Raw genomic sequence first — 288358 nt, 5'->3', positions numbered from 1 at the left:
CATTTCAAAAATATAGATAAAAACAATATATAAGCATAGTTCAAGCCCCTTTCACCTTTCCCCCTGCTTCTTGTTGCTAGCTATAGCTACGTAAACCATCTGATGTGTGTCCTTCTGGATATTTTCTGTGCATGTACATGCACGTATACATTTATCTTATGATCCAACCCTTCCACTCCTAAGTATTTATAAAAGAGAAATTAAATCAGCACACGTCTATACAAGGAATTAACTACAAATTTCAAAGCTGTTTTATAAGTGATAGACAAAAACTTTATATAACCTAAATATCCATTAGTAAGTAAGTGGATAAGTAAATTGTAGGATATCCAGACTATGAAACACTCCCCAGCAATAACAAGGAATCCACTGTTGGTATACACAACAATCTGTTAGATACCAAAATAATTATGCTGAATGAAAGAAGGCAAACAAAAAGAGTACATACTGTATGATTCCATTAATATATAATTCTAGAAAATATAAATTAACCTATAGCAACAGAAAGCAGACCAATGATTGCTTAAGGAGAGGTACACAATGAGGAAGAGGAGAAAGGGAGGGAAAATAGATGAAAAAGAAAAGTTATTGGGTGATGGAATTGTTCATCCTCTTGGTTTTGGTGTAGTTTCATGGTTCTACTAATATATGAACACATAAAATTGTATTTTCAAAAATTTATTGTATGTCAATTTATAAGTAATAGCCAAAAACTTAGACCAATTATGTGGTAAACAGGCCAAGAAATCCCAAATCAATTGGAATTACAAATATTTGATGCTGTCCTATCCACAATGAGAATAAAAACAGTAAAAAGTAATTGTCTCTAGGAATTGAGACAGGGGATGGGAAGACTTTATATTAGAACCTTCTGTTTCATTTGATTTTATTAGAGGGCATGCCATGTGGAGGTATGTATCTTATTTCAAAAGTCATTTCTGAAGATAGTGTGAAACGCCTACATATTTTACAGAAATAAAATTTAACAAAAATATAGTAAAAGGTTACCAGGTGTGAGGTATCATGAATGACTTTTTTTTATTTTTCTACTTTTCTAAATTTTCTTAGAAACTTTAACCATTTTTCAAAACTTATTTTTAAATACTGATTTTCAACCTTCTTCTTATCAGTGGCATTCCTTTCAAATAAAACTTTACATGATTTCCAATTTCTAAAATGTATAAAACTTACCCAGCTCAGGCTCTCATTATTTTTGCTTTTTGTCTCAGGTCTCAGTATCTTGCAGCCCATCCTAGATCTTGATGCCAGAGTGATGTTTCTCAATTTATCCCCCATGTACAAATGTGCCATTTTTAGTACAGTAGTATCCAGCCATATCAGACTCAATGGCATACTTTTGTAAATATTTCATAAATCCCCTTTATCATTCCAGATGAAATTAATATATAACATGTTTGTATATATGGTGAATATTATACATTACATGTATGGCATATATATATATGGCATATATTTGATGTGTATATATGTATATATCATACACATACTAAACATATATATAAACGTACCTACATATATATAAATAAATATAATTATCTTACCTAATATTTTGGTGAAACTGTTAAAATATTGGTGTCAAAAATAATGAGCAAGAAAAAATGGAATTTTTTTAATGTACTCAGAGTAGGTGAACAGAAGGTCAAGCCTGGCTTCAGATACGTAACTTCGTAATTTTTCTTAGCCTTCTAAACTTTTTCTTTTATCCATTTAATGACTAAAGCATAATTTTTCGACTAAAAAGCTTAACGTCTTGGACTCCAGAGCAACAAAGAGATTACTGAGGCCTGGAGGCAGCTTTCATGATCTAGGTAGAATTTTAACAGAGCCTTGAGAAAGGAATAGGGTAGGATTTGAATAACAGAAAAGCCTTGTGGCTAGATTAACTTTTATTTCACTCTCTGAATTAAAAGTCAGTAAACTATTAGAATGAGGATGAAATGGGATTATTTTAATTTAACTATTTGCAAATTAATAGCTAAACTAATACTAAAAAGCCTGCACAATCTGGCTCAGACCCATTTTTCTAACCTAAGTTTTCAATGATCCACAAAAACCCTCCTCTCCAAATAGACTGATTAATTTCTATAAATGCCTTACACATGTTTTGGAAAGAGGATTAAAAATCTTAATATAACTCAAATAGTGGCACAATATAAATATAGTTCTTATCTGCATTAAGCTCTCCATTGTTTAAAGCAATGCAAAATCTGATTGTTTTTCTAACTGAGAAATTTTCAGGATACTTTTCATGAAGAAGGTAACAGTAAGATTAATATGAGAGAAATCCAGTTATATAGGTGAGAATAGAGGACAGTGACCTTTGATGCTCAAAGGTAATCAGTGTACTATTAGTCCACTCATTGTTTACACAATTTTTAGCTAAGAATTTTACTATCTTCATTACCTGCACCATGAATACTTTCCTGCAGTAGACTTTATTTGCTCTTTTGCCAATTTAGCCATGCCTAGTTTAGTTCCCCAGCCTACAGATTTGGGGCTTGTCATACGACATGCTTTGGCCAGTAAGGTGAGTGGACATAATATTTAACATATCTGAACAGAAGCTTCCCATGCTATTGCAGTATTTGGCTTGGTCTTTCTCTTATGTATCCCTTCTGACAGAAAAAAGAACTGTCTCAGATAGAAGCTACTCATTCCTTCTGAGTCATAAAATGAAAGTATTTTAGAAGATACTCAAACCTGACCTACAACCTAGACCTTATTCCAGCTTAGTACAATCCATAGTTATCCCAAGCCCACATGTGATGTGAATGATGACAAGTATTGTTGTAAGCCACATGAGTATTGAAATTATGTTTCTGCAGTAGAAACCGACAGTTAAAATTACATTTTAGATTGCTTTTTGTATTTTTTACTGAAAAAAATGAGAATGACCAGATTTTCTAAACATAATAACTAAATACTTATTTTCACCTTCCTTAATACTGAAAAAAATATTCAAGTAGCAATTTGTTTACACTTAACATTAAAACGATCAGTTGAAATTTGTAGTTTCTTCCTATTGCTTTTATATCATAGCATAATTTCTGTCTTGGTGTTGAATATACATATATATTATACATACATTTTATATAAATGTAACTATATATATACACTAATATGGAAGACTGTGGTATGTTATATTAATTTGTGGGGTTCTAAATATTTATTAATTTTTTTCTTTATCTGCAAATATCTGGTGCATGATCTCCTAAATGAATTTTTTATGCTTTTGGTTCATTACCCAAAAAATGTTAGTTTAGCTACCCTGATTAAGTATGACCTATTGCTTAGCCAAGCAATTTTAAGTGGGAATAAGTCTCAAAACTGTGAAACACTGATTTTTATTAATAAATATTTTATAAATGCAATCAAATGAATCTCAAAATACTAACTCATTTTAAAGACCCAACTATTGGAGAAAAGTCCCTGATTTCTTTTAATACGACATTCACGCTATTGCAGCATTAAAAATACAAATCATGCTACTATGGTTTGAATGTGTCCCCCAAAGTTCATGTGTTGAAAACTTGTCCTCACTGCAATGATGTTGAAAGGTGAGGCCTAATGAGAGATGTTTGTCATGGAGGCAATGCCTTCATAAATGAATTAATGCAATGAATTAATCCCAAAAGCGAGTTTATTATCAAGGGAGTAGGTTCTTTATAAAATAATGAGTTCTGCCCTTTCTTACTCTCTCATCCTCTTTTGCCCTTCCACCATAAGATGTTACAGCAGGAAGGCCATCACCAGATGCCAGCCCCTCACTGTTGGACTTCCCAGCCTCCAGAACCATAAGCCAATAAATTAACCACTCTAAGGTATCCTGTTATAGCTGCACAAACCTGACCAAGACACATGCCTTGGATATTTTAAAATAGATCTAGAAAATATAATAAAATGACGATATAGACCTGCTTAGTGAGCAAGTATTTCCTCAGCCTTTATTTAAAGTTAAATAGTTTACTTGTCAAGAATAGCAAAATATCTAAGATTATTCCCTACTTGCAAGCCAACAAGTTAGTATGCCAGTTTCATGAATGCTGTGTTAGAGATAAAGAACTTTATTGCTCTCGATTTCTTCTGAGCCCGAGCATATTTGCATCAGTGTCCATTGCCGCCCGGTCCAACAGTGGGCATGCAATGGGCCCAGATTGATATCTGCACATATGTGAGTTGCAGTACAAAAGAGGAACCCTAAGTTCAGGAAATCTGAATATTTTATAATGTTCAGTAAGCATGCCTAACCTTTGCTCTGAAGGGAGACACTATGCCCGTCTTCCAAGCCTGCTTGCTGGACAAATATCTTTGAAAAGAGTATGAAACAAAGAATAATTAATGCCTTTCACACAAAATGTGCCAAAATCATGAAAGACCTACAGAGCATTGTCTCCCAACACACTTGCAAATAATTCTAAGGGACCTAAGTGGGCTCAAATTAATATTAAATAAATCAGTAAAATCAGTAATTTAAACTCCAGATTTAAAATTCATAAGAAAATATAAATGAATTTTAAAATCTAAAATATTATATTTAGAAACAAGGAAATTTCCATCAGCCTATTGCCAGTTGTCTAGGTTGACTCAAGATTATTAATAAAGTATTGGATTTTTTATTTGCCAAAGAGTTAGATCTCAGAAAGTGAACAAATTCTGAGTTGTAAAAAGTCAGTATAAAATTTCCTATCTTTTCTTCTTAAGTGCTTTGGAAACTTATGACAAATTTTGGGAGAATTTAAAGTAATTTAGTTTTCTTAAACATTATACCACTTTCCTACTACGAGGGACTTTTCTGACCTACGCCTGGTAGAAGTGTTGAGCGAGACATTCACTCTCTAGTGACTGAGCTGACTTTATCAATTTCAGTTGGGTTATTGTACTGTTTGGGGGTTTAGTTAGTTGCACTGCTTTTCCCTTTTCCTGAGACACTTATCCGGGTCTCTCTGTTACTCATGCTGCTTGGCACTACCAGAACTTTAGAACTTGCAGAGTGCTTAATTTTCTTCTTTTCTGATTTGCCACTACTTCCTTCCAGAAATTCTCTTTCACAAGAAAACTTATTAGAAGGCATGCACTTATTTTGGCATCCAAGATACAAAATAGGAAACACAGGACAAGACTTGGGCATTGGTTACCTAAGTTACTGCCCTATCAAAAATGACCAGCTGGGCATATGCTGCCCTGGGAGGCTCATCTGTTAATAGGCTCTTAGATTACTCATAATTCTGACTGAAAAATTCTTTGGAGAACACATCCACTGGAAAGACCTAAATCCTCCAGCCTGGAAGAATCTGTCCTTTTGTTAATGATATGAATCCAATCCCAGAGCTATTACTCTTTTGCACGAATAATGGAAGGCATGTTAATCTCCCACCCAGCAAATGCTACTTGGCTCTTGTGAAAAATTCCTAGCATTCTTAGCATATCCTAATGCATAATTGCTCTGGTCTCTTCCACTCTGGTTGTCATTCAGAAATAGTGTGAGAATCGTTAGAGAATGAACCACACACTGAAGCTAATTAGTCTACAATGCTAATAAAATACAAACTACTTTTAATAGCTATTCCCCATCAATATAGTATTAGGCCATTCTTGCAGTGCTGTAAAGAAATACATAGGTGGTTGTTGAACAATGAGAACACATGGACACAGGAAGAGGAGCATCACATACTGGGGTCTGTTGGGGGTGGCCAGGGGAGGGACAGCAGGGGATGGGGAGATTGGGGAGGGATAACATGGGGAGAAATGCCAGATATAGGTGATGGAGAGGGGGATGGAGGCAGCAAACCACATTGCCATGCATGTACCTATGCAACAATCCTGCATGATCTGCACATGTACCCTAGAACCTAAAGTACAATTTAAAAAAAAAAAGATTTCAGTTAGATAGAAGAAATAAATTCAAGAGATCTAATGTACAACATGGTGACTACAGTTAATGCAAATACATCGTATCTTGAAAACTACTAAGAGAGTAGACATTAAGTGTTCTCATAACAGAAATAATAAAAATGTGAAGTTATGCATTTGTTAATTAACTCAATTTGACCATTTCACAATGTATATATATATTTAAAACATCATGTTTTACACAATAAATATATACAATTTAAAAAATACCTAAGACTGGTAATTTACAAAGATAAGAGTTTTAATTGGCTCACGATTCTTCAGCCTTTACTGGAAGCATGGTGCTAACATCTGCTTGGCTTCTGGTGAAGCCTTAGGGAGCCTTCAACCATGGCAGAAGGGGAAGATAAGGCAGGCACATCACATGGCAAAAGTAGGAACAGATCAGAGAGAGTGGGGCAGGAGGTGCCATACACTTTTAAGCCACTAGATCTCATGTGAACTCAGAGAACTCACTTATCGCCAAGAGGATCACCCAAACCATTCATGAGAGATCTGCCCCTATGATTCAAACACCTCCTGCCAGGCCCCACCTCCAACACTGGGGATTATAATCCAACATGAGATTTGGCAGGAATTTATATTAAAACTGTATCCAACATTATAATGTTACACAACATTATAAATGGTCCTTCATTATACAGGTCAACTTGGAGTTCTTTTCTCTCCTTATATTTGAAACCAGTTAATTTCTTATTTTTATTTGCTTTGCAGTGTGACAAAGCTTGAAGCCCTCGCACCACAACCTTAAGCTATTTTATGAAATCCACTGCTTCTGTTCTTTATCCCACTGGAGTTACTCACCTAGAGAACATGTGCCTGTGGTTCTCACATCTCTTTTACCACTGAGGCCTTGGTGGCTTTCTTTCCCTTATGAATTCTTCTGTGTATTTCTAGGCCTATGGTAGTAACTAATGTTGCTTTAAGAAAACAGGCTACTAAGGTCAGGCGTGGTGGCTCACGCCTATAATCCCAGCACTTTAGGAAGCCAAGGCGGGTGGATCACAAGGTCAGGAGTTCAAGACCAGACTGGCCATCATGATGAAAGCCCATCTCTACTAAAAAATACAAAAATTTAGCTGGGCATGGTGGCTCATGCCTGTAACCCCAGCTACTTGGGAGGTGGAGGTAGGAGAATTGCTTGAACTGGGACTCGGGAAGCAGAGGTTGCAGTGAGCCGAGATCATGCCACTGCACTCCAGCCTGGGCTACAGAGCAAGACTCCACCTAAAAAACAAAAAAAAAAAAACAAAAAAAAAAAGAAAACAGGTCACTCATGTTTGTTTTGTATAAAGGGATAGTTGTAGTATGACTTGCAAGTCTTGGAGGTAATGTATGTTGGGGGTCATACTAAGAAAGGAAATTCTGCTATACAGCCATGTGCCATATAAAAGCACTTCTAGCAATAGTCCCATAAGATTATAATACCCTACTTTTACTGTAATTTTTGTTTACATATACAAATACTTACCAGCATGTTAAAATTGGCAACCGTATTCAGTACAGTAACAAACTGTATGGGTTTGCTACATAGTTTTATTGATTAAACATATATTCACAAAATTCTGGTCAAATACCAACTATATTGGTATATAACCCCTAAGTGTATAGTAGGCTATATGACCAAGGTTTATGTAGATACTTACACTACACAGTGACAAAATCACCTAACAAATAATTTCTCCAACTGTATTCCCATCATTAAGTGATACATAACTGCCGTAGCATACCTTCCTTGTTCTTTCTCTCTCCCTCTCTCTCCTTTCTCTCTGTCTGAAACTAGGCAATGAAGATAGTAGATGAGATTATTTTCTATTGCCAGATCAGAAGATATTTTAAGTCTTTTTGCTGTTTATAATCATAGAGATACAGCCAGTCTGCTGTTCACGTGGACTGTTCAGAGATCTAAATATATTAAAATTTATTTATCATGTTAAATAGATACCATAGTTAATAAATATCGGAGACAAACTTCACTTATTTTATTCTCCTATTTGAGAAACTTACAGGGTTTTGGAAAAGAGAAAGGAAAATGCAGTATAATTAAGCCAAAGTTGATCTTTTGGGCTATTTTTGCATGTCTAAGATGGAAAAATAATAATTCTGTGGATGATAATTATAATGCTGGTGATAATTGCAAAGGTTTTTAGTGATTAGATAGAAGACACTAATGATTTTTTAAGAAAATATTTCAAAAATTGCATTTTTGAGACTAGATTTTTAAAGCAATGTGATAAAGACTGAAATTTTAAAAATCTTGAAATTTTGTTTTTCTTTATTGGATGACAATTAAGGTTTATGATTGTTCCAGGATTTGTATACTTCTGCTTAATTTTCCTTCTCACCTTATAATCCTCTCTACATATGCTATCACTCAAATGTATGTATACATATATACACATTTATACATACATACTTTTATAATATACATATTATAAAAATAATGGCTGCCTCTTGCTGAATATCTACCACATGAAGACTGTACTAGGAACCTTACATATGTTATCTCACAACAACCCCAGAAAAGAGGTGGTGCTATATCCATTTCATAGCTAGAAACACAGATCTCTCAAGTTTACACGCTGGTAAATGGCATCTCTGGAATGTAAATCCAGCTCTTTCTGCACCATTAGAGAGTTACTCAATTGATTCCTACATAAATATGTCAAAAGATAGGTTTATTACTAAATAGTATTAAATTTACACAAAAATTTTCTTTTTTATATTCTCCCTCTTCTTCTTCATGCTTGAAATGTATTTTCCAGCATGACTTGCACTTCCCTGCACACCCTCCTCCCCCTCATCAGCTAGGAGTAGTACTAACTGAAGTTCCTATGAATGCAACAGACATAAACCAGTAGACGTTAATTTAGTAATTGTGAGAGCAGACAAATAATTCTGTTTATCAATGTCTGGCTGCCACAGTATCATTGAAAAGATATTTTCTTAACTGCAGATTTTGGGGGCACCTCCTTCAAGTAATTCTGATTAGGTGATCTGGGAAGAAGCCTTGGAATACCCTGTGCAACCTTCTAAGGTGATTTTCATTCATAGGCAGGTTTGAGTACCACTGGCTAAATCGAAAGCAGAACTGATAGTCAATACTTCAATTAAGGCCAAGCTTAAGAATGACTCAGCTGCACATTAGAATCACCTTTCAACATTTTTGAAATCCTGATGTTCAGGCCCTGGCCCAGATCAATCACATCAGGATGTCTGGAGGTGGGGTATTTTTAAAGTATTTTTACAGCTCCCCAGGTAACTACAATATGCAGCCAAGACTGAGCACCTCTGCTTTAACGAGTGGAAGTAATCAGTCCGAGTTTTGTTACCAGAAGTAAATCTGTACAGGTCTGCAGCAACCTCAGTTCTTGCCTCCTCAGAAGAAAGAATTCAATTAAGGGGTATAAGGCAGAAGGAGAGACTGAGGCAAGTTTTAGAGCAGGAGTGAGAGTTTATTAAACAACTTTAAACGATGAATCAAAGGAAGTAAGGTACACCCGGAAGAGAGCCAAGCGGGTGACTTGAGAGAATAAGTGTGCAGTTTAACCGTTAACTTAGGGTTTTATACTTTAGCAGGATTCCAGCTCTTGTGTTCCTTCTCCCTTGATTCTTCCTTTGGGGTGGGCTGTTCACATGCACAGTGGCTTGCTAGCACTTGGGAGGGGAGCCTGTGCAGTGTGTTTACTGGAATTGTTCACAGGCTCACTTGAGGCGTTTTTTTCCTTTCCAGTCCAGTGTTCCAAGAGGAAAGTCATTCGCCATTTTGCCTCTTAGTACACATGCTTGAGCCCACTCACCCAACTCCTGAGATCTTATCAGGAAGCTGCTGATCACCAGTTTCAGGTGTTTCTGTCTATTGGAAGACTGCCTTTCCCTAATGCTGCTGCAACCAATTATTATTTTAGAGAGACTGTGTAACAACTGCCTGACCATCACCTGATGGTTGCCAGACATTCCTGGGGAAAGAAGGGGCTCTCTTCTGCCCTGCTCCTATCTGACTAGCTACCTACTATTATTTTGGTTGTTTGTCCTGCAGTTCCCCTCTCTCTTTTCCGTATTCCACTCTCTGGGTTAGAGTTGTAGAGTTGCTACCCTGAATGTGATAACATGTGAACATCCCTCTGCATCTTGACTATAGCTCCAACATGGAGCGGGGAACTGGATTTGCAGCTTCTGAGTGGCTTGTCTTCCACTGGATCAAAATATTTAAGTGTTCAAAACTGAAATGTGAAAGAACAATGTATCCTAATTTCATTTATTTATCCAACAGGCATTTAAGCTGAATGTAAACATTAACTTTCACTCACTAAAAGACACGTAGGTTATACTCTATTTCTAACTTGCTTACACATATCCCACGCACAAACGCTGACACACAAACACACAGAGAGAGAGAGTGTTATATAATCTCTATTGCAAATTTTTGCTTAAAACATTGTCCCGTTGTGTATTTCAGGACTGTGATGGGAAGAAAGGCAGACAGAATTGTTAGGCACTTCAGGCTCCTTATAACTGCCTGCTTTGTCTGTGTAAGACTGGACACACAGAAGATACAATTAAAATTTCAAAGATTATTGACGGTTAGCAGTAAAGGTGTGAAAAACAGATGCAGCATGTTTACACAATATTTCTCTGCTACTCCAATTCCCAAATGGTGTTGTTGGTAAAAGCTTTAAATTGAGTCAGGAGATACTTCAGATTTCTCAGAGAAAACAGAAAGCCAGGGTGAGCATCCACAGTCAGGCAATCAAAGCTAATGGAGCTGATAAAGGACTGGAGGGCTATGAGTCATCGGCACCTGCTGGCATTTTTTTCTGGACAAGATTTGAATATACTTTATATCTAAAATCTAACTCCACATACTTTCCCCCTAATATGTTTGAGTCTGGTTCAGGGTGCTCTAAAATCACCTCAGGGGTTGGGTTGCTTTCCTCAGTGTCTGTCATAAGAATGTGAAATAAAATAGCAACAGTCTGACTGGTGATTGGGGAGTGGAGAAAAATTTAAAGTGACCTCCAGTTTATTTCTAAGTCAATTTAAATCAGGGGATGGGATAGGCCCAAACTCCAGCAGGACAAGTGCAGAATTTTATGAGTCAGTTCAGAATGAGTTTGAAAACAAGTTTAGAACGTAAAATACAATTTGATTTCCTCTAGGTAAAAAAAAAAAAAAAAAAAAAAAAGCAATGGGGCTTTAAAACACAGTAACATGCAAATCAAAGGGCAAATTCAAGGGTAAAATTATTTTACAAGTTCCAGTGACCACACACACACAAAAAAATCCTATTTAAATATGGGATGGGGGAAGCTGACATTGTACAGCAAAGAAAAAGAAAGGAAAGTACCAGGCTGCCTGATACTGTTTTAACTCTGTCAGTAACTATGAGCCCTGAAGAAGTCATATAAAATTTTCTGAACCTTATGTTCTTCATACTTAAAAGAAAGATAAGGGATAATTAGTATCTTTCACATCTCCAAATTGTTTAGTTCTGTATCTAGTTGGAAACTTCTAGTTGGAAACTTCAAACTTTGGATTGTCTAAAAGGTCTACATGTTAATTTTATAAAGAAAATTGCTTTAAAATTGAATTTGGTGCTTATAATTCCCTCCCCCTTTAAAAAACTACAGTTCCCTCCAACGGAATTCACCCTACTTCAATTTAGTCTGTAGAAAATTAATAATGCTCTACTGAATGCAGGCATCTTCCAGAATTGAGAAAATGTTACAGGGTAAAATGTTCTTATAGAAATGGTTTCCCCTTAATGCTACACCCCCAAAATGTTTTAATTAAAGAAGACTGTGGGACCGGGCACAGTGGCTCACACCTGTAATCCCAGCACTTTGGGAGGTCAAGGTGGGTGGATCACTTGAGGTCAGGAGTTTGAAACCAGCATGGCCAACATGGTGAAATCGTATCTCTACTAAAAATACAAAAATTAGCTGAGCATGGTGGCAGGTACCTGTAATACCAGCTACTCCGGAGGCTGAGACAGGAGAATTGCTTGAACCCAGGAGGTGGGGGTTGCAGTGAGCCAAGATTGTGCCACTGTGCTCCAGCCTGGGCAACAGAGCAAGGTTCTTTAAAAAAAAAAAAAACATGAAGTCAAGTAACTATTTATCTCTTGAAAGAAAGAATAGATTTTACTATTCATGGATGGGATTTTTTAGTGTTTGACCAGCAAACCATCCTCTTCCCTCTTGCAAGTTCTTTTTTCTTGCTGAATCCTTTTTTTCCACCATCATCTTACCTCCCAACAATGGAAAGACTTCTCTTAGTTTTCAGTTGCTTTATGAGTTTGTGGTTCAGAAAATTGTCTTGTCTTTTCCAGAAGACTTTTCTTCTTCCCTCCAAGTAATTCCAACATTTGACATAATAGAGGTAACTACCTTTATTCTTAAGAAACTCATTAGCTATCCTGAGGCAAGTATTGCTAATAGGACTTCATTCTTATCAGAAATGGTCTGTCTTTAGCTTTATTGTCCAATGTGATGGCAACCATCCAGTTTTAAAATGAATAAAGACTTCTGATTTACCATGCAATTCATAGAAGCTAAAAGGTGAATCCTATTGTGAATCTCCATTGATTTAAAGTACAGAGAAACTTACCATGTAATTCTCTTGTAAAATGCTATTGATTTACTGTACAATATAGAAGCTCATACTGTAGCTTTATTGTGAGACTCCTATTCACTGTGCAGTAGCATGAAACCAACTGAGTCACTTTATGGTGAAACTCTGATTTAATATGGATCCCAAAGGATTGTACTGTGTCTCTCTGTGGTAATAAAACTTGAAATTTTGTTATTTCATTGATAATTTCTCAGTAGAAGCCCTTCTGTAGCCTGAGACAAGGCTTTAGCCAACCATGGGCAACAGCAAGCACAGTCTTAGTATATGGAAGTCATTAAAAAGCAACAGATGTTCATCTTCTGGCTTAAGACATGTGTGTTACTAGTCTTCCTCTTGATAAGAAAGAATAAGGATTTTACACTTATCAGGAAATTATTAATAACAAAGTTATTAGTGTAAATATGCCCAAATCTGAGAGGGAAAATAACAATGTGATCATCTTTAGTGTTAATTCACTTTAAAATTAGTTATATTTTGGCTTTTGATGCCATTGCTTTTGGTGTTTTAGTCATGAAGTCCTTGCCTCTGCCTTTTTCCTGAATGGTATTGCCTAAGTTTTCTTCTAGGGTTTTTATGGTGTTGCATCTTATGTTTAAATCTTTAATCCATCTGGAGTTAATTTTTCTATAAGGTGTAAGGAAGGGATCCAGTTTCAGCTTTCTGCATATGGCTAGCCAGTTTTCCCAACACCAGTGGGATCTAATTACATTTAAGAGCTTCTGCAGAGCAAAGGAAGCTATCATTAGAGTGAAGTGGCAACCAACAGAATAGGAAAAAATTTTTGCAATCTACCCATCTGACAAAGGGCTAATATCCAGAATCTACAAAGAACTAAAACAGGTTTACAAGAAAAAAAGCATACAACCCCATCAAAAAGTGGGCAAAGGATATAAACAGACACTTCCCAAAAGAAGACATTTATGCAGCCAACAAATATATGAAAAAAAAGCTCATCATCACTGGTCATTAGAGAAATGCAAATCAAAACCACATTGAGATACCATCTCATGCCAGTTAGAATGGTGATCATTACAGAAGACAACAGAGGCTGGAGAGGATGTGGAGAAATAGTAACACTTTTACACTGTTGGTGGGAGTGTAAATTAGTACAACCATGTTGAAGACAGTGTGATGATTCCTCAAGGATCTAGAACCAGAAATACCATTTGACCCAGCAATCCCATTACTGGGCATATACACAAAGGATTATAAATCATTCAATTATAAAGAAACATGCACTTACATTTATTGCAGCACTGTTTACAATAGTAAAGACTTGGAACCAACCCAAATGCCCATCAACGATAGACTGGATAAAGAAAATGGGACACATACACACCATGGAATACTATGCAGCCATAAAAAGGATAAGTTAATGTCCTTTGCAGGGACATAGATGAATCTGGAAACCATCATTCTCAGCAAACTCACACAAGAACAGAAACCCAAATACCACATGTTCTCACTCATAAGTGAGTGTTGTACAATGAGAACACATGGACACAGGGAGGGGATTATCACACAGCAGGGCCTGTTGGGGGATTGGGGGCTAGGGGAGGGGTGGCAGGGAGTCCGGGGGTTAGGAAGGGCTAACATTAGGAGAAATATATAATGTAGATGATGGGAGGATAGATGCAGCAAACCACCATGGCACATGTTTACCTATGTAACAAACCTGCACTTTCTACACATGTACCCCAGAACTTAAAGTATAATAAAAAAATGAGAGAGAAAAAAAGAAAGATTAGCCGTATTATATAAATACTTTGAGATTGCTTGTGACTATCTTAATTTGCCCATATTTTATTTTCTATTTAGATGGTCTGTTCATCATTATTTGAACTACAGAACTAAATGAGATAGCATAAAATAGGTTATTATTTGAGGAGTGATGTTTTAAATCTTCATAAAAAAAGTATATTGTGGGAGATTTTCAAATTTGAAAATATTATTTATTTTAGGTATTTTTTTTATTGTATTTTAGGTTTTGGGGTACATGTCAAGAACATGCAAAATTGTTGCATAGGTACACATGTGGTAGTGTGATCTGCTGCCTTCCTCCCCTTCACCTATATCTGGCATTTCTCCCCATTACAATAGCAAATTTGAAAATTATATAGAAGAGGCATTAAATTTATAAACTTTTATGCTATTTCTTCATCTAAATACCATAATTAATTTATAATATTTTTTTCCTAAATTTACAGATATTTTTCATTGAGAAAGAGTTATTGCTTAAAAGGTTATAAATCTGTTACTCATTAGAATAGGCTTACTTTCTTGAAATTTAATAAAATAAGCTCTTTTCAGAAGAAACTCAGTGTCAAACATCATTTTTTGTATATGTTGGGGTTTTGTCCTTTTTATAAATTATTCAAATCCGTCTTTTCCTTAACTCTGCATATATCTTCTCTAACTTGTAAATATCTACTTAGTAGTAAGAAAATGAGTGAATAACCCTGTATTTCAGTCCTGTCTATTGTTCAATAAATACATTGTGATTTAGTGTGCTGGAAAGATTCTTTCGAACTTTATAGGCAGATACAAATCTGTAAGATGTCTTCCAGAAAGTTTCATTTCTGAATGTTCTCTTTTTCTTAAATGTATAAAGAATTTAACTGTGAAGAACGATGTTTGAGGGGCTGCTTGAATCTGATACATCATTATATTTTCTGTCAGTCAAAAACTAAATACCTCCACAGTCTATTACAAGTAATCAAGTATTTTTATTAAAAAAAAATCACACACACTCAAAAAAAAGTGATTATCCTATTGAGAGCTATGAGAATTATTGAGAATGGAAAGAAGGAAACAAGCCAGGAGGCCAGAACATATTGGGTTTAAAAGCCTGAAATTGGTCCCACATTTGCTTCCTCCTCTTCCCCTCAGCACAGCATGTCTGCCCCCAAGGGAACTCCTTTCCTGCTTCCTTCTCCAACTGGAATAGAAAAAAAAAGCTGGAGAAAAATGTAAATGCATGCTTAAGAAATGTCAGGTACTATTTTAGTAGTTCTGCATGCATTAACTGATTTAATCCTCATGTTGACTTTTGAGGTTTTATTGTGACCCTCATTTTACCAATGCAGAAGCTGAGCACAGAACGTGTTAAAAAAAACTACCCGAAGTCTCAAGAGATAGTAAGTGATAGAGTTAAGTCTTCAACCCAGATAGTCTAATTCCAGAGACTACACCATGTAAGACTCCACACTCAACTTCCCCAATAAGCATAGTAACTATACTTTCTCAAGTTGTACAGTTGTGTGTGTTTCTTTGTAGAGAGTTAGATCTATTATAGATAAATACATTATTTTCCTCTATCCCATTACTCTCATTTTCTCTCTCTCTGTCTCTGTATGTGTGTATGTTTGTGTGTGTGCGTGTGTGTGTGCATGTGTGAATCTGATGTGAATAATGCATTTCAGAATTCTTTACAGTACTGTGGGCATATGCAATGTGTAAAATGTCCTTTCCTGTTGTAAGTACATATCCTGGCATAGCTGTCTCCATCCTATGAAAAACTGGGCTTTTTATTAAAGAGAAGAGGCATTGCATAACTCCAATCAGTATCAAATAAAAACCATGTAATCTCTTGACATTGCAAGAATTTTCTCTCTTAGGAATATCAGATAGCTCAATAAGGTTAAATGTGCTGCCAAAATTATATTCTCAAAAATATCCCAAACCAAATAATAACAGAAGTCATTCAATAAGAAACTATTCTTTATAGAGTCTCTCTGCTTCCTAAAAGAAGTAAGTGATGATGTGAAATGAGATCATTCACATGTCAAGAAGCTTTTAACTGTCTTAACTGCAAACTTGATTAATAGTCATCACATTGGACCTAATAGCACCGTGGATAACATACTTTTTGAAGTATTTAAAAGCCTTCCTTGGATATTAAGAAGTTACTCTAGGTGTGAGAACAGCTGTTTGGCTTCTGTAGCAGTTTAGAATTCAAATGTTAGCTCCAAGAGCACAAGAAACTATAGGCATGGAAGTGGCATCTTGAAAGCAGCAGAACCTCTGTGGATTTTTTCACCTCAGATTCAGGGCTATGGAAATCTCTGTGAACTATCAGACAGGTCTTCATCTTGCAGGACACTTCTTCTCAAACTTAAGCATTCAGAGAATATGCCTGAAGCACTTATGAAAATACACATTTCTGAGTCTGTGAGTTTGCACTTCTAAAAAGCTCAGAGCTAATGCTTCTGCTGCTACAAGGACCCCAGTGTAAGTCACTTTGAATAGTGTTATTTCAGGGCATCCTGTAACCACTGTGATTCCTGAAACTGCCTCACTTTTTTCACTATTCTTTTCTTTCATACCAATGAGACAGAGAAACAGCTGTGGCAGCCATAAGGTCACTGTGCAGTATAGGACTTCTCTAACTGGACATATGAGTATGAAAAATGAGTATTTCTGAAAGATGAGTATTCTGAAATGAATTGTTGTTTCATTCTGTGAAGGGAACCCACGAGGATTTGAAGTACACGTAGGGTCCAATTCAAATGCTCTTTGCAGATTTCAGTTAAAACATTTCTTTATTCTCCACTTGGCTTTAGGCTTCTGTTAATCCAACCCATAGCATAGTTTTAAGTGTTGAGTAATTAAATCACACAATCATTCACTTAGTGCCACATCTTAAGAGGAATGTCCAAAGGAGCTTAATATAATACATTTGTGAAGCTTCTTAGCAACAGGATCTGATGTTGCATGTAGTATTTTTATGTTAAAAAAAAATAAAAGCAGTTACAGTAACAGATTTGTTGTTATAGGTAAAAAGGATATCCTCATTTAATAGACTGGGGAATTGTGGCTCTAAACATCAGATTACTTTTTCAAGAACATGTGTCAAGAACATTGAGAGACAGACAGCATGCCTGCTGTGTGCCATAGTATGTGGATTGAGGTGATAGCTGAAGCAAGCTGCCCAGCGGGCCTCCTAGGTCCGTCATTGGATGAAGGACACAGCTGAAGCTAGAGTACATACAGTGTCAGAAAGAGTTGAAGTAGTGCTGAGATGGCAGAAGAAAGGGATCTGGAGGACGCCCTGATGATATGAAGAGAAGAGACTGCATGTCTTCACCAGCCCTCCTAGCCTGAAACAGTAGACAGCAGCAGATGACTAATTACCAGGTGTGACAAGGGACTTCTTCTAGAGGGAGGCCAGTGAAAACTCTAAAAATAGTGAAGAACCAATATGTAGATTTTTAGGCACACAGCGTGAGGAAGAGCTCATAAATTAAACACTGATGTGTTGACTTTGAAATAACCTGTGGGACATTCGAGTGGCTCTACATTTTGAGAAACTAATTTGACAATTATTTGCTTATAAGTAAAAACTGAAGGTATGAGCCTTAGCATCAGCATCATTGGGTTTTTATGCCATCTCACCAGGACTCCCTTTGCCTGTCCCATCTGTATTTATTATAAATAAACAGCCATGTTCACACAATGTGACATCTCCTTCCCAGGCCACAGTTAAGCGGATGAGGAGTGAGTACATTACCCAAACTTAACCAATGAATTTGGAGTTGGGACTAGAAGAGACTAGCTTCAAACAGGTTGTTTGTTCAACATAAAAGACATAAATTTAGGAAGTCATTTCAGCAGCCGTTTTCCATCATGTAGAGAAAGTAACAAAGAAAGCCAGTCTAAAGCAGGAGTGAGAGGATGATGTGGGCATGAGGAGAAACACAACAGAGGTGAGAACAGATAGAAAAGATGTCCTGGGTTATCTACAGTGCTTCAGTTTCAGGTTATGGTCATTCCCAAGAACTAGACACACTGAAGGTTTTAGGGTCCATGAGGCAGTCTTCTATCTCAACCAAAAATAATCCTTATTTTATTTAATCAAGTTCAATTTGATTTCCATTACTTTAAACCAAGAGTCTTGCTCAGGCACAGTGGCTCATGCCTGTAATCTTAGCATTTTGGGAGGCTGAGGCGGGTGGATCACTTGAGGCCAGGAGTTCAAGACCAGACTGGCTAACATGATGAAACCCCATCTCCACTAAAGATACAAAAATTAGCCAGGCATGGTGGTGGGTGCCTGTCACCACAGCTACTTGGTAGGCTGAAGCAGGAGATTTGTTTGAACCTGGGAGACGGAGGTTGTAGGAAGCCAAGATCGTGCTACTGCACTCTGGCCTGGGTGACAAAATGAGACTTTGTCTCATAAATAAATAAATAAGAGTCTTAATCCATGGAAAATAATATTGATAATAAATAAGATGTTGCGGGGACAATTTTTAGAAGGAGGAAAGGACCAAGAATGGAAAGATCTTGAATAATAACATTGAATTTTAGGCAGAAAAGAGGAATTCACAAGACATTGAAAAGCTGAAAAGTGGCCAGAGACAGAATATCTAGAACCTCTATTGTCTTGCAAGTCAGGAGAAAACCATTTTGACAAAGAGGTAGAGGTCAGCAACTTTAAATTCTGTTTACTAGTCATAAAACATGAATGAGATATGTCCCCTCTATTTAACAGGAGGGAGGTTATTATTAACCTTGGTGAGAACAGTTGGAGTGGATTGGTAGAGGTAGAAACCAAAATTTTGGGGGGCGTTGATGGAGAACTATGAGGAGTAATAGTAAGAGGAAGTAGAAAGAGCAAGGACATGTAACCCAACCAATAAATTTGATTTTAAAGACAAAGAGAGAAGTGAGAAGAGTACTTGGGATTAATAGATTTTTTTTCAGATGCATGTGTGTGTGCATGTGTGTGTGTGTGTGCACTATGCACCTTGTAACCATGTCAACGTGTTTAAATTCTGATGGGAAGGAAACACCAGGAGAGGGACATACTGGAGATACAGTAGAGAGAGGGTACTGGTAACATTAGGCCTTGAGAAGGCCAGAGGGGTGGGATCTTGACAACCGTGAGAGGCACGTCTTCCATTGCAAGTTGAGAGAAGGAAGAAAGGTGGTAAGTCTGAGATAAGATGCCTGTTCTTTGTCAGGGAATTAAGCAAGTGTGACCATGTGACACAGCTCTGTTTTAGAGTTAATTTGCCCCTTCCTAGCCACATTTCTTTTCCTTCTTTAAGTGCTGGAGACATGGGACCTTATTACCTTGACATCCTATGAGAAAGGTGGTTGGAGCCAAGGAAATCTGTGATCCAGCCCAAGCCTTCTCATTGTTTGATCAATGTCATCCTGCTGTTTTGTTCTCTCCTCACCACATAAATTCTGTCCTCTGTCCACAGACATTTAGAAACATTTATTCTCTCAATTAAATTAAAAGCTCTTTGTGGGAGAAAAACATGTATTGTCCAGTTTTGTATCTTCCCCTTTAGTAATTTACATACAAATGGCTCTCGAAAACAATTATTTCATAAATTGAATAAAAATTCTACCTAATGTCTAACTTAAACAACAATTTATTATTTAACAATCCTTTTTCACTTGAAATACTAAAGTATCATAATTTCTGTTTACCTCATAAAAAGTGGTTGATATATATGTTTTCTAAAGATCACAGAAGATACTTTGTAGCATTTATTTCATTTGTAGATATTGTAGAAGCTCTTATAATGTGATTCATTTTAATGAACCTCCAAATAAGCAACAAATTACTGGATTTTCTTTTTTTCATAGTTTATTAAAGATTTCTTCTTTAGTTCTTTTCAGATCTATCTATTTCAAATCTATTGCAGAGTCATCCAAAATTTAAGAAATCTATGTAAATTTTAGACATCACAGAATGCAGCTAGTGTTTCTGTGGTTTCATATATCTAATGTCTCTTGAACACACCCTTCAATATTGGTAATATCATATCCTGTCAACATTCCTTTTCCCCCTCCCCTCTGACATGGAGCCGATATTTAATACTTGTTAACCTAAATATATTCCAACACAAGTCATATGGTTGGGAATGCCTTTATGCTGTTAGGATTTCTAATACTTTTTTTCAATTTTCATTTCTTCAAAGTAACCAGATTCAAAATCCAGTTACTTTCACATCTAATATTCAGCTTTGCCCTGAATTCTGAGCCAACAACATTGTCTGTTTAATGGTATTTTGCTGCCCTCTAGCTTATGTTTGGAAAGTTTTCTGTAATGTAACAATTTATTCAGTAGTCTCTTGGATATGCCCAATAAATTGATATTTATTTGTATTTAATGAATCATTTATTCGTGGTTTTATAAAAATTAAATTTGTATAGTCATAAATTAAAGTGTTACTTTTCTTTCCAGGTAAAACTGATCTTATTAATCTTAAGAAACATCTAAAAAGAAAAGAAAATAAAAAGCTTTGTTATGTCACTGTAGCAGGTTCTCAGCAAATTCCTTTTTCCCTTAACTTACACATTTCCCCTCCATGTAGGTTGACTGTTTTCAAAAATCAATATGTTTTCTATATTTTATTGCTTAAGCAGCCAGAGAGAAGTAACAGATCTTTTATGCTCTCAGTGAATGTTGAGTTGTTATCAAAGAATATTTCTAAAAATGAAACAAAATAACCGAATAACACTATTTTAAATTCTAAGTATGGTTAGAAATTTCAACCACGTGTTTTTTGTGTGTTCAAAAAAAATATTAAACTACTTAAGGCTTGAATTACTGTTCTCTGACAAAAGTTCTGAAATAATGTTATGGCATCATACTTCTTTGTGATAAGATCTTCTGGCCTGGACAGAGTTATCAAGCACATACCTACTACCAGAACAATTCCATATCTGGTTTGCTGAGATTTATTTGTATTCTAACATATAACAATGCAGTGAAACTACATTAACTTGAACTGCATATTAACAAAAAGAAAAGGTCCAATTAATTACCTACTTCTGTTCATTTTAATGCCTAGAAGCCTTAAAATTAAAATGTAATGTTCAGCATAATTTTCAGTGTTGTACTCAGCTGAGACTGTGTAGTGAAGGGCATTTTGGTGTAGCACAGAGACCGTGAGACTCAGAGTAGAAAACTGGATTTGATTCCCAGTTCTTTCAACACAAATTTTCTGGGTCTTAATCTTTTGTTTTTAAAAATAATAAGCATACGTTTGTCGTAAGATTTAGAGAGCATGAAATAAGGCAATGAATGAGAAAGTGCCCACATGATATATGTTATACTAGGAGCTTAATAAACCTTAATTTATTCTGTATCTAGTATAAACATTCAATTGCTCCTAGTCTTTTAATTAAGGGTAATTCTCTGCCTTTCTTTCTCCTTTTCCCTTATCAAAGTTTTCTTGCTCTTTGCGTGTCTTTTTATTTACTGTTTTTCAGTCAGGCTTCTTTTTACAAAATCTAGCTACTTTAAGAAAAAAAGAAATTTATTAAAAGATATTAGATATTTAATAGAATCTGGGAGGGCCAGAAAAATCAGGTTCAGAAGCTGCACTTGCCTGTTCCAGAGACCTAACAGCCACTGGCACTAGGCAACAGTACCACCAACGTCCCCACCCCCACAGTGCCACCCCAGAAGGGCACCCATGGATTCCTGTCACTGCTGCCTCCCTCAGGCTCAGCAGAGTGGAGTCCAGGAAGATTTTATGTCTGCCTCTGATTGGTGGAGTCCCTCTACCATGGCAGCAAGAGAAACTGGGAAGGTGAGGTTCTGATTTCTACTTTGGGAGACAAGACCCCAAAGAAGAGGAATTCCACAAATGTAAGAAAGCTATTGAAAGGTTCCACATGGCTAAAAAGCATGACAACTTCACCTTGCTCTCTGTTTTTTGTTTTTGTTCTTGTTGTTGTTGTTCGTTTTATCCCATCAAGCTAATCAAATGGTGTTTACTTAGGAATTTCTAGAAGCAGAAAACCTGAAGAAGTTCCATCTAATGGCAGAAATAGTAGGATCAGTAAAATAACACAAACTGTTGATCTTCTCCATTATCTCCAACTCTATTCCTCCCTCTCTCTGGGTATGTGAATTTCTGTGTTTTATGCTGGACACGCATAGTACTGTACTATGCCAATAACACATGCATTGATTGATGGATTAAACATTAACTGAATACCAGAACATATGCAAAGAACAAAAAATATTAATGCAAATATAAGTAAAATCTGTTTCTTTTATTCTTAGAATTTACATCCTAGTTAGAAAATATCATGCAAACCCCGAGTTATAGGCAGCATGAGAAGAACTTTAACAGGGAAGGCACTGTGCACATAGGTAATGTTTAAAGATACAAATTCTAACCCCTGTAACAGAAAACCCAAAGTTAAAAGTATTATCCAGTTATACCTATATCACAAACATGCTGGTAAGCATATTTTGTTAAACAGGTGACTGGAGATATGTCAATAGACTGTTCTGTTTTGTGATAAGCTCAGACTTTACTGTATGCTTTCAATTTTTATTCAGACTCAAGTTTTTTGATCTTTTGTTGCCTTCAAATCATCATTTCAAGCTTTGTTGTTATTCAGACACTGTAAAATGAAATTTTAGATTATAGAATGTCCTTGAAAATAAACTACAATACTAATGTTTAAGTTTCTAGTCTTAAAACGTTATCACTTTTAATTTACATTTCTTCTGTATACTCATTTAATAACCAATTTTAAATTCAGTAATCACATTTTCCCCTAAGCTTTGATTAGAACAATTACAGTACATGAAAATAAGAAAGTAATTTTTGTAAAGCTACTCATAAAGCATCCTTTTTGAGCTATAAAGAAGCTTTCCAAATAGTTTTTTTCAGTGTTAGGCCTACAAAAAAAATTATTTCTGTTCTGCTCAAGCTACACAGATCCAAAACTCTTTCATTGTCCGTTCATCTTCTTTGTCTTGGTCTCCCCTAGTAAGATGGCTCCCAGAAGAAGGCTTAGCACACAAATGGTACTCAAGAAGTGCTGCTGAATGAATTTCTGACCCTCTTAACCCAGAACAAGAAGGTGGAAATATCAGCAGAAAGTCCCTTTAATAATAAAAAGTCTATGAACAGATGAAAGAAATAGAGAAAAAGATAACTGATTTTTACGTGTACCTACCCCAATTTATCTTTAGCCCTGAAGTCTGTTGACCAGTGCCTCTTCTGGGGTTGCTTTAAAGAACAAGAATATACATCAGCACATACCTAACTGAAATCTTGGTGGAGACTGCCACACCAACTTACATTATCAATTGATTTGTAATCTATGGCTGAATATATTCTGTTGACTCGCTGCTGTATGCTTAATACTGAAGATCATATTCCTAATTATATAATTCCATCACATGGCATTCTGGGTACTGTATTTTTAAAGTTATACTAATAATGTGTATGGGGAAAAAGGGACTTCAAACCACTCTGATTATCAGACTTTTTATAGCATCTTTTACTCATTATAGTAAAATGAAGTCAATGCATTAGACATGTTTCAGCCGGACATAGTGGCTCATGCCTGTAATCCCAGCACTTTGGGAGGCCAAGGGGCAGATCACAAAGGAGTTCGAGACCAGCCTGGCCAACCTAGTGAACCCCCATCTTTACTAAAAATACAAAAGTTAGCTGGGCATCATAGCAGACACCTGTAGTCCCAACCACTTGGGAGGTTGAGGCAGGAGAATTGCTTGAACCAGGGAGGCAGAGGTTGCAGTGAGCTGAGATCACACCATTGCACTCCAGCCTGGGCAATAGAGTGAGACTCTGTCTCAGTAAAACAAAAAGAAAAACATATTTCATTAAGGACCATAGACTATAAAGGGATATTCCACTTTATAAGGATGGGGTAGAGCCAATCCTATTTTTTGCATGTGTGGATCCCTTTGATTAACTCAGATTATCCTCTCTAGAAGTGGGAAGATTGAAGAAGTCATCTTTCACTGTTCTTATATCTTTATTCTTTCATCCCCAAATCCCTCAAATTTCCTGAGACTCCATTGCAAAAAGAAAAGAAAAGAAAATGCATTAAAGAACTTCCATACAACACTTCTACTTTCACCTCTTTGCACTGAACCTATTAACGTGACCACATTCAATCTTAATGAAGGCTCAGAAATTTCATTTTATTTTTTATTGCTTTAAATGAACACAATTACTGAGAACAGACGGGAAAAGGAATATCAGCAGACAGCTAGAAAATTGGCATGAGGGTCCTCCTTATCCCTCCCATGATGTAATGTGTGGGATTTCATTCTGGAGGTTTCAGGACAGATTCCCTTCCTTCCCCCACCTACACTACACTACCTTTCTCTCTACCCCATATGCATCCATGAGCTTTATTCTTTTCTTTTCTTTTCTTTTCTTTTCCTTATACAGTGTTTCACAATGTCACCCAAGCTGGAGTGCCATGGTGTGATCATGGCTCACTGTAGCCTCAAACTCTCAGGCTCAAGCGATCCTCCCTTCTCAGCCTCCTGAGTAGCTGGGACTACAGGCATGTGCCACCATGCCAGGCTTTTTTTTTTTTTTTTTTTTTGGTAGAAACAGGGGTCTCACTATTTGATCCAGTCTGGACTCAAACTCCTGGCCTCAAGCAGTCCTCCTGCCTTGGCCTCCCAAAGTTCTGGGAACTTTCTTCTTATGTATCGAAATACACTTCTCCTGCTCAAAGGAGGAAAGAAGGGAGTAATTAGTGAAGGACAGACCGACTTTCACTGTTTATGCTACTGAGTACTCTGAATTTTAATAAGAGGATCTGAGCCAAATTCTAATCCTCTGCTTGTGTGTTTGCTATCTAAATTGAGACCACAGTCCATTTTAATTGAACATAAAATCTGCTGTTTGATCCTAAGCAGTAGAACAGTGTTTTCATTTGCTAGTAAGTAGATTTTGGACTTCTTTCCAAAAGAAGCTAAACTTTAGTGATAGTTACAATATTATCTCATTCAAACAAAGGCCTGGAACACATAATATTCTCTGGGGAGGTACCAACTTCTGTGAGCAGAAGATTCAGTGATTTGAATAACAAACTTAAACTCCAGACATAGCCCTGGCTAGCCAGGCAGTTATTCTCACACTCCACAGAACACTAGAGGTTTCAGAGGGACGTCTATTTTCAAAGAATGAAGCAGAGTAGACAGGGCCCACCCACCCTCACACACATACTTCATTCTATCTACATTTTATGTATTGAACTTCTATATGAAGCGTTGTTTAAAGAAAGGCTTTAACTACTTTTGAAATCTGACCTCATTGTTTTCAACCCCAATTCTCTTCCTTATGGATTTGTTTCTTAAGGATGTTATAACATTGAAGTTCATAAGCCTTTCAGGAGCAAGTGGAGAAGGGTGAAAAAAGAAGAACTTAGGGGAAACTTCTGCCTACTTGTCATTATATTTTGGCAAATTTTCTTTAACTTATTTAGAAAGACCATAATGATGCATACAACCTAGATTCATAATATGATTTGATTAGCAAGACTATATTAGTGTATTTGTCTCCCTGGAAGTCATAATTTATGTATACCATTAAAATTATTCCTCCTTTTTTAAAGTCATTTAAATTTTGCTTTCTAATGCTTAAGTCTTTTTTTTAATGTGTAAATATATTTATTGTCCCACAAAATTCGATATTTTTATCCAGGTCAGCATACACATAGGAGATGATGACTAACTGACAAGATCTGGTAATTTGCCTATTAAAGCTTCACCACAATTTTATTGTTTGTTTCCGTTATCAGGATCTTCTCAGCAGTCCTACTTCATCTGTCAAATATTCCATGGAGACAAAAAAAAAAAAAGGCAAGTGTTCTTAGTCTTGTTATTGTCACTGTTGTTAACTATAAAAGTTCAGTCTTTTTGTTTTGGTAGATTAGCTTTAAGTAATAATTACATCTCTAAAGAGTAGTTGTGAATTCTATTCTAAATAAAATACGCTAAGAATTTATTTCTCTCTGCATCTCTTTCTTCGCTCTCCAACTCATATTTCTTCATGGCAACAAAATATCGAATAAAGGTTTCTCCTAAAGCCTGCCTCAGACATTGATCTTCTTCCAGTGCCACAAGGGCATCTTCCAGTTTTAAAGGGATCTCAGAAGGTTCTACTTGGTAAAAGTCTGTGCTCTCATCTGGACCAGCCAAGACCTCATCACTTGTATGAAGTCCATCTAGGCCTGCAGCCACAGTTGCAGCCAGCACCAAGTAAGGGTTTGCTGTTGCTGAGCCTAGTTTATTTTCTATCCGGGTGCCTTTCTCTCCATGACATTTGATATTAAATATGCAGCTGTTATCATTGTATCCCCACGTTGTAGGCACACTCTCCTTCGGGTCTTTTCTGTCCTTGGAATAACGCTTTCGGCAGCTAACAGTAGGTGCCATCAGGCAGCTGAGAGCAGCAGAGTGTTTCAAGAGTCCTGCCAACCATTTTTTCCCAGTGATCGTGAGCTGCTCAGTTCCAGAACTGCTGCAGAACATGTTTGTCTTCCTATCGACATCCCAGAGACTATGAGACAAAATCCCTGAATTACAAAATCCAGTCTCAATGAAGAAGCTGGTAATGTAATTATATTTGCTTGCTACTTCTTTGACACCTGTTCTGAGGGTAAATGCGTTATCAGCTGAACTAATGCCAAATTCAGGCAGAAAACAGATTTCCATCTGACCAGGCCTGGTAGAGGATGAAAAACTCTCAACATTGGCTCCAGTGTGATATAAGCCATCAACAAGTTCCTGCATGAAGGGCTGATCATGGTTATTAAAAAATGCTGAAGAAGGAAAAGATATGGTCTTTGAATTTAAAATTTCGGGCACACCAAAAATGCAAAAATCATAGATGAAGGCAGAGAGCAGGGAAAAGCCAGAGGCCTGTAGCTGGCTCAACTGCCTTTTTGCAATGTACCTTGGGGAAGTCAAAAGAGGCTCACCAGTCACAGTGAAGGTATCACATATCACTCTTGCAGTTCTCTCAGCCCATGGCAAAACTCTAAAGGTTGATACCTCTGGCATTAGGACTATGTCACTATTAAAACAGGTGGCTCGTAGGTGATTCATTTCATTGTCCTTAGGATTTGGCATCACTTCAAGATAACCTCGGGGCATGCAAACGCCTTGGCTCACTTTCTCCTAAAGAAGGGAAAAAAATTAAGAAATTAGGTTTTGAAAACAAACTAAAAGGTTGGGGGAAAAAAGCATTGCCAATGAAAAAAATAATATATATATACACACACATAAATATGTATATATACATATACATATATATATATTTAACATATGTTGGTTAACACTAACTTGATATCAGTTGTTAAATATTTTAAAATAAAACCCCCAAAGGCAACTTTATAAACAATGCAACATTTTAAGCCTTGAAGGCCTTATATGCTCTTAGATCTGAAAATTGCAGTTATAAATAAAAGGTATAATGATAAAGAAAATTGCATTATAGCAAAAGACAAAGGTAAAGCCTTATGGAATTATTTGAAATTATCATCAAAACTACTTTCTGAAGCACATTTTATTTTATAGTACGGTTAATTCTTCAGATAAGGCTTTATTTTTGCCTATTTTATCATAATCCTGAGTTAACTGACTCTCAAAAGTCTACAGTAAACAATTCTCAATCCTTCTCAAATTGCAGACTATGGTCAGTACTGTGACACACAGCGTGTCTGTCCTAACACCAGAGGAGCCAGGAAACTAACAGCTGCCTTCCTCTCTTTATTCACTTTTACAACCCATTTAAGAATTAAAAACCTCACTGTCTCACAGTCCCAGAAACCTCATCTGTGAATGTGGACCTATAACTCCAAAGTGATAGCTTCCAAAATGTTGTTACCTTTAAGTCAGCATGAACTGGGTGTCAAAGATCTGCCTTCTCATCCTAGCTCTTTCATTATTGCTTCTGTGAATTTCAGCAAGTTTCTGGATTATGTGCCTCAGCTTCCACATTGGTAAAACAAATGTTAGACTAGATGACTGCTAAGGTACTTTCTAGCTAGCTATCTCTGGGGTTTAGTGATATTGGTCCTTTATTTAACTTTTGCTCTGTGCCAGGCAATAGGGAAGTGATAATAAGGTTATTAAGTTGAACAGACACATAAAACAATTTCTGGAAATTATGTGTAAGAAATATCAACAAGGTTGAAGGTTACATTAATAGATGGAGAAGAATCACTGACTATAAAGGTTGATTCCCATGAAGTCAGTGAAGATCATGAGGTTAATAAAACACCCTAGCAATCTGCAAGCCAGATGCTTTTATCTTCTTTCTTTCTTTTTCTCTTTTTTCCCCCCACTTATAAACAACAGAAACTTAACTCCTATTTAGTTCTGGAGACTGAGAGGTACAAGATCAAGGCACGAGCAGATCTGAGGTCTTATGAGGGCTGCTTTCTGGTTCGTGTATGGCTTCTTCTTGTGTATCCTCACATGCTGGAAGGAAGCTAGATTATGTTACCTCCAGACACCAACAAGCATGGCTATCAAAGAGGGACTGGTATTAGCCAAAGTAATGTACTGGTTCACTCATCTGCATTTGCCCAGGAACCACTGCCTCCTCTTTCCACCATCTCTACACATATTTTCAAATGCTATTTGACCGAACTGATCCGAGTCTACTTTAACCAGTAATAAGTTGAGTGAGCCAAACACTATTTGGTGCCTACCTAATTCTCCAACTCACTCATGGACCTGTGCATGTAAACTTCATATACACACACACAGACACACAGACACACAGACACACACACACACACAGTGGGATATTAGAATACTATAATATGGAATCATTTAATTCTTATTTTCACTATCAACAATAATGTTATTTCCCTGCTTGTTAGTTTTTTAGCTTGAAATTCTGTATATTAGTTCTTTATATATCTAAAATGAGGAATAATATATTTTATTCATGAGACTTCTATGAGTTTCTGCAATTTAAATCTGTGTTTGTATTTACTTGGCTGTGAGTAGCAGAGAACAGCCGGTTGCTATTTCATTCCAATAGTCCTTCATGAACTCAAAAAATAGTAAAAGATCACACTTTATTCTTTAGACTATTTAATCCATATTTTTCTGAGCACTCTTTTCTAACTAATTTGCTTTATTCTTTTCTTGAACATAGAGAATGCAAACTACTTTCCATTAGTTATGGAAAATATATAAATATATATGAATATATGCATGATAATATATTGTCTTAAATAGTGTTTATAGATATAAAGCACTGGAACAACTTCACTTAATAAAATTTTTTCAGACTAACTTAAATCCTTATCACAAATGAAACTTGGACCATAGTAAAGGTCATCTTTTGAAATAAGCTGAGAATTAATTATGCATCCTCTAGCAAATATCATGTTTTGATTAGATCAAATATAGAAAAAGCCTACGTTACTTGCATGTAATTTAAACAAAAATCAACCCTACTGATAGAACAGAGATAGTATAAGTTGGTTGTAACATTTAGACCTTACACACCACACACACATGCAATGTGTAGGTTACTTTGCACAAAAGAATCTTGGTTTTTTAGGGGACAGAGTAAGGAATACATACACACACACACACACACACACACACACATTGTTTATGTTATTTTGCACAAATGAATCTTTTTATTTTTTTGAGTCGGAGTTTCACTCTTGTCACCCAGGCTGGAGTGCAATGGCACAATCTTGGCTCACTGCAACCTCCATCTCCCGGGTTCAAACGATTCTCCTGCCTCAGCCTCCCGAGTAGCTGGATTACAGGCATCCACCACCAGACCCAGCTAATTTTTGTATTTTTAGTAGAGATGGATTTCACCATGTTGGCCAGGCTGATCTCAAACTCCTGACCTCAGGTGTTCTGCCCGCCTTGGCCTCCCAAAGTGCTGGAATTACAAGCATGAGCCACCACGCCCAGCCTCTTGAACCTATTTTTAATGTCTATTCACAGCAAATTTTCCAGAATGAATTGTTTTGTCTTAAATTACAAATATTAATTGTGCTAATATTTATTATTTATATCTTCACAAGTTTCAAAAATAAATTTAAAGTGATTTATTAAAAAATATACATACTCTATGATCATTGAATGAGAACAAAATAATAACTAGGTAATGAAATTGGAAAATTAGTTATTCAGAAACTGGGACTAACAATAAATTTAGCCTTTGTGAAGATGTATAATAAGTTACATTAAAATTCTCATGGTAAACAAACTTTATCTCTAGCTAAACTCCAGAAAAAAAAAGGGGGTTTTTTATATGTGGGATATTGAACAAAATAATGAAAAATATTTTCAGTAGCAGTTAGATTAAAAAAAGCATATAGAATCTTTCTTATGTCAATCATATCAATCCTTAGCAAGAATAAGCAGCATATTGTTTTATTTTTGTGAAAGGATTCCACTGAGAAACGGCTTTTAGATGCCGTTAGTAAACTAAATGACTAAATTTTGACAAAAACTGAATAGCAAACAGTTTTATATTGAAGTCTTTGGCAAGTACTTTGAAGTGTCAGTTATTTTTCCTTATGATTCAAAGAGATTCATTTGAATTATATTCTGAGCCGGTCCACAAGAAAATACACATTTTTTATAAAAATTAAACAACATGTATTCTTGCCTGGATGAAGAGGAAACAATATCTTCAAGCAGGTCCAAATAATTCCTTAAGAAACAAGTTTGAATCTGTTAGAATTCTTTAAAAAGTGTTTTTGGAGATGCCAAGTTTTTCCCAACATAAAGCAAATTTTAAAATTAGGATCTGATATTAAAGTGATAAAAGCATAACATTTTTAAATAGTTAAACCTAAAGCATGCTTAACTTTTACACTTTCTTAAATAGTACCTACCTGATGTCCCTTGCTAAGAAATGTGATGTTTAATTAACACAACTCAGTCATCGCAATAAACACATGACAAATACACAAATATTAAGGAAGTCTCGAAACAACAAAAGCACAATATTTCTTTGTATCATTTTTAGAAATTTGATATATATTAAGTCATCCAACAATGGAATGTTTTCTTATCAGAATTAGGAGCTGAAAGGGATATGTTGCTTAACTAGCAAATTCTATTTAATCATTTTTTCCCTTTTATGTTTGCTCTTGGGTCTTCTGTTGCAATTTTCTCATGTCAAATAAAATATAATCTTCATAATTGCAGTAAGGGAGAAAACATAATTCTGTGGTGCAAAATTACTCAATGCAGAAGGACTAAAATTACCAGTCTTAATTAGTTTTGTATTTCTATTGGGTAAAGAAATTGCAATTTGAGAGCTGAGAGTAAATGTTTAGCTCCTTGGGGAGCAATAATGTGTTTGGGAGGAACAAGAGAAGAAACAAAATAAGTTATTGATTTTCAGCTTGAATTGCTGTATAGATTACAAGAAAATAAGAAAGAGTAATAAGAACCATTTGCTTGCTAATGGTCATGAAATTACATTCAGTCACAACTGTGTATAAAACTCACTTGAAAAAAGTGTGCAGGGATACTCTTAAACCTGGACACACCATGAAGGTCTGTTGCTTCAAATCGTACAAACTGGAGGCGATTTTTGGCCATGGCTTGTCTAATGTGTTTCATTCTAGAAGAGAGTTGAGGTGGGGTCAATATTTGACTGCTGTCCCTCATGCAATCTGCAAAATAAAAAAAGGTTCTAACTTAGTAGGTCATGATGAACTGAAAAGCAAAGGAAACTATAGAGTAGTGAATTAATCATTACAATTAACAAAAACATTAGATATTCATCATGTCACTGGCTTAGAGTTGGATATCTTACCTTTCTTATCCTGCCCTTACCATCTTCCCAAAGTTACTGCTTCTAAACAGCCTAAGAGATCATTTATCAATTAGGACAAGGACAAAATTGACATTATTTGCATAAGGATATAGCAATATCATATGTAGATACTTGCTGAAAATCCCTTTGCTTATGGAAATTAGAATATATTTGCATGAGTTCACAGAAAAAAAGAGACCATAAAAGTCTGTCTGCAAGTGACTATCATTGAACATATTTGGGCTTCTTGAACTAACTGTTAATTTCTATATTTTAATTTCTATATAATTAAAAGTGAATTTGGTTTTGTTTATTTTCTGGGATTTTGTTTTATTCTGGGAGTTTTTTGCCCAAAGGACTTTATATCTTTTTAATGGCATCTAACTCTAAGACGTCTACATATTTCTGTCAAATTTAAAACTTGCTTAAATAAGCAAACAAAAGTGTTTTTTTTTTTAAAGAATAAGTGTGTAGGAGATGAAAAATCTGGACTGTATACTCAATTTAAAATTAGAAACATAAAAAAAAGTTCTTTTCAAGATTTTTAAGATACTTTGCAAATTCTAACTTTAGAGCTAGAACTTTGGAGATAAGTCATCTAATTTAACCAACTCGTTAGCTTGAGTCCCAAAGTGGTACAATGAGTTACTCCAAATCACACTATCAGTCCACTGCAGGTTTGAAACTACAATTCACGCTTTTGATTCATGCTGTGTGGCTTATTACCACAAATTAATATGTCTATAGGACATAGAACAGTCAGGCAAATAGTATACATTATAAATGTTAGTTGCTGTCAGAACTTTTAGGAGAGGCAGCAGAGTATAGTGGTTAGCACAAAACACTGAGGCCCATGTACCTCCCTTCCAATCCTGCCTTTGCCCTAGCAACAATCTTATCTTTATGCTTCAGCTTTCTCATCAATAACATACAACCTACTTCATAGGCTTGTTATGAGAATTAAACACGTTATTAACAGTTACTGGCAGACAGTAAGCACCATGTAAGTGGCACTTAAATGCATAAAGTGAGTACAATTACTCTAGCCCTAGTAAATGATGCCACAATCATGTCTGCATCCAAACACCCATCTGTCACATCACTGATATTGAGCAGCTATAATTTTAAAGTGATACCTGAGTATCCTTTTTCAAGATATAATTTGGCTTTAAAAATAAGCATAAAGATTGACAGTTTAGAAACATAGATTAAGTAGATTTTAAGTACATGAAGCATGGGAAAAACAAATGACTGCTTCCACATATGCAAATATATTACTGATAATGTGCTATCACTGATACATTTGGCTACTCTGAAACTCTGGAGGCTTTATAACTACATTCCATTTAACACAAACAATTAAACTGTAGCAATTAAAGTGTTTCATGCTAAATTAGCACTTGCTGTATTCCCAACCTACTCTGAAATACTGGGTGTTCAGCCCAAGATGAATAATGCTCCTTAAAACAAAATTTATAGGCATTTTAAAACATGGAAATATGGGTCAGGTATGGTGGCTCACTCCTGTAATACCAGCACTTTGGGAAGCTGAGGTGGGCAGATCACTTTAGGCCAGGAGTTCAAGACCAGCTTGGGCAACATGGTGAAACTCTGTCTCTACTAAAAATACAAAAATTTGCTGGGTGTAGTGTCATGCACTTGTAGTCCCAGCTACTGAGGAAGCTGAGGCATGAGAATCGCTTGAGCCTTGGAGGTGGAGGTTACAGTGAGCCTAGATCACGCCACTACGTTCTAGCCTGGGTGACAGAGACTGTCTTAACAAATAATAATAATATGGATATTTTTAGACAATGAGTATTCTAAACATAATAAGCAATTATGTATAAGCTATAAAGAAGACATCTCCTATAAAAGGAGAAAGGTAATTTTATTGGTTCACCAGTAATAGGATAACAGGTAATCTTACTAGTGTTTTGCCTTATCTGTATCTCCTAAATTTTCTACAATGAATACATATTATTTTTAAATAAGTATAATATTTATTCACTCAACATAGATATTTTTCATCATCACATACTATTCATACTGAGCGTGTATCTAGGAATCAGCCAGAAAGAGCCCTTGCCCTCATAGAACTTTATATTATAAAGTGGGGCAACTATAGATAATAAACATGCCATCAAGTGCAAAGGTGGGATAAATTCACACAGTGAAAGTGCTGAAAAACTATTAAACATAATCACCTGAAGTATTAATTGTGTGAGACTTGATCGCAATGTGGACAGGTCTAACCCTTGATTCATTTTTAAGTCTCCAGTTGCCCTGTGGTTGGACAGTGAGTACAGTAAATGTATTCGTTTGCTAGGGGTACTATAACAGATGCCTCAGACCAGGTGGCTTAAATAGAAATTTTTTTTCTCACAGTTCTGGTGGCTAGAAGTCCAAAGTCAAAGGTGTCCGCAGATTTGTTTCTTCTAAAGTCTCTCTCTCCTTGGCTTGTAGACAGCCATCTTCTTCCAGCATCTTCACATGTTTTTTTCTCTGTGCATGTCCATGACCTAATATCTTCTTCTTATGAAGACAGGAGTCATACTGTATTAGGGTCCACCGTACTAATCTTATTTAACCTTAATTATCTCTTTAAAGAGCATATCTCCAAATTTGGTCACATTCTCAGGTACTGAAGGTTAGGATTTCATTATAACAATTTTGGAGAAACACCATTCAACACATAACAGTGGATAATTCCGTTTCTATTTTCTTCAATGTCCTTCCTTACTGGCACCTGCCACACTGTATACTCACATGTTCCTGTCATCCCCCATTGCCTATCAGCTCCATGAGAGCTGAGGCTTAGTTTTACGAGCTGCTGTTTTTTTGGTACTTGTAACAGTACAGGCATCTCATAGGCATTCGACAAATATTTTTTGAACAAGTGAGTGAGTGAATGAACAAATACATCCTGTGTGATTTGACCTTGTCTAATTAATAAAAGTTGCCATCATATATTTTAGTATATATCCTAAATATCAATTTTTTATTTAAAAGTTCAATTCTTTCACCAAATATGAGAACCCTATCCAATTCAATTTTATTTTCAAGGCATCAACTGATCTTGCTGCATCATTGTCTGAATTTCTTTTCTTCAAATAAATCATACTTGTTACTTACAATTAAACCTTTTGGTCAGCCTCTCCCAGCTGCACATGATGAATAGCAGGCAGATAATTGCCAGTTCAGGAGCTCATTTGTTTTGCCTACAGTGTGGTTCCTGGGAGGTGTTCTTCTTTTCTATTCCCTCAGAGGACTAATAAATTAAATCAATGTGTTTTTATAGAAGATGTTTTAGTGCTGTGAATGTTTAGGGAAAAAATAAGAAAACATTTTTAAAGAAAAAGAACCTCAAAGCTCTATAGCAGCTAGAAGGCCTTAGAGAAATTTTGTCCGTGTTCAATGATGAGGACATATATCAGTTATAGAGAACAAGCCATGGTCACTTATAAAACAGAGATTGAAGAGGCATTTGGGCTTTCAGAAATGCCAACTCAAAGAAAGGAAAAAGTGCATTTGACAGAAAACTCCGGAATACATTCAGTTATTGCACACATAGCATTTAGACCGTGCTCTTTCAAGGTCCCACTGTCTTTCATTATTGTGGCTATGTTTGTGCAAATTTAACCCTGCCTTCTGGCCACATCATACTAGCCCAGCCATTGGTGGGAAGCCCAGATGGCAGAATAACCAGGTACAAAGCAGGAAAAAGGAAAAAAAGCAATACATAAAAAGTGGGAGAAAAGGGGGATTTGTCTTTGGAAAAAAAAAAAGTATTATTTTTCAAAAAACTCGGAGAAGTTATTCCAAAGAAGAAATACCATATCAAAATTCCTTACACTTATTTTGGTGGGGCTATTTTTAAATTTATTTTTAAATTATGTATAGGTGATTGGTTTGTGGTTTAAATGTTTGGTACTGAGGGCCTATAGAGAACTTAATATACCCTGGGCCAAAAAGAGAGCTTCTGAGCTAAAGAAGTTAAGTTAGTAATGGTACCCATGCTCTAAGTCATGGTTGACAGTGCAAAGAGAGCTCATGACACAAGATCTTTCTCCATATTTTTGACTTAAGACAAAGAAATGGTAAATCCATCTCTCTTTTGTAACTAAAACTAGAATATATAAAAAAATTATCACAATCTCTGGAGGAGCCTATGTGGCCAGCAGATGTTATCTGATTAGTCTTCCCAGTGTTTAGAAACTTTTTTGAAATAGTGGACAGCATTTCACTATTAGAAAATTTTATGTAGAAATCTTGAGTTCAAATTTCTTTTGAAACTAGATCTGGCAACTCAGGGTAGATACTTCTCCATAGCAACAACTGGTTGGAACTCTGAGGTAGTCTAAATGAGACAGGCAACCTCTACTTCATGGGGCAGCAAACATTTCTGTAAAGGACCAGATAGTAAATATTTGCAACTGTGTAGGCCATACAGTATTCATTGCAGCTACTCATTAAGCACAATGTCATCTAGCAGCTATCAATAATATGTAAACGTTATTTACAAAAACTGACCAGCAAGCTGAATTTGGCCCTGGGGCCCTAGTTGGTTGCTCTCTGCTCCAGTTTCTCATGAGCAGCACCACTCCCTATTTTCTGACACCAGCCCATCATTTGTATTAACTGGCCTCTGTGGGCATTTGTATCAACAGCTGCCTGATGTTCAGAGGTCGTTAGTGCTCATGTTCTCCACTTCAGAGAAATTCATAAAGCCGAAGAGGAGAGAAATTCAGATATGAGAGATGGTGTGGTAGTGAGACCAGAGAGTTCCCTGACCCCCTGGAGAGACTTGCAACAGGGATGTGACTCATTTACTGGGCCACTGCGCTCAAACCACTTATGGGAGGGGGAACATGCCTGTGAGCCAAGCTGAGAGCTTTTGGGCTGCAGCCCTACGGCGGTGTTTAGGGGTGTTACCATGCTCTTTTAGCTTGGCCATTCACAAAGGGCTAGGTGTTAACCAGCTCAGTGGAGAGTCAGGAAAGCAGCCTTTTATACCCTGTCCTCTAGGTACCTTGCTCCTTGTCTGCAGTTTAGGAAGAAACAGGTCACATGGACTTGAAGGATGGTGAATGTGGGGATTTTACTGAGTGATGGAGGTGGCTGTCAGTGGGATGGTTGGGGATCAGGAAATGGGATGGAGTGGGAATATTATTTTCCCCTGGAGTTCGGCTGTCCCACCACAGATCTCCTGTCCAACCATCCCCAGCCAAGCTCCTCTCCACATTCACATGCTCCTTCTCTTCTCTCCTTCTCTCCCTTGCTGTTCTGCTGCTCTGCCAGTGGAGCTTGGGGTTTATATGGGCATAGGATAGGGGCATGGTGGGCCAGAGTGGTCTTGGAAAAGGCAACATTTCGGAGCAAAAACAGAAATGCCTGTTTCCATTTAGAGCCTGGATTTCCAGGCTTTGGGGGGGGGGGTCTTTGCCAGGGAATTGCCCTCTTCTACCCAGTATTTCCATGGCTAGTCTCCGTATCAGTAGGCAGAATAGTCCATCAAAAATTTCTACCACACCCAATCCCTGGAGCATGTGAATGTATTAAATTGCATGGCAAAAGGAAATTTGCAAATGTAATTACGGTTATGGACCTTAAAATAGGGATATTATCTTTGATTATCCATCTAAGCCCTTGAAAGCAGAGGGCTTTTCCCAGCTGAGAGCAGAAAATAAATGTGGAAGAAGGGGAATTCAGAAAAGTTCTAAATATGAGAAGGATTTGAGGCGTGCTATCTCTGAGATATAAAACCGGAGAGAGGCTTCTGGGAGATAAGGGCCACCCCAGTTGACAGCCAGCCAGGACACAAGAACCTCACTTCTACAGTCACAAAGAACTGAATTCTCTCAACAATCTGAATGAACTTGTAAGTGTACTGTTCCCTAGAGTCTCTAGATAAGAACCCAGATGGCAACACTTTGACTTTAGTCTTGGAAAGCCTGAAACAAGGAAAGCAGATGAGCCAGCCTAGACTTCTGATGTACAGAACTGTGAGATAGTACATTCGTATTTTGTAAAAGACAGTAAATTTGTGGTGATTTGTTATGGTGGCAATAGAAGACTAATACATACAGAATTCTGATAGTGTTTATTTTCCAGGCTCTAGCTCCTCCCTAGGCCCTGTGTATACTAAAGGATTTACCCTTGCCCAGAGAGAGCTCTGGTCTCTGCCCTTGGTCCCTGGGAGATAATCTCCAAGCAGTTAGAATGTCTTGCCAGACAAGAGTGTCTTTGTTTACCTAGGGGTTCTAGGCCATGCCAGAAACTCTAACAATGTTATTTATAGTGGTGATTTCAACTCATGCAGTAACCGCTTGATCCCCAAAGGGGCTGGAGAGTGAGGTCAGCCAAATGCCCAGTTAACCATGATGCCCCAGTAAAGACTCTGGACACCATGACTCAAGTGAGCTTCCCTGGTTGGCAACATTTCTCACATTATTGCCAAGAGAATAGTACTGTCTGTCCGTGACTCCACTAGGAAAGGACAAGTGAACAAAGGACAAGTGAACATTCTGTGCTTAGAACTTCCCTGGACTGCATGGCTGATTTGAATTTGTATCCTTTTAATGTAATAAATCATAACTGTGAATATAACAGCTTTCAGTGAGTTCAGTGAGTCCTTACTTGGGGAATTCCAAAACTTGTAATTGGTGTCAGAAGTAAGGGTAATGTGGTAGAAACTAACCCTCTAACTTCCCACTCTGGTATATTCTCATCTTTCCAAATCTTATATGTTTAATCTGTCATTATAGATTTCCTTTTTATTTTTATTTTTTGGCAAGGGGTGGAGGAGGCAGGATCTCTCTCTGTTACCCTGGCTTGAATGAAATAGCACAATCACAACTTCCTGTAGCCTCAACCTCCTGGGCTCAAGTGATCCTCCCACTTCAGCCCCCTAAGTAGCTAGAACCACAGGCATGTGTCACCACATACAGCCAATTTTTTTATTGTGTAGAAAGAGGGTCTGCCTATGTTGCTCAGGCCGATCTCGAAATCCAGGTCTCAAATGATCCTCCCACCTCAGCCTCCCAAAGTGCTGGGATTACAGGTGTAAGCCATTGTGCCTGGCCTTTAGATTTCCTTTTAGAACTAATTTCTAGCATTTTCATCCAAGAGAGTTTTAAACAATACATTCATGTACCAAAATAGTTACATTACTATCAATAAGCCAGAAACTTAGAAATAGGATTTTACTTTTAGAAGAAGTGAGACATCTTCCATTTCAACCCTTCTATTTTTCACACGAGCAGCCTAAAGGATAAAGAAAACTACAAAGCATTTTATGAAAGATAGGTATATAAATTTTTGTAAGTGTTCTGACTCCCCGGCTGGTATTCCTCAACCAACATTGCATTCTCTCAATTCAAATACAAACTTGGGGTTAGTGGCTAGAACCACATATCAGTTTGTTCCCAAATCCTTACCAGTAAATCCTTACCAGAGTTTGGGTTAAATTCACCACCAGGAACATTGGTTGTTGTTCTGGGAGACAATAGTTTTATCACTGTTGTCTCATCCTGAGAGTCCTTGTCATCATGTGACAGTTGAGACTCAGCAGAGCCAGGTCCCATGAGTGGTTTGCTCATGTTCCCTAATTTGTGGCACACCATTTGGTCTCTGATCCTCTCTGTAGTAATAAGGAAAAATGTTAAAATATGTTGCCCTTGTTTTCAACTGTCTCTTTAATATAATATGGAGAGGAATACTTGAGAAAATAGTATATTCCTAACAGTGACATATTAAATGAGAGGCAATGAGAGTGGTCTACCCTAGTCGCTGACCAAAAAAGTGCATTGTTTGTTTGTAGAGAATTTAGAAACAGGCCAGGCACAGTGGCTCATGTCTGTAGCCTGTAATCCCAGCACTTCAGGAGGCCAAGGCAGGTGGATCACTTGAGGTCAGGAGTTGAAGACCAGACCGACCAACATGGTGAAACCCCGTCTCTACTAAAAATACAAAAAATTAGACTGGCGTGGTGGCACACCCCTGTAATCCCAGCTACCCAGGAGGCTGAGACAGGAGGATGGCTTGAGCCCGGGAGGCGGAGGTTGCAGTGAGCCAAGATCATGCCACTGCGCTCCAGCATGTGTAACAGAGTAAGACTCTGTCTCAAAAAAATTATACATAAATAATAAAATCTACTAAAATCTGACTGCTTTTTATTGTAACCATATGCTGGGAATTCCTACTGTCCTGCCTTAGGGCACAATGATTCCTAGGATTGAGCCTGTTGCCCAAATTAACTTCTAGTTTTAGCAGTGTCTCAGATCTGTTGAAATCTAGTTGGAGTTCCGACATGTGTTATGAAAACACCTTCCCTACCATTCTTATGACCCCCCACCAAATCCTCGGTAATAATTTCTGTATTCAGTTTTGGAGCAGAAGACTGTCTCTCTTCCTACTCATGCTTTCCTCTGTTTTGTTCTTTTTTTTTTTTTTCTATTACCACTCTAATTCTAACCCTCTTTAAATTGTAAGTATTTTGATTATTTTTATATATTTATATTGTAAGCTTATATTTGCCATCTTTTATGTCACCTATATAGGAATAAATTTTGTTTCTTTTTCCTTTTGCTTCTCCCAAAGAAGAAAGGAAGACGTTTTATTAAAAGAAAGACCAAATGGAGATTGCCATTGACCACACCATTTTTGAGGGATCAGAGGAGTTAGATACCATTTGAATTGGATATATCCATTTCTCCCACTTCAGTTGAATAAACATGTGATTTAGTGACTTTCTTCCTTGTCTTTCTTAATTTATACATGCTGTTGGTTTCAGTATCATTGCCTTCATCTCTTGTTGAGTCCTGTTGATAATAAATAAAAAGCCAAATAACAAATTATTTATACAACTGTATATGGATGTCAAAAAAGTATGACAATTGAATAGCTAGATTTCTTAATGAGCATAGAAGACTTTTATAATGATGAAAATTTTGTCACTTCTAAAATCACTTCAACAACTCAACATTTAAAAGCCCAATGTTGTGCTGATAGGCTAGATATTCTCTATCTCCTTTTATATGTGGCACAGAAAATATCATTAAGTAAATTAAGATCTTGTCTAATTACTCAAGATTTCTGTGTTTATTTTTTACTTTGGGAATTTTATGTTATTTATTTCTAAATAATTTTGCAAAACCTATTTCAGCTAAAAAGTTTACTTTTTATGATTTCTGTTTTTCAGGATCTTTAACATTTCTGTCTGAAGCCATAAGTATCTGAAGAATTGTATTCTCTGCTCTCCTTTTTCTTATGAAAGAGGAAAAATGAATATTGATGCAATGAATAATTAATAATTGCATCAATATTTAATTCAAAAAAGTACTTGAATTCATCAAGTGCTATTTTGTGACTGTGTTTTATATTTGTAAAACAAATATCATACCCAAACCATTTTATAACTTAAGAAAATGCATTTAAAAAAAAAAAACCTAACTTTCACAATCCAGTTATAATCCTTGACATGACAGGATATGCCCAGCAGGGAGTTGGGCAGTGAGGCAGGGGCTGGCGCTGGGGAGTTCAGGAATCTCAGCACTAACAGTGAACAGAGTCACCCCTGCAGTCCCGAGACAAAGAAGTTGTCACTGAAAAAATATATTAAAAATTTTGAAAAAGCTGACACTGGAATTTTTAAGTTTTTTTTTTTTTTTTGCAAACCTCTCACAGTGGTTTGAGGGGAGAGAAAAGTGACAGGGTCGGGGTCAAAAAGTATATTGCAAATGTTTTGAGCTTAGTATCTTTTTGAAAAGCGGTCTCTGAGAGGTTTTACATTTTTGAGAAAGTTATATAAATATATGTTGAGTAGTTGCTGGGGAACAGCTGTATCAGTTTATCTATAAAACCAATTCAGTCTCCCAAGGCTAAAACAGAAAAAGAAAGATTTTCATTTTTTGGTGTTTATATGTAATTATGATGCATTGTTATCATTGCTATATTAACAAAGTTATAGTTCCTAGAACAAAGGCTTTTCTGTTATTTTAAATTTTTCTGTAATTTTAAAGTTTCACTTATTAGACAATTTTGGTCTTTTTCACTCCAGATAACCTTATATTTGGATAATATGGTACTTAATATGTGATATAATAATTAATTTTTAAGTAATTTAGGATTTAATTTCAATATTTGCATAAATTTTCTCAATACACTTCTGATAGAATCTGCAATAATATAAAGCTTTATTGTACATATTCATCATGTCTAAAAATTGTTTTGCTAGAAATGCATAGTCTATAATTTTACTTTTGTTATATATATATATGGTCTTTTAAAGAAGTGTTATTTAGAAAATGAAATACTTAGCCAGGTATATAATTATCAATGCAGTAAGAGCAGACTAACATTTATCTTAGCTTGACACTTTAGGAATCTTTTCATATATAAATTGAAGGAATCTGGTGAGATAAACTTTAACATCTCAAACTCTAACCTGCAACTGAATGAACAATTAAATAATGATGTGTTAAAATTAAGCACATTGTCAAGCAAGTTTTCTCATGGTACCCTTAAAGGTAATAAAATCACACCATTTTACAAATAAGAAAAGTGAGACTCAGAGTAACTCGCCTCAGGCCACAAGAATGAATGAAAGATGCAGTTTCTAAAAAGATCTTCTAATTTTCAAAATGCCATTCTACTCCCTAAAAGCCAGAGATCCAAGACAAGAAAAAGGTCATTTTAAAAACATTCACCTTCCCTCATATAAACCAAATCAAAAGGGAAAGTTTCTCAACCAAAGCAAAAACAACTTACCTAGTTACCAACTGAGAATTTCACCAATAAGAGCCCAAAAACTGGCTGGGTGTCATGGCTCACACCTGTAATCCCAGCACTTTGGGAAGCTGAGGTGGGCAGATCACCTGAGGTCAGGAGTTTTGAGACCAGCCTGGTCAACATGGTGAAACCCCATCTCTACTAAAAATACAAAAATAAGCCAGGCGTGGTGGCACATGCCTGTAATCCCAGGTACTCATGAGGCAAAAGAATCACTTAAACCTGGGAGGCAGAGGTGGCTGTGAGCTATATCGTCATTGTACTGCAGCCTTGGCAACAGAGCAAGATTCAGTCTCAAAAAAAAAAAGAAAGAAAAGAAAAAGCCCAAAAACTAAGTTGTAATACATTACCTACTCCATAAAAATGCTCAAAAAAGGGAGTAGGGGTTTCAAAAAAAGAATACATGTCACACATTTCATTCAGTCCTTTAGTTTTATTTTATATACTAAGGTGATCAGCATATAAACATAGCTATAATAGATGAAACAAATGTATTGAATCCCTCATTTGTCCCAGCTCCAGTAGAGTATTTTTATTCTCTTTAATCCTTCATCTTTTAATTACACTTAGGTGCAATGTGAATGATGTTTCATTAAAAAACCTATTGGCCCTGGTGATTGAGGTTCGGGTTGTAATTCTGACCTTTCCACAAAGTAGCAAGTACTTTAGAGCTTTGGCATTCTCCTTTATAACCACTTATATAAATTAAATCATACTGTTAAATTAAGTTGGGCCTAAAGCTGCCTCCTTACATATTTTAAGTTTGGCTTAAAAATTTCTAAGCAGACTGTAAACTACTCTTGTACCAATCGCAGAGTTTCAGCCAATCACAGTGGCCAATTTTTCAAACCCTCTTCAAACACTAATTCTGTACCTCATTTCCATCTTCTGTACCAAGATGGAAATCTTCTGTACATCACTTTCCTTTTCCTGTCCATGAATGTCATCTGACCATGTGACAGGCTAAGAGTTACTCTGAACATATTCTGGTTCTAAGGGCTACCTGACTCTTGAATTGTTCTTTAACTGAATTTAAAATTTTATTTTTCTAAAGGTTTTCGTCTAACAGATGGCTTCAGAAGTGGGATTTGAAGTAGAGCTTCCAGCAACCACCAGGAGCATTGAGTGATTAAGCAATGTTCGCTCTGGGTCCATTGTATGCACTGCTCTCTCGAACCAACTGGGGATCATGGGTAAGTTGTCTCTCAGATTATGAAGATCCATGCATCTGTGTTTTGATTACTTGAATCCGTATGTGCACATTTTTTGTGGGTTCAGAAGTCATGACAGAAACTGGACTGGGTTGGACTCAATAATTGACTGGATTATATCCAGTTAGAAGTCTTAGAGGCTGACTGGACCGACAAACTAGCGGGAAGTGGCAATACTACAGAAGGTGTGAACTCTGGCTTTCAGAAATCCATCAGGATTTTGTGTTCTAACCCTTTTGTTTTTCTAATGCGTTAGGTAGGGGAAAATCTTTGGCTAAGTTGCTCAAGATGTGAGTGCCAAAAGCAATATTCAACATAAAAATGGAAACCTTAATTTCTGAAGAACTGAGCGTTCCATTTTCGTCTACCTGTACCTCTACATGCATAATTATTAGGTCCTACTAGCCATAAATATTTACAAAAAGGCAAAATCTTATGAAGATCATTTAAAAGTATAGTGAAATGTTCCAAATGAACAACACCTAACTTTAAGAAGTGCATTTAAAAATGAGGACTCCCAAATTAGGCATATCTAGGGACACATATTGATGTGCAGAAGCTTCTAAAAAATATGAATATTTCTACTGCCTCTTTTTAAAGTCTTTCAAAAGGCAAATAAAAAGCTTAAGCAACTAATTGATAAGAAAAATTGAATCTGCTCATCTTTTGGCTTAGTTACTATCCTGCCCCAAAGATAAAAAGAGAGTTATACAAAGTGTTCATGAAAGGTAAGCCCTCAAGTAAAGTAGGCTTTTTTCTTTTTCAGAGCTAACCATGCTGAGTCCGCACATAGAGAATTATTTCCTGGCCTTATTAATTAATGGGCTCCAACCTGACCTCAGTAATTTTAGCTAAAAAATAGTGGCTAACTTAAAAAGACTGCCTATTGAACTAAATTGGTCTCCAAATTCACCTTTCTGGCACTTAGCTAGCTATTTTGAAACACTTTTGTAAAAGAAATGTACATGTATAAAGGAAATCTCCGTTTTTAAGGGTGCCTGCCTCTGTGCAGCAGGAAGAGAGGAAGGACTAAGTTACCAGAGACTTGTAATTGACTTAGATTTATGTAACAAGTCTCACCTTTAACGTACTTTTTCCTATCCGTCGTATCTTAACTGGGCATTTATCCACATCCTCCTTTGTTGATTTGGGCAAAAGATGGTACAATATTTAGGCCTAAAGTCTCAACTGTATGCATTTGAGAGATAAAATTTCTATCTTGTTTTACCTAAAAGTCATCCCTTTAGAAGTGAAATTTTAGGATTGTCTACCTAACAATCGCTTAGATCATTGAAACAGGTAATTGGAAGATTGATAGTCTGAATTGGGGGAAAGAAAAACTATTTGGAAGCTAGCAAATGAAAAATATTTCTGAAAACTATAACTTCTGCTGTTGTCTGTGTGTCTGTCTATATGTCTATATGTGTTATTTGTATCAGATATTTCTTTCTGATCTAACATAATATTTGGCAAATGTAGCTAGTTTTTAAATTGTTGGCAAAATAAAACAGGAATGTCTTCAGAATTGTCAGTATTAAATATAATTCAGCCTTTTTTTTTCTGGATCTACTGGTCAGAAAAGTTTATGCTGTTTTTGCCATGTTTTAAGGTCATAAAATTGCTGCTTCTGTAAAGTTTTGATATGTGCTTGCCTGTAAGCTGACACTGAAAGGGCTGGCCACTGGGCTCCCCTGAAGCCTTTCACACATCTTACTGTGAGCTTATGTCTTTGATTTTGAGCCTTTGAATTCTGAGACCTGAAGTAATGTGTGTCCACTGTACCTGAGCCATCAGCTACAGGATATTGCCAAGCCCAATATGGCTCTGTCCTCCCTCCTCCAGCTTTGCCTCCTGGCCATGCTGAGAGGGGTTGGTTCCTCCAGACATCCTTTTCATAGCTCTGTCCTCGGTCCTTAACTCTATACCTGGTGTGTAAATTAAGGACCCAGATGGGCAGTGGCCTTCTAGCCATCCTAGGTATCACTCAGGATGCAGGATGACTGGGAAAGACATTAGGGAGATTACCTATGTTATTTTTTGAAAATTGTTTTCAGTAACTTAAAATCTTAAAGCCATGTTAAATTCAGAAATAGGGCAAGGAGCAGTGGCTCACTCCTATAATCCAAGCACTTTGGGAGACTGAGGTGGGAGGATCACTTAAGCCCAAGAATTTGAGACTACCCTAAACAACATAGTGAGATGCATCTCTACAAAATATATAAAAATTAGCTGGGCATGGTTGTGTGTGCCCATAGTCCTAGCCACCCAGAAGGCTGAGGTGGGAGAATAACTTTAGCCTGGGAGGCAAACATTGCGGTGAGCCAAGATCATGCCACTGCACTCCAATCTAGGTGATAGAGCAAGACTCTATCTCAAAAAATAAAAATAAAAAATAAAAAATTCAGAAATAAATACTCATTAAATATCTGAGTCATTTCTAAGTCAGTTAAAATATTGAAATATTAATTATTAACATATATTTATGCTTTAGCATCTTATTTTCATATGATACTGAAAAGGTAAATATATTGAGATCTATTAAAAATAATTGAGGAAATAACTTTCTGAAAAATTATGAAATAGTTTTCATCTACAAATACTGATATAAAACAGTTCAAAAATCACTTATTTCCTAGGTTTTACTCTGGTAGTTAGAATTACTCTAAGAGTTAAAATTTAAGTTAATATATGTAATTTTATAACTACTAAAATAAATAATTCAGCTGGGTACAGTGTCCATGCCTGTAATACTAGAACTCTGGGAGGCCAAGCTGGGAGGATCACTTGAGGTCAGGAGTTGGAGACCAGCCTGGCCAACACAGTAAAACCCCATCCCTACTAAAAGTGCCAAAATTAGCCAGGCATGGTGGTGAATGCCTGTAACCCCAGCTACTTGGGAGGCTGAGGCAGGAGGATCGCTTGAATCTGGGAAGCAGAGTTTGCAGTGAGCTGAGATCGCACCACTGCACTTCAGCCTAGGCGACAGAGTGAGATTCTGTCTCAAAAAATAAATAAATAAAATAAAATAAATAATTCTATATACAAAGTGTACAAGAAAAGCAAGATTGTTTTTGATGAGAAAATGAAAATGTGTGTTTCTTGAGAAAAAACAATTTTGTCTAGTCTAGAGGTTATTTAAACTTTCTTTCAAGATGAAAAAATGATACAGGTAAAATTAAATGGATATTCAAAGTTGGGGAAAATAGAAAAAATGTAAAAATCTATAAAAGGATTTTGGAAATTTTGTGTGTTCAAAAACTGATTGAGGGTGGATGTATTTGTTTATAAGGTTGTATTTAAAATTGGCTGTAGTATTGATTATACACTAATGCATAACTAAAATTCATACTTCTCTGAAGAATTCACAGGGGAAAAAGGTCAAATTCTGTTTTCTCCTTTGAATAATAATTTCTTGTAGTATTAATAAGAGTCAAAGATTTTCGGCCACCTTTTAAGTAAAATGCAAAGAAAAATAGAGGAGAGACAGATTTTGTTTCGTGTTGTCTTTATTATGTCTTTTGATTATTTGGAAAACTGAGTCTCCTCTTCATCAAAGAATAATTTTTGCTTTTGAAAACCTTTTAATTATCAGTTAGGCTAAATGAAATGCTATTATTTTGCAGTAATCTGTGATTCTATTTTGATAGTGTTTAAAACCTTTGACTTCCTAAAATTCAATTTCAAATTCTAAAATTAAGTATTTTTTACTTCATACTAACTTTAGGATGTTCCAAAAGTTCCCTGAAGCATCCAAAAAAGAGATAATAAACAGGCTAATTCGTTACATTAAATAACATGGAAAGCATTATAAAATAAATGATACTTAACTTTGAGTTATATTTTTATGGCTATATTATGAATATGTGTTTCAAAATTGTATGTGATTCCTAATATTCTGATATGTCTCAGTATATATTATCAGTAATAATGTTTATTTATGTTAAATTATTATAGGACACAGAAACAGCCAAATTTCCCTGTTAATTGCATCTTTAACCATAACCATTTTAAGTCTTACCCATAGTTTATTAATTCTGATGAACTTTCTGAAAGTTCTTCACAATCAAGTAAAATCCTAAAATGTGTTCTTACAAAGGTTCATGGAAAGGATGTAAAGAATGCTTACAAACACTCATGAATACAGGTTTCTGATAACTCAAGAATTATATCATTTGGATGGGATAGGGATGCTAAAAACTCGAACGAAGAAGTTGACCAGTTTATAAAATTGCTAAGTTAAGTAGAACAAGAACTAATTGAATGCCAAGGAAAGACTTCGGCAGATTTCCGTGCTAGATCACCCAGGATTGAAATTGTTAAAATATGCAATTTGAATATGGTTCATGGTTCAAGTCAAATTGCCTATAATAACCCATTTACTAAACAGTGCTATGCACCTGAATTGAAGAAACAAAATTTGTATTTAAGAAAATATGAATTCAGTGTTGAGTGTGGACTCATGGAGAGTCTGGAGAGCTGCCTGGTCCTTCCTGAGTGATTAAAACTTCCATCATTGAAAGCTCTACACTAGGCTGGGTTTGGTGGCTCTCACCCGTAATCTCAGCACTTTGGGATGCCAAGGTGGGTGGATCACTTGAGGTCAGGAGTTCAAGACCAGCCTGGCCAATATGGTGACCCCATCTCTACTAAAAATGCAAAAATTATTCAGGCGTGGTGGCATACACCTGTAATCCCAGCTACTCGGGAGGCTGAGGAAGGAGAATTGCTTAAACCCAGAACGCAGAGGTTGAAGTGAGCTGAGACTGCATGACTGCAGTCCAGCCTAGGCAACAAAGTGAGACTTTCTCAAAAAAAAAAAAGAAAGAAAGAAAGAAAGAGAAAGAAAGAAGGAAGGAAGGAGGGAAGGAGAGAAGGAAGGAAAAAAAGAAAGAAAGTGCTGTACTTCATGAATCATCATGGAAGAGATTAAATGATCCAAATTATATTTTTAAAAATATATTGATGTCATGACTATTCTAAGTTGCCAAGGCTGTTTATTTTGTTTGGTCAAATCCATAATCCTGGGAAGACAATAAAAACTTGAGGTACGTTTTTGCTACTTGATGGGTCATTTGAACATTTACAGATGGCTTCTATTCAATTGTCATTTTTTTTTTTTTTTTTTGAGACGGAGTTTCGCTCTTGTTACCCAGGCTGGAGTGCAATGGCATGATCTCGGCTCACCGCAACCTCCGCCTCCTGGGTTCAGGCAATTCTCCTGCCTCAGTCTCCTGAGTAGCTGGGACTACAGGCACGCGCCACCATGCCCAGCTAATTTTTTGTATTTTTAGTAAAGACGGGGTTTCACCATGTTGACCAGCATGGTCTCGATCTCTTGACTTTGTGATCCACCCGCCTTGGCCTCCGAAAGTCAATTGTCATTTTTAATGGATGTTTTCTAGTTATATAGAAGCTTTCTCATGCAAGAAGGCTAATGCAATAACAATAGGTAAACAGTTATCAAGAAATGTATTTCTCAGTGGCCAGGCACCGTGGCTCATGCCTGTAATCCCAGCACACTTTGGGAGGCCGAAGTGGGTGGATCATGAGGTCAGGAGTTTGAGACCAGCCTAGCCAATACAGTGAAACCCCATTTCTACTAAAAATACAAAAATTAGCTGGGCGTGGTGGTGCGCACCTGTAGTCCCAGCTACTCAGGAGGCTGAGGCAGAAGAATTGATTGAACCTGGGAGGCAGAAGTTGCAGTGAGACAAGATCATGCCACTGCACTCTAGCCTGGGTGACAGAGTGAGACTCCATCTCAAAACAAAAAAAGAAAAAAGAAATATGTTTCTCTCATGGAACATTCCTAGAGAAATCACCAACAGTAAAGAAGGTACTTGTTTCACTGGACAATTTGTAAAACATAAGGTGTTATAGATATAATGGCATTAGGCAAATCTAAATGAATGGACTGAATTGTCTTGGTCCAAGGTATTGCAGATTGATGACAATCAGGTCCTCTTCCAATCGAAAACATAAGTTGACCATTTGTGAAATAGTCACTGCAAGGCCTCTAATAATAGAACCTTATGTCTCTTCTGCACCTAAATTCTGATATGACTAAATGCTACAATGTAGGCTTTAATGCATTGTGCCAAAGTGTATTTTCATCAGGTAAAGAGAGCTTTTTATGATCCACTGACTGAGTGCAGTCAAACCCTTGATGGTCTGAAACTTAGAGTTTGGGCCTTCTGGAAACACCATCAGAGAAAGACTTCCCTTGCCACCCACACTGCAGTAAAATGTTGGGACCCTGAACTTTGAGTCTGTAATATTACAACTCAGAAGGCCCATCCAGCCTCTTGAAACCATACACTTGTAAGATCTTAAGGTAAAACTAACCAGAGAAGTTTCTCCCTATAAGCAGATTCTGTCCTAGACATAGAAAGCTGTCCCAAGATCATAGAACAAGACTCTGTCCTGTCATGAGACTCTTAACTTTTCTTAACTTTTTCCTTGCTTATGCCTCTTTGAACAATAGAGTGGGAAAAGGGGCCCTGTTACCCATGGAGTATATTTTTATTTGTGTTCGATTTCACAGACAACCTTATACATGAGCAACCTTATCCCCTGATGGATGCAAGATAAAGGGTCAGTGTAGCCTAGGAATTTTAATGACATCTTTGTTGCTCCATGACCAGTCAGAAACAGAACATCAGTCCACTTCTCTTCACCTAGGTTAAAGAAAACATTACCAGGAGGCCTTCACCTTTCTAGATGGGCATGATCTGTTAGGTCCCTTTTTCCATGGCTTGGAGTAAATGAGGTCATGACTAGAAATGTATCTCTTACGGTCGTCTCTATAGCAGATTTTACTGCAAAACCTGTGGCTGCACAGCAGTCTTCTTTAAATTCTCTTACTAAAGTTGTGCTAGGTAATAAAATTTCTCTAGATTACCTACTGACTGAACAGGGAGAAATCTGTGCAGTGGCTTACACTTTTTATTGTACGTGAATGAATACATTGGGTTTTGTAGAGATTCAGTTGCAAGAAATTAATGAACAGGCTGCTTAATTAAAACGTGTAGACTTTTCATCTAGCTTATTCTTTGATCTATTTGATTTTACTTGCTTAATAGGAAGTAATAGGCACTCTGGCTAAGGAGCATACTCCAAATTTGTGGTATGCTCCTGCCAGTCACAATAGTAGTCATTATCATTATCATTCTGCCAATCACAATAGTATTCTCCCTGGTATGCTGTATTCTTTCCACAGTTTTAAATGTTTGCATACAGCCATGTGTAGAATGTCAAATGATCACTTTAACTGGAATGACAAAAACTCAAAGAAATGCCTGATCATGAGTACACTATAACCTATCAATAGTGTGCTAAGACAGAAAACCCAAAATAATGGTAATAGGAAGTAGCAGCAAAGCCCTAAGTTTTGGTCACACTCTCATCTAGGTGAGAACCAGACCAAAAGAAGGTAATTGTTAAAATTATGGAAGACCATTGTTCTGGACTGAACTCTTGCATTAGGCCCCAGCGGACCACACCAAATCAAAAGAAAATCACTCACGCTAATGCAGCATAATCACAGTGAAACATTAGGGAAGCAGATAGATTCCAAAACAGTTTTCTTTTTTAATTCTTAGAGCAGGAGGTGCCAGCATAATAAAGAAGTCCCCTCTGCTTTAACCCTTAAAAAAAATTAACCTAAAGTAAACAATCAGGTTGTTTTTCTCTCCTGTTTTCATATTCACACCTTACAAAACCCACTGTGCTGCTATTTGTCAGTGGAATTTGAGACCAAATAAGTCCCTTTGCAATGTTGTGAGAGTGACCTCAATGCCTAAGGTTTCGGTCAACTTCTCAATCTTAAGAGGTTGACCCAAAGGGAGGAGTTGTTTACATAAAGCTGCCTCTTTACATATCTTAAATTTGGCCTAGAACTTTATAAACAGACTGTGACCTACTCTTGTACCAATCAAAATTTCAGATGCCTGCCAATCACAGGCAGCCAACTGTTCAAACCGTGTTCAAATAAGGCAAACTCCCAGCTGTAACTAATTCATAAAACTAAATGAAGTACAGAAATGAAGCTGTACTTCATTTCTGTCTTCTGTACATCACTTTTCTTGTTCTGCCCGTAAATGTTATCCAACAATGTGGCAGCTCCAGAGTTGCTCTGAACCTATTTCTGTTCTGAGGGAGGCCCAATTCTGAAATCATTCTTTGCTCAATTAAAAAATTTGTCTAAATCTTTTAAACAATATCCAGCCGAGTATGGTGGCTCACTCCTGTAATCCCAGCACTTTGGGAGGCTATGGTGGGCGGATCACTTGAGGCCAGGAATTCAACACCAGTCTGGGAAACATGGTAAAACTCTCTACTAAAAATATAAAAATTAGCCAGACATGGCAGCACATGTCTGTAGTCCCAGCTACTCAGGAGGCTGAGGCACGAGAATCGCTTAAACCCAGGAGGTGGTGGTTGCAGTGAGCTAAGACTGAGCCACTGCACTCCAGCCTGGGCAACAGAATGAGTCTCTGTCTCAACAAAAAGAATAAAGTACTTTAAACTATAAAATATTAACATTTTAAAAACATTGTTATATCCAGACAATATTTCATATTTCATTTAATGCTCACAACATAAAGGGAACATTTATTATTACCTACATTTTTTTCCAAAGCAGAAAGAAGCCCACAGGGGTTAGATAATTTGTTCAAGGTCATGTCTGAGAAAGAATGGGAATTCAAATCCAAGTATTTTATTTGAGATGCTTCCTACATCACCATAGCTTGACAGTTGACTTAAATGGAATTCCATTTTTATTGTATAATGTTATCTGTGTAACTCATAAAACTTGTTCAACTTCTTCAATTATATATTCTTTTTCAATTGTATTTTTATAACTCTTTTCTGTAAAAGGGTTAAACCCATCTTTATTCATATCACCACCAGTTTAACTTTCATTAGTCCCGACAGTGAGGATGTAACCTACTGTGGATAAAGCAAAATCAAAGAAATAAAAATAAATAAAACATAAAACATGATTCACAAAGAATATTATAATCTAGTAGAGACAATAAGTGTTGTTGTGTCAGTTAAGGGCCTACATGTTGTAAAGAAAGAGATATGTTTAGGTTAGCCTAGTTCAAGGAGAACAAACTCACATACCAGACAGATAACAAAAAAACACAGTGGGCTGGAGGGTGAACGCAGCAATTGATACCCCTTCACAGGAAGGAGCCAACACTTGAGTCCAGCCAGTTGTTGCCATATTAAAATGTGACCCTGACTGGACTCAGTGCCTCATGCCTGTAATCCCAGCACTTTGGGAGACCAGGGCGGTTGGATCATGAGGTCAAGAGATTGAGCCCATCCTGGTCAACATGGTGAAACCCAGTCTCTACTAAAAATTACAAAAATTAGCTGGGTGTGGTGGTGCATGCCTGTAGTCCCAGCTACTCAGGAGGCTGAGGCAGGAGAATCGCTTGAACCCAGGAGGTGGAGGTTACAGTGAGCCAAGATGGCATCATTGCACTTCAGCCTCGCGACAGAGTGAGACCCCATCTCAAAAAAAAAAAAAAAAAAAAAAGTGGCCCTAGTGTTACCAGTTTTACAAATTTTCAAAAACATGCCAGAAATCTGGATTTTTATTTGAAATTTCATGATTGTTAAATACTGTCAATTGATTTAAAATACAAGGTAAAAAGTAAAGAAACAGAGTTTCTCAACTACCACACAACTAGGTCTCAAAACTACCAGAATGCTGTGCAAAATATGCAGCAGCTCTAGAGATACGAGGCACAACTATATCAGCAGTGACCACCTGTCTTTTCCCCAATGGTGGTATCTAGTGTGGTACTAAAGGGTGATGGTCAAAATATTTAGCCATTAGTATATCTAATATAAATAACCAATATTGTACCTATTATATGCTAGATCTCTTCTAAATGCTTTACCTGTATTAATTTATTTATTTACCTGTATTAATTTATTAATTTATCCCATGTGATAAATACATTACCATCCTGTTTCAGAGATGAGAAAAATTGAGTCAAAGAAAGATTAATCAACTAACCCAAGCTCACAAGTCTCATAGTGACAAAGCTAAGATTTAAACCCAGTCAATTAGTTCCAGAGTACCAAGTACTTGACACACTTTTAATTAACACTGTCATCAGAATATCCTCCCAACCATTGCTGGGGTACTGGGAAGCTATGGCAAGGTCCTGGAGGAACCCTTTAGGGGCAGGTCCTAGTTCTTTAACTCTTTAATTGACGGATTCTGGACAGGTCCAAGAGCTCCAGGGGAGTAGTAGGACAGATAGAAAAGTTTGGGTAGAGTGGACCATTAAGAGGCTCTTGTTAGCCACTGTTTACCAATTGATTTAGAAACATTTGTCCATTTGTCAAGTATTCAGTTATGCAGTTCTCCCTGCTTTCACCATTATGTTGGAAAAGCAACATCTGATGCATAGTAAGTACTAAATAGAGGTCAGCCACAATTGTTACCTGGGCATCATGCATTACTGAGGATTCCTGGTGGAAAGATAATTCATCCTAGATTTCCACACAGGCCCTGGCCAGCCTACAGGTGACTTTCATTGGGTCAGGCTGTATTCTCTTATCTAAGAAGCTCTAGATGCTAAACACAATAAAACAGAGGAAACTCTCAGAATCATGAAGGCATATCAAGTGGTCCGAGGATTCTCAGAGCGGGGCAGTGTGACCCAAATAGCCTTGCTTGGACTCTACAGTAATGCTATTACTACACAGGCAGAATGTGTCAGTCTTCAGATAGGCCAAGCTTAAACAGAAGAGGGAGCATTTGAGCTGAAGATGGAGGGTGAGGTAAACCAGGCTGGAAGAATCATGAGCATAAATACACATGATTGCATAGCATAAATATACAAATTTAATTCACGCTTAATTTGGACAATCCCAAATTTCTACTGCAACAGGTTGATTTTCATTCTTTTGACATTTTCACCAGAGCCATTTTTCACAATTCCAAAATGTTTCTGCTATCATTTTGTCAGATGGCTCCTTTTTGTCTCATACATGAGAATGGCCATAAAGAATGTTTCCTTCTTACATTCAAGTTCATTATAAGACATTTTCATAATTCATATTTTTCTCACCATGGTGATTCTTTTGAAATGGTGTCTATATGGTTTAATATAAGTTTGTCATTTTGCATTTCAACTCAGTGACTTGATCAAATTAACTAAAAAAGACTTAACCTAAAGGAATACTGCCAAGCATTCAATTTAGACCCTAATTTGACCTAATAAATTTCTTTCCAATATAACAATTAATTATTTAGTTTCTAAATATCACTTATTTTATTCATTTACTTTTAATTTTCTCTAACAGTTACCTTTTTAATATCAATACCTTAAAAAAAAACCTTTGTTTTGCCCCCTGTGTAATAGTTACAGTCTGAGGTGTAACTGTTAATGCATTTGCCAAACACTCTGATTTTGTTAGTGAGAGAGGTGCATGAAAAAGCAAGCAAGCAAAACAAAGTTTCATCAAGTTTTAACTTCTGTTAGAAATAGTGGGAAAAAAGATCAATAATTATCAAATTTAAAAGAATATGTCAAAGAGGAAAGAATGTGCCTTCAGTTATCTTAAAGTGTATTATTCAAAGAAAAAAGAAAATGTACCTAAAATATTTACAGAAATGTTATTTCAAAGACTACATCAGAAACTTGTATTAACTACTTTAAAAATATTTGAACCTATTAACCTTGTATTCCTACTTCTAGCAACTGGTTTAAGAAAAGAATCTAAAATATGTTACGTTCAGTGCCACCTTTACAGTAAAAATGTAAAAGCATACAATGAAGTAGAAAGAGTTAAATACACATGGCAATTCTTTTCAATTGATTTACCATTTAAAAATAAGCACTTCTGGCTGGGGGCAGTGGCTCACGCCTGTAATCCCAGCACTTTGGGAGGCTGAGGCGGGTGGATCACGAAGTCAAGAGATCGAGACCATCCTGGTCAACATGGTGAAACCCTGTCTCTATTAAAAATACAAAAAATTAGCTGGGCACCGTGGCGCGTGCCTGTAATCCCAGCTACTCAGAAGGCTGAGGCAGGAGAATTGCCTGAACCCAGGAGGCGGAGGTTGCGGTGAGCCGAAATCGCGCCATTGCACTCCAGCCTGGGTAACAAGAGCAAAACTCCGTCTCAAAAAATATATAAATAAATAAAAATAAGCACTTCTGGCCAGGTGTAGTGGCTCACCCCGGTAATCCCATCACTTTGGGAGCCCGAGGCTGGCGGATCACCTGAGGTCAGGAGTTCAAGACCAGCCTGGCCAACATGGCGAAACCCCATCTCTACTAAAAATACAAAAATTAGACAGGCATGGTGGCAAGCACCTGTAGTCCCAGCTACTCTGGCAGCTGAGGCAGGAGAATCGCTTGAACTCAGGAGGCAGAGGTTGTAGTGAGCCAAGATTGGCCATTGCACTCCAGCCCGGGCAACAGAACGATACTCTGTCTCAAAAACAAAACAAAACAAAAGTGCTTCCATTTTACAGGATTGCCTGGTGGGGTTTTGTTTCGTTTTGTTTTGTTTGGTTTGGTTTGGTTTTCCTTTAATTTTTTAAACTGACAGGTAAAATTATATGTATGGTATACCACATCATGTTTTAAAGTATACATACGTTACAGAATAGTTACATCTAGCTAATTAAATATGATTTATCTCACATAGTTATCATTTTGATAATGAGAACACTTAGCATCTGCTTTCTTAGCATTTTCAAGAACGTATATTATTAGCTATAGCCACAATGCTGCGTAGTAGATGTCTTGAGTAGATGTCTTGAACTTCTTCCTATTTAACTATAATTTTGTATTCTTTGACCAACTCCACAATCTCTAACCATTCTCTGTGCATCCATTGTTACCCTTCTTCTATCCATCCTTCATACTACTGCCATGTTATTTCTCTGTAGTACAATTTTGGTTTTGTTATTTCTTTGCTGAAAATACCTCCACAATTCCCCCTTCACCTTCAGTGACAACTCAAATTGGTATCCTCTAAGTCTCTGCATAATCTACCCTCTCAGCAATCTCTCCAGCCTGCACAGCTGGGTATTTTCACATACAAACCCTGTCTGCATCTGAACAAAAGTAGTTTTATCATTTCTTGGGCCCACACTGTTTTCTTATTTCCTAGGCTCCTGTTTATTATCTAGCCTATCCTTGTAAAACAGTTACCTACCTTTCTGGCCACTACCAAAAATTAACCTGCAGGGTGGTTTGATGTAGCCATCCAGTTCAAAATGATTAATGTTCTTATTTGGGGAGAGAGGGGCTGCAAAAGGTGATCTAGATTCTACTCCTTTCCTTTTAAAATGTTTATTAATTTTAATTGACAAGTAAAAATTATATATATTTATGGTATACAATGTAATCTTTTGATATATGTATACATTGTAGAATGGCTAAATCAAGCCGTTAGGATAAATATTATCTCCCATTTTTTGTGGTGAAAACACAAAATCTATTCTCTCAGCAATTTTTACATATACAATATGAGGATATATCAGAAAGTTCATGGAAAATGGAATTAAAAGATAAAAATATAAAATATAAACTTTATTTCTCAACATAGGCTCTATCAAGGTTAATACACTTTTGTAAGCAATCATAGCAGCCGTTTAGTGCATCCCTTTCAAAATGAGGGTCCTGAAATTTATATCAATGCAGTCTTTTTACATTATTAACTAAAGAAAAATAAATGGTCTTTACAGATTTTTGTAAGATTAGGAAACAAAAGGAACGCAGAAGGAGCCAAATCAGTGCTGTAAACGGGATGCATATGATCTCCCATCAAAAAGGTCACAAAATTACCCTTGTTTGATGAAAGACATGAGCAGGAGCATCATCGTGGTGAAGTAGAACTCTTTGGTGAAGCTTTCCTGGGCATTTTTCTGCTAAAGCTTTGGCTAACTTTCTCAAAATGCTTTCATAATAAGTTGATATCATTCTTTGGCCCTATAGAAAGTCAACAATCAAAATCCCTTGAGCATCTCAAAAAACAATTGCCGTGACTTTTGCTCTTGACTGGTCCACTTTTGCTTTGACTGGACCACTTCCACCTCTTGTAGCCATTGCTTTGTGCAGTATCTTCAGGATTATACAGATAAAGCCATGTTAATCTCCTTTTACAATTCTTTGAAGAAATGCTTCAGAATCTTGATCACACTTGTTTAAAATTTCCACTGAAGGCTCTGCTCCTGTCTCCAGTTGATCTTGGTACAATAATTTTGGCACACATCAAGTAGAAAGTTTGCTGTACTTTAAGTTTTCAGTCAGAATTGTGTAAACTTAACTAATCGAGATGTCTATGGTTTCTGCTGTTAATTGCCCATCCTCTGCAACTACGGCAAACTGATGTGGATGGTCTGCCACCGAAGCCTTCATCTTCAACATTGTTTAATCCCTTCTTAAAAGAGTCATCCATTTTAAACTGCTGATTTTTTTGGAGCATTATCCCCACACACTTTTTATAAAGCATCAAGGATTTCACCATGCTTCCACCCTAGGTTCACTATAAATTTGATGTTCATTCTTGCTTCTATTTTAGCAGAATTCATGCTGCTCTGATAGATCCTCTATTCAAACTGATGTCTTATCTATCTTAGTGCCTCAAACTATATCCTGTTCAGACATGTTAGCATAACAAGTTAGCATGAGTTTACTTTGGTTCAAAAAGATTTTTAAATCCATGCATAGTATTTTTATAATATGTATCTTCCATGAACTTTTTGAGGTCCCCTCATATATTATTATTAACTGTAGTCACCATGTTGTACAGTAGCTCTCTCGAAACTACTCCTCTTTCTAAATAAAGTTTTGTATTCTTTGGCCAACATTTCCCCAATTCTTCTACCACCTACCCTCTGTCAACCACATTCTACTCTCTGCTTCTCTGAGTTCAACTTTTTACACGTCACATATAAGTGAGATCATAAAGTATTTGTCTTTCTGTGTCTGGCTTATTTCACCTAATATAATGTCCTCCAGGTTCATTCATACTTTAGCAAATGACAGAATTTTATTTGGCTCTTAAGGGATCATGATGCCTGGGCTATGCTAATTATTGCCTGTTTGACACTTCCTTCTTTTTAAAGGCTGAGTACTATCCCGTTGTGTACATATGTCACCTTTTCTTTATCCATTCATCTATTGCCACATACTTAGGTCAACGCTGTATCTTGGCTATTATGAATAATATTTTAATAAACATGGAAGTGCAGATATCTCTTCAACATATTGATTTCACATTTTTTGGATATATATCCAGTAGTGGGATTGATGAATCATATATGGTGGATCTATTTTTAATAGATGATTGGTGTTCTTAAGTCTCTAATGAAACTAGAGCCCTTATTAAACTTTGTGTCCTGTTCAAATAACTCACAGTTATGTTGTCTTCATTATAATTGGTATATTGTATAGTCTCCCTTTGGCGATCTTACCTATTGCTTCATTAAATAACTTTCAGTATCATTAAAGTAGAGCTTTCTTCCATCTAAAAGTTATTTTTCTACAAACTAAAAGTCATTGATTACTTTGATCCAGACATTATAATCTCTTTAGTGCTAAGTATACATTCAAGTGTCTCTTGTAGAATAAAGAAACACTACAGATAGGTCAGGATACTATAAACCAGGGAACCGTTTATATCTCTAATGGCCACTTGGGTAATCTAGAGTAGCGATTACATTGATCTGAACTAGGAGAGTAGCCCTGAAGTAGGGGGTGAAATGAGCATAGTGCAGACATACTTGGGAAGTAGATTTGGCAGTTTGGTAACTGGCTGGATACAGGAAGTGTCAAAGACAGAGGACTGAAAAACGACAGCCACATTTCTGACTAGGAAACCCAAAAAGCAAAGCCTTGGGAAGGGAAATTATGGGTTCCCTTTTGGGCATATGGAACCTAAGGTGATTGTGTCATCTGGAGATGTCCCAGCAAGCATTGACCATAAGGGTCAAAATGCAAAAGACAAAATGGAAGGAAAAAATAGCTTTGACAGTGGTTGGAATGATTAAGGGAAAGAACAGGGACTAAGAAAATAAAAAGGCTAAAACAGAGATGTTCATTTAAATGATGTACAATAAGAAAAAATAAAAATAAATAGAACTGAAAAACCACCATATTTAATGAGTAAACAGAAAAATGAAGTACCAATGGACCATGCTGCTGAAATGGTAAATAAGGTTGGCATTAATACTTGCACAATGTACTTTGCAACTCAAGACACTGGAGGCCTTGGTAAGAACAGTCACAGTGGAAGCATGTGAGCGGCAGCTAGATCCAGTGAGTTGAAGAGTAATGTGAGCTGCTTAGCCCAGGATCTACACCCACTAAGCACACAAGAAATATTATCAAATGAAGACATAAAATACAACTCAAAAATACAAAGTAAAACACAGAAGTGATGTCACCAGGGGAATATATAGAGGCTCAAGAAAAGTTTATGTTGCTTTTAGGTAAAGTAGACTTGAATATATTTAAATGCTTAAGACCGCCAGGTGCAGTGGCTCACACCTGTAATTCCAGCACTTTGGGAGGCCAAAGTGGACAAATCACTTGAGGCCAGGAGTTTGAAACCAGCCTGGCCAACATAAGGAGACCCCCATCTCTACGAAAAAGAAAAATTAGCCAGACATGCTGGCACAGGGAAGCTGAGGCATGAGAATCTCTTGAATCTGGGAGGCAGATGTTGCAGTGAGCCAAGATTGCACCACTGCACTCCAGCCTGGGTGACAGAGTGAGACCCTGTCTCAAAAATAAATACATACATACATACATACATATAAACATACATATATAGATGCTTAACGAAAGGAACTAATGAAGGAGATGTAGTAGAGAGTAGAAAAAGAATAAATGGAGGTCACTGGGAGGGCAGAAAAGATGGAGACTGGGGTTGAAATAAAATAATTCGCTTTAATACATCTTCCACTATCAAAGGAAAGAAAAAAGAATAGATCATTAGAAGAAAGAGCAAGGTTATGAACAGCATGTTTGTTCCCCAACAATTAATACAGTGAAACCTTAACACCTAACGCAATGGTATTAGGAGGTGGAGTCTTTGAGAAGTGATTAGGTCATGTGACTGCAGTCTCATGGTAGAATTAGTGCCCTTATGGGAAAAAAAAAAGAGGAGTACTTCCTCTCTCTCTGCTCTCCACCATATGAGGATACAGGAATATGTACATCTACAAACCAGAAAGTGAGGCCTCACTAGATACTAGATTTGCCAGCAGCATTAACTTGGACTTACAGCCTCCAGAACTGTGAGAAATAAATATTTGTAGTTTAAGCCAGCTAATCTATGGCAATTTGTTTTAGCAGCCCAAACTGACTAAGACAAGGAAGGAAGAGAAAAAATGAGGAGGAAGAGGCCTATCAGGAGGAAAAAGAGAGAAAGAAGAAAATTGTTGACATTATATGAGTGCCTTTCAGATGAGATAACTGAACCTCAGGAAGATTTTCACCCAATAAATGGCAGAATTTTAATCTAAAACTGATTTTAAACATTGATCTATCTTATACATTCTAGATAAGAAAAGGTGGAAAGTTATGGTGCTTCCAATTTTCCCTTTAAGGTAAGAAGTACTCAGATAGAGTAGGAATATGGGCGACTAAAGGGTTAAGGAGAATGGAAATGGTTTAACCTAGTTATAGTGGAGACTCAGAAAGAACCAACTCAGGAAATAAAAATATCAAGGGCCCAGAAAGAACTGGAAACTTTAAAGTTGTAGTGACACCAATCCACACCGGTAAATTATTTTCTCTAGCAAAGCTCAGCTGGAAATGTAAAGACACTGTGGTTTAAGGTTTCATGAGGTCACAAACTCAGAAGGACAATGACAAAAATAAGTTGAGGATTTGGGCAAGGAAGACACTAAAATAATGGGATATGGAATCCAAGACAGATGGGATAGGAAGTAAAGTCAGGAAAGGCTGACAGGAAGAACATGCAAGGACTGAACATTCTTAGAAGGTGACATTTAGATGTATCCTTGTGCCTAATATATTGCCTAGCATAAAGTAGTAATTGAGTAAATAATTTCTAATTAATTAATTACAACAAAGACCTACCAATTTGAAGTATATGGCCAGAAGGGACATTTGACTCAGACTTCTTTATGAAAGATTCTAAATGAGACTTCTTTGGATGTAAGCAGGACCTGATGGTAACCCAGTAGGACGATTCCGTCAAAACAGCTATCCCAGATAAACTATGGCATGAACTTCTTCAAAGTTTTCTCTAGAAGGGCTTAGACTTGTGCTTCTTCTCTTAGATAGACTTCTACTGGTGCTGCTCTACAATGCCTCTGTAGCTTTATTCTGTAAATTTTACCTTTTCTTAGGGTTTTTTCACTGCGGTTATCCTCAATATTATGCCTTTTCCCCAGGGTTATGATTACCCCTTTTAAGATACTGAGAAAACATTATTTCTTATGCTTTTCTGAAGCATAGCTAAAAAGTTCTGTGTGTGTGTATGTGTGTGTGTGTGTGTGTGTGTGTGTATGCATGCTTTCACTCCATATATCTTTATAAATATATAGATATATTTGAATATATTTTTATATTTATAAATATATATATTTCAATGAGGCAACTGAGGCTTTGACAAATGCAGCAACATGCCTGGCTTCATACCTAGAATGTAGCAGAATTCAAATATGTGTGGTTTGCAACTCTTACTTCATTTCTTCATGCTACTTACAAACTTAATAGGTGACAAAATACTGAAAACTAAGGAAATCCAAGTCTTTAAAAACAAACTCTTGAGTGAGAGTTCCATAGTATCTCCATCTTTTGAAGTAAAACAAAGCACAGAAGGAAAATCCAGATAAATTTCTTGGAATTTGCAAGGAATCAGGATTTTACTTAATAAAATGGACCCAAAATGGGATAGACTATTTGTCAAAGTGTTAAGTTTCTTATCTCCAAGCATATTTGTAGGGAGGTTAATAGCCAAATGTTGCAACCTGGTTAATTTCTACTTCTACCATCAAATTTTCACTTTCTAACTTTTTAATCCTCACCACATTTACAAGAAAATAACCTAGATCTAAGGTGGCAGATTAGGTAGAACATTCATATATGACAAAGAATGATGGAACAATGATCATTATCGAGAGCCTCTGTGTGAAAAAAGTACTAGAATGTAAATGATACAGCTGCTCCCATATGAAAAGCTAGGAGTCTCGTTTTTATTTCCAACAAAATGGCAAACAGTCAACAGTAGCACCAGCCCATAAACAAATCTCACTCTATGGGCAAGTTATACAAAATCTACAATAGAAAGTTCTACACAAGAAAAGTATACCTAACCAAACATTTTCAGAGAAGGAAAAAAGTAATTTTACAAAGGTCTAACACCTTGTGATTTTGATAATATGAAGCTAAATAATAAGGAAAACTAATATAATAAAGGAAGCAAAAAGTTTTGTTTTATTTAGTATTTTCATAAGTAAATCAAAAAAGATTTCTCTATATTTTTTAGAGAAATTAAGATTGTATGGATAAAAATAAATTTATCCATGTAGACAGAATAAAAATAATTTGTGAAGGCTGTGGGTGAGCAGAAAAGCAACAAAAATGTTTCAAAGGTAAGAAAGACATGTAAAAAAAATTAAATATTCATGTTTATATAATACATATTTATGATAATGGGCTCTTTAATATAGTGTGAAAAAAGATCCAAGAACATTATGGAACCGTTAGTGAAGATATCAGCTAATGGGCTGCTGCAGCATATAAAAATACTGCAAATATGAATGTAAAAATACTTTAAATATGATAGGGGAAGGTGTTCTATCCTTTAAAAGAATTTATAGTATGCCTGTAACTAGAGTGTTAAAAATAGTTCTAGTCATCATGCTTAGGAAAGCCTTAATAGGCTAGAAGTGGATGGATATATGTTTATGTAAAAAGGTACATTATATATAATTGTTACCATTACTATCATAGGCAAATAAATTCTGTCATGTAAAGGAAAACATGTAAAACTCTTTAAGGCTGTAAAAAGGAAAACAGGAGAGCTCTTCAGGGTCAACATAACATAATAAAGTATAGGTAATGAATGACTCCTTTTTAATGAGTGCTCACTATGTTGTAAGCACAATTCTAAGCACTTTACTTGTATTAACGCATTTAATCTCCATAAAATCTCTTCCTGTGGGCGCTATTAATGTCCCAGTGAGGTACAGAGAAGCCCAATAATTTGCCCCATGTCACATAGCTAGTAAGTAGCAAAGCCAAAATTAAAACACAGGCATTCTGATTTCAGAGAATGCGAGCTTAACCCACTGCACTTGAAACTCAAATCGAATTTTTGTCTTGTCTCTCTATTGAGATTTATTAAATGGAGAGCTATTTGATACACTGGAACTAGGTAGGTTTAAGGTAAATAAAAATAATTTTAAAATAAAAATAATTATAAAATGAACTATAAACCTTGAAATCTTCAGAAAATAAATCTTCTGAATTCTAAGAGACAAAACACATGGAAAATATAAAAGAAGACTCAGGCAGTCCCTAGACTCACACAGACAATAGCATAAAGCAGAGAAAGCTGGGGTAGGTAACTCTCTAGGCTCTTGAAGCAAGCCTCTAGAAAGTCAGGCAGAACCTCCCATGGGGCTGCACTTCATGACCCCAACAGATATGGCTGCAGAGCAGGATTAATCTCTGACTTCACCCCAGATGGAGTGCACTCCTTCTGTGACATGGAAATGTCAGAACTGTGTCTACCTGTGTCAGGGTTCTCTGTGCTGAGTTATAAATATCTGTAGGGCAGACAACAGATCTTACTCACTCACTTGACATATTACCCAGCTCAACACAACACACAAGGTTCTTGATAAACAGATTTTAATTGTTATGATATGCTACTCTTCCACCTAATTTCACAACTTCATACAACCATAGGATCTACTTTAAGAAATAGGAATGTATTTTCCATCTATTTTTTGTTTGCCACTGCTAAGAATTTGGCTGATTGTGTAACTTTACAGCGTTGTTTTAAATAGAGAATCTCAGTAAAATATTCTTCAGGGAAGTACCAAATCTAAGATTAATAACTGTTAATTTTACTGAAGATTCTGACAAATAATTTGTTCAGGCTGGGGAAGTAATTATTCTGAGGGATTTTCTCTATACACACAATCTGCTCTTCTGAATCCATTGAGCTTTTGTTCGGCTGCTATGTTTTGCAGTTAACTTCACGCTGCTCTTGCTCACGTTAGCAGAGCATCTAGTATGGAACACAATCTTTTCCTTTTTCAGACATCAGTTAGCTGGAAAAGGAATGTCACATGCCATCTCTCTCCCTCCTTCCATATTCTTTCTCTTCCTAAGAATGTGGCCCTATGTAGGAGAGTATAAAAGAGCTTATTCAGTGGAGTTGGGGCAAGTGGCCCGCCAAGATTCAGTTCTATAACATCTGTTAAATACAATGCTTTATTCCAACTCTGAAGGAACTGTTCCTGAAAAGACAGAGAATGTCTCTTGCTGTGAGAATTGTATAGTTTAAAAATAATATTGTTCATTTTTCTGTTCTCCTGAGAGTAAACAATCAATATTTGGTCTAGACTGGTCTCAAGGAGAGTATGACTTTTAAGGACTTTAGCAGAAGCTGTATCACCTGTAATTCTGGGCTAAAACTGTGGGAGCTGGGGGAAAAATGCAGAGTTCTGCCATAGGGTCAGGAGTAGTAAGTAAAACCTAGTCCAAGAAGAAGTTACACAGTTGAAATCAAAATCCCAAAAAGCTAATGATGTACATGCTAATCACCTTTACTTTCTTTCTATAAGCCTTCATTTGCAGCTATGAACTTACTTTTAGCTAAATTCTTTGTAATCACATTAACATGTCCATCATTTGATGCCTACACAGTGACATGACAGTACAGAATAAACCACAACTCCTCAGGGAGTCCCTTCTTCATGTAGCCTTGCCCAGTTTCCTTATGGAAAGTGCATTTGTTCTTGTCTCCATTTCAAAACAACTGCTTGTATTCACTATATAGATCAGTGAACCCATTCTTAGATTTTAGCTATTGTCTCCACTACATGCATAAGTGAGAACCAGGTTTGTTCTCTATATGCCACTATCTCATACAAAATGCACTGGTCTTCCACTGCACTCTTCACATGGTAGGTATGGGTTCTTGCATTATATTTTCTTAACCTACTAAAGATAACCCACATCCTCCCAAATTTTATCACAGCTTGCCTCCAAGTCTGCACTTCAGTCTTTCAAAAACACAAGAATATTTCAAAAATACTCTTGTATTTTTGAAAGAGTCAGTCAGAAATATAAGAAGGTTGGATACACACACATTAAGAAGTGATGTGAAATGCTATATGTTGACAACTGATTATTTTAATGTATGCTAGACCCAATGAGTGGCTACCACTATTCATGCTGTGCATTTCAAATATAATTTGAAAACAGGTTTCCACCTTTAGTCATTTAATCTCAAAGCATATTTATTAGAATGAGGCCAAAGCCTTGAGAAAAACAAAGATTATTCTCTCAACAGCAACCAAAATAGAAATAAAAATTTTTACAACATACTTATGCTTCTAAAACTCAGTGCCTATTGAATTTAAATGATTATTCAAACCAAATGAGCTTTCCTAGATGAACATTTTTGAATTATTTAGCTTTTATTATCTTTATAAACTCACTGTGTAGTAGAGAAGAGCAATTCTTCATAAACTTCTCCAAAGTGGGCATATAACAAGTTTAATTATGCTGCCTTTATTCTCACCAGCACTCAAATAATTGACATTTTTTTAAAAAGATTTGCTGTCAGTATTTTTGGAAAAAACATAGCTTCATACCTCCTGCAGAAGGTCCTCTTCGTTATTCATCTCAACACTTAATTTAAGTTCAGCTTTGGAAACCACAATATCCTCAACAAATGCATTCAACATGTATTTATATGTATACCTACAACAAAGACTGCAGATGATGAATGCCATGGAGGCTTTTCCAGAGGGGTCTGGTAGGTAATAAAAGATAAACATCAGACTCTGATGTGTCATGCCTAAGGCACAGTATGCTGGAAATGCACTAGAAGAATCGAATGACAAATGCTTGTTTATGCCTGACTCCCTGCAAACAAAAGACATACAAAGCTTAAAATTGTGTTGATTGACTTTTTTCTCCAACATACTGAATTTTTGTTATATAACAATTGTATTCTGGAATGATATCTATTGTCAGATTCAGATGATTAGACAACTATGCTGTCAAAGCCCACAGACAAAAGCACAAATGGAAAAATACAGCTTAAGTGACCCAGATTTTTACCAATGGCAAAGATCCACTCATTTATGATTCTCATTTTTATTTTCTTTTTTGGATCCCTCTGGCCTCCAAATTAATTCTGGACCTTCATTTTAAAACTGAAGTATCTTAGCCTTTCCACTTCTCCAAATGTCAGTCTCTGACAAATCCCAAACCATCCCCGCTGTCCACAATGAACATGGAATTATCTACAGTCTGTCCCATAGGGTCCCATAAATAATCCTAACTCAGTAGAGGAAATAAGGAATGCTTTCTCTTCACTAGTAAAAGGAGTTTGAAATTACACTTCTTCTGCCATCAACTCAACTTCAAGTATAGTTGATGATGGAGGCTATGGAGTTTCTTCTGAACCAAACCAAATTCTCTCTAAGCATTTTCCATGTGAAAGTGTAGAGTCTTCATGGCTAATACTTCTGTCCAGGTCTTCTGGGCCTAAGGAAGGCCAAGCCAATACTACAACCAGTCAATCCTGCCTGACTCTCTTGGTCCATTTCAAAAGCCCCATTTTCTAAAGACAGTGATTAACTATTCCTATTTTCATTCCATTGGTACTGGTTCCATGACTGACTCCAAAGCTTCTGCTCTGTGTAGCCTGATCTACAACCAGATCTTGGATTTGGACCTAGTTCTGAGGCTGATGCCAACCTGAAACTGCATCCCGAATATGGCTATTTTGGACTCTTGAACCTCCCCAAGAAAAGGGATTCTATCTCCTCTCTTGGTATTCGACTTGCTCTTGGTACTTTTCCCCAGATCTCTAGTAGGGTGTTTAATTCCCACAATGTCTTGTACCAGAGCCTTACCTAAGTTTTTGTCAATCCTCTTCTGAGACCATGTTGGCTTCCACTCTTAAAACTTTTTCCTGCATGTGCTTGTCTCTGTGCAAAATAGGTGCCATTGAGCTATGGAAAAAAGATGTTTTGTGAAAAATTTTATTTTCATTTCTGAAATGTCCCTTTCCTATGTCAAAGAAAAGAATGCCAAGCTGAGTTACATATTCAGTTACATATTGGGACATGTTTTTAAAAATCATTTCTTTATAGTACTGCTTACCTGAATTTTCTCCTGGGAATTTTATTGTTATTGAATATCCAATTTGATTCATTTCATCTTATTTTCCTTAACTTATTTTGACAATCTCTTCTCTTCAAAGTATATCCATGAGCTTCTTCTAATATCCTTTCCTGAATTATATCAATTTCCCTTGATTTTATATCAATGTACCAATACCGTCATGCCCATTTTTGTAAAAAGTGTCCTAAAGCTTGGTTGGACATATGGTATATAACTCAATTCATGATATTAGCCTGATATATATTTTAAAACTATTACCATTATTTAGAATCAAAGGAGAAACCAAATGTCTGTAAAGGGCTTAACAAATAGATGAGAAAAATAATAAATGGTCAATAAGTCCATATTCAACACTCTTCATTCACAAGCATTTGTTCAATACGTACTATATCCAGAAAGCTCTCTCAGTCAAAATGAATGTAGTCATTGAGCCATGAATGTAACAGATACAAGCTTTTCCCTTACCACTCTTCTGAGACAACATATGGAAAGACTGTTCAACTCAAGTACTTCTCTTGCCAAAAGTTGTAATCTAATTGAATGGATCCAGAGAAGAGTAACTAAAATGATTAAAGGAATTATGGGATTCATTTCATGAGAACAGATTGCTGAAGCTAAAGCTTACTAAGTACCAACAAGGGGAAACAATATGTTGTTTACCACTAAGTTACTGCCTTTTGATGAATTATTGAACAGGATTGGAAGAGCAAAGGATGCAAATTAAGTAAAGGACTAAATCTATTCTTTTATTGTGGGAGAAAATGAAATCACAATGATTCTGCTTTTGTTTCAAGTTTACATATATTATATGTTACAGAACAGTGTATAAAATACAAAGTTCTTGTCTTCCCAGCACTAACTGCTAAGGAAATAGGGTAAAAACATGCCCAATGAGACCAAGGAAATAACTGACTTGTGAGAATAATAGACAAGTTCAGTGAAGGAAATAGTCTTTCTCAGGACCTTCATCAATCACAAAAATGTGGTTTCACGTCAGCATAAAATATAACAACCATGACAGAAGGACACTTCCACCCTATCTTTCTCCAGATTTTTTGTTGTTCTAAAAGCTGCATGGGTTTGTTCCTCCTTTATATACATCTAATTATGACATACATAACTGGAAGACTACATTGACACCCTTTATTGAAGAAATAATATTGAAGCTCCCCCAGTTCTAGAACTCCTGTTCACAAAGGCCCCAAAAGTTCCTTTCATGAATCCTGTCCCTACCTCTTTCCAGATCTGCCCAGAAATAGCACATTTTCTAAGAAAATGGTAGTTGTGTTTACAGAATTAAGATTTTAAACCGATTATTTAAAAAAATTGGAGTTGACAGGTAAAAAATCAGTGAATTCAGGGCTGGGTGGAAATACACATTGGTAGGGAACCTGAAGAATGTTTTTGTGTGTCCTTTTCCTTTGTTCTAGAAAGGGAGTTTCTCCTCTCATCTGCCCCTTTGATAAACCTAAATAAGCAATGAGTAGAAAAGAATGTAACTCCCTGAAAAAAAAATTTTTTGTAAAGTTGATACAATTTAAAACTCATTTAAAATCATTTTAATTTAGCATTTTCAATGATTTTCACATATCCTTAAGCATTTATATATTTAGCACAAACTTCAGAAAGTTAAATGAAGTCAGTTGTGAAAGTGGAAGCATGAAATTCTGAATTCCAAGGCACATAAGGCGCTTGCAATCACATATGATAAGTTAAAAATTATTCCAAAACAGCCCAAGCTATTTTTAGAAGAAGGAGAGTGCCACAGAATACATTTCTTTTTATTTGTAAGATTTATGGGGTCCAAGTGCAGTTTTGTTACATGAATATAGTGCATGGTGATGAAGTCTGGACTTTTAGTGTAGCCATCACCAGAAGAGTATGCATTGTACCTATTAAGTAATTTCACATCACTCACCCTACTCCACCCTTTTGAGTCTCCAGTGTCTATTCACAGAATACATTTTTATAACACTATTAATTTTAAAAAATTGGTAGCTGGTGTTGTCCTTGTTTCCTTCTTTTAATGACATCAGTCTATTTGTTGGGATAGTACCTACGAATTCTTGACAGCATCAAAACAGGTTATTAACATAATCTGTTTATATATATATATTACATTATATATAATGTATATATCCCTAGTAGTTCTAGTAGATATACAAATGTGGTTTAGGGCATATACAAATCACTCAACTGCAGAATACACATTGTCTTCATGAGCACATGGAATATTCTCCAGTATAGACTATATGTTAGGCCATAAAACAAGTCTTAACAAATTTTTCAAAATTAAAATTATATCAAATGTTTTCTCAGACTCCAATTAAATATATATTATATATATAATGTAATATATATAAACAGGTTATGCTAATTAATATTACCATATTTAAAAATAAAATGAACATAGTACATATTAACATAAATAGCATTTTTTATAGAAAATTGATGCTATTTCTTATTTTTGCAAATTGCTTTCATGTCTAGTGTAAGAGAAAAACCACTGGAATCTTACATCTGCTTTTGCATTCACCTTTTTTTTTTCCTTTTCTTTCTTTTTTTTGAGATAGAGTCTGCTCTGTCACCCAGGCTGGAGTGCAGTGGTGTGATCTCAGCTCACTGCAACCTCCACCTCCCGGGTTCAAGCAATTCTCCTGCCTCATCCTTCCAGGTAGCTGGGATTACAGGTGCCCGCCACCACATCCAGCCAATTTTTTGTATTTTTAGTAGAGATGGGGGTTCACCATGTTGGCCAGGCTGGTCTCAATCTCCTGACCTAAGGTGATCTACCCAGCTCGACCTCCGAAAGTGCTGGGATGACAAGCCTGAGCCGCCACACCTGGCCTGCAGTCATTCTTTTGAGTTCATGTCATGCAACCTCTGGAAATTTTCACTGTATGCTCATGCTAGAATGAGAGTGAAAAGGCAAATAGGGTCTTACTATCATTGTGAAAATAATTTTGACCTCACAGTCTCCTCATGGGATCTTGGAATCCTGGAGTCCCTTAAACATACTTTGAGAACTGCTGCTGTACTGAAACAACCAGCAGATTAAAGACCCAAGTCTTTAACATGCTGGAAAATCTAGAGAAAAACACGAAATTCCTAGAAACATAGAACCTACCAAGATTGAATCAGGAATATATAGAAAACCTGAAGAAACAAATAATGAGTAGCAAAGTAGAACCAGTAATAACAATTCTCCCAACAGAGAAAAAACTGAGGACTGGATGGATTAACTGCTGAAGTCTACCAAATGTACACAGAAGAACTAATAACAAACCTCCTATTACAAAAAGTTGAAAAGAAGGAAATTCTCCCTAAGTAATTCACAAGGCAAGCATTACTCTGGCACCAAAACCAGGCAAGAAAAGAAAAGAGAAGAGGGGAGGGAAGAAGATGGGAGGGAAGGGGAGGGGAAGAGGAAAGAAGAGAGAGAAGAAAGAAAAGAAAAGGAAAAGGAAAGAAGAAGAGGCAGGGAAGGGGAAGGGGGAAACTACAGGCCTATATGCCTGATGAACATAAACGCAAAAATACTCAACAAAATACTGATAAACTGAATGCAACAGTACATCAAAAAGATAATACACTATGATCAAGTGGCGTTTATACTGTGGATGCAAGGATGGGTCAACATAGGCATATCAATAAACATGAAACATTACATCAACAGAATGAACAAAAACCATATGATCATTTAAATAGGTGCAGAAAAAGCATTTGATGAAAGCATTATCAAAGCTCTCAAAAAACTGGGTATAGAAGGAATATACTTCACCATCATAAAGGCCATATATAACAAATGCCCAGCTAACGTTTTACTTAATAGGAAAAAGTTGAATGCCTTTTCTCTAAGAACTGGAAGAAAATAAGGATGCCCGCTTTAACCACTCATATCCAACATAGTATTAGAAGTCCTAGCCAGAGCATCAGGCAAAAGAAAGAAATAAAAGGCATCCAAATTGGAAAACAGCAAGGCAAATTGTTCTTCTTTGCATATGACGTGATCTTACATTTAGAAAAGCTAAAAGACTACCAAAAAAAAATCAGGAATGATAAATTCAGTAAAGTTACAGGATACAAAATTAACATATTAAAAACCACAGCATTTCTCTACACCAATCATGAAATATCTGAAAAAGAAACCAAGAAGGCAATCTCATTTACAATAGCTATCAAAAAAAAAACAACCTAGAAATAAATGTAACCTATTAGATGAAAGATCTCTACAAGGAAAACTAAAAAACATTAATGAAAGTAATTGAAAAGGACACAAACAAAACAAAACAAAAAACTAATTCCATGCTCAAGGATTGGAAAAATCAACACTGTGAAAATCTGTCCAAAGCAATCTACAGATTCAATGCAATCCCTATCAAAACATCAATGTCACTTTTACAGAAACAGAAAAAATAATTCTAAAATTTCTATGGAACTGAAAATGAGCCCAAATAACCAAAGTAATCCTTAGCAAAAAGAACAAAGCTGGAAGCATCACACTAACTGACTTCAAAATATATTACAAGTTTATAGTAACCAAAACATTATGGTCCTGGTATAAAAATAGACACATAGACCAATGAAACAGAATAGAAAACCCAGAAATGAATCTGCATACTTACAACCAACTGATCTTCAACAAAGCCATTAAAAAAATACATTGAAGAAAGGACAGTCTCATCAATAATTAGTGCTGGGGAAATGGGATGACTGTACACAGAAGAATGAAACTAGACCCCATCTCTCACCGCAGACAAAAATAAACTCACAATGGATTAAAGACTTACAAGTGAGACCTGAAACTCTAAAACTACTGGAAGAAAACATAGGGAAAACACTTCAGGACATTGGTCTAGGCAAAGATTTTATAACTAAAACCTCAAAAGCACAGACAACAAAAACAACTCAACAGTAAAAAATCCAATAATCCCATTAAAAAGTGGGTAAAGAACATGAACAGACATTTCTCAAAAAAGACATACAAATGGCCAACAGGTATATGAAAAAGTTCTCAACATCTCTAATCATCAGGGAAATGCAAATAAAAACCACATCTAAATCACATGAGATGTCCTATTACCCCAGTTAGAATAGCTATTGTCAAAAAAACAATAACATGTTGAAGAGAATGTGGAGAAAAAAGAACTCTTACACACTGTTAATGGAAATGTAAATTAATATAGCCACTATGGAGAATAGAATGGAAGTTTCTCAAAAATAAAAAAAAATAGAGCTACCATACAATTCAGCAATCCCATTATTGGGTATTTATCCAAAGGACAGATAAATCAATGTATCAAAAGGATAAATGTACTCCTATGTTTATGGCAGTACTATTCAGAATAGAAAAGACATGAAATCAATCTATGTGTCCATCAACATTTAAATGGATAAAGAAAATGTGCTATACATACACAATGGAATACTATTTAGCCATAGAAAATAATGAAATCATGTCTTTGGCAGCAACTTGGATGGAACTGAAGGTCATTCTGATAAGCGAAATAGCCAGACACAGAAAGACAAATATTGCATATTCTCACTCATATGTAGGAGCTAAAAAAGTTGATAACATGGAGGTAAAGATATCATAAACTAGTAAGATTGTATGAGTGGAGGACGATTAAGAGAAGTTGGTTAATGGATACAACATACAGTTAAATAGAAAAAATAATTTCTAATGTTGATAGTAGAGTAGGGTGACTATACAATGTATTGTATTTTTTAAAAGTTAACACCAACGTTTTGTATTTTGTTAAAGAGCTAAAAAAGAGGACTTGAAAGGTACTGAACAAACAGAAATTATTAATAGTTGAATAATTGATACCCTAAATAGCTTTACTTGATCATTACACATTCTATACATGTAATAATGTTTCACATGTAACCTATAAATATGTACACATATAATTTATAACAATAAAAGAAAGAGAGAGAGACTCATCTTCAGTCCCCTACTCTCATTTATGCTTCAGATTGTATTATTTGTTTTACATATGCCTTCGGTCCCATGCTGTAATTGTAATACAATTTATGAAGTCATTTTGTTTATATGATGTGTATATATGTATACATGTATAAAATTGTAAAGTTTCCATGTATAGATTATATGGAATAATAAAAAATAATAACTTTTTTTTTGAGATGTACTCTCGCTTTGTCAACCAGGCTGGAGTGCAGTGGTGTAGTCATGCCTCACTGCAATCTCTGCCTCCCGAATTCAAGCAATTCTGCCACCTCAGCCTCCAAATTAGTAGCTAGGATTACAGGTGTGCGTTATCACAGCCAGCTAATTTTTGCATTTTTAGTAGGGACAGGGTTTTACCATGTTGTACAGGCTGTTCTCAAACTCCCAACCTCAGGCGATAGTACCACCTTGGCCTCCCAAAGTGCTGGGATTACAGGCGTGAGCTACCATGCCCAGCCACAAAAATGGTGACACTTCTAAATGTAATGTAGGATCCTAAAATACAAAACGCCAGCCTGGCCAACATGGCAAAACCCTGTCTTTATCTACTAAAAATATAAAAATTAGCCAAGCATGGTGGCATATGCCTGTAATCCCAACTACTAATGTGACTGAGGCATGAGAATCACTTGAATCCAGGAGGCAGAGATTACAGTGAGCCAAGATCGCACCCCTGCACTCCAGCCTGGGAGACAAAAGTGAGACTCTGTCTCAATTTAAAATATAAATAAATAAATACAAAAAAGACTTTGAGCCAGGTGGGGTAGTTCTCACTGGTAATCCAGCACTTTAGGAGGCTGAGGCAGGAGCATTGCTTGAGCTCAGGAGTTTGAGACCAGCCTGGGCAACATGGCCAGACTACATCTCTACAAAAAATACAAAAAAGGTAGTCAGGCATGGTGATGCATGCCTGTGGTCCCAGCTACTTGGGAGGCTGAGATAGGAGGATCACTTGAGCCCAGGAAGTTAAGCCTGCAGTGAACCATGATTGTACCACTGCACTCCAGCCTGCATGACAGAGTGAGATACTGTCTCAAAAACAACAAAAATATGTAACATAGGAGAAAGCTTGGAGATGATTGTATAGGACTATTTTATTTATCTGTACTATTTTATGTACTTATTTATTTATTTGTTTTTCTTCTTAAATGGAGTCTTACTCTCTTGCCCAGGCTAGAATGCAGTGGTTTAATCTTGGCTCACTGCAACCTCCACTTCCCAGGTTCTCCTGCCTCAGCCTCCCAAGTAGCTGGGATTACAGGTAGGTAGCACCACACCTGGCTAATTTTTGTATTTCTGGTAGAGACAGGGTTTCACCATCTTGGCCAGGCTGATCTCAAATCCCCGGCCTCAGGGCCACTGTGCCCGGCCAGAACTCTGTACTATTTTGACAACTCTTCCATATGTTCAAATTATCTCAAAAATAAATAAATAAATAAATAAATAAATAAATAAATAAATAAATAAATAAGATGCCATTATAGGCAGTCTAACATCACCATAATTGAGATCATAGGAGTAGGATTTGGGGTGGGGGTAGAAATACACTTCAGATCCTTCCATAGCACCTGTCTGCTTTTCAGGCCCTCACTGAAGCTCTGAACCTCAGGAATTTTTTATTTCTTCCTAGTGGAATCTCGGTAGGTTATAGATGTCCAGGAATTCACCTGTTTCTTCCAGGTTTTCCAATTTGTTGCCATGTGATTGTTCATAACAGTCTGTGATGATCTTTTGTATTTCTGCAGTATCAGTTGTAAAGGCTCCTTTTCCATTTCTGATTTTGCTTATTTGGGTCTTCTCTCTTGTTTTCTTGGTTAGTCTAGCTAGCAGTTTACTGATTTATTTTTTCAGAAAACAAACTTTTCATTTTATTGATCCTTTTTAGTCTCTATTTTGTTTCATTCTGCTTTGATATTCATTATTTTTATTTCTTTCTACTATTTTGGGTTTGGTTTGTTCTTGCTTTTCTACTTCCTTGAGGTACATCATTAGGTTGTTTATTTGAAATCTTTCTTTTGTAATGTAAGCATTTATTGCTACAAAAATATTCTTTTCCTTCCCTTCACTTTCAGTGTATGTGTGTCTTCACAGGTGAAATCAGTTTCTTATAGGTAGCATATAGTAGACTCTTGGTTTTTTTCCAAAAAAAAAAAAAAAAACTCTTCAGCCATCTGTATCTTTTAATCTTTTACTTGGAAAATTTAAACCATTTATACTTAAAATTGTTATTGATAGGTGAGGACTTGCTCCTGTGATTGTGTTACCTGTTTTCTAATTATTTTATATATCTTTTGTTCCTTTCTTCCTCTTTCATTGTTTACCTTTATGATTTGGTGGTGTTCTGTAATGATAACTTGATTTATTTCTCTCTCTCATTTATGTATCTGCTCTACCAGTAACTTTCATACTCATGTGTTTTCATGATGTCAGATCTCATTCATTTGCTTCCAGATGTAGGACTCCCTTAAGATTTTTTTTGTGGATCCCCTCTAACAGTGAATTCCCTTAGTTTTTGCTTTTCTTAGACTTAACTTCTCCTTATTTTCTGAAAGAAAGATAGCTGTACTGATTATAGTATTCTTTTTTTTTTTTTTTTTTTTTGAGACAGAATCTCACTGTGTCACCCAGGCTGGAGTGCAGTGGCACAATCTTGGCTCACTGCAACCTCTGCCTCCCAGGTTCAAGCGATTCTTCTGCCTCAGCCTCCCAAGTAGCTGGGACTATAGGTGTGCACCATCACGCCCAGCTAATTTTTTATTTTTAGTAGAGATAGTATTTCACCATATTGACCATGCTGGTCTCGAACTCCTGACCTCATGATCCACCCGCCTCATCCTCCCAAAGTGCTGAGATTATAGGCGTGAGCCACCACGCCCTGCCAGTTATAGTATTCTTGACTAGCAGGGTGTTTTGTTTTGTTTTTTTCCTTTCAGCACTTTGAATATATCACCCTATTTCCTCCTGGCCTATAAGATACCTACTGAAAAATATGCTGTTAGTCTGATAAGAATTCCCTTATTTGTGACTTGACACTTTTCTCTTGGCTGTCCTTAGAATTCTCTCTTTGAGTTTTAATAGTTTGACTATAATGTACCTTGGAGAAGACATTTTGGGATTAAATCTATTTGGGGATCTCTGAGCTTCCTGTATCTAGATGTCTATATCTCTCTGAAGATTTAGGGAGTTTTCAGCTATTATATTATTAAATAGATTTTCTACATGTTTCCTCATCTCCTCTCCTTCTGAAACTCCCAGAATTAAATATTTGTTCACCTTTTAATTCTTTACATGTAACATAGGCTTTCTTTATTCTTTTTTATTCTGTTGTTGTTACGCTTTTGTCTAACTGGGTTACTTCAGACCTGTCTTCAAGTTCAGAAATTTTTTTTCTGCTTGATCTAGTCCATTGTTGAAGCTCTCCCTTGTATTTCTTTTTCCTTTCATTGAATTCTTTAATTCTGATGTGAATTTTTTTTCAGATTTCTTTGGTTTATCTTTTATATCTCACTGAGTTTCTTTAAGATCATTATGTTGAATTTCTTAGGCATTTCATAGTTTTCCTTCAGATTTATTATTACAGAACTATTGTTTTCCTTTGGAAAGTCATAGTCCCTTGCTTTTTTATGGTTGTGTGTGTGTGTGTGTGTGTGTGTGTGTGTGTGTGTGTCTTTACAGTGTTATCTGCACACCCAGTATAACTGTCACTTATTCCAAATTTGTGGATTGGTATTTCTAGAGAAAGGCTTTTTTTCCTATAGAAGTATCTATAGTGTTGGTTGGGTAGGGTGCTTTGGCTTTGATTACAGGTGGATGCAGTAGTGTAGTCTCCATATGATTTCTTCAGCTGTAATCAACATCAGCAGCGTCTCTGAATTCCTCAGTGGCTTAGGCTGCACTTCTTAGTGTTGGCTTTGGTGAGGCTTTGCTGGAAACTGGGACACCAGGCAGGCCAGTCCTCAGGCTTCTGGGTAGTGCAAGTAGGTACCAGCAGTAGCAAGCTGATCCTCAGGCCCCTAGATGGCAAACATAGATGCCAGCAGTGGCAGTGGCAGTGGGCAGGGCCAGCCGATCCTCAGGCTCCCACACAGCATGCATGGGCACCGCTGGTTAGAGGTGGTGTGGACTGATCCTCAAGCCTCCAAACAACATGTGTAGGCACTGGCAGTGGTGGTTCCCAAACAATGTGTGTGAGTGGATTGATCTTCAGGCTCCCAGAAGGCATGCTCAGGTGCTTGTCTGCCCTGTCTCTGGAGTGGGTGGGATTGCTTTCAGTAGCAGCAGCCCCAGGAAGGAAGCTCCCAGGCTCTGGGGATTATGCATTTTGGCTCCCTTTGTCCTGGGGGTAGACTTCCTGGTGTGCTAGTCCACTGTTCCCTAGGACATAGGACACTGCATTGGCTAGTGAGATGGAGCCCCCTACAACACTGGAAAGAATGGGTCCAGCTGGCGTTGTGACACTGCATCCCTTAATTTGACATTTGAGAATGTCAGTGGGGCTCAAGGGATATTTGCTTTGCCTTTTGTTTTCTGCCTAGAATCTAAAACTCTTCCTATATTGGGGGAAGACCCTATCTTGAGAGTCTTTGTGCAAGCTATATACTGTTTCTCACAACAGAAACAGAAAGTATTAGATTCTCAAGTGTCTAATAATGCAACCAACTTGTGTACCTTATCTAGGCATAGACATGTGTCCTCTGTTCAACCACTTAGAGCTAACAGTATTCTGAGTCAAAGGAGCAAGGATGCAAAGGAGCAGGGATGGTGAAGATTTCATTTTAGAGCTGGTAGCAGTGACTGAAAGTTCTAGTTTTCAGAGGCAGAAGTAGCAATGATGTAAGTGGCAAGATGTGGTGTCTGTCCCATGAGTGATACAATGGGTCAAGCTACATCACCCAGTGTACAGTGGCAGAGGTATCTTTGTAAGGCCAGTCCTGGGTCATGCTTTTAGTTGTAGTTCAGTCTGTTACTCTTCATTTCCAAGATCCCTGATGACTCTGCAAGCTGTTCAGTGTCTTCACAGTATCATTTTCTGTTTAAATCAACCAATTTGATTTCTGTCACTGAGAACCCCAATTGATACATATCATTTATGCAATTATAGAATTTGCTCAGTTCAAATGATTTAAACAATAGTATTTTTAACTTGAAATGGTATTATTTATGTATTGGCATATAATAGATTATTTAAAGCTGTTAAAATATTATTTAAAATAGTTAAAAGAGAGTTGGAAATAGTAATGACACATGCTATGATTGAATAAACATGATGCACATAGCAAGCAGTACACAGAAAATAGTTATGCTTTATCTCTATGTAGAAAATATTACAACCATATTTTTAAAATTCAGTCAACAAATTGAACTTGAATGTCAGTGTCCAATAACTACCAAATAGGAAATTGGTTGACCATTTAATTATAATGTGATTCATAACATCTCACTAAAAGTACTGAAGTGTTATTCTATATAGGAAGGTTTGGTGATCAGCTTTTTAAATTTTACTCATGAAATAATAGGAATTAAGACTGTCCCTTTTTACATCAATCAGAACCATGCATTGAGACTCACACCTAACACTAGACTTCCAAATTCTGGCCCTAGCCTATATCAGCTTGATTGTGTCAATTAGCCTTAATCCTTTATCTACCAGTCATGTTTCCTGCAGTGATGTCACTCTAACCATTAACCATATGGGAGTCAATCTCCTCTCTCCCCTACGTTCACTTGGGCTTATTCAGCCTGCTTTTTAGTTGAAAAATTTTCCTTATTAGATCAAACTATTGCTCCTTCTCAAACATATGAGATGTTTTAAGATTCACTTCTTGGTTTTAATGACATAATAAAATTTGTTTAATATAAAAGACTTCAAGTTCCTTATGCTTTCATTGTAATCATGACTTGCCTACTCATATCAGAGTTATAAATATAATAGTTTAAACAATGTTAACTATGATTTTATGCCAATAAAATAGTTGAAAGAAAACAGTTTGTAGGCTAACTTATTATGTAAGCTTGCATAATTTTTTAATTAAGTTCTATTCACATTTTAGCCTGAATCTCCATAAAATATTAGGCATTCAGTTACATGTTTATTGTTTCCCAGTTACTTTCATCAGTCTGAGATATGATCTGGCATATAAGAGTTCCTATCACTTTAAATTCTATGTTTATAAAACAGAACAGTCAAAAAAATGTAACTAAATGTATGTCAAAAAAGGAATTACCCAGCTCACAGTTTTTCAGCTTATAAATAAGCAGTCCTGCTCTGCCCTTAGTTGCTTCCCTGTCACTCTTCATGTGATCTATAGTGGAAACCTAGGCTCTAGCAGATGACCATGAGTAGGGTATGGGGAGCATTCCCTACTCAAGCAGCAAAGAAGTGTATCAGAACTTCCCAGGAAAGGGAATGCTCTTTTGCAAAATATGAATGGTTACTGTGGTAGGCAGCATCCTAAAGAGAGATCCCCCAAGATTTCCTTCCTCTGGTTATTCAATTCAACTACTCTAGATACTGCTGTGAAGGGATTTTTGCTAATGCAACTAAAATCCCAAATCACTGATTTTAAAATACAAAGATTATCTTTGTGGGCCTAATCATATCCCATGAGCCTTTTAGAAGCAGTTTTCTCTGGCTGGCAGGAGGGAAATTCAGAGAGGTAGGAAACCATTAGGATTCAGTGCACCATTGCTGGCTTGAAGACAGAGGAGGCCACATGACAAACAATGAGAGGGGCCTCTAGAAGCTGAGGGCAGCCCCCAAAGAACCACCAGCAAGGAAACAGGGACCTGAGTCCTACATATGGAAGCCATATTTGGTCAAGAATCTAAAAGAGCTTGTAAATACATTCTTCCCCATAACCTCCATATGAGAGCCCATCCCAGAATCAAAACCTTGATTTTGGGCTTGTGAGACCCTAAAAGAAGAAAATTCACCCCAACTCCCAAGTTATAGAGCTATGAGATAATAAGTAGGTGTTGTCTCTAAATTAGTGGTAACTTGTTACATAGTAGTAGAAAATGAATACAGCAATAAAAGGCTGGAAAAAAGCATGGCTTGGACTTCTCAGTAGCAAAGCTGTAATTTAGAAGAAAATATAATTTGTTTTTGAAATTCTGAGGAAAAGCAATTAAAAGTCCAAAACTATCCAGTCAAACTCTCAAGCAAATGTGAGGATATACGAAGATCTGAAGACACAGTATTGTCATTTTGAAGCCTTTCCTAGGGGGTTTCTAGAAGATGTGCTCTACTACAAAGCAAGTAAACTAAAAAAAGAAGAAATTATGAAGTTCAAGCAACAAGAGATCCTACTATAGAAGAAGTAAAAAGAGTTCCCATGGTGATTGCTATACACAGGGCCCACAGAGAAACCATTCCAAATGAAAGCAGTTCTCAAGGCCTGGGAGAGATACTTCAGAATGATGGGCATTATAAGAATAGCTGGTGGGTCTGAATGTATGGAGAGGAGATTTAGACAATTGGCTGAGAGTTTAGGGTTAAATTGATGATTAGTATATAGAAAGACAAGCAAATAGGAAAAAAAAAAAAAAAAAAAAAACCCTGTTATTAGCCCAAAGGAAAACAAAAAGTTGTAGAACAGAAAAAATAATCATAGAATAATATTTGGCTGAGGATTAAATAGCATTCATAGGCATGATACTATAAGCACACATAATACTGTAAACTTACAATGTGATTGTGTTAGAAATGCATACCACTATCAGTATTTTGGTTTAAAGTCTTATATGTTCATCAGAATCTATCTTGTCCTCTATAGCATTGGCTCACAGGAAACCCAATCATCATTAATAGCTTAATTTCTAAAGGAAAATACATTCTATGACCTAAATAAGAGATTTACAAATACACTTTTGGAACTGACATCATTATCCCACAAAATAGATATTCCTTTAAAAAATCATAACATTAGCTGGCCAGGCATGATGGCTCACACCTGTAATCCCAGTACTTTGGAAGGCCAAGGTGGGAGAATCACAAGGTCAGGAGTTTGAGACCAGCCTGGCCAACATGGTGAAACCTCATATCTACTAAAAATACAAAAAAAAATTAGCCAGATGTGGTGGAGTGTGTCTGTAATCCCAGCTACTTGGGAGGCTGAGACAGGAGAATCGCTTGCACTCAGGAGGAGGAGGTTGCAGTGAGCCGAGATTGCATCATTGCACTCCAGCCTGAGTGACAGGGCGAGACTCTGTATGAAAAAAAGTTATAACATTAGCAATAGAAGGATGAAACCTAGAATCAGAAATATATGTTTTGGGTTGGGGGATTCTTTGTTCCCTTTTTAACAGATTTTAATAAGGTGGCTTCTTTTTTATTTCTTCTCTTTTACTTTTCCATAAATTTTAAATTTTAAACATATATTCAATAGTCTCAAATCTGTGTCGGCTAAGATTGGGTTCATTTAGGAATAGCAGAAAATCAAAAATAATAGTAGCTTAAACTAAATAGAATTTTATTTTCTGCCAAAAATAAAATTTAAAGACAGGCAATTCAAGGCTTGTAGTGTATTCCAAAGACACACTATCTTTATTATGAGACCTATCTTAGGAGGTTATTAGAAGTGTTGGAGATTCCTTTTCCTTGTATCTTGTTACTTCACCAGTCACAACCATTGCATTTTCCACGTGACCCAAGATAGCGATAGGTAGCAGATATCATGTTCTCATTTCAGCCCATAGGAAAGATTATGAAAGGTCTAGGTGGCCATGCCCCTCACTTTAAGATTGCAACTTTCTGCTTACATCCCACTGGTCTAGAATTAATCACGTGGCTACCTTACTCCAAGAAAGATTGGGAAGTATTGTCTACTGTGGGCAGCCATTTGCCCAGCTAGAAATCATGGGTTCCATAATTACAGAAGCAGCAAAGAATGGGCCAACCAACAATCTTTGGTCCAACATCTTTTACTTAAAAATTTTCCCCAACCTACTGAAAGGCCATCCTATTTATAAACTAAATTTCCAAATCTAAATGATCTGTTTCTAGATTTTATATTCCATTCTGCATTGTTTTATTTACCACAAATTTAAAGTATACTTTTGTGGCACTGTGACATAGGAAATATCTATTTGGTCTCTGCCTCCAGTTCCTGGCACATAACTCCTAAAACACTTCTAATTTCCTAAACAATAGGGGTACTAGGCCAATCTTTTGTTCTAATAAGGTCTTTGACACAGAGCTCCCAATCCCTTGAAATTTCTGGGGTGATAGGAGTGTCTCTTGTTTTAATAAGGCAGCTCTTGGTGGTCATCTGCATGGAGGCTGGTAACCAGAAAGACTAAGTCATGATTTGAAGCCTGGAACTTTTGAGCCCACCCCCACCATCCTCCTGGAAGAGGAGAGAAGCTGGAGATTGAGTTAGTAATCGATCATGCCTTCTTGAAAAAGCCTCCATAAAAATCCCTGAACAATGGGTTTGGAGAGCAACTGGGCTGTGGAACACATGGAGATGCTGAACCTTGGAGAGGACCTGGAAGCTCTGTACCCCTTTCCCCATATCTTGTCTTATGCATCTGGCTATTCATCTGTATCTTTTATAATATCCCTTATAATAAACTGGAAAACAAAAGTAAAATGCTTTCCTGAGTTCTGTGAGCCACTCTAGTAAATGATTTAACCTAAGGAGGGAGTCATGGGAATCTTAATTCATAGCCAGCCGGTCAGAAGTTCCCAGATTGTAGTTGGCCTCTGAAGTAGGGGCAATCCTATGAGATCGAGCCCTTAACCTATGGGATGTGACTCTAACTCCAGGTAGATATTACCAGAACTGAACTGAATTCTAGGCCTGGAACTTTCGAGCTCACTCCACCATCCTTTTGGAAGAGGAGAGAAGCTGGAGTTAATGATTGATCATGCCTTCTTGAAAAAGCCTCCATAAAAATCCCTGAACAATGAGTTTGGAGAGCTACTGGACTGCTGAACACATGGAGAAGCTGAGAGGGTGGCATCTCCTGGCAAAGCCAGAAAGTTCCAGTCTTCAAATCATGGCTTAGTCTTTCTGGTTACCAGTCTCCGTTCAGATGCCCACCAAAAGTTGCCTCATTAGAACAAGAGGCACTCCTATCACCCAGGAAATTTCAAGAGATTGGGAACTCTGTGCCACCAGAAACACCCAGTTGGTGTTTGCTGGAGAATTAATATGTGAGGAAAAATAAATCCTGCACATCTGGTCTCAGAAGTGAGGAACGAGATGAGTGGTGAGTAGGAGAGGAAAAAGCAGTTTATGGGACAAATCTTACTTCATTGTTGCTTTTCAAAAGTTTCTTAGTTTTAGCTATTTTTCCTTACTAATTTCAAAACCAGTCTTTTTTAAAACAAAGCAAAAAAATTCCAAAGTACTTTGGTACTTTGAATTTTCATTAACTAAATATTTGGGGGAAATTGACATTTTTACAATTGGAGTGTTATAATGATATGGTTTGCTATTTATTTGGGTCTTCTTTGTGCTCTTCAGTTAAGTTATAAGGTCTAATTTATTGTTCAGACAAAAGTCTATGTTTTTTCTGCTTCGGTTTCTTTTCTAAGCCATCATTATTCCATCAGTTCATTGACTCACTCATTCATTCATTCATTTGTTCATTTTTTTCAAGATGGCTTTTTCTAGTATGCTTAAAAGGCTAGAGAGGTCTCTAAGATAAGGTACTGCTTTTTACAGCCGATGTGATACATTTCATGAAATAACTGATGCCAAAGTCTCGAAAATTTGGAAAATTACCATATAAATATCTGTTCTGTTCTTATTCTCAATTAGTCACTAAGTGAAAACGTGCAAGTTGAATCTCACAATGACTAATGTTTCTGCAGCCTGCTTAAATAAGCAGTAACTTATTTAAAAATCCAAAATGCTTGCTGAGTCATACATGACTCATACAGCAGAGTCCATTAGCCAGAATTGACTGGTAGGGAAATATTCTTAATATTAGAAAAAGATTAATTGTGTGAATTAGAAAATAAGATACAATATTAAGTCTGCCTCTAGCTCTTTAAAATTTTCTTAAAATTGGGGCAGAAACTTCTTTCTCAGGTATCAAAAAACAAATAAAACCACTAATTTATAACAAAAGAAAGCATAAATGAGCTAGTCATTCAATATTAGCCAAGAGCTGAAGAATATAGTCTAACATAAATACAGCAGCTCAGGAGACAATGAGCTTGAAAAATAGCCACAAAGGAAAGAACAGGCTATCAGACTAATATAAAAGATACGGATTGGGAGGCAGAGGTGGGTGGATCACCTGAAATCAGGAGTTCGAGACCAGCCTGGCCAACATGGCCAAACCCCATCTCTACTAAAAATACAAAAATTAGCCAGGCATGGTGGTGCATGCCTGTAATCCCAGCTACTCTGGAGGCTGAGACAGGAGAATTGCTTGAATCTGGGAGGCAGAGGTTGTAGTGAGCTGAGATCACTCCACTGCACGCCAGCCTGGGCGACAGAGTGACGCTCTGTTTCAAAAAAAAAAAGAAGAAGATATGGAAATATATTTATGCATTGACAGTGCAGGTCTATGAACTCTTGTTGTGCATAGCATTCTGGTTTCTAGTTTGATTTTTTAATTAATGGCTCAACAAATATTTTGGAACATGTCATCTCTATAAGGCACTACTAGGTGTGGAAGAGAGACAACATCTTATTGGCCTATAGGAATCTGCTGTTTGGTAGAAGCAGTGGGGCATTTATTCAGTGTTAACCCAAAATAGGGTGCTAACTCCAACAGAAATGGAGATTTCTACTTTTTTTTTCCATTTTTTTAAAATAGAGATGAGGTCTTGCTGTGTTGCCCAGGATGGTCTCGAAATCTTGGCCTGAAGCAATCCTCCTGCTTTGCCTTCCCAAAGCCCTGAGATTACAGACATGAACCACCACACCTGGCCAGAAGTACAGATTTTTAAAACAAGGTAGTTAAGGCTTTCAAAGGGGACAGGTTAATGCAAAGTTCTTTGGAAGAGTTAGCATTGGAATGCAGCCTTGAAACAATTGAGACTTGTTCCTGTAAAGTTGAAGATAGGGAAAAGGGGACAGAAGTCAAAGGACTGAGCTTAACTGTGCACAGAAAAACAAGGTAAATAATTGAATGAGGCATGAAGAAAGGAAGAGAAACAGAGTTCCTTCAGACCTTGATTTTCAAAAACCTGCTTACGTGCCATAGGCTGCCCTCAAACTTGGTTGTTTTGTTGTTATGGACTTAAGTAAGATAATAAATTTAATCAGAACTGTGCTTTGGAATGATTCAATAAGAGGCCACTCTGTAATGTAAATTGTGGAAATATTAAGGCAGAGACTGGAGACTGGGGGCTAAATTAGGAAATGCTTGTAGCTGATGAGAAACATGCTTGGCAGAAATCTTAAAAAAAGGCCCCCTAAATTCCCAACCCTTGGTGTAAACACACGTTCTCCTAGTGATTCAATCAAACATTAATCTAGGTGTTACTGTGAAGATTTGTGATGCGGTTAAGGCCTCAAATCGGTTAAGTTTGAGAAATATTCTAGGAGAGTCTGACCTAATCACAGACCCTTTAATCTGTGTTTAGAGGTCAGCCACAGGGAAGCTGGAGAGATTCAAACTATGATTGCAATTCAACAAAGGAGAATTTTTCCACTACTGGCTTTGAAGATGGAGAAGACCACATGGCAAAGAATGTAGAGGGCCTCTGGGAGCTGAAAGTGCCCTTGACCAACAGCCAGCAAGGAAACGGGAACGAGAGTATTACAATTAAAAGGGCTTAAAAATAACACAAATTTATGATAGCGCAGGTTCTGTAGATCAGATGTCCTAACGATGTGATTGAGTTCTGTGCTCAAGTTATCATAAGATGAAATCAAGGTGTTGGACGGGCTGAGTTTTGTATGGAGACTGGGAACAATCCACTTCTCAATGCATTTAGGTGGCATTTAGGGATATGCTGGCTTATCCAGGCCAGCTTCATAGAACATGAATACGGTTCAATCCCTCTCAGTTATTAGAGACCTACCCAAAGATTTAGAAGTGAATACTTGATTATTTGAAAGCACTTTAAAACTATTCATTCAACAAGCAAAAGTTGAATAAGAGTTCAATACCTATCATGTAAATTATAAAAGTTGATGCAAAAGTAATTGGCAAAAACTGCAAATACTTTTGCACCAACCTAATAATTAACTCATAAGGAATAGTAAAAGTGAGTAAGCTTTTCAGTTAAGAAAACTGGATTTGTAGAGTTATTCTAGCTGTGTAATATTCAACAAGTACTGGCCGATATGGTGGCTCACGCCTGTAATCCCAGCACTTTGGGAGGCTGAGGTGGGTGGATCACGAGGTCAGGAGATAGAGACCATCTTGGCCAACAGGGTGAAACCCTGTCTCTACTAAAAATACAAAAATTACCCAGGCATGGTGGTGTGTGCTTGTACTCCCAGCTACTCGGGAGGCTGAGGCAGGCGAATCGCTTGAACCCGGGAGGTGGAGACTCAGTGAGCTGAGATTGTACCACTTCACTCTAGCCTGGGCAACAGAGTGAGACTATGTCTCAAAAAAAAAAAAATATATATATATATATATATATATATTTATTTATTTATTTCAACAAGTACCTTGACTTCTGTCATTCTTGCTTCAGCTATAATATGAAAACAACTACTATATTAATTATTTCACAGGGTTGTTAATAGGACCAAATTTATTAAAACATACAAAGGACTTTACAAACTAGAAAGTATTTTATAGGTTTTAATTATAATTATTCCCAGATCTAGTCATAGTTATTTATCTGCAAACCATGGATCATCTCAGTGCATTCAAATTAAACCTCGTTGTGAAGATTTAAAATTTTTTACTTTATTTCCAGTTTTAATAAATGGCGTACTAAAAATAGTGCCATAGGCACATCATAAAACTAACTATAAAGTAAACAGTTCAGGCTTGGGGTGGTGGCTCCTGCCTGTAATCCCAGCACTTTGGGAGGACAAGGTGGCCAGATCACCTGAGATCAGGAGTTCCAGACCAGCCTGGCCAACATGGTAAAACCCCATCTCTACTAAAAATACAAAAATTAGCTGAGAATGGTGGCGCACACCTGTAATCTCAGCTAGCTGGGAGGTTGAGGCAGGAGAATCGCTTGAACCCAGGGGCAGAGGTTACAGTGAGCTAAGATGGTGCCACTGTACTCCAGCCTGGGCAACAAAGCGAGACTCCATCTCAAAAAAAGTTCAGATGACCAATTGGTAAGTAAAGCAATTGATTTTTTATCCTCATGAAAAAGAATTTGCCATTCAATCACTAACATCCAAAAATATTTACAGTGCTATATTCTGAATATCTGTGTTCCCCCTCCACCCAAATTCATATGTGGAAATGCTAACCCTCAAGGTGATGATAAGAGGTGGGTCCTTTGAGAGGCAATTAAGTTATTAGAGTAGAGCCTTCAGGAATGGGATTAGTGCCTTTGTAAAAGAGATCCCAGAAAGATCCCTTCCCACTTCCACCATGTGAGGTTACTGTGAGAAACCCTCTCTGAGGAAGCAGACCCTAACCAGACACCAAAGCTGCCAGTGTCTTGATCTGGGACTTCTCAAACTTCAGAACTGTGAGAAATGCATTTCTGATATTTATTTGCCACCCAGTTTATGGTGTTTTTTAATGCAGCCTGAATAGATTAAGACAACAGGAAGTGGGGAAAAAGCAGATATTTGCCTTATAAATATCTCTGTGTGTGTATGTGAGAGAGAGAGATGGAGTCTCACTCTGTCACTTAGGCTGGACTGTAGTGGTGCAATTTCGGTTCACGGCAATCTCCGCCTCCCAGGTTCAAGTGATTCTTGTGCCTCAGCCTTAAGTAGCTGGGATTACAGGTGCCCGCTGCCATGCCAGGCTAATTTTTTGTACTTTTAGTCGAGACGGGGTCTTGTTATGTTGGCCAGGCTGGTCTTGAACTCCTGTCCTCAAGTGATCCACCCACCTCGGCCTCCCAAAGTACTAGGATTACAGGTGTGAGCTACCACACCCGACCTAAATATCTTAAATATGAATGTCAAAATAAAACTAAAAGCAATCTAATAATCTTGACCACTTTGAATTACATGGAGACTAGTGATTTTCTAAATGCGGTTTCAATTACATATATACTGTATCGTCTTTTTAAACTCTGGACTGATTTACTGTTTCAACATATTAGGGAAAATTTTAAAAAATTATGTCATTGCCTCAGGATTTTTCAAGGTATAAAGGAAGAATGTCTTGTAATGACCTTGTAGATATGGTACTTAAGAGTAAGTAATAAATAGATAAATAATTTTAAAAGAAGAAAGGGTTGAGACAAAAATGGTTTTCCTGGAAAATAAATGCAGTTGGAGGGAAGAGTATTGTTACATAAAGTGAATTATACTAGTATGTTTCTAGGCAAACAGTAGGTGGCAACATCTCCACAGACTTGTTTTTGAAATGCTTGTATAACATCAAAAAAAACTTACAAGCTAATGATTCATGAAATATGGGATTTTCCAAAACTCACATATTAGTAGAGATATTTATGCACAAATCCATTGTTTTTATTCTTTCTATTTTGGAATGTCGTGCTTATGCCTTATCAGAAGGACTCCACTAAGATCAATAATCTTAAAAATGTTTTATTTGGCCGGATGCAGTAGCTGACGCCTGGAATCCCAGCACTTTGGGAAGCTGAGGCAGGATTGCTTGAACCAAGAAGTTTGAGACCAACTCTGGCAATATAGAGAGTCTCCATCTCTACAAAAAATACAAAAATTCTCCGGGCATGGTGGTGCATGCCTGTGGTTCCAGTTACTTGAGAGGCTGAGGCAGGAGGATTGCTTGAGCCTGGGAGATCAAGGCTTCAGTGAGTCACAGTCACACACCAGCCTGGGTGATAGAAGTGAGACTCTCTCTCTCTCTCTCTCTCTCTCTCACACACACACACACACACACACACACACACACACACACACACAGTTTTATTTGTGGGTTATGTTAGACTGTTCATCTGTCTCCCAAACGAAGGGATAGAATTTTTTTCCCCTCACATTGGTTGGCCAGATTCGGTGGTTGAATTATATAGAGTAAGGATTAACAGAACCATGCAAACAGTTATGGTTTTTTTAATTTTTAATTTTTCAAATGCCACTCAATTACTGGAGTTCACAGAAGGCACATCCGGTGGTTAAGAAAAGGGGAAGCTGCATCGAGTTTCCTTTTCTCTTTTGAACACAACAGCCTCCATCTGTCTTTTTCTGTAATGCTAAAGACAGACACGTGACCCTATATGGTTCTCACAGATGAACTTTCAAACCTAAAAAGTCATTTTAGGAAAGAATCAAAAAAGTCTCTGTAGACTTTGAACTCGGGGATAGTTTTGTTTTCTAGAATGATAGATTGGTTATTGAATGTTTTAATGGTTGGAAACCAGAGAATAGCTATAGAGGCAAGCAGAGGTGCTGCTGTATGACAGCAGAGGTCAGTAACACCAAAGGGGAAGGAAATTGAGCAGTCTGGCCAGAAATTGCAGTTTTCTGTTGCAGAATCAACAGGCAAGAGGCAATAGGCAACATCCTGACACGCACAGGATAACCCGATCCTTAATACCCAGCAGGGTCTCCTGTACAGGCAATGTTTCCATCCCTGGCGACAGTGCCTTCCTGGATATGCTCACAGATGTTTAAGACTCCCCCTACCAGAGAAATTATTTCTACTGCAGAGTATTTTTTAAGGAACCATAACAAAACATAAAGTGAAATTTTCTGCTATACTCTTTTAATTCTTGAAATTTTTCCTACTTCGTTAATACCTGGATTTAGATATCTCTTTTAGAAAGAAGCAGTTGGTAGCAAAAAAAAAAAAAATCTCAAAATTTTTATGAAACCAAAAAAGAGCCTGGATAGCCAAAGCAATCCTCAGCAAAAAGAACAAAGCTGCAGGCAGCGCACTACCTGACTTCAAAATGTATTACAAGGTTATAATAACCAAAGCATCATTCCAGTGATACAAAAACTAACACATAGACAATGAAACAGAATAAAGAACCTGGAACTAAGTCTATATATTTAAAGGCAACTGATTTTTTTTATAAAGTTGCCAAGACTATACATTGGGAAAAGGGACACCATCTTCAATAAATGGCACTAAGAATGCTGGACATCTATACACCGAAGAATGAAACTAGACCCCTATCTCTCACTACATATAAATATCAACTCAAAATGAATTAGACTTAAACATAAGCCCTCAAGCTATAAAACTACTAGGGAAAAAACATACAGAAAACACTTTAGGGCCTTGGTCTAGGCAAAGACTTTGTGGCTAAGACTTCAAAAGCATAGGCAACAAAAATAAAAAGAGACAATGGTGCTGTATTAAACCAGAAAGCTTCTACACAACAACAACAACAAAAACAATCAACTGCATGAAAAGTCAGCCTGCTGAATAGGAGAAAATATTTGCAAACTGCTTATCTGACAAGAGACTGATATTGAAAATACACAAGGAACTCAAACAGCAAAAAATAAAAAATAGCAATAATCCCTTTAAAAAGTGGGCAAGGAGTCTGAATAACATTTCTTAAGAGAAGACATACAAATGGCCAGCAAATATATGAAAAAATGTTCAACATCACTAATCATCGGGGAAATGTAAATTAAAACCAAAATGAGATATCATCTTATCCCAGTTAGAACAGCTGTTATTAAAAAGGCAAAAGCATAACAGATGCTGGTGAGGATGCAAAGAAAATGTAACTCTTGTACATTGTTGATGAGAATATAAATTAGTACAGCCACTATAGAAGAAGTATGGGGATTTCTCAAAAAACTAAAAATAGAACTACCATACGATCCATCACTACGGGGCATTTATCCAAAGGAAAGGAATCAGTATGTTAAAGAGACATCTGCACCCCCATATTTATTCTAGCACTATTCACAACAGCAAAGATAGAGAATCAACCTGTGTTCATCAACAGATGATTAAAGAAAATGTGATACATATACAAAATGGAATACTATTTAGCCATAAAAAAGAATGAGATAATGCCATTTGCAGCAACATTGATGGAAGTGGAGGTCATTATCTTAAATGAAATAATCCAGACCCAGAAAAACAAATATTGCATGTTCTCACTTATATGTGGGAGAAAAAAAAAGTTGATCTCTTGAATATAGAGAGTAAAATGACAATTACTAGGGACTAGGCAGGGTGTGGGTGTGGGTGTGGGTATAGAGGAGGAAGAAGAAAGGATGGTTTTTAATGTTCCATAGCAAAGTAGGGTGACCATAGTTAACAACAATGTATAGTATAGTTCAAAATACCTACACAAGAGGACTTGAAATGTTCTCAACCCAAAGAAATGATAAATGGACAAGATGATGTGTACCCTAATTACCTGACTTGATCATTACACATTCTATGCATATAAAAAAAATTACATATACCCTATAAATAGGTACAAATATTATGTTCAATTTTTTAAAAATGAAAAATAAAATATCCCTACATTCTTTTGGGAAATATTTATTGAGTGCCAGGCACTGTTCTAAGTACTTGAGGTACAAAAGTGAAGAAAATGTACTATGTTTCTTTCCTCAGGGTAATTAGTCTAGTAGGGGCAAGCAGAAATTGAACAATAAAAACAGTACATCATATGCCAGGTGGTATATTCATTTCCTAGGGCTGCCATAACCAAGTACTGCAAACTGGGTAACTTAACATAACAGAAATTTATTGTCTCATAGTTCTTATGGCTAGAAGTTCAATCAAGATGTCGACAGAGCCATGCTTTCTCTGAAACCTGGAGGAAAATCTTCCTGGCCTTTCTCTCGCTTCTAGTGGTTTGCTAGCAATCTTTGGTATTCCTTGGCTTGCACATGCATCACTGCAATACTCTGTCTTCACATGGTGTTATTCCTATATCTGTTCACATATTCTTCCCTCTTTGCACATCTATAGCTATGTCCAAATTTCCCCTTTTTATAAGGAAACCAGTTATATTGGACTAGAGCCCACCCTAATAATTTCATCTTGATTACATCTGCAAACACTGTATTTACAAATAAGATCACATCCTGATATCCTGAAGGTTAGGACTTCAAGTTGTCATTTTGTGGGGAAGCAATTCAACTCACAGTCCATATTAAAAAAAAAATTAAGCAGGCTGGGAGTGGTGGTTCATGCCTATAATCCCAGCACTTTGGGAGACCGAGGTGGGAGGATCACCTGAGGTTAGGAGTTTGAGAACAGCCTGGCCAACATGATGAAACCCCGTCTCTACTAAAAAACAAAAATACAAAAATTAGGCGTGATGGTTCGTGCCTGTAATCCCAGCTACTTGGGAGGCTGAGGCAGTAGAATCACTTGAAGCCAGGAGGCAGAGTTTGCAGTGAGCCAAAATCACGCAATTGCACTCCAGCCTGGATGACAAGAGTGAAATTCCATCTCAAAAAATAAAAATAAAGCAGAGTAAAACAAATAGAAGTAACAGCCAAGAGATGAGGCATGTTTAGATAAGGTAGTCAAAGAAGTGACATTTAGATAGAGAAGGTTTAAACAGACCCTGAGGAACTGTGCCATGCACATACCTGGGAGAAAAGATATCTTCTCCTGCAGATATAGGATGTTAAGTGCCAAAACTGCAACATGACCAATTGTCTTCAGTCTTTAAAATACGTTTAAGGTTATAAAAGAAAGGTATGTTAAAATTATAACCCCAGATTTTTAACGTTGAACAAGTGGATGATTTTCAGTTAACTTCTTGTCAGCAAGAATAAAGGGGAGGCTGATTGATTGTCAACTTCAGTGATCATTATTTAAACAACAGATACTCATTTTGCAGATATTGTGTGTCAGGCACACTTGTAGCTCCTGGAGGCATAGCAATGGACAAAAAAATGTAAAACTCTTTGTCTTCATGGAGTTTTCATTTCAAGAGGGGGCAACTTTGAATTTGACTTTTCATTGTTTTTTCCTGACTGGTTTTGAAGTTGAAGACACTTTCTTAGAGACTAAAGTGCACCTCCCAACAACCAGGAATCATGGCATTTCCTCGGGACCCTAAAGGCTATCTGGTTCAAATACTCCTCTGATGGTGAATATTTTATATCACTCTTTTTCTTTTTTTTTTTTTTTTTGAGACGGGGTTTTGCTCTTGTTACCCAGGCTGGAGTGCAATGGCGCGATCTCGACTCACCGCAACCTCCGCCTCCTGGGTTCAGGCAATTCTCCTGCCTCAGCCTCCTGAGTAGCTGGGATTACAGGCACGCGCCACCGAGCCCAGCTAATTTTTTGTATTTTTAGTAGAGACGGGTTTCACCACGTTGACCAGGATGGTCTCGATCTCTTGACCTCGTGATCCACCCGCCTCGGCCTCCCAAAGTGCTGGGATTACAAGCGTGAGCCACCGCGCCCAGCCCTATATCACTCTCCTTACTGTTTTATAATCATGGCATTTCCTAGGGACCCTAAAGGCTATCTGGTCCAAGTACTCCTCTGATGGTGAATCTTTTATATCACTCTCCTTACTGCTTTATAAAATTCCCCTCAGCACCTTTAGCAGCAGAAATTCAAAATCCCTCTGACCTCACCATCTATGGGAACCTTCTCACTCTTGTCCCCTCCATTCCGGAAATACTGTCCTGTTGGGATTCCTGGAGAATGTCAGGCTCTGCACTTGCTGTTATCCTCTAGACTCCTTCTCAGCTCACCACTTCTCCTCCTTCAAGCCTTTATTAAAATGTCACCTTCTCAGTAATTGTTTCCTGGTAACCCCGTTTAAAATTAACATCCCCACCCACACACACATATCATGTTACCACTGCAATGTTCTTAGTTACCTTGTCACATTCTTTTTCTTCAAAACAGCTATCAGCCTCTAGTGGTTAAAATTCATTTTGTTTTTTGTCTGTTTCCTCCTACTAGAATGTAAAGCTAATGAAGACAAAGATTTTTATCTTGATTTGTTTACTGTTCTATCCTCTGAAGTAAGAAGGAAAAATGGCACAGAGTCACTGCAAAATACATATTTGTGTGCATAATGGATATTTAAACATACACCCCATCAGCATTCCTCTATTTGTGCTAAAGGGAAGTTGACCAAAAGCCATCACCTTGTTCCAGGTGGGCCACATCTAAATATTAACACAATGATGACTACTTTCAATTACAGTTGTGGGAAATCCAGAGACTTTCCTTCACATTGGTGTTGCTCATATTTGTCTCTATAAAGGTTGAAGGTATGTCTTTAAATCTGAACAAGGAAGGGAACATCAGTTTAAATGTGCTGCTTTATGATGATTTAACTTTCTGCACAGATAAAAGTTGGAGAGCCTGACCAGAGAATTCCTACAATATTACCACCAAACATCCATCCAGCGTGATCTGTAGACAAAGTTTTAAGTCATGTGATTTGCATATGTATACCATATGTGTTATGTATAAAATTTTTCTTTTTGGTGCCACAAAGAAAAATTAGTAGTGGGACAAAGGATCTCTCAGCAAAGCAATTCTTTTTGCTTCCTACAGAAAGGGTATTCCCATTAGCAATCTCGCCACGAGAGTACAATGAACAAAGAAAAGCAGACATATTTCTTTCTTACCCATTTGGGGTTGTCCTTACTGCTGTGTCTGATCTCCGTTGGCTGGAGCCAGACCTCACAATCTAAACTAAAACCCAATTGGCTAATAGCTTGAAACTTCTCTAAACAGGTAAAAGCAATGGAGAACAAAAAAAAAAAAAAAAAAAAGGAAGTCCAAATAAGGAAGGGACTACAGGTATACAGGTAGGCTGCGAGCTGGGACATGCCTGTGAGCACGTCCAGCACAAATATCTTGGTTAAAGTACAAGGACACAGAATGTACTACGTGCCTGTAAGCATGGCATGTCTAACAGCTACATAGGATAGGGCTTAACAAAATTATTAGCACACTTACTCTTTAACAAGAAAGGAAACTTTAAAAAGGAACTTTTCTACTTCCCACAATATGCTATTTTTTGAAGTGTAAGTAGATGTCCATTATGACTAATAAATATATATGGGAGAAATATTTCTACATTGGCTTGAACGTATCATATGCAGGTATAATTGAAAATATTGACTATTAGGTGGCAACAATGCTACGTAACTTGAAATTTATTCTGTTACTGAAAGACTCCTGTTGTAAAATAACATATTTCATGTCAGATTACTCAATGTGATAGGCAAAGTAGTAGTTCGCAACTGTGTTTACAAATGAGAATCACCGGGAAAATGTGGAAGCACTGATGCCCAGTCTTCACCCCAGAGAATTCCTACCAAACATCCATCCAGCATGATCTGTAGACAGAGTCTTAAGCCATGTTTGCCAAGTATCGGGGCAGGGCTCTGGGTTCCCGTGAGGGTTTGCACTCATCCTGCAAGTAGCCCTGTGCCAGGAAACCACAATAGTAAATAACACAATTTAAAAAATACTGTGACTAGTAGAGAAAAAAACTTTAGAAATAGGAAAAAGCATGTTTCCTGCTTTTTGAACAAGAGGCCTGCGTTTTCATTCCGCACCAGGCCCTGCAAATTACATAGCTGTCCCTGCTTGTAAAACGTAGATTTTTATCATATGCAGTTTTTGCGCATCCATCAAAAAGACAACCTAAGACAAATAGACTGGTTCTGTCAGAGTGGAAAATTTAGCATATATTAATTTCTCAAAATGTTTGTTCGTTTTCATTTCTATTATGTCTTTTCCTTTCGGCGAAGCAAGATATAAAACTACTAATGAGCATTTACTGAAACTAAACTATTTCTATTCAGACTTAATCTAAGTAGTTAAAGAAACATCCTAGATCATATCCTACATGCTCTTCTAATGATTTCTATTTTCTAGAATCTTTGGACCAGGACCAAGGTGGGTCTCTACCATAGCAATTTAAGTCACAGGCCCTGTCATAGAAGAGCCAACTAGTATAAATACTTCTATAAAAAAACGAACCAAGAGATTTGCTCTGTAAAGCACCGAAAACAGCACTTTTCCCCCTAAGGAGACTTATATTCAGAACAATTAGAAGTTTCCATTCTGACAATGATTTGAGATTTTGAACTATATTAAATCCTTTTCTTAGAAATAGATGGGACATAAATAAAAAATGAATATTATCTGCTTTAGAGCCATCTGGTGTTGATATTTCTACTGTACCTCTGGAGAACTCCTAAGAGCCAAAAGAAAAGGAAGTCATAATTCTGTTCACTGCAGCTGTTAAAGTTGTCACCACCTGTTCTTCTGCGTTTACCTATCAGTGAGAACCAGCAGTCAAAATAACACATTTTTTTAGTGTAAGTGGTTATTTGTCAAATAGGGAATGATTTACATTGTTATAACCCAATACTAATGACTTTTGGTCCTTTTAAGTTCCTGGATTTAGACAATGTAATTTCTCAGGTGCAGACTAATAATGGGAGAAGAATAGAGGCCCAGAGTAGTTTTAGTAAAGAACTGCTTATTCCTAATTCATATTTTTTACTGCACCAAACACATTTTTCCCTTAATCTTCTCTCTGCAGAGTAATACAGTATTCCCAAATCTTTTCATTTTTCATGAGACAGGCTTTTACTCTAATCTGTGCTTTTTGTCACTGACGTCTGAAAAATCGCCTCCAATCTGGGTCTTCCTTGAGTTTGTTGACTTTAGATATTATGTGTATATGTCTCATGAAGGTAAATAGGCTATTTTGTGACTACAGAGTCTCTGGTTATGCTACTATTCTTGTTTCATTCATCATGCAAAAGAAATACAGTGACTAAAACAGACCTCTCTGGAGCTACTGTGTCCAGAAGACCCCAGGTGGCCTGCTTAATCCTGGGCTATTGACTATGTAGTAAAATAAAAATAAAAATCTTACCAGCTTTCTAAAAATAATACCTGATGAAGCGCCAAAATGTGTCAAAGTGTTCAGGCTTCATTTCTTTAGTCAAGCTGACCTAGGGCTTTGTACCCACAAAAATCCAAATATGCTGAGATAAAATACTGAGTGATGCTACTGTCTTTCCTAACTCACTTTAAATAAGTTGATCTGAATTTTTTTCTAAGAGCAGCTGTGTCCCTTATGTGTAGAGGAGTGGGTGGTAAGAGAGGGAGAAATAATGATTAGATGCCACCAACGGGATTTTCTAAATAGCAAAGAATTTATTCTACTTCATAGTTTTGACTAGGGCTCATCATGCTGATGATACATTGTAAATTATTTTCATCTGACTTTCTTTTAGAAAATATAAGAATACAATTTAGAGGGAAATGAAAGCAAAGAATAAAATAGTAAGGACTAGATCAGCAAAGTCCTTATCCTATAATGTCAAAGCTTCCATCATATGGAATCTAAGACACCATAATTGTAAACCATGCCATAATGTACTAATAAAAAAGAAGAAACAAATTATGACAGAAGACTTTCCTAACACTAAGAATATTCATTTATATTTATTTTAAAAGTTCTCTGTTACTTAATTGTATGTAGATTTTTTATTATGCATCATTGTGTGCGCATACCAAAAAAAATAAGGTAAATAAATTGGTTATGATTTTTTCTTCAATTTTTTACATCAAGGTCTACCTTTTGGGCTCAATCTCATGTTTTAATTTATTTCCACAAAATATCCTCTGTTACATTAACTGCACTGGTGACACAACATTTCATAAAATAATCTACCAAAGAACCAAATGCCGTTGGTGCAAGGCTCTGAACTACTTGAGACTATGTAAAGCTGGCTGGCGTCCCTTTGACTCCCAATGCAAGAGTGTTGCAAACACATGTGACTCACCACCTCCCATACCTCCTCCACAGCCATTTTGTTCCTATGGTTTAGAAGAGTGTTCTATTAAGAAATTATGAGAAGAAAAAAGATATTTAAATGAGCAGAGTTACTTCCTACCTGATACATTTTAATTACCGAAGGAAAAATAGTAACTACAGTATAGAGGAACTTGGTGATGTCATGTTAACCCAGTGATCAAAGTTAACATTAGTGATAAGACAAAATGATATTATCAGGTAACTCCTAATATGCTACACTGAAAATGGATATCTATGATTTTCCTACCCCACTTCTCCTCCACCAAAAAAAAGTATAACCTGAATCTAATCACTAATAAACACAAGAGCAAACTCAAATTAAGATACAATTACAAAATAACTGGCCTGTAATCTTCAAAAATGTTAGCTCATAAAAGAGGAAAGATTGAAGAATTGTTCAGATTGAAGGAGACAAAAGAGACAAGACAATTGAATACAAGATGTAACCCTGACAAGAATTCTTTCTTTTGCTAAAAAGGCGCATCTGTGGGGTGGGCAGTGGTGGTTTATGCTTGTAATCCCAGCACTCTGGGAGGCTGAGGCAAGCAGATCACTTGAGGTTAGGAGTTCGACATCAGCCTGGCCAACATGGCAAAACCCTGTCTCTACCAAAAACACAAAAACAATTAGCCAGGTGTGGTGGCAGGCACATGTAATCCCAGCTACTCAGAAGGCTGAGGCATGAGAATGGCTTGAGCCCAGGAGGTGGAGGTTGCAGTGAGCCAAGATGGTGCCACTGGACTCTAACCTGAGTGACAGAGCAGGACTCTGTCTCAAAATAGCGGGGTGGGGGAGGTGGGTTGGGGGGAAGGGAGTGACATCTATGAGACAATTGACAAAATTGGAATGTTGGAATGTCTTATATTTTACCGGTGCTAATGGACTAATTTTGATATCTGTTCTATGGTTATAGTACAGTATTATTTAGGTGCAAAGAGCATTGTGTCTGCATACCAAAAACTTACTCTCAAGTTATTCCAAAAACAAAAACACACCAATACTTATAACCTAGATAGAGATAGAATAATAGTAAAATAAATGTGGTAAAATGTTAATCTTTGTGGAATCTGGGTCAAGCTTATAAAGAAATTATTTGTGTTATTTTTTCCTAAAAGTATGCAATTATTTCAAAACAAAATGGTTTCAATAGCACTCCATGATTTTTTCTGACATTTTCTTTGAAATAGTTGACACCCATTCTGCAAATTTTGTTGACAGTGCTTCTAGGTTCCATAAAGAAGGGTAATGCCACTACAGCAGCTTTGCATTTCTGACCAGCAGCAATTGTAAGATGTTATTGATTCTTAAATGCATCTCAATTTCCAAGATGTTAAAATGGACAAAATACATAATTTAGAATCATAAACACATTTTAGTCGAAATAGACACATTTGAAGACCAGATTTGAACAAATAATGATTCTCCCATTTAGTATCCACATTAGTTTCCTATTGCTGCTATAACAAATTAACACAAATGTAATGGCTTAAAACAAGACAAAAGTATTGTCTTCTGGTTTTGGAAGTCAGAAGTTCAAAATGGATCCACAGGGAGGCTGGAATGGAAAATGGTTTTTCTTGTCTTCTCCAGCTTCTAGAGGCTGCTTGCATCCTTGGCTGGAGGCCCCTCTCTGTTTCTGTCTTCCACGGTATCCTTGATAACAAAACCTGCATCTGGCTCAGTTATTACAAGTGCTGCTCCTGGACTTCCCAATCTCTTGCTTAAAGAAATATTGCTGTGCAAATGTGGTCTTAGAATAAAAGGAAATTGTGACTGGAAAAGAGAAAAAAAAGTTTCTGATAATAAAAATGTTAGGAAAACCTGATCTTGGGAAGATCATCTGACATTTTGATACAAATATTTCTTAATTATCATGGGAACTCTGCTTAGGTTATAAGACTCTATTGTTATTGATGTTATCGTGGATTTTCTGGGGCAATAAGATAACATGTTATCAAGAATTAGTTCCATTTTTGTTTCTTAATCATTTTCTTTTTTAAGCATTGACTGACAGATACAAATTCTAGAAATTAAGGAATTCCAGAATTTTTTTAATTGGGTTAAATATACCCAGAGCTGATAAAAAGCACTAGAGAGTGGCCAAAAGAATACATTATTGATGGTCCTCATAATCAATATGACTTTTTGTAATTGTGTTAAATTAATTCTCACACATACATATATACATATATATGTTTATGTTAGAAGAGTGCTTGGCAACAATTACATAAGTGTTAGCTATTATTACTATACATTTATATTTCTATTATATAGCAATTATTATTATCTTTCTTGGCAAATATGACTACTAGTTTGCATTGAAATTGCAAGAAAACCTGGATCATATATGGAAACATTTTTATTCAGATTTCTTAGGTTAATACCTGAAGCAAAATATCAAAACACTCATTTATGTTGATATGTATGCATTAGTCTGTACATACTAACTACTTTATAAGTTGTTGGTGAGATTAAGAGGTAATGCATTTAAGGCAATTTGCCTTCGGCCGGTACATTATTTTTAATAATGTGTTATTATTTCTCAACTTTGATAAACTTTTTAAAGGGTCTAGACGATGCTGAGTTTGAAAATAAGATAAGAAAAGCAAGAGAGAAAGATAGCATGTTAGGAAATGAGTAGAAAATTACCTCCTTTAAGTAATTCCCTGATCAAAAATATTGCCTATGATATTGATAATAATAGCTAATTTTTTTGAGCATATACTATGTTCTAGGTATCATGATAATCACTTTCTACATGTTATCTCATTTGGTCCTTAGAACCAAATGAAGTGAATTATGTTATCCTTATTTTGCCTAGGGATTAAGTAATTTTCTTAATGTCACAAATTAAATGTAACAGTACTGAATGATATCAAACCCAAGCAGTCCAAACTCATGTTCTAAGACACTGCACTATGCTCTCTCCGTGACATATGATTCTTTACTCCACAGACCCTGCTTCATACCAGATCGTTTTGCCCATGTTCCCCTGATGCTTGCTAACTGTGCTTGAATTTTCTGGGTTTTGTCTCTCCAACCATTCCTACACCCTTCAAAGGCAGAGACAAAGCTTTCTATTTCTTTTTTACTTAACCCAAAAGCTTATTATAAAGGGCAAAACACGGAACACTTCTGAAGAGACACCCTGGGCTCACAGCAGAGACCAAGGCAGATAATAAACACCAGGAGTACTATCAAAAACCTAAGAAACATCAAAATGATTCCCCATCCTCACTTTTCTTAATCGATACTTTCTATTTATTCAGAGCCAAGCTTATGAAGGATGAAGATTGCCTTGATGAAGAGCAAGCCCTCTGGTTACTGATGCTGACATCTAGAAAAATCGCTATGCTTAAATTCAATATTCTGCACTATAGCTCCCTAATAGACTCAAACAAATGGCAATGGATATACTCAGCCTTTTCTGAGCTTCTAGAAAACATTCATCCATTGCATTTCTCTTTAACTTCCTTTTTAATTATCTGACTGCCTCTTACCTGGGCCCAGTAGAATTGTAAATATGAGAAAGGAATCATCAGAGAATAGGCTTAAAATGAAAAAAGGAAATAAGAAATTGCATGTTATTTGACTTTTTAAAACTCATCTACTTTCAGACTGAATCAGTTTACTAGCTAAAACAAGATTTCAGGGTGAATAACTTTTATGAGAACATACAAAGTGCATTTTAACAATGGTTTACATTCACAAGTGGCCACTATTCTTGCCCAAACATAATTCATCTGAGTGTTCCTAAGCTACCAAATCCAGAACAAAGAAGAACAAAAGAAAAATATACTATTTGAAGTTCTTTGTACTTTTCTAATCTGGAACAGACTGCTCCCATATTAAGAAAATTAGGTGCAAATAATACCTCAAAAATAAGTAGACAGATATGCACTGATTCTTTTTGACATTATAATTTATATCTAAATTTAATTTTAGACTAATTTTCCTCTTACTTAGAGCAAAATATTGCTAAGGGAACAGCCTGTCTTCATCTGGCTTATAGTAAACATTTGCCACTTAGAATTCTGGAGCCAGTTGGCTTTCTTAATCTTTGGCAATAGACGCTAACATATCTTTTATGAACTATGGCAAACCAATAGGAAGAGAGCAACCCAGAGGGTGTAAGAAGCCTAGCAATCAACCAGGCAGTAGAGTGGGGGTTGATAACCATCATCTGCATGTCCTGAAGGCAAATTTTCCACAGCCTTCCAGGTGATGCCATCCTGCCTCCCTCACTCCACCTGTTGCCCTGGCTCTCCAAACTCAGCCTTGGGGGTTTGTTCATTCAATCTTCCAAAGAAGCAGGATATCCCTGCAAGGATAAAGAAGCCGGGAATTAATTACCTCATGGTTTGATAAACACAGGATAATTCTATAGAAAGAAAACCTAACATAAACCTAGAAGATCAAAATAAGCTTCCTGGAGAAAGTGATGTTCTGACCAAGAAAAGAGTTAGACACTTGGGCTGGGCATGGTGGCTCACACCTGTATTCCCAGCACTTTGGGAAGCCGAGGTGGGCGGATCACTTGAGGTCAGCAGTTTGAGACCAGCCTGGTCAACATGGTGAAACTCCATCTCTACTAAAAATACAAAAAGTTAGCCGGGCGAGGTTATATGCGCCTGTAGCCCCAGCTACTCAGAAGTCTGAGGCAGGAGAATCATTGAACCTGGGAGGCGGAGGTTGCAGTGAGCCAAGATCATGCCATTGCACTCCAGCCTGGGTGACAGAGTGAGACTCCGTCTCAAAAACAAACAAAATCCATTAATAAGAAAGAGGAACAGCCTTATTGCTGTTATGGAAAAAGATTTAATGCTCTAGGTAGAAGATTAAACCAGATTAAAAGAAAAAGAGTTAAACACTTCAAGAAGAGATAGAAAAGCAATCTAGAAAGAAAAAAGTATTTGCAAAGGATGACAGGTAAGCATGACCAAGGAACTGAAAGAATTTTGGTTTAGCTGCAGCATCTGATGAACACAACCACTTAGGGATCCAGAGTAATGGAGATACCATCTCATATCTGCAACACTAGAAACATCTGGCTTTCTTAATCACCACAGCAGGGAAACAGACATCTGAATGACTTTTATGTACTTCAGTCTAGAAGTGGCACACATCACTTCTACTGACAGCCTATTGGTCAGCACTAGTCATATGCTTCTCCCACCCCACCCCCAAAATTAAAATGACCTAGAAAATGTAGGGGGCCGAGATAATGTTTAATGCATACCACTGTCTCTGGTGTAGGCATGATATTAATGGCTGTCTTACTCTATTTGTGTTGCTATGAAGGAATACCTGAGGCTGAGTAATTTATAAAGAAAATAGGTTTATCTGGTTCATGGTTCTGCAGACTGCACAGGAAACATGGCACCACCATCAGCTTCTAGTGAGGATTTCAGGCCACTTCCACTCATGGGGAAGGTGAAGGAGAACCGCATGCACAGAAATCACTTGTGAGAGAGGAGGCAAGAGAGAAAGAGGAGGGAGGTGCCAGGCTCTTTTTGAACAAACAACTCTGGAAACTAGTAAGAATGAGAACTCACACAACCCTCACCCATGCTGAGAGAGCATTAATCTATTCATGAGAGGTTATTCTAATCTATTCATGAGAGGTCATTAATCTATTCATGACAGATATGCCCCCATGACCCCAACACCTCCCACCAGTCCCCACCTCCACACTGGGAATCAATTTCAACATGTGATTCGGGGGGATAATATTCAAACTGTAACAATTATTTTGTAAGCCATGTTTAAGGGATTGCTTTATTGTGAGGGCATTAAAGAGCCAGTGAAGAATTTTAAGCAAGATAATTAAAGGACTGGATTTTGAACTTGTTGCTCCTCTGCAGGGTTTCCTCCACTGTTACTCTCCTCACCTGGAAGTGGATAGGGAGTCTCAGAAAACTATGCATGAAAATAATGCTGTTAACAATTACGAGATCGTTACAATCAACAGAATGATCCATTGTCGCACCTATCCCTCAATTAAAAGCATGTGCTTTTTTGAGTACCCCAGAAAGTAAATGCTCCATTGTTTTTTTAAAGAAAAGCTCCTAGTTATGATGTAGCAGCCTTGAGGAAGATGGATCATTCAGGCACTGATATGTTTAAGTAAACAGAACAAAAAGAAGGGGGTATGAGGCCTGAACTTCGAAAATGAGGAGACACTGCTGTTATTGGCACATCCTCTCATTTATTCTAGACACAAGCCTCAGCAGACGTCAAGTGCCATCAGATTACTCCTTAAGAAGGGCTTCAGCGTACCATCCATGGTTAGTCACAACTTCCCCAGGGATGACTTGCACATGGGAGGAAAAATAGGAGAAGATGGAAGCACAGTTGATGTTATTTCTTTCTTTATCTGTATTGCCAATAAAATTGCCTGCTCAGTTTTTCTCAGTGATTAGTATTTGTATGATGTGTGTGTGTCAAGGCAGACTAGAGCAGGTCCTCTTTAGCTCCTCTTGCTCCAGTGGTCAATAACTCAATGATTAGCAGAAGCACCTCAGAGGATTGTTAAAAATACAGTCTTAGTTCATGCATTCAACTTACTTAAAATCAAACTCTCTGGAGTAGGATCCATGAAGCTAGTTTAGTTGTTTTTGTTTTTTTACAAAAATTTACCAGGCTTGTAAAATGTTGCTGTAGTTAATGTAGAAGCAATCTGCCATAAAATTATTTTCTAGCTAAAGATCTACTATGGGTTTTAGTCATTTGCAGGGTTTTGTTTCTCATTATTTAAATTTGTCTGTTTCGACATATATCTCTCAAAAAAAGTTTTCAAAAAACCAGAGACCTTGTCTGCCTGCTATTGAATTTCTTGCACATAATGGTAGGCTCTCAGCAGACATCTAAAAAATACAGAATAGAAAGGAATAAAATCAATTTGAATTGGTATTCTTGATGGAGATGAGTCTGCAGACTCATATCACAGGAAAGGAAACAGCATTCCTCCCTAGGGCACAGACCTATTTTTATGTTCAAGCTGCTCCCTTTTGGTAGACAGCGTCATAAGCATCACCAAGTTAAATCTGCTGTTTGACAGGTGGAGTCTTATGTGATTGACTCGATAACATTCACTTTTTGAACACATTTTTTTTTTCAGCCTTCATAGAGAAGTTATGGAAGGAGCATTTTTATTTGTCATGTTGCAGGTTAGCCAACAGGATAAAATTGTGTTCATTGTGGCATCAAAATAAAAAATAGCTCTTGTCTTTTTTTCCTAAATTTTTGTGTTTTTATCCTCATTCTAGATGCCATGAGTTGTATTTGCCTTTTATATGCATGTTTTTGCTTTGCATTTAACACAGGTTTGAATATTTCAGAAACTTTATAGAAATACGGAAACCCTATTTGGAATTTAATCTCAATTTGCAAAAAAAAAGTATGGGGAAATTATTTTCAGTTGATAGACAAACAAATACCTATTAAAAGTGATGGGCCGGGTGTGGTGGTTCATTCCTGTAATCCCAGCACTTTCAGAGGCCAAGGCAGGCAGAACACTTGAGCCCAGGAGTTTGAGATCAGCCTGCTCAACATGGCAAAACCCCATCTCTAAGAAGAAATACAAAAAAATTAGGTGGGCATAGTGGTACACACCTGTAGTCTCAGCTACCCAGGAGACTGAGGTGAGAGGATCACCCAAGCCTGGGAGGTCGAGGCTGCAGTGAGTCATAATTGTGCCACTGCATTGCAGCCTGGACGACAGAGTGACACCCTGTCTCAAAGAAATTTAAAAAAATTTTTTTTTTTACAGAGAACAGTTTATGATGGAAAATAAAACATATGGATGTCAATTAATTTCAAATTTTCTGTAATTTGTATGCCAGTTTTTTCAGAAATAGTTCAAATCAGGGCACCCTCAGGAAGAAAGTAGCTGGCTGATGAAATTCCATCCTCTGCTCAAAATTCAACCACTGCCCTTAAATTTCAGCATGAAATACTTGACCTTGGTGCTGAAAGAAAAGGGTAGTACTAAGACAAAATTTGCCTTCTTCTATAGACCCCACCCTTCTTGAAGATAACTTCTTCTGAAAAGTAATATCAAACAGACCAGCATTTCCTTCACAAAAAATATCCAATAGAAAGCCTTCTGAATACAACTTGTTAATACCATTTGAAGTTGTTGTTTCTGAAAGACCATGAATATCACAACTTAACTCATCACGAGTCTGCAAATTAACTCATCCATCAGGAAAAATTAAATTGGATCAAAATGGCGATGATAACTATAATTACAGTAAGAAATTATAATAAAATGCAGGTGGCTGCTTGATACTGCCATTTCATCTTGTTGAACTCCAGCAAGCAATGGAGCTCAGAAATTACCCTCAGAGTATGGCATTATACCTAAAAGCATAGTGCCCTCTAAGGAAAGAAAAATGTCTCTCCTTCATTAGTTGAATGTCAACAAAAAGTCACTAAGGGATAATATTGTTTCTTTAATTCTAAAGAAAATGTTTCTTCCTGACTATATGACAACTCTTAAGCACTATATCACGTTTTCACACTCATGCTGAACCTACTAGCACACATATTAAATTTCCTGGTAACTTAAAAATAAAAGCAATTCCCCAAGTGCTATTCTTCTTCAATCATTAAGGATTCTCATTTTTCAGGAGGAAATAGAAAGCTTAAAACAGGACCCTTGAATATTGTATTTCCTCTGCAAATTTCATAAGTAAGCATTTTAAAATATAGAGAATGCCACCCACATTGAAGAGAACTTACGTTTTTATATAACTTAAGTATCTTTTCACTATAAATACTAGTAATGTTTATTTTAACAGTAAAACCCTAGTTAACCAAAATTATTGGTGTATATATATATATATATATATATATATATATATATAGTATGTTGGATATGTCTTTATGCATCTTTTTAGCCTTACACCACACCTGTCTTGCATTCTGGCTGCAGGTGAAGCAACCAGTCTGTCCACCTCCAACCACTTCAATATAGGTTCCCCTTTATAGCACCTTGCCTCAGACCAGTCCCCAGGAGCCTCTCATCTTCTGCCTGGGTGTTCTCTGTTGACCCCACTATGTGAGATGACACAGAAGCATGCTTTGCACCCATGCATCTGTTACCCAAGAGGGCAAAGTGAATTATTTGACCATTGAGAGGTAAATGTTTCTCACTATCTCAGAAGGACAGTCCTAAAACACATTTTATGTGGCTGGATGACTGAGCAGCTCGTTACCTGTAGAGATATACAATTGATAATACATTCTCATTTTGCATCTCCTGTTTGGCTCACCTTTGATCCCTGGACTCATACTCCCCAATAAAGTGTTTTAAAACAAGACTTTGTCTCAAGCTCTGCTTCCTGGCAAACCCAAGCTAAGATATAACTGTACAACATACACATATATAGTAGAACTTACGGTTGTCACATACTGTTAAGTTATAACCATTCAAGAATGGGTGAAAGTCAATACTACTACCATCACTATTAGCCATGGAAAAGACAAAAGAGATTATATGGCTCAATGATCTTTCTGAATTTATGTAAGTCACACATTCTAATTAATTAAATAGCTAGAGGTGTATATATCTCAAATTCAAGACTGCTTAACCTTTCCTGCTTTTGTTCACATTAGGAACTAACACCTTAAGCACCTTTAAAAGAGCAGATTTATTTGTTTGTTTGTTTGTTTGTACAGAGACAGAGTATAGCTCTGTCGCCCAGGCTGATCTCAAATTCCTGAGCTCAAGCAATTCTCCTTCCTCAGCCTCCCAAAGTGCTTGGATTACAGGTGTGAGCCACCACATCTAACCAAAAGTGGATATTTTTTTTAACTTTCCCAATGGCAGAAGGGAAGTCAACCAACTCATAGGTTCATACATACAGAAAATCACACAGAAACCTTGCTTAACCATTACACACACACACACACACACACACACGCAAACACACACACACACGCACAGTTGCATGCACATACACCGACCCAGGGGAACAATGGCGTATTCACACAGCAATAAGGATACACAAAATAGACTAAAACTTAGAGATAAATCTTTTGAACAGGACGTTTTTTATCCAGGTAATTACCTGATCATAGTGCAAATTATGCTCTCATAAATAAAAATAAGACACAAAATAGATTATATAAATTCTAAGTCTACTCAACTAACTTTCTCAAATTGTGCTGGACACAGACAAGTCATATACTAGATTCAATACTGTTAATTATACAGAGTAATATTTCCTAATATCCATGTAGTACTTTATATTTTAATAACTTTTTCACTGAGTTGTCTTATTTAATCCTCCAAATCTGTGAAATAATTGATTTTATCATTCCCATTTTGCAAATAAAGATCAGAGAGGCTAAATAACCCATAGAGGATACAGTATACTGCCTGCACTGCAAAGTCAGAATTTGTAGAACTATTTTTTGAGCCACCCTTTCAAACTCCTTTATCTCTGATTATCCATTAATATTGTCTCATATATACCAGCTTCTTACCACTTCTCTAACTTGACATTCTAAAAGGATCCCAAATGTCTGGTTTCATTTCCCTGGATTTTACTACTACTTAGTGTTTTTATGGTCTCCTCTGCTTCTAAACATTTAGACCAACCCAAATTACCCATAAACCACAAAGCTACGATGATCGTGCACACGAGTTGGCTGCCTTCCTAGCAGTCCTCCCCAGTTTCTTCCATGCTTAAAGGGCCCTGATTTCATCTGGTGCCTACCTCTCTTCGTACCAAAAGAACTGAGGAGGGGTTACCCCATTTTCAGTTCTAAGAGTAAATCTTGATAGGCCTATGCCAATAATTATGACCCCAGTTCTTTTTCCAAGGATTGGTTTAAGCACGATCACATGACCTAATTCTGCATACATGAGACATACATGAGGGAGATGATATGGGAGAAACTTATGGAAAGGTTTTCCACTATTGTTATGAGCTGAATTGTGTTAAAGTTATATGTTGAAGCTCTAACTCCCAGTACCTTAGAATATGAATGCCTTTGGAAATAACGTTTTTTTTTTTTTTTTAAGGTGGAGTTTTGTTCTTGTTGCCCAGGCTGGAGTGCAATGGCACAACCTCGGCTCACTGCAACCTCCGCATCCTAGGTTCAAGCGATTCTCCTGCCTCAGCCTCCCAAGTAGCTGGGATTACAGGTATGTGGCACCACGCCCAGCTAATTTTATATTTTTAGTAGAGCCAGGGTTCCACCATGTTAGTCAGTCTAGCTGATCTCAAACTCCTGACCTCAGGTGATCCCGCTTCGGCCTCGCAAAGTGCTGAGGTGTGAGCCACCACGCCTAGCTGAGATAATGTCTATAAAGAAATAACTAAGATTAAATGAGGTTATATGGGAAGTCCCTAATCTAATCTGACTGATGTCCTTTTGAGAGGAACTGTGGGCACCCATAAAGATACCAGGAATAAGCAAACAGAGGAAAGACTACGTGGGGACACAGAGAATGTGAGCATGTGCAAGCCAAGGATGGTCTCAGAAAAAACTAACCCTGTGATATCTTGGTCTTGGACTTCGAGACTACAGACTATGAGAAAATAAATTTCTGTACTTTATTATAGCAGCCCTAGAAATCTAATACAATCATTTTAAAATGACATGTAAATAAATTTTAAAATAATGACACAAGGAAGGAAGCACCCTTTCTGTTACTAGACATTTTGATATCTGATTGTGAAAATGGAAACTGTTTTAGTCATCTTACACCTGTACGGAGAATCCATCTGAGAACTGGTTTCCATGTTGAGTACAGCAGATCTACAAAAATATACATAACAAAAACCGGTTGTCTTGATGATGCTCTTAAGCCACTGAATTAACTAAACTTGGATCACTCTGTCTTCAAGTGTCCTCTTATATGAAAATATGTTTTCCTGATTTCTTTAAACTGTGGTTTTCTGTTAATTATAGCCAAAATCACCATATTGATACCATCAGTAGGAAAAAGTTCAGCTGTTGACAAGCTAAGGCAGTTTCAGCTGTTACTGTAGACTTTACTCCTTTCCTCCTCATTCGTTCCTAGTCGTCTTCCATTTCAAACTCTGTAGTCTTGGCTCTTAAACTTTGCCTCCAACCTGCCTCAGAGCTTTTAACTTATCTATAATTTATCCATAGTTTCCTAAGCATTTGACTCTCAATTGCTCCCTATAAACTTGTTTAGTTTCTCTTAGGTGGGAATTACAATCTTGGACCTATCCACTTAAAATGAAGTCTAAGGTCAGTTCCAAAATATAGGCAAATTCAGAAAGATAAGCTAATAACCTATCTTTTAGTTGATATGGCCAACCCAATACATACATCTGTGTTATGCCCTGTTTATAAGTAATGGCAAATTGCTGAAGGACTAACATCCAATATTATATAGGCAAAAAGTCTGAGACCTCAAACCCGATTTCCTGATACCAAATACTTTGCTAATTCCATTATTCTATCAATTAATAAATTGGATGTTAATATGTTGGGACCAGATAGTATTCACTTAACAGTTTTTAAAAAAGTATAGGCCTAGGTGGGTGGATCACGAGGTCAAGAGATCGAGACTATCCTGGTCAACATGGTGAAACCCCGTCTCTACTAAAAATACAAAAAAATGAGCTGGGCACGGTGGCGCGTGCCTGTAATCCCAGCTACTCTGGAGGCTGAGGCAGGAGAATTGCCTGAACCCAGGAGGCAGAGGTTGCAGTGAGCCGAGATCGTGCCATTGCACTCCAGCCTGGGTAACAAGAGCAAAAGTCCGTCTCAAAAAAAAAAAAAAAAAAAAAATTATAAGGTGAAAATGTAGAATACATATAATTTCTCATTAATTTTGTAAATAGGCAGAGATTTAAGGATTTATAAATTATTAAAAGGATCTTGGAATTATAGACACTTGCTCCCTACTTGGAAGTTTGATAAAATCTTTATAAGCAAGAGAATCTGTGATGAACCCCTTTGTGGATACAGATAGAATTAATACATAGAGCTTAATCTGTAATCCAAAATTTAGTGGGAGAAACATGCTATCAGGTAAACATTTTACTTTTTGTATCTATCTTACAAATACATTGACCTTAATCCAGCTATTGATAATATCGTTGACTTCCAGAGGGGTTTTTTTTTTTTTTTTTTTTTTTTTGGCTGGTTTGTTTCTGGCTAACTCCCTTTCGGATTCTCTCACCCTGTTTTTGTAACCTGTCTTTCATATTTCCAATCTCATTTCCTGCTTTTTGCATCAGTTTTTATCAGGTATTAATTTCTGTGTTCCTAGCCATAACCAGTTAACCTAAATGCCATTCTTGACAATGCTTTGTATCTAATAATTCATTTTAATGGTCTTGGAACTGCACAACATCTTGACTATACACTTGACACTGAAGTTCAACAAAAGAACCCATGTTCCTTTCCCTGACTCAATAAATATTTAGAGAGGGTAATCTACTGGGAAAAGAGTAATGTGGTTTCTGTAAGGGAATATTATAGTCATCTAGTAGCATTCTTTGAAGAGGTAAATTAAAAGATAAATAAGAGATAGGGTGTGGTGGCTCACACCTGTAATCCCAACCCTTTGGGAGGCCAAGGCCAGTATGGATCATCTGAACACAGGAGTTTGAGACCACCCTGACCAATATGGTGAAACCCCGTCTCTACTAAAAACAAAAATCAACCAGGCATGGTGGCATGCACCTGTAATTCCAGCTACTTGGAGGGCTGAGGCAGGAGAATTGGTTGAGCCCCAGAGGGGGTGATTGCAATGAGCTGAGATCACACCACTGTACTCCAGCCTGGGCAACAAAGCAAGACTGTGTCTCCAAAAAAATAAAAAGAAAATAGATAAATAAGGACAACAAGCAAAGGTAAGGTGTCTAGACTTTAAATTCAGACCTTCCAATGAGAGATTATCTTAAAGGTGAATCACTCACTATTGGATTATACAACTAGCAGCCGTCTGTATCCATGGGTTCCTCTTTCATGGATTCAACCAACCAGAGATAAAAAATACTCAAGAAAAAAATGCATTGGTACTGAACAGGTACAGATGCATTTTTTTCTTGTAATATTCCTAAAACAACACAGTATAACAACTGTTTACATAATATATTTCTTGGATTAGGTATAATAATGATTTAAGAGATGATATATAAAGTATACAGAAGCATGTGCATAGGTTACATACAAACACTTTATCAGAGACTTGAGCCACTGCAGATTTTGGTATGCTCCAGAGAGCCTGGAATTAATCCCTCGTAAATACTGAGGGACAACTGTATTCACAGAAAATACTTTATCACGGATTAAAAAAAATGTTAGTGCAAAAAATTAGAGCATGAATTTTAGAGGAATCCAGGCAATGGGAGAGTTGTCACAGAGATCAGTACTGAGATTAACTTTGGTCAATAACTTTTTTTTTTGAGACAGGGTCCCACTGCAGTGGCATTATCATAGCTCATTGTAGCCTCTATCTACCGGGCTCAAGCCATCCTCCCACCTCAGACTTTTGAGTAGATGGGACTACAGGCATACTACCATATCTCACCTAGCTTATTTTATTTTATTTTATTATTTTATTTATTTGAGTCAGAGTCTTACTCTGTCACCCATGCCGAAGTGCAGTGGCATGATTTTGGCTCACTGCAACCTCTGCCTCCCAGGTTCAAGTGATTGTCCTGCCTCAGCCTCCTGAGTATCTGAGATTACAGGCACCAGCCACCATGCCCAGCTAAATTTTTTTGTATTTTTTTAGGAGAGACGGGGTTTCACCATGTTGGGCAGACTGGTCTCGAACTCCTGACCTCAAGTGATCTGCCAGCTTCAGCCTCCCAAAGTGCTAGGATTCATGCCTGTAGCCACCATGCCTGGCAATAATTTTTGAAATAGAAGATGACTGTAGTGTATCATTTCATAATTTAAAAATGAATTGTCAGTGATGAATTATAAAGGTAAGGGAAAACTTTAGGAAATCTCACAAGGTAGCCAGTTGGACAGAAATTTAAGACATCAACTTCGTGATGAGAAAAGTAAGGTCCTATTATGGACTGAATTGTGTTTCCTGAAGATTCATATGCTAAAGTCCTAACCCCCAGTACTTCAGAGTGTGACCGTGTTTGGAGACAGCGTCTTTAAGGAGGTAATTAAGTTAAAATGAAGTCAGTTACGGTGAGCCCTAATCTATTATGACTGATGTCCCTGTAAGAAGAGGAAATCTGAACACAGGTGCACAGAGGGAAAATGATGTGAAGACATAGGGAGAAGATGGCCATCGACGAGCGAAGGAGAGAGGCCTCAGAAGAAACCAACACTGCCAATGCCTTGATCTTGGACCTACAGACTCCAGAACTGTGAGGAAATAAATTTCTATTGTTTGAGCCACCCAGTCTATGGTACTTTGTTATGGCAGCCCTGAAAAAATAACAGAGGTCCTAAAGGTAGATATAATGTAAATGATGGCCAGGGAATAATTGGCTTAGTGTACCATTTGGAAAAACAAGACAGAGAACTTGTTATCAGTCTAATGAAGATCAGACAAAAAGATCATCAGATTATTGAGAAGCAGAAAGTAGTGAGTTGAAAGCAGAATAGAAGATATTCTTATATTTGGCACAAACCATGTACAGTCACTCAAAAATCATCTTAGAATGCATATATTTAAGCAGATTGCACAGAAAGTAATAACTCCTAGTCTACAAAAATGAAATACAAATACAATGAGGAAGACAAAAGGGAAGGGAAAAGAAGAAAAGCGCTAACCCTTATAAGTATTCATTCAATCCTTACAGCCATTCCTATGAGTAAGTAAACTGAACATTATAGTCCCCACTTTGGAAAGGGGGAAACTGAATCACAGAAAGAGTAAGTAAATTTCTCAGGGTCACACGGAATGTGAAAAAGCTATGATAAATAATAGATCTATTAATATATGAGCAAATCAAAAAATTTAAAACCTTCTATTTTCTACTCTCATATTTTCTTACTAACAGTAGAAAAGAACCTTACCTTATATATGCAGATATAGAGGAAAGGATATTGGGCCTGATTCATTTTTTATCTTCTAATATTTGTGTGTTCATTCTTAAACAAGTAATGGAAACTACACTCAGTCTAGAATATGTCAGCCTTATTTTGACAAAACAATCCCATCGTCTTCTTCTGCATCTACCCTTGACCTCATTGCAAAATCTAACACAATCTAATAACAGAAGAGAAGGAAAGAGAAAAATGTGAAGGAGCTATGTTTAACCTTAAGAAAAATGTGGCTTCTGTTTTGAACAGTGGTCCTCTGTAGTTTCACCTAAATTTTACCTGTTTACAAAACTCTTGCTTGCCACTCTGTGCTGTGAAACTGCTACATGCTTGTATTTCAATAGTAAGTATGTAAAGCAGTGAGTAAAGCAAACCATGATATTTTGTGAACCTACTAATGGAGAAGATTATCAGCACTATTATTTCAATACAGAAATACTCAAAGGTAGTGCATACAGAAATAAATAGAATCATAAAATGCATAAAATTTTAAATTATATTTTACACTAAAAAAATAATTTAGTGTGCTCTGGACATAAGTGCACTAATAAGTACATGCTTCAAGGTTTACCTTCTTTTTCTATTCCTCCCTCATCCCCCCTGCCAAAAAAAATAGGTAAGAGAAAATTTTCTAGGTCTACTCTAGCCTAAAGAAAAGATACCTTTTGTGAACGCTAAGTAGGGAGACTTAAAAAATGAAGGGAAAAGACCATAATGGTTTCAGATACTGTATAGAGAATAATTCTACAGCTGAAGTATTTGGGCGCTTTTTGGACTTTTTTTTTTTCTTGAGATGGAGTCTTACTCTGTCACCCAGGCTGGAGTGCAGTGGTGCAATCTCAGCTCACTGCATATTTGGGTGCTTTCTTTGTGCAATAAGCCTTTATAGACTTAGCTTATGTGTTATTATTTATTGAGCATCTGACTGTAATTGCGGCAGGTGGGTTCCTTTAAAGAAAAAACAGGCCAGGTGCGGTGGCTCATGCCTGTAATCCCAGCACTTTTGGAGGCCGAGATGGGCCGATCACTTGAGAAGAGGAGTTGGAGACCAGCCTGGCCAATATAGTGAAATTGAGGCACAAGAACCACTTGAACCCGGAAGGCGGAGGAGACAGTGAGCCGAGATTGTGCCACTACACTCCAGCCTGGGTGACAGAGTGAGACTTTGATATGCTTTGGCTGTGTCCCCACCCAAATTTCAATTGAATTGTATGTCCCAGAATTCCCACGAATTGTGGGAGGGACCCAGGGGGAAGTAATTGAATCGCGGGGGCTGGTCTTTCCTGTGCTATTCTCGTGATAGTGAATAAATCTCACGAGATCTAATGGGTTTATCAGGGGTTTCCGCTTTTGCTTCGTCCTCATTTTTCTCTTGCCCCATCTGAGAAGTACTTTTTGCCTCCTGTCATGATTCCGAGGCCTTCCTCAGCCATGTGAAACTGTAAGTTTACTCTTTTTTTACCTTAAACTGTCAGGTTTAACTCTTTTTCTTCCCAGTCTCGGGTATGTCTTTATTAGCAGAGTGAAAACAAACTAATTCAGACTCTGTCTTAAAGAAAATAAAAAGCAGAAACATCTTTAAAAAAACTAGACTTAGAATATTTGAAAAGAGAACGAAGAGTTCCATTATATATATATATATGTTTTTATTTTTAAGACAGAGCCTTGCTCTGTCACCCAGCCTGGAGCGTAGTGGTGCAGTCTTGGCTTACTGCAACCTCAGCCTCCCAGGGTCAAGCTATTTTTGTCCCTCAGCCTCTAAGTAGCTGGACATGCACCACCACTACCGGCTTTTTTTTTTTTTCTTTTTTTGAGACAAAGTCTTGCTCTGTCACCCACGTTGGAGTGTAGTGGCATGATCTGGGCTCACTGCAACCTCTGCCTCCTGGGTTCAAGTGATTCTCCTGCCTCAGCCTCCAGAGTAGCTGGGATTACAGGCCCATGCCACCAAGCTGGCTAATTTTTGTATTTTTACTAGAGACAGGGGTTTCACCATGTTGGTCAGGCTGGTCTTGAACTCCTGACCTTGTGATTGCCCACCTCGGCCTCCCAAAGTGCTGGGATTACAGGTGCGAGCCACCAGGCTGGCCAGATTCCATAAATTTTCATCAACTGTTATTTTCTTAGAATGGATGCTCTATTGCCAAATTCACCACTTCATTGTCAGTGTTTTTTTATTCAACAGGGAGGAGATTGTTACACAGGAATTGAATTTGTTTTATTGAAAATTGGAATTGAATTAATTCAGATAATATCCTTAACTTTCTTATGTCTCTCCATTTACTTTCAATTGTTTGAATTATAACAAGTTTCATTGGAAAAGATACCTACTTTTACCTTCTCTTTGGATTAAAAGTAATCTGAAATAAATTGATTGCTTTTGCTAAATAGATAAATAGAATTACAAAGTATTATCAGATCTTAGATAACACTAGTAGAATATATACACAGGTAGGACTCATTTAGTATTATTTTAAATCTCATCTTTTTAAAATACAATGGAGACAAATTTGCTATTGAATAATTCATTTGCAATGTATAAATGCCCTTAATGGTCAATCCTATTTGGGTTTGAGAAAAACAGGACACTTTCAAGTTATCTTAGTTGGTATAGGTTTACAGATAACAGAAGGGAAGTAAGAACCAGGAGATTGTGTCTTAGCAACTATTCAGCCAGCAGCTGGAACTGTAGCTTATTTAGAATGCAATGTAGAGGACTGACAGCAGCTCTTAAACTCGACAGCAACATCTGCAAAGATCCATTCAGCAGTAAACTTCTGTTGCTTTCTAAGACAAGGATTCCCAACTTGTGAGTGGGTTGATTTCAGCTTCTGCTTGTACTTCTGTATCCTCCAACACTAGTCTTTCCACTTGCTTTCTCTCCACCTCAAGCTCTCCGTTAGCTTTTACTGTCTTATGATTTCTGAAGCCTCAATGTGTCTCTAGCTTCTGTTCCCTTAAGTCTCCCTCCAAACTCCCAAGGGAGATGTGCTTTATGGGTTAGTCAACATCCAATATTGACCATCCTTGCTGGGCAGAGTTTAGTAACACTTCATGGGCTGATGGCCAGGGTTTTAGCTATCTTTGTCTCAAAGGTCAATCCTTGAACTAAGTCAGCTGACCTAGGAAAGCAGGAGTCACATGATGTAAAGCATAATGGTCATAGGAACCGAGAAACACTTGTCTGTTTTTCATAGAAGAGGGCTTTGGACATGGAGGACAGTGGGCATGGTGGACACACAGAGCGACATGGTCTCCTCTCCAGTGTAAGTCTTTTAAGGAATCAATGATATGAAAGTTTATTTTTAAAAATTATAAAACAATAATGCTGGTTTCATCCTCTACCCTAAAAGTTCTAAGTAATTACAGTCATGTACTGTATAACAACATTTTGGTCAACAATGGACCACATATAAAACAGTGGTCCCATAAGATTATAATGGAGGAGGTGCAAGGATCAGAAATCTGAGACAGGTCAAAGACACCCAGGCCAGGTGCCCTGTCACAAGTACTCCTGTCTTGATATGGGCTGCATTCCCAGGAGGTCAGATATTCTAAGTCACAGGATGAGATAGGAGGTCCGAACGATAGAGGTCACAAAGACCTTGCTAATAAAACAGGTTGCAGCTGGGCACAGTGGTTCACATCTGTAATCCCAGCACTTTGGGAGGCCGAGGTGGGTGGATCACTTGAGGTCAGGAGTTTGAGACCAGCCTGGCCAACATGGCAAAACCTGTCTCTACTAAAAATACAAAAATTAGCCAAGTGTGGTGCACGCCTGTAATCCCAGCTACATGGGAGGCTGAGGCAGGAGAATCTCTTGAAACCTGGAGGCAGAGGTTGCAGTGAGCCAAGATCATGCACTGTACTCCAGCCTGGGCGACAGAGTGAGACTGTCTCAAAAAAAAAAAACAAAATCAAAAACAAATAATAATAATAACAATAATAAATGCAGTAAAGAAGCTGGCCAAAACCCACTAAACAAAGGTGGAGATGAAAGTGACCTCTGGTGGTCCTCACTGCTCATTATGTACTAGTTAAAATCCATTGGCTTGCTAAAAGACACTCTTACTAGCGTAATGACCGTTTACAAATGCCATGGTAATGACAGGAAGTTACTCTATATGGTTTAAAAGGAGAAGGAACTCTTGGTTCCAGAGAATTGCCCACCCCTTTTCTGGAAAACTCATGAATAATCTACCCGTTGTTTAGCATATCATCAAGAAATAACCTAAAAACAACCTTTATTCCTTTACTTTCTTAATAAACTTGCTTTCACTTTACTCAGTGGATTCACTCAAATTCTTTTTTTGCACAAGATCCAAGAACTCTCTCTTGGGGTCTGACTAGGTCCCCTTTCCATAACACTGGGGCCTGCTGCAGCCACCGCCACTGCCCAGGACTGCTGGGTGCTCGATTGCTGTATACAGCAGCTGCCACTGCCTCTGGCTCTGGAGGACTTGTGGGGCTTGGCTGTTCCTCCAGCTGAGGGTGTCAGAGCTGGGGATCTACCTCCTCACTTGTGGAAACATCTTCCCTCTGTGTGCCCTGCAGGCCTGACAACTCCCTCTCCTTTCTTTCAGTTCTCCCATGCAGTCCAGGCCTGGGCCCCTCAGGACTCCAAGAAGAACGTGTGGGGCTGTCTGCCCGCCATCTAGTTCCCCTCTCCTCTATCTGTCCCACTTCATGACAGTGTGACCTTGGGAAAAGGTAGAGCCCCCTCTGGGCAATTAGATCCACCTGGTTCTTAAGAGTAGCAGAATAAAATGTTTCAAAGACTGCCCCTGAGGGCAAGGGAGGGCAGGGCAGCTAACTTTTTATATATTTATATAAAATTAATATAGTGAAGTACAATAAAAGGTTGTTTGCTTGTTTTTGAGCTGGTGGAGGCATTAGCCAAGATGGAAGACACAAATGCAGAGGAATTGTAAGGTTATAAGGATTCTATAAGTACAATAAAAGGTTGTTTGCTTGTTTTTGAGCTGGTGGAGGCATTAGCCAAGATGGAAGACACAAATGCAGAGGAATTGTAAGGTTATAAGGATTCTAGGGGATTGGGGGGCTTCCTGGAACTCTCTTCTAGGAGCCATTTAAAGAGGCTGCCCTTGGAGGGTGAGAGGAGGGTAGGTTGTGTTCCAAGGGCCTTAGAGAAATTCACCAGGAAAAACCAGCTTCTGGCTCTTGTAGCTTTCTTGAAGGACAGGAGTCTCCTCCCGACCCTTGATCCTTAACCCTCAAAGCACTTAAGATCAGCCACTCCGGGCTGGCTCCTGGCCTGGGGCTCTTGCTGGTTGCTGGTGGATGACGTAATCAGGGCCTCCCAGTTCTTCCAGTGACTGGAGATGAGTGTGCTCTGCTAGCGGCACCTTGGGAGCCTGGACTCTGGGGTTCTCTGGAGAACTAGGGTCTGGGGAAGGATCAAGAGGCTGGACTATCTGGGCAATATCAAAGTTGGACTTTGTGGGAGCTGGAATTTGGGGGCTATCTGGAAGGCTGGGCTGGGTGGGCGCTGTGGAGAGCCTAGAACTGGGGCTCTCCTGGACTCTAGAATCTATGGCTGCCTTGTAGGGAGGGGAGAGATCAAGGATTGGGGACTCTGTGAGAGGAGAGTGCCCAGGGTCCCCTCCCCTACTTGGGTCTGCAGAAACTGTTGAGGACTAAGATGGAGAGATGACTTCTTGGTCAGCCTCTGGGACAGCTAGGACTTGAGATTCCTTGAGGAGCTTGTAGCATCCAAAGATGAGGCATTTTGCAGAGATGGCAGGTTTGCAGGCAGGGACAGAGACTGGAGCTCTGGCAGTTTCTCATTGTCTGGTTGCTATCTTGCTCTTCCTGGTATGTTGGGCTGGGCAGGGTGGAGAGATAGGCAAATTGCTGGCCTTTAGATGGCAGAGGGGTTGACAAGTTGGATAGAACATCAGGGTAAAATTTGAGGGGAAAGGCAGGGCTTCCACCAGGATGAAGCAACTGTCTAGGTCCCCTCTATAACAACAGCTTAAACTCTGGCCTGATCTCAGGCTGCCTGCACTCTGGACTCCAACACTCCCATTCTCTCTCCCTCTTTCTCTTCCTTTTTCTTCCTCTTCTTCATTCTTTTTTCTTTCTCTCTTTCTTTCTTCCTTTTTTTTTCTTCTTTAAAAAAAAAAAATTTGAAACTTAGCCAGTCATGGTGATGCACACCTGTGGTCCCAGCTACATAGGAAGCTGAGGCAAGAGTATCACTTGAGCCCAGGAGGTGGAAGCTGCAGTGAGCCATGATTGTGCCACAGTACTCCAGCCTTGGTGACAAGTGAGACCCTGTCTCAGAAAAAAAAAAAAAAAAAAAAAAGAAATCAATACAAACTTTCACTGCTTTGACTAATACATAAGGATTATTCCAGGAGGAAATAATCCCCCAAAAAATGGAAAGTGGCAAAGCAACATTGTAAAAGTGTTCATGGCTCAAAGCCATGAAGAATAAAATCACAGGAATAATTCTGAGCTACAAAAGTTGACTCCAGGAAACCTGTGGCCTTGGGGGAGAAAACACACACATACATAAGGGTAAAAGCTGGGATTATACAGTCCAGGGACAAAGGATGTTTGCCCGTGAATCTTGATTGTTAATTTTAAAGAAGTGGGCTATGATTCTGACAAAAATGAACATGATAAATGGAAAATAAAAGTGGGAAGACTTGTTAATGGTAAAAAAAAAAAAAAAAAAAAAAAAAAAAAAAATTATGGGCCAAGGTCAGTGGATCACATCTGTAATCCCAGCACTTTGGGAGGCCAAGGCGGGCAGATCACTTGAGATCAGGAGTTAACCAACCTGGCCAACATGGTGAAACCCCATCTCTACTAAAAATGCAAAAATCAGATGGAAGTGGTGGTTCAAATTAGTGCCTGTAATCTGATTAAAGGCACAAATTAGTGCCTGTAATCCCAGCTAGTCGGGAGGCTGAGGCACAAGAATCACTTTAACCTGGGAGGCAGAGGTTGCAATGATCCAACATCGTGCCACTGTATTCCAGCCTGGGCAACAGAGTGAAACTGTCTCAAAAAGCAAAAAAGAAAAGATTATAATGAAGCTGAAAAATTTTTATTGCCTAGTGATATCATAGCTGTCATAATGTTGTAAGGCATCATATTACTCGCATGTTTGTAGTAATGCTGGTATGACAAACCTACTAACCTGCCAGTCATATAAAAAAGGTATAGTATGTACAATTATGTACAGTACGTAATACTTGTTAATGTTACTTGATAATGATGTTACTGATTTATATGTTTACTATACTTTTAATTGTTATTTTAGGGCATACTCCCATTTATTAATAAAGTTAACTGTAAAACAGATTCAGGCAGGTCATTCAGGAGGTATTCCAGAAGAAGGCATTGTTATCACGGGAGATGGCAGATAGCTCTATGTGTGTTATTGCCCCTGAAAACCTTCCAGTGGGAAAAGTGGAGGAGGAAGTCAGTGATACTGATGATCCTGACCTTGCGTAGGCTTAGGGTAATGTGTGTACTTATGTCTTAGTTTTTAACAAAAAAGCTTTAAAAGTAAAAAATATAAAAATAGAAAAAAAGCTTTTAGAATTAGGATATAAGAAAAGAAAATATTTTTTGGCTGTGCAATATGTTTGTGTTTTAAGCTAAGTGTTATTACAAAAGTAAAAAAATTGAAAAAAATTATACAGTTGATAATGTAAAAAGGTTATAGTAAGCTAAGGTTAATTTATTATTAAAGAAAGAATGCTATTTTTAAAATAAATTTAGTATAGTCTAAATGTGCATTGTGTGTAAAATCTACAGTAGTACACAGTAATATCTTAGACTTTCACATTCACTCACCACTCACTCACTGACTTTGACATTCACTCGCTACTCACTCACTGACTTACCCAGAAAAACTTGCGGTTTTGCAAGCTCCATTCATGGTACCATTTTTTTTTTAATATATTTTTTTCTTTTGAGATGGGGTCTTGCTCTATTACCCAGGCTGAAGTGCAGTGGCATGATCACTGCTCATTGCAGCCTGATTCTCCTGGCCTCAAGCAATCCTCAGACTTCAGCCTTTCAAGTAGATGAGATCACAGTTACATGCCGTGATGCATGGCTAATTTTCAAATTTTTTTTTTGTAGAGACGGGATCTTCCTACTTTGCCTAGGCTGATCTCAAACTCTTAGGCTCAAGCTGTCCTTCTGCCTCAGCCTCCCAAAGTGATGGGATTACAAACATGAGTTACTGCACCTGTCCTCATTTTTGAAACATCTTTTACACCATGTTTTTATTGTACCTCTTCTGTGTCTGGATACACAGATACTTATCATTGTGTTACCATTGCCTACAGTATTCAGTACAGTAATGTGCTATACAAGTTTGTAGCCTCAGAGCAATAGGCCATAATACCTTATAGCCTAGATGTGTAGTAAGCTATTAGCATCTAGGTTTGTGTAAGTACAATCTATAAATGTTAATATAACAGTGAAATCACCTAGTGACACATTTCTCAGAATATATCTGTAATCATTTAGTAACACATGATAGTACTAAATTATTATTATTATTATTAATATTATTTTTATAGACGGGGTTTCACCATGTTGGTCAGGCTGGTCTTGAACTCCTGACCTCAGGTGATCCGCCTGCCTTGGCCTTCAAAGTGCTTGGATTACAGGCATGAGCCACTACGCCCAGCCTATTTTTTATTTTTTAGTGATGGAATCTCTCTCTTTCAGCCAGGCTGGAGTACAGTGTTACAATCATAGCTCACTGCAGCCTTTAAACTCCTGAGCTCAAGGCATCCTCTCACCTCAGCTTTCTGCATAGCTGGGACTGTTACAGGTGTATGCCATCACACCCAACTATTTTTTTTTTATTTGTTGTAGAGATATGGTCTGGCTATGTTGCCCAGGCTGGCTCTTGAGCTCCTGGTCTCAAGTGATCTTCCCACTTCAGCCTCCCAATGTACTAAATTATTCTTAGGATTTTCTTGTTCTCAACCTAGACTTAATTCTCTGTTAATGTATTTCCACATAATTTTGATATAGACATAAATTTATTGTAAAAATAGCCCTCATTTTGTTTATCTTTTAATATTCAGTGTCATGAAGAGGACCTGGCATATAAAGAGTAATAAACAGGTGTTAGTTGAATCAAGTCCATGAAACAAGTAAATAATGACAGAAACATTTGCATTGATATCGCTAAAGAAAGCCTCAACTTCAAGCCTGACAAATGAGAAAACCTGCTTGGCAGGAGTAGGAGTCCTGAGCACCGGTCTATTGGGCAGATGCACTGTTAACAGAAGGGCAAGAACATTTCCTTATAAGCTGTAAACTTCTTCAACATTTTAGGAAACTGGGAGGGACAGAGGTAGGAATATAGCAGAGGTCCTACTGAAAGATGGATAAAGTGTACCTCCAGGACATTTAACAGCAGGCTACCTGGCTAGATAAAAGTAGACATTCTCCTAGCTTAATGTAAGATAAAATACAGTCAAGGGCTCCACATGAACATATTCATGCCGTATCTTCTAAATGTAGTTTCCGTATATGTTGTAATGTAAATGCATGCATATCTCTACTAACCTTTAAGGTAACAATACTGTGTTTTAGGGCATTTCAAATGGAGATTCCATCATTCTATCAAACTGGAATCATTGGTTATCCAATCATCCAAAAAATAAAGATTATGTATAATAAAACATAAATTATGGCCGGGCACAGTGGCTCACGCCTGTAATCCCAGCACTTTGGGAGATGAGTCGGATGATTACCTGAGGTTAGGAGTTTGAGACCAGCCTAGACAACATGGTGAAATTCTGTTTCTACTAAAAATAAAAAAATTAGCCCGATGTGGTGGCAGGCGCCTGTAATCCCAGCTACTTGAGAGGCTGAGGCAGGAGAATCTCTTGAACCCAGGAGGCAGAGGTTGCAGTGAGCCAAAATGGCACCATTGCACTTCAGCCTGGGTGACAAGAGCAGGATTCTGTCTTTAAAAAATAAATTCAATATTAATAAATATTTGATAAGCTCGTTATTACAATATAATTGGACTTTTACATCAACCTGTCATAAGCAAATTCAATAAATTTTTCTATACCAATATCCTTCTCATGCACGGGGATAAACTCAGAGCTCTCCAACTATTAAGACTTAGTTACAAAACTAGTTTTAGCACAGGATTTCAAACCAGCCTGAGCAACATAGACTTCACTCTACCAAAAGTTTAAAAAAAAAAAAAAAATTAGCTGGTCATGGTGGCACACGCCTGTGGTCCCAGCTTCTTAGGAGGCTGAGGTGGGAGGATTCCTTGAATCCAGGAAGTTGAGGCTGCAGTGAACCATGATCATGCCACTGCACTCCAGCCTGAGCAACAGAGCAAAACTGTCTTAAAAAAAAATTAGTTACAAAACTAAGGTAGATGTTAATTCAAAAAGTAGATAATAAATACAAAGATAACAAGATTATAACCATCATAAGATGTCCATTAATCAAACTAAGAGTGACAAGGGCAGAAAATTTTGAGGTCATGTAAAAACAAACTACTTTGGAAGAATGAAACTTTCAAAAGGCAAAATTTAAACCAATCTATCTATGAGTTCCCTGTAAGTAGGAAGGATCAGTGGGAATACATACCATGATCTGTAATATCAGCCATGGACATTTAGGTGAAAATTGTGCCAAGTCTTTCACCTTTGGCCTAAAATCTGGTTTAGCTCTCGAGAAATCTGTGTTACAATGTATGCAACTGGGGCATGCGGTGGTGATGACAGAGCAAAAGGCAGATTTAAGATTTTCTATTGGTCAGGGTTACATAAGTAAACAGATGGCACACTCACAGGTTTAATCAAATAGAGTTTAATGAAGGTAGTACTTACCAACATGTGAGAAGGGATTAAGGCAACTGACAAGGAAGAGTAAAGCTCCCAGTGACAAGCAACTGTAAGCAGCCATTACTACTGCTAAGCATGAAGGTGTGAGCAGCAACTAGAACTCTTGCTGCTAGCTGTAGAGGAGCTCTTGTTTTCTTAAAGACGTAGGAGGTGAAAAGATACTATGAGAGTGACAAGGTGAAGGTGGATGTGGAAGTTTGATGAGAGTGGATTTTTTTTTTTAGTCAATTTAAAGTGAGACATTTGCTCACAAAAGAAATATATAGTTGTCAAGCAACTGAAAACCATTGAGCCTGTTGAACATAAATTCACAGTGAATTCTGCACTCTTGTATCTTTTCTCCAGTGGTGTTCAGATTTCCAGAAGCAAGCTTGGAGAAAATATGTGGGTTCATCCCATGTTGCTTTCACCAAGAAGATATGATAGAAAGATAGAAAAACAATGTTTAATATTTTTATAAGAGAGTAATTTAAAAACTTGACCATGGCATCCAAGATAGATAAGGAAGAGCACTGACTGATAGAGGAAAGACTAAGAATCAAGGGCCTGAAGATTCTTATCTCTTCTAAAAACTTTTACTGTAAAAGTACTTGAACACATAAACTGAAATAATAAGGGACTTTGGTCAGGAAGAAGTCTGTTTGAATTAGTGACTTTGGAGTAGATCCTGCCTTTGGAGTGATTTTCAGGCTCAGAATGTAATTATGGAACAGTTATATAATTGGAGTGGGTAGGTCATTGGAAATGAGAAGTTAATAATTGAGAAATCTGGAAAGTAGATGGATAATGTGATGATAAATCTTATGTGTCAGCTTGACCATGGTACCCAGATATTTGGCAAACACCAATCTAAATGTAGCTATGAAGGGTTTTTTCTTTTTTTAAGATGAAATTAACATTTAAATAAGTAGACTTTGAATAAAGCAGATTACTCTTCATAATGTGGGTAGGGCTCATCCAAACAATTGAAGGTCTTAGAAAAAACTGAGGTCCCCCCCAAAATAAGAAATTTTATTTCCAAACTGCCTGGATCCCCAGCCTGCCAGCCTACCCTGTAGATTTTATACTTGCTAAGTGCTACAATCACATGAGCCAATTCCTTAAAATAAATTTATATAGATATAGATAATAGATAGGATATCTATGGATGGATGGATGGATAGATAGATAGACAGACAGACAGACAGACAGACATTCCATTCGTTCTGCCTCTCTGGAGAACTAATCTAATATACTGGGGAACTAATCTAATATAGATGATAAATATGGATGTTTAAAGTCAAGGAAGTTTTTGAAAAATGATCCTAGGTTATTAAGTAAAAGTTTGCATTTACAGGCTGGCAGCCATGAAGTACTTGGGAGGGGTGGGCTAAGGTCCCCTCCTTAGGAGGATGTAATATTAAGTAAGGTTTGTGTTGAAGACTACTTTTGAGGAGGAAAGGTCAAGATGCACTATGTATCAAAATCTGTGGGATGACATAAAAGCAGAATTTAGGGGGAAATTTATAAATGCCTAAATTTAGAAAAAAATAAAGGACTCAAAACACTGACTTCGGCTTGGACCTTGAGAAATAAAAGAGCAAATGAAATCCAATGCAAGCAGAAAAAGAAAATAATAAAGATCAAAACATAAATTGATTATGTAGAAAGCAGAAAAGAGCGGGAAAATCAATGACACCAAAATCTAGTTTTGGGGGAAGATCAATACAATTGATAAAACTCTAGCCAGATCAGAAAAAGAAGAGAAGACAAATTAGCAATATCTACAATGACAGAGTTGACATCACTATAGATTCTATAATAACTTTTACTATTCTACAAATACTAAAAGGTTAATAGGGGAATATTACTGAGGTACACAGGATTAAGGTGTTCCCATGATTCCCACATCCTGATGTTCATGACTTTGTATAATTCTTCATCCTTAGGTGTGAGCATGACCTGTAACTTCCTTCTAAACAATGGAATATGGAGAAGGCAATGAAATGCACATGTTTACATGTATCATATTACATGAGAGCATAACAGTGTTCTTGCTAGAGTCTCTGTCTCTCTCTGTCTCTGTCTTTCCATTGCTGGCTGTAAAGAAGCAAGCTGCCATGAGTCCTACAACCACAAGGAAATGAATTCTGCCAGCAACCCAATAGAGCTTGGAGGAATATTTTTCCCTGATGAGAATCCAGTCCTAGATGACACTTTAATTGCAGCCTGTGAGACCCTAAGTGAAGGACCTAGCTAAGCCATGCCCAAACTCCTAGGAGATGCTCAGAAACTGTGAGATAATAAATGTATGTTTTAAGCCACTAAGTTTGTGGGAATTTATTACATAGCAATAGATAACTAATACAATTACGGACAACTTTGTTAAAGTTGTTAAATGTCCTCAAAAACTAAGGAGTTCACTCAAAAAGAAATAGATAATAGATGGAATCTACAAAAAAAAATCTAAAACTAATATGTATGCTTAGCAAGATTTCTGTTTATTATAGAAATCTTAGTCTGTTCAGGTTTCTGTAATAAAATACTATCAAGTAGGTGGTTGTACACAACAGAAGTTTATTACTCACAGTTTTGGAGGCTAGTAAATTCAAGATCAGGACACCAGCAGATTCAGTGTCTGGTGAGCGACCACTTCCTTGTAGATGGACATCATCTACCCGGAATTTATAGCAAAAGGGGCAAACAAGCTCTCTGGTATCTCTTTTATAAGTACACTAGTACCATTCATGAGGGGATCACCTCCCAAAGGCCCCGTCTTCTAATGTCATCACCTTAGGAGTTAAAATTTCAACTAACGTTTATGAGGGAGACATAAAAATCCAGTCCATTGCAATGATCAATATACAAAAAATTATATTTCTATAGACTAGCAGTAAATAATCAGGATGACATTTTTTAAAAATATCTTTGTTTTTCTTTGACATGGAGTCTCACTCTGTTGCCCAGGCCAGAGTGCAGTACTGCAATCATAGCTCATTCCAGCCTTGAACTCCACCATGCCCAGCTAATGTTTAAAATATTTTATAGAGACAGGATCTTGCTGTGTTACCCAGGCTAATCTCAAACTTCTGCCCTCAAGTGATATTCCTACCTTAGTCTCCCAAAGCACTGAGATTATAGGTGTGAGCCACTGTGCCCAGCCAAAAATATTTTTGTAGTATCATAAATATATGAAACACTTAGGGATATATCTCACCAAAGATGTTAAATGTTTCTTTAGATTAATGTAATCTTTCTTTAGATACATTAATAACCACCAAATGTAATCTAATCAGTCTATTAAGCCTCTTGAAGATAGTTTTACATGTATCTAAACTTCCTGATCAAATATTCGCTTTACTTAATTGTCAGAAACAACCAATTTATATTTTGTTAAGTTTTGATTATTTCTAACCATTATGTTCTTACATACCAGATTCGGGGTCAGATGGCCTTATTTTAAATTCCAGCTCTGACAGTTAATAGCTGTATAATCTTAAGACAAAAATTCTGATATTTTGGATCTCAGTTTCTGCATTTATAAAATTGGGATATAATATTTAATAGCTCAGATGGCTTTGTGTTTTTATATAAACTCTGAGACTTCTTGCATCATGATTTGGGGCATGTTAAATAGTATTTCTGGTCTTTAGGTATTACCTCAGCCAGGCACAGTGGCTCACATCTGTAATCCCAGCACTTTGGGAGGCCGAGGCAGGCAGATCACTTGAGGTCAGGAGTTCAAGACCAGCCTGGCCAACATGGCAAAACCCTGTCTCTACTAAAAATATAAAAGTAGCTGGGCATGGTGGCATAAGCCTGTAGTCCCAGCTACTTGGGAGACTGAGGTAGGGAGAATTGCTTGAACCTGGGAGGCAGAGGTTGCAGTGAGCTGAGATGACACTACTGTACTCCAGCCTGGGTGACAGAGCAAGACTCTGTCTCAAAAATAAATAAATAAAGTAATAAGGTATTACTTCATCTATAAAATAGTACCTGCCTCATAATATAGCTATGAAGATAAAATGACTTAACATATTTAAAATGATTTTGAATAATACCTGGCACTCAATACATGCTAACCTTTATAATGTTCACAAAAATGGGTACAGGTTTGATACAGAGAAAGTATCATAATGCTGATGGCTATAACTCTTTTTTCCTATTATCTATAATTGGGCCATTGTAAACTCAGTAAAGTGTACATATTAGTCAAAATGTAGACATTCATTTAATCAAAAGTAGGACTCTATAATATAAAATTGCGTAGTCTTTATGGAATTTTATATTAATTTTTAGTAAGACTCTGAAATGAGATACCTGAGATCATTAGTTTTTCAAATTTTATTTAGCAGCAGAATCTTTTTTCAAAGAAAATTTTATTCAGAAGATCAGTATATAAATATATGTCAACTGTATAAAGCCAATAAAAGTTTTCCAGTTAAACTATAAACCCACAAGGCTAACACAGTTTGGGCATTTATTATGTGCTAGGTGCAATTCTAAAATTGTACCAACCCCAATATTGACTCTGGGGCTTCTTCTTGGAACTATTAAGTGCAATGAACACAGTTTAAAGCCTGCTTCTTTGAAATTGTTAAGCTATTCAAGGACAAAAACCTATGACATGCATTTTAACCAAATACTTAGTATGGTATTGGGCACTTAATAGGTACTGAAAAAATTTTGGTGGACTTGGGTAGCACAGAAAAAGCTAATGAAATCTTAATGACCCCACATGCTAGTAAATGGTTGCTGCCTCATGCTCCAAACATACCACTTCCTCAGGGCAAAACCAGTATTTTTCCAATTCCTAAGCAATGAGGTTTGGCATAAAACTAGGCCAGAAATGTCAGTCCAGCCTAGTTCCTGGGGATATATAGAGACACCTACTGAACTATAGGAAATGTAAATTGTGCCTCAAGTTATCTGGATTATTTCTCAGACACACAACTATAGTTTATCTCCAAAGTTCCCTCAGGACTCCAGAATGACTCCAGGGACCTCTTCCTAAAATTAACTAGAAATTTTGCCAGCTCTCTAAAGAATAATATTGACTGTCCCAAAGATCTCTTGGTCAAACTCTATATTCATGATTTGGAATTTTCCCAAGCACCAAGAATTACGATGTGAGCTAACATTTACACAGACGTTCTCCCAGTTACTTTCAGTTTTCGGTTTTGTTGGTTATCAAGTAAAGGGCATAGCAGGTAAGGAGAAAGTAGACAAAGGCATCAGAGATGAGTTACCCTAGGACATAGCTTTGGCTTGTGTGTCGTCTTCTTCCTAAATGCCATATCTCCTCCATTACTGAATTTTAAGATCTGTCCTTGAAGACAGAGACTTTGATCTATAGTTTTATTGCACTGCTCACACTAAATAGTTATAATAATAAAATAAATTTTTAGTGAGGCTTTATGAAGTGCTTAATATTGTGCTAAAGACAGGCACAGTGGGTCATACCTGTACTCCCAGTACTTTAGGAGGCTGAAAAGGGAGGATCCTTTGAATCCGGGAGTTTGAGACTAGCCTAGGCAATATGGCCAGACTCTCTATCTACAAAAAATAAAAAATATTAGCTGGGTATGGTGGTGTGCACTGGTAGTCCCACCTACTCAGGAGGCTGAGGCGCAAGAATCTCTTGAGCCCAGGTTGGGGTTGGTTGGGGCTGCACAGTGAGTCATGATGGTGCCCCTGCACTCCAGCCTGGGTGACAGAGCAATACCCTGTCTCAAAAAAAAAAAAAAATATGCTAAAATACTTAAGCACTATCAAATGTGCAAGTATTCAATGAATATTTGGCAATTAAAAACTCTAAAATAAAATATCTTATGTAGAAATATTTCTGGGTAAGCAAGCAAGTAGAAATAAAATGAGTTTTTATTTTTTCTTATATTAAAGGTAAAGAGAAAAACTTAAAGTAGTGAATTTTCAGGATTGTTTTTAGACTTGAAATAAGGGCAGGCTGGGCGAGGTGGCTCACACCTGTAATCCCAGCACTTTGGGAAGCAAGGTGGGCAGATTACTTGAGGTCAGGAGTTTGAGACCAGCCCAGCCAACATGGCGAAACCCTGTCTCTACTAAAAATACAAAAATTAGCTGGGCTTGTTGGTCCAAGCCTGTAATCCCAGCTACTCGGGAGGCTGAGGCAGCAGAATCACTTGAACCCAGGAGGCAGAGGTTGCAGTGAGCGGAGATCACACCACTGCACTCCAACCTGGGTGACAAAGCAAGACTCTGTCTCACAAAAAAAGAAAAGAAATGAGGGTGGCCAGTCTCAGTGGATCACCTGAGGTTGGGAGTTCGAGACCAGGCCGACCAACATGGAGAAATCCCATCTCTACTAAAAATACAAAATAAAGCATTATGGTGCATGCCTATAATCCCAGTTACTCGGGAGGGTGAGGCAGGAGAATTGCTTGAACCTGGGAGGCAGAGGTTGCGGTGAGTTGAGATCACACTATTGCACTCCAGCCTAGGCAACAAGAGCAAAACTCAGTCTCAAAAAAGAAAGAAAAAAGAAATGAGGGCAACTTAGAAAGAAGAGATTGATCATAAAATCATTTGCTAAAATAAGTCAACAAAGTGAAAACAATACAGGGGGTAACATAATCCCTATAAACCATTATAAAAATCCTGAAAAAGTAAAGACAGTTTCTGAATTAATCAGAACACTCAGATTAATAAAATATAGAGCAACACCATACATTACAGAGGTTATGCATTATCATGGAGATCTATATAATTAATAATAATCTATTATTATTTGACATGTAATTTTAGAGACATCATTGAAGCTTTACAAAATGAACTCTAAATGCAAGTTAATTTCAACCACGGAAACTAATATTCAAGAATAGCTATATTCTTTTACTACATTTATAAAACTTTTCTTCTAAGAAATGGCTAAATAATATTATAAAATTAGTTTAAAAAGAAAGATTGGTTGACATTTATTACATAAATGGTTGTCTCTCCTAATATCTAATTTTTACTCCTATCTTAATGAGATTTGTGACTGATGACATTGCTTTATGAATAGCATAAGCCCCGTTTTAACTAAGTGGATCATTGGGCTAGAAATAGAGATTCCTGTGCTGTATTTCTAGCTCTGAGTAGTTCTGTGACCTTAGGCAAACTTCTCAGCAGGAATTTCAAATTATCCTAATTAAAACTAAAATGTCATTTTCCACCCACCAGATGTATTGCATAAAGGTTGTGATATGATTATCCCTCTTTATACAAATAATTGAGTTACTTCATATAAAGGTAAAATGCCATAAAAGTATTTCTACATTAATGTCATATTTAATAATCTGAAATGATTTATCTTCAATAGGATAAGATAGTAAGTGAAAACAATACAGTTCTGATTACCCTTTAAAGTCAGTAATTATTGTTAGAATATATACTAGCTTTCATGTGTATATATATATATATATGGTTCATTTATATTCAACTAAATTACCATGGCTACCTTGAATATTAGAGGCAAGTGGATTCACTATTATATTCACCAATATATTCACTATTGGTGGCTGTTATTAAAGGCTTGTAATTAATATAAGAGAGCCAGTCAAGAAGAGTGGCCTTTGGAATCACAAACGCTGCACTGCCTCTCCCATGTTCAGCTTCATAACTATGATCAAGTCACAACATCTCAGCCTTAAGACATGAGCATAATAATACTATCTTAATTTTGTTTTGTTTTGTTTCAGGAGAGTTAAATGAGCTGCTGGGTATAAATTATCTGGCACAGAGCCTGATCCACCTGAGATACTGAAAAAAAAAAGGTTAGTGTTTATTCTTTCAAGAAATCCTATGAGATCCTTGATCTTTTTGTTGTCACATATATCTGTAAAATATGCCCCCATTTCATTGAGAACCTACCTGTCATTCAGTCAGTATAAAGTTTCAGTTATGTTAGATGAAAAAGTTCTAGGAGCCTGCTGTACATCATAATGTATATCATATTGTAGTCTTCAAAATTCTTAAGAGAGTAGATATGTATTCTGTGGAAGAAAAAAAAAAACCAAAGGGACACAGTGAAACTTTGAGAGGTGTTGAATATGTCTATTACCTTGATTGTGGTAATGGTATTACCAGTGTTTGCATATGTCCAAACTAATAAAACTGCACACATTAAATATGTGCAGCTTTTTGTATATCAATTATACCTTAATAAAGCTTTTTTTAAAAAAAATACAAAATGTGCTAGGTGCAATGGCACACGCCTGTAATCCCAACACTTTCAGAGGCAGTTTGTTTGAGCTCAGGAGCTCAAGACCAGCCTAGGGAACATGACCAAATCCCATTTCTACAAAATATACAAAAATTAGCCCAGTGTGGTGATGTGGGTCTGTAGTCCCAGCTACTCAGGAGGCTGAGGTGTAAGGATTACTTGAGTCCAGGAGGCAGAGGTTGCAGTGAGCCAAGATCATGCCACTGCACTCCAGCCTGGGTGACAGAGGCAGACCCTCTAAATAAATAAATAAATAAAATTTTAAAAAATTTTTAATGCTTGGGAAACTATAAAGTTACTCATGTATCCCAACCCTCCACAGATTTCTAAAGACAAAGTTTTGCTTGAATTAAAACAAGATGTTTTACTATTAAAAAATGTTTTTAATGTAGACTTTTTAAAAATAAAGAATAAAATAAAATATCCTCCTGGATTAGTCTGTTTTCATACTGCTAAAAGAACTGGCCACCAGGCACGATGGCTCACGCCTGTAATCCCAGCACTTTGGGAGGCTAAGGGTGGGGGTTGGGGGGGGTGGATCACCTGAGGTCAGGACTTTTGAGACCGGCCTGAGCAACATGGTGAAACCCCATCTCTACTAAAAATACAAAAATTAGCCAGGCACGCTGGTGTGTGCCTGTAATCCCAGCTACTCAGGAGTCTGAGATAGGAGAATCTCTTGAACCTAGGAGGCAGAGGTTGCAGTGAGCTGAGATTGTGCCACTGCACTCCACCCTGGGCAAGAGAGGGAGATTTCATTTCCAAAAAATAAAAATAACTGCCCAAGACTGGGTAATTTATAAAGGAAAAAAGTTTAATTGACTCATAGTTCAGCATGGCTGAGGAGGCCTCAGGAAACTTATGATTATAGTGGAAGGCAAAGTGAAAGCAAGGCACCTTCTTCACCAGGCAGCAGGAAGGAGAAGTATCAAGGGAAGGGGAAAGAGCCCCTTATAAAACCATCAAGTGTCATGAGAACTCACTCACTATCATGAGAATGGCACAGGGGAATCCTCCCTCATGATCCAATTACTTCTACTTGGTCTCTCCCTTGACTAGTGGGAATTATGGGGATTATAAGGAATATAATTCAAGGTGAGGTTTGGGTAGGGGACAGGAAGCCTAACCATATCAACCCCCATTTCTTGACATAGCTAGAGTGACTTCCACTGCCTAAAAGTCAAAAAAGCTTTTCCAACCCATTATGCTTTGCTACTTCATGAGGTTCTAAATTCTTGATGCATTTTACTTTGCACATTTACATTCCATACTACCATAGATGTCGAGTGAGTAGTGTTATGTAAACTCTCTGTTTAGATTCACCTGGGTATTTATTATTCTTTTATCTAATATCATCAAATACATGGAAAATGCATGCATTGGGAGGAGGTCATTTGTTTGATCTAACAGAGTAAATAAAACAAAACATCCAAAATGAAGCAAAATGTCCTCATTCCTTATTTACCTGACCATTGAGAAGAGAAGAAAGCTCATAAACCTAAATTATTTTATCTTTATCTCAGATTTCATCTTTCCCTTCCATTTCCAAGGGAGATGCTTTTTTTTTTTTTTTTTTTTTTTTTTTAGAATATTTAGCTAAGGGTTGGCTCCGTGCCTCATCTCTGAAAAAAAAAAAAATTACTTAGTGGCAGCATGATTCATTGCTACTGTCTCAAATGCTCCTAAGACAAAAAATCTTCTGCCAACACTGGCATACAAGTTTGAATTTAGCATTCCCTATAGGAGTGAGCAGTTAATAGTCCAAGGAAACATGAGATGACATTGAAGGCCAAATTGAGAAATAATGAATATAGAGATATATCTTTGATATCCTGTATCCCATCCTTCCTCAAGTAACTCAGTCTTTCTCTGCACTCCTTACTCCCTTCAGACTGCCACTAATAAATGAAATTTAAACTTTTTATTTTTATTTTTAGAAGAGACGGGATTTCACCATGTTAGCCAGGCTGATCTTGAACTCCTGACCTCAGGTGATCCACCCACCTCAGCCTCCCAAAATGCTGAGATTACAGGTGTGAGCTACTGTGCCTGGCCCAAAATTTAAAATTCTTGTAGTAGCTAAATATGGGTTAAAATAAACTGAATCTGTTCATAAATAGAGTGGTTTATGTATTTTGTACCCACAATTTATAAAATAAGTAAAATTTTTTTTGAAACAGAGTTTTGTTCTTGTTGCCCAAGCTGGAGTGCAACGACACAGCCCTGGTTTGCTGCAACCTCCGCCTCCTGGGGTCAAGAAGTTCTCCTGCCTTAGCCTCCCAAGTAGCTGGAATTACAGGCATCCGCCACCATGCCTGGCTCATTTTTGTGTTTTTAGTAGAGGCAGGGTTTCACTATGTTGGCCAAGCTGGTCTTGAACTCCTGACCTCAAGTAATCCACCCACTTTGGCCTCCCAAAGTGCTGGCATTACAGGCATGAACCACCACACCTGGCCTAAGCAGATGAAATGTATGTATGTGTGTGTGTGTACTTTAAAAGTGTGTGTACAGCCGGGCGCGGTGGCTTAAGCCTATAATCCCAGCACTTTGGGAGGCCGAGGTGGGTGGATCACAAGGTCAAGAGATCGAGACCATCCTGGTCAACATGGTGAAACCCGTCTCTACTAATACAAAAAATTAGCTGGGCATGGTGGTGCGTGCCTGTAATCCCAGTTACTCAGGAGGCTGAGGAAGGAGAATTGCCTGAACCCAGGAGGCAGAGGTTGCAGTGAGCTGAGATCGCGCCATTGCACTCCAGCCTGGGTAACAAGAGCGAAACTCCATCTCAAAAAAAAAAACAAAAACTGTGTGTACATATATATACACAGGTACATACTCTTTAAAGAAAGTTGAACTTAAGAAATAAAACACACAGTCATCAAAAACATATGTGAAACAACATGAAAATACCCCCTGCTATAACCTGTTTTGTGATGCTGCACCTGGCACTCTGCAAACCACAGTTCTGCTTTGCCAGCTGACCCTTGAAGGAGGGGGAGACTACAGGCTGGAGGAAGAAGAGACGTACTTCTTCTCCTCTGCTTCCCATTCCTATGAGCATCATCCCACTAATGCTTCTTCCCCACAGCTGCAGCAGTTCCTTTTCATGGCTGCAGCTGAATCTTATGTGCAGTTTTTCTAACATTCGCAAAACCAGGCTCATCACACCCACACCCCTGCCCCACAAAACACCAGCACCAGCACCAGTCAAGCAGTGTCCTCAACTCTGAAGTCTGAGTTTCAGCTTTTCAGAGCCCTTCCCCGAAGTTTCTAAGTTTTACTAATTCTCATATATTCTCTTTATTCTCTCAGTCCTAAGAGTGACAGCTGCTTCCTATAGTTGCTACCTCCTTGATGACTATAATTTACTTTTTACCCTTTCAGTTACCTGTTTAACAACTTTATATTTTGTTACGAATTCTTCTGATTCTGTTTAAGTAGCAGGTGTGATTTCTGTCTTTTATCTGGACGCTAGTATATGGCTTAACACATGTAAACTGGCATCAAATAAACTGAGTACACCAACACTGCTTTAAAATAAAACTATGTAAAAGTGTGGTAGGGAAAAGAGTAAAGTAAACATGCAGCTGTTAGAGGTTGTCAGATGGAAGAAAGGAAAGGAGGACTCATAGTACTGAATGTGAAGACCTGTCCATTTATAGATACAGTGACAGTGTGACTGTAACTTTATGTTACACAGGTAAACCATAGAACTGGGGATTAATGATATACGCAACTGGGGACTAATGATATATGCCAATAAGATTGAGAGAAGAATAAAGAAGAGGACAATGCAATCAAATTAAATTATTTTGTAACACAGCAGAATAACGTTTACAGGTTATAAATTTTAAAATAATGAATAAGTACATTACTGTGTTTATAAGGAGATAAACCCCCAAATAATTGGAAACACATGATTACAGTGTTCTTCTCTAAGAAACAATACTGGAGATATGCAGAAGTGAGACAAGGGTAATTAATTGCCTTTCCCATAAATGTTTCCCTTTAATTTTTAATATTAATTTGATTGTTTAAATTCAAAAATGCAAAGTAAAAGACATTGATTTCTGGAATGAGGTAGTAGACACTTTTTTGTATTCCTCATACTAATGACAACTAAAAACCCTGAACATTATATATAAAACAAACAGAATGGGCACAGTGGCTCATACCAGTAATCCCAGTACTTTGGGAGGCCAAGATGGGAGGATCATGACGACAAGAGATTGAGACCATCTTGGCCAACATGATGAAACCCCGTCTCTACTAAAAATGCAAAAATTAGGTGGGCATGGTGGTGTGTGCCTGTAGTCCCTGCTACTTGGGAGTCAGAGGCAGGAAAATCACTTGAACCCAGGAGGCAGAGGTTGCAGTGAGCCAAGATTGCACCACTGCACTCCAGCCTGGTGACAGAGCGAGACTCTATCTCAAGAAATTATAATAATAAAAATTAAAAATAAACATAAAACTCTGGAAGGTAGAAAGAAAAAGGTGGACTGGCTAGGAACCTCAGGACTCAAGGGAAAACAGAGTGATAAGATCCCTGGATTTTCTTTTTGTCTCATGTATTCCAGATTTAGAGCTGAAGAACTTAGTACCTGGGAAATATCAATGCACATAGACTAAAAGGCCCACACAAAAGCCAGCTACTTCTAGCCAAAAAAACAGGAAAGGGGCAGCCTAGCAGGGCAGAAACCTTATAGACAATGCTACTCTAAACAAACCCACAGAAAAAACCGTGCCCCACCCCGACCTGTGGCAGCAAAGAAAGCTAGACTTCCCTCTTCACAGCCTGAGGGGAACTTTGACTCCCAGCCTAGCACTACTGAAGCAACCTTCCCATTCCCCACTGGGATGGTGTGAGAGGAGGCCCAGGAGTGTCATGACTTTCACCCATAGGTATCGAGGCCACCCCTACCATGGTATCAGTAGAAGCCAAATGAGGAGCACTGATTTCTTCAGCTCTAAATCTGGAATACATGAGACAAAGAGAAAACCCACGGATCTTATCACCATAGCTTCCCTGAGTCCTGAGGTTCCTACTCATTCTGCCTTCTTATTTCTACCTTCCAGAGTTGTATGTTTGTTTTATATATAATGCTCACGGATTTTAGTTATCATTAGTGTGAGGAATATAAAAAAGTGTCTACTTTAATAAAGCACTAAGGCATCTGGTTGCAGCCCAAATCTTATGTTTGATTTTTTTTAGGCACAACCATAGACAATTAAGAAGCCTTCACCTAGCAGGCCTCAAGGAGGAAACATGCCCTCCCCACACCAGATTTGTTGCACAGCCAATACACTGCAAACTCTGAAGGGAATTAGTCAAGTATTCAGTCCTCCCTGGCCAGCCATGCTCTTATGTGTATCCACATTCCTAACCCAGGCTCTTCCATTTTGAGGTCTCCTTACTGGGGAAGCTTGAAGACACTTTCCTTCACTCTGCTTTAAGTACTTGGTACTTTTTCAGTCAGGTGTGGTGGCTCACACCTATAATCCTAGCACTTTGGGAGGCAGAGGCAAGCAGATTGCCTGAGCTCGGGAGTTCGAGACCAGCCTGGTCAACATGGTGAAACCCGTCTCTACAAAAAATACAAAAATTAGCCAGGTGTGGTGGTGGGTGCCTATAATCCCACCTACTGGGGAGGCTGAGGCAGAGGAATTGCTTGAACCTTCGGGGCAGAGGTTGCAGTGAGCCAAGATTGTGCCACTTTACTCCAGCCTGGATAAAAGAGCAAAACTCCCTCTCAAAAAAAGAAAAAAATACTTGGTACATTTTCACTCCTAGTCCTTTCCCTTCGGCATCCCCCGGCCCCACTGGGCCCATAAAACTACAGTAGCCTTTCATTTGGTGGTGAGGCGATATCACGTCTATGCTGATCCACCTGACCGTCAACTGATGTGCCATTCTATGGAGCAAAACAGAGGAGGCAGCACTTTCTCCTTAACCTCTTGCATATACTAACACAGGAAGTGATTAAAGTCTTGACTGTTACTTTCATTCTGGCTTATTGCTTTGATTGGCTACTCTAACACCTCTGATAGGTACTAATACTCCTTTCAATGTGGGAGGTATCATTAGAGACCTAGTTAGGAGGCAGAATTCAGACTACCTGGCAGTAACAAGGTGGTATTCCCTTCCTTTGCTGCAGTGTTGTAAGCAAAAGCCAACTGAAACTTCATGTGGATCTAAAATTACTCAAAATTATAAATGGAATTTAAAAACTTTTTTTTTTTTAATGCAAGGGAAGGAACCACAATTCTCAGCAACTTGATGTGATAAGGAAATACTTGAAAAGGTGGCAGTGCCTTCAGGTCATTGACTGTGATAGCACACGTTTTCCCAAATTATGAAGAGTGGTTGTTTTACACTGTATTTCATAAAACATACTAACTTCCTAGCATACAAGTTTTGAGATCCATAGAGATTTGCTTCTCCCTTTGGAATTCTGTAATTCTAATATAAATTAAATTTAAGCTGATCCAACTGGTAGTTGCTAAACTCCATAAAAGCAATTATAGTCTGAGGAGATGCTACAAAATTGACATTAGAACTATTCAGCCCTCAACTGCTTCCCACCCTCTACCTACTTCATACACAGACACAGACAAAGTATTTGCCTTTTTTCCATATGCCTGAGTGTAACCCAGGTAACAGTAGGCTGCATAAACGTATTTATTTTATTTTATTTTTTTTGAGACAGAGTCTTGCTCTGTTGTTCAGGCTGGAGTGCAGTGACACAATCCCAGCTTACTGCAACCTCCACCTCCCAGGTTCAAGTGAATTTCATGTCTCAGCCTCCTAAGTAACTGGGACTACAGGTGTGTGCCAACACGCCTGGCTAATTTTTGTATTTCAGTAGAAACAGGATTTCCCCATGTTGGCCAGGCTGGTCTTGAACTCTTAGCCCCAAATGATCCACCTGCCTTGGCCTCCCAAAGTGCTGGGATTACAGGTATGAGCCACTATGCTCGGCCAAGGTACTGATTTTAAATTTTTCTTTATTAAGTATATGTCAACAACAAACTATTATCTTGACATTCTGAATGACTATGGCATAAAACAGCTCATAAAATCAATGTGTCCTGTCTTCATCCTTGATAGCTTGGACACAATTAATGTCTTTTTATATTCATATTCCAGACAATCAAAGAAATAATTAATATGACTGACACCTGGAAATTTACAGGAGTTTCCCTCCTTTTTTCCATTTCTTTCTTTCTTTCTTTTTTTTTTTTTGAGATGGAATTTCCACTCTTATTGCCCAGGCTGGAGTGTGCAATGGCACGATCTTAGCTCACTGCAATCTCCACCTCCCAGGTTCAGCGATTCTCCTGCTTCAGCCTTCCAAGTAGCTGGGATCACAGGCATGTGCCACCACACCCAGCTAATTTTGTATTTTTAGTAGAGATGGTGTTTCACCATGTTGGCCAGGCTGGTCTTGAACTCTGGACCTCAGGTGATCCATCCACCTCAGCCTCCCAAAGTGCTGGGACTACAAGCATGCCACCATGCCCAGCCTCCCTTTTTTCATAGTTAGTTTTCCCCCCCAAGATAATAAATATCATAGTCAAAGTTCTACTGCAAACTTGTATCTTTCCTTATTCAGGTGATGGAAAACTAAAAATATAAGCAGAGGCAGATTATAGGGGGTGGAAAGAAATAGGCTATTCCTGATCTGCCCTCACAATTTAAAGTGTCTCAGCACAGATTCTCAATTTTTTAATGTGCCAATTTGAAATGTTTGGAAAACAAATACAGAGCATGAAAATAGTTCACAGTACTTTCCCAGTCAAATTATTTCTCTTCAGTTTATACTCTCTGAGCCTTTTCCCAGCAATTCAGAGGTTTTTTAGTGACTAAATTATTATAAATCTGTTTTCTCCATGTGGGTAGCTTAGTTAAAATAAGATTATGAAAAGGGACACTGTCTTCTTGTGACCAGATTACAGAGAACTATTATCATAATCAAATTACCAAAATGTTAAATATACTCTAGCTCCCTCAAAACTCTGCTCACATCTAAGAATCAATCTAAGATAATGGGTAGATGAAATTTCAGCCAATCAGTTCAAATAAAATTATAGCCAACACTAGAGACCCATTTTTTTCAAGTTACTGATTTTAAAAAATCTATTAACAGGTACCTAATTATCTATATATCCCAGAATTCAAAACAGTAACACAGTACTAACATAATCATTTTAATTCAATATATAATTGAAGGAAGTCACCTGACAAAACTTAAGTTACAGCATTTAAATTGTGCTGTTTTTGTTACAAAAGTAAATTGTCATTAAAAAATAAAATGGCTATTTTGTGATTTTCCTCATGCTGAGAGCAACATTCCAGTTGCTGTAGGTGTTTATTTTCTTTTAACCAAACACTACTATTAATAACACCTCATAAAAATAAAACATTTGCACAATAAAGCAGGTTCCCCCACCTACCTTCTTCCCTAATAAAATGCTACTTCTGTTCCAGTTTGCATCCTTCTCCTTATTTAAGTAAAGCTACTTTTAGTTTTGTGCCTGGAATGTAAGGTATTTGTCTTCAGGACTGGACAAATGAATGAATACAAGCATAATTCTTTTACTTATTTATTTTTTATTTATTTTTGAGATGGGGTCTTGCTCTGTTGCCCAGGCTGGAGTACAATCATGTGATCTCAGCTCACTGCAACCTCTGCCTCCTAGGTTCAAGCAGTTCTCCTGCCTCAGCCTCCTGAGTAGCTGGGACTACAGGCATGTGCTACCACCGTCAGCCAATTTTGTATTTTTAGTAGAGACAGGGTTTCACCATGTTGGCCAGGCTGGTCTCGAACTCCTGACCTTAAGTGATCCACCTACCTTGGCCTCCCAACGTGTTGGGATTACATGCATGAGCCACAGCACCCGACCAAGCATAATTCTTTTAAATGAGCAGGACATTCCAGCACAGCCTACACAACAACGTCCTGATAGACAATCTTATGATCCAGAACTAGCTTGCAAACTAGCTGCTCCCGTTCCTTCATTCATATCCAAAAAAATGTCCTAAACATTCCTGGCTTGTAGAGAAATCAGGGTCCCTGATGTTTCAGCTTTCATGAGATGAAATTTTCTCTAAGAAACTATGACTGAGAAAATTGTTCGTTAAGAAAATTATATATAGCAGCTGGGCATGGTGGTACATACCTATAGTCCCAGCTACTCAGGAGGCTGAGGTATTCCTGAGCTACCCAGGAGTTTGAGGCCAGCCTGGGCAGCATAGCGAGACCCCCATCTCTTAAAAAGAAAAAATTGTAGCAAATTCATGACCTCAAAACCAACTCATTGGTAGGCATTATATGAGGCTCCAGCAGTTAAGCAGTCAGAGAAAAGCATGGTCCCATGAGCACAAAGTCTGCAGTCTAACTGAAAACAGTTAACAAGCAGGTATTACAAGTGGGAAAAGTGTGGCAAAATTAATAATAATATGGTATTTGGATGTAAGTCTCACTTTTTTAAATGTTGGGACTTTATGAACCCAGATGCCATATTTTTACTTCCTTCATTGAAAGAATCCTTTACTCTCACTATTTGGGCTATGATTTGTTAAGAGATTTTATTGTATCTCCTCAGACCAAATATAAACAATATCTATGAAAGAACTATGCCATATTATATAGGAATTGGACCAGCCGAAAGTATGTAGACTCAAAGCTTTCTTAAAAATCAAGAAATCTGGGCCAGACACAATCGCTCATGCCTATAATCCCAGCATTTTGGGAGGCTGAGGCAAGAGGATTCCTTGAGTTCAGGAGTTCAAGACCAGCCTGGCCAACATGGTGAAACCCCTTCTCTACTAAAAACACAAAAATTAGCCAGGTGTGGTCATGGGCACCTGTAATCCCAGCTACTCAGGAGGCTGAGGCAGGAGAATTCCTTGACCCAAGAGGTAGAGGTTGCAGTGAGCTGCGATTGTGCCACTGCACTCTAGCCTGGGGGGAAAAAAAGGAAGTCTGAAGACAGGGATTATAGGAGCTGACTCAACTGTTCAACAAGGCCACTGGAGACCGAGGGTCCTCCTATTATTCTCCTCCAACACACTTGGCATGTTGTCCTTTGCCTTCATGCCTACTGCCTCATGATTACAATATGGTTGCCACTCTCTGGTGATCACATCCTCATTCATGGAAGGGAGGAAAAGAGGAATAAAGGGAACTGTCATCCATACCTGAGAACTTCCATCAGGAAAGCCAAAATTTCCCAGAAATGCCTACAACAGACTTCTCTCTACATCTTACTGATAGAAATGATGTCAGATGTTAAGCTTCTTTGCCTTATGGCTTCTGGTCAGGTCAAACAAGAGACGTGAACAAAGATTGGAGGGTGTGTGTTGAGTGAAATCAGGGGATTTCTTTTTTGTTTCTCCCCTTTGTCGCATTTCAGCAGAATTCTGGGAGTGGTCATGTCCCCAGCTTCTAGACTCCCTTCTCCAAGTCTCCAACCCTCTCTGGGCTCTGGTAACCTTCCATCTCTTGCTTTGTCAGGCCCTGGGTGGTAACAGTTGGTCTCTGGGTGCTTCACTGATATCTTTAACCCTGCCCATATCTCTGTGAGTGGATCATCATTAAAATCTTATTTTATTATTTATTAATTTTAGATGGAGTCTCGCTCTGTCTCTCAGGCTGGAGTGAAGTGGTGCAATCTCAGCTCACTGCAACCTCCGCCTCCTGGGTTCAAGCAATTCTCCACCTCAGTCTCCCAAGTAGCTGAGATTACAGGTGTGCATCACCATGCCTGGCCAATTTTTGTATTTTTAGTAGAGATGGGGTTTCACCATGTTTGCCAGCCTGGTCTCTAACTTCTGACCTCAAGGGATTCACCTGCCTCACCCTTCCAAAGTGCTGGGATTACAGGCCTGAGCCACCACGCCCAGCCTAAAATCTTTTAAATTGATCATCAGAGTAAAATTATGTTCCCTGCCAAGAGTCCAACCAATACATATAGAATTTTAACTGCAAAGGAGGCAGAAAAGCAGAGAACAGGGAAGCCATGTCAATGTGAACAAATTATGATCCACTGCCTGAGGTCAGGCACATGGCATCCTGAACAAATATATGATTAGGTTAAAGATATGAATATTTGGTGGGTGCTTTAACATTGTCTACCACATATGATTTATAATTAAGAGTTGTTTAAATAGCAACCTGAGGCTGGGCATCACGCCTGTAATCCCAGCACTTTGGGAGACTGAGGCGGGTGGATCACCTGAGGTTGGGAGTTCGAGACCAGCCTGACCAACATGGAGAAACCCTGTCACTACTAAAACTACAAAATTAGCTAGGCATGGTGGCACATGCCTGTAATCCCAGCTACTTGGGAGGCTGAGGCAGGAGAATCACTTGAACCCGGGAGGCAGAGGTTGCAGTGAGCCAAGATCATACCATTGCACTCCAGCTTGGGCAACAAGAGCGAAACTCCATCTTAAAAAAAAAGCAACCTGAATGATCATGTTTTACTCATTTTGTTACTGCCTTCAACTAACTCAGTGCCTGGCAAAATATATGTCTACTAGTGAGTAAATAATACCTTCCTCTTCTAAAAACTTTGTAGTCTACAAAGTGCTTTCACATACATTATCCCATTTGATCTTCACAAATAGCCCTGTAAGCCCTGTGAGTAAGGCAACCCCAGCATTTTCATCCCCATTTTACAAATGCATAATCAGAAGTTGAAAGACAATAACCACCTTGCTTTGAGTCACCAAATTATTAAGTAGTAGAACCAGAAAGTAAAGCCAGGTCTTCTGATTCCAAATTCAGGCCTTCAGAGCCAAGCCTTCACCAGTGTACCTGTCTGGGTTCAGGGCACGAAGCCAAAACCTGAGTGTGTTTCTTTGCGGCCATGCAGGGGCCATGCAGAAGAGAAATAGCACTGTATTTCACAGTGCCTCTGATTCCCAGATGTTGACATCTTCCAGCCAACAGAATGGAGGACTTCTATGATTTTCCTGTTGAAGAAACAAATTGTGCTTCCAACTGCATCAGTTAAGAATATGAGTTTTGAAGTCATATAAACATGAAGTGGAATTCTAGCTTTCCCACTTACTATGACCTTGGCAAAATAATTAATCCTCATGAGGTTTACTCTTCCATTCTGTAAAATATAGATATTAAGTATCTTATGAAATTGCCAAAAGTTTTAAATTAGATCATTTATGCTAAGTGATTGGTTTTAACTAACTAAATGTAACATCTTATATTCATGATTATTACGATTGTAAATTATCTTAGATTCTGCAACAAACTTTCAGAAGTTTTGAATTTCATTAAAGAAGGGCATTGGCTGGGTGCAATGGCTCACACTTGTAATCCCAGCATTTTGGGAGGCTGAGGACAGCGAATCACTTGAGTTTAGGATTTCAAGACCATCCTGCCGGACATGGTGTAAACCCGACTCTACTAAAAAAAAATATATATATAGATAGATACACACACACACACAAATTAGCTGTGTGTAGTGGTGGGTACCTGTGGTCCCAGCTACTCAGGAGGCTGAGGTGGGAAAATCACTTGAACCCAGGAGGCAAAGGTTGTAGTAAGCCAAGATTGCACCACTGCACTCCAGCCTGGGTGACAGAGTAAGACTCTATCTCAAAAAAAAAAAAAAAAAGAAAAAAAAGAAAAGAAACAGCGTTAATGTAGTACAGAGACAGAGAAAGCCAGTAAGTTTATCAAACAACTCCCAGATAGAAATAAACCTCAAAAGTTACCTGCAATTTCTATGCCTTCTGTTCACTCACAAGATCCTGATAACTAACATTTATATAGGGTTGCTATGTATCAGGTGTCAGAAATAAGTTTTTCTCCACAGAGTTTTCTAGAAAAATTTTGCTGGGACTTAGGTTAAAAACCAGCCTTAAACCCAAAAGATTACTAAATAGTAAAAGATTTACCTACCCAAAGGTATGTGTTTACACTTCTAGGAAAAGATGAGACCCAAAGCCATAATAAAGACATTCCAGGAACTGTAAACTTAGAGACACTTGTCTTATCTTCCCTTGGAGACATGTACTTACATTTTAAAAGATAAAAATCTAGGATCTTTATCCTTCTTTTCCCACAGAGAACTTCCTTATTGTAAAGAGCAAAAGTATCCCTCCCTTTCTCAAATAATGAAGAGACATCGCTTTCCTTTAAGCTCCAAGATTCATATTTCTAGGACTTCTCTCTCACGGTAAAACCCACACACCCCCATGTGTAAGCCTATCCATCTTGCTCTCATTTATCCCAGAAGGGGGAAAGTGAGGGGTCGGGGGAGTGAATAACAAATAAAATTATTGCTTTAAGTAATAATAATCAATCTCTGTCCCAGAAACTTCCTGTCTACTTTCAGGATAATACAAATAAATAAGAGTAATTAAATACTTAGCAACAGACACTATTTTAAGGACGTTAGATGAATTAACTTGTTTATTTCTTGTAACTATACTATGTTAGATAAATCTCTTTTTCTTATTTTAAGACAGGGACTCTGAAGCACAGAGATACCAAGTTGCCTAAAGCCTCCCAACTAATAAATAGCAGAGGCAGGTTTGAACCCTGGAAGTCTCACTCCAAAATCTGTGCTCTAAATATGATTGTATGCTGCCTGTAACCAGTAATCTTTCTCACTGAATAGCTGTGATTCACAGTGAACCAGTATTCAATGTGTTGCACAATTAGAAATCTCTTATTCAGTCACATCCAACTACCACTTTTGCCAATTGAGATAATTTTTTTAAGGAACTTCTGCCTAGTTGTGGATATACACACAGACATTTAAGGCTTAATATAAAACACTGTCTCTTCAAAATAATACTACCAGTTCTGCTTAGAATAGGTGCATATAGACCATGACTATTCATGTGTTGATAGCCATAGACAAACAAATAGATTAATTTGAGAGTCCCCTTTTCTGGTACTTTAAGACAAAGTTATCTCTGATATTTAAACAGCTTTAAGTATTTTCAGTAGAAAAGTTGTATACTCGCCCATCCAGCTCTCCCTGTGGAGGAACCTCTGTGTAGCTAGTCACAGGACTAGCAGGTACCAAATGGAAAAACTGAGGAGAGTTTAATAAACATTTTTTTACAAAGGAGTAGGCAGTGCTGAGAGAAACAAAGGCTGGTGCAGCTCCCTGGGATGCAGAATAACTAGGAGCCATTACCACCCCTTAATCTGAAGGATCAGAGAGAGTTACTAGAACCCACGAAGAAAAGCTGTAGTTGTCACAGAGGACTGCCCCCTCAGAAGTTGTGACCTGGCCAGGAGCAGTGGCTCATGCCTATAATCCCAGCACTTTGTGAGGCCAAGGTGAGAGGATCACTCGAGGTCAGGAATTCGAGCCCTGCCTGGCCAACATGGTGAAACTCCGTCTCTACTAAAAACACAAAAATTTAGCTGGGCGTGGTGGTGGGTGCCTTTGATCCCAGCTACTTGGGAGGCTGAGGCAGGAGAATTGTTTGAACTCGGGAGGTGGAAGTTACAGTGAGCTGAGATGGCGCCACTGCACTCCAGCCTGGGCAACAGAGCGAGAATCCATCTCAAAAAAAAAAAAAAAAAAAAAAAAAGTGAACTTTGGGCCAGGCATGGTGGCTCAAATCTGTAATCCCAGTACTTTGAGAGACCAAGGTGGTCAGATCACCTGAGGTCTGGAGTTCAAGACCAGCTTAGCCAACATGGTGAAATGGGGGTCTCTACTAAAAAGAAAAGAAAAAAAAAGTTGTGACCTTGAGCAGAGAGACAAAACTAGTCAGTGGCAACCCAACAAAAAGGAAGCTGAAGCAATAAATACCTTAAACCCATTCTCCTCTCATTATCAGATCTCCACAGATGCCTCCCATTGGCCAAACCCAACCTGAAACCAGAGAGGAAGGGAGACTTTGGGAGAGTTCACAAAAGTCAGCCTGTCAGGAAAACAAAGCAGAATGAAGAAAGATGGAAGGTACATCATAAGAAAGAAACAGCAAATATCAGGCACCCTCTGGGTTAAAAGAGTTCCACAGGAGCTTTTCCTTTTATCCCTTCTTTGCCAAAGAAACTTTTCTCCTTAAAAAAGCAGTTTTTGCATTCATTGGCTACATGTATTCAAGACCAAGATGTACACAATTAAGGATCTGTCTGCTATCAGCAGCAATAACAAAATTATCATGTGCCTCGAGACATTTTATCAAGGACAGAAAACCCTGACCCATGATGGAGATGCCATCTGAGTCAGAGGACACTGGCTGTGCAGGTGCAGATACAAGAAGATAAGTGTGGCATCAAAGGAACACAGCCTGAGGCCAACCAAGATGCAACAACAAAATGAGATTTGTAGAGAAACTGAACTCTGTTCAGATCAACCTTATTCAGCCAAAGAGAAGATTCCATTAAGGCTTAAGGATAGAGAAAATTGAAGTTTACTGAGCACCAATTTTGTCAAGTTTTGCATGTGTTAATCCATTGTAAGATAAACTATAAAACTTCTATGTAAAAGGTGATTGTTATTTACCCGTCCTTAGCATGTGATAAAAGGTGTTTGATGAATACTAATGGTGATATGTAGTTATAGAAAGAACTGAAGGGACACATCTCCGAGCTTCCTCCTTTGCCCCTCACCCACCCACCCACAAGGTTGTTATACATACAACACCTTGAAATAATTCTTTTAAAATATGTTAGATCATGTTACTTCTCTGCTTAAAAATCTGTAATAATTCCTTATTTTCAATAGAATCCAAACCCTGACCAGGTCAACAAAGCCTCATCAGAATTTTCCAAACCATGAATCATAGCTCATTCATGGGTCATAAAATTAATGTAGTGGGTCACACTTAGTATCTTCTTAAAAATCAAATTGAATTGAATATTTAATATTAAATTGAATAAAATAGAAAATACTAGAATGCATAGCAAGTAAAAATAGTAAATGTTTCACAAAAGTTTTTGTTCACTTTTAAAAATATGTATGTGTTTTATAATATATTTTATTGAGTCATCAACCAAATTAAAAAAAAAACAAAAACCACTATTCTCACTTCCTGACTTCATCACTAATGTCTGTCCTTTGGCTCACTCTGCTCTAGCCATACTGCTCTTTGTGTGTGTGTGTGTGTGTGTGTTTTAATCCTTGACTGGAGCATTTTCCTCCAAAACCCACAAAGTTCACACCTTACTTTCTTCAGGTTCAAATGTCACATTTCCTGGAAGAACTTTGCTGACCACCTCATGTAAAGCAGGCCTACCACCATCTTCAGTCTCTTTTTCCTTACATGGCTTTATTTTTCTTCAAAGCTTTTATTAGCAAATGAGATACTATGTACTTCTGTCTTTCTACTAAAGTGTAAACTTTATGAGAACAAGGACTTTATTGTATTCACTATTGTAGCTCCAAGACTAGGACAATGTAGGGGCTCAAAAAAATTTCTGGTATATCCATTGGATGGATTGGTGAGTAGATGATGGATGAATAATGGATGGATGGATAGATAAAGGAGTAGGATGGTCCCTAGGAAATAATATGCTTAGAAGATCCTGGAGTTAACAAAGGAGGACCCAGTTTTCTGCTGGACGACACACCTTGCCATTTCCCTCCACCTGTTATACAGCTTCCTACTCAACCCCATACACACACGTATATGTGCATATCTCTCTCATGGCCACCAGCCTGGCCTCAAACTCCTGACCTCAGGTGATCCACCTGCCTCAGCCTTAAAGTGCTGGGATTATAGGAGTGAGCCACCATGCCCAGCCAGAATGTTTCTTTTCTAAAACAACCATGTAGCATTGGTTATTAACAACACATTACCTCAAAATCAACTGTTTTCATAATAAATGAATGGGTTCACTTCATTTGCAAGTATAGTGGCTGTGGTGACCAGGAACCCTTCACCCCCAGTTTTCTACATGTTTCCGCTTCTCCATTGCCTTCATAGAACCCTGCCTATCTTTGAAAAAGAAAAGGCAATTGCCACCATTCCCCAGACAGCAAGGCTCAGAATTAACACAAAGGCAGAGAGTGAACTGTCCCAGATTCAGAACACATTTATTGGGTTTGGACACCCAAGAACTCCACAGTTTTGAAGAATAAAAAGACATAGGCTGGGTACAGTGGCTCACACCTGTAATCCCAACATTTTGGGAGGCCAAGGCAGGTGGATTGCTTTAGATCAGGAGTTTGAGACTAGCCTGTGCAAAGTGGTGAAACCCCATCTCTACCAAAACTACAAAAAATTAGCTGGTCTGGTGGCATGCACCTGTGGTCCCAGCTACTCAGGAGGCTGAGGTGGGAGGATCACTTGAGCCTGGGAGGCACAGGTTGCAGTCAACCAAGATTTCACCACTGCACTCCCACCTGGGTGACAGAGTGGGACTCCGTCTCAAAAAAAAAAAAAATTAAAAAGACATTCTTATAAAAAGGACATTTATTCACACATTCAACTATTATTTATGTGCCAAGTATTAGTGGCCTAATACATGCCAGTCACAGCCCTAAGCACTGGGGATTAAAATAATGCAAAATAGACAAGATACTTGCCTTCATAAAACTAACATTCTAATGGAAAAATAAGGATGACTAATAAGTAAACTAGCATGTAAATCAATTATAAAATAGGATGATATTTTGTTAATGTTGTTATGAAACAGTGCAAGTACTGAAATAATTCTTAGAAGAGAAGACCTAGCAGGGTGTGGTAGATCATGCCTGTAATCCCAACACTTTGGGAAGCCAAGGTAGGAGGATCACTTGAGCCCAGGAGTTCAAGACTAGCTGGGCAACATGAGGAAACCCCATCTAAAAAACAAATTTTTATAACATTTAAAAATTAGCTGGACAGGCTGGTGCACTCCTGTAGTTTCAGCTGATTGAGAGGCTTATGTAGAAGGATTGCTTGAACCCAAGAGGTTAAGGCTGCAGTGAGCCATGATTGCACCACTGGATTCCAGCCTAGGGGATACAGTGAAACCCTGTCTCAATTTAAAAAAAAAGAACAAGTACTAGAGAAGACCTGTAATGGTTAAAAAAAATTAATCATCAAATAAAATGCCCTATTGATAATTAGGAAAGAATGAAGTATTGAATAGGATATAAGGCCAGGTCCGGTGGCTCATGCCTGTAATCCAGTACTTTAGGGGGCCTAGGCGGTCTGATCACTTGAAGTCAGGAGTTCAAGACCTGCCTGGCTAACATGGTGAAACCTCATCTCTACTAATAAAACCAAAAAATTAGCCAAATGTGGTGGTGCACATCTGTAATCCCACCTACTCGATAGGTTGAGGCAGAAGAATCACTTGAAACCAGAAGGCAGAGGCTGCAGTGAGCTGAGATTCCGCCACTGCACTCCAGCCTGGGCAACAGAAGGAGACTCCATCTCAAAAATAAATAATAGGAAATAAGAGGAGAGTTCTTCATTCTATATCCCGGGAAGTCAGAATACATGATTTTATTCTTGATTTTGAGAAAATAGCTGATTTTAAAAGATTTACAGGTAAGTTAAATAAAAAAGCTTATTTCATTTCAAATAATTAGGGGGAAAATAGAGCCAAAATAAATCTCAACTCACATAGAAAAAGAAAAGACAAAGTTCAAAATAAGCTGACAGAGATAAGACAACATCAGTGATCACAGCAAATGAGAAACAGGTCAAAAACAAACATTAATAACAGACGCAATTGAAAATGATAAGGAAATATTCATAATGAATGTATGGGGACAGTTACCTCAGAAAAATATAAATAAAACGAGCAGTAGTGGTATTAATAACAAACCAAACAGAATTTAGGCTTAAGGCATTTGAACAGGATAAAATAGGCCGGGTGCAGTAGCTCATGCCTGTAATCCCAGCATTTTGGGAGTACGAGGCGAGGGGATCACGAGGTTAGGAGTTCAAGACCAGCTTGCCCAACATAGTGAAACCCCATCTCTACTAAAAATAAAAATAAAAAAATTAGCCAGCCTTGGTGGTGGTCGCCTGTGATCCCAGCTACTCAGAAGGCTGAGGCAGTAGAATCGCTTGAACCTGGGAGGTGGAGGTTGCAGTGAGCCGAGATTGTGCCACTGCACTCCAGCCTGGGAGACAGAGTGAGACTCCACACAAACAAACATAGGCTCCTCCACCACTAAAACAGTCTTTGAAGTCGTCATGGAGCCCAGATTCTATTCGTGAGCATATTTTGAGTTATTTGGAATGTCAGTATTGATAGAGACAGCAGGCATTCAAGGGTCCCTGGGGAAACCCTGCCTTCAAGCCTGAAACAGTCTAAAGACTGAAAAAGCAGTCTAAAGGCTGAAACCCAGATGAAGCCCGCCCTTTCCCAACTGATTCTGCATAATGCCCACATGTGCCCTAGGAGGAGTGGGTAGAGCCTCTGGAAGTTCCAGCTGCCATTTGCAGGGGGAGGAGCATGGCCTCCTCAGTTCCTTTGTGGTGACCTGTGATTCAATCTGTGAGGCGGGGAACCTGCTAACCAGGACTCTTTCTTAGAATTTCTCTTTTCCTTTTTTCTTTTCACCCAGTAAATCCTACAATGTGTCTGTGTGCCTAAATTTTCCTGGTCATGTGACAAGAACCCGGTTTTTCTGGGTATCACTTTCCCTCCCACCAAACACACGTCCTTCCTGTATAGAGCAGGCACTCTAAAGCTAAGACTGCCTGTTTCTCCTTTCCCTAGATATGTTTTGTCAGGCCTCCAAGTGCAAGCCCAGAGATAGAAAGTCTGAAGTCCTGCCTGCCTTGGCTGATCACCAGCCCCACCCCCGCCTGCCTTCCCCATTATCCCTGATAGCCCAGAGGAGCTTTCACTGGTTAAGATGGCTCCCCCCACCCTACCATCTTAACTGCTTTGATACTGTGAATACGCCTCACCCCACCCTGCCATCTTAACGGTTCTTGCTCTGTGAATATCCCTGTGCCCACCCCTACCATCTTAACTACTCTTACGCCTTACCCCACCCGCCATTGTAACTGAACTTATGGTAATGTATATTCCTTGCCCCTACTCCCACCACTGTAACTGATCTTACTCGTAACACCCCTGCCCCCTCCCCCCAAAATTTGCCCCAGTCTATAAAACCAACTCGTATCCCACCGCTCTTCGCTGAAGCCCTTTTCAGCCTCAGCCCACCTGCACCCAGGTGAATAAACAGCCATGTTGCTCACACAAAGCCTGTTTGGGAGGTCTCTTCATTCAAAGCATGAGTTTTAACATGTTTCTCTGCAATTAACAAGGTGTAGGCATCAGAGGCGACGGAGGGCTCCAGGCACCGTAGGTTGGTTGGGTGGGGGCCCGCTGAACTGACCAGAGGCATTTTGGCTGCTTTCCCCCACCGTTGGAACCCATGAGCCAGGCCCGCTCAGCCTGCATCACCAGGACCTAGGCCCTTAGCGACCGGAACTGAGCCTCAGCGACCTGTATGAAGTTCTCGTCAAGGAGCTGGCTGCCCTTCCAATAGCCACCCTACTGGATCTATCTTGTAATAAACTGGCTATTCTACCTTCTGATTTCTGTGGCCTCACACGCCTGGCGAAGCTAGACCTGAAGAAGAACAAGCCACAGCAGCTGCTGGGCGGACTTCAGGGGTCTGGTCGACCTCCAGCACCTGGCTGTCCTCAACAACAGGCTGTCACCTGTCAGCCCTGCTCAGCTCAACAACCGAAAGTGGCTGCACCCGAAGGATGACCCTCCCCGGGTCCCAGCCGGGCCTCCGCGGCAGGCGGCTGCTTGGGTGAGAAGCAATGGAAGCAGTGTGCAAACAAGGCGCCACAGCCCAGGCAGGCCGAGCAGGCAGTCAGGAGCGGGAGAGGCAGCGGGCCTGGAATTAAGCAGAACGAGAGTCGGAGAAGAAGCCTGAGGCCAAGCAGCGAGCTAAGGAAGCTCGGGAGAAGGAACTGTGGAAGCGAGAGAAGGCGGAAGAGAAGGAGCGCCGGAAAAAGGAGTATGATGCCCTCAAAGCAGCCAAGCGGCAGCAGAAGAAACCAACGAAGGAAACAGATCATGTTCGGCTCCTGCCCCCGCAAGCCACCACCCCGGAAGCACACTCGTCCCTGGGCTGTGCTGAAGCTGCTGTTTTGTGCGGCGGGAGGGCTGGTTGCTTGTCAGGTGACAGGGCTGCAGCAGCAGCCCCTCTGCACCAGCGTGAACACCATCTATGACAATGCGGTCCAGGGTCTGCGCCGCCATAAGATCCTCCAGTGGGTCCTCCAGACCGACTCTCAGCAGTGAGCTTGTCCCCAGCACCTGCTACCTCCCAGACTTGGAGCTTGGATTCCTATGGAATTGGGCTCTGCTGGACACAAAGTCTTTTTCACATCAGACCTACCTGCCATCATCAAATGGCTGCAGATTGGTACTTGAGACCTCCTCTATATAGGACTTCTTCATTCCTTAGTCAAGGTTCCCTGGTGGAATGAGGAGAAATGGGAGGAGGGGGGGACAATTACCTGCATGCCTAAAGGAATAGCTGGAGGTGGGGAGAAAGAAAACATAGCCATTTCTAGTTGTTATACAAAGCTGTGTAAAGGCTCTTTTCTACTAAATGATCAGCTGTCACCAAAAAAAAAAGTGTAATGAGACCTTTATGAAACATGCCAATAGGGTATGGGAATTATCTTAACTATTTTGAAGGAATCTAAGTAATTAAACAGTGAATACCACTGTCCTAACTAACAGTTAACCAATTCATGATAGTAGTCACCTAGATAATTTTTTTATCATTTAGAAATAATGACTTGTTTGATTATTGGATGATGATGCTATCTGAGAGCTTTCAGTATTCACTCATTTAATCTTCTCACCAACTCTAAGTGTGTTATCTCTCTCTCTCTCTTTTTTTAATAGATATGGAAACAGACAAGTTACATTGCTTGCCTAAGATCACACAGCTGGATGGAACTAGCATTTGAACTCAGGCAGGTAGCTTCAAATTCTGTGTTCTTTTCCACTACACATTAATGATGAGACAGTGAAAATCTTTCTCAATGTGTGATAGCCTAAAATCATTGATAGATGATTACAAATGCAAGAAGACTATTACACAAGCGGCTATAATTTCCATTATGCTCTTTATATGTAAGGAATCGACATGTATTCAATTTATCTGAAGTAGTGTAACATGAGGAGTGATAGCAATGTAAGTTCACACGTACATGGAACTCAGGGAAAGCAAGAATCATTTAGAGTCTGCCTCATAGAGGCAGAAACCAAAAGGCCATTCAGATTTTTAAACTTCTCTAAGGATCTGAAAAGCAGGACCTCATGAATTTTTCTTACTTTAACATTCCACTGTTAACATACCTGCTCCTGTCTGTCCCTTTCTCTTATTGTGATCAACTGGTTTTCATTCCTCTCAGTTAAATCAATGAGAAGACTCTGGTTGAATCAGCACAAAAATATGTAGATGGAGAGTTTTTTTCCCAGGCCCACTTTTGAAGGACTAGCATGCCATGGCTGACTGTGCTTGAGTCCAGTTCCCTCTAGATAACCAAAGGAAAGCTGGAAGGAGGGAAAGGATGAGGTCACTTTGTCCAAAACAGTTGAGCTGATGCAAGGTCTGGACATGGGTAGCTTCCATGGAAAAGTGCCATGTGCGGGGCAGATATTCCTATATAAGAATCTCATAGCCAGGCATAGTGGCTCACGCCTGTAATCCCAACACTTTGGAAGGCTGAGGCAGGCTGATTACCTGAGGTCAGGAGTTCAAGACCAGCCTGACCAGCATGGTGAAACCCTGTCTCTACTAAAAATACAAAAATTAGCTGGGTGTGGTGGCAGGCGCCTGCAATAACAGCTACTCAGGAGGCTGAGGGAAGAGAATCACTTGAACTGGGAGGTGAAGTTTGCAGGGAGCCAAGATCGAGCCATTGCACTCCAGCCTAGTGATAGAATGAGACTCCAACTCAAAAAAAAAAAAAAAAGAATCTCATGCCAACCAAGTGTGGTGGCTCACACCTGTAATCCCAGCACTTTGGGAGGCCAAGGAGAGCCAGCCACTTAAGGTCAGGTGTTCGTGACCACCCTGGCCAATGTGACAAAACCCCATCTCTACTAAAAATACAAAAATTAGCCAAGCATGGTGGCAGGCACCTGTAGTTCCAGCTACTTGGGAGGTTGAGGCATAAGAATTGCTTGAACCCGGAAGGTGGAGGTTGCAGTGAGCAGAGATCCTGCCACTGCACTCCCACTCCAGCCTGGGCAAGAGAGCGAGACTCTGTCTCAAAGGAAAAAAAAGTGTACACGATGGCATGCCCTCTCTCTCACCTCACTGACTGGATAGCCTCCCTGTCATTCTGCCCAGAACATGGGCCTTCTCACAGTTTCTCAAACAGAGCAAGCACATTCCCACCCCCAGAGACTTACCTATCTCCCTCTGCCATGATACTTAAGAACTTCACAGCCTGTATCATTTATTAATTTATTATGCTTATTTTCTGCCTCCTTCTGCTAGAATATAAGTTTCACGGAGTCAAGGATTTTCTTTTTGTTTGTTTTGTTTTGTTTCGCTTTTTGAGACGGAGTCTTGCTGTGTCACCCAGGCTGGAGTACAGTAGCGTGATCTCGGCTCATTGCAGCCTCTGCCTCCCGGGTTCAAGAGAGTCTCTTGCCTCAGCCTCCTGAGTAGCTGGGGCTACAGGCCCGTGCCACTACATGGGGCTAATTTTTGTATTTTTAGTAGAGACAGGCTTTCACCATGTTGTTCAGGCTGGTCTTGAACTCCTGATCTCGTGATCCACCCGCCTCAGCCTCCCAAAGTGCTGGGATTACTGGCATGAGCTACCATGCCTGGCCCAAAGATTTTCTTTACTAATGTATCCTCTTCAGTCGAATAGCACTTAGCACATAATATGAACTCAATAAAATGTTTGTTGAGTGGATAAATTTGCCATCAATTATGTAAGACATTATACATCCTATTTCCTAACCTATGAGTTTTGAAAGATTTCTAACATGACCTTGAGCTTTTCAATTAATGCTGGCTGTTAAATTGATGTGAGTTGATGTTTTTATTTGACCCAAGAAAAATTCAGTATAGTTGAAAAAAGTTAAGTACGGCTGGGCGCAATGGCTCATGCCTGTAATCCCAGCACTTTGGGAGACTGAGGTGCGCGGATCACCTGAGGTCAGCAGTTCGAGACCAGCCTGACCAACATGGAGAAACCCCGTCTCTACTAAAAATACAAAATTAGCCAGGTGTGGTGGTGCATGCCTGTAATTCCCGCTAATCAGGAAGCTGACACTTGACCCTGGGAGATAGAGATTTTGGTGAGCCAGCCTGGGCAACAAGAGTGAAACTCCATCTCGAAAAACTAAAAAATAAAAAAGTTAAGTTCCACAAGTATCACTTTCACATTGGATAGCCATTAACAGCAAAACAATTTGTTTGTTCATTTTTGGAAATCTTTCTAAACTAATGCAGCCTCTGCTGTCAGTGTGCTCAGTGATAGTGGCCTTTCTGTTTTCATAAACAGCTGTGTAATGGAATATCTGCTAAATGTGAGGGCTGGCATGTCTCTACCTCAACAAAGTTCTGGCTTTTTTGACATCTATTGTGACCACTCAGGGGCCTTTTAAATTTATGTTTGGATTCTCAGCTGCATGTTTAGGTTGGGTTGCCAGAAGTCTGACTGCCAAATAAGCAGTGTTGCTATATTTAGAAACAAAATAGTAGTCTACAAAATAGATTATGTGGTCTTGCTACCTTACTTGGCTTTATGTTACTGGGATTAACTTGGGATTTTTAGAAGTTAGTAATATATATATGAAAAAACTATTTTGAATGTCTTACTAAAGATAAAAAGTTCTGTCTAGCAAGATTTACTGTCCAGGTAAATACAATCATTATAATGTTCTTAAACCTATTTTCCTGTTAATTTATACTAATGACCATAAGGAGTCAAAATAACTGCTGGCACCCTATTCATTTTTCAGAATATTCTTGGCACAATCTTAGAATTTCTATTACTTTAAAAACTATAAATATAAATATTACAATAACTTTTATGTCAAAATCTTTCATTTATTTATACCTCTAACTTTTGGGCAGTCTTCATGAGATTCCCTATTTGAGTTAGTTTGTAGATGCTAATTTCAGATATGGGAATACTATGAAACATGTTATTGATAATTAAATGATGGCATTTCTCCATAACTCAAAGTAGGAAATCCAGTATGTTGTCCAACAAAGTTTAGATGCCATCCTACGAGAAACTCAAAGAACCTAGTTAATTATATTTGTCAGCAATAGTCATCTGATTCTCATAGTTTTATAAAAGAATGCTTCTTTCATTAAAATATTATTTTGTACAGCTGTGCTCATAAAATAAAAATATTTCATCTCAGAATGAGGTGTTTTTAAATTAAGAACAAAACAGTCTCTCCTTCAAGTTACAAAGTACTTGGGAAACCTTCTGGATAAAAGACACAGTGCTAATATAGAACATTACTATTTCACTATGTTATTTCACAATGTCCTAAATAAATGTTTGTGATACAAGGAAAAAATAAAACAAGGCTCACCATGTACAAAGAGGACAACTGGACATGTTATACCTTTATCAGAGAATTGGCTACTCAGATTTGTTTGAAAAGCTAAAATTTAGCTTATACCTAAATTTCCCATGAGTTCATCCTTATTTACTAAATGTCATATGAAAGATTAAGTATTTTAAGCATGAGTCATAGGGACAACTTTCTAGGGTATTTCAAATGAAATTTGTGAAAAATTAACAAGCTATCCAGGAGGGTGTCTTGAGGTCCTGCTCTGTTGCTCCCTCTCTCTGGAAAGGGAGGGAGCGAGAGCCAGCAGGCAGGCCCAACCTCTAATATTATATACCCCCAATCATTAAAAAAAAAAAAAAGGAAAGTTAACGAATTTGGTCCAGTTACATGGCATAGTAAATCTGCATTTTTTTCTTTTGTTGTTGTTGTTTGTTTTTTTCTTATTCTTTTTTGTTTTGTTTTTATTTGTTTTTTTCTTTTAAAATTCACATTTTTATCTTGACTTCTACCCCAAATACAGTGAGTCTTCTTTATCCATGGATTCTACATTTGCAGATTCCACCAGCCTTGGATCAAAAATACTCAGGAAAAAAAAATAACTCAGAGGCTAAAAGTGTGTTTAACAAGCTAAAATAGAAAAGAAAATAACAATATAACAATAAAAAATATAAATTTTTACAGTATAACAACTATTTGTATAGCATTTTACACTGTATTTGATATTATAAGTAATCTAGAGATGAATTAAAGTATACTGAAGGATGTAAGTGGGTTATATGCAAATACTATGCCATTTTATATAAGGAACTTGAGTTCTGGGGATTTTGGTATCTGCCAGAGGCAGGATTGTGGGGAGGTCCTGGAACCAATGGCCTGCAGACACAGAAAGAAAACTATACCTATAAAATGGCAGTTATGAAATTTTAAATAAATAAACCCACCAGGACAGCAGAGAACAGGAGAGCCAACATAAGAGCAAAGGAGGAAAAGCATAAAAGAAAAGAAAAAGAAAGAAATAATATGGGATAATGGCAAATAGAAATCCAAAATGATAATTGTTAAAAATCTTAGAAAACAACCAGTCCATGCTGGATCAAGAAGCTAAATGAAAGGGTATCTCCCAGGGAAATAAAACAAAAATGAGTATCTGATGTGTGAGGCTGTTCAGAAAAGATTTTTCAGTCCATAGGTACAGTTTGAGGATAAATTAGTGGTTGGATACTAAGAAACAACAGAAACAAAACACTAACACTGAACAATACTAACTAGAATATACAACTAGTTGAACAAGTAATGTAAGCCACTATGTGGCTTAGCTAAAAATAATTAGTCGTCACATAATAATATAAACAATTATTTATCAAATGAAAACATACCCTTTTTAGGGAACCTGCAAGACATGGAGAAGCATGTATCTGAATGTGTGTGAGAGAGTTTGAGAAAAAGAACAAAGTCCTCATCTTCCTTAGTAGAAAACAAATTAATAATCTCTAAAATTGAAAACTGGCCGGGTATGGTGGCTTACACCTGTAACCCCAGCACTTTGGGAGGCAGAGGCAGGCAGATCACTTGAGATCAGGAGTTCGAGCCCAGCCTGGCCAACATGGTGAAACCCTGTCTCAACTAAAAAATGCAAAAGGCCAGGCACGGTGGCTCACGCCTGTAATCCCAGCACTTTGGGAGGCTGAGGCAGGTGGATCAGCTGAGGTTTGGAGTTTGAGACCAACCTGACCAACATGGAGAAACCCTATCTCTACTAAAAATACAAAATTAGCCGGGTGTGGTGGCACATGCCTGTAATCTCAGCTACTTGGGAGGCTGAGGCAGGAGAATCGCTTGAACCTGGGAGGCAGAGGTTTCGGTGAGCCGAGATCGTGCCACTGCACTCCAGCCTGGGCAAGAAGAGTGAAACTCTGTCTCAAAAAAAAAAAAAAATGCAAAAAAATTAGCCAGGCATGGTGGTGTGAGCCTGTAATCACAGTTACTCAGGAGGCTGAGGCAGGAAAATCACCTGAACCTGGTAGGTGAAGGTTGCAGTAAGCAGAGATTGAACCATTACATTCCAGCCTGGGCAACAGAGTGAGACTCCATATCAAAAATAAATAATAAATAAATAAATAAAATTGAAAAATAACCCGAGTGTGGTGGCAGGCACTATAATCCCAGTTACTCGGGAGGCTGAGGCAGGAGAATCACTTGAACCGGGAATCGGAGGTTGCAGTGAGCGGAGTTTGGCCACTGCACTCCATCCTGGGGAACAAGAGCGAAATTCCATCTCAAAAAAAAAATATATATATATATATATAATTATTTAAAAAATTTTAGTAAGCATGTTATCTGCAAACATAAAGGTAAATAAAAAAAACAGCTAAAAATTGAAAATGGTTGTAATGGTTTTCTTTTTCTTTTGCTTTTTTGAGACAGAGTCTCGCTCTGTCCACCAGGCTTGATTGCAGTGGGGCAATCCTGTTTCACTGCAACCTCCACCTCCCAGGTTCAAGTGATTCTCAGCCTCCTGAGTAGCTGGGACTACAGGCACCTGCCACCTCGCCCGGCTAATTTTTTGTATTTTTAGTAGAGATAAGGTTTTACCATGTTGCCCAGGCTGGTCTCGAACTCCTGAGCTCAGGCAATCTGTCAGCCTCAGCCTCCCAAAGTGCTAGGATTATAGGTGTGAGCCACCATGCTTGGCTGTAATGGTTTTCAAGAAAGCAAAAATCAAAAGGGACAGGGCACTGCCTTTTTATGGCTAATAATACTATTTTAAATGTTTTCATTGATTAAAATAAATTTAAAATTAAAACACAGCTAAATGAAAAAAACATAAACTGTTGGTGGGAGTGTAAATTAGTTCAACCATTGTGAAAGACAGTGTGGCAATTCCTCGAAGACCTAAAAATAGAAATACCACTGGACCCAGCAATCCCATTACTGGATATACACTCAAAAGAATATAAATCATTCTATTATAAAGACATACATGTGTATATTCATTGCAGCACTATTCACAATAGTGAAGAAGACATTAAATCAACCTACATGCCCATCAAAGAGACTGGGTAGAGAAAATGTGGTACATATACACCATGGAACACTATGCAGCCATATAAAAGAATGAGATTATATCCTTTGCAGGGACATGGCCGGAGGCCATTATCCTTAGCAAACTAACGCAGAAACAGAAAACCAAATACCATGTGTTCTCACTTGTAAGTGGGAGCTAAATGATGAGAACACATGGAAACACAGAGGGGAAAAACACACACTGGGGCCTATTAGAGGGTAGAGAGTGGGAGGAGGGGGGATCAGGAAAAATAACTAATGGGTACTAGGCTTAATAAATGGGTGATAAAATAATCTGTACAATGAACCCCCATGACACGAGTTTACCTATGTAACAAACCTGCATGTGTACCCCTGAACTTAAAAGTTAATTTTAAAGAAAAAAGCAATATGAAAAGAAATATGCATGCATATATCTTGTTTTTTGTTTTGTTTTGTTTTGAGACAGAGTCTCACTCTGTTGCCCAGGCTGGAGTGCAGTGGTGCGATCTTGGCTCACTGCAACCTCTGCCTCCTGGGTTCAAGCGATTTTCCTGCCTCAGCCTCCTGAATAGCTGGGATTACAGACGTGCGCCACCATGCCTGGCTAATTTTTCTATTTTTAGTAGAGACAGGGTTTCACCATGTTGGTCAGACTGGTCTCGAACTCCTGACCTCGTGATCCACACGCCTCAGCCTCCCAAAGTGCTGGGATTACAGGTGTAAGCCACCGTGCCCAGCTGCATGCATATATCTTATGCATCAGTTGAGATGGTCATATGATTTTCAGTCTGTTGATGTGGTATATTGATGGATTTTAAATTTTTTAACTAAATTTAAATTCTTAGAATAAATTCACTTGGACATGATGTATTACTTTTTATATATCACTGAATTTAATCTTGTAATACTTTGGATTCCATTGATTAGTAGGAAAAAAAATACTGTCAAGAATTTTTGCATCTTTGCTTATGAGACATATTAGAATTTTTTTTTCTTATTTTTTCTTAAAGGTCTTAATTAGAGTAATGCTGATCCCATAAAGTGAGTTGGGACATGATCTTTCCTTTTTTATTTTCTGGAAGAATTTGTGTAGAATTAGTATTTTTTCTTTAAATCAAATGTTTGGTAGGTTTCACCAATGAAACTATCTGGGCCTGGAGTTTTCTTTGTTGGTTTTTGGTTTGTTTGTTTATTATTCTTTATTTTAGAGACAGGATCTTCTTCTGTCACCCAGGCTAGAGTGCAGTGGCACAATCATAGGTCACTGCAACCTCAAGCTCCTGAGCTGAAGCAATCCTCCTGCCTCAGCTTCTAGAGTTGCTAGGATTATAGGCATGAGCCACTATGTCCAGCAACCTGGGATTTCTTTGCAGAAAAATTTTTCACTGTGACTTTTATGGATTTTAATAGGCATTCAGATTTTCTATTTCTTCTTGAGTAAACTCTGGTAGTTTGTGGCTTCAAAGGAATTTACAAAGCTCATCTGTTTTCAAATTTATTGAAACAAAATTATTCATAATATTTCCTTATATTTTTTAAGTATTTGTAGAAAATGTAATGATGTCCCTTATTTTATTCCTAATATTAATATGTTATCTTTTTCTCTATCTCGCTATCTCTCTTTTTTCCATCAGTCTGGATACAGGTTTATCAGTTTTATTGATCTTTGCAAAGAAGTAGTGCTGCATTCCATTTTTTTTCTGCTTTCTATCTTATTTATTTCATCTCTTATTTTTATTATTTTCTTCTTTATGCCTACTTTACCCTTAATTTGCCCTTTTTTTCTAGTATGTTAAGATTGAAGCTTGGATCATTAATGTGAGATCTTTCTTCTTTTCAAATATATGCATTTAATATTATAATTTGCCAACCAAGTGCTGTTTGGGCCACACCCACAAATCCTATTATGTTTTGTTTTCATTTTGTTTCATTCAAAATATTTTATAATCATAACTATGATATCTTCTTTGACTCATATTTTATTAAGAGCATAGTGATTAGTTTTTTAATATTTGGAAATTTTTAATGTATCTTTCTCTTATTAATTTCTATTTCTATTTCCTTTTGGCCAAAGAACCTACTTTGTATTATTTAATCTCAATTCAGTTAAGTTTAATGAGATTTGTATGACCTACAATATGGTCTATCTTGGTGAATGTTACATTTGCACTTGAAAAGACTATGAATTCTGCTGCTATTACATGGAGTTTTCTATAAATACATAGATTATGTTGGTTGTCTTCCATGTCCTTTCTAATTTTCTCTCTATGTGTTCTATTAATTACTAAAAAAAAGCAGAGTAGATATATACAACTTCAACTGTAGATTTATATATTTCTCCTTCCAGTTCTACAAGTGTTTAGTTTTAAGTATTTAGATGCTCTGTTTTTAGGTGCATAAACATTTAGGATTGCTAGGTCTTCTTCAGTTCACCCCTTTATTGTAATGTAATGTTCTTCATTATCCCTGGTAATATTTTTTATCATAATGTCTACTCTGATTTTAGTAGAACCACCCTGCTTTTTTTTTTTTTTAAGTATTTGCATGGTATATTGTTTTCTGTTCTTTTACTTTGAACAAACATATGTCATTATAATTAATCTTCAAAACAACTCAATTGTTATTATTCCCAATTTACATGTGAGAAAACTGATACAGAGCACTGAATACTGCCCTTTGCTGCCTCTCTACCCAGCCTGTTTCCAAAGCTCTTAGTGTTCTCCTGATGTTACTTCTCAAATATGTTCAGATTTTAATATACTTAGTGTCTTTTTTTTTCATTTACCATCTAATGTAAATTAATGTAAATCACCATTATAGAACCACAGTAAGGCTATTAGCATTTTGCATGAGGAAAGTTTAAATACAGATTGAAACATTTTTAATATCCTTGGATTGGTACTGGAGAAAAAAAAATTCTTACCACATTTCTATGGACACCAATATTAAACCCCAGGTTTTTTTTTTTTATTATTGCCAGTAGATTAATTTCAGCTTAAGTAAACTAGTAAGTTAGTTATTGGCAGATAAGGGGCTTGAGGCCAACTCTGTGCTAGAGGTTTTTACATTTTCTTTTTTTCTTTCTTTCTTTCTTTCTTTTTCTTTCTTTCCTTCCTTCCTTCCTTTCTTTTTTTGAGACAGAGTCTCACTTTGTTGCCCAGGCTGGAGTGCAGTGGCATGATCTCAGCTTGCTGCAACCTCTGCCTCCTGGGTTCAAGCAATTCTCCTGTCTCAGTCTCCTGAGTAGCTGGGATTACAGGTGCCCACCACCATGCCCAGCTAATTTTTGTATTTTTAGTAAAGACAGTTTCACCCTCTTGGCCAGACTGGTCTTGAATTCCTGACCTCATGCTCCTCCTGCCTCGGCCTCCCAAAGTGCTGGGATTAGAAGCATGAGCCACCGTGCCTGGTACCTGTGACATTAAAACATTAGACTAGGTTCTCACTAGGGACCTCTCTAATTCTAAGAGTCTAAAAAGCCTTCAGAGAGAGAATGTACTTTGGAAACAACTAACCAGGTATATGTTTTTTGAAATGTTAATGATTGATAGGTTGTGACACTGAAATCAGTAAAACACGAATCAAATATTTACACATACCTTCCATGCAGTGTATTTTCCATTATGGGAAGGTATTGGGCAATGGAAAATTTCTCAAATACTTTTACTGGAAGAGACTAATTAGGCTCAGTTTTTTGTTACCATTATGTAAAGCTTGTACTAGAGCAATAATGCTATGTGAAACCCTCTGTTTATTCATAGATGAAAATACTACATCGAGAATTATTTAGCAAGTTGCTCTCAGACTAAGATGTTTATGACTTGCTTTAGAGTGTTTTCCTTTACATAAGATTTTACCTGACAGACCAAGTCTATTGTTGTGTTATTAACAATTATAAATCAGAATGTCAGCAATGTTTCCATTAATTACAGGCATCGTTCCTTGAAGCTGGCCTAAAATGGAAGTCAGAAATGAGGGTTCATATTCTTAACTCAGACACTAACTTACAAGACGGTAAAATGTCAAACCATTTTGGTTCTGTCAAAATATTCTTTTTAATGCCATTTAACTGAGTACCCCAATTCTGTCTGTGAACTAGGAGAGACCATATTAATTGTTTTCCATGTATTAATACAAAAAGCTTTGGAAAATATTCCACATGCTTACATGTTTACTGAAGTATATTATAAATTAATTATTGCACTTTTTTGAATTTTAAATTTTCTACTTAAATTTTCAATCTATTCATTATTATTTTTGTTTGTTTTAATAGAGACAGGATCTCACTAGGTTGGTCTTGAACTCCTGTCCTCAAGCAATCCTCCCACCTCAGCCTCCCAAAGTGCTAGGATTAAAGGTGTGAGTCACCACACCTGCCCCAAATCTATTCATTCTTTCAGGATGAAGTCTATATGTATATTGCCCATGTTTTGAAGTAGACCTCCTTTTCACTTATCCGGTAATAATCTTTTTAAATTTTACTCATTACTATCAAGGGCAGTGGCTCACGCCTGTAATCCCAGCATTTTGAGAGGCCTAGGCAGGCAGATCACTTGAGGTCAGGAGTTCAAGACCAGCCTGGCCAACATGGTGAAACCCTGTCTATACTAAAAATACAAAAATTAGCCAGTTGTGGTTGTGGGTTTCTGTAATTTCAGCTACTCTGGAGGCTGAGGCAGGAGAATCGCTTGAACCTGGAAGGCGGATCATGCCATTGCACTCCAGCCTGGGCGACAAGAGTGAAACTTCATCTCAAAAAATAAAAATAAATTTTAAAAAGAAGCTTTTCTGATTACCTAATAATGCAAAAACTTAGGATATTGATGACCAAGTTCACATGATCCATGTCCACACCCTTCATTGTGCAACAAACTTTGACCATATCTCCTTCTGGGCCTTTTCCACATCAAAATCCTAGTCTTTCAAATCTGCCTTTAAATGGAAAATTTCCAATCCCTAACTTTTTTTTTTCTTGTTTTTTGAGACAGAGTCTCACTCTGCCAACCAAGCTGTAGTGCAGTGGCATGATCTCAGCTCACTGCAACCTCTGCCTCTCAGGTTCAAGTGATTCTCCTGCCTCAGCCTCCTGAGTAGCTGGGATTACAGGCACATACCACCATGCCTGGCTAATTTTTCGTTGTTGTATTTTTAGTAGAGACAGGGTTTCACCATGCTGGCCAGCCTGGTCTCGAACTCTTGACCTCAGGTGATCTGCCCTGCTCAGCCTCCCAAAGTGCTGGGATTACAGGCATCAGCCACTGCACCAGGCCCCATTCCCTAACTTTTATTACCCTTCTACTTCTTTTTTCTTTTTAATAATATTCTTTTTTTTATAAGAGACGGGGTCTAGCTATATTGCCCAGATTGGAGTACAGTGGCTGTTCACAGGCGCGATCCCACTAATGATCAGCACGGGAGTTTTGACCTGCTCTGTTTCCAACCTGGGCCGGTTCACCACTCCTTAGGCAACCTGGTGGTTCCCCGCTCCCAGGAGGTCACCATATTGATGCCAAACTTAGTGCAGACACCCGATCGGCATAGCGCACTACAGCCCAGAACTATTGGGCTCAAGGGATCCTCCAGCCTCAGCCTCCTAAGTAGCTGGGACTACAGGCACACGCCACCGCGCCCGGCTACCCTTCTACTTCTGATCTTTATTCATTTATTTTTAGCTCTATTGTCTTCCTTGAGTGTGAGGCCCAAAAATACACAATAGTTTTCTGAGTGAAAGAAAACTATGCTTTGTTTCATGAGTCTAATAACTTTCCTAACAATATTTAACTTGTACCAAATTAATACACTGAAAAACTAAAAGAAAATTTCTGTCTTTGAATTCAAATTGACATCCTTTACTCCTTTACCTTGAAATCATACTTTCCATCATTCATACTGGATGCTGACCATTGAATTTGCCTGTGCTGAATATTATTTGCCACTTCCTTGTTCGTTTCTATTATGAGGAGGAATTTTCTTAGTTCCTTCCCTCCTACTATTACTTAAGTGGAAACTGTGTTTCCCAGAACAAGCCAGCCCAAGATGGAAAAATATAATAATCACAATGACAGTCAGGCATGCGGATGTTTCCTGTTCTGTCCCAACATGCCTGGTGGAAAACTGAACCTCCCAAAAATTAGGAGTGTATTCTTCTGAATATTCTTTTGGCTGCTCTCTTCTGTTCTAATTCACTAAGGTGATGACTCCTGTTGCCCTTGACACCCAAAACAGTAGCCAACAGACTGAGGAAGTCTCCCACACATCAAAATGTGTACAGTACCACAGGCATCAAAGTCAACACTGAATGCCTGGCACAAGGGGGCCAAGCGTGCCTCAGGAGGGCTTCTATCTTCTGTAGCTACTGGGGCCACTGCCATGCCATCTTGTATCATAAATGTCTCTGCTGCTGTTTTTGTTTTTGTTTTTATTTTTGTTTTTGTTTTTTTTTTTTGTTGTTGTTGTTGTTTTGTTTCGTCCTGAGATGGAGTCTCATTCTGTTGCCTGGGCTGGACTGCAGTGGCGCAATCTTGGTTCACTGCAACCTCTGCCTCTCCAGTTCAAGCAATTCTCCTGCCTCGGCCTCCCAAGCAGCTGGGATTACAAAAGTGTCCACCACCATGCTAGGCTAATTTTTGTATTATTAGTAGAGATGGGGGTTTCACCATGTTGACCGTGCTGGTCTCGAACTCCTGATCTCAAGTGATCCACCCACCTCAGCCTTCCAAAGTGCTGGGATTACAGGCATGAGCCACTGTGCCCGGCCTTGTCTCTGCTTTTTTGGTTTTCTCTTGTTTGCCATTTGTACGCCCTCATCCTAAGATTCAGTCCTGAATCCAAGAAGCCTGAGCTAAAGGATAATTTCTCACCCAAAAACTGGCTGACTGTCTTCAAACCAAGCCCTTGCACATCAACATTGTGAACTTTTTCTTCCCACGTGACAAGTTATTTTGTGTGATGTTTCTTGTTTCCAGAATGTGTTCCACATATACATCATCTAATTTAATTCTTATGAATTAAAGAATAGATATGCAGCAATTTTACAGATGAAAAAACAGGCTGAGTACAGTGACTCACACCTGTAATTCCAGCACTTTGGGAGGCCGAGGCGGGTGGATCACTTGAGGTCAGGAGTTTGAGACCACCCTGGCCGACATGGTGAAATCCTGTCTCTACTAAAAATACAAAAATTAGCCAGGTGTGGTGGCGGGCACCTATAATCCCAGCTACTCGGAAGGTTGAGGCAGGAAAATCGCTTGAATCCAGGAGGTGGAGTTTGTAGTGAGCCAAGACCACGCCATTGCACTCCAGCCTGAGCGACAGAACAAGACTCCATCTCAAAAAAAAAAAAAAGAAAAGAAAGAAAAAACAAAGGCATCAAGAAAAACTACTCTACACTGGACAGCTGGCAAAGGACAGATCCCAAATCAATCTGGTCTTCAGACCCAAAGGTCCTGAAGTGTAACTTTTCTATTTTTGTATTCCAAATGTGTTGCTTCCTAAACATCATATTATAATGCATCAATGTCAGGAAACTAGAAGCTTGGTGATCCCATGCCACTGCTCTAAAAGACATTCCCAGACCTTTCTGAATCCTCGTATAAACACTGTTCTGGCTCTGACTCTAATTTTTATCATCTAAGTATGAACATAGATTCTGCACATACTTGTATAGTCCCCTGAGCTTCATTTTTTTCTCCTGTATGCAATTGGCTAGTAATTATTTTCTAGGGTAGAAAGAATCTGGTACTACTAGGATTTTTCCTTCCTTTCTTCTGCAAGCTTCGGAGTTCTTTCTCTCTTCCAGGTCTTTTCCAGAAGTCATAAATAAGCCTTCTCTGATTCTCTCAGGCAGAGCCTGACCTCTCTTACTCTATAAATTTAGCATCTTATAAAAACTTCTCTCAACCCCCATATCATGCTGCTTTAGAATATTACAGGCCTTTCTTGCCCAGTGGGCTGTGAGGTACTTGAGAACAACGATTGGATCTTATTCAGGGCATACACCTAGTGTCAAGAAATAATAAGAACTACTGGGAAAGTCCATGGCTAATACTCACTGTTTACAAACAGATGGCTGGGTTTGGTGGCTCATGCCTGTAATCCCAACACTTTGGGAGGCTGAGGTGGGTGGATCACCTGAGGTCAGGAGTTTGAGACCAGCCAGGGCAACATGGTGAAACCCCATCTCTACTAAAAATACAAAAAAAAAAATTAGCCAGGCATGGTAATGCGTATTCGGGAGCCTGAAGCAAGAGAATCAATTGAACCTGGGAGACGGAGGTTGTAGTGAGCTGAGATCGTACCACTGCACAAAAGAAATATATTCTTAGATTTTGGATTTTGTTCTCTAAGCCTTATTACCCAAGAAGTTTATTGGAAACTTTTTACTCACATGTCTCTAACAACTGAGGAGTGTTTCTACAGTGTCCAAAGGCCTACCTCTACTTGCCATAAGTTTAAATTTTGATATCTTAATTATTTATTTCATTTTTGATTCTGTCTACATAATCCAGTGTTCCAAGAACATGGTAGATAGGATAAACTGGAGCAGAACGCAGATAAATATCTTTCTTGTTTTAGGAAATATGAATTTATGTTCAGATGTGTCTTAGGAGAAAATATGACCAGTTGACCAAACTATTGATTTCATGGATTTTTTTTCACAAATAAGAATTATAAAGGGAGAACTTGAATAGCTAAATATTTGGAAAACATTACTGTAATGATTTCTTTCTTTTCTGATAGGAGAGACAGCATGGGTGGTAGAAACACAGACTCTAGACACTTGAGTTTAAATAATGGATCCTCCAACTGCTACTTGTGTAATATTGGCAAATATCTTTCTTTTTTTTTGAATTGGAGTCTCAAACTGCTACCCAGGTTGGAGTGCAATGGCACGATCTCAGCTCACTGTAACCTCTGCCTCCCAGGTTCAAGCTATTCTCCTGCCTTAGCCTCCCGAGTAACTGGGATTATAGGTGCCTGCCACCACACCTGGCTAATTTTTTGTATTTTTAGTAGAGACGGGGTTTCACTATGTTGGCCAGGCTGGTCTCAAACTTCTGATTTTATGATCCACCCACCTCGGCCTCTCAAAGTGCTGGGATTACAGGTGTGAGCCACCGTACCCGGCATGTTGGCAAATATTTTAACCTCTCTGTGTCTCTGTTTTCCCATCTTTCAGAGGGACATAATAATTGTGCATACCTTATAAGGTTGTTGTGAGGATTAAATGAATGAAAATATGTTAAGCAGCTAGGATAGTACCTTACATGTATAAAGAGCTATGTAAATATATCCTGATATTATCATTATTATTATCATTTAAAAGAATTTTTATATTTATGGCAGAACACAAATGAGGCTCCAGTAAGGTGCACCACAGAAATCTCGTCACATCATTTTGTCTCATCTGTCACCCTTGTACATTGCTACATGTATCTAGGAATCCTAAAATATTCGTATTTAAGAAGCAAATTATTATAGATTCTTATAAATACATATCATGTTCAAGTTCCTCTTTACTACAGTATAAAAGTATACTTTATTTGTTTGCGTTTAATACTTTACAGTCTTGCAAGGCCTTGTACGTTATGTGTGACTGCTGACTCTCTTTAAGAACTCTGGCATATTTATGAGGCATGATGTTATTTGGGAAACCATGTTGCTGGGAAAAAGCAGGTCATGTTTGTAGGTACTCAACCAAACTAGGCTTTGATGTAGAGTCTTTAATTGTGTCAATAGCACAATTTGGGTAATGACATAAGTGTTGAAAACCTGAACTTTAATAGTGCTTTGTAGTATAACAAAGTGTTTTGAATATATTGTCTAATGTAATACCTCAACAAACCTGATATATCAGTTTTGCAGATGAAAAAATTTTGTCTCAGAAATATTGGTAAGGGACCAACAAACACTAAGCCAAAAATGGACAGTACCAAATTTCCACCAAGAGTGTGCCCTTATCTTATCTTTTACGGATAAATGATAATTTGAATTTCCTTCAAAATAATCTCGTTGAGGAAGGGAGTATAGATGAAAACAAATTGAAAATGAACTGATCATTATTGAAGCTGGATGATGGATATTTGTGTTTCATTTTTCTATTCTATGCACTTTAGTCTGTTTTTGAAAATTTCCCTAATTAAAAAAAAATTAAGTTTAAAAAAAAAATGTGAGAGTATGAATCTTGGGTATGTTCTTTATCTGCTATGTGTCATTGGGCAGGCCTGTGTCTGGTTTCCTCATCTATAAGATGGTAATAACAATACCTCCCTCATAGGGAAGTTGTGAGAATTAGATGACCTATTGCATGTAACTGTTGCATGTAGCTATTGCATGGAGTATTTCAATTCCCAGTTGTTTACTTTTTCAATTACAGGTTAATACCCAGTTTGAACAAAATATTAATAAACTCATTAATCCCTTCAGTAAATAATGTGCAAGTCATGTTCTAAGCATTGGCAGTACAGAGGTAAACAAAATAAGTAAAGCTCACTTAGCTTAAAATCTACTATGGGAAAAAAAAGGATATATGTATAAAATGTGTTATGTATTAATGGAGAAAAATATATGAGGAGAGAAAGAATAAAGAGAAATTCAAAAAGGACATTTAATTTACATAGGAAGATCAGAGAAGTGGCCAACACTATGCACACAATCATTAAAATTTAAATTACATAAACTTTAAATTTTATGAAAAGAAAAATACAAATATTTAAAACTTCCTGACTGGGTTTGGTGGCTCATCCCTGTAATCCCAGCACTTTGAGAGGCCAAGGCAGGTGGATCACCCGAGATCAGGATTTTGAGACCAGCCTGGCCAAAATGGTGAAACCCCATCTCTGCTAAAAATACAAAAAATTAGCTGGGTGGCAGGAGCCTCTAATCCCAGCTACTTGGGAGGCTGAGGTAGGAGAATCACTTGAACCTGGGAGGCAGAGTTTTCAGTTAGCCGAGATCATGCCATTGCACTCTAGACTGGGTGACAAGAGCCAGATTCCCTCTCAAAACAAAAACAAAAACGAAAAAACTTCCTAATTATTTTACTACATTTTACTATTACCCACCCCATGCTCTTGTTGTTATTCAAGTCCTAGCTCTCTGTATGATGGAAATAGTATATAATGGTGTGCTACTACTGCACATCTATTTCCTTTTTTTTTTTTTTTTTTTGAGACGGAGTTTTTTTTTTGCTTTTGTTGCCCAGGCTGGAGTGCAAAAGCACGATCTCAGCTCACTGCAACTTCCATCTCCCTGGTTCAAGTGATTCTCCTGTCTCAGTCTCCCGCTTAGCTGGGATTACAGGTGCATGCCACTATGCTCGGCTAATTTTTGTATTTAGTAAAGACAGAGTTTCATCATATTGGTCAGGCTGGTCTCGATCTCTTGACTTCCAGTGATCCACCTGCCTTGGCTTCCCAAAGTGTTGGGATTACAGGCGTGAGCCATCATGCCTGGCCTATTTCCTTTTTTTTTTTTTTTTTTGAGTCAGAGTCTCGCTCTGTTGCCTAGACTGGAGTGCAGTGGTGTGATCTCGACTCACTGCAACCTCCACTTTCCAGGTTCAAGCGATTCTCCTGCCTCAGCCTCCTGAGTAGCTGGGATTACAGGCATCCACCACCAAACCCAGCTAACTTTTGTATTTTTAGTAGAGATGGGGGTTTCGCTATGTTTGCCAGGCTGGTCTCAAACTCCTGATCTCAGGTGATCCACCCACCTGGGCCTCCCAGAGTGCTGGGATTACAAGCATGAGCCACCATGCTTGGCCTGCACATCTATTTCCAATTCCACCTTCAGTGACATCATTTTAGTAGCTTGAAACTGGCCATGGTGGGAGTATTTTCCACTAGGGAATTCAGTGAATACAAAAATCAGGTCTTAGTTTATTGTTTACTGATGGTCAATTTGAACTTAAGAAACTGATGAATAAAATGTCAACAATGCAGATTAAATTTAAGTTTGTGCCCCATCTCTACCAAAAATACAAAAATTAGCCGGACATGGTGGCATGTGCCTGTAGTCCCAGATACTCAGGAGGCTAAGGCAGGATAATTACCTGAACCTGGGAGGCAGAAGTTATGGTGAGCCAAGATTGTGCCACTGCACTCTAGCCTGGGCAACAGAGCGACACTCTGTCTCAAAAAAAAAAAAAAAATTAAGTTTGTGTTATCATGTATATTCTAGTATATATTTTTTTTCCAGAGAACCAGTTATTAAACCTTCACCAGCACACCACAGGATAACCTCTCACATAAAGTTATAGTGATTAGTAAACTGAAAAAGACTTGAAAGTGAAAGTGAGCTTTGCAGATGTTCTGGAGAAGAGGAGATTCTATTCCACATAGAAAAAACAGCAAGCAGCAAGCCCTCTGGCCAGTGTAGCTGGAAACAAGTGAACAAATGAGAAATGCTTTCGGTCACAAGCTAGATCATATTGTTCCTATGAATCATCAGGATTGCCTTTTTTGTTTGTTTGTTTGTTTGTTTAAGACAGTGTCTCATTTTGTTGCCCAGGCTGGAGTGCCAGAGCACTATCATAGTTTACTCCCACCTCAAACTCCTGGGCTTAAGCAATTCTCCCACCTCTGCCTCCCTTGCTAGGTTGCCCAGGCTGGTCTTGAACTCTTGGCCTCAAGAGATCCTTCTGCCTTCACCTCCCAAAGCACTGAATTACAGGCATGAGCCACCATCCCTAGCCAAGACTCCATCTTAATCATCTGAGAGAGATGGGGACACCCCTAGAGAGTTTTTACTCTTGTTTCTAGAGACAGGATCTCACATTGTCACCCAGGCTGGAATGCAGTGGCGCGATCCTAACTCACTATAACTTCCAACACCCAGGCTCAAGCCATCCTTCCACCTCAGCCTCCCAAGTGGTTAGGAGTACAGGTGTGTACCACCATGCCTGGGGATTTTGAACAGAAAAGTAATCTCAATGACTTAATTTTAATGGATGCTCTGGCTACTGTGGAGAATACGCTGCAGGGGAGAAACACAGAAGCAGAAAAACCACTTAGTCAGCAATAATCCAAGAGTCATGATGATAGTGGCTTCCACCTTTGTGGTAAGGAAAATGTTAAAAATGGTCAGTTTTTAGGTATATTTTGATGGAAGAGCCAGCAGTGCCTGTTGATGGAGTGGAAATTGGAGACAAGAGAAAGGAAAGTCAGGTATGACTCCAAAGTTTTGGGCCCAAGCAACTGGAAGGATAGATTTGGTATTTACCATGCTGGAAACGACCAAGATGGCGTTTACCAAGGCAGTGGGAAGAGGAGAGAAGAATTTGGAGTTCAGACATGTAAAATATCAGATGTCCACTAGACATCCAATGAAGATACTGAACTGACAGTTGGATATTGGTGTGAGGAGTTCAGGGGAAAGGTTGAGTTTTTTATATATATATATATATATATATGTATATATATAATTTTTCTATGTCAACTTACTCCTTAGTGAGACTCAGCCACTCTCATGGTTTAAACACATTTTTATGTGTGTGTGTGTATACCTATATACATACGTACATATATATATGTATACACTGATTTATATATTATTTTATTCATCAGTTTCTTAAACTGTATACACACACACACATAAAAAACTGGTGTTTAAGCCATGAGACTGGCTAGGAGTAAGTTGACATGGAAAAAATTCAGGTCCAAGGACTGAGCCCTGCAGCAGTCCAACATTAAAGGGTGAGACTGAGAAGGTGTGCCTATAAAGGAGAATTTGTAAGTGTCAGGAATTCATTTGAATTGTTCTTTATTTCTTTGTAATCTGCTTCTTCCTTACAAAGACTTTGAGGCAGCAAACAATAATAAAGTAATAATAAGTTAATAAAAGTGAAATACAAAATAATCTGAATCATAGAAGACTAAAAATATGCACACCACAGGAATCAACATAGTTACTGTAAACTTCATGTTTGCTTCTGAGTTTCCTAGAACTCAGAACAAAAATAAAACACAATCAGTGTATTTGCTAGTGCTGCAATAACAAAATACCACAGTCTGAGTGGCTTAAAAAGCAAATCTATTTTCTCACTGTTCTGGGGGCCAGAATTTCAAGATCAAGTTAGCAGCAGCTTTGGTTTCTCCTAAGGCCTGTCTCCACTTACCAATGGGCACCTTCTTCCCATGACTGCACATGGACGTTTCTCTGTGTGAACAAGTCCGGTGTCTCTTCCTCTTCTTATAAGGACACCATGACGCCAGTCCTATTGGATTAGGACCCTACCCCTATGGTCTCATTTAATCTTTTTTTTTTTTTTTTTAGATGGAGTCTCACTCTGTCACCCCAGCTGGAGTGTAGTGGCGTGGTCTCAGCTCACTGCAACCTCCACCTCCCAGGTTCAAGCAATTCTCTTGCCTCAGCTTCTTGAGTAGCTGGAATTACAGGCACCCACCACCATGCCCAGCTAATTTTTGTATTTTTAGTAGAGATAGGGTTTTATCATGTTGATCAGGCTGTTCTCGAACTCCTGACCTCAAGTGATCCACCTGCCTCAGCCTCCCAGAGTTCTGGGATTATAGGTGTGAGCCACTGCACCCGGCCTTTATTTATTTTTTAATTCTAAAAAATATCCTCAGGTAGGACCATATTTTATAAAGGTTATATATACCCTCTTTAAGTCACTGCTATTATAGGATGTTTGGTTTGCCCCAGTATTACTTTTTATGAATTTATTACATGTACATGAGTCCAGAAGGAATGTTCCTGAGCTGAGCACAGGAGCCAGAAACTTGGTATGCCTCAGTCTGCTATCTTCAGAAGTGCAAATGTTCTCTGTAAGAAATAAATGCTGCTGTTTTTCTATTTTGATTGCTTCTTTATGCTTTGATGCTGAGGCGTAATCAGGCAGGAAATGTTCTGCATAATCCTTTCTAAAAGTCAAGTCAGATATTGAAAAGCAATGCTGTAAGCATCACCATTAGAAATAAAAGTAAAGATCAAAGGCCCAGAAAAATGTTGGTGGACCAGGACCACCAACATTCAAGACATGGTGGGGAGTTAAAAGATATTTTAAGAAAATTACCTATTGAAAATATGAGTTATTTGTATTGATAAAAATTTTTGTAAGATCAAACATAATTATTGGTTTAGTTGGAATTTGTCATACTGGAAAATATAAAAGTTAAGTTAGGGCTCTGATTACACAGAATTTCCTTTTATTTGATTTTCAAGCATAAAACAATACTGGGAAAAAAATGTAAGTTGCATTCATTGTTTTAAATTATAATTAGTATTTGTAATTTCATCTAATAAAGCATTTGTGGTGAAGGAAAGGAAAGAGAGAGAGAGGAAGGAGAGAGTTAAAGAGAAAGAAAAAGAAAGAAAATGGAAGGAAGGAAGGAGGGAAGGAAAGAAGGGAGGGAGGGAGGAAGGGAGGGAGGGAAGGAAGGAAGGAAAGAAAGAAAGAAAAACTTATGGTCGAGGAAGGAAGGAAATATAACTTATGGTTGAGGGCGGTGGCTCACACCTGTAATTCCAACACTTTGGGAGGCTGAGGCGGGTGGATCACCTGAGGTCAGGAGATTGAGACCAGCCTGGCCAACGTGGCAAAACCCTGTCTCTACTAAAAATACAAAAATTAGCTGGGCATGGTGGTGCGTACCTGTAATCCCAGCTACTCAGGAGGCTGAGGCAGGAGAATTACTTGAACCCTGGTGGCAGAGGTTGCAGTGAGCTGAGATCGCGCCACTGTACTTCAGCCTGGGCAACAGAGCAAGACTCTGTCTCAATTAAAAAAAAAAAAAGAAAGAAAATGTGAGTTATTTATATTCTCTTGGAGATACATAAATATATATTTTTATTTTAACCTGAAAAATAAATTTGTAATAATTCTAGTGACATGTGACTCCTCATGGTTTACTAAAAATAGGGCATTTTTATCCCCACCCATTTCCTTGCTCTGATAAGGAATACACCTTAAAAATTAAAAAGGGGCTTGTTTGTTCTTGATAGGGGAGCAGACAGAGAGGGAAATATCATATAGACTATGTATGCTTTAAGGTCATGCTTAGTAGGGGCACAAGAAGAACACCAAAGAACATTCCTAAGGGATGTTGTAACTGGTAGCACTTCAGGACAGAAATAATTACAGTGAAGAGAAAATTCTATGAGAAGGGCACTCATCTGATGTTATTGACTCTAAATACCAAAACCTTAAAAGCAGCCTTTTCCATTTTCTCTTTTTCTCTTTTTTTTTTTTTTTTTTTTTTTTTTTTTTTGAGATGGAGTTTTGCTCTTGTCGCCCAGGCTGGAGTGCAATGGCACAATCTTGGCTCACTGCAACCTTCGCCTCCTGGGTTCAAGTGACTCTCCTCCCTCAGCCTCCCAAGTAGCTGGGATTACAGGCATGTACCACCAAACCCAGCTAATTTTTTTTTGTATTTAGTAGAGATGGGGTTTCGCCATACTAGTCGGGCTGGTCTCAAACTCCTGACCTCAAGTGATCCACCTGCCTCAGCCTCCCTAAATGCTGGGATTACAGGTGTGAGCTACCATGCCCGGCTCAGATTCAGCTTTTTCAGTCCAGGTGGCAATATATAATAACGGGAAGAGATCTCTACTTAGGAATGTTGAAGATTACACAACAGTTAGCTAAATATCAGTAAAACAGGCCAGGCACAGTGGTTCATGCCTGTAATCCCAGCACTTTGGGAGGCCAAGTTGGATGGATCACTTGAGGTCAGCAGTTCGAGACCAGCCTGGCCAATATGGTGAAACCCTGTCTCTACTAAAAATACAAAAATTAGCCAGGTGCAGTAGCAGGTGCCTGTAATCCAGCTACTTGGGAGGCTAGGCTGGAGAATCACTTGAACCCAGGAGATAGAGGTTGTAGTGAGCTGAGATCACTGCCACTGCACTCCAGCCTGGGTGATGAGAACAAGACTCTGCCAAAAAAAAAAAAAAAAAAATCAGTAAACCAATATAATGGAATGAAGATTTACATTCATTTTACCACCTGCTCAATGTTTGCTGTTAATAATGATACACATCATAATCATGTAAAAAGCCAAAAACTATAACAACTCTTTAGATTAAAGACATGCAAACCATTTACAGTATGCTGTGTTTAACTCACTCATTTATTTATAAATTGACTTGGTTGCCAATATTTGAAATCAGAAGATGTTTATCTCAAATCCTACTTTCCATGGGAAATTAGAAAATCTGGAAAAACTTGGTCCATATTATGACATTCACACAAGACACATAGGTAGAACTGGGTGACAATGTCCTTTTTAGAAGCTGCCTGCACTTTTCAGTTCAACCCAGTAACCACCACTTTCTGTTTTTCTCTAACATGCAAACCATATGGATTGCCATTGAAAACTATATGTGCACAGCTGATTTTCTTAGAACACAGAAATATTTTTTTGCATTCATGTCTGTGTAGAAAGTGGGAAAATGGGCCAGGTGCGATGGCTTATGCCTGTAATCGCAGCATTTTGGGAGGCTGAGGCAGGAGGATCACCTGAGGTCAGGAGTTCAAAACCAGCCAGGCCAACATGGTGAAACCCCATCTCTACTAAAAATACAAAAGTTAGCCGGGCGTGGTTGCAGGCACCTGTAATCCCAGCTACTCAAGAGGTAGAGGCAAGAGAGTCGCTTGAACCCAGGAGGTGGAGGTTGCAGTGAGTCGAAATTGCACCACTGCATTCAGCCTGGGCGACAGAACGAGACTCTGTCTCAAAAAAAAAAACAAAAACAAAAACAGAAAGTTGGAAAATGAAAGGTTGAATTCTCTACAGATTTTGTGCAAGATGAGACAGAGAATATTTCTTTGTGGAAATAATAATTATTCCTACAAGTCTAATACGCAAATGAAGTATGTCTGCATTGCAGACATTCAACTAAAAATATCATTATAAAACAAACCACTGTAAGAATAATGACCTCTATAAGGACAAAACAAGTGAGGTGTCAAAAAGGATTTGTTTGGGGATGCAGAAATGCTGCTATAAAATGCATTTACAAACTTACTGTCTTCATTCCTATGCTTCATAGTCCCCACACCCTAACCCCCCATTTACATGCTGCTGCAGTGGCTTTTGAGTTTGTAACTTCTGCTTTAAATAAATAGATCTACCACACACACACACACACACACGACACCCAATTGCCCTCTATCACTACCCACAGGGACCCAACATACCTGACATCCAAAGATATCATACCAACCCAACATGGTGTGCTTCTGGTTAATAGTTATTACAAATCATGGGAAAGTGATATGTGTGTACTTTGAGATGATTAATAAAATTCAGTGACCTAATGGTGAAACAAATAATGAGGCATTTATACAATTGAATATGTCAAACAGATTGGTATAAATTTTGTCTCTTATCCTAGGCCAGTAAAGAGGTATTAGAAATAAAGCCTGAAATATGCTTCAAACTTCATATAGAGTATTCCAGATAGGGAGCAGGGACTGAATAATATACCAAAAACACATTTCTAATATTTGGACTAATAGTAGTTAACAACCCCAAGCACTAAGTTTAAAAAAGAAGCAGCAGCACAACAACAACTGTTGTTGCTAAAGTAAGAAAATATTTTGGGCAGATCAGAATTTAGTCACACACCAGTTTTGATGCCAGCAGGTCATGCTTAGAACAGTCTGCCCTAGAACCATGAGTAGGGACTGCTAAAATTCTGGCAGGTCCAAGGAGTGCTAAATCAAAGGCAGACCTTCCCAGAAAGAGGAAAAGGCAGGATGTCTAGTAGCAAAGTTCAAGCAGGCAGAGTACTGACCTCTTCTGTCTAACGTTGTTCAGATCAAGAGCCGAATGGAGATAAAGGACATTATTACATAGATTTTTTTTCTTTTTTACTGTTGTATGTAATGAAGCCATAAAAAAGAGGCTTAAGGAGATTCTTCACTAAGCAACAAAATCATTACAAGTTCACCTTGGTGGGATAGTGCTACCTCATAATTACAGGACTTGTTTATTCCAAGTTTTCAGATTGTATTCTCCTATCCTTGCAAATCTAACAACTTCAGCACACAAAGCTTGATGTGACAGAAGTTGTTAGAGCAGTTGAAAAAACCAGGACTGTTCATTAACTCTTGTGGCATAACAAATTGCCCCAAAATTTAGTAGTTTAAAACAACCATTTCATTTTGCTCGCAATATAAGGTGTTAATAGTTCAGGAAGAGCTTAACTGAGCAATTCTCCTTAGAGTCCCTCTTACAGTTTCAGTCAGATACTGGCTGGAACTGCAATCATTTGAAGGCTCAGCTGGACTAGATGTCAAAGATGCCTGGCAGTTGGTGCTGGCTTTGAGCTGGAGGCTCAACTGGAGCTATTAACTCAAGCACATACATGCTGTTTCTCCATGTGGCTGGGTCTTCTCACTGACTAGCCACTAGACTGCAAGAGATAGTGTCTTAAGAAGGGAGAGTCTGAAGAGCACAGGAACCAAACATTCCAAGAGACCAAGAGTGAAGCTACAACGAGACCCAGCCTTGGAAGTTACTGAGTGTTATTGGCACTGGACTTTATTTATTAAGGAAATCACTATGACTAGTCCAGATTCAATGGAAGAGAAATTAGACCCTATGGTCTAGGAAAGAAGTTTTATAAAATTTGCCCTAGTTTTTAATTCATCACAAACACTTTTTCCTCATTCTTCTGTTAATCCTCTATAACTGCTTCTTCTACCTTTCTTGTGTTACTATTCCCATCTAAATTTTGAAATAAGCATCATTTACTCTGAAGCTATGGCTTTTAACTGAAACCATTCCTAGTAGTCAAGCCTAGACATATGGAAAATAAGTTCTCTTTTTAAATTTGTTTCTAACATTTGCTTTACTGTTTTTGTGATACCAAAGCTGTTGGAAGGAGCATTTCTCACCTACAGTTTGTAATAGGAATGCTATTTTAGAGTTAAAATTTAATATACAGAATTTCAGTTAATCTTCCTTGCAGAAATAATACAAAGCAAAGTTTCTTAAGCTTAAAAGTCAGAAAAGACAAGCAGTAGACTTTGTTTTGTTACATGCTGTTCTAGAACAGTTGGTTTTATGTCATCCATTCTTAATCATAAATTACCTTTAAAAATAAAACTCATAATATCACATTTAAGCATTCTTCTTTTGTTCTATGTAAAAGCATATATGTGTTCTCTTAAACTTTACAAAGTAAAAGGATGTTCTTATATTTCCCCAAATGATCAAATTGCTGTATCTTTTTTTCTCATGGCTAATAAAGCATTTAAAGTTCCCACATCCAAATCAGATGGCTTATTGAAAGGAATTAGGGCTTAACATGGAAACAGAGAGTTTCTTTGAAATATGCCATGGGGGCCTCTGTCCTAGTCTACAAAGCTTCAAAAATGTTTTTCATCACATAAATCATGTATGATCCAGTTTTGGTTTTTATCCTTTTCTTTTCTTTCTTTCTCTCTTCTTCTTTTTTTTTTTTTTTTTGTGAGACAGGGTCTTACTCTGTCATCCAGGAGGCTGGAGTGCTGTGGTATGATTGTAGCTCACTGCAGCCTCAGACTCCTGGGCTCAACAGATCCTCCCACCTCGGCCTGCACTACAGGTGTGTGCCACCACCACGCCCAGCTAATTCTTTTTTTTTTTTTTTTCAGATGGGATCTCATTATGTTGACCAGGCTAGTGTCAAACTCCCGGCCTCAAGCAATCCTCCTTCCTTGGCCTCCCAAAGTGCTGGGATTACAGATTATAGGTATGAGTCATCGTGCCCAGCCTTCATCCCTTTTTGTTTGCAAAGGAGGGGGGTGATGTTTTCTAGAATCCAACAATGGCTGTTTCTTCTTCAGTTTCATCAATAAAATTTTCCTTTCTCTATGATGCTGTCATATTCCTCCTCTCCCTACTCATCTTCTTTTTTCTCCCCATCCTCTTCCTACTTCTCATATTCTTTTTCTTTCTTTAGTATTCTGTATTCTTGAACTGGACTTATATCAAAGGAAAAAACAAAATAAAAGAGGAATAACTAAACATAAAGTTTTATATATCTTATACTGTAAAGATTTACAGAATCAAATACATGGCTATTCAATGAACCTACCTAAATTTGAAGAGCTCTGGTTTAGTTGACAGTCATTTAAGTTAAACCAAAAAGGCTGTTAGAGCAAAGAGGGAGGATTTTAAGAGGTTAGTAAATTATTAAGCCAAAAACCATTTAAAATATATAAATAGGTAATAGGCAAATCCATAGTGACAGAAAGTACCTTAGTGGTTGCCAGTGACTGGGGGAAGCACAATGGGGAGTGACTGCTAATGGATACATGGTTTATTTTGGGTGTGATGAAAATGTTCTGGTAACTAAGTACAACTCTTCATGTATTGTTTTCCCTAATACTCCTATGTGCCCTAGGACATTCTAAAAAAAAATCTAAATTTTCATCATCAACCCTGAATAGGTTGAGTTACATCACCCAGGTGGGGTTGTGAGAGGTAAGCTGGAAAGAAGTGTTCTGAGGAATAAAAAGCCAAAAATAATCCCGAGCTGAAAGTGCTGCCTCACCACCCCCATGTATGGCTCATTCTAATCATATAGATGATCATCAGTTCATCCTACTCTAAAGATTCAAGAATTTAAATTTGTTTCGTCAAAGAGAACTGCAAAACTCAGAGACAAACTTGAGTAAACAATTAAGGTGTTTATTGGTTTGTAAACTAGAAAGTCAAAAGGTAGGGCGTACTTTAGGGTTGGTTTGATGCAAGAGTTCAATGATTTTATCAAAGACTTAATTTTTCCTTTCTCAGCTTTTCTTTCTACAGTGTGCACTTATTCCAAGGTTTACAACCTTCACGATACCACAGTGGTTACAGTGGTTCTAAGCTTACAGAGACATATAAAATTATACAGATGAGAGAACATGTCTTTCAGTTGTACTCTCAGAAGAGCCAAGAAACACTTTTCCCCAAAATCCCCTTATCCATAACTCACTGGCCTGCCTGGAGACAGGAGTCCATTTCTGACAGAGAAATGCTGACCTAACTGATTAGATTAGACAACCCCAGGCCTCAGCCAGTCACTGCATCAAGGGAAATGGGCTTACTGGAATTGGCTTTGGTCAATCACAGTTCATATGTGGTGATCAACTGCTTTCAAAGCATATCAGCAGGGAAGACCCAGATGAAAATTTAAGTACTTTTAGGCAGGGGAAAGGAAGTAATAGATGCTGGAAAGACAAACCATATTCACTATCATTTTTCTGGCCAATCAGTGAAAATATGTCTAGTAAAGTAGATAAAGTGAAGTAGGAGATACAGTAACAACTTCCCTTTTTTTCAGCAATGAGATGTTAGAACTAAATGGAATCCTAAAATGTACCCAATCTGAACTCCTCATTTTATAAAGAATCTGAGACTCTGGTTAATTGATTTGGCCATATTTACAAAGTCTAGATCGCCTGTTTCCTAATCATTCAGTCATTCATCAGCAATTATTTATCAAGCACTTACTATTTGTCAGGAACCTCTCTAGTCACTGGAGATACAGGAGGGAATAAAACAAAGTAAAACTGTGCTTTCATGAAGTTCACATTTTATTGGGGGCCTTTTCCCTAAGGTCATTACTCCCACTCGCTCTTTACAACAACCCCAGGCATTCTGTTTCCTCTCTTAGCGCCAGGCATCTGCAACCTGCGCTCCTTCCTTTTGCCGCTACCCAGCTCTCAGATGCAGCTGATGCCGTGGGCTTCAGAGACCTGAAAAGCCCCACTGGCCTCCAGGTGCACAATGATTACCTGTCAGACCAGAGCTGCAACAAGGGGTATGTGCCATCACAAGCAGATGTGGCAGTAATTGAGGCAGTCTCCAGTCCATCGCCTGCCGACTTGTGTCATGCTCTACACTGGTATAATTACATCAAGTCTTATGAAAAGGAAAAGGCCAGTCGAGCAGGAATGAAGAAAGTTTGGGGGAAGTATGGTCCTGCTAATGGAGAAGATAGTAGAGGTGGAGCTACAGATAGTGAAGATGACGATGACGTTGATCTATTTGGATTTGATGAGTGGGAGTAAAGTATAGAATCAAAGAAGCAAAGGGAAGAATATCCTGCTGAAGAATATCCTACTATGAATCAAAGTAACTCAACCTTTGATTCATAGTATAAATCAAAGAAAGACAAAAGAAAGCTGCCCCTTTTGCCAAGTCTTTCATCTTACTAGATATGAAACCTTGTGATACTGAGATAAATATGGCAAAATTAGAGGAGTGGCATTAAAAAAGTCAAAAAACAATAGATTTTGGCATGGATGTTTGAAAAGGAAACACACACTGCTGGTGGGAATGCAAATAAATAAAACCTCTATGGAAAACAGTACAGAGATTCTTTAAAGAACTGAAAGTAAATTTACCATTTGGTCCAGCACTTCTATTACTTGGTATCTATCCAACAGAAAAGATGTCATTATATATATATATACACCACTTGCACACATATGTTTATAGCAACACAATTACAATTCACAATTGCAAATGTGTGGAACCACCCTAAGTGCCCACGGACTAATGAGTAAAGAAAATGTGATATATGTATACCATGGAATACTACTCAACCATAAAAAGGAATGAATGTCTTTTGCAGCAACTTGAATGCAGTTGGTGGCCATTGTTCTAAGGGAGGTAGCTCAGGAGTGAAAAACTAGCTGGGCGTGGTGGCTCATGCCTGTAATCCCAGCATTTTGGGAGGCTGAGGTGGGTGGATCACCTGACGTCAGGAGTTCGAGACCAGCCTGGCCAACATGGTGAAACCCCATCACTACTAAAAATACAAAAATTAGCTGGGCATGGTAGCGGGTGCCTGTAATCCCAACTACTTAGGAGGCTGAGGCAGGAGAATCACTTGAATCCGGGAGGCAGAGGTTGCAGTGAGTTGAGATTTTGCCATTGAAAAGAAAAGAAAAGAAAGGAAATGGGGTTTTACCATGTTGGCCAGGATGGTCTCGATCTCTTGACCTCGTGATCAGCCCACCTTGGCCTCCCAAAGTACTGGGATTACAGGCTTGAGCCACTCCGCCTAGCTGGGATATAGAATTTTAAAGCTTCAAATACCATGTTGAAGGTGATAAAATTGGAACAGATATGCCGGAGGAGCAGATCACTGCTTTGAGAACTATATGCAATCCATGGATGTGGCTGCCTTCAACAAGATCTCAAATCCATCCTGGATCATTGCACTTAAATAAGAGCTTGAAATATTAATTAATTAGTTAATTTAGTAAAAATAAAACAACCTCAGGTGAAGGAAGTGAAAGTTCTCATTATCTTCTATTTCTGATTATCTATGAAATCTCTGTCTTTTGGCATCTTTATTCTGATTAATGGTCATTTAGTTCCTATAAGATACAGTAATTCAAGAGAATTCCATCCTTTAAATTCTCAGCTTTCTTTTCCCCTCACTTTGCCATTTACACTTGACATATTATTTCTTTTCTTCCTTTCTTTTTTGTTTCTGTTGTACTTTTAGTAGAAACAGAGTTTCACCATGTTAACCAGGCTGGTCTTAAACTCCTGATCTCAGGTGATCCACCTGCCTCGGATTCCGAAAGTGCTGGGATTACAGGCATGAGCCACTGTGCCTGGCCAGACATATTATTTCTTTATTTTTTTATACAAGTGTACATTTCCACCCCCCCCCACACACACACATACATAAACACATGTTGGATGCAAGCGCCTTAAGAACATGAACTTTTAGTTCAAATTTCTATCTTCCCAACACCTAGATCATAGAACAATTCCTCGCACATGGTAGGCAGCCAAAAATATTTATTAAATAAGTAAATCAAATCTTCCTTCCACCTGGATCCCTTCATTAAAGTAAAATACCACGGAATTTAATCTAATAATCTTGTTGCCTATGGTTGAAGAACTTCAGGTACTGTCCAAAAAGGTTTATGGGCCAGACGCGGTGGCTCGCGCCTGTAATCCCAACACTTTGGGAAGCCAAGGCGGGAAGATTGCTTTAGCCCAGGAGTTCGAGACCAGCCTGGGCAGCATAACAAGACCATGTCTCTACTAAAAATACAAAACTTAGCCAGGCATGGTGGTACATGCCATGATCGCAGATTCTCAGTGGTCAAAAGCACAAGAATCGCTTGAACCAGGAGGCAGAGATTGCAGTGAGCTGAAATCACACCATTGCACTCCAGCCTGGGTGACAGAGAGAGACCCTGTCTCAAATAATAATAATAATAATAATAATAATAATTAATAAATATGTTTGAAGTACAAAAACAAAAAGATTTATGGACTAGAGTGAAACAAGAATAAGTCGTTATTACCTAAGGTATGAACCCTAAAGATGCCCTACAACACTGGCAGAAGAAACATAAGCAAAGTTATTCTAATGTATGTGGAACCTGCCGTGAAAGACCCTCAAAGAAAACAAAATATGTCAGTTTGCCAGGGCTGTTGCAACCAGGTAGCACAGACTAGGTGGCTTACACAACAGAAATTGATTTTCTCACCGTTCTAATGCTTAGTCTCTGATCTAAAATCCATTCACTCTATTCTTTCTCTTTTTTTGGAGACAGGGTCTCACTCAGCCACTCAGGCTGCAGTGCAGTGGCACAATCTTGGCACACTGCAACTTCCATCTTCTGGGTTCAAGCGATTCTCCTGCCTCAGCCTCCCGAGTAGCTAAGACTACAAGCACCCACGACCACGCTTGGCTAACTTTTGTATTTTTAGTAGAGAGGGAGTTTCACCATGTTGGCTAGGCTGGTCTCAAACTCTTGACCTTTAAGTGATCTGTTCACCTTGGCCTCCCAAATTACTGGGATTACAAGCGTGAGCTACCACGCGCAGCCTATTCTTTCAACAAATATTCTTTGACCACTTACTGCTTGTCAGGCACTGTTCTTTTTTTTTTTTTTTATCATAATATGCACATTTTTTCTTTTTTTTTTTTTTTACTGCATTTTAGGTTTTGGGGTACATGTGAAAAACATGCAAGGTTGTTGCATAGGTGCACACGTGTCACTGTGATTTGCTGCCTTCCTCCCCTTCACCTATATCTGGCATTTCTCCCCATGCTATCTCTCCCCAACTCCCCACCCCCAGCTCCCCACCTCCCCACTCCCCCGCAACAGACCCCAGTGTATAGTGCTCCCCTCCCTGTGTCCATGTGTTCCCATTGTTCAATACCCGTCTATGAGTGAGAACATGCGATGTTTGATTTTGTGTTCTTGTGTCAGTTTGCTAAGAATGATGGTTTCCAGGTTTATCCATGACCCTACAAAGGACACGAACTCATCGTTTTTGATGGCTGCATAATATTCCATGGTGTATATGTGCCACATTTTTCCTGTCCAGTCTATCATTGATGGGCATTTGGGTTGGTTCCAGGTCTTTGCTATTGTAAACTGTGCTGCAATGAACATTCGTGTGCATGTGTCCTTATAGTAGAATGATTTATAATCCTTTGGATATATACCCAGTAATGGGATTGCTGGGTCAAATGGAATTTCTATTTCTAGGTCCTTGAGGAATCGCCACACTGTCTTCCACAATGGTTGAACTAATTTACACTCCCACCAGCAGTGTAAAAGTGTTCCTATTTCTCCACATCCTCTCCAGCATCTGTTATCTCCAGATTTTTTAATGATCACCATTCTAACTGGCGTGAGATGGTATCTCAATGTAGTTTTGATTTGCATTTCTCTAATGACCAGTGATGATGAGCATTTTTTCATGTGTTTGTTGGCCTCATGTATGTCTTCTTTTGTAAAGTATCTGTTCATATCCTTTGCCCACTTTTGAATGGGCTTGTTTGTTTTTTCTTGTAAATCTGTTTTAGTTCATTGTAAATTCTGGATATCAGCCCTTTGTCAGATGGGTAGGCTGCAAAATTTTTTTCCCATTCTGTTGGTTGCCGATTCACTCTATTGACTGTTTCTTTTGCCGTGCAGAAGCTGTGGAGTTTGATTAGGTCCCATTTGTCTATTTTGGCTTTTGTTGCCAATGCTTTTGGTGTTTTGGTCATAAAGTCCTTGCCTACGCCTATGTCCTGAATGGTTTTGACTAGGTTTCCTTCTAGGGTTTTTATGGTGTTTAGTACTAAGAGTAGAGAGTTAAACAAGACAGATATGTATCTGTATTGGAATGTTTTCAGCAGCCACTAACAGAATAGGCAATTAAAAGTAGCTAAACCATAAGGACATTCCATATTTACCTAGCAGAAATTTAGAGAGAGGCAACCCCTAGTTCAGCTTCTCTAAAATGTAACCAAATGTTTTCTCTGCGTCCTTAGCATGCTGGCTTTTGTCTGTATTTTCACCTCATTGTTCATGGCTATCACAGCTCTAAATACGTCAGGGATTTCTTTCCTCCCTTCCTTCCTTCCTTCTTTCTTTCTTCTTTCTTTCTTTTTTTTTTTTTTTTTTTTTTTTGAGATGGAGTTTCGCTCTTGTTGCCCAGGCTGGAGCACAGTGGTGTCATTTTGGGTCACTGCAACATCCACCTCCCAGGTTCAAGTGATTCTCCTGCCTCAGCCTCCCAAATAGTTGGGATTAGAGGTATATGCCACCACATCTGGCTAATCTTGTATTTTTAGTAGAGATGGGGTTTCTCCATGTTGGTCAGGCTGGTCTCGAACTCCCGACATCAGGTGATCTGCCCACCTCAGCCTCCCAAAGTGCTGAGCTTACAGGCATGAGCCACTGTGCCTGGCCAATCTCATGGATTTCAAACTAGGGAGAAGTGGAAAAGGAAGTTACTTTCTTTTTTTTGAGACAAAGTCTTACTTTGTCACCCAGGCTGAAGTGCAGTGGTGCAATCTCGGCTCACTGCAACCTCTGCTGCCTGGGTTCAAGCAATTCTTCTGCCTCAGCCTCCCGAGTAGCTGTGATTAGGCATGCACCACCACACCTGGCTAATTTGTGTGTGTGTGTTTTTAGTAGAGATGGAGTTTCACTATGTTGGACAGGTTGGTCTTGAACTCCTGACCTCACCTCGGCCTCACAGAGTGCTGGGATTATAGGCATCAGCCACCATGCCTGGCCGGAAGCTCTTTTCTTATTGTTTTCTGCATTAGTCTTCTAAAGCTGCCATGACAAAATGCCACAGACTGAGTGGCGTGTCAGCACGGTTGGTTTATGCTAATAGCTTTCCCATTGGCTTATAGATGGCCATCTTCTCCCTATGTCTTCACATGGTCTTCTTTCTGTATCTCTGTTCAAATTTTCTTCTTCTTTTTTTTTTTTTTTTTGTAAGACAGGGCCTCACTCTCGTCCATTCTGAGAATATTTAAAGAGGTAGCTCCAGTAGTCACATTCTGATGTACTAGGGGTTAGTGCTAATGAATTTGAGGGAGTACAATTCATCCCATAACATACAACCAACTACGTTTCAGAGTTAAAAAATAAAACATAAAAAGCCAGGCATGCGGGCATGCACCTGTAGTCTAGCTACTCAGGAGGCTGAGGTGGGAGGATAGCTTGAGTCCAGGAGTTCGAGGTTACAGTGAGCTATGATGGCACCACTGTTCTCCAGCCTAGGCAACAAGAACAAGACTTTGAAAACAAAACAGAAAACTAATTCATGCACCACAAACCCATCCTAAAATAAATGAACATCAAAAATATGGCCAGGCACAATGGCTCATATAATTCCAACACTTTGGGAGGCCAAGGAAGGCTGATCACCTGAGGTCTGGAGTCCAAAACCAGCCTGGCCAACATGGCAACTCTGTCAAAAACCCTGTCTCTACTAAAAACACACACAAAAATAGCTGGGTGTGATGGCACACACCTATTGTCCCAGCTACTCAGGAGGCTGAGGCAGGAGAATCACTTGAACCTGGGAGGCAGAGGTTGCAGTGAGCCAAGATTGCGCCACTGCACTCCAGCCTAAGCAACAGAGCTAGACTGCATCTCAAAAAAAAAAAAAAAAGAAAGAAAGAAAAAAAGAAAGAAAGAAAGGAAAGAAAAAGAAAAAAAAATCCCAGAAGACTACCCAGATGTGAGAGCCAATTGACAGCATATAAGTAAAGATGTAGCAGACAAAAAAAAAAACTAGAGGGCTTTGTAAGAGTGCTTTGTCTTTAGCCAGTGGACAGGCTCGATCTAGTTTCAGACTGGCACTGCAGTGCTGCATTCTAGACCAAGATACATATTAAAAAATGATTTACTATGCAAGACATTATATTGGAGAATATACTCAAAGCATTATACTGGCTCTGAGGTAAATAACTTCTGGGCCAGCCGTGTCAGTAATACCTACTATTATTGTGAGGAATCAAAGTAGCAAGGTCCTTAGTAAGGAAGTCCTAAATCTGTTTCAGTATGTTAGACCCAAAGTGCTAAGTTAATGTGTCAGAATGTGGACACCCTGTATCTTCCCGTCTTTCTCCCCAGTGAAACCTCCAAGTTTTGAAAGAAAAGTCTAGGTTTATTCTATGCTTTTTTTTTTTTTGAGACAGAGTCTTGCTCTGTCGCCAGACGCCAGGCTGGAGTGCAGTGGGGCAATCTCGGCTCACTGCAACCTCCACCTCCCGGGTTCAAGTAATTCTCCTGCCTCAGCCTCCCGAGTAGCTGGGACTACAGGCACACACCACCATACCCAGCTAATTTTTGAATTTTTAGTAAAGACTGGGTTTCACCATGTTGGCCAGGATGGTCTCTATCTCTTGACCTCGTGATCTACCCGCCTCGCCCTCCCAAAGTGCTGGGATTATAGGAGTGAGCCTCCGTGCCCGGCCTATTCTATGCATTTTATCCACTTTTTCTTATTACTTAAAGACACTATTTGTTTTTTGTAATTATGTTTCTTTTTTTTAACTTTTAAGTTCATGGGTACATGCAGGTTCATTACATAGGTAAACTTGTGTTATGGGGGGTTCTCGTACAGATTATTTCATCACCCAGGTATTAAGCCTAGTACCCACTATTTTTCCTGATCTCCCTCCTTTTACCCTCCAATAGGCCCTAGTGTGTGTTGCTCCCCTCTATGTGTTCATGTCTTCCCATCATTTAGCTCCCATTTACAAGTGAGAACATGCAGCATTTGTTTTTCTGTTCCTGCATTAGTTTGCTAAGGATAATGGCCTCTAGCTCCATCCATGTCCCTGCAAAGGACATGATCTCATTCTTTTATATAGCTGCATAGTGTTCCATGGTGATATGTACCACATTTTTTTTTATCCAGTCTGTCCGTGATGGGCTTTTAGATTGATTTCATGTCTTCGCTATTGTGAATAGTGTTGCAGTGAATATATGTGTACATGTGTCTTTATAATACAGTGATTTATACTCCTTTGGGTATATACCCAGTAATGAGATTGCTGGGTTGAATGCTATTTCTGTTTTTAGGTCTTCAAGGAATTGCCACACTGTCTTCCACAATGGTTGAACTAATTTACACTCCCACCAACAGTGTATAAGCATTCCTTTTTCTCCACGACCTCTCCAGCCTCTGTTATTTTCAGAATGTGGACAGATTAAAACTGTGCTTCTTTTTCCTTTTTTTTGAAACAGAGTGCAGTGGCACAATCTTGACTCACTGCAACCTCTGCCTCCCGAGTTCAAGTGATTCTCCTACCTCAGCCTTCTTAGTAACTGGTACTACAGGCAGGCACCACCATGCCCAGCTAATTTTTTTGTATTTTTAGTAGAGATGGGGTTTTGCCATGTTGGCCTAGCTGGTCTCAAACTCCTGATCTCAGGTGATCCACCCACCTCAGCCTCCCAAAGTGCTGGAATTACAGGCTTGAGCCACCATGCCCAGCCTAAGATTGTGTTTCTTAAAATGTGATATTCTCCAGCAAAATCAGAATCACCTGACATTCCTTTTATAATCTGACTCAGCCAGCTCTCCAGGCTCACTGAATGAGATTCCTAGGGCCAGGACCCAATAATCTGCTTTAGTAACAAGCTTCCTAGGTGATTTTTATATGCAATAAAACTTGAGGGACATGGTTTTTATTTATTATTTTATTTTATTTTGAGACAGGGTCTCCCTCTGTCACCCAGGCTGGAGTGCAATGGTGCAATCTCAGCTCACTGCAACCTCTACCTCTTGAACTCAAGCAATCCTCCCACCTCAGCCTCTGGAGTAGCTGGGACTACAGGCATGTGCCCCCTACCTCAGCTAATTTTTAAAAAAATATTTGTAGAGACAAGGTCTCATTCTATTGCCCAGGCTGGTCTCAAACTCCTGGGGTCAGCAATCTTCCCACCTTGGCCTCCTAAAGTGCTGTGATTACAGGCATTAGTCATTGCACACAGACCAATATGTTTTTAATTTTAATTTCTTTTCTTTTTTGAGACTGACTGTCACTCTGTCACCCAGCTCTCCAATTCCTGGGCTCAAGCGATCCTCCTACCTCAGCCTCCCAAGTAACTGGGACTGCAGGGCATGCCACCACGCCTGGCTAATTTTTTGTAGAGAAACAAAAGAACTCAGCTATATTGCCCAGGCTGGTGTTGAATTCCTGGCTTCAAGCGATCCTCCTGCCTTGGCTTCCCAAAGTGGTGGGATTACAGGTGTAAGCCATCATACCCAGCTGAACATTGTTTTTAGAAATTGAGCAGGATCTCCTAATCAAAATACTAACTTTGGTAGTAGATAGGTGAGGGAGAAATGCTCCTTAAGATAGCAGGAAGGCAATTATTGACAAAACTAATAATTTTGTACCTAAGAAATTTATGAGTTTTAAAGTATTCATCCACACATTAACCTAGATATCATTAATAATTTTACAAATATCTCTCACATGACTATGGGCTCTCCTACAAAGTTGAACGCATATATGAGAATGGGAATTTGCTTTTCAGGTAAGGAATTCCTGATCAACATTTTTTTGGAGGTAAACATACTACCTGTCAAGCAGCCAAACAGACCCTGAACAACAGTCACGTGGCAGCTGCTAGGTCAGTTTGCCAAACTTCCACAGATTTAGTCAGCGGGGAGACAATGAGCCCAAACGGATTTGTTCGGTTTATTACATATGGCACAGCCAACAGCATGAGCTTCAGGTTCACGTTGATGTCCCCTTGCCCCCAGTTCCCAGGGCAAAGATGCAGAGGTAGGCCCAGGCAGATGCTCCATGCACAGTGGGTTTGTCACAGCTAACATAATCTTTCAAAGAAGCTGGAGTAATCCACTCATCCACTTCTATAGCAAGAGACATTGCCTTTATTATCCTTTCTTTTTTTTTTTTTTTTTTTTGAGACAGTATCTCACTCTGTTGCCCCAGCTGGAGTGCAGTGTTTTATTGTGGCTTACTGCAACCTCGACCTCCCCAGCTTGGGTGATCCTCCCACCTCAGTTTTTGTATGCTTATTTATTTTTTATTATTATTTTTGAGGGGAATATTGCTCTGTCGCCCAGGCTGGAGTGCAGTGGCACAATCTTGACTCACTGCAACCTCCGCCTCCCAGGTTCAAGCAATTCTGCTGCCTCCGTCTCCTGAGTAGCTGGGATTACAGGCATGGACCACCATACCTGACTAATTTTTGTGTTTTTAGTAGAGATAGGGTTTCGCCATGTTGGCCAGGCTTGTCTCAAACTCCTGACTTCAAATGATCCACCTGTCTCGGCATCCCAAAGTGCTGGGATTACAGGTGTGAGCCACCATACCAGGCCTGTCTTTATTTTCTTGATTAGGAAACAAATCTGCCTTCTGACTCAGAGAGATTTTATCTTTATCACCAGGACTATCTCCAAGAAGGAAGGGAAACTAGCTTTATTAACCTGGAGTGTAAGTGAATCTGCTCCTTGCCCTAGAGCAAACTTTGCAAATATTCTCTAACAAAGTCATCAATGCTTTTTGCTCGGAAGACATCCAAAAATGCCAGAATTATCTTTCAACACTACTTTTTAATATTGTTTGCTTTATAACTCAAAAGCTAACCTGAATGTTAGGATAACTCAAATTTGTCTTATGGGCTTCAGGAGACAAATCCTTCTATCAATCCTATGTATAATAATGAACACAGGCTTCAGAGTTTTTCAGTGGTGTAAATCCTCAAAATCCTGCATGAAGCCTCACAAGAAATGAAACAGGGCCAAGCATGGCGGCTTGGCCTGTAATCTCATGGTGACTCACGCCTGTAATCTCAACACTTTGAGAGGCTGAGGTGGGTAGATCACCTGAGGTCAGGAGTTCAAGACCAGCCTGGCCAACATAGTGAAACTTTGTTCTACTAAAAATACAAAAATTAGCCGGGCATGATGGCAAGTGCCTGTAATCCCAGCTACTCAGGAGGCTGAGGCATGAGAACCACTTGAATCCAGGAGGCAGAGGTAGCAGTGAGCCAAAATCATGCCATTGCATTCCAGCCTGAGTGACAGAGCAAGACTCCACCTCAAAAAAAAAAAAATCTACTAGCATTGAAGGCATTGAATTTTGTAAACTCTAAATACTTTTATAATCCTAAAATTGTGTGATAAGCTAACCAATACTGCACGTCAGGGAAGCTTTTCCAAGTTAATAATATCCAGCTGCTTTTCTGACAAGATAAACTCACAATCAGAAATATCCCAAGCAGAGCCTAATTTATCCTTAGGGAAGGGCTCTGGAAGCTTGATATTGAGAATATACACCTTTTATCACAAATGATAATACCTACTACTGTGTTAAGTGCTTTAGATATGTTATGTCATTTAGTTTAATTCTCATAACTGCTTTATGAGTTAAGTACTATTCTTTTTTTGCAAGTGAGAAAAGAGAAGTTCAGGCTGTTGGGTAATTCGCCCAGCATGCCACAAGTAGTAAGAGGCAGGGTTCAGGTCACTCCTTCCCCATTCCTGGACTCCTCAAAACTCTGCTCCATACCTTGATGAACAGGAAGCCATTATCATACCTTTTCCTGCCTGTTTGTTTCAGCTTTTTTCATGAAGGGAAATTCATCTCTTCATTTTCTTTGACCAATAAGCCCTCTACAGTTTTCTTTTCCCAATAATTGTCTGGAGAAATATGAGAAAACATGAAACTAGAGGTGTGAGTTTTCATTGTTATTACTCAAAAACAGTCTTTTGCAATGAAACAAAAACAGGTGATAGCTGGGCATGGTGGCAGGCACCTGTAATCCCAGCTACTCTGGAGGCCGAGGCACAAGAATTGCTTAAACCTGGGAGGCAGAGGTTGCAGTGAGTTGAGATCACGCCACTGCACTCCAACCTGGGTGACACAGTGAGATTCCAACTCAGAAAAAAATAAAATTTACCAAAAAAAAAAAAAAAAAAAGCAAGTAAATTGGTAGAATAAATTCCAAGAGTATTAAATCTTAACAAAATTTTGAACACACCAAATAATGTTTATATTGATCACAGAATCTTTTTGAAAAGCCATTTGAAAATGAATTCTATCTTCCAATTTTAAACTGGCAATCCATAACAAATAAATATAGCAGATACCAAAGTAGGTAAAATAGTATTGAATTTTTTGCTAAGGATCATTAAAATAAAATTGATATGCTACTGAACAAAAATGCTTAATTTTGTATTATTTTAAAAATATAACCATTAGAGATATGGGAAATGAGTCAAAATCATAGAACAACTTAACTAAGCTAAATGAATATTTTTGCTCCATAAAATTAGTTTTTCATGTAATTTATTCAGTAAATATGCAATGCTAAAGAGATAAAAGTCGTATTTGTCATACAATTTAAATTTCTGCTGAAAGTATATCTAAATAGCCTGGAATAAAATTTCCTTTAATTCAAAAGCTAATTCAGTCTGTATTTTATTTTTTGTTTTATTTTATTGTATTTATTTATTTATATTTTGGAGACAGGGTCTCACTCTGTTACCCAGACTGGAATGTTGTGGCGTGATCTCAGCGCATCACCTCTGCCTCCCAGGCTCAAGCAATTCTCATGCCTCAGCCTGCCAAGTAGATGAGATTACAGGTGTGTACCACCATTTCCCAGCTAATTTTGGTATTTTTAGTAGAGATGGGGTTTTACCATTTTGGCCAGGCTGGTCTCAAACTTATGACCTCAAATGATCCACCTGCCTCAGCCTTCCAAAGTGCTGGAACTGCAGGCGTGAGCTGCCACACCCGGCCTATATTTTTTATCTATCTATCTATCTATCTATCTATCTATTTTGAGATGGAGTCTCACTCTGTCACCCAGGCTGGAGTGCAGTGGCAAAATCTTGGCTCACTGCAACCTCTGCCTCCCAGGTTCAAAGTGATTCTCCTGCCTCTGCCTCCCAAGGAGTAACTGGGATTACAGGTGCATGCCACCACGCCTGACTAATTTATATATTTTTAGTAGAGACAGGGTTTCACCATGTTGGCCAGGCTGGTCGTGAACTCCTGATGTCAGGTGATTTGCCTGCCTCAGCCTCCCAAAGTGCTGAGATTACAGGCGTAAGCTACTGCACCTGGAGCCTGTATTTTATTTTTAAAATATAGAAATAATTGAGAAAATGCTATCCATTTTAAATAATATAACATTTCATTGCATTTACTCTATTACATAGGAAAAGAAAATACTCAAAAACATGTGCAAAAGGTTCAATTAAAAGTAAAATGTTTGGTTTGAAGTCTTTACACAACTGCCCAAAGAGTACACTGCCTCAGTCCCTCTTCCAGTTAGATGACAATTGTATCTCTTCCTGTCTGTTTTCACTGGTCATCTGTGTAAGGTTGAGAATAGATGGGTAACAGCAGGAACATTAAGAGGACCAGTTTCTAAATAAGAATGTGTGGTACCTACCTCGGTAACTAAGTGGATCCTCTCTTGGAGAGATTGCCAACAGATGATGGCAACCTAACGATGACCAATCAAGCAAAAGACGCAAGGAAACAAATTTCTTCCCTCCAGTCATTAAGCCTAAACTTAACCTGACCCTAACCAGAATTAGGAAATTTGCCACATGACATGGAGTACATTAGCCAAAGTTCTCCAAAGAAACAGATCCAAAAGGGTATCTATTTTATTTTACTTTATTTTATTTTATTTTATTGAGACAGAGTCTCGCTCTTTCTCCCAGGCTGGAGTGCAGGAGCACGATCTCAGCTCGCTGCAACCTCTGTCTTCTGGGTTCGAGTGATTCTCCTGCCTCAGCCTCCCGAGTAGCAGGGATTACAGGCATGTGTCACCACACCCTGCTACCAAAAGGTATCTATAGACATACAGAAAGCGATTTACTGGGGAGGATTGGCTGACATGCTTATAGAGACTGAGAAGTTTCACAATCTGTCTGCAAGCTGGAAGCACAGGAAAGCTTGTGGTTAAGTCCCATTCCAAGACCAAAGGCCTGGAACCAAGGGGAACCAATGGTGTAAGTCCCAGTTCAAGTGTGAAAAAGTGCAGATATACAAGGACAGGAAAAGACAGACACCTCACTCAAGAAAAGATAGTGAATTCATCCTTCCTCAACCTTTTTTTTTTTTTTTTTTTTTTTTTCAGTTAGGGCCCTCAGTGAGTTGGCTAATACCTGCCCACAGTGGTGAGGGTGGATCTTCTTTACTCAGTCTACTGATTCTAACACTAAGCTCTTCTGAAACTACCCTCACAGACACATTCAGAATTAATGTTTTACCAACTATCCGGCCCTTTCCCAGGGTTAACCAGAACCTTTCTCTTTCCTTGGTGAACATGCTCATGGTGTACCCCTGACTGAAAGCTGAGAGGTCACCAAGACCCCAAATCTTCCAGAACCACTTCATGGCTGGGCACTTATAAGATCAGCCCTCCATTTCTAGCAGTTCCTACCTAAGCTGGGTGACCCTAGGTCTTTTCCTCAAAACACACCAAAGCTGAATTCTAAAGGAGATCCAAAGGTGATCAGTAAATTCCTTCAGAATCCTCTCAAACCCTCCATGGAAAAACAAACTAGAGAATTGTTCCTCTTTTTCAATCACATTTAGGCCAGTTATAATGAAATATGAATGAGCAGAAGCTGCAGAAGATTAAAGTCTTTTAACATATCATAAATAATCAATAATTTCCTGGGTATGGTACAGGGATGTCTTTCTAATTACAGTAGATGAGTTTCTGATAAATTGCCTATAAACTGAATTTCAGCAAGTACATGTGCTGGTGTGGACTCACAGTATAAATTCACATATGTTTTACTGTCGTTCTATTTCTACTTCAAATTTGTATCTAATGATACAAGCATCATTTTCACAACTTTTTCCTTCTTCTTCATTCTACTTTACCTTCTTTCCCCTAACCAAGTATGTCCAAACTTCCTATAATATCTGTTTTATAAATGCAGGCATGTGCATAACTTCCTTAAATCAGGACCCACCTATCTATGCACTGAGTAGAAAGAGGCCAATAAGTTCAAAGTGATCTCAATAAATGTGTTGCCAGCCATCCTGTCCTTCCTGCAGCTGTTACATGAGCTTATGCTACCTTTATTAGTCTAGGACAAGTTAATTGCATAGTTTCCACAAAATAGGACATGTTGTTCATAGTAACTACATGCTAATTCCTTTGAAAACATCTGTAATTATACAGTGACTTTGCAACACTTGTGCGACTAACTGTTGTTACATGTTTAAAGCTGTTGAGTTAAACATCAAGGCATAGTTCTGACAGCGTTCGTGCATAAAAGGGCACTTTTCTGTCTTAACTCTGTTTCCTATGACCTCGCTTCTTTATTAAGGCTAGTGGGTGTGCACACAGCCCTGCTGAAGTAAAAGGGATTGCAGCAGCAGCCTTGGCATTTGAGGCAACCACACAATGACAGCAAACCTTTTCCAGGCACAGAACAGCGTGTACTCAAGGAAGACAGTATCAGTGGTTGCCCAGTAAATACACATCTATATAAAGTTCAGTAAACACACAGGTGTAATGGCTTAACTTTTATGTCTAAATCCAACTTTAAAATCACACTTCAGGCTGAGTACTTTTGAGAAATGAGTGCAATTTTAAAGACATTCAAAGTTATATGGCATACAGGATTCTGTCTCATAATGCTGAGAAAGAAATGTCAGTTTTGCCTGAAGTGCTGATTTGGTTTTGAACTTCACATTTTACAGACTATTCTGCTTTGGGTTATGTTTATAGATGTGAGCGCCACTGGCACTCTTTATTAACATTTCTCCAATTCTTATTGTCCCCTCTGTCCTCTCCCCAAACCTCTTCCTCAACCCTTTCAGGTCTGATGAGACAAAATATATTTTGTCATCATATTATTTTTTCCTGAATGTCTGCTTTGGTTAGTTGCTTCAACAGGAATGACTCTATCTGTTAGGAGAATGAGGTCACAAAGACCCTGTGTGGGTTTAAAGTGAAATAAAATGGGCTTTCATTATAAAACTACAAGAAAGTAAAGGAAATGCAAACGTGTAAAAACCAATGAATTTGCAGAGCACAGATTCTGAACAAAATTTAATGAAATGTAATCAGCTTTCTGACTCAGCTTATGGATGACAAAACCCATTTTCTTCCCCTTTTCCCAAACTCTTCAGGTAGGATTAGAAGAAATGTTTCTTAGATTTCAACTCCAGCACTTTGGGATTGGCATCTCAGCGGGACTGTCCAGATTTTCAGTCTAAAAATTTTGTTTCTAGAATTTAGTTCAGGTTTGGAAATCTTTAGGCTATCCTACGAAACACTGAATTATTGTGTACATTGGATCTTGGGTCTCTCTTGCTGACAAAAGCAACACCTGCTTAGAGAGGAGATATTCCTCCCTTGACCTTGTCAGTACCATGACTATAGGCTCTTCAGCCCATCTCTTCCTGGCCTGTTTATGTAAAACCAAATCATGAGCCTATTTGTCTGACACTTCTAAGCCCCATGAATGATCACACTGTGATTCAGGTATCAGTTCTTTGATGATTCATCCTCAAGCACCGCCTGAGAACAATTTCTGAAGCTTTATAAACTATGACTTTATAAAACCAAAATTGCTTTTCAAAAGTCGATTCAATTTTCAACAAAGAGGTTAATCATTATATCTCAGGTGCCCTTGGAACAGGAAAAAAGAAAAGAAATCTTTTTTTTTTCTCAGATGGAGTCTTGCTGTGTCACCCAGGCTAGAGTGCAGTCACAGAATCTCGACTCACTGCAACCTCTGCCTCCCAAGTTCAAGCAATTCTCCTACCTCAGCCTCCCAAGTAGCTGGAATTACAGGCATCCACCACCACACCGGGCTAATTTTTGTATTTTTAGTAAAGTCAGGGTTTGACCATCTTGGCCAGGCTGGTCTTGAAATCCTGACCTCGTGATCCACCTGTCTCAGCCTCCCAAAGTGCTGACATTACAGGCATGAACCACCGCACCTGGCCTTTTTTTTTTTTTTTTTTTTTGACAGAGTCTTGCTCTGTTACCCAGGCTGGAGTGCAGTGGCTTGATCTCAGCTCACTGCAACCTCTGCCTCCCAGGTTCAAGCCATTCTCCAGCCTCAGCCTCTGGAGTAGCTGGGATTACAGGCAGGTGCCACCACGCCCGGCTAATTTTTGTATTTTTAGTAGAGACAGGGTTTCAACATGTTGGCCAGGCTGGTCTCGAATTTCTGACCTCAGGTGATCCTCCCACCTTGGCCTCCTAAAGTGCTGGAATTACAGGCACGAGCCAGCACACCTAGCCATAAGAAATCATTTCTATTGCTCTTTGGATATCCATATTTACCCCAAAGCAGCAGCAACTTACCATTATAAGTCCTATGTGTTCACTGTCTCAATATAAAATATATAAGCAGAATACACACATATTATATGTAATATATAATATGTATATACACACATATGCAATAGAGGAGTAAGAGTGTCAAAGAAATAAAGAGAAATAATGGAACATGTCAAGAATATGTGTCTCGTAACTCTGTGGTTCAAATTTCTGATTTTAATTACAGATACATATTTGAAGGTCTTTGAGAATTGGCATTGTACCAATTACTGAAAGGCACATTATCTAATTTCTAAAGAATAGCATTTGAAAATTTTAAATCACTCTGTTCTACTTCTTTTTTATTCTTTTAGAGACAAGGACTTGTTCTGTTGCCAAGGCTGGATTTAAACTCCTAGGCTCAAACAATACCCCTCATGCACCACTGAACCTGGCCGTTCTGTTTCTAAGGAAAAGGTGTGCTATGGGCGAAACTTTTACCTTACTATATCTCTCTTGTCTTTTTACATTCTGTAGATCCTAAGTTTTATTATTTCATTTAGAGTGTGATGACAAATACTTGACATTCAACTAAATTAGATAATATCAGTAGAACAATATTCTAAACAAGATACTTGCTGGAAAGACATTGGCTACTGTTTTCAGCGTTAATTCCTATATTTATAAGTTTTAATGTCTTGCTTTAGTAAATATTAAAACACCATGCATTTTATGCTTTTGAGGGTGAGGGTAGAAAGTTTTCATTGCCTATTAACCTATATAATAATACATTTAATTTCCTGTCACTGTTTACAAAGCACTGTTATAGATACCCTATAAATTATAGATTTTTCACATACCAGAAGTTCCATAAAACAAAATTATTTTTATAATTTATGTTTATTGAGCACTTACAAATGCCAAATTTTGCATTAAGGGTTCACATGAATTATATTATTCAATCCTACATTAACCCAAAAAAAAGCATTATTTTATCCTCATTTTCTGGATGAAGAAATGAGGCTCAGAGAAGCTGAGCAACTTTCCCTCTCACAGTTAGCAAGTAGCAGAGAAGAGATCCTTCTGCCCCGAGAGCCTATGCACTAACACTCTACTATAGATCTAGCCCCTCCTCTTAAGGGTACTTACATCTTTTTTTGGTGAGATGGAGTTTCACTCTGTAGCCCAGGCTGGAGGGCAGTGGTGCAATCTTGGCTCAATGCAACCTCTGCCTCCCAGGTTCAAGGAATTCTCCTGCCTCAGCCTCCCCAGTAGCTGGGATTACAGGCATGCACCACCGTGCCCGGCTAATTTTTATATTTTTAGTGGAGACAGGGTTTTACCATGTTGATGAGGCTGGTCTTGAACTCCTGGCCTCAAGCGATCTGCCTGCCTTGGCCTTCCAAAGTGCTGGGATTACAGGCGTGAGCCACCACACCTGGCCTCAAAGATACTTAAATCTAATGAGAAGGTTAGTATAAGGATCAAGAGAAAATTTAATAAATACTGCATAAGCCTGGGGAAAAATGCATACTAATTCTTACAGCAATAAAGGATGACCTGTATGTTTGTAAATGGAACACTCACATGTAATGTCTTAGATTCCTCTTGTATTAATTAATTTATTTTTTTTTTTTTCTGAGACAAAGTCTCGCTCTGTCACTCAGGCTAGAGTACAGTGGTGTGATCTCTGCTTGCCGCAACCTCTTCCTCCTGGGTTCAAGCAATTCTCCTGCCTCAACCTCCCGAGCAGCTGAGATTACAGGCACCTGCCACCATGCCAGGTTAATTTTTGTATTTTTAGTAGAGACGAGGTTTCACATGTTGACCAGGCTGGTCTTGAACTCCTGACCTCAGGTGATCCTCCCACCCTGGCCTCCCAAAGTGCTGGGATTACAGGCGTGAGCCACAGTGTCGAACCCTCTTGTATTAATTTATAAGGCTATTTAACACATATTGTTGTGTAGCATTTTCCATATATATTTTAATTCCTTCCTCAGATTCTGACCTTACTTATGGCAGGGACTATATTTTCTATTTTGAGAATTTGCCATAGCTGTTAGTACAATGACACATATGTAGTGCTTTATAAATATTTGTGGAGTGCATGAATGATGGAATTATAGGCAATTAAGACAAGGTTGCATATAGCTGTGTGGCATTGCTATACACAAGGAAGTGGCAATAGCTTAAGTGAGATAGCAAAGACTTAGATAAAATAAAAAAGAAATAGATTCTGGAAGTGGGTTATAAAATAGGCAACAGTTATAAAGTGTTTATTATTTGAAGTAACTTTAGAGACATTAAACCATTTGCTCCTTTTTTTTTTTTTTTTTTGAGACAGTGCAGTGATGCAATTATAGCTTTCTGTAACCTTGAACTTCTCAGCTCAGCCATCCTCCCAAACTGCTGTGATTACAGGCATGAGTCACCATGCCCAGCCTACTCTTTACAACAATCCTATGAGGCAGGTACTACTATCATCCCTACTTTATAGATGAAACACAAATAGATAAATTAACGTCACACAGCCTGGAAGTGGTGTGTCAAGAGCTCATGCAGTTTTGTTCTGCCCCTGCCTGTATAGGATCCAAAGATAGTCTGAGCATCCACATGGACGCTAAGAGTGAAAGAGAACAAAGATTTGAAGATGACAATAAAAATCCTTGACTGAAATATTATTTTTATTTTTTAGTGATAGGGTCTCACTCAAGCAATCCTCCTGCCTCAGCCTCCAAAGTAGCTGGGACTACAGGTGCACATCACCACAGCTGGCAAATATTTTAAAAACTTTTTTGTAGAGATGGGGTATCGTTATGTTGCACAGGCTGGTCTCAAACTTCTGGCCTCAAGCAAGGCCTTAGCCTCCCAAAGTGGTGTGATTACAGTCATGATTAAAATATTAGAAAGGGGCCAGTTGAGGTTGCTCACGCCTGTAATCCCAGCACTTTGGGAGGCCGAGGCAGGTGAGTCAAGAAGTCAGGAGTTCAAGACCAGCCTGGCCAAGATGGTGAAACCCCAACTTTACTAAAAATACAAAAATTAGCTGGGCATGGTGGCAGGCAACTGTAATCCCAGTTACTCAGGAACTGAGGCAGGAGAATCACTTGAACCCAGAGGGGCAGAGGTTTCAGTGAGCTGAGATCATGCCACTGCACTCCAGCCTAGGGGACAGAGCAGGACTCCATCTCAAAAGAAAAAAAAATGTTAGAAAGGATTGGGTACAGTAGCTCATTCCTGCAATCCTGAAACTTTGGGAGGCCAAGGCAGGCAGATCACCTGAGACCAGGAGTTCGAGACCAGCCTGGCCAATGTGGTGAAATCCCATCTCTACTGAAAATACAAAAATTAGCCAGGCTTGGTGACAGGTGCCTGTAATCCCAGCTACTTGGGAGGCTGAGACAGGAGAATCACTTGAACCCAGGAGGTGGAGGTTGCAGTGAGCTGAGATTGTACCACTGCACTCCAGTCTGGGTGACAGAGCAGGACTCTGTCTACATAAAATAAAATACAATACAATAAAATCAAAAATAAAATGAAATATTAGAAAGTTATAACATTCCCTAGCACTAAGAGAAAGTTGGAATAGGAAAGGCATAGAGGGAAAATAAGTAGTTGTGCTATTTTTCCATATTCAGCTTGAGTGGCCACAGGAGTCATTTTAGGAAAGGAGGACTACAAAAAATGAACCTGGAGAGAGGTTAATGATAGCAATCCTTCTATAGCCCTTTATATTTTGTGGGAATTATGGTTAATGATATAGCTGACATAAATTCTATGTTCAATGGCTGACCTAGCATAGGTAATTCTCTTCCCACATACAAAGTTATCTGAGAAATTATTTCCTTGCTCTTCACAGTTCTATAGATTTGTCATGGAGAGGAAAAAACAGACTGAAAGTTTTAAGGACTTGCCAAAAGTCTCTCACCTAATCAGATGTACAAACAGGTTGAAGCCTGATTTTCTGGCTCCTTCTTGTAAGGCAGATTTCCATTTTTTTTAAAAAAAAAACAGTCAGAGCTGCCTGCCCCAATCCATTATTCCCTATCATCTCATCCTATTGTCATTTGCAACAGAGCACTCATGTGAGAGCTCATCTCTACATTGCATTTTCTATTTGCTCCCATTGGAACATAAGCTTTATGAAAGCAGCATCTGGGATCCGTTTTGATCTATGATCTTCACCTACAAAATGTCTGGCAAGTAGTAGGCAGTCAGTCAAGGCTTACTGTAGTCATGACAGAAACCCAAAACCCCAAAGCTTGTCATCTTATCAAGGATAGTGGACACATTGCTTGAACATGGGCAGGACAGTGAAGCAATGTTTTAATGTGATTCCTCCCTGTTCCGTTCTGTCTGTGAGACAACTGTTCCTTTACAAGATTTCATGTGGGTCGGAAATAAAAGAGAACAGGAATTAATTGAGGAAATTTATGGGAAATTCTTCCCAAGAATGAAAAGTGATATTGGGTTGATTAACACAGGGAAGACTGTAGGGTAACCAAAGAGATGTAGAAAGCAAAGCCGATGGTGGTAGTATACCGTACCTAATAATTTGCACATTAATGTGTGAGCATACATGGCCCCCCATTGGAAGAGAACCTTGGAAATTTGCATAAAAGCCAAACATAGTGCAAGAAAAAGTATAGTGCATCAGTGGGTTCTGTGCCAGCTCTCCTAGTTCTACTACTGAACAGCTGTGTCACCTCAGATAAGAAACACTGTGCTCCACTCTGTAAAATGGGAAGAGTAATCCCTAATTCATAGATTGTGATAAATAAATCATACCTGGCAAATAGTAATTGATCAAATTTTAACTATTTTATTATATAATATTAGATTCCTGAAAAGCTGTCTGGTTGCTATGGGCGAGGCTTTAAGAGTTTTTTTAATCCCTTTTATTTCCTTACAGTAGATTCTCTGGATAATAGAAAAGAAAATCTCTCTTTTTATAGCATTTGAGGAAGAGAGAGTTCTTTTCTGCTTCAGGTGCATAAAAGTCTTCATAACTGCAGCTGCAATTTCCAGTTTGGCACAGTCTCCAAGTATGGGTTTTTCTCTGTACATCACCTATGAAACACCTGATAATGTCCTTTATGTCATTAAAAGCCTTCTGCTGCTAGGACACCTTTAGGCTCTATGCAGCCTGGCCAATCCAACCCCTCTTGAGCCCAAGAGGTGAACAGAGTAGAGTGCAAGGTTGTATTTGGAATTAGCAGCAAGATGGGATTTGGTTAGGTCTATATGTCCAATTTACACTAAGTCTAGGAGTAGAAACCAAATGTCAAGAGACTCATGCAACCATATGTCCAAATTCCCCAGCCTTCTGAGCTCCTTATTTATAGTCCAGGTAATGATAACTCAAGTTTCTGTAATTCCATACTTCTGTGAGTGTGCTTCAAGTTCTTAGACATCCCTCTCTGAAAGAGGCATATTCCTCAAGTGCACACTGCTGTTAGCATCTCCTCAGGCAGCCATCCTGTTCCAATCTCTGCAGCTCAATTTTAATAAGCTTCTTCTGGCCAGTATTGTCTGCCCAAATTTCTCTCATAAGTGTTAACAGAGGCCCCTCCCTTAACTCACAAAGCAAAGCTAAAGCCAAGATACAGCATTTAACAGAACTTACTGAAAACTTGAGGATATAAAGGAGAATTATAATGAAAAAAAAAAAGAAGATTGTAATCTCATAGAGTAGTCATTCCTGATCCAAAGAAGGCAATGGTCAAGAGCACTGGCTTAAGAAGTGGACAGCTGGGGTGACAATCCTTGCTTCTCTGCTTCGTGTCTGAGAGACCTCTGACAGGTTATTTTATTTTATTTTATTTTAATAAAATATATTTTTCTTTTATTTATTTATTTATTTTTTTTTTTTTTAAGATGGAGTTTCACCATGATGGCCAGGCTGGTCTTGAACTCCTGACCTCAGGTGATCCACCCACCTCAGCCTCCCAAAGTGCTAGAATTATAGGCGTGAGCCACCACGCCCAGCTTCTTTTTTTTTTTTTTTTTTTAAGACAGGGTTTCACTATGTTGGCCAGGATGGTCACGATCTCCTGACCTCATGTTCCACCTGCCTCAGCCTCCCAAAGTGCTGGGATTACAGGCATGAGCCACTGCGCCCAGCCTATTTTTATTTTTAATTAATTTTTTTTTTTTTTTTTTTTTTTTTTTGGCACAGAGTCTCATTCTGTCACCCAGGCTGGAGCGCTGTGATGTAATCTCAGCTCACTGCAACTTCTGCCTCCCGGCTCAAGTGATTCTCCTGCCTCAGCCTACCAAGTAACTGGGATTACAGGCATGTGCCACCACGCCTGGCTAATCTTTGTATATTCAGTAGAGATGGGATTTCGCCATGTTGGCCAGGCTGGTCTCGAACTCCTGACCCCAAGTGATCTGGTCCACCTCAGCCTCCCAAAGTGCTGAGATTACAGGCATGAGCCACTGCACCTGGCTAACAGGTTATTTCAAATCTGTGAGACATTTGTTTCTTTTAAAAGGAAAAAAATGAGAGGAAGACCAGGCCTGGTGGTTCTGAATGAGTCAGAGTTCTATAGATACAGACAACAGAAAGAGAGTCTAGTTCATTTATGAAAAGGAAACTTACTGAAATATATCAGACTTTGGCCAGGCACAGAGGCTCACACCTGTAATCCCAGCACTTTAGGAGGCTGAGGTAGGCAGATCATGAGGTCAGGAGTTTGAGATAAGCAAGGCCAACATGGCAAAACCCCATCTCTACTAAAAATATAAAAATTAGCTGGGCATGGTGGCGTGCACCTATAGTCCTAGCTATTAGGGAGGCTGAGGCAGGAGAATCGCTTGAACCTGGGAGGTGGAGGTTGCAGTGAGCCGAGATGGCGGCACTGCACTCTAGCTTGGGCAACAGAGCGAGACTCCATCTCAAAAAAAAAAAAAAAGAAAGAAAGAAAAAGAAACATATATCAGACTTCATTGCCCAGAAGTAAGGTTAGAGAAGCAGACTTTGAAATGTGCTGATCCAAGGTATTTGCAGTGGTCCAGGATCTGGGGATAACAATAATGGCCTCACAGTGGCAAAATCTGGATCCTCACCCATGGACTAGATTAATTAGTCTTTAAGCCTCTACCCAATATTTAAATTCCAGACAGTGTCTGATTGGCCTGGTTTCAACAATATACTCAAACTTTGGCTAAGAAAGTATAGGGCCACTGAGTAAAAGTCCACCAGACTGAATCCAAAATGGTAACAAGGCCAGGTGTGGTGGCTCATGCCTGTAATCCCAGCACTCTGGGAGGCCAAGGCTGGTGGATTGCTTGAGCCTAGGAGTTCGAGACCAGCCTGAGCAACATGGTGAAACCCTATCTCCACTGAAAATACAAAAAATTAGCTGGGGGCAATGACACCCACCTATAGTCTCAGCTACTCAGGAGGCTGTGAGATGGGAGAATCACCTGAGCCTAAGGGGTAGAGGCTGCAGAGAGCCAAGATCACCCCACTGCACTCCAGCCTGGGCAACCAGAGTGAGCCCCTGTCTCAAAAAACACCAAAACAAAACAAAACAACAACAACAAATATACATATATACATATATACACACACATATATGCAAATAGTAACAACAATAATATAATAAAATTATAATTCCTCTAAAAGAAATATGATGTGATTAGGAAAGAGAACTGAATGCTGGACAGCCACACATTAAAGATGCTCAATACAGCATCTTTAACCATTTTTTATAAATACCTTACCTATGTTCAACTCATGGTTTAATAAAAATAAAAATCTTTTTTTTTTTTTTGAAACGGAGTTTTGCTCTTGTTGCCCAGGCTAGACTGCAGTCGCTGTCTTGGCTCACTGCAGCCTCCTCCTCCCGGGTTCAAGTGATTCTTGTGCCTCAGCCTCTCAAGTAGCTGGGTTTACAGGTGCGCACTACCATGCCTGGCTATTTTTCTGTATTTTTAGTAGAGACAAGGTTTCACCATGTTGCTGAGACTGGTCTCAAATTCCTGGCCTCAAGTGATCCACCAACCCAGCCTCCCAAAGTGCTGGGATTGCAGGTGTGGTTTTTTTTGTTTGTTTTTTTGTATTTTTTGAGTCAGAGTCTCACACTGTTGCCCAGGCTGGAGTGCAATAGCGCAACCTCGGCTGACTGCAATCTCCGCCTCCCAGGTTCAAGCGATTTTCCTGTCTCAGCCTCCCGACTAGCTGGGATTACAGGTGCTGCCAACATGCTCAGCTAATTTTTTTGTATTTTTAGTAGAGATGGGGTTTCACTATGTTGGCCAGGCTGGTCTTGAACTCCTGACCTCGTGATCCGCCCGCCTCAGCCTTCCAAAATGTTGGGATTACAGGCATGAGCCACCATGCCTGGCCGAAAATCATTTTTTATGGCCATTCTGAAAACCCAAGAGGCTCATTATCAATGCTTGATAATTTCTGTCAGTGAAATACAGAAAGGGCTAAGTGGATTTTATTCAAGCTGAGAGCTCAGAGTAGTGAAAAACTCTGAGTGGTTCTTTAAGAATTTTCTCCCCAATTCTGAGTGGCAACACAATCAGCTGGCTTGGTGAGAAAGTGGTTTGTCACACATTCTTTTGAGTCATAGTGAAAGGCATGGATGGTGTCACCTAAAATTATTAGATAAGATATGCTTCATTTCTCATCTACACCAGGAACTGATGAGGTCATCACCATGACCATGGCATTACTTTTCTTCCTTATTGTCCTATACTATCTGGAAAGCCCACCTCATCCCACATTTTGATCCCTCTGCTTCCTCATTCCTGTTGGTGACTTGCTTTTTTTTTTTTTTTTTTTTTTTTTTTACATAATTGATAGCTCCTCATCCACCCCCATTTCCTTTCAAGCATTATAACATGAGACCGAAGAATGATATGTTTTTCCTCATCTCTTTAGTTAAGAAATTCTAAAGTAAGACTAGGTGTGGTGGCTCACACCTGTAATCCCAGCACTTTGGGAAGCCAAAGTGGGTGGATCATCTTGAGGTCAGGAATTCAAGACCAGCCTGGTAAACATGGTGAAATGCCATCTCTACTAAACATACAAAAATTAGCCAGGTGTGGTTGCACACACCCGTAGTCCCAGCTACTCGGGAGGCTGAGGCAGGAAAATCGCTCGAACCCAGGAGGCGAAGGTTGCAGTGAGCCCAGAACACGATAGAGTGAAAGTCTGTCTCAAAAACAAAAAACAAAAGAAAGAAATTCTGCCATTCGTTATTTGTAATGGGACACAGGCTATCTCGGAAGTCCTAAAAGGAGATGTGCCAAATGCTAAACTGAAGGGGACAGTTTCCAGTTGTTTAACTTTAGACTCATCAAGGAGTAGAGTGAAAGAAATACTTGGAAAGTTATTTACATTCTTTGCTTAGGTTTTTGACAGAGTCAACAGTATTGAGAAAAAGTCAAATTCAACCTTTTGGACAGTTTTAAAGAAAACAAAACTTTTGATTACATATTGATTTTTCTCCAGGAAAGGAGATGAGATAGCTTCTTCTTGTTTTGTTGATGACAGAATTTCCTTATTCAGTCTGTTCACAAACAAGTTTCTATCTTTGATTGCTAACCCAGTTTATTTTATTTTGTTTTATTTTATTTTATTATACTTTAAGTTCTGGGGTACATGTGTAGATCTTGCAGGATTGTTACATAGGTATACACATGCCATGGTGGTTTGCTGCCTCCATCCCCTCATCACCTACATTAGGTATTTCTCCTGTTATCCCTCCCCAATCTCCCCACCCCCTGCTATCCCTCCCCTAGTCCTCCCCGAACAGACCCCAGTGTGTGATGTTCCCCTCCCTGTGTCCATGTGTTCTCCTTGTTTAGCACCCACTTATGAGTGAGAACATGCGGTGTTTGGTTTTCTGTTCTTGTGTCAGTTTGCTGAGAATGATGGTTTCCAGATTCATCCATGTTCCTGCAAAGGACATGAACTCATCTTTTTTATGGCTGCATAGTATTCCATGGTGTATATGTGCCACATTTTCTTTATCCAGTCTATCATTGATGGGCATTTGGGTTGGTTCCAAGTCTTTGCTATTGTAAACAGTGCTGCAATGAACATACGTGTGCATTTGTCTTTATAATAGAACGATTTATAATCCTTTGGGTAATGGGATTGCTGGGTCAAATGGTATTTCTATTTCTAGATCCTTGAAGAATCACCACACTATCTTCCACAATGGTTGAACTAATTTACACTCCCAACAACAGTGTAAAAGCTTTTCTATTTCTCCACATCCTCTCCAGCGTCTGTTGTCTCCAGATTTTTTAATGATCGCCATTCTAACTGGCGTAAGATGGTATCTCAATGTGGTTTTGAGTTGCATTTCTCTAACGACCAGTGATGATAAGCATTTTTTCATATGTTTGTTGGCCACATAAATGTCTTCTTTTGAAAAGTGTCTGTTTATATCCTTTGCCCACTTTTTGATGGGATTGTTTGTTTTTTTCTTGTAAATTTGTTTTAGTTCTTTGTAGAATCTGGGTATTAGCCCTTTGTCAGATGGGTAGATTTGTAAAAAATTTTTCCCATTCTGTTGGTTGCCAGTTAACTCTAATAATTGTTTCTTTTGCTGCGCAGAAGCTCTTAAGTTTAATTAGATCTCATTTGTCTATTTTGACTTTTGTTGCCATTGCTTTTGGTGTTTCAGTCATGAGGCTAACCCAGTTATTTTATAAATGATTAACCTAGTAGAAAGATTTTAAGAGAAAGGATATACTTGAAAGTTATCAAAAATAATTTGAACAAGGTTCTCTTCATTTTCTTTCCAAAATAAGAAAAATGGTCATAAAAACAGCTTGAACTACCACTGAACATACATCATTTCTCCAGTAGAGCATGTATAATGTGATCATGGAGTCTGATTTGCTCACAAATATCTCACTGAACGTCTCAGAGAAGTTGATTTCCCTCAAAACAGAGCCTGAGACAAAAGTTTATGTGACACTACCTTACTAGTATCCCTGCAATCTCAGAGAAGCAGGAGTGAGGGAGTAGAAGAGTGAGGAAGGGAAGATGTGAGAGCCAATACGAGGATACCTTACCCCTGACAAACCAGCCAAGGCATTCCCACCTTCCCCGGAATCCCCATATATCTACACAAAGTACATTTCTCTCTCCATACCAAGTGAATGACCATTTGCACTACTCGTAACACTGCCTGCCTAGAGGGAGGATTTCATTTCACAACTGTCCCTCCATCCTTGCGTGGAGTTATAATGTGGTGGCAATTTACTTCCCACTATTGCTAATGTACTGTGAGAATTCATGTGTAAACTGAGCCAAGTTATTTCTTATTTCATCACTTAGTCAGAGAGGGCCACTTACTCTCCTCCCTTCACGAGGTCTAAGTGTAAGTTAAGGGAGGGTTATTGGTGCAACAGATACAGGTGACCTGAAAGTTTGAGATACATATGCATATAATTCATTCATGCCTTTGAATGTGGTCAGGCTGGATGCAAATGTTTCATTTCTATCATAAGTCTAATGATACATCCACCCAAGCTTATCACTCACTGTATCTGATAATATCCAGATCAGCAGATCTAGTTGCATAGTCACCTGGTGTTCCACGATCAGGAACACAGTTTCTATTAGAATTTGGTAAAATATCCAAAGCCAGTTTTCATATGAGACCATTCTTGTCATCAGCAGTTCCTGGACCTCCTAAGTTGTATTGGCTTTGTTCAGTTCCAAGACTGTTTCTTCAGCCTTTCTACCAAACAATGAGTACCTGAATTCTCCAGTAAATTCCCTTTATTTAGATTAAGCAGAGCCTGTTTTTGTTTCTTATAGCCAAAGAACCCTAATTCATAAAAATGGGATACTGCTCAGACAGGTTAATGGTAGTTCTGCCATTAATGCAAACTGAATTATGCATTTTTGCATAGTGTATGTTATCTTCATGACATTATTGATCTACTGGAGCAAAAACATAAACTGTTGAGTTTTCCATCATGCCCAAGATACAAAAAAAGTAACTGGAGTCTCTCAGCTCCATAGTTAAGCAAAGTAAAATACTACCACACTATTTATATCTAGTTGGATCCTAATCTTCCTTCTTTGGTTATTTCACAACCAATTCGTGCTAACCGTTCAATGTTACACATTTAACTAGTTCAAGGGTGAAATCACATATCTTACTCCAGAAATTATGCCAACTTCATATAAAAGAAAAATCAATGTTTGGAATCCTTTTCTAAGAATTACATTTTTGTATCTACTTAGGAGGTTAGTTTAGGACATTAAAGCTGAAAAAATATCAGTACCATTTTCAGGCTCATTTTCCTCAAAAACAACTTCCTAGAAACTGGTTATAGAGAGAGCCAGATGGCTAGAGGACAAGCTAATAGTAGGAAGACTTTTGACTGCCTTATTTTTTGAACATTTAAAAATTTGCATTATGTAAACAGATACTTGTTCAATAAATAAAAATTTTAAAAATCACCAAAAAAAACTAAAATGTTATACTTGTATGAATTTATGTATCTTTATACAATAGAATAATAAACATCCATTAAACATATACTTAGGAAACACTAAATGATAATGTTCAGGTATGTACACAGGGTAGCAACACTACAAATAAAAATAAGTGATTAAAAGTTATTAGGGCAATTCACTTCAGCAGGGAGGAAGATGGTTGTTATAAGAGTATTTCTGGCTGGGTACAGTGGCTCATGCCTATAATCCCAGCACTTTGGGAGGCCAAGGCAGGTGGATCATCTGAGGTCAGGAGTTTGAGACCAGCCTGACCAACAAGATAAAATCCCATCTCTACCAAAAATACAAAAAAATTAGGCAGGCATGGTGGCACATGCCTATAATGTCAGTTACTTCGGAGGCTGAGGCAGGAGAATCACTTGAACCTGGGAGGTGGAGGTTGCGGTGAGCCGAGATTGTGCCACTGCACTCCAGTCTGGGCTCAAAGTACAAAACAAAGATGGCTGGGTGTGGTGGCTCATGCCTGTAATCCTAGCACTTTGGGAGGCCGAGGCGGGAGGATTGCCTGAGCTCAGGAGTTCAAGATCAGCCTGGTCAACATGGTGAAACCCTGTGTCTATTAAAAAAAAAAACAAAGAAATGAGTATTTCTGGGGTGGCTGAGTGAGGTGATACTTATAGATGTTTACCTTATAATAATTACTTATATAGTTTTTTTGCATTTGTGCTATATTTAACAATATAAAATTTTATAATAAAGGAATTTTTTTTTTGAGACAGAGTCTCACTCTGTTGCCCAGGGTGGAGTACAGTGGCATGATCTCAGCTCACTGCAACCTCCTCCTCTTGGGTTCAAGTGATTCATGAGCCTCAGCCTCCTGAGTAGCTGGGATTACAGGCAGGTGCCACCATGCCTGGATAATTTTTGTATTTTTAGTAGAGACAGGGTTTCACCATGTTGACCAAGATAGTCTCAAACTCCTGAACTCAGATGATCTGCCTGCTTTGGCTGGGATTACAGGCATAAGCCACTGTGCCTGGCCAAAAATATTATTTTTTAAGAATTGTTTAGTAAGATGAGAAAATGCTCACAATACAAAATTCAATGAAATCAAGGATACAAAGTTCTCTATGCAGTATTAGGTGTATGCAGGTTGTATATTTGTAGAAATAGACATTAAAATAAATATATCAAATAATAATTATACCTTTTAGTTTTTATATTATTTTTACCTTTTAGTTTTTATACCTTTTAGTTTTTATATTATTTTACATAGCTGCCATAGTTTCCTTTTTTTGTTTTTTTTTTTAATTTTATAGCTGCCATAGGTTCTTAAATGTATGACATAATAATGTGTAAGATGAAAATTTCATTATAAAAGATGAAGTGACAAACCTAGCTGATAGAGTAAATATTAACCCTTAACCAGTTTCAGTTCCTATAAACATAGGCATTTGATGTGCTACCACCATAAAATTTTGAGCTGGAGAAATCATAAGAGATCGTCTTCACACTTGTCTCTGTTTTACAGATGCAGAAACCAAACAGAAGAGCAGTTAGCTGACTTGGCCACGGCCCAGGGTTAGTGGCAGACCTGGGATGGGGCCCAGTTTAGCACAGTGTTTTGCCCTCCCTCCCAAACCGATAGTGCCTTGTATGGAGGTAGAACACAAGGCCCTGCTCTTTAGGGAAAGTTTCACTAAGTTTTCAAAACATAAGTATTTGATCATTATAATTAAAAACTATCACAAATGAAGTATAAAATTTGTAAATGTAACCGTCTAATAAAGCTTCCATTGAAATTAATATTGGGGCAAGTTTATTTTTGAATTTTTTAAAGAAAGAAAGAAACAACAAACCCTTGAGTTTCTAGAAGAGCTGCCTGTATTCATTCATTTAACATACTAAAGGCAGCTTGTGACTGCCATAAAGCATGTCATTGCTGCCTTCAGTCCCAAAAAAGTGGTCTACTGTATGAGGCAACTGCTCTAAATCATGCTTGTTTGGACAGGCTGTTTCTTAGTTCCACCTCATCTGCACTTTAGCCCCACTTCTGTGCAATGTAGACCCAAGCGATTTGCACAAACAACCACATGATCCCAAAGGTACTTTCCCAGGGAGAAGGAAAAAAAACACACAGAAGTTAAATTACCCCTCTCAAGTTCTAGTTGCCACTTGATCTGTCATTTGACTACCTTTCTTTTTTTTCTTTAGTTTTTTAAACATTTCAAGTCATAACTCCTTAATATTTAATGTTTAGATTTTTTCCCCTCATTTTACTCCCCCAAAGATAATATCTTCTCCCAGCTTTCATTCAGCATCTGTTATGTGTTAGGCACCATCTTCAGTGTCAGGAATACAGAAATAAGCAAAACATATTCTCTTCCCCCAAGAAGCAATTTTTTTTTTTTTTTTTTTTGAGACAGAGTCTTGCTCTGTCGCCCAAGCTGGAATGCAGTGATGCAATCACGGCTCACTGCAACCTCCACCTCCTGGGTTCAAGCGATTCTCCTGCCTCGGCCTCCCAAGTAGCTGGGACTACAGGCATATGCCACCACGCCTGGCTAATTTTCGTATTTTTAGTAGAGACGGGGTTTCACTATGTTGGCCAGGCTGGTCTCGAACTCCTGACCTCAGGTGTTCCAGACCTCAGGGGAGACCCACCTCGCTCTCCCAAAGTGCTGGGATTACAGGGGTGAGCCACCATGCTGGGCCTTGCAAATAGCTTTTGTAGTTGAATATGCAAAAACAACATTAAGAACTACTACAGATTCCTCATACATAATATCAAAGACTAGAGTATGAAAAGTACTCCTAATTATTATCTTTCCATGAAGTGGCCATTAATTCCAGGAAGAGAGGACAACGGAAAACATTATAATTGATTAACCAATGTCCATGTCTCCCCTTATAAACAAAATCTCATTTTATTTGGGGGAGCAGTGGGTGTGGCTCCATAACACTTTGTTGGATAATTACTTCCCAGACTCCTTTGCTTTTGAGAAGACTAGTGCGGCACACAATCCCACCAATGAGATTTCATGACAATCTGCATAGGAGACTTCTGGGAGTTTTTAAACCTTTACAAAAGGGACAAGAGTAAGGAAAAAGTGTCCTTTTCCATCTTCTGGTTTGAAAGTAGATGAGGTATTTAGAACTATGGCTGCTATGGAACAATGAGGTGAAAAGAATAAAGACAAAAGGCAGCAAGCTAAGGACACAGAGAAGAACCTGGACCCCTGCTTATATTTCAGAGGAGCTGGACTAGGGACTGCCTCCCTCTAAATTTCTCAGGGTAAGCACCGGGTGTCCCTAAGCATTGGCTACTTCTAATTTTCTGTTCTGTTAGTTGCTGCTGAAAGCATTCCCAATACAAATACATATCTGTCTTGTTCTCTGCTTTAGTGCTGAGAACAATGCCTGATGTGTAGTAAGTAGTCTAAGAACGTTTGCTGAAAGAATAGAGTGACTGGAAATTTGATCAGATTCTAAGCATTATACCAAAACTTGTGGGTAGTATTTATTTTACATTGAATTATTAGTTTGAGTATAATTTCTCTGAAACAATACAATGTACAAACTTTGCCTTACACTGCTTTTTTCATACTCACAAAATCTCAGATTTGTTTATCCTTCAGAATGTTATCTGAGAGAAGACAGACACCTCTCCAGTCTCAGAAAAGCCTATCTTAATTGGTCTAGGCTAATAAAGGTAGTCTCATACCCTTTGCACAATGAATGACTTTTGCCTAGGTATGAGAGGCAACTGTGGCCAATGGAGCTAATTCTGTGGGGACTTCAATGATTCTAAGTCAGCCGGGTGCAGTGGCTCAAGCCTGTGATCCTAGAACTTTGGGAGGCCGAAGTGGATGGATCATGAGGTCAGGAGTTTTAGACCAGCCTGGCCAACACGGCGAAATCCCGTCTCTAGTAAAAATACAAAAATTAGCTGGAAGCTGTGGCACATGCCTGTAATCTCAGCTACTTGGAAGTCTGAGTCAGGAGAATCACTTGAACCTGGGAGGTGGAGGTTGCAGTGAGCCAAGACTGCACCACTGTACTCCAGCCTGGGCAACAGAGCAAGACTGTCTCAAAAAAAAAAAGAAAAGAAAAGAAAAGAAAGAAAAAAAGAAAAAAATTAGAGCATGGAGTGAGGAAAAGAACTTGAGTCCTTAATGACGACTGAGTCAATCCAGGGGCAGAACTACCTCCAGACCTCTTGCCATATAATAAAATAGGTATCCTTAGTGTTTCATCAGTTTTAATTTTTTTAATCTGCATCTGCTTGCTAGGGGATTTTTTTTTAATTATTTGCAGCCAAGTACATCATAAACAGTATGTGGACTTAAACTCTTTAAGTTTAATTCTCATGATAAATGTATAAATTAAATACTACAATTATTACAAGTAAGTAGTAACAAACCCAATGTGCATTTTTCATCATCTTCAGATTTAGAGAGTTATTTTCTCAGTAAGAAGCATGTAAAATTACATAGTAAAAATATTTTTCAATTTTGATTCTGAGGGATGAATTCAAAATCATAGAATAATAAGCTCTATTTCAGAAAAAATTCCTAATACATTAGATTTGGGGGTCTATAATCCAAAATATCTAGGTAAACTACAAACTCTGGCAAAATTAAAAAATGCCCAGGCAATGATTTTCAATTCTCAAAGCTACTTTTTAAGAATTCACATAGGCGTAGGCAAGGACTTCATGACCAAAACACCAAAAGCATTGGCAACAAAAGCCAAAATAGACAAATGGGACCTAATCAAACTCCACAGCTTCTGCACAGCAAAAGAAACAGTCAATAGAGTGAATCGGCAACCAACAGAATGGGAAAAAATTTTTGCAGCCTACCCATCTGACAAAGGGCTGATATCCAGAATTTACAACGAGCTAAAAAAGATTTACAAGAAAAAAACAAACAAGCCCATTCAAAAGTGGGCGAAGGACATGAACAGATACTTTACAAAAGAAGACATACATGAGGCCAACAAGCATATGAAAAAATGCTCATCATCACTGGCCATTAGAGAAATGCAAATCAAAACTACATTGAGATACCATCTCACACCAGTTAGAATGGCAATCATTAAAAAATCTGGAGACAACAGATGCTGGAGAGGATGTGGAGAAATAGGAACACTTTTACACTGTTGGTGGGAGTGTAAATTAGTTCAACCATTGTGGAAAACAGTGTGGCGATTCCTCAAGGACCTAGAAATAGAAATTCCATTTGACCCAGCAATCCCATTACTGGGCATATATCCAAAGGATTATAAATCGTTCTACTATAAGGACACATGCACACGAATGTTCATAGCAGCACAGTTTACAATAGCAAAGACCTGGAACCAACCCAAATGCCCATCGATGATAGACTGGACAGGAAAAATGTGGCACATATACACCATGGAATATTATGCAGCCATTAAAAACGAGGAGTTCGCGTCCTTTGTAGGGACATGGATGAACCTGGAAACCATCATTCTCAGCAAACTGACACAAGAACACAAAATCAAACACCACATGTTCTCACTCATAGGCGGGTGTTGAACAAGGAGAACACATGGACACAGGGAGGGGAGCACTATACATGGGGGTCTGTTGTGGGGGAGTGGGGGGGACAGCGGGGGGGTGGGGAATTGGGGAGGGATAGCATGGGGAGAAATGCCAGATATGGGTGAAGGGGAGGAAGGCAGCAAATCACACTGCCACGTATGCACCTAAGCAACAACCTTGCATGTTTTTCACATGTACCCCAAAACCTAAAATGCAATAAAAAAAAAAAAAAAAAGAAAAAAAAAAAAAAAAAAGAATTCACTTGAGGCCAGGAGCAGTGGCTCACACCTGTAATCCCAACATTTTAGGAGGCCGAAATAGGCGGATCACCTGAGGTCAGAAGATCGAGACCACCTTGACCAACATGGTGAAACCCAGTCTCTACTAAAAATACAAAAATTAGCCGGGTGTGGTGGCACATGCCTGCAATCCCAGCTACTAGGGAGGCTGAAGCCGGAAAATCGCTTGAACCCAGGAAGTGGAGGATGCAGTGAACCGAGATCAAGCCATTACACGCCAGCCTGAGCGACAGAGCAAAGCTCTGTCTTAAAAAAATAAAAAATCACTTGAAATTAATTATAAATTAATATCTACTTTGTGTAGAAAACAGTATTTTAAAATCCTTACATACATCTTTCTCATTTAATTCTCATGGTAAATGTATAAATTAAATACTACCATTATTTCAGCACTACTGCTTACAAGTCAAGTGAATTACATAAGTTTTTTAGCACAGCTTTCTCAACTTCAACTTGGATAAATAGCAGTACCTACTCTACAGCATTGTTGTAAAGATAAATAATTCTTGTGAAGCACTCAACATACCACCAGGCAGAGTAAGCATCTTCTCATCATTTTCAGAAGAAAGTGAAGCACCAGGAGATTAAGAAAAGTTGAATTGGCCAGGCGTGGTGGCTCATGCCTGTAATCCCAGTGCTTTGGGAGGCCAAGGCAAATGGATCATCTGAGGTCAGGAGTTCAAGACCACCCTGAACGATATGGTGAAACTTCGTCTCTACTAAAAATGTTAAAAAAATAGTTGGACCTCATGGTATGAGCCTGTAGTCCCAGCTTCTCATGAGGCTGAGACAGAAGAATCACTTGAACCCAGGAGGCAGACATTGCAGTGAGCTGAGATCCCACCACTGCACTCCAGCCTGGGTGACACAGTAAGCCTCCATCAAAAAAAAAAAAGAAAGAAAAGAAAAGAAAAGCTGAATTTACCCAGGCAAAGTAATACACATAAGTATGTCATCTGTTTCCACTGTCAACTTTTGACCTCTAGGCTGTAGGCTGTAATATGCACAGTTTTTGAATTTTACAGTTTTTTTTTAAATGGAGTCTCACTCTTGTCACCCAAGCTGGAGGGCAGTGGCATGATCTCGGCTCACTGCAGCGTCCGCCTCCCAGGTTCAAGTGATTCTCCTGCCTCAGCCTCCCAAGTAGCTGGGATTACAGGTACCCACTATCATGCCCGGCTAATTTTTAGTAGAGACAGGTTTCACCATGTTGGTCAGGCTGGTCTCAAACTCATGACCTCATGATCCACCCGCCTTGGCTTCCCAAAGTGCTGGGATTACAGGTGTGAGCCACTGCACCTGGCTACAGCTAATTTTTAAAAAATATTTTTGGTAGAGAGCAGAGACAGGGTTTCACCATGTTGTTCAGGCTGGTCTCGAACTCCTGACTTTGTGATCTGCCCACCTCAGCCTCCCAAAGTGCTGGGATTACAGGCATGAGCCACCGTGCCCAGCCCTATCTCAATCACAAATCACCTTCTACTACAAAGAAAGGTTTTAAGAATTAAACAAGAATGTGTGCTATCTACATAGTAAGTGTGGAATACATTATGCTTATTATACTGTTATATTATAAAGACATAGCCCAGCCCTATCTTACTCACCTTTCTAAAAAGTTTTTTTTTTTTTTTGAGACAGAGTTTTGCTCTGTCACCCAGGCTAGAGTGCAATGGTGACATCTTAGCTCACCACAACCTCCACCAGGTTCAAGTGATTCTCCTCCCTCAGCTTCCCAAGTAGCTGGGATTACAGGCATCTGCCACCACATCTGATTAATTTTTGTAGTTTTAGTAGAGATGGGGTTTCACCATGTTGGCCAGGTTGTTCTTGAACTCCTGACCTCAGGTGATCCACCCACCTCAGCCTCCCAAAATGCTGTGATTACAGGCATGAGCCACCCTGCCTGGCTCCTAAAAAGTATTGATAAACTTACAGAAGCTCTTAAAAATGTTGAAAATTGTAAGCAACATAGCAGTCTTGAGTTGACATGTATAAAGCATGGTATTTACTTTTTTTTATTGATTTATTTATTCATATTCTCATTTTCTCCCTTGGTGCTAGAAGGCAAAGAGCTAGTCAGGCATGAAAATGATTAAAAGCCCTGGTGAGCTAGAAAGAGAGAAGAATCTAAACAAAAATGAACCTAAGGAAAAGAATAACAAATTGAGCTTTGTGAAATGAAAGGAAGGAAGGAAAGGGAAAGAAAGGGAGGCCTAGTTAATAATGTGTTACACAAGTAAGATATTGAAGAATCACAGGTTAACCATCTAAATGTAATACTTTTCAAATAAGTTAGATGTAACATAGTCTGATTTATTCTAAGATGTGCTGTCATTTACCTTGAACATTTTTTAGAAGAAAAATAATCATGACATACTGTGATTTTTCCTACGGTAAATCATTCCTTTTTTTTAATTCTTAATGACCCTATTGAAAACTTTGTCCTTTTATTACCTTGTTGAAAATCTAAACCATCAATAAAACAGCAAAGCATATTTTAATGAAGTTAAAACCTGTTGCAATCCTAAACAAGTAGAAGACTGAAAATAAGACTTTAAACTGTCCACCAGGCAATTTTCTAAACCTGTCACTAAATTCTGTGAATCCACCTATTCAAAAGGTCAGCAAAAGTAAAGGCTTCATTGCACAAGTTGATACCAGTACTGTGCCCTTTGCCAAGAATGCTTGGTAAAAATAAAGGATTCCATTGTTTCAATAGATTGACCTAGCAACTTGGTTCAGAAATGTTTTCTTCAGACTAATTTAGTGGAAGAGATGAATAAAGTCAAACAACTGTTTTAAGGTAGAAGCACTTCAAAGTAGTGCTTGAGAGCTCTAAAGTTTGAGTGACCTAGCTTTGGTCATTCCATCTTGACTCTACCAGCTGTGAGCTCTTAGTAAGTCCATTTAACTTCTTATGACTCAATTTTTCCATTTGTAAGTTGGTCATGAGAGCACTCAAACATGGCATACTGCTGGCTGTCTCTTAATGCCAATTCTTCCCTTCTTCCATAGCAGCAGAATCTTAGTTCTTAGCAGGATACACAGGTGAGTGGGAAAAAAGGCTCTTTTACAACTAGATGTGGCCATCTGAGTGTTGGAACATATGTGGCAATAGCATGTTGTGCTTCTGGGAAGTGTCCTTAAAGACATAGGCGGGACTTCCTTCCCCTTCCTTCTTCCTACAGCTAGAATATGGACATGATGTCAGGGCAGAAGCTCCAACAGTCATTGTGCATGAGGTAACTTTGGAATTGGAAGCTATATGTGTCAGTGGTATTAGTCAGAAAAAGACTGAATGCCTACCACCATATCATATCAACCCTGGACTGATTACTTTGGAATTGGAAGCTATATGTGTCAGAGGTATTAGTCAGAAAAAGACTGAGTGCCTGCCACCATATCATATCAACCATGGACTGATTCTTCTGGATTTCTTGAATGGGAACAAGAAATAAACCATTTGACTGTAGCCATTGTTTTGGGATCTCTCTCTCTCTCTCTCTCTCTCTCTCTCTCTCTCTGTTAAATCTAATTCTAATTGATAGTACTGCCACAAAGAAAGGTTTTAAGAATTAAACGAGATCGTGTGCTAGCTACATAGTGAGTGTGCAATATCTTATGCTTATTACTATTATTATTAAACAAGTATAATATTATGGTCTAAATTTTCAGAAGAATAAAATATATCTGGTAAGTCTTACCTTTCAGACTAGTGACATTAAAGAACTCTAAAGTCTCCTATCAAAGGATAGAGTCTCTCCTGAGAAGCAATTTTTGTTGTATTAGAATAAATTACCTGCAATGAAGAAAAGAGGTCAAACAGACCTGGAATAGCTCCTAATCCCCATGGTAACCACACATTTTCTTACACCCAGTGTTGCCTAACATTCTTAGTCTGAAGGACTCTGAATTTTAAAAAGAAATTTAAAATGAAAAATGTATGCACACATGATGTCCTGTAAAGTGAAACCATTTAAATGGTGAAAGATCTCCTGATAATAACCTCAATTAACAACAATAGCACTATGAACAAAATAAACAATTTTGTAAAGGGAAATACACTCTAAAAACTCAAAACAAGACAATCACTATCAATACACCAATACACACACACACACAAACACACACAAACAATCACATACACACACATGTAACTTTTATATCAGAAATTGTCAAGAATGATCTAAAATTCCACAATAAGTATCACAGATACAGATGGAGAATTAAAAATTAAGGAGCAGCTTTCCTCTACCTCCAAACCCAGACTATGTCCAAAATAATGTCAAAAAAGGTCGCTACTAGTGCAACCCAATAGTTGTTTTTTTTTTAATCCATTGACACATAAAATCTCAGTAGGTTTCTAGAGTATCCATTTACTATGGAAAACATTTTCACCATCTTTTCCATAACTTTATTGCTACCAGAGCACATCTTAGATTGCAATTTTACTTTCCCTGATAAGCATAACATAAATTCTGTCACTTTTATTTACTTTTCTTGTTACTTGTACCTAAACTAACAGCTTAGGTATTTGAGGCCCTGGCAGAAAAGGCAGGAATAAATTTTATAATTGGTTAAGTAAAAAATTAGCATTTTGGACAACCCCAAGCAAAGAGAGGACTAGCAATGGAATCCAACAGAGGTAAAGGATAACAACCATAGTCTATGTAACCAGAATTCCTTTTTTGAGATTGAGACTGAAAAAGAAGGTGGGAGCAATGTAATTATCAGTCAGAATTTTACAGAAAAAGAAATGTAACGCTCAGAGGTGTTACATAGGTTGTCCAAGGTTGCACAGCTTATGAACAGCCTAACCAGGATTTAACCCTAGGTCTCTTTACAGCTAAGATTCTTTCAAGCAAGCCATTCAGCCTTCACGGTGTACTAACAACAGAGAAGACAAAAGTAGGATTTTGACTTTAATACTTGCCATAATAATGCAATAATCATAAATGCACCTGGGAAGTTGCTGAAAAAAATAGAAAACGACTCAGTATTAAGAAATGCACATTAGGAGATTTATATTCAAAGAAAAGATACTCTTGAAGACTGTTTTGGAAGTCAGTATCTTTCAGATTTTAGAAAAAAAGCAGGATACATATGCCATATATCATACTTTCAGCAGGATCTGGGCAGCACCCTCTTAACTATATTAATATTTCTGCAGTAAAGCATGTGCATGTTCATACTAAGTGGGATAAATAAAGACCATAGGCTGGGTGAAGTGGCTCATGCCTGTAATCCCAGCACTTTGGGAGGCCGAGGTAGGCAGATCACCTGAGGTCAGGAGTTCAAGACCAGCCTGGCCAACATGGTGAAACCCTGACTCTACTAAAATACAAAATTTAGCTGGGCATGATGGCGGGTACCTATAATCCTAGCTACTTGGGAGGCTGTGGTGGGAGAATCACTGGAACCCGGGAGGCAGAGGTTGCAGTGAGTCAAAATCGCACCATTGCACTCCAGCCTGGGTGGCAAGAGTGAAACTCTGTCTCAAAAAAAAAAAAAGACTATAAAAGGTGCATATCAGTTCAGTAGAGTTTCAGTGCTAAATGAGTTCAGGTCAAGTCAGGTGAGGTTTTGAGTTTTGAAAACACTTCCTCTTTTCATAACATTTTGGATTTCATAATTGCAGGTAAGGGATATGAAACTGTGCTATGTCCTGTCTTACCAGGTGAGGGAAATACTAATGATAAACTGACTAATTTACCAGAATTGACTTTCCACTAACAAGAGTAAAGACACCACATATGCCAAGTTTGTCCCATATACTTGGCACAAGATTATTTCCTGCTTTGTGACTCAATTACAGCCCATTATGTGACTCAATTGAATTAAAAAATAGGACATGAAAATGAAATACAGGTCAGTCTACTAAAATCTGGGGAAGGTATTAAGCAATTCATGTGTGACAGTTCTAATTCAATGTTAAAACTATGGTTAACTTCCTACTCTTATATTTGACTTGCAAATAAACAAATGAGAAAATTAGAAAGCAATATAGATTTTTAGTTCCTGAAATTCAATCATCAATTTATCAATAAAAACCATTCAGGTCAGATTAAAGACATTTGCTACCATACTTTATTTTGACAAATGGACTTGAAATAGACATTCAACACATTAAAATTCAGTAGACAATCATTTCTATCTTGTAACTGTATAAACCTGTAGACTGATTTAATGTATCATCTACCTATAATCTTTCGAGGAGCCTCAATATCTAAATCCAACATATTTTAAAACTACACATAAATTTGCAAGACTATAATTATCAAACAAAAACTAACCACTGGATATCTTCCATATTATACACAGCTATTGCATTGATATTTTTCTTTCTTCTGTATGCATTCTTTTTTTTATCTTCAGTCTTCCTTGATTCCACAGTTGGGAATATTTTCCCATTAGAAATTTATATGATTCTTATCTTTAAATGTTGTGATATAAAGACTATAGGCTAATCGTGGTGGCTCATGCCTGTTACCCCAGCACTTTGGGAGGCCGAGGCAGGCAGATCATCTGAGGTCAGGAGTTCAAGACCTGGCCAACATGGTGAAACACTGACTCTACTAAAATGCAAAAATTAGTTGGGCATGATGGTGGGTGCCTATAATCCTAGCTACTTGGGAGGCTGTGTGGGAGAATCACTGGAACCTGGGAGGCAGAGGTTGCAGTGAGCCTTGAAGGTCCTTGGCCTTCAAGAAATTTATCTATTAACATTGCTGAGCAATAGGAAAAATAGTAAAACACTAAAAATGAAAATAGGCCCCATGTGGTGGCTCATACCTGTAATCTCAGCACTGTGGGAGGCCAAAACAAGAGGACCACTTGAGGCTAGGAGTTTGAGACCAGACTGTCCAACATGATGAAACATCTTTACCAAAAATGCAAAAGTTAGCCAGGTATGGTGGCATGGGCCTGTAACCCCAGCTACTGGGGAGGTTGAGGTAGGAGAATCACTTGAACTGGGGAGACAGAGGTTGCAGTGAGCTTAGATTGCACCACTTCACTCTAGCCTGGGTGACAAAGTGAGACTCAGTCTCAATAAATAAATAAATAGAAAGTGAAAATAGATATCTGAAAAAAGATTTTGGCAGAATTGTTCACCTTATTAACCTGTGGTTTGTGTTTATTATATCATTGTAAATATGATTACTTTCAGTTATTCTATTAAGTTTTTGCCTTGTAAACAGATGGTGAAGAGATCTTTTAATTAGACCATGTGCTGCAGTGAATGCACTACATGGACAATTAGTTTATATACACCATGGAATACTATGCAGACATTAAAAAAACAATGAGTTCATGTTCTTTGCAGGGACATGGATGAAGCTAGACACCATCATCCTAAGCAAACTAACACAGAAACAGAAAACCAAACACTGCATGTTCTTGCTCATAAGTGGGAGTTGAACAATGAGAACACATGGACATGGGAGGGGAACATCATATACTGGGGCCTGTTGTGGGGTGTGGGAAAGGGGAGGGAGAGCATTAGGACAAACATCTAATGCATGCAGGGCTTAAAACCTAGGTGATGGGTTGATAGGTACAGCAAACCACCATGGCACATGTATACCTATGTAACAAACCTTCAAGTTCAGCACATGTATCCCAGAACTTACAGTAAAATAAATGGAAAAAATAAAAATAAAACTGAGCAAATAAAGAAAAAAAAAAGCAAACAATTTTTTAATGTTGCACAGAAAATAATGTCTGGCTTGTCATAATCTAGCATCAAGTGAGTCAACATCATTGTTTAAAAATCAGACATTTCAATGCAGCTTTTTTTTCCCCAACCTAATTATTTCAGAAGCTCAGGTAGGATCAGAAAGAGGTAGCATCCCTCTTCCATGTAGGAATACACCAAAGGAGCTAATTACATAAAAACAGAAAATACATAAATAACACGTGTAAAGAGGGTAAATGACAGATGGCTAAATGCCGTAACTAAGTTTTATTATCAGTATTAACCATTAAATTATGCATTTCCTAAAGGAGCATAGTTTGGAAACAAATAGCATATATTTTACAACTGTCCCTTTGACCTGTATAAATTGCAAAATAAACAGCTATGTTACCCTTTGCCTGCCTCCCTACAGTAACTAATTAACAGATAGACTTAAGCTCCCACACTTTCTGACCCTCCCAGGCCTTGTGTTGCCTTGTCCGGTATCCTTATGCAGAATGAACTGAAATAATTATCAATCTGAAAGCTAGTTTTAATCAAACAAGTAATTCTAACTTACCTACTTGTATATTTTATGGAACACCTAGGGACAGACTGTTAGAACAATGGGAATCTTATAAAAATATATTAATCTAATTCTCTCATTTTACACATGAAATAATTCATAGCTAGAGAGTTCTGATCTGTTCAAGGGCACACACTCATTTAGTGGCAGAGCCCAGACTAGAGCCTAAGTAATGTGCTTCCCTCTTCAGTGCTTTTTCCCACTTTGCCAGACCATGTTTCATGTATTAGATTATATTAGTAGAACCTTTTGTTAATACATAGGTGAATCCTTGCCTTCCAGATTGAGCTCTTGAATTTCCTTATCCCAGGTCTATATTTATGTTTTCTGATTTTATGGAATGTCGCATTCCTTTTTCTCCAAAGCATTTCAAGGGCTATAACATGTGGCAAATTTTAACCATTGTTTCTGTTACTTATTTGAATTTGAATAAGTTATTTGTACAGTTATAAAGATAGATGTCCAGAAACCATATTGATTATATAAATGAGATCACCATGTATCTACTAAAAACATTCCAGTGAAACAGATAATAAACAATAAATAAGTAATCCCTGTAGCAGATAATTTCATCAGCAGACCCTAGTTACAGTTCAGGTGAAACAGACCAAACACCAGAGCTCTTTAGCACTCTCACTAAGACTGTATCCGTGACAAGCTCTTGATAAGCAAAGAGAGCAGTAGGAAGCACTTTCCTTTTGAGGTAGAAAAGGGCTCTACAAGTTGAATATTCCCCCAAATTATATTATTTGTTTTAGTTAAAAGAATACAATAGCATAGCAGCCAGAAAACAAATATTTGCTCATATGTTTTTATCTTTTTTTTCCAGCTGGACCTGGGGACTCTTATTGCTCATATATTTACTCACAGTTGATATTCTTTCAACAATAGGGGAGATACCATATTTCTATTTTCTACCATGGAAGATTCTGTGCAATGGGTTCACTAATTACCATGCAAAGTGATTCAGACTTTGAGGTAGTTTATAAGACTTAATCACTTTTATTTTTAAGACAGAGTCTCGCTCTGTCACCCAGGCTGGAGTGCAGTGGTGCTATCTCAGCTATCTCCACTCCCAGGTTCAAGTGATTCTCCTGCCTCAGCCTCCGAGTAGCTGGGACTACAAGAACACGCCACCACGCCCAGCTAATTTTTGTATTTTTAGCAGACATAGCCAGGCTGGTCTCCAACTCCTGACTTCAAGTGACACACCTTGGCCTCCTAAAGCATTGGGATTACAGGCGTGAGCACGTGGCTGAATAACTTTTTTTTTAAATCACTCTTAAGAGTCATCAAAAACAACTATAAAGTAAGCATCTGGGATGTTTATTTCACTCTTACGTACTTTCTCAGGCACCATACACAATATGATGTTTATAAATGAAGGTAGGTGGATCATTTGAGGTCAGGAGTTTGAGATCAGTCTGACCAACATGAGAAAATCCTATCTTTACTAAAAAAACAAAAATTAGCCAGACATGATGCAGGCGCCTGTAGTCTCAGCTACTCAAGGAGGCTGAGGCATGAGAATTGCTTGAACCCGCGAGGCGGAGGTTGCAGTAAGCTGAGATCATGCCGCTGCACTACAGTGTGGGCGGCAGAGTGAGACTCCATCTCAAAAATAAATAAATAAGTTCTGCAAGGTGATAGGTTATTGCAGAAAAATAAAACCAGTTCCATGTCAATCTACAATAAGCGCACTCAGAAGTAAGACATCTTATTTCCCTAGAGCAAGCTTATCTACTCATGCGGCCCAGGACACCTTGAATATGGCCCAACACAAATTCATAAACTGTCTTAAAATTATAAGACTTTTTTGTGATTTTTTCTTTTTTAGCTCATCAGCTATTGTTAGCGTTAGTATATTTTATGTGTGGGAAACCAAAAGATGGGACACCCCTGGGCTATAGCATTCTGTGTGTGAATTTTTAACTGATTGCCTACTCCTAGCATAATAATGTTTTATTGTCAGTCTCAAGAATGACATTCTCATAATAATGTTTTATTGTCATTCTAAGATATGACTGTACAAACAGTAGAAATAAGTTAAATATGTAAAAGGTAGAACTGTATTAATAGACTTTTTTTTTTTTTTTTGAGACAGAGTCTTCCTCTGTTGCCCAGCCTGGAATACAATTGGGCCATCTTGTCTCACTGCAACCTCTGCCTCCCAGGTTCAAGTGATTCTACCCATGCCTCAGCCTTCTGAGTAACTGGGACCACCAACCCGTGCTAATTTTTGTGTTTTGAGTAGAGATGGAGTTTTGCCATCTTGGCCAGGCTGGTCTCAAACTCCTGGTCTCAAGTAATCCGCCTGCCTTGGCCTCCCAAATTGCTGGGATTACAGACATGAGCCACTGTGCTCAGCTCTTAATAGGCTTTTAATCTGGCTTATAAAGTGTAAAGCGTCCTGGGGGATATGTTAATAACACATATTTGTATGAAAAAAATCATCTCATATTCAAGACCAGTATCTTCTCAAAACTGACACAGCAGATGTGTTTCTTCTAAGAGGACATCATTTTAGACCTTTATTATACCTTGAGTTTAATAAAAGAGAACTTCAAGGTACTATATATAAAAGCATTTTGAAAAATATGTATAATTTTAATTCCTACATGAATTGATTGTTCAATACCTTTCAAGAAAAAAGATGAAGCAATTCAGTTTTTTTTAATGTAAAAATAAAATTATCCAAACAGAAACCTTGGATAAGATTTTACTGAATGACTCTGAGCTTCCTGGCAGCCAAAACAAAAGAGCAATGCAAAGTGTTCTATCTTTTCTTTTCTTTTGACTGACAAGAAAAAACATACAAGTTCATGTGAAAAATCTATCTTTTCCACATGAACTTTTATGTATTATCTCATTCAACATTTCTATTTTAATCCTTTTCCTTTTATGTTCTTTAGAATTATAATGTTCTGTCATTTCAGCACTATATGTGAATGTGAGATGTTGCATACCACAATGGACAAATCTTTAAATTGCAGTTTTTGAAGACACCTCAGAGGCATTCTTCATGCGAGCGTTTTTTTATGAAAAAAACTTAAGCAAAATTAATTATTGAGTTTAACTCCTAAATTAGTGAGTTGAGCATGTCACCAACCCTTGTTCTAACTTGATTCAGGGCTTTGACTTAGACAGACTAGAGCAGCATCTGAAAGGGTGTTTAGAAGTTGCCGTGCATCAGATCATTCAAGGCTCTTTTTCAAAGGTGAAGATTTCTAGGCCCCACTCTAAAACTACTGAATCAGAATTCCAGTATAGATTCAAAATTCTCAATTGTAAAGAAGTTATCCTGGTGAATTGTGTGTAGGTAGTGCCAGTCATCCATACTCTTTCAGGATCAAATCCGCTCTTCCATATTTGGCCTTGTGATGCTGAAGCTGGTTGTGGGTAACCACCAGTGTCATTTTTGCCACCCTACTCCCAGTTAGGTTCTGTCAATATGGGGAGCTAGAGAGAGAACAGAGCGGAGGAAGGAGGTGGAACACGCCCTTTCCGGTTTGCTTGCTGTTCCTGTCAGTATCACCAGCTATGGTTCTGCACCCCAGCAGTTATAGTTTTTTCTAGTAGCAATTGGTTCCCGTTTCCACTATTTCCCCATCTCCCAGAACCCAGTCCACGGCACTCTCTCAGAGCATCTTCTGAAGTCTGGGTTCCAGCTCCACTGGACTCTCCTCGAGTTCTGAAGTACCAGTGCCATCCAGGCAGCTTCCTCAGCTCAGATGTCTAGATTCCAGCTTCATGGATTCCTTCTCCAAGCTTGTAGTTTCCAACAACCCCAACCTTTCCACCTTTCCCCCTAGGCCTAATGGTAGTGGCTGCTTTCTGCAAATTTCTTTCTCTATGTGTTTGTTCATTTTTGCCCTGTCAGTCATCCAATATCTATATAACTAATTCCCTGTGTAAATTCTCTCTTAAAATAATTGGTGTGGTTTCCTTTTTCCTGATTAAACTCTGACTGATACAAATGTTAATGTTTGATTTCTAGTGAGTTGGGACATTAAAGAGACAACATATCTCTAAGAGAATCTCTTTCAAGTATCAATTGTTTAAACCCCTTTTGGTACCAGTAGACAAAAGAGTGGTGCCAGGAGTTTCAATCACTATATTGAATATAAGGCACTATATTTTATTGCCTTAAGAAACTTCCAGGCCAGGTGCAGTGGCTCATGCCTGTAATCCCAGCACTTTGGGATGTTGGGGCGGGCAGATCACTTGAGGTCAGGAGTGCAAGACCAGCCTGGCCAGCATGGTGAAATCCCATGTCTGCTAAAAGTATGAAAATTAGCTGGGCATGGTAGTGGGTTCCTGTAGTCCCAGCTACTCAGGAGGCTGAGGCAGGAGAATCGCTTGAACCCGTGATGTGGAGGTTCCAGTGAGCTGAGATTGCACCACTGTGCTCCAACCTGGTGACAGAGCAAGACTCCATCTCAAAACAAAAAAAAAAGAAAGAAAGAAATTTCCAGAAGCTTTGGGTTCCAGAATAACTGATAACCAAGTTGGAATTCTGTTATCAAAAATGAAGAATTCTTACATAATCTTTCCCAGAATCACAGCCAATCCAGTTCAGCAGAGAGGAAGACCACTTGTGATAAATCTCTGAACAGAACAAAAACATTTCTCAAAAAATATTTTTAGGTGGGGTGCAATGGCTCACTCCTGTAATCCCAGCACTTTGAGAGGCTGAGGTGGGTGGATCATGAGGTCAGGAGATCAAGACTATCCTGGCCACTATGGTGAAACCCCATCTCTACTAAAAATACAAAAATTAGCTGGGCTTGGTGATGCACACCTGTAGTCCCAACTATTCAGGAGGCTGAGGCAGGAGAATCACTTGAACCTGGGAGGCACAGGTTGCAGTGAGCCGAGATCACACCACTGCACTCCAGCCTGGCAACAGAGTAAGACTCTGTCTCAAAAAACAAAACAAAACAACAAAAAAGATTTTTACTCTTCTTAAGGGCTTCCATGGAATGAATACTTGCACTATCTGCAGGACAAAAGACCAAACGTTGGACTTATACTTAAGGGCATCCATGATGTTATACTTATGTACATCTTTAAAATGATTTCAAGTTTATCTTTCTTTATTAGGACACGGCTTCCCCCTGAGCTCATTGTTGTTCTCTGCCACACCTTATATATGTATTTCTACCTTCCTGTCTTGACTCAGGGAGTTTCGTTTGTCTGAGAGTCCTCATTGAATATACAAATACCTGAGCAGTGCTCATAATGGATACTCAACACATTTTGGAACTGGCTTGCATTGCCTTCCTTCTACACTGAGCCTTCTTCAGGATTAGTCTGCTTTGAAGTGCCTAACAGTTACTTTAAGTACACATTTTACACAGAGCACATGTTCTCTTCTGAATTGCTTGTGTCTATGTTCAGTCTTCCCTCCTAGATTTATAAACTCTTTGAAGACACATGATATATTTTATATATCCCCATATCACCACAGTAACCCACAGACCTTGCATAGAATATTGGCCGATAAGTACTGAGTGAATAATGACCTAACAAATAGTCACCTACTATTTAATGAGTCTTTCTTTTTTCCTCTACTGTACGGTAGAAATCTCAAATACTTTCGAAAATGTAGAGCATATAAATAATATCTAATGTGCCTTACTTACACTATGTCCAACATATTATAAAATAATATTTTCACTTTTCTAGATCTGTATAATGCTTCCCATATGTTAACTATTTAAGTTTCGGTGACAACTCTTCTATTTTAACCAAGAAAACTGAGGCTCTGAGAACTTACATAACCATGTCCAAGGTCACATAACGAGACAGTGATGTTTCTGGAATTTGACAAGGACTCTTTCACATACATTGCATGGTCTCTTGGGAAGTTAGAGCTTAGACAGTGACGATAACAGTGATGAGCTCACCTGACAGATTGCTCTTTTTCCTCTGCAGAGACTTGCTTCAACACCAGGAAGAACCTGAAAGGGTGACTCATAATTCCCAGCAGCAGCGCCAGTTCATATGCTGGGATTCTGACCACACGTGTAAAGATCAGGTCAGGGAGTCAGATTTCTGCTGGATTTAGAAAAGCATCTATGTGTTTATGAAAGAAACCCAATGGATTCTTAATAGTACTGCAGCTCCTGGAGGCTCTCCAACCACCCTTTCTCCCCAACCAGGAGCATGGATATGGGAGGAGGAAGGCAGGCAGCAGACAGGTAAGTGTGACTTCCTCACTTCCCCTCTCTTCTCATCTTAAAGCCATAGAGTGATTGCTGGGTAACTCAGTCCTGCCTATATTGGTTCATAAAGCCTAGTGAACCAGTGAAATTCTTATTGGCCCACAAAATTTCAAACACACTAGTAACACAGAAGGCCATGGTGCAGATGACTTGAGCACACATAATATATTTTCTGCTCCCATTGGGCTGTTTGAAAAACAGTATTAGCTGGGCATGGTGGTGTGCACCTGTATTCCCAGCTACTCTGGAGGCTGAGGTAGGAGGATTGCTTGAGCCCAGCAATTAGAGATCAACCTGGGAGACACAGTGAGTCCCTGTCTTTTTTTCTTTTTAAGCCACGTACAGTGTTTCATGCCTGTAATCCCAACACTTTGGGAGACCAAGGTGGGCAGATTGCTTGAGCCCAGTTCAAGACCAGCCTGAGCAACATGGTGAAACACCACCTCTACAAAAAAATACGAAAAAAAAATTGCCCCAGTGCAAAAAACTAGTCAGGCATGGTGGCGTGCATGATGGCATGCACCTGTCATCCCAGCTACTCAGGAGGCTGAAGTGGAAGGACCTGAGCCCAGGGAAAGTCAAGGCTGCAGTGAGCCGAGATTGTACCACTGTACTCCAGTGTGGTTGACAGAGTGAGACTTTGTCTCAAAAAAAAAGAAAAGTTTAATATCACCTTTGGTCACACCTTACACAGAATATTTATACAATAGAATATGTTTTATAAAAATATTTGTTAATAACTTTACAGAACTTTCGTATAATTTAGACAGGTGTCTAGGTTCTCTGGAGTCTCAAAAAATAGTATCTACTCTTCTCTACGTAACATTTGATACATAAGATGGTCTTATTGCAAGACAAATGTTAGAACAAAGATCAAGCTGCTTAATTTCCTATATCAATTCAAGCAGATATCTCTCAAACTTTTAGGCAAAATAATTGACCAGATTACTTTGCTTCTCTCACTCCAGCCCCTACTCCTTCACCCTCCCTTGCCTCTCTTGCCTCTTTTTCTAACAACTTTGCCTTCCCTTTCTTCCTCTCTCTTTTTAAATTCTCATCCCTTTCTTTCCTTTTGTGAAGGAGGGGCTTAACCTTTTAAGAAATTGCTTTGTGGCCGGGCGCGGTGGCTCAAGCATGTAATCCCAGCACTTGGGGAGGCCAAGGAGGGTGGATCACAAGGTCAAGAGATCGAGACCATCCTGGTCAACATGGTGAAACCCCGTCTCTACTAATACAAAAAATTAGCTGGACATGGTGGTGCGTGCCTGTAATCCCAGCTACTCAGGAGGCTGAGGCAGGAGAATTGCCTGAACCCAGGAGGCGGAGGTTGCAGTGAGCCGAGATCGCGCCATTGCACTCCAGCCTGGGTAACAAGAGCGAAACTCCGTCTCAAAAAAAAAAAAAAAAAAATTGCTTTGTTTGCTGTACTTTCTCAAAAGCTGGGTTTGAGCAGCCAACCCTGTTTGCATAAAATAAAAGTTAGAAAGCTAAAACTTTTGTGAACCAAGGATGGAGGAAAAGGTTATACATTTTATCACACAGTTCATCATCCTATTAGCTAAGAATGAGGTTCAGTTTTTCTGAGTAATCCCTCATCTACCCACATCCTATATTGGCAAAATATGTGCGTAAGAGGAATTGGCAGGAACTATCAGATAACTAAACATTATCAATTAAGTGTAAAAATTGTGGCCGGGCGCAGTGGCTCAAGCCTGTAATCCCAGCACTTTGGGAGGCCGAGGCGGGTGGATCACGAGGTCAAGAGATCGAGACCATCCTGGTCAACATTGTGAAACCCCGTCTCTACTAATACAAAAAAATTAGCTGGGCATGGTGGCGCGTGCCTGTAATCCCAGCTACTCAGGAGGCTGAGGCAGGAGAATTGCCTGAACCCAGGAGGCGGAGGTTGCAGTGAGCCGAGATCGCGCCATTGCACTCCAGCCTGGGTAACGAGAGCGAAACTCCGTCTCAAAAAAAAAAAAAAAAAATTGTTTGCAGTTACCAGTAAGTTAGTATTTTCACTATTAGATAAATAGGATATTTTGCCATTATAAATGGTTGTGTAATTTGGCTTTTCATCATTATTTATGTACCTTTATAGGGTTATGAGTAATATTTCATTTTTTGACAAAAAGAAAATTAGAATCACGAAGATTAACTGTTTCTCAAGATATGGCAAGGATAATAACAATATAGATTTCTGAAAATGAGCAAATAAAAAATCATTCCAAACTGAGAGAAAGAAGTCAAATTGGAACCATGCAAAGTGATATAACGATCATTAAAATGATCATTAAATGAAATGTGATCATTAAAACAGCCATGAGGTTAATTTACTTATCACTTTTTTTTCATCCACTGGAGTCAGCGGATTATTCCAAGGTGAAGAAAAGGCATAGGTGTAACCTTGTAAGAGGAGAGCTGTGGGACACAGCTACAGACAAAGCCAGCCTGAGAAAAAGGCACAAAGGCTGGATATTAAATTTTTATGGTGGTGCTGGAAGGCAGCCAGGAAAGGTTTGTCCTGCCTTTTATTCCCAAATCTGTAGTTGGGATGGTACCATAAGATGCTCTAGGTAAACATGAAGACTCAGACACCCAGATGTAAATGGCTGCCTCATACAGTCACACAGGCTATTTACTGCACAAGTCCAGTGGACATCGTTCACATAGACTGCAGTGTGAAAAAGACCCCTGAATTGGTGAACATGGAGGCCCTTCTGCACTAAACCACTAGGGTCATAGGGAATAATAGGAAAAAAGGAGAAGATAAAATTGTATATAAAGTATAATAAAGATTTTTTTCAAATAAAACATATACATAGAAAAATGATCAGAAGGAAGTATATCAAAATAAAATTTCTAGAGGTATACATGAATTCATTTTTTCTTATTCCTAGTCTTCTATATTTTCACATTGAATAAATTAGCAGTTTTTAAATAAATTAACAACATTTAATAAAAATAGTACCTTAAAACATCCAAATTGATACTTACTTATAACTTCAATGTTATCAACTATTGGAGATGTAAAATGATTAGAATGGTTTGTATACTAATGGAAAATTCTTTAGAAAATGAGCTCTATTTTTCTACATTTGTTTGCATTTTAACCTAGCTTTATAATTTTGACTATTCAACTAAATATAAGAATGAGCTTGGCTTGTGAAAATGCTGATATTATAAATACTAGAGAACTTCTATATTGTGTGTACAAAGATAGATCAGGTTTCAAGTACCGTTCCCTGAGGCTCTGAAGTCCTCTGCCTACCTCTCGGGTTGGCTTCCGTCTAAACTTGGGTTGGCTTCCATCGAGATAACTGCCAGCAGTGAGGGTTACATGCTTCCTGGTTCACAGCCAATGGGAAGAGACTGTTCACCTCTAAACTAATCACAGGGAAATAAGATGATTGATTTAACTAGTGGAGAATAGATGGACTCAAAGGCATATACCAATTTGTGAGGCCTGAAGTGTATTCAGTCTGGGAATTCTCTTTAACGAAAATACTAAAAAAAAAATTCATTCCAAAAATGAACATTGATTTAGAAAAATATAAAAAATTAGAATTTTTTAATGCACAACACCTACGCAGACATCACAAAATCCAGAAGAGATAATGTAATATTTTTATTAAGTTCCTGACCCATATCTATTGTGCATTTTTTTTTTAATCCAGTGGTGCCATCTCAGCTTACTGCAGCCTCAACCATCTCATCTCACTGCAGCCTCAACTTCTTGGGCTCAAGCAATCTTCCTGCCTCATCCTCCTGAGTAGCTGGGACTATAGGCATGAGTCACCATGCCTGATCAATTTTTTGTAATTTTTTCTAGAGGTGGGGATTTACCATGTTGCCCAAGCTGGTCTTAACTACTGGACTCAAGTGACCCACCCGTCTTGGCCTTCTAAAGTGCTATGATTACAGGCATGAACCACCATGTCCAGCCTCCTGTTACACTTTTATCTGCATGTTTTGGGGCACATACTTTTTTTTTTTGAGACAGAGTCTCACTCTGTCTCCCAGGCTGGGGAGTCAGGTGGCACGATCTCAGCTCACTGCAGACTCTGCTTCCCAGCTTCAAGCAATTCTCTGCCTCAGCCTCCCAAGTAGCTGGGATTACAGGCACCCACCACCACACCCAGCTAAGTTTTGTACTTTTAGTAGAGACAGAGTTTCACCATCTTGGCCAGGCTGGTCTTGAACTCCTGACCTCGAGATCTATCTGCCTCTGCCTTCCAAAGTGCTGGAATTACAGGCATGAGCCATCACACCTGGCAAGTCACATACTCTTTGATTGCCTCTTCTTATGACAACTTTGTAATAGTTAATAAAGAAAAAAATAGAAATACAATTCAGTCTTTCACATGCATAATTGAAATTGTTATTGAAATTTTGAAAACTTTCTTTTCGTATCACAATTTATTATGAGTGAAGTCATGCAAATTTTGAGGAATATTGTCAAATTTTGGTAAACCTCTATTAAGTTGTTTTTTGATCTTTGGCTATAAGATTTTCCACAGTTTAGCTTCTGGATTCATATCACTCAAATCTTGACTCTCCTCCATGCCCACTTACTACCAGTACCATGCACTGCAGGACCTACTCATGGCTGCATACATCCTTTGTATGGGTCAGCACAGCACAGTGGATGGTAGGGCTATTTCGGGAAGCCATTTCTATACCAAGGCAGCTAGCCGTATGTGGAGGTAGGTGCAAACCAGGTAAATAAATGCCATTATTTATTTACATTAATCTACATTAAATTACATTTAAAAATCCTCATTCACCATCCCCATAATTAAATCTCAAAAATGTCCTAGGCCACTGTATACCTTTTAAGTGAAGAGGAAGTGTGATGGTGGGGGGAGGAAGTTGGAGAGTGAAACAAAAATCAATCCTATTATAACTATGAGAGTTAAAATATTTCATTGTTATAAATTTTACAAAAACACATGAGCATGTTCAATCAGTATCTAGGCCACAAAATATTGAATTCAATTTGGGAATAAGCTATCAAAAAATATTGCCTGGATAAAGTGCACAATACATTTTTTTGTCACACTGATCAAATTATATCTGCTTTTTAGCTAATCCATTAATAATTAATGTATTGCACTAACGTATTACATACCTGATGTGAGCCTTCATCCTATGGCATGGAAAGGAGGGGTAGTCACAGGAACATTATCACCCAGACCCTGCCTTTGAAGAGCTACTGAACTGACAGAGACACCAAAATCTGTAAGCATTCATTTTCTCTGTTAAAAGACTTGATAGATTAAAATAAAACAATAAGGCCAGCCATGGGGTGGCTCACGCCTATAATCTCAGAACTTTGGGATGCCGAGCTGTGAGGATCACTTGAGGTCATGAGTTCAAGACCAGCCTGGCCAACATGGTTAAACCTGGTCTCTACTGAAAATCAAAAATTAGCGGATGTGGTGGTGTGAACCTGTAATCTCAGCTATTTGGGAGGATGAGGCACAAGAATCACTTGAACCTGGGAGGCAGAAGTTGCAGTGAGCCAAGATCATGACACTGCACTCCAGCCTGGGCCACAGAGCAAGATGCTGTCTCAAAAAAAAAAAAGAAAGAAAGAAAGAAAGAAGAAGAAAGAAAGAAAGAAAGAAAGAAAAAATAAGATGAATATATCTTGTCATTAATAATATCTTAATTTTGTATTACACACAATAATTACATGAAAAAAATAAAGGCTAGAGTAGAACTCTTTAAAAAATAGTTTGGTTGGAGATTCACACTGAGTTTGTTCAAGAAATAATGCTTACCAAACTATAGTATGCATTGTTTTATCTTGAATACGGAGCTATTTAACATTTGCATCAGTTTTATGGTTGAGGGACTAGAGCACATGATTAAATTTACAGATAATAGCAAATTGGAATAAATGGTTATTACTTTGAAGGACAGGATTAGAATTCCAAATGACCTTGTAAAACTGGAGAAGGAGGCATATAGACTGATGAGCAATAGCATTGGTAAATATACGGGGAAGTATACTTAGGATTTTTTTAAAGCTATACAAACAAAATGTAGCAAATTCCTGAACAAACTGTTTAAATTAATTAATTAATTAATTTTTGAGGCAGGGTCTCACTCTGTTGCCCAAGCTGGAGTGCAGTGGTGCGATCTCAGCTCATTGCAACCTCTGCCTCCTGGATTCAAGTGATTCTCATGCCTCAGCCTCCTGAGTAGCTGGAATGACAGGTAGACACCATCATGCCCAGCTAATCTTTGTATTTTTAGTAGAAACTGGGTTTCACCATTTTGACAAGCTAGTCTAGAACTTCTGGCCTCAAGTGGTGCACCCACCTTGACCTCTCAAAGTGCTGGGATTACAGGCATGAGCCACAGTGCCCGGCCAAACAAACTTTTTTAAATGTGGAAACTGACATTCATCACAGATTGAACACACATCAGAAAGTATGGCAATTATGTTAAAAAAAAAAAAAAGGTTTACTTTGGACATGGTTTAATAGTGTAATTGGAAGGAAACAGAAAACAATATGTTTTTCTGCTACATCTGGTGCCATGCAATCTCTCTGGGATCCAGATTCACTCTAAATGAGGAGAAAATGGTTCTCTGAGGATATTTCACTACAGAACTTGTACATCTGATACATTTCTCCACTGGGTGAAAGTAATGACACAGGAGCCATCAACACACACACACACCCTCACATCTCTAAAATTAGGGTCTAAATCAGTGCAGTACTTATAAAACATTTATGCTGGGTGCAGTGGCTCAAGTCTATAATCCCAGCTACTCAGGAGGCTGAGGCGGGATGATTGGTAGAGCCCAGGAGTTAGCCCGGGCAACATAGCAGGACACCATCTCTCTAAAAATAATAATAAAAACTATCGCTGGGCATGGTGGCTCAGGCCTGTATTCCCAGTACTTTGGGAGGCTGAGGTGGGCAGATCACCTGAGGTCGGGAGTTTGAGACCAACTTTGCCAGCATAGTGAAACCCTGTCTTTACCCAAAATACAAAAATTAGCCAGGCATGGTGGCGGGTGCCTGTAGTCCCAGCTACTCGGAGGCTGAAGCAGGAGAATCACTCTAACCCAGGAGGTGGAGGTTGCAGTGAGCCGAGATCGTGCCACTGCACTCCACCCTGGGCAACAAGAGCTAGACTCTGTCTCAAAAAGAAAAAGAAAAAGAAAAATCAATACCTGTATTTAATTTTGGCACAGGTCATTTTATCACTCTGCTTTGCTGGTATTTGAAAAACAATCACAAAAGCTTAAGGATATCTCATTAATTTCTCTGAGAGTGAATTATGTAACAAGATTAGATTAAAATAGTAGTATTCAAAAACATCTGAACTCAGGAATTTTAGGGGAAATGAATCACCCTTTATATTTTATCCATATAATTTTATCCTGTTTTAAAATTGATATATGAATGATTTACAATATTTCTCCACTGTAATATTTGTGTCAGTTACGTTAACTGTGTTTTATCCACAAGGATAATAAACACTCTAAAGAATTTCTTTATAGAATTTCCTACTTTACAGAAAATAAGTATCAGTACAAGAAAAAGCAGTCTTAATTTTTATTTTTTAGATAAGGATTTATTATATTATTTATGTAAATAATGATGAATACCATATTTAAAGTATAACATATTTGATAGTCTTAGCAGCATAAAATCTTTTTGTAACATAAGGTTCCCCCTAAAGCATTCCAATTTAAAATTTTCCTCAAAGCATAAGAATTGGCACTTCAACTGGGATTTTCAGGGTAATATGTCAAATGAGTTAGAGAAAGTGAGAAAAGAGAGAATAGTAGTAGTGATTGGGAATTAAGGTCAAATATTTTTAAAAAACTAAAATGAAAGGGGCTTCCATGGAATCATAATGATAAAGTAAATGAATTAAGGAAAATAAGGTTCCTAACCATTCTTAAGTTTACAAGTATTTTTAAGAGATGGGGGAGGGGAGAAGGGTAGAAGTATTTCCTGGTCGAGGCAAAACTCATCTAACCATGGTTTTCAAATTTTCACTAGAGCAGTTTTCAAAATGTGATTCCTGGACCAACAGTAATAACATCCCCTGGGAATTGCTAGAATGCAAATCATCAGGCCCTTTTCCAGACTTAGTGAACTAGAAACTGTGCAGTGGAGCCAGGAATCCTGATTTAACAAGCTCTCCAGGTGATTCTAAAGCAGGCTAAAGATGCAGAACCATATTAGTAACACCTGGGAGACTCTAACACTACCAATGCTCAGGCCCAGGCTCAGACCAATTAAACCAGAATTTCTGGAAACAGGATTTTGGCATCAATATAGTTTTCAACGCTCCCCAGTAGAGAACCATTGCCTTAGAGAGTACCTTTTCACTCAAGAAAAAGAAGCCAACTGGCTGAATGTCAAAACTAACCCTCACTCAATGGATCAGTTGAATTCTGCATTTGTTTGTTTTACTTCTTTTTACAATGAAAGTTTTTTTTTTTAAAAAGAAGTGTGAAACCACAAGCTGAGTACAATCAGTCAAGGTTGATTAATTCCACTTAAAACATTAACACCCTCGTCAGCAGATCAGAACCCTGAGGAAATAGGGACCCTTCAGGTTAATTTGTGTTTATGTGGCAAGGGGGAAGGGAGGGTGACTATCCTAACCCGTAGGACACAGGACACCTCAACCGCCAAGAATCTGGAGAAAGGGCCAGGGCCCTAGTGAGAGAGAAGTTGGGGAGAATCCTACCATTGGAATATAGGCAGGCCCAGACAGGAGTTTAAAAGAACAAAAAAGCAGACGTGGTGTCACAGACAAATTTCACTTCCATCAATCAGAGTTTACCTGAAGCCAGCCTTGTATAGCCAAATGGAGACTAGTGAGACAGAAAGATAAATTACCTCTGAAATTATTTTAAACAATAGTGGGAAAACCTTTTAAATTTGCTGACATTAAATGTACATGCACATTTTTAGAGGTTTATCTTAGCAAAGTTGCATCTAACCACCACCACGAAAAGTTCATTGGGATAAGAGCCTGGGTGTTTACCAGCAGGGAAATGACAGGTTGTTTAAAAGGAAATGTTTCCCAAGTTCTGGTTGGGAGCTGGCATCAGAGAAAGAGGAAAATCTAGAACTGTTATTAGTTTCTCTAGCAACGAGATTTCAAAAGATTGTACTAAAAGTTCAGTGAACATTCTTACTATTTCCATTCTTCATAAAAAGAATAGACTTGCCAAAACCGAGACTGAGTGATTTAGCAATTGAATTAGAAAAGATAAATGTTGGATATTCTGGGTTTTTTTTAAAGTAATAAAAATTAGATTAGTTGCTGGGTGCAGTGGCTCACGCCTGTAATCCCAGCACTTTAGGAGGCGGAGGTGGGTGGATCACCTGAGGTCAGGAATACGGGAACAGCCTGGCCAACATCGAGAAACCCCGTCTCTAGTAAAAAAATACAAAATTAGCTGGCCTTGGTGGCAGATGCCAGTAATCCCAGCTACTCAGGAGGCTGAGACAGGAGAATCGATTGAACCCAGGAGGTGGAGGTTGCAGTGAGCCGAGATCACACCATTGTACTCTAGCCTGGGCAAAAGAGGGAAATTCGGTCTCAAAGAAAAAAGAAAAAGAAAAAAATTAGATTAGTTTAATTCCAGTTGAAGACACTTAGTGATAAAGTTACATGTTCCAGTATTTGAAGCTGTAGCTTTGCATAAACAATAAATAATAGGATTTTGAAACTTGGTCCAAGCATATAAAATACTGCAAATACCAAGAAATAGCATGCAAAAAGAAAAAAAATAGTTGAGATTTCAACAGAGATTTTCTTATTTTTTAAGATAGCATGAAAATGTGCTTCAGTTTTTTTCCTATAATAAAACCTTTAGCTGTCCCAGGATCACATGGGAGGCTTGCTAAAACAGATTGCTGGGCCCTGCCTCCAGAGTTCTGATGTTAGAGGTCTGAAGTGCAAGCCTATTTTGCATTTCTAACAAGTTCTCTGGTGATGCTACTAGGTATAGGGAGCACACTTTGAAAAGTACTAATTTTTTTTTTTTTTTTTTTTTTGAGATAGAGTCTCACTCTGTCGCCCAGGCTGGAGTGCAGTGGTGCAATCTCAGCTCACTCAAACTCCGCCTCTTTGGTTGAAGCGCAATTCTCCTGCCTCAGCCTTCCACGTAGCTGGGATTACAGGCATACACCACCACACCCGGCTAAGTTGTGTTTTTTTTAGTAGAGTCGGGGTTTCACCATGTTGGCCGAGCTGGTCTCAAACTCCTGACCTAGGGTGGGCCATCTGCCTTGGCCTCCCAAAGCGCTGGGATTACAGGCATGAGCACCACACCTGTCCTGAAAAGTACTGATTTAGAACAATGAATAAATTCTAACCTATGGAATTTGTTTAAAATTACAAAATGTGTAATATTAACAAAGAGATAAAGAATAATTCAATAAGTATACTTGACCTACCACCTACCTGGAGAATTAAACATTACAATGCAGTTAAAATCCCCTATATCTCCCTCCAGGATTCACTTCCACTTCCAACCACAACCATAGGGGTAATCATTATCCTTCATGTTTAATCATTATTCTTTATGGTCTGCAAATCAACAAGGAACAGGAAATCTAAACGAGGCAAAGGATTACCAGGCGTAGAGGCTCATGCCTGTAATCCTAGCACTTCGGGTGGCTGAGGCAGGCAGATTGCTCGAGCTAAGGAGCTTGAGACCAGCCTGGGCAACATGGTGAAACCCCGACTCTACTAAAACACAAAAATTGGCTGGGCATGGTGGCACATGCCTGTAATCCCAGCTACTCAGTAGGCTGAAGCAGGAGAAACACTTGAACCCAGGAGATGGAGGTTGCAGTGAGCCAAGATTGTGCCACTCCCTGCACTCCAACCTGAGCGACAGATAGAGACCCTGCCTCAAAAAAGAAAAAAGAAAAAAAAAAGGATGCAAAATAAGGTTTCTATCACAATACCATTTATGTAAGTTAAGATGCATGCACACAAAACAAGATGCACATCAAACACATCAGAATGGTTGTGGAGGTTGGGGGAAATGTAGAAATATCAAATAGGAATAGAAGAGAATAAAAAAGAAATCCACAGTGGGTGAATAATGTGCCACAAACTAAGGAGTATAATTAACTCAACCTGAGTTCAATACAGTTTAAAAGAAATCTGCATCTCATCCTAGAAGAAAGACAACAATCAAAGCTGGTTTTCTTCTTCCATTACTAGTATCCTCAGTATCTCCCATTACCTCACTCTTAGAGTCCTAGCTAGTGTCCCATTCTCTTCAGATAATTTTTGCTGAGGCAGGGTTCTCATACCTTGCTGTGACTCAGAACACCTGGGGAGCTTGTTAAACAATACAGATTTGGAGGTAGCTGACCATTTAAGTTCTAATTTAGTAGAGTCAGGGTGGAGCCTGGATATTTATATGTTAAACAAGTTCCCCGGGTACAAGTCAAAGTTTGAAAACCTCTGTGATCTACTCCCCATCCTTCTAGAGCAGCCCCTAAGATTTCTTAAAGAAAAACAATTTAGGCCGGGCTGGGTGGCTGTAATCCCAGCACTTTGGAAGGCCGAGGCAGGTGGATTATGAGGTCAGGAGTGAGACCACCTGGCCAACATGTGAAACCCCATCTCTACTAAAAATCCAACAAATTAGCCTGGCCTGGTGGTGGGCGCCTGTAATTCCAGCTACTTGGAAGGCTGAGGCAGGAGAATTGCTTGAACCCAGGAGGCGGAGGTTGCAATGAGCCGAGATCCTGCCACCGCACTCCAGCCAGGGTGACAAGAGGGAAACTTCGTCTCAAAAACAAAACAAAACAAAACAAAAAAACTTTGTCTCAAGAAAAACAATTTAAGCCTCAAAGGAATCTAGCACTAATAATGGAATATCAGATTTTAGGACCAATATTTCCAACCTTTTTGCATTCATATATCACCCCTTGATTGGTGAACTTACCATATACTTCACTGATCAATTAGAAGCAGTCAGGAGGGCAAGCCCCCACTGTCTCCACCCAACTCCATCAAAAAAGGTGCATCTATTAATAGATTTGCCCTCCCTTCCTACTACTGTGAAATGTCACTACTCCTTTCTGAAAGCCAACCTCTTTAAGCCCTCAGCGGCTTCACCCCTGTATCTCTTTCACATCATCAATACTTCCCTCTATACTATGTCATTTCCATCAGCTTACAACCATTTCCTAGTGTCTCCCATCATTTTTTGCCATTTTTAAAACACAGTGGTAAAATACACACAAATTTTTTACATAGAATTTTCTCCATCTTTTAAAAACTCTCATTTGATGGATAAAGAAACTGTGGTATATGTATACAATGGAATACTACTCAGACATAAAAAGGAATGAATTAATGGCATTCACAGCAACCTGGATGACATTGGAGACTGTGAAGTAATTCCAGAATAGAAAACCAAACATCATATGTTCTCACTCATAAGTGGGAGATAAGCTATGAGGATGCAAAAGCATAAGAATGACACAATGGACTTTGTGGACTCAGGGGGAAAGGGTGGGAAGGGATTGAGAGATGAAAGACTATAAATTGAGTGCAAAGTGTACTGCTCGGGTGATGGTTGGACCAAAATCTCACAAATCACCACTAAAGAACCTACTTATGTAACCAAACATCACTTGTTCTCCAATAACCTATGGAAATTTTAAATAAATAACTCTTCTTTGAACTCAAAAACTACTAAGTCTGACTTAATAATCTACCCCCTTTTCAAGTCACAGTAAAACTTTTCAAGAGTCCAACCTCGAGAGGCGGAGTTTCACTGTGTTGGCTGGGCTGGCCTCGAACTCCTGACCTCAAGTGATTCACCCTCCTGAGCCTCCCAAGGTACTGGGATGATGGGCATGAGCCACCAGGATTTCACCCTTTAAGAGCAAGTGCAAGAGCCAGGCGCGGTGGCTCATGCCTGTCATCCTAGCACTTTGGGAGGCCCAGGCGGGAGGATCACGAGGTTGAGAGTTAGAGACCAACCTGGCCAACGCGATGAAACCCTGTTTAAAAAAGTATAAATAAATAATCCTTTGGATATATACCCAGTAATGGGATTGCTGGGTCAAATGGAATTTCTATTTCTAGGTCCTTGAGGAATCGCCACACTGTCTTCCACAATGGTTGAACTAATTTACACTCCCACCAACAGTGTAAAAGTGTTCCTATTTCTCCACATCCTCTCCAGCATCTGTTGTCTCCAGATTTTTTAATGATCGCCATTCTAACTGGCGTGAGATGGTATCTCAATGTAGTTTTGATTTGCATTTCTCTAATGGCCAGTGATGATGAGCATTTTTTCATATGTTTGTTGGCCTCATGTATGTCTTCTTTTGTAAAGTATCTGTTCATATCCTTCGCCCATTTTTGAATGGGCTTGTTTGTTTTTTTCTTGTAAATCTGTTTTAGTTCGTTGTAAATTCTGGATATCAGCCCTTTGTCAGATGGGTAGGCTGCAAAAATTTTTTCCCATTCTGTTGGTTGCCGATTCACTCTATTGACTGTTTCTTTTGCCGTGCAGAAGCTGTGGAGTTTGATTAGGTCCCATTTGTCTATTTTGGCTTTTGTTGCCAATGCTTTTGGTGTTTTGGTCATAAAGTCCTGCCTACACCTATGTCCTGAATGGTTTTGCCTAGGTTTCCTTCTAGGGTTTTTATGGTGTTAGGTCTTATGTTTAAGTCTTTAATCCATCTGGAGTTAATTTTAGTGTAAGGTGTCAGGAAGGGGTCGAGTTTCTGCTTTCTGCATATGGCTAGCCAGTTTTCCCAACACCACTTATTGAACAGGGAATCCTTTCTCCATTGCTTGTTTTTATCAGGTTTGTCAAAGATTGGATGGTTGTAGTTATGTTGTGTTGCCTCCGACGCCTCTGTTCTGTTCCATTGGTCTATATCTCTGTTTTGGTAGCAATCCCATTACTGGGTATATATCCAAAGGATTATAAATTGTTCTACTATAAGGACACATGCACACGAATGTTCATTGCAGCACAGTTTACAATAGCAAAGACCTGGAACCAACCCAAATGCCCATTATTAGTAGACTGGACAGGAAAAATGTGGCACATATACACCATGGAATATTAAGCAGCCATCAAAAACGAGGAGTTCGCGTCCTTTGTAGGGACATGGATGAACCTGGAAACCATCATTCTCAGCAAACTGACACAAGAACACAAAATCAAACATCGCATGTTCTCACTTATAGATGAGTATTGAACAATGGGAACACATGGACACAGAGAGGGGAGCACTATACACTGGGGTCTGTTGGGGGGCAGTGGGGGGGACAGCGGGGGTGGGGAGTTGGGGAGAGGTGGCATGGGGAGAAATGCCAGATATAGGTGAAGGGGAGGAAGGCAGCAAATCACACTGCCACATATGCACCTATGCAACAACCTTGCATGTTTTTCACATGTACCCCAAAACCTAAAATGCAATAAAATAAAATAAAAAATAATAAAATAAAATAAATAAATAAATAAATAAATAAATAAAAAGTCCAACCTCTCCATTTTCCTTCTTCCCATTTTGCCTCTCTCCCATCTCTCTCCAGTTCAGTTTTTGCCCCAAGATTCAACGATCTCACCTTATTTCATTTAATTTCTCCTTGTCGCTTCACATGGTTGTCCAGTTTTCTCCTTGACTCATAGTTTTCACTGACCCGACAATCACTGGTTTGTCTCCATTCACCAACTGCTTTCTTGAAATCTCCTTTGCCAACCTCTCTGCTGACCTCTACATATTAAAAGGTCTAAATCCACACTTCTTCACAAATCTGACATCCCTTCCATTGCTCTATATACAAAATATATCCCTGATTTTCACCACCTCCACCCCTACCTGACTCATCCAAGCCATGATCACGTCTCCTAAACTACCGCTCTAGCCTGTTATCTTAGTCTTAACCCTTGCACACCATTCTCCATAAAACAATCAGAATCATCCTTTTATTTTTATCTTCTTGAATTTTCAAACTGCAAATTTAGAATAATATAATGAGTTCCACTACCCATCACAACATTAATTAACATATGGCCAATCTTTCTTCAACTACATCCCCCACTGTACCTTCTCCTGGCTGGATTATTTTAAAACAAAGCTATGACATCATTTTGTCCACAAATTAGAGTGTTCCTTTGAAACGTAAGCCAGTCATGTGCTTGGGTGTCTCATGCCTCAGTTTGCCAGACCTGTCCCCGTTTTAAAACTGAAAGTTCGTTCTTTATCCCAGGAAACCCCTCAGTCCGAGGCATTTTGTGATCATTCAGATGGCAACCAAAATGAACCCTACTCAGGGAAGATCTGAAAACTTCTTTTTTTCTTTCTTTCTTTTTTTTCTTTTCTTTTCTTTCTTTTTTTTGAGATAGAGACAGAGTCTTGCTCTGTCACCCAGGCTGGAGTGCAGTGGCGCAATCTTGGCTCACTGCAACCTCCACCCCCAGGGTTCTACCAATTCTCCTATCTCAGCCTCCCCAGTAGCTGGGATTACAGGTGCCTGCCACCACACCTGGCTAATTTTTTTTTTTCCATATCTGTAGTAGAGACATGGTTTCACCGTGGTGGCCAGGCTGGTCTTGAACTCTTCACCTCAAGTGATCCACCCACCTCGGCCTCACAAAGTGCTGGGATTACAGGGGTGAACCACTGTGCCCGGCCTTCTTTTTCTTTCTTTCAGTTATATCTTCCTACAGGTTTCCTTCTTGGAACTTTTCAAAAGTTGCAATAGTCATATTGAAATATTTGAATCTTGTTTACTGTCTAATCCTCCCACTAAAATGTAGATATAAGCTCTTTATGAAAAGGTATCTTATCTAACTTATTCACTATTTTGTCTCATACTGAGAACAGTCTCTGACAGGAAGAATGGTAATTGTTCATTGAATAAATGCATCTAAGTATTCATAAGGCAGAGTGTTGATGGTTGAACATGAGGAAGGGTATATCACATGAACATGGAAAGAAGATTGTGACCTACACACTGTGCCCATTCATCCAATTGGTTCCCTAGTCAAGAGCTCAAGATTTGGGAAACAAACCCTAACCTTTACTGAAAGACCTAGGGCAAGTCATGTAGTGCCTCCTATGTCAAGTCAGACTTATAATGACATTCTCCTGCCTGTCTGCCTCTAGCTTAATTTCTAGCAACTTTCTACCCAGCTCACAATGTAAAAAGAGTATCTTTTAGAACCCCAAACCAAGTAGATTTCATTTGATTCTTCATGTTTATTTGTACACAAAGGCATTGACATTCCCTTGTTATTCTGTTTTTAGGGGTTGTTTATAAACTTTTTTACAAATATAAAGAAACAGAGTAGTGCAGAGTTTAATGAACTTTTGGTTTTCAACCCTCCATTTTCTTCCTCACATTGTAGTTCTCTGCCCCAACCCCCATATTTCATGTAGAGGAGTTTCCTTTTCTGCCTATGAGCTGGTATGCCCTAATTCTACTTACAATGGTGAGGAATAAAGACTGTCATACACTGTTCCTTGGACAGCTGTCCAGAGGGCTTTACCACAAATCATCTTAGTTTTCTTTCTTTTTTTTTTTGAGATGGAGTTTCATTCTTGTCACCCAGACTGCAATGGCGCAATCCCGGCTCACCGCAATTTCTGCCTCCTGAGTTCAAGCGATTCTCCTGCCTTGGCCTCCTGAGTAGCTGGGATTACAGTCATGCACCACCATGCCTGGCTAATTTTGTATTTTTAGGAGAGGCGGGTTTCACCATGTTGGTCAAGCTAGTCTCGAACTCCCGACTTCAGGTGATCCCCCACAACGTTGGCCTCCCAAAGTGCTGGGATTACAGGCATAAGCCACTCCACCCAGCCATCATCTTAGTTTTCTAAACATTCTTTGATGTAATTTGAGATATACAGAAAAGTTGCAAGAAAAATATAAAGAATTCCTGCATACTTTTCAATCAGATTCCCTGAATTTTAACATCTTGCCACATGTTTCATCATCCTCTCTCTATATATGGATACACATTATTTATTTCTATATACTGTTTGGAAGTAAGTTGCAGACATGAAATCCTTAAAACTTTAGTGTCCTAAAACCCCAGGGTCCAAAAACAGGAATATATATTCTCTTAACAACTACAGCACAGTTATCGAAATCAGCAATTCACATCAGTGCGATACTGTTAGCTAATCCACACTAGCTCGAATTTCTTTAGTTGTCAAAGTAATAATCCTTTATAGTAAAATAAAAACCTGGGTTACATACTGACTCGGGTCATCATGTCATGTTTGCTTTCATCTTAATAGTAGGTCAGTCATTATCTTCTATAACCTTGATGTTTCTGATTAGTACAAGCCAATTATACTCAGAATAATTTCTCAGTTTCTCAGTTTGGGTTTTTCTGATGTTTCCTCATTATTAGATTCAGGATATACATATTTGGCAGGAATATTCCTGAAGCGATGTTATTTTCTCCTCCATGTATCCTATCAGGAAATGATAGGAAAATGATAGGAAATTAACATCAGGAAATTGATGTTAATTTCTCCCATTACTGAAGATATTAACTTTGGTCACTTGGTCAAGGTGATGACTACCATATTTCTAAAATAACTACTTTTCCCTTTACAATTAATGTCTCCAAAGAGATACTTTAGTTATATAAATGTCACATACATATCAAACTTTCATCCACTAGTTTTATCATCTGCTGATGATTAGATCATAAATTATTACAATAATAGTTTCCAAATGGTGATTTCTAATTCTGCCATTTCTTCAACACGTACCAGTTGCCATTCTACTATAAGGAGGTTTCCCTTCTCACTCAAATACTCATTTAAGTACGGATTCATTGATTCTCCTTTCATTCAGTGAGTTATAATCTGTTTCTATCTTTTCTTATTTTGATACTCAAATTGTCTCAGATATGGGGCAACTGAAAGTCTCTTCAAGCAGGTTTTGTGTCCTTTTCATGTCTTTTTCTTCTTCTGTTTTTGAGTACTTTCCTTCTTTTTTTCTAGAAAAAAACACAGAGCTTTATTATTCTCAACACCAGGGGCGGTAGTCTCTGTAGGACAGGGGAGTGAGTTCTGTTGACTGATAGGGATAGGTGGCTCCTACTTGCTGGCAATAAGCGGATTCCACAGGACCACGATGACTGAGTCCCCATGCAGGAACATCTTGGAGATGTAGCAGTCTTTGTTGACTGGCTTGGACTTCTTCTTGCCCTTGCCAGTCTTGGGTACCTCAGTCCATATCTCCTTCACGTTCTCCAGCACCATGTTACAGTGCCCATCCAAGGCCTTCACGTAGCCCAGGAGTTTCTTATTGTTGCGGCAATTGATGAGCACTTGGGTGTTGTTCTTGACGGACTGAGTGAGCACAAAGAGTGGACCCATGTTAAATTCCTCCTCCTTTCACTTCTGCAGCTCCTCCAGGGTCATCTCACTCTTGGGCTTGTTGAGGAGGCTCATGTTGGTTGCTAAGCTCTCGGTTCACTCCCCTTGAGTACTTTCTTAATTTGTGGCTCAAGAAATTTCCAGTCTTAGGCCGGGCACAGCAGCTCACGGCTGTAATCCCAACGCTTTGGGAGGCCGAGGCAGGCAGATCACGAGGTCAGGAGTTCGAGACCAGGCTGGCCAACATGGTTAAAACCCATCTCTACTAAAAATACAAAAAAATTAGCTGGGCCTGGTGGTGCATGCCTGTAATCTCAGCTACTTGGAAGGCAGAGATAGGAGAATTGCTTGAACCTGGGAGGCAGAGGTTGCAGTGAGTCAAAATTGTGCCATTGCACTACAGCCTGGGCAACAAAGTGAGACACTGTATCAAAAAAAAAAAAGGAAAGAAAGAAATTTCCAGTCTTATCTTGTACTTATCCTGACCCAGTCTTGGAACCAGTCATTTCTCAATAAGGCCTGTTTCTTTATAAAGGAAAATAGTTTTTAGGAACCAAAATCTGAATATTATTAGACATCCAATACTCCAAGATTCATTCTAGCTTTCACATGTTCCATATTTTTATCTACTTTTCTCTAGCAGTTAGAAACCTACTTCTAAGAAGGAAAAAAAAAAAAATTTTTAAAAAGAAACCTGGTTCTGTTATTCAAAATGTATTTACTCTTTTGCTTAAATCAAGAATATCCAAAAAGTAGTTTCAGAGTTTTAAAAATGTTAAAAATAGAACTATTATATGATCTAGCAATCCCTCTGGGTATATATCCAAAGGATATGAAATCAGTATGTTAAAGATACATCTATACTCCCTTGATCATTGCAACATCATTCACAATAGCCAATGAATAAAGAAAATGTAGATTTTAAAATGTGGTTAAAGAAAATCATATACATAACATGTATATACAGTATACACACACACACACACAAACACACACACAGGAATATGATTTAGCCTTTAAAAAGGAAATACTGTTATTTGCTAAACATGAATGAACCTGGAGGACATTTTGCTTAGTGAAGTAAGCCAGGTACAGAAAGACACACAGTTTATGATCTCATAAGTGAAATCTAAAAAAGTCAAAGTCATAGAATCAGAGACTAGAATGGTGGTCGCCAGGGGCTGAGGGTTAGGGGAAAAAGAGGAGATGTTAGTTAAAGAGTACAACATTTGGCCAGGTGCAGTGGCTCATGCATGTAATCCCACACTTTGGGAGCCTGAGGTGGGCAGATAACTTGAGGTCAGGAGTTTAAGAACAGCCTGACCAACATGGTGAAACCCCATCTCCACTAAATAGACAAAATTAGCCAGGCATGATGGTGCATGCCTGTAATCCCAGCTACTTGGGAGGCTGAGGCAGGAGAATCACTTGAACCTGGGAGGCAGAGACTGCAGTGAGCCAAGATGGTGCCCTTGCACTCCAGCCTGGGCAATGAGAGTGAAACCCCGTCTAAAAAAAAAAAAAAAGTACAACTTTTAGTTAGGATGAATAAGTTCTGGAGATCTATTACAGAGCATGGCGACTATAGTTAATAATAATGTATTACACACATGAAAATTTCAAATAGATTAGATCTTAAATTTTCTCATCTCAAAAAAATGTTAGGTGATGAATATGTTAAATAGCTTCATTTATTTCACAATGTATATCTATATATATCAAAACATCACACAGTGCACCATAAGTACATTTAATTTTTGTCAATTATTCTTTAAACCTTAATAAAATTGAGAAAACGTTCTTTTAAAAAAGTTTTGGATTAAAGTAGTGATAATTGGTTTTCACTTATTTCCCATCAAAAATGTATTTGAGCATTCTCCTTTGGCAGGCACCATTTTGGCTCTGCTCTACTCAGATATAATAAGATTAATCACATTCAAGAGAATGCCTTTCCGGAATTTACAGGTTAGTGGGAGAGATTTTTTTTTTTTTTTTTTTTTTTTTGAGGTAGTGTCTTATTCTGTCTTCCAGACTGGAGTACAATGGTGCAATCTCAGCGCACTGGAACCTCCACCTCCTGGGTTCAAACTATTCTCCCATCTCAGCCTCCCAAGTAGCTGGGACTACAGGCGTGTGCCACCATGACTGGCTAATTTTTGTATTTTTAGTAGAGATAGGATTTCACCTTGTTGGCCAGGCTGGTCTCAAACTCCTGACCTCAAGTGATCCACCCACCTCAGCTTCCCAAAGTGCTGGGATTATAGGCATGTGTCACCTTGCCCGGCCGGGGTGGGGGCAGATTTTTTAATGCTACACAGGCCCCAAATTTGTCTCTCTGTCTTTGTTCTTGCTCTCTCCAAGACCTATTTATTTAAAAACCACAAATTTGACTTAAGGTTTTCTTGCTTAAAACCCTTTGAAATTCCCCATTATCTCACCATTTCATATTCCCTAGTATGGAATATACATTCTTTCACAATCAGGAACTTAATTCTCTTTAGGCAATTCCTGTTTCTTTCCTGCCCACACCCCCCATATTCCAAAACCTGCTACTCTTCCACAACTCAGCCCTGAAGTCATAATCTCTTCATGAATCCTAGGTTTTTTCTGAATCCTAGGTTTCAGTTAGATGACCCTCTCTGATTTCCCTTAGCACTTCCTATTTTCCCTATTATAGCACTTTCTGCAATACTGTTAGTTGTTATAATCTGAAGCCAGGCTTTGAATCCAGATTCAGATTGTTCACTGTGTGACATAACTTTTCTGTACCTCAGTTTTGTCATCTGCAATGTAAGGAAAATCACAAGATCTACTTCATAGGTTTGTTGTGAGGATAAAATGAATTGATACATAGAACAGGCTTAGGATGGCACCAGGCAAGCACATAAAGTGTTCGCTACTCACAGCAGTATTAATATATCCTTATGCCACCTTCCTACATAGATGCTCCCAGTTTCCTTGTCTCCATCATAGCAGCCTATGAGCTATGTAGAGCCTGTGACCATGTCCTATTTCTCCTTCTATTCCTGTCTCCAAACACAGCCCAGGGGCCATGGTAGAAGTTCAGAAAAGGTTTACTGAGTTAATGTAAACACAACCCTGATTTAATTTTTTTGAAGGAAAATTTGTATTATTTTAATTATTTTTATGAACAGAAAACTCCACAGTGTACATTTAACCCAGTTTAGTGGCAAGTTCTTTAGCCTTTGCCTTTTCGAGCTTGGTGATGCCAGTCACAGACTTGGGACCCAGGACATTGCCTCCCCAGTGATGGCAGATCTCATCGTATCTGTCATCATAATTGGTCCTGACAGCTTCCACCAGCTTAGCCAAAGTGCCTTTGACTTCCGAGTCAACATGTGTGAAGGCGACAGTGGTACAGGTCTTCCTGTGAACTAGACGTCCCAGTCTTGCCTTCCTCTTGATAATGTAGTAAGGGACCCCCATTTTATGACACAGGGCAGGCAAGAAGACAACCAGCTCAGTGGGATCCATGTCGTGTGCAGTCACCACCAGCTGAGCTTTCTTGTTCTCCACCAAGGTGGTGACAGTCTTAACTTCTGCTCAAAGGACAGGTGGTCTCTTAGTGGGGACGTCCCCTTTGCCAGCAGCTTTCTTTTCTGCCTGTGCCAACAGCCTCTGCTGCTTCTCTTGCTTTGTCCCTCATCTGTACTTGTGGGCCAGCTTAAGCTAGGTGAGTACTGTTTGATGGTCCAGGGCCTGGGTGAACTAATTAATCTCAGGAGGCAATTTAAGCTGCTTATAGAGAGTGGCTCTCTGCCACTGCAACCTGATATAGCGGGGCCATTTCACAAAGCAGGTGAGGTCTCTTTCAGGCTGGATGTCCTGTCCAATGCCAAATTTCTTAGGCCTTTTCTCAAACAGGGGATTCACCACTTTCTTGGCCTCCTGCTTCTTCACTACAGGAGGCAGGAGAATCACTTGAACCTGGGAGACAGAGGTTGCAGTGAGTGAAGATCACACCACTACACTCCAGCTTGGGCAACAAGAGTGAAAATTTGGCTCCAAAATAAATGAATAAACAAAATAAAATAAAACCTTTATGGGATATGTATATACACAATGGAATACTACTTAGCCATACAAAAATGGAATCCTGTCATTGGCAGCGACATGAATAGAACTGGAGGACATTATGTTAAGTGAAATAAGGCAGGAACAGAAAGTTAAACACTCATGCTCAAAGCTAAAAAAAAAAAAGCTGATCTTACAGCAGTAAAAAGTAGAACAAAGGATACTAGAGGCTTGGAAGGGTAGAGGGAAAAGAGAAATAGGGAGAGATGTGTTAAAGGACACAAAATTAGGCCAGGCACGGTGGCTCATGCCTGTAATCCCAGCACTTTGGGAGGCTGAGGCAGGTGGATCACCTGAGGTCAAGAGTTCAAGACTAACCTGGCCAACATGGTGAAATCCTGTCTCTACTAAAACTACAAAAAAATTAGCCAGGCGTGGTGGCAGGCGCCTGTAATCCCAGCTACTCCAGAGGTTGAGGCAGGAGAATCGCTTGAACCTACGAGGTGGAGGTTGCAGTAAGCCAAGATCGTGCCACTGCATTCCAGCCTGGGTGACAAGAGCAAGACTCTGTCTCAAAAAAAAAAAATAAAAGATATAAAAAATACAAAATTACAACTAGATAGGAATAAATTATAGTGTTCTGTAGCATCGTAGGATACCTATAGCTAATAATATTCAGTTTCAAATTGCTAGAAGGAGGGTGCTGAATGTTCACAACATAAAGAAATGATAAATGTTTGAGATGATGGATATACTAATTACTCTGCTCTAATTAATCACTATACATTATATATATCACATCACTATGTGCTCCATAATATGTGCAGTTATTATGTGTCAATTTGAAAAGTTTAAACAAATAAAAAATGTTAAAAGAAAAACTTCTAAACTGAGAAATGTGAGCCATACTAGGTAACCCTCAGTGATTGGGTTTTTTAATCTACATAATAGATTCAAAACAAAATGCTTCTTGAGCTCCTCCCAGGATTGCAATTAACAGTGGTGTGAAAAAAAGATAATGTGATTATTCAGAGATAATGTAATCAATCAGGGAGGAAGAGGTGTGCCCACCGTCTCTTTCTGGAGTATAAAAGGAGTTGCGGGAGGCTGGGGTTACCACTTGGTGAACTGAGAGCGAAGCTGCTAAGGCTGAAGCGTTCTTTGGACGTCTCTACCTGAAGAGAGAACACTGCTATAGAGAGGGGTGAGTAGGCCACACCAACTTTCATGATAAAGGGCCTGTAAGAGCGCCTTGAGCCTTAGTTGGGGTGCATATGTGGTTGGGAGGTTTGTTTTGAAACATTTCTATAGTGATTTTGGTTTTTGGTTTGTTTGTTTTCGAATTGAGACAGAGTCTCCCTCTGTTGCCCAGGCTAGAATGCAGTGGCATGATCTCAGCTCACTGAAGGCTTTGCCTCCTGGGTTCAAGCAATTCTCCCTGCCTCTGCCTCCGAGTAGCTGAGATTACAGGTGCCCATCACTGTGCCCTTCTAATTTTTGTATTTTTAGTAGAAACGGGGTTTCACCATATTGGCCAGGTTGTTCTCAAACTCCTGACCTCAGGTGATCCACCGGCCTCAGCCTCCCAAAGTGCTGGGATTACAGGCGTGAACCACCATGCCTGGCCACTGTGGGTAATTTGGACAACAAAAAAAAAATAGAAAATAAAACATCCACAATTCATACTGATTCACAAATAGTCACTATATGCATGTTCACATATTTCTTTCTAGGCTTTTTTCCTATGTACAAATATTTTGTCTCAAAACTAGCATTATGTCATTAAAGTTCATTACTTTTAACATTGTTTTATGATCATAACCTTTTTTTATGAATATTTCTTGGGAACTGCTGTAGGTAGTTGCACAAGATTCATCATACAGATGTACCAGAACTGTATTTGTCACCAAAGTTGCAAAGTAGTAGAGAGAATGTATATCTGTGTACGTTGATTATATTCAAGACATTTTTCCTTCAAAGTATACTATTCAACTTTGAACTACACATTTTGTCTAATCAAATAAGTCCTCAGTAATTGTGTGATACAGCTTAGTTCTATGCAATCTGTTGATTATGTCAAAGCTTTGCTTTTAACACAAGGCTGAAGTTTTGTTTTGGAAACCATGCTTCAGGGCCATAAAGTAACGGGATGCTGTTAGTGACTCGGGTTCAGATAGACTCCTGTGGTAACTGAACTTTTGGTCTCAATGGCTGTGTGTTCAATAGTGAAAGCCAAAGGTCAAGGTGCTTCCTCCTTATAAATAACCAGTTACATGGGTGGCCTAAAAATAAAGTTCTTCTTGGCCAAGGCAGGTTAATGAAAGCCAGTTTGGTATCGTGTCATGCAGTATAGCTATTTTAGTGTCTCAGTGTAGCTAAATTTGTCAGCCTTCCCTCGACATTAACACATATTTAGATCTTGGTGTTCTAACTAATGAATGACAGCTAAGGAATGTGTAGCTTCCCTGTAAAGAGTTGACGGAATTATCACTGATTAAGTTGGAGGAATTCGAATTTAGTATCTTTGTGTATAGGAGTAGGAAAACTATTTATGATTCTAAATTCACTGAAGGACTGTAGGAGAGGAGAAAGGAAGAGGAATTGTGGCATGAATATAACAACTAAACAAAACCATTGCCCAGCCTGGGATTATAATTGTAATGGAGTACAATTAACATATTTGACTCAGGTTATTTAAAGGTTATGGCTACAGTTGTTTAAAACAGAAAATACAAAAGAAAAATAGCAGGGCATCAAAGTTACTGATGTCAGTTGGCCTTATTTTAAGAGGCTTAGAACCACACCTGAAAATTTCCAATTACCAATCTAGAAATTTCCATAGACATTAAGTATATCTGGGTAGGGGAGGAGTAATTCAGTGCTTTAAATTTGAAAAAAATTCAGAAGACTGAAAGCACAAATATTCAAATTAACAGATGGTAGCCTCCTCTCAGAGGCAATAAAATACTTTACAATCCTCACCAGAAGTTTATTTAGTTACAATTTAGTTTTACAGTTTCTTTTTAAGTATATTCCATTACAGTAGGAATTTTCTCTATTCTTGTCAAGCTTCTGGTCTCTCTTAAATCTCAAAGCATATGAAAAGCATTCTATTCATGTTCTTTTATCATAATACTGGGAGTATCTTGTCCAAAACTTGACCAGAAATTCTTATATACTTTCTTCTAGACTATAGTCCCAAATCCTTAGAAGACTGTTTCACGGGCTTTACCCCAACTCTCACATTACAACCTTCCAGGCAGAATTAGGTGTCTCTCCTTAGCCTTATCACAGCACACAATAAGGAGCATCTATTATATAATTTAGGCTGGGCGAGGTTGCTCACACCATAATCCCAGTACTTTGGGAGGCCAAGGCAGGCAGATCACTTGAGGTCAGGAGTTCAAGACCAGCCTAGCCAACATGGTGAAACCCCACCTCTACTAAAAACTCAAAAATTAGACAGACATGGTGGCTTGTAGTCCCAGCTACTGGGGAGGCTGAGGCACGAGAATCACTTAAAGCCGGGAGGCAGAGGTTGCAGTGAGCTGAGATCATGCCACTGCATTCCAGCCTGGGTGACAGACTAAGACTCTGTCTCAAAAAAGAAAGGAAGAAATGTATCAAGCTGTATTGTCACTGTTTACATATAGGTCACTTTTGGGGACAATCTTACTTTTATTTATGTTTGTAAATCCACCTCTTAGGCAATGCTGGTGTATAGTAGATTTTTGCAGAAATTTTGTCGGAATCATACAAGTAGACAATTGTGTTTTTAGCAGCAATGTCGGAAGTTCTGAAGCACATGGTATGGTTTCTGTTAACATGTGGTTGATATCAGAGCACAGCCAAGCAAAGCAGGAATTATTCCATATATTTCTGGGAGACTCATACCTCCATTTCTTTTAATCTTTCCATTCCCATCACAATTGCTGTTCATTTCTGGTAAAGTAAGAATAGTGCTAACTGACCCTTTCTTCTTCAGAGAAGATCTAGTTGGCTCAGCAAAGAAAATGAGTTCTGGGCGAGCCATGGTGGGTACGCCTGTAATCCCAGCACTTTGGGAGGCTGAGGCAGGCAGATCACCTGAGGTTGGGAGTTTGAGACCAGCCTGACCAACATGGAGAAACCCTGTCTCTACTAAAAATACAAAATTAGCCAGGTGTGGTGGCACATGCCTGTAATTCCAGCTACTTGGGAGGTTGAAGCAGGAGAATCGCTTGGACCCGGGAGACAGAGGTTGCAGTGAGCAGAGATTGTGCCACTGCACTCCAGCCTAGGCAACAAAAGAGACACTCGGTATAAAAAAAAAAAAAAAAAAAAAAAAAAAAAAAAAGCGAAAAAAAAAAGAAGAAGAAGAAAGAAAGAACAAAAAAACGAAAGAAAGAAAATAAATGGATTTTGTAGATCTTTAGAGACTGCCCTGAATAGGAGTACATGACCCTCCAGGGCAAACATTTCCATCATTAGAGGACTGAGTCAGATTTTTAGAATGAAAACAAAGACCTTTGGAGAGTTCCCTGGAAATCAGAATATTTAATAATTCAATATTCTTGTCACATTCATTAGATTAGATCTAGACTAATAGGATGGAAAATCCTTGAAATTATGATGGCCAGAGAGTATCTCCCTTTGTCCTGTGTCTTCAGCAATCCATTTGTATAAATGTCATGGGGTCTGGGTTACCAGAAGTATTACTACTGCCAGTGTAGCTGCTGCTGCTATCACAGTTCTTGGCACCACAAAAACTCTTGTGCCTATTGCAGCCATTATAGAGGATTTTGTCTCCCTGAATGACATACTAAATTTATATTACTAAAGGCATATATCCACTCTGCCTAGCAATGATGCGCTACCTAACAACAACAGTACCTGGGAGCTTTTAGGATTCACAGACCCCACCTTGTGAATCAAAATCATCCCAAGTGCCTCTAAAAGGTTTGGAAGCCACAACCTCAGAGAAATTTGAGTATTAATTAATAGATCCGTGGATCTCAATTTTATGAAAGGAACAATGAGTCTGGGAGTTCAGGTTTCAGTTTTTTTGTTGTTTTCTTTTTGTTTTGAGATACAGTCTCGCTCTGTCACCCAGGCTGGAGTGCAGTGGCAGGATCTTAGCTCACTGCAACCTCTACCTCCTCAACTCAAGTGATCCTCCCACCTCAGCCTCCCTAGTAACTGGAATTGCAGGTGTGTGCCACTACACACAGCTAATTTTTGTGTTTTTTGTATAGAGATGAGGTTTCACTGTGTTGGCCAGGCTGGTCTCAAACTCTTAACCTCAAGTGATCCACCTGCCTCCACCTCCCTAAGTGCTAGTATTACAGGCATGAGCCACCACACCTGACCCAGTTTTAAGTTTTGACTGGCTCATTTACTAGATGAATTCTAATCTCTTCTTAAGTAAAATGAGATAGCTCCTCCCAATACAGTGTGAGAGTCAGGAAGAAATGCAATCAGATAATAAGAGGGAAAACATTTGAGGAGTTAAATTGCATGGAAATGCAAGATTCACTTCTGTTCTGAGAACCTCCCTTTGGCTCTGAGATAAATGCCACTTTCTGTGAGCACTTGGATAGGATGAGTCACTTACCCTTCCAGAGCTCTGTTTCCTGAGGTATAATTGGAGGATCTTCCAGGCCTTTCCAGCTCTACCTTTACATAGCTCTAAAAGTCTTTCATCTTATGTTTAGAAAAAGTTTATTTCCCAGCCCCTTATTGCATTTGCTGCCTTTCATCACTCTAAGATCTTTTTAAATCTCAGCTCCTCCAACAAGGCATGTAGATATAAACACTTCACAATTTCCTTTTACAATGACCATTGCAGGTAGAAAGGCTGGGTTATGTAGTTACAGTGCTTTGAAGAGATAAAAAACCTTTTAAAATAAAAGATAACTTTGTAGAAGCCAAGAATTTTTAAATACTAAGAACCTTAAGGGTCTTTTCTAATGGTTTTCATAGTATCATAAATTGTGTTCATGGTTGCAGAATAAAACCCTAACTAGGGTGTGACAATCACAGGGCATTTACCATCCTGAATTAGGCCCTATATATACAGTAGCCACCTACAAGGCTTTCCCTTCTCAAAAAGGATGTAATTGGAGGAAAACTAGTGTAAATACAGATACTTCTTGACAACTTACAATTAGGTTATGTCCTAATAAACCCATCTTAAGTCAAAGAATATTTTCAGTTGAAAATACATTTAGTATCCCAATACGCCCATGGCAAAAGTGGGAAAATCCTGTAAGTTGAACCATTATAAGTAGAGGGCCCTCTATATTGTAAAATCTGTTCTTAAATAAGCTCTTTATCAATACCACTGATCAGTCAGCAATTTAAATGTATTTACAGATTATCCACTAGTCAATAGAACATACAATACACTTCTCTCTCTTTTTTTTTTTTTTAAGACGGGGTTTCACCACGTTGGTCAGGCTGGTCTTGAACTCCTGACCTCAGGTGATCTGCCCGCCTTGGCCTCCAAAGTGCTTGGATTACAGGCGTGAGCCACCATGCCCAGCCTACAACACACTTCTCAATTAAACTTTTTTTTCGGAGGGTGGACGGATTCTCACTTTGTCATCCATGCTGGAGTGCAATGGTGTGATCTCAGCTCACTGCACCTTCTGCCTCCCCACTTCAAGTGATTCTCTTGCCTCAACCTCTCAAGTAGCTGTGATTACAGGTGTATATCACCACACCTGGCTAATTTTTGCATTTTTAGTAGAGACAGCGTTTTGCTATGTTGGCCAGGCTGGTCTCGAACTTCTGGCATCGAGTGATCTGTCTGCCTTAGCCTCCCAAAGTTCTGGGATTACAAGCATGAGCCACCATCCTCTGCCTAATAAAACAACTTAAAGATATTACGGCAACCTTGCCCTAGATGTGCCTTGTTAGGCATTTTCTCAGGGCGTGGTTTCTGTATGCCACATAATGCACAATGGGAGGATGATACCACAGGGGAAGTTAAGTCTAAAATTCTCTGAGCAAAGGCTTTGCCAAAGAGATCAGCATGTCCCTATCGCTTTGAGTGAATCTGTACCACATCAATAATTTATTCCTGAGTCACTGATACTGCTTGTCTGTTCTTGTTATTAATTTCAAAGAATAAAAAGTATGATTATTCTAAACAGTAACGCAAAAGTGAGTTGTTAATCGGCTTTTACAAGAAATGCCCAAATATAACAAGCAGAAATTAGTAAACAATCTGTAGCACTTAGGTGATACTATTCAAGATAAACCCATCTTTTATCATCATCATTTCTTGATTTCATCCTCTAATCTCATTGTCTGCTGCCAGATCCTATTTCTTAGGGTTTCTGTTTTCTACCAAACACTAGCACAGTCATGCAAACATCCTTAAATTGAGCATGAAACAATAATAGCATAAAATATGCTAGTTTCTTATTAAATACTCATTATGTGCCCAGTACTGTGTTAAGCACAGGGAAATTAATAGAACACAGCCTCTGCCTTGGAATTCTTCAAAGGGTATGAGGGAGATAGATGATGTTTAAAAAATGATTATCATCATGAGATCAATGCTGCAATAGAGATATTTGCAAGGTACAGTGAAAGTACAGGGAATGGAATACCTGTGTTGATGGGGAAGTCAGGAAAACTTAATTTAAAATTTAAAAATTAATATTAGGTATGGGGTGTGGTGACTCATGCCTGTAATCCCAGCACTTTGGAAGGCCAATGCAGGTGGATCACCTAAGGGCAGGAGTTTGAGACCAGCCTGGCAAACATGGCAAAACCCTATCTCTACTAAAAATACAAAAATTATCTGAGTGTAGTGGTGCATGCCTGTAGTCCCAGCTACTCATGACGCTGAGGCACGAGAATCGCTTGAACCCCGCAGGCGGAGGTTGCAGTGAGCTAAGATTGCACCATTGCGCTTCAGCCAGGGCTAGAGGGAGGCTCTGTTTTTAAAAAATACATAAATAAAAATAAATAGTAATAAAAATTAATATTAGGTTTTAGGGGAAGTAGCAAGAGAACATTCCAGGTGAAAGGAATTGCAGGTACAAAGCCATGGAAGTCTGAAAAAGTGTGGCATATATGTTAGAAATCACAAATTGGTTTCAAATGTCTAGAAAGCATAATGGAGTGGAGCAGGAGGTAGGGCTATAAGGCAGTCATGATCTTGAAGAGCCTTAAATACCTTGCAAAAGAGTTTGGACTTTATCTAAAAGTCAGTGTAGAATCTTTGGAGGATTTTGAGACGTAGAATAGCAAGATCAGATATGCATTTTTAAAAATGATACTCAACATATGGATTTTTTTAAAGACAGGATGGATTAGATGGGACAAGACAAGTCATTGAATTAAGTTATTGCAATACAGCTCAGAACATATTGTGGAAGGAAGTAAAACAGGGAAGGAGGGAGGGACAGAGGAGAGAAGGAATCAGGGAAGGAAGAAAGGAACAAATGTGAACAAATAAGTTAAGACTTTTGACAGTAAAAAATTAGAAGGAGGGGGACAATTTCTAAGCCACTGCTCTCCAGACTCAATAGAATGTAATAGCCAGTCAGACAGAAAAGAGGAAAAGGGAGGAAACTAGTAAGACTGTCATGTCTGTGGCTTGAGCACCTGAGGGACAAAGTTCCAGTCATTGTCTCATGATAACAGTAAGATAAACAGGTCTCATGGGGAAGAGAGATTATTAGCTCAGCTTAAGCCATGTTGAATATGAGGTGTCTCAGTTTATCCCATGGCAACAGATATACATCCAGAGCTCAGAAGAGAAGACTTTACTGGAAGCACATCTTAGAGTCATCATTGAATGTTTGGAAGTTGAGAACAAAGAAGTCCTCTAAGTCTGAAATTGTAAAGTGTATAAGAATGGCAGAGAGAGATTATGAAATATTCTTTAAAATACCAACACCTATAAGGCAGGGAGGCAGAGGAAGACATAAGAAATGTAGGCAAAGCAAGAGCGTTTCAAGAAAGAAACAAAGATATGGAAGGAGTTTCCTCATCTGTCAAGTAGGATTGTCATAAGAGTTAGATAATGCTCATAAAGTGCTCATCTACCACAATACTCACCTATTACAATGCCTGCAGATAGTAAGCACTGAATCAATTTTGAAGGATGATTCGTTTTAAACTGGACATATCAAAGGCCAGAAGGGTGACTGGACTGTATGGAGGCATGAAGGATAGATCATTTTGCTCATTCTGCTCCCCTTATCAGTCAAAAGAGCACTGGAGAGATGAATCACTGATGTTCACCACGTCCATCCCTGGGAAATTAACAAGTTTAATTTCACCGAAATCAGTCTATACTTACAAATAACACACTAATGAAGAAAAATATCTTATAAATACTCCTTTGTAACGAAGATGATTAAAGCTGTTCTACATTAATTAAAAGGGTCATAAGATAATGATTGTAAACAGCAGGGACTTAAGTGAAGTTATTTGGGGAAGTGATAATGTATAAAGCTATTTGATAGTTTTATTTCCATCCTTACTTGTAAAAACAACAAATTTACTTTTCACAATAAACACTAAATAAAAGAAAAATGGCTTAAACAGCAGCAAAAAAATCATTTGGTTTAAAAAATGAATTTCACAGCCAGGCATGGTGGCTCATGTGTATAACCCCAGCACTTTGGGAGCCTGAGGCAGGGTTGCTCAGGCTGGTTTTGAACTCTTGGGCTCAAGCAATCCTCCTGCCTCGGCCTCCCAAAGTGCTGGGATTACAGGGGTGATCCACCATTCCTAGCCAGAATGGTGTTTTTTCTTGACGAAAGCAACCCAGGATGGACATACAGGAATATATAATATTGTGAAATATCATAAAGTGGCCTCATTCATGAAAGAGTATGGAAGGTACTCTCATGGTAATGTATTTCATAACATATCTAACCAATTTTCATAGTTTTCATCATTTATAATAGTGCTTCTTAATAAAAATGAATTACTTGAAAAGTGAAAAGTACCAGACTGGCAAACAAGGGGAAACTCTGTCTCTACTAAAAATACAAAAATTAGCCTGGCGTGGTGGTGGGCACCTGTAATCCTGGCCACTCAGGAGGCTGAGGCAAGAGAATCGCTTGAACCCGGGAGATGGAGGTTAAGGAGAGCTGAGATCACGCCACTGCAGTCCAGTTTGGGTGACAAGAGAGAGCCTCTGTCTCAAAAAAAGAAAAGAAAGAAAAGAAAAGCGAAAAGTAAAAAACAATACAAAGCCTTTTTTTTTTTTGAGACAGGATCTTATTCTGTCACCCAGGCTGGAGTGCAGTGCTCATGATCTAGGTAGGCTCACTGCAACCTCCACCTCCCAGCTTCAAGCAATTCTCCTGCCTCAGCTTTCCAAGCTGGGATTACAGGCATGCATCACCATGCCCCACTAATTTGTGTATGTTTTTAAAGTAGAACTGGGTTTTCACCACGTCAGCCAAGCTGGTCTCAAACTCCTGACCTCAGATGATCTGCCTGCCTTGGCCTCCCAAAGTGCTGGGATTACAGGCTTGAATTATTGCAGCTGGTCACAAAGCCTAATTTTTGAAATTAAGTTTAATAGTAAGAAAGTTACCCTGTCAAATCACTATAAAAGTTTTTAAATGCTTGCTCTCAATTTCTATGTTTATCTCTTCTCAGACCAGTAACAGTTTGTAGATTGGCACCAGTTCACAGACTACACTTGGAGTAGCATTAGTCTAGGGAATAACTTCTCTTGAAATAGCCACGAGAATGAACAGGAAGGGCAGATTTTCAGTAAAGTATTGCATAATCATATTTTATGATTCACTTTTACTAAACGCATGGAAGGATGACATATAAGCCCAAATGCCAGTGCATTTGTAATGGAATTATTCCTTTACAGGATCAGAACATGTAGGGAGCCAAATTAATAATTAAAAGCTTGTTTGTTTAGCAAAGAACCAGAGCATAAGAAAGTAAACAACCTTAAGGGATATTTCAAGGCCGTGAGTGCAGCCTAACAGAGTAATGGAAGCAGGGAGTCTTGCAGTTAGGCCACTGGGATTTGAATTCCAGCTGCATCACATATTTGTATGACCCTAAGCTTTCTGAGGCTGCATTTCCTTGTGTCCTGATTTTTATAATGGGGATAATATCAATCTCGAGAGATTTATGAAAGGATTAATATACTGCTTAATACAGTACTCGACATATAGTAAGCACTCAATAAATGTCAACGTTGTTAATACTATCCCATAATAAGGTATATTTCTACAACAACCAGCATGTTCAGTACAGATTCAATGCCCCTTCCCTAGACAGTGCCTGATAAACACTGACAACCCTCAAATCTTTAGACCTTTCTCTTCTGTGTACCCAGTTATCATCTTCCTTCTGTTCTCACAATCTTCCTCTGGGCAGATAAAATAGAATTGATTTTGCTTCCGCTTACAATCACATTCCAGGGCAGCTTCCCTTACATTATACCCAAGTCACCTTGGATTTTAGATGTTTCCAAATGTTTAGAGGCAATCTCTTGGTTTATAGCCACAAACATGATACATAAACAACTTTAAGCTCCCAGGGAGCTTCTTACTGGTTGGACTATACTCTCACATTTGATGGCAAATAAATACATATTAAAAGCAAATTATAATCAGATTAATTCTCCAAGAACACGGAATCAGAATGAAAGTGGTTATAATATTTTTGACAGCTGCTGTCAGGTTAGGATAACCTGGTGCTTCCATCTCTGCTGCAGAGAGTACAATAAGGCTACAGACCTACCAGTGCAACCTTTTTGAGCATTCATCTGAGATGATTTTTCCCCAGCTGTAAGAGTAGCATTTTCAGAAAAAAATTACAAAATATTGGAAGTTATAAATAAAAAAATTGTTTATCATCACATCACCCAATGACACCCATAAAGTATTTAAATGTCAGTTTTACCTGTTAACATTTTGGTTTATTTCTTTCTATTTTTTTATAGCATGGTTTCTTTTTCTTTAACATTACAATCATTTCTTTATGTTAAAGATGTTAAGATACTTTTAATAGCTGAAAAATATTTCATTATATAGATACCTCAAGTGGTATCACCCACTATGAGTTGATTTTTTTAACTAATTTCTATCTCAGAGTCTGATTATTCTAACAAATTCAACGAAAAATTGCAAATATGTTTAGCCTATAGCTTGGAAAATAATAAGAGCACAATAAAATTTAGCTATTCTTACTGTTATAGAAATCTATCAAGAGTTTAGTTCTCTGAAAACCGAAATAATTTCTAGGAGTCCCGCTGCTATATTCTTAAAACCCTCAGAAATAGTGTCTTTCTCTAAGCACACTTTGAGTGCCTTTATTTATTTTAAGTTTCTAGCTTATTCCTTACAAACAAATTGCTAATGAAAATGTGAAATTATGGAACTTTTCATCAGTGTGCCTATATATTCAGTACCATAGCATAAAATAGGCTTGAAATCATGGCCTTATATCTATGTTTGGCCTTTGACAATAATTTTTTTGGAGGCAGTGGGGCATTTTGTGATGTAAGTCTTCTCCATTTTATTTCCATATTTCTAATCTCTCCACTTTTCTCTGCCTCTACTGTCCTGATCATAGCCAACACCAATGTTGTCTCCCATTTGACAAGGCAGGAATCTCAAGTGTTTCACTCTCTTAAAATAATTCTACTCTAGGGCCTTCTCCAATCCATTCTCCACAGAATAGAAAAACAATTTTCTTAAAACACATTTCCTGATATGTGGTGTGATTCACTGTCAGTGAAATAAATTCAAATGATTTCCATAGCCTACGAGGTCCTACATGGTACAGTCCCGACTAGACATCCAGGCTTATCTCCTTCCCTTGTGCTGCTGCAGTCCCTCAGGTCTTCCAACTCCTTGAGTACCACCAAACTCCCACCTGAAATTTTGTGTTGTCATTTCCTCCACCAAAAATATCTCTCTTCCTCCCCCTCTTTTTGTGATTCATTGTCATCATTTAGATCTGGATCTCCTGGGAGACACCACCCCTGACTTCACTGTCTAAAGTAAGTCACCCAACCATTCTGTTGACCTCCTTCACAGCACAGATTATAAATATATTCTTCACTTATTTACTTGTTACTTTCTCTCTTTTCTCACTGTATATAAATTTCATTGGGTCAGAAAACATGTTTATATTCACAAACTAGCAGAATGCCTGGCATGTGCTAGGCATTTAACACATATGTGTGGGGAGGGAGGTAAGGTTGACAGCCACAGATATGGGTGTAGGTGAAAACCCCAAAGAGAGTGGAAAGTGAGTCCAGGAGGCCCTAGGACAAAACTCCAGTGAACACCATTGTTAACGGGATTGAGAGAGTAGGAACTCTGCAAAGAAAACTCAGAAAAACAGGGAATGGGGTGCCCTAATAGAATTTTAGTTGGAAAAGTAACATGATAGTATCCAAATAAATAGTGGTGGAATATTTATTATGTGCATTAAAATAATATGTCTGAAGATTAAAGAAATACATTATATGACAACTATGTTTAAATAGGAGAAATTTCAGGACAGGCATGGTGGCTCACACCTGTAATCCCAGCACTTTGGGAGGCCAAGGCAGGCAAATCACTTGAGGTCATGAGTTCAAGACCAGCCTGGCCAATGTGGCGAAACCCCATCTCTATTAAAAATACAAAAATTAGCTGGGCGTGGTGACAGGTGCCTGTAATCCCAGCTACTTGGGAAGCTGAGGCAGGAGAATCACTTGAACCCAGGAGACAGAGGTTGCAGTGAGCCAAGATTGTGCCATTGCACTCCAGTCTGGGCAACAGAGCGAGACTCTGTCTCAATTAAAAAAGAAAAAAAGAAAATTTCAAGAGGCTTCTATACTCATTTTCTCTTATGTTCAGTATCTTCCAACCATGAATGGAGCTATAGAAATACACTAAGATAGCAATGTTTGTTGAACATGCCCAGTTAAAAAGCAGCTGTGTTAGGATAGGGAAAAAACATGACTACTATAGCTTTTGTTAAATAAATGTTATTATGCTTCTCAGGAAATTGTCCAACATTTCTCCTTATGTAAGGCCTGCCCCAGTAATGCTGCTTAGGTCAGTGTCTATCTGGATTATCTGCAGCCTAAATGCCAACTCTGTAAATTAAACCTGTCAAGTAACAGCCTTGCCATAGCATGCATATCCAACCTTTAAAATTTATTTATACTCCATTCCCTTTCTCTAGCCAGATTAAATTCTCCTTTCCTAAGCTATTTTTGCCTCAGTTCAGACTGTGGCATAATTCAACATATTCTAAACAATCACATGGAGACTGTGGCCTTCCTGATTTTCAATTCCCAAATGATTTTTTTTCAGGCTATAGAACAGCAACAGAAATTTCACCAAGTTTACTAAAATAAGAAGTGTCTTATCAAAGTAGATTCCTCCAGGTACCAGTAGGCAAATCAGTCACGAGTTATTTATAGATTCTTGAGTCCTTTATTCATGCTCCAAGGAAATGGTGCTCCAAGGAAATTGGTAACAGAAAAATATTCTGTTACCAATCAATCTGTTCATTATTTCTTTTCTTTTTTTCCTTGAGAGAGAAGGTCTTTGGTCTGTTGCCCCAGATGGAGTACAGTGGCATGATCACAGCTCACTGAAACCCCAAACTCCTGGGCTCAAGCAATCCTCCCACCTCAGCCTCCCAAGTAGCTAGGACTAGAGGAATGCACCATCATGCCCAGATATATATATATATATATATATATATATATATATATATATATATATATATATATTTTGTAGATATAGGGTCTGACTGTGTTGCCCAGGCTGTGTCTGTCATATCTTAATATGCACACGAAGCTCCTACAGAAGTAAATTCTATATTAAGCAGCAGAATTACTAATGTGAAGACACATTCTCATTTGATTTGGAGGCTACCTATGCAACTTTCAGGTTTATATTTAAATTGATTACAATTAGACACGAAAAATAACGGGACAGAGAATTGGCATAATAGAGATTGGTTCAAGATAATTGTTTCTTAAAATAGACTTAAAAAAAAAGTTGTCCAAAACTGCCCTAATCAATTTTACAGAGAAAATATTACCTCAAATGGTTTGATGTGATGACTTGATGTTACTTCTGATCCAGCAGGATTCATTTATTAATATAAATATCTACATCTGTAGTACCCTCTTGGGTGGGTGACTTTCTATTTGTCTGGCTCTGTACAAAACACAGTGGCCCATAGGCAGCTGTTGGCCTTTGGACTTTGTCCTTAGGTCAGATTCCTTAAAAGGCTTGTTGTGGCAAGTTTATTTGCTCATTGAAAATTTCTGTGTTTAAAATTCCCACAGAAATTAGGATGTAGCACTGCTGCAGTGTTTTGATGATTCATCAAAACTTATTCACAAGACTTTTGATAAAACTTTAAATCAATGTCTTAAGGTAGAAAATTAAGTCACTTTTTAACATAGAGCATGTTGTAGTTTGAACAATATGTATGCACTGGAAATTATATGTTTATAGAGATTTAAGCATAGGCGTACCTTGGAGATATTCCAAGTTCAGCTCCAGACCACCACAATAAAACGTATATTACAATAAAGGAAGTCACATGCATTTTTTGGATTCCCATTTACACGATATTGTAGTCTGTTAAGTGTGCATAGCATTGTGTCTAAAAAACAAGTTACATACCTGTTTTGTCTCACTGAACCCATAGCTGAAGTCGCCTTAAAAGCAGCAACAGGGGAATTCCCACAAGAGAGTACACCAAACCATTTGGAGACAGGGCTGGTTTGAGATTCTAAAGAAAGAAGCACTCAATGCCAGAGTGATCAGTCCAAAACATTTGTTAAAGGAACTTACAGGGTGTTGCATGCAATATATCATTGTGATGGACAGCAATACAAAAGGGATGTTTTACCCATGTAAGTCTGTAGCCAGGGGGTGAGGGGATGGAGTTTACATGAAAATTTAAGGAATTTGGCTCCGGATCAGGGTCAGTTTCCTTCCATTAAACCTAGATACTATTATCAGTGCCTGGGAATGTTCAAGGACCTGGTTTGGGTTCAAGCCAGCTGAGGAAAACCTATGGCTACGGCTGGTTGGGTCACTGTGATTTTGGTCGGGACACAGAAAGAAAGTGGGGGAAACAGGTACCCTAAAATACCTTAATTTAAAAATACTTCTGCTAAAAAATGCTGACAATCATCTGAGCCTTCACCAAGTCATAATCTTTGCTGGTGGAGAATCCTGCCTCAATGATGGCAGTTGACTGATCAAGGAGGTAGTTACTGAAGGTTAAGGTGGCTGTGGCAATTTCTTAAAATAAGACAATGGAGTTTGCTGCATTGATGACTCTTCCTTTCACAAAATATTTCTCTGTAGCATGCAATGCTGTTTGATAGTATTTTACACACAAGAGAACTTCGTTCAAAGTTGTAGTCAGTCCTCTTAAACTCGCCCACTGCTTTATCAGCTAAGTTTATTTGATATTCTAAATCCTTTATTATTTCAAAAATGTTCACGGCATCTTCACCAGCAGTAGATTCCATCTCAAGAAACTACTCTTTTCTACTTTGTAAGAAGGAACTCCTTATTTATTCAAGTTTGATTATAAGATTGCAGCAATTCAGTCACATCTTCAGACTCTGTTTTTAACTCAAATTATCTTGCTATTTCCACCATACCTGTAGTGATTTCCCCCTCTGAAGTCTTGAATCCCTCAAGGTCATCAATGAGAGTTGGAATTCACTTTCAAACTCCTATTTATACTAATATTTTTACCTCTTTCCATGAATGTTCTTAATGGCACCAAGAATCCTTTCCAGAATGTTTTTGGTTTACCTTGCTCAGATCCATCAGAGGAATCACCATCTGTGGCAACTTATAACTTTATGAAATGTATTTCTTAAATATTGAAACCTGAAAGTCAGAATTATTCCTTGATCCATAGGTTGCAGAATGGATGCTGTAGTTAGCAGGCATGTAAACAACATTAATCTCCTTGTACATCTCCATTGCAGCCCTTCAGTGACCACGTGCATTGTCAATGACCAATAATATTTTTTAATAAATCATGTTTTATCAGTAGGTCTCAACAGTGGACTTGAAATATTCAGTGAGCCATGCTAAACAGATGTGCTGTCAACCAGGTTTTGTTCTTCCATTCATAGAGCATAGCAGAGTAGATTTAGCATAATTTTTAAGGGTCCTAGGATTTCAGAATGGTAAATGAGCATCTGCTTCAACCACCACCCCTAGCAAGAGAGTTGCCTGTCTTTTGAAGCTTTGAAGCCATAGCTTCTGTAGCTATGAAAGTCCTGGATAGCGTCTTCTTCCAATATAAGATTGTCCTGTCTACACTAAAAATCTGTTGTTTAGTGTAGCCATCTTCATCAATGTTCTGGGCTAAATCTTCTGAATAACTTGCTGCAGCTTCTCCATCAGCACTTACTGCTTTACCTTTCATTTTTATGTTAGAGAGAGGGCTTCTAGTCTTAAATCTCATAAACCCACCGCTGCTATCTTCAACCCTTTTTTTCTACAACTTCCTCACCTCTCTCAGCCTTCATAAAAATGAAGAGCGTTAAGGCTTTGCTCTGGATTAGGCTTTGACTTTAGAGAATGCTGTGGCTGGTTTGATTTTCTATACAGAACTCTAAAACTTTCTCCTTATCAACAATGAGGCTGTTTCACTTTCTTATAATTCCTGTGTTCACTGGAGTAGCACTTTTAATTTCCTTCAAGAGCTTTTCCTTGGCATTTACAACTTGACTGTTTTGGGTTTGAGGCCTAGTTTTCAGCCTATCTCTGCTTTCAACTTACTCAGCTTAACCATTTTTAGCTTTAATTTAAAGTGAGACGAATGACTCTTCCTTTCACTTGAACACTTAGAGGCCATTGTAGGGTTATTAATTGTCCTAATTTCAGTATTGCTGTGTCTCACTGAAGAATATGCCGATCAGCAAAACAGAATATACACAACATTTATCAAATAAGTTTGCCATCATAAGTGGGTACAGTTTGTGGTGGCCCAAAACAATGCCAATAATAACATCAAAGCTCACTGTTCACAAATTGCCATAACAGATGTAATAATAATTTAAAAGTTTAAAACATTGGCAGAATTACCGAGATGTTACACAGAGACATGAAATGAGCACATGCTATTAGAAAAAAATGGCACTGATAGACTTGCTTGACAAAAAGCTGCCACGAACCATCATTTTGTAAAACAAACAAAAACTTAGTATTTGCAAAGCACAATAAATGAAGGTATGCCTGTATACTGCATATTTACTTTAATAATCACATAATAAAATTAATTGGATATGAAATAGATTGTTCTAAAACAGCAGAAGGGAAATAAATTTTAGCAATGCTGACAGGAGCCATGGCATACTTGAATTTTTAGGACTTGTCTTAAATATGGGGGTGGAAGCTTACCTTCTGCACTGGTAACCAGATACTTACTTGATTATGGCCCATTGGGGTGTTTGCCTCTATTAAGTATATTTGCTACACTGTCGTTATACCTTGCAATCTAGTGTCTTTTTTTAGGTTGGTATTGTCACATTTAATCCATACCTGCAATATATTACTCTTGCTATATTAAATGTTTTTATCAGTCTTCCTCTTAGCCCCAACCAATCTAAGATCGAAAATCATGGAATCCTTCACTCCTTTTGTAAACTTGGTATAAACGGAATCAATGTTTACTAGATATGCTGTTCTTGTAAAGATTTCTCTGTTCTCCTTCATCAAGATTTGCCAATCTTCCTGGGCACTCTTGCCTTCTGCAGTCTTTCACCTTCCATAAAAATATTCCTTATAACATTCTCTTTTTTTTGAGATGGCGTCTCACTCTGTCACCCAGGCTGGAGTGCAGTGGCACAATCTCGGCTCACTGCAGCCTCCGTCTCCTGGCCTTCCAGTGATTCTCCTCCCTCAGCCTTCCAAGTAGCTGGGATTACAGGTGCCTGCCACAATGCCAGGCTAATTTTTTGTATTTTTAGTAGAGACGGGGTTTCACCATGTTGACCAGGCTGGTCTTGCACTCCTAATCTCAAGTGATCCACCCACCTTGGCCTCCCAAAGTGCTGGGATTACTACTATGCTTGGCCTCCTTATAATAGTCTTCTAGTATGAGCTACTACGCTTGGCCTCCTTATAATAGTCTTCTAGTCTTATTTTCCAACTGTTGGCTTTTATATTTTGAATTGTCAATAGAAAGTCCTGCCTATTGTGATGAGGTCAGGGACACATGTTTTGCTGAGAGAAGAAGCTTCCAGCCGAGAATCTTGTTTAGCAGGAGAGAAAATCCTCTATATTAGAGCTTCTTCTGGAGCTTAGAGTAAGCATTGGCTTGTAGAGGTGTTTTCTTACTTCTTGGTGTCTGGAGCACTGTTTTGAAGACTGTTAGAGACCTGCTTTGAATAAGTACAAGTCCTAATGCTCTAAATACAAATCTGTAAGGGTTAGTGAGTCCTCAAATCACAGGAGTCTCCTGACCAACACTGCAATGTTCTACTCTTCTCCAAGAATCTGCAGCTTAAAAGTATTAAACTAAATAGAGCAGACACCCTCAGCATGGCAGTGAACCACAATGGCAGCTGACAAAGAAGCAGGAACATGTAGTGGACTGGTCAGCAGGACCACACTTATATCTTGTTTAAAATGTGTCCTTTCCTTTGGGAAGCCAAGGCGGGCAGATCACTCGAGGTCAGGAGTTCAAAACCAGCCTGGTCAACATGGTGAAATCCCATCTCTACTAAAAATACAAACAAATTAGCCAGGTGTAGTGGCAGGCACCTGTAATCCCAGCTACTTGGGAGGCTGAGGCAGGAGAATCACTTGAACCCGGGAGGGTGAGGTTGCAGTGAGCCAAGATCACACCACTACACTGCAACCTAGGCAACAGAGCAAGACTCCGTCTCAAATAAATAAATAAAGTAAAATAAAATGCATCCTTTCTCTTAACAGCAAAAGCCTTCTCTACTTTTTCATCCTTGAAATATGTTCTTTTCATAGTAGGATAGGATGGCACCTTGTCTGAGACGCTAAGACCCTCAGGCCACTTGAGAATTTGAGAGCTTTTAGAACTTGATGAGCATAGCTGACTGGATACTTCATGTCAGCACTGCCTGTGGTAATTACAGGATCTATGGATCACAAGGCTCATAACTTGTATCACAAGTTCTACAAGAAAATTGGCTAACTCAGATTTGGCTCTGTTAATCATTTGCTGAGTTTATATCTTGTCCCACCAAATGTATTTTTTGAAATGTCATTACAGTAAAAAGTTTCACCATTCCAATTATCTATGTTTAACAACTTTTGGAGTAAGAGTTGCTGATTGAATATGTGCTTTTAAACTACACTATTATATATGTTGGCCAAGCTTTTTATATTAACCCTACCCATGAAGTATCACCAATATTTTCTCCCAGTGTGAAACTGGTATTTGTCAAAAGCTGTTTGCCATATAAAAGTTTTAAATTGTTATATATGATGAAATCTGTCCTTTATTTTTTTTTTTGACTTTTCCCCAGCCTGCTTAGCTTTGCCCCTATCGCCCCACGATTTTTTTTAAAGCTTTTTATATTTTCTTAGAATTTAAGATTTTAAAGTCTTTAGTTTTTAAAATCATTTATTTGTGAAGGGACAGATTTCTCAAATGTGCTAGTTTTCCTTGATTTAAATGGATTCAAATGTTTTCCTACGTGAGCCATTTTCTTCAAAACGAAGATGAATTGTTTTTGTTCCTTTGAAAGTCTGGCCCAGGATTTTTGTTTGTTTTTGTTTTTGAAAGTTCTTACTTCACTTTCAGAGTTTATAGGAAAGTTGAATAACTATGCAACCAGAGTCTCTAAGTAGAAGTTCTAACAAATCCTAAGAGGCTGCAGGGTACTGAGAGAGGACAAAATTTGATCCCTAAAGCCCTCTCCAATCTCACACTCAATGAAAATAGCAAACAAAAGGCTTCAGTGCTAGTAGAAAACTGAGTTCTTCAAAAGCAGGTAAAGGTCCTGTTTACTCCTTCCCGGGAGCTGAGAAAGGGTTTTCAGATTATAAGTAACAGAGTTGCCCTTGTATGGCACAGAACTGGGATAAGACTTTACTTCTTAGGGGCTTAAATAATGAAGTCAGTGACACAGGACTGAAAACGAACATAAAGAACAGCTTTAGCTTTGACGCAAAGAATTGCATCAGTGCTTGACAAAACCGAAGATTCTTAATTTTTAAAAACGCTTCCTTTAAGCACTTCCTAACCTTTCATTATCTGAGACAACATATCAAGTGAGCAGCAGTACAAAGGATGCATGTGATTTCGAAATGCCACAATTGAGCCAACTGCAGTTGCACGCGTATGTAGTATGGAGGCGGGATCAAAAAAAAAAGAATATAGGGAGCATAGGGTTTCATCTGCATAAAAAGATACTCTCCCCATCTTCTATAGCATTAAGTTTTGCGAAGGTAAGTTTCTCCCCGCTTGAAAGCGCCCCCAGGGACAAGAATTCATCTTGATCAAGCCTAAGGCCGTGGCAGGCAAGGTGTTGAGTCACCGGGTACAGCGGTCATGCGACATAAATATTATTTGATGACGAAGGTACTCCAGGCTCAGGTTCCAAGGTAAACCACTGGCAAAGATGACCGTGGTTAAGGCATTAGAAAGCAGGGTCGACATTGAGACGCAGTTCCAGCCCTACAGGGACTGCATTTTACGATTGAGGCAAACTTCCAGTCTCCTCAGGTGACATGCGTGTACTCCTGGATGGTTTTAATTAGGCGAAACGCAGTTTGCAGCGTGATTCCCTTCAGTCGATAGAGCTGAATCTCTCTGGCTCCCACCCCTTCTTAACCTCAGGCTTCCTGCATCCCGGAGTCCCCCTGGCAGCCCCTTCCCTCCCCCGCCCGGGGATGCTCCGGCTCGGCGCTTAGCCATTCATCAACCGGTTCACACCGGTGGCGGCCGCCGCGGAGTGACGTCCGCGGGGGGCGGGCCTCCGCCCCCGCCTGTCGGCGCCTGGCCCGCAGTTCCAGGCCGCGATTGGTGGCTGCAGGGGTGCACGTCGCGCTGGCTATAAAGGGGAGGGCTTGTGACGCAAGGGCGCCTCGGCGCGTGTATTGGCTCCTTCGGCTGCGGGCCGGCTAGGCTACGCGCTCTGCTCGGAGCCGCTCACTGCATGGTAGAGTCTGGTGCCCCCGCCGCCGCCTGCATCGCCGCCGCCGCCGCTCCGCCACGACCACCGCCGCCTCCTGCCCTGCAGCCGCCGCCACTGCCTGTGTCGCCGCCGCCTCGGGACCGGCTGTATGATTAGGCCACAATCTTCAATGAGTAAACATATTCCTGTGAGTAGCCGTCGCACCGCCGCCTCTAAGGCTGGGAATCCACGACCGGCCTCCCCATGCCGGCTGTCGCCTTTGTTCGGAGCCCGGCGACCGCTCCAGGTTGCCCCGGGTTGCGGTTCCGGTGGGTCCCGCTGGGAGCGGGCGGGTTACGGCCCTGTGGCCGGCCGATTGCGGCGGGCTGTGCAGAGGCAGACGCCTGGCCCCTCAGGGCTACTGCGTGGCCGTTGGCCGCCGGAGGCACCGGCTTTTCAGTCCCTCACGAGCCCAGGGCAACGGGGGCGGCGCGGTCCGTCCTGTGCGGCTGCTGGGGGCAGTTTCGGCTTCCACAGCGGGCCGGGTGGGTGGCACAAAAGCCGCTTTGTGACCGCCGTCTCCGCCCTTGGCCCTTTGGTCTGGCGCGCCCCGTCCGGGCACGGCAGGCTCCGCGGCGTCCCGGGGCCTCTTTGTTCGGCCGGAGGAGAGTGGCTGCACTGGGAGCGGGAGACGTGGCCCGGGGTGGGGCGAGGGCTGCGCGTGTCACTGCGGAGCCGGATACGGGGAGGGCGCGGCGGTGGCGGGTTCGCCTCCAGATCCAGGCAGGCGTGGGGTAGACGGGACAGCCCGGCACTGGTGGTAACGATCTGGGCCCCGAGCTTCTCGGAGTTCCCGGGTGAGCGCGGAACGGCCGCTGAGTGCAGCCGCACTCCTGTGCTCGACGGCCGGGACCGAGCCACAGACAAAATGGCCTCGGCGCCCGCGCCTGACTGAAGGCGCGGCGCGAACCCGTGATTGCGGCGCGGAGAGGGGGCGCAGCGGGCGGGCTCGAGAGCACACGGCCGTGTGCACAGGGCGGCGACCCTCGGGGGCATTCCACGAGCTGCACTCCTGCCCGGGCCAAAGAGGGGTTCTGCTAAGTGAGAACTCCGGCTCTCCGCCCCGCCCTCCTCCCAGGCTCCACCTGGTAATTCGAGCTGTTCCGGATTTATCGCCCCACCTCGGGCTCGGGATAATGGGAACATGTCGAGTCTTGTCCTTTCTCTGGGCCAGTCATCGAGAAATGGCCTAGGTCGTAGCGTCTTGGAAACTGCCAGGGCTACTGTTAGTTACACTGAAGCATAGGACTTCCCGTCCGGGCAGTAGCATACGTTTTCCCTGCCAATTTTGGAAGGGCCCTGGATGGCGCCTTTTAATCGAGGAGTGTTTAAAACTGTTCCTGAACTCTGGTGTAATATGTTGTTGCCTCCTGTTGGGTTGTGGCAGCAGCAGCCAACCAGAGCCAGAATTCTGAGGGTTTTTTTTTTTTAATCTTCTTTCCGCGGAATTATCCACCACTCCACGAGTATTAAGTTGTTGTTTACACTATGATTGGAACCGTTGGCCTGCTAGACATCCAGATTCTGAGGCAGTGCTTCCTGTTTCTCAGTTAGTTGAAAACTAGAAAATTAGATCATTCCCAAGAGTGAGCAATATTTTACACATGCTTTGTTAAGTGCCTTGCCTAAGACCTAAGTAGATGTGGAACAGACTGTCCAATGAATTATTTGACAAAGGACTTACACACATTAGTTGGCTTGACGCTGCAGTATGGTAGTGACTTAAGCTTCTGCACAGAAATTGCTCTTTCCTTCTCTTCCCCCTTGTGTATGATTGTGATTATAATGCAACTGATATGTGGGAGGAAAAAAAATCCCCATCATGGATAGTTTTTCCTGTGGGTAGGAGATTGGGAATGGAGGAGTGTCTTGGGCATAACAGAAAGCTATCAGTGGTCACCACTGCTTTATTTAACAGATGAGTCCCCCCAGCCACTGGGTGGCTCCACTCAGTAAAAAATAACCTGTTCAGAAAAGGAATTAATATAGTGCTTTATTTGCTTCCTGATGAAAGTGTTTACTTACATGAAGGGATATGGCCAGACTAGGTTGTAGCCAACAGGAGTTTTAGCTATTAAATATGGAATTAATGGTGTGAAATACTGTCTCAAATCAGCTTTTAATTGAAAAACGGTAGTACCTGGAAATTAGAACACTGTGATGAGTCATTTAAAAAGCTTTTAAAGATCATTTTATGTCATTTTATGTCAGAATACACTTTTTATTATATTCTACGGAGTTAGTATTTAGAATTTGGGGTGAAAGTATAATGAAAGATTACTACAATCTCTATTCACTGTAACTGCGATGTCTTTAATAGTAATTTAGACACGATTTTTTTAAGCCAGCTGACCAACTAGGTGAAGTAATCTGTGAGGGCTTGTTTCAACAAACTTGTGATAATGAAAGTCACCTTCCTTATGGGACCTTTTGATAAATGACTGCTAATGCTAGTTCCTGTGTTTTGCCAGAAAAGTAGACTGGGTTTTTGACGAGGTTTTCTGGAATCTCAGATCACCATAAGAATTATTTTTCAAAATTTGGCAAAGTTCTAGAAACTATAACTAGCATGGGACTATTTAAAGGTATAAAATGAAAATGGGAGCAGATTGTTGGATTTTAATTTTAAGCTTTCAAATGCTTAAATTTAAGCATGGAAACTAATGGAACCTTTTGTTAAAACATTTTGTTTGTTAATGAGAGTACACATGAAGTGCTTGAGGCAGTGGCTGAGACTTAGTGCTCTTGTTAACCTGTTATTAATACTTTCCTTAGTCCCCTCTTTACTCCCAAGTACACAAGGTACCTTATAAACTATTTTAGAGAAGACTAATTATTAACATCAATGTCTTCCATGTACATATTTGAAAGTATCATTTTATGTTTGTTATTGGCATACAAATGGTTTAGCTCTTAAGAGAGAACTTAGAGAAAATATAAATACATATTTATTTATATTTATTGGTGGCAGCAGTTACTTTGCTTTTGAGACCTACCACTTCCACCTTCAACCTCCCTTTCTCCCCGCTTCTCTGAGTTGGATTTCAGTTTTGAGTTGTATATGTGAAATTTTTGTTTTAAAATATAAAAGAATATTATTAAAATTATGAACATTTTCTTTATTGTTATGGGAGTTCGTTCTTTTAAATGCATAAGTGTACATTCTTATGATATTTCATATAACAAGTTGATTTTCAGACTCATTTTCCTCATCTTCAATTAAATGGGAATGATAACAGATTGTTAAGGATAAAGTGAGATTCTAAATATAGAAGCACTTAAATCAGTCTAAGAAAAGGATATAAAAGCAAAAAATTGAAAAGGAACTTAGATGTGTCAGTTTATGAGTTAAGTAAATCATGCAAGACTAATAACTTCAGAGTTATCTGTGAAGTTTGTATCAATGTGTATGTGTTATGTATGAATTTCACCAAAATGTAACAATGGTGTTTTTTTTTGTTTTGTTTTGTTTTGTTTTAAGAATCTTGATAATAGATCATTGATGATTTAATCTGTATTCACCCCTTGAGTTTTGCAATTCAAGTAAAAGTTGATAAAGTGGCCCTGGCCCTGCTTTATTAGAAAGATAGTTGTGCACTTAAATAGTGTAAAAGCATAATATATTTCTTTTGAATTGGAAAATAACTTCTCTTCTTTTTTTTCCCCTCTCTTTTTCTTTTAAATAGCAATTCTGTGGTGTTCTTGGTCACACATTTATGGAGTTTCTGAAGGGCAGTGGAGATTACTGCCAGGCACAGCACGACCTCTATGCAGACAAGTGAACTGTAGAAATTGATTGCTACTCCACCAAGAAGCCCCCATAAGAGTGGTTATCCTGGACACAGAAGTGTTTAATTGAAATCCACAGAGCATTTTACAAGAGTTCTGACCTGGATGGGGTAAACCTCAGTGCACTTCTTTTCTGTTGCCTCAGTATTACTGGATTGAAGAATTGCTGCTTCTTGTTAGGAGGTTCATTTCATTTATCATTACTTAACAACTTCATACTCAAAGCACTGAGAATTTCAAGTGGAGTATATTGAAGTAGACTTCAGTTTCTTTGCATCATTTCCGTATTCAGTTTTTTAAATTATTTCATAACCCTATTGAGTGTTTTTTAACTAAATTAACATGGCTCGAATGAACCGCCCAGCCCCCGTGGAAGTCACATACAAGAACATGAGATTTCTTATTACACACAATCCAACCAATGCGACCTTAAACAAATTTATAGAGGTAAGATTTGATACATTTGAATATCTTATGCTGATTGCAATATAATAGCTTATAGCTAACAAAATAAATACTACTTTGGAAAATATGAAATGGTGTAGCTACAATTACAGTTCCCAGAAATAAATACCAGTATCTTCTGTAGGTTATAGGTATATTTATACATTTTGAGAAGGGCATGTGCTTGAGTTGATAGTTCATACATCTGAACTATGTTGCTTAAATTGATATGTGGACAGCAAAACAGTAGAGCTCTCACTTAGCTTGTAAGAAATTTACATGGGAAAGGCTGCCATTTATGAATTTTTTTAAATATATCTGCTTAACCTGATGACAAAAGCTATAAACCAAAGTTGGTTTTTCTTGGACTCCATTTGATGCTTAGAATCCAATTTTCAATTACTAATTCTGTTCCCTCCTAATGGTAGCTATGAAGCCGAAACTCTACCTACCTCTTTTTACTAGGAGAAAGGAATAGAATGCTGAATAATATATCCAGATATGTACATGTTTTATTTTATAAATATCGACAGTTGTTAAGAAACAGCAAAAACAGCAAATAGGCCTCTCAGAACATGGGGAAATACTTTGCCAGACTGGAGTGCAGTGGTGTTAGCTCACTGCAACCTCTGCCTCCTAGATTCAAGTGATTCTCCAGCCTCAGCCTCCCGAGTAGCTGGGACTACAGGCTTACCACAGTGTCTGGGTAGTTTTTGTATTTTTAGTAGAGACAGGGTTTCACTATGTTTGCCAGGCTGGTCTCAAACTCCTGACCTCAAGTGATCTGTCAGCCTCAGCCTTCCAAAGTGCTGGGATTACAGACATAAGCCACCCCACCAAGCCCAGGCTGGGAAATACTATAATGGTGCTTTTATTTTTGATTACCACATATATATATTATAAATGTCAGGAGAGTTATAATTAGTAATAATTAGTAGTTTTAAAAATAGTAATTAGCAGTAATGTGTTTTGAAGCTTGTAGTTTTAAATGGAATGTGGGCTTTTTTACCGTATTTTCAGGATTCTATAATTTTTTTTTTTTTTTAATTAAAGAAATGGGGGTTTCTCCATGTTGGTCCGGCTGGTCTTGAACCGCTGACCTCAGGTGATCCGCCTGCCTCGTCCTCCCAAAGTGCTGGGATTACAGGTGTGAGCCACCTCACCGGGCAGGATTCTAGAATCTTTGACTACACTTTTAAGGCCTCATTTTATGTACTTCAAATGGGTAAAAGTTTAAGGAATGAGTATAATTGAGTCAGATCAGATTACTTGATTAGTTTATAAATGATTCCTTTAGTTATATTTACCTTTCTCTGCGTTGCTGCTAGCCCCTTTTGGTTAATGTTTCATCCCAGTCTGTCCAGTGTTACCATGACTATAAAGAACTAGTATTGTCATTTAAAACAAAATTTGCTTCTGTGCCCTCTTTAATGATTTTCTGTTCACCACCATACTTAATGATCAGAATAGAACATGTGTAATAGTGACGTGGTTATAAAGGCTTCATTAAGATTTTTTTAATATATGTTTTATCCAGGAACTTAAGAAGTATGGAGTTACCACAATAGTGAGAGTATGTGAAGCAACTTATGACACTACTCTTGTGGAGAAAGAAGGTATCCGTGTTCTCGTAAGTATTTAACAGTTCCTATGTGTTTATGGTGCTGTGTTACAAAAGTTTATTCAAATAGTAAATTCAAATAAATATTTAAGTCATAAATAGACTTCAAAAAGCTAAAAAATTTTAATTATTATGCAATGTCTTAATTTTTAGATAAAGATGAAAAGCTAAGCAAGGATTTGAAGTTGTGAAACATTTTTGTAAAGATTGAGCATTTAGTCACATTTTGTGGACAAAGGTTTAATAAGATGTGATTAAACATTAAAATGAGAATGCTTTTGAAAACATTTTGATGTTAGAAATTTAGAATTATTACTACAGTATTTATATTAATGATCTAAAATGTTTATTCTTTTGACTTAGGATTGGCCTTTTGATGATGGGGCACCACCGTCCAACCAGATTGTTGATGACTGGTTAAGTCTTGTAAAAATTAAGTTTCGTGAAGAACCTGGTTGTTGTATTGCTGTTCATTGCGTTGCAGGCCTTGGGAGGTAAATGAATTTATCAGTTTGATTCTAAGTAAAAATGTGGGTTGATATAAAAAATACTGAAACTTGAAAAAATCTTCTAATTTTTTACTATAAAGTCAGCATTTGTTATGAGTATTAATTACTTAAATAGGAAGGGTGGTAGATAATGATACTTCTGGGTTGGGGAATGTTTGGAGATAAAAGTTTACCAGGATTCAGTTTTGAAAAAACTATTTATCAAAATTCTTATCTGAACAGAGCTCCAGTACTTGTTGCCCTAGCATTAATTGAAGGTGGAATGAAGTATGAAGATGCAGTACAATTCATAAGACAGTAAGTAATGGATTCTCTTTTCATTTGCACTCTTTCATTTCCTTGTTGAATGTCGGTGAGTTTAAGTAAGAGCCTAATAGTCCATCTAATCATTATGGTTATTTTTTGAGATAGGATTAAAACCAGGAAATCAAGATCTTACATTTTTTTTTGCATTTCATGCAGATGTGCATATTACTAAGATTCTAATCCAGCAAGATTCTTTGAATTACTGTTTTGCTTTAAATACTTTATTGAATAAGTTGCTTATTAGTTTGCATTTTTACAGTAAAATGCACAGGTCTCCAAAGGAGACCAGTTGACAATAACAGCAAAATTAACCATCTAATACAGTGCATAGAATATTTTGAGTGCTCTAGAAAATACCTTTGTGACTTTTGTAGTCATCTTCCCTGCCAGCAGAGGCAACTTCTGACTTCACTATATATTAGTTTTGTCTTATCTTGGACTTAAGTATAAATGGATTTGTGGCTATTGTAACCAGTACTCAAAAGAAGATATATAGAAAATTAACTTTGTATGATTTTTCCATTTGCACTGATGTGCCTGTTCATATTCCTTTCTGCATCAGGTCGCAGCCTAATTAATCAAAAGATAAATTGCCACAAGAGAGGTGATAGTTGTCCATAGACACTAAATATTACTGTAGGGGGCTTTTGTTGTAATACTTTCAATTTTTTTTTCCTCCCAGAAAGCGACGTGGAGCTTTTAACAGCAAGCAACTTTTGTATTTGGAGAAGTATCGTCCTAAAATGCGGCTGCGCTTCAAAGATTCCAACGGTCATAGAAACAACTGTTGCATTCAGTAAAACTGGGGTGCCTAATGCTATTGAAAGTGGAATCTGAGATACAACCTAATTTGTTATACATATTAGCCAACATGTTGGCTTAGTGAGTAAGTCTAATGAAGCTTCCACAGGAGTATTGAAAGGCATTTTTACCAGGCCACAAGCTAGACAGATTTGGCAACCTCTGTGTTTGGGTTACAGTCAACCTATTTGGACACTTGGCAAAAGATTCTTGTTGTCAGCATATAAAACGTGTCTGTCATTCGTACCAATTGACCATTCCCAAAATCATGTAGTATTGAGTTATGACTTGTTTCAATCTATTCCCATGCCAGAATCTTATCAATACATATGTAGGAAGATTTAGGTGCCAAAATACCCAGCACAATATTATATATTTTAGTACCATACAGAACTAAATCCCAGGAACTATGAACACTCTAGACCTTAAGTGGTTTATTCCTGCAATCATTTCAGACATTGAAAGTAGGGCCTACATGGTTATTTGCCTGCTTGCTTTATGTTTACATCTCCCACATTCATACCAGTATACATCAGGTTTGTTTAACCATTGATTTTTTTTTTTAACCAAGTCTTACAGTGATTATTTAATGTGTTTCTATAAATCTCACTTTGTGCTGTTATAAAAAACCTCCATTTTGAAAATCTACATTGTACAGAAGCACATGTCTTTAATGTCTTCAGACAAAAAAGCCTTACAGTTAATTTAATGTTTGCACTCTGAGGTGCAACTTAACAGGGAGGGCCTGAGAAAGAATGGGAGGGGGCTGTTAATTATTTTTAGCAAAATGTTGCCTTTGTCTTGTGCAGAACATGTAGAATATGCTCTTTAATTTAGTAAAATATTTTTTTAAAAGGTAGAGATGCTTTGTTATTGTAATCATAAACTTCCTGAAATTCTTGTAATTTTTTTTCCATACTTATCAGAAGTTGTTTACCAACTTATTTTTGTTTGAAAGTGTGATTCTTTTTTTTTCCTTCCAAGCCTCTCTTGCAAAAAAAGAAGTGGGTCTCTGCTAATGAATTGAGCAGACAT

At 38.6% G+C, this 288358-nt stretch overlaps 3 protein-coding genes, 2 long non-coding RNA genes and 2 pseudogenes across 9 annotated transcripts in view; 4 read left to right on the top strand and 3 right to left on the bottom strand.

Annotated features, from left to right (window-relative positions):
* Window positions 1-25884: 25884 nt before the first annotated feature.
* LGSN (lengsin, lens protein with glutamine synthetase domain) lies at window positions 25885-46112 on the bottom strand. Its single transcript, XM_064360377.1, has 4 exons — window positions 45855-46112; window positions 40828-40960; window positions 31832-31998; window positions 25885-27502 (listed from the first exon to the last, which is right to left on the bottom strand). Exons 1-4 carry the CDS (start codon window positions 46110-46112, stop codon window positions 26303-26305), a joined length of 1758 nt encoding a protein of 585 aa, XP_064216447.1. The 3' UTR covers window positions 25885-26302.
* Window positions 46113-100010: 53898 nt separating this feature from the next.
* LOC135268358 (uncharacterized) lies at window positions 100011-272941 on the bottom strand. Of its 3 annotated transcripts, none has more exons than XR_010336708.1 (4): window positions 272749-272941; window positions 155748-155826; window positions 134084-134205; window positions 100011-101093 (listed from the first exon to the last, which is right to left on the bottom strand). It is a non-coding gene; the product is annotated as an uncharacterized LOC135268358 (long non-coding RNA). The 3 variants fall into 3 exon arrangements; XR_010336710.1 differs by lacking the exon at window positions 100011-101093 and adding an exon at window positions 106782-106889; XR_010336709.1 differs by lacking the exon at window positions 100011-101093 and adding an exon at window positions 120301-121179.
* On the top strand, window positions 118486-156358 carry LOC135268359 (uncharacterized). 2 transcript variants are annotated; one of them, XR_010336712.1, is made up of 3 exons: window positions 118486-118600; window positions 133912-133986; window positions 156266-156358. It is a non-coding gene; the product is annotated as an uncharacterized LOC135268359 (long non-coding RNA). The 2 variants fall into 2 exon arrangements; XR_010336711.1 differs by lacking the exon at window positions 156266-156358 and adding an exon at window positions 149269-150027.
* LOC105723023 (leucine-rich repeat-containing protein 59-like) lies at window positions 152129-155650 on the top strand (annotated as a pseudogene).
* On the bottom strand, window positions 251897-254637 carry LOC105723029 (small nuclear ribonucleoprotein Sm D2-like; annotated as a pseudogene).
* Window positions 272942-279922: 6981 nt separating the features above from the next.
* Window positions 279923-283635, top strand: LOC135268357 (uncharacterized). Its single transcript, XM_064360935.1, has 2 exons — window positions 279923-280001; window positions 283540-283635. The coding sequence occupies exons 1-2, from the start codon at window positions 279963-279965 to the stop codon at window positions 283633-283635; spliced, it is 135 nt and encodes a 44-aa protein (XP_064217005.1). The 5' UTR covers window positions 279923-279962.
* Window positions 283540-288358, top strand: part of PTP4A1 (protein tyrosine phosphatase 4A1) — a 6958-nt gene continuing 2139 nt past the window's right edge. Inside the window, exons 1-5 of one of the 2 annotated variants that reach the window (XM_012460900.2) lie at window positions 283540-284089; window positions 285624-285716; window positions 286071-286201; window positions 286439-286513; window positions 287205-288358. The exon at window positions 287205-288358 is cut by the window's right edge and continues 2139 nt beyond it. In XM_012460900.2, the coding sequence (XP_012316323.1) occupies window positions 283985-284089; window positions 285624-285716; window positions 286071-286201; window positions 286439-286513; window positions 287205-287322 (522 nt within the window). In that variant the 5' untranslated portion in view covers window positions 283540-283984 and the 3' untranslated portion in view covers window positions 287323-288358. The remainder of the gene's footprint in view (window positions 284090-285623; window positions 285717-286070; window positions 286202-286438; window positions 286514-287204) is intronic. The other variant, XM_064360933.1, reaches the window with a different exon arrangement.

This window comes from Aotus nancymaae, unplaced genomic scaffold (genome assembly GCF_030222135.1).
Source record: "Aotus nancymaae isolate 86718 unplaced genomic scaffold, 86718_ANA_hifiasm-v0.15.2.pri h1tg000040l, whole genome shotgun sequence".
Classification (NCBI taxonomy): Eukaryota; Metazoa; Chordata; class Mammalia; order Primates; family Aotidae; genus Aotus; species Aotus nancymaae.
Note: the sequence above shows the minus strand (reverse complement) of the source record. Positions and strands in the feature narration are given on the sequence as shown.

Excerpts from the sequence above, each read along its gene's own strand:
- LGSN (XM_064360377.1), bottom strand. The coding sequence starts at position 46,112 with ATGGCTAGAAGGCCACTGCCCATCTGGGTCCTTAATTTACACACCAGG. Across the intron at positions 40,961-45,854 it reads ATCAAAGACATAAGCTCACA|GACTCAACAAGAGATGAAGG; the intron begins GTAAGATGTGTG and ends TATTATCAACAG. Across the intron at positions 27,503-31,831 it reads TCCCTGCACACTTTTTTCAA|GAGAAAGTGAGCCAAGGCGT; the intron begins GTGAGTTTTATA and ends TCCCTTCTTTAG.
- LOC135268357 (XM_064360935.1), top strand. The coding sequence starts at position 279,963 with ATGATTAGGCCACAATCTTCAATGAGTAAACATATTCCT. Across the intron at positions 280,002-283,539 it reads CAATGAGTAAACATATTCCT|CAATTCTGTGGTGTTCTTGG; the intron begins GTGAGTAGCCGT and ends TCTTTTAAATAG.